General features: G+C 41.2%; 11 protein-coding genes and 1 pseudogene across 16 annotated transcripts; 8 read left to right on the top strand and 4 right to left on the bottom strand.

The window, feature by feature from the left end:
• The first annotated feature begins 37,110 nt into the window (after window positions 1-37,110).
• Window positions 37,111-42,393, top strand: LOC141790351 (vascular cell adhesion protein 1-like). Its single transcript, XM_074670173.1, has 5 exons — window positions 37,111-37,231; window positions 38,890-39,246; window positions 39,362-39,511; window positions 41,240-41,503; window positions 42,110-42,393. The coding sequence occupies exons 1-5, from the start codon at window positions 37,111-37,113 to the stop codon at window positions 42,391-42,393; spliced, it is 1,176 nt and encodes a 391-aa protein (XP_074526274.1).
• A 2,869-nt stretch (window positions 42,394-45,262) lies between these two features.
• On the top strand, window positions 45,263-56,352 carry LOC141789992 (sialoadhesin-like). Its single transcript, XM_074669615.1, has 10 exons — window positions 45,263-45,308; window positions 45,421-45,579; window positions 48,560-48,627; window positions 48,826-48,945; window positions 49,238-49,280; window positions 50,337-50,628; window positions 52,683-52,897; window positions 53,367-53,636; window positions 55,624-55,884; window positions 56,267-56,352. Exons 1-10 carry the CDS (start codon window positions 45,263-45,265, stop codon window positions 56,350-56,352), a joined length of 1,560 nt encoding a protein of 519 aa, XP_074525716.1.
• An 8,979-nt stretch (window positions 56,353-65,331) lies between these two features.
• Window positions 65,332-75,529, top strand: LOC141790952 (uncharacterized). Its single transcript, XM_074671121.1, has 2 exons — window positions 65,332-65,623; window positions 71,336-75,529. The coding sequence occupies exons 1-2, from the start codon at window positions 65,455-65,457 to the stop codon at window positions 73,426-73,428; spliced, it is 2,262 nt and encodes a 753-aa protein (XP_074527222.1). The 5' UTR covers window positions 65,332-65,454; the 3' UTR covers window positions 73,429-75,529.
• A 15,343-nt stretch (window positions 75,530-90,872) lies between these two features.
• LOC141790954 (uncharacterized) lies at window positions 90,873-100,822 on the top strand. Its single transcript, XM_074671123.1, has 2 exons — window positions 90,873-91,248; window positions 96,789-100,822. Exons 1-2 carry the CDS (start codon window positions 91,080-91,082, stop codon window positions 98,018-98,020), a joined length of 1,401 nt encoding a protein of 466 aa, XP_074527224.1. The 5' UTR covers window positions 90,873-91,079; the 3' UTR covers window positions 98,021-100,822.
• Window positions 100,823-103,243: 2,421 nt separating this feature from the next.
• Window positions 103,244-112,802, top strand: LOC141790956 (uncharacterized; annotated as a pseudogene).
• Window positions 112,803-116,971: 4,169 nt separating this feature from the next.
• Window positions 116,972-123,998, top strand: LOC141790953 (uncharacterized). The gene is made up of 3 exons (XM_074671122.1): window positions 116,972-117,072; window positions 117,238-117,388; window positions 121,910-123,998. The coding sequence occupies exons 1-3, from the start codon at window positions 117,049-117,051 to the stop codon at window positions 123,862-123,864; spliced, it is 2,130 nt and encodes a 709-aa protein (XP_074527223.1). The 5' UTR covers window positions 116,972-117,048; the 3' UTR covers window positions 123,865-123,998.
• Window positions 123,999-132,266: 8,268 nt separating this feature from the next.
• LOC141790585 (uncharacterized) lies at window positions 132,267-138,099 on the top strand. Its single transcript, XM_074670573.1, has 2 exons — window positions 132,267-132,546; window positions 135,151-138,099. The coding sequence occupies exons 1-2, from the start codon at window positions 132,378-132,380 to the stop codon at window positions 136,389-136,391; spliced, it is 1,410 nt and encodes a 469-aa protein (XP_074526674.1). The 5' UTR covers window positions 132,267-132,377; the 3' UTR covers window positions 136,392-138,099.
• Window positions 138,100-148,293: 10,194 nt separating this feature from the next.
• Window positions 148,294-193,585, bottom strand: LOC141790582 (uncharacterized). 4 transcript variants are annotated; one of them, XM_074670565.1, is made up of 2 exons: window positions 193,251-193,573; window positions 148,294-151,437 (listed from the first exon to the last, which is right to left on the bottom strand). In XM_074670565.1, the coding sequence occupies exons 1-2, from the start codon at window positions 193,390-193,392 to the stop codon at window positions 149,816-149,818; spliced, it is 1,764 nt and encodes a 587-aa protein (XP_074526666.1). In that variant the 5' UTR covers window positions 193,393-193,573; the 3' UTR covers window positions 148,294-149,815. The 4 variants fall into 4 exon arrangements, with proteins under 4 accessions (XP_074526666.1, XP_074526668.1, XP_074526667.1 ...); XM_074670567.1 differs by lacking the exon at window positions 193,251-193,573 and adding an exon at window positions 167,117-167,402 and having other exon boundaries at window positions 148,295-151,437; XM_074670566.1 differs by lacking the exon at window positions 193,251-193,573 and adding an exon at window positions 155,729-156,039 and having other exon boundaries at window positions 148,296-151,437.
• LOC141790581 (uncharacterized) lies at window positions 160,436-213,356 on the bottom strand. 2 transcript variants are annotated; one of them, XM_074670564.1, is made up of 2 exons: window positions 213,056-213,356; window positions 160,436-162,572 (listed from the first exon to the last, which is right to left on the bottom strand). In XM_074670564.1, the coding sequence occupies exons 1-2, from the start codon at window positions 213,222-213,224 to the stop codon at window positions 160,660-160,662; spliced, it is 2,082 nt and encodes a 693-aa protein (XP_074526665.1). In that variant the 5' UTR covers window positions 213,225-213,356; the 3' UTR covers window positions 160,436-160,659. The 2 variants fall into 2 exon arrangements, with proteins under 2 accessions (XP_074526665.1, XP_074526664.1); XM_074670563.1 differs by lacking the exon at window positions 160,436-162,572 and adding an exon at window positions 204,267-206,473.
• LOC141790584 (uncharacterized) lies at window positions 176,939-180,233 on the bottom strand. 2 transcript variants are annotated; one of them, XM_074670572.1, is made up of 3 exons: window positions 179,987-180,233; window positions 178,569-178,642; window positions 176,939-178,496 (listed from the first exon to the last, which is right to left on the bottom strand). In XM_074670572.1, exons 1-3 carry the CDS (start codon window positions 180,132-180,134, stop codon window positions 177,228-177,230), a joined length of 1,491 nt encoding a protein of 496 aa, XP_074526673.1. In that variant the 5' UTR covers window positions 180,135-180,233; the 3' UTR covers window positions 176,939-177,227. The 2 variants fall into 2 exon arrangements, with proteins under 2 accessions (XP_074526673.1, XP_074526671.1); XM_074670570.1 differs by having other exon boundaries at window positions 176,939-178,642; window positions 179,987-180,231.
• An 18,623-nt stretch (window positions 213,357-231,979) lies between the features above and the next one.
• Window positions 231,980-239,557, bottom strand: LOC141790583 (uncharacterized). Its single transcript, XM_074670569.1, has 2 exons — window positions 239,257-239,557; window positions 231,980-233,681 (listed from the first exon to the last, which is right to left on the bottom strand). Exons 1-2 carry the CDS (start codon window positions 239,423-239,425, stop codon window positions 232,219-232,221), a joined length of 1,632 nt encoding a protein of 543 aa, XP_074526670.1. The 5' UTR covers window positions 239,426-239,557; the 3' UTR covers window positions 231,980-232,218.
• A 10,479-nt stretch (window positions 239,558-250,036) lies between these two features.
• LOC141790350 (uncharacterized) lies at window positions 250,037-277,840 on the top strand. The gene is made up of 4 exons (XM_074670172.1): window positions 250,037-250,290; window positions 261,382-262,934; window positions 267,445-267,673; window positions 273,741-277,840. Exons 1-4 carry the CDS (start codon window positions 250,122-250,124, stop codon window positions 275,204-275,206), a joined length of 3,417 nt encoding a protein of 1,138 aa, XP_074526273.1. The 5' UTR covers window positions 250,037-250,121; the 3' UTR covers window positions 275,207-277,840.
• The last annotated feature ends 738 nt before the right edge of the window (window positions 277,841-278,578 follow it).

Here is a 278,578-nt window from a genome sequence, read left to right as displayed (position 1 = left end):
CTTTTCCTTGAGTGACCAAACAGTTAGGTTGATGGCCAAACCCAGACAGCTTTTCTCATAAGAATGTTAGCAGGTGAGCACCCCGGACTAGGGTGACCAGATCTCAATTTACTCAATGTGGGATAAAGACTATGGTTATGTGGGACAATGTGGGACACTTGTGATATCAATGCGTTGAGGTAGTCCAAAATAACTTAAAAAAAAAAAAAAAAAACTGTCTGCCCCTTAGCTTATGACATTACAATACTTCTGTCATCTGGTTGATTTACTAGTGCATAACAAACTGCAAAGAAAAACTCACCAAATTTGTCCTATTCAAATATGACTTTCCCCAGTTCTCTCATGTGAGAAAACATAGTAGGCACCGAGCTTTCACGTTGTTTCACAGTGCCTCTCAAATTAAAACACCTGACTGAAAACAGAACAGATGGTCAAGGCTGCAGTTGTTATTCCAAGTATAATATTTTAATGTGCCTCAATGTGCTCTTTCTTTCTTGTATTTCTATATCAACTGAGAGCAACATCACAACTCTAGCACAACTCGAAACACCTCATTAAAGTGTTTGCTCTTATAGAGCAATGTACTGAACTACATACTCAAGTAGAACATTTGCTGGATTAGACTACATGGAGTAAAACTGGTTATCTTAACAAGAGAAAACTTAGCTCAGAACCATATAAATTAACTACACAAAGGAAATGTATTTGAAAATTATCTGCATTTAATGGACAATGCAAATTAAAGGCACCACAGGGCATTTAATGAGTCACTACATAAAATAATAATATAAATAATAATTATAATAATAATAGAACCAGAATTACAAATCAAACCTGGGCAGGAGGAAACAGATTTATTTTCAAAACAGTATTTTTTTTTTCAGTTTTATCCATCACAGTAACACAATCAATGTTCCTCCATCACCAAGGACAGCACCTTGCTTAACTTCTTATGTGCCATTCAACCTGATTTGCATTGTTTCTTGTTGGTGCGCGCGCCTGCTCTTGAGCTGTGTCCGTGTCAGAGTTTGATTGACGTGATCAAGCACCCAGCCCCCTGATGGCAGCCCTCAGTCACTCACTACACCCACGGACTAACACAACCGTCTGACAAATGCCATTTTATAAAACGTGTCTTGCAAATTGGAGCCTGAATGTAAATAAAAATGCGGGACTCCGTCTCAATTTGCGGGACGTGTAAACGGAAATGCGTGACTATCCCGCACAAAGCAGGACATCTGATAACCCACCCCAGACTGGCATGTTGGTTTCAGCAGACACCCTGAGCGGGAGCAGTGCTGCCAACCTACATTCTCTAAGCCAGATTTAGTGAGTAAGCAGACCCCACTTGCGATGTTTTAATATTAATAGAGAAAAGCACTGGGCCCAAAACAGAACCTTGTGGCACGCCTCAAGTTAGCAGTGATGCTAACTTAGCAGCTAACTACACCTGGTACGAAAAGGATGACATCACATTTTAATATCTCATAAGTGATTATAAGAGAAAAAGACTAGTTTATTGAATCTACCTGTAAAGTGTCTCATTCACCTTCTCCACATATTTCTTTTTTTCAGGAATCTCAACATTACAAATACATCTCATAAGGCTGACCCTGATGCTCCTCATGATGACTCCTCTGCTTCTCCTGACTCTGTGGATGAGGTAAAACCCCATCAAGTCAGCAGTTAGAGCATTGATCATGAACTGTTGACCTGAAATTCTTTGATTTAATCCAGGAAGAAGAAAACTGGCAGCTCCACCACTGAACCAAGTGAACCTGCAGAGATGATGGAGGTGAGACAGAGAGGCTGCTGAAAAACTCTCCCTCCTTCACTGTTATGATAACTTGGTACAAAATACTCTGAGAAGAGATTTAGATGAGGCATGAATTACAGTTTGAAAGGAAAGACTTTAAAACAAGACAGCAATCCTGGTTGAAGACTTTTCAGATAAAGCCTGATCATGTGTTATCAGCTGGACGCAAATCCTGAGTATGAGAACGTCTCAGCCTTCCCTGCAGCACAGACAGAAGACACAGAGGAGCAGGAAGACATGGTGTGAGGTCCAGAGAGGTGAGAGCCTCCTGCACTGAAGAAAACAGACTGATTCAGACTCAGGGTCACATTTCCAACTGTATCTCTAGTTTTAACCCATTTCCTCCAGACGCAGCTGAACCAGAGGAAGAACTCATGGATGAGAGCGAGGCGGCAAAGGGATGTTTATTGTACATGTTGGTATCTGAAAAAGGAAGCAGACTGGATCTTTACTTCTTAATGAATCACAGAGAAGGAGTGGGATTTAAAAAGTGTTACAGCTTCATATTCCCTTTTCCTAAATGTACATAGAAGTTAAATCAGTGATAAAACTGTTTGTGTTGTTTCTGAAACGGTGAGTATCTCTCTGTTTTTATTTTCTGTTTTTTTGTGAATTTTAGTTTTTTTTTTCTTTTATGTGTTCAAATTAAACAATTTAAAATCACTGTGTAAAACATTTTCTAAGATATTTTTTCTGTCATTTTAATTCAGACATGTTGTCATTCATTCCTGTACAGTAGGGGGCGACGTGTGCCTTTAAGCTCACGGTCTGCTATGTCATTTAGGAGAAGAGAAGTGGTCACAAGAATGTCATGAAGCGGAATTTGAGAACCAGCGAGTCAAAAAGTGAGCAAATCAAAACACTTTTCCAAACTGAAAACGTGATTACAGTTACTTAGAAAGTGTCTCATTGTTTTTACAACACATCATAAAAACTTTGTAGACTGTGAAACCTGCTGGCTGACTGACCAACTGATTCACATTATTATTTCAGATAAAATCACATTTCTGATCAATGAGGCTGACTCAGTTCAGTTATAATTAGGCCTAAAAAGTCATGTATCATGTTTTTATTGCATCATAAAGTTTGTTTGGTTAAAATGTTTTCTTTCTGCTTTCAGCTCAGAGAGGGGGATCAGAAGATAGAGAGAAGGAGAGAGTGAGAATAAGTTGAGAAAGAGGACAGGTATTTAAGACGACATCATTGTTGTGTTCAGGTTTCTGTTTCTCCACATTCACTGCTTCACACAAAATAACAGGGTTTTAGTGAGCTGTTATCAAATATGGATTCTCCCAACAAACTCTCTCTTCTTTGGTTATTGGGACATGTATGTCTGACCAGCCATTAGCGAGGAAACGTACTGTCTGTAGCAACGTCAAAAAAAAGATTAGCGGTAGTGACCCAGAGTTTTTTTTGTTACTTGTTTTTGTTCCTTTTACTGCACAATGTTTTTAACCAACATCTGTTGAAAATTGTAAAATATCCACTACTTTTTTTTATTTTTTTAACCCTTCAAATGCCGGTTTGTTTACACAATGCACCTCTTGGAACAAAAAAAAAAGTTTACATTTTTATATATTCTGCATGCCACCAATAAGTCATTTTAAAATGTTTGCGCAGTGATTGAAAAACACAAAAACTTTAAGAAAGTGCCCAAAAGTACCTCATCTACGCCCATTCAAACCACGTTTTCATTCCTTGCTATTTGCAGTACAAAATCATAAAAGTTAGATGAAATTGCTTTTATTATAAACTCATGAACAAGAGCTTGTAAAATTCATTGGAAATTACAATTTTCAAGGGTTGAGTTTGTAATTACAGCAAATTCATCCAAATTTTATGATTTTTTCCTGCAAATAACAAGGAATGAAAATGTGGTTTGAATGGGCGTAGATGGGACACTTTTGGGCACTTTCATGAAGAGAGGTAATATTTGAAATAAACAGTTTGTTTTTGATATGTTTTAGGTGCTGAAGTTGAAAAATTAAATTTGGATGATAATACAGATCCTTGGAAAATGTCAGCCCAGAAGCATTAACACAGCTGAAATTGTCGCAAAAAAGAAAGTGAAGTGAGTGCAAAATACAAGATTCAAGGCCAGAGGGTGAAGAGTTTTTCATCGAGGTACTGAGGCATTGCTTGTTTCACAAAGCAGCTTTCACATCGCTTATTTTATTTTTGAGGTTTTCTACTGTGCGCTCTGAAACACCACACACATTTACTCTGTTCAAGATTCCCAAACTTTCTCTTTCTCTTTGTTTACCTGATTGACTCACTGATAGCAGCTGTTTGTGTATTCTAGTTATGAAATCTCCATTTCCTCCAGCTGAAAAATGTTTTCCTTGATCCTCTCTCAGTCACACCGTTACCGCTCGCCAGGTTGATTACTGTTTGAGTGGTAGATGTGCAGTTTGAGTTTGTTTGATGGGGTTTTCCAGGAGTTTCCCCTTAACTATGACGTAATCTGTACCTGTGTCTCTTTCATGGTGTAATTTACGGTGGCCCTAAAGGGCGATGGTAAAAAAATATATATATTCACAAAATAAATCTTACTGAATGCCAAAAAGTTCCATCCATCACAAGTTAAATTTCACTGATCACAAAATAAATTTTATGGATCACAAAATAAATTTCACCAATCACTAAAGAAATCTCACCGATCACCAAACAAATTTCATCAATCACTAAATAAACTTCACCAATCACAAAAAAGTTTTACCCATAACAAATTAAACCTCACTGATCGCAAAATAAATTTCACAAAACTGGAAAGGGTGGGACCTGGGCCGTTGAGTGAGACCATGATACTTGTCTCTGATTGGACAAACCCATAGAATGGTTAGTGTGATGGATGAACCTGTGAGGTGCCCACAAGAGGGTCCTGCGTGGATTCAGGAGAACATGCTTCTGCTTGAGCGTGAGCCACATTGTTCGGTACCCAAACAGTTGTCCAGGTCCCAGTAGCTCGGCATATATTGCCCTCATGATAACATTCAACAAGGAATGTCCGCCCTTTCTCTGTAGCCCAAGGCTCTTTAAGCGTCACTCAAGGGTTCATAGTGATATGTGTATATCATGGTAAATGGAAGCATTTCTATAATCACACTATATGTATGTTCCTGGTTAAAGTTCTGCCTTGTCAAATTAAGCTCCTCTTCCATCCTGATAGACACTTGAAACTTTGCACTGGCTCTGCTACAGCCGATATCCAATGTACACAGGAAATGACAGATGACTGATGTGATTGCCATGCTTCAATTATCAAATCAGAGACAAGTAGAATGGTCCTACCCTTTCTGGTTTCATCAAATTTATTTTGTGATGGGTGAGATTTATTTTGTGATTGGAGAAATTTATTTTGTGATGGGTGAAATTTATTTTGTAACTGGTGAGATGTATTTTGTGATCAGTGAAATTCAATTTAGGATGGGTGGAATATATTCTGTGATCCTGAATTTTATTTTGTGATCAGTCACTTTAATTTGTGATCCTGATTTTTATTTGCATTCTTTGAATTGTTTTTTTGTTTTTTTTTTTAAGAATATTTTTGTGGTTTGTGAAATGTATTAGTGCTCCTGAAATTTATTTTGCGCTATTGAAATATTTATTCCCATTGCCCTCCAGGGCCACCATGGTAATTAGTTAACTGGAGAATTATTTGCACGCCGCTAACCCTGCAGCCAAACGGGCCATTCCATAAAAGATCGTTTGGACTAATGGACCTGTTTGTTCAATGACTGAACATGCATACTGCACTCTCTGGTAGAGAGAGGCAACAGGATGGGCTGAGGGCCGACATGAATGAAGTGATGCTGAAAACTACGACAGAGCCATGGACAAAGATTATCAGAGAGGTTAAATGAGAGTCTGAAATGGACCAGGATGAAAACAAACCCAGTTAGTTCAGAAGTATCTCAATATCCGGGGGAAGTTAACAGACAGGAAGTTTGGATCAGACGAGGAAGAGAGTCCATCCATTAGGGGCTAAAGGACTTAGAGGCTGAAGGTCTGTGATCAGTCAGAAGAGCTTAGGAAAGATGTTAGAGAGAGGAAAGGAAAGAAGGAGAAGGCAGGACTCCCAGGAAAGTTGAAGCTTTGGTTTTGAAGTTTGGTTCATTCCCCAGGTTGATTGACCACTCTCAGTTTATGAAGTTCTGCATTTCTACAGTTTCATTTAGCAGACGCTTTTGTCTTGTAAAGTGAAAAGGAAAGAGAGGTTGATTGATTCACATGTTAGATTCACACCGCAGAAAGGCTGCGTGGGACTGAGTTCAGGTAGACGGGTGTAAAACAGGAAGTGGTTTGGCGTTCAAAGCCAGTGGCTGACCTCAGCAGGGACAGTGGTTAAAATGGGAGAGTTTTTCTACACTCTAGCTAGAGCTAAACATTTAGAAATCTTTACAAAATATTTAGAATGGAAACTAATGTTTAAAAACATAGCTACATATTTAGAATCAGGAAATTTATAAAAAAACATTCAACATTTATGTTTAATATTTAACAAATATATTTCACTGATATTTCTCTAAATCTGCATAAAAAGTGATGTTTTAGAGCTAAATGTGAAGAAATTTTGTTATTTGTAGTGTGTTCAACTTTACAATAGGCGCCCCATGGATCATGGACTGAAGTGAAAAAATTTAGAAGAATTTAAAATTCAGAAAAAGTGCTATCCTTTTTTTTTTTTTTTTTTTTAAACTTGTAGTTCCTCAGGAGATGGTCTGCGTTAATCAGAGGACTGACACATCTCTATGATCAGTCATTCAGAGGAAAGTTTACTACATCAAGCTGACAATGCCCTGGGAGGACTGACTGTAGAAGGAAATAAACTCAGATCTGCAGATTTGGCAGAACAGTGAGGGTGTGTCCTGTAGAAGTAGGATGTAGAGGCTTTGTAGCAGAATAAACTTTTGAATCTGGATGAGGAGAAATATTTTAAGTTGGAGCCAAACCATCAGAAAACATCTCTCTACATGCCTGTTCCTTCTAACATCTTACAGCAGACTCTTCCTCTTTTTGCTGTGTTGATAGTGGTTGGGCCTGAGGGTGGAGACAGAGAGGACAGAGTGAAAGAGAAAGAGGTCAAACCCACTGCTGTGGAGTCCACAGTGATTATACTGACTCAAGCAGTAATTTCTACTCAAAGATTTTCACCTTCTCCTTTCACCATCTGCTGTTGAAGATGTTCTTTGAGCTGATTTAATGACAGCTCTTCATCATCATCAGTATTTGAGAAAGAATCTGTTTTTAACCAGCTTACATCACGTGAAACACCCTAAAGTGATAACATTCATGTTTTCTGTCAGAGCAGGTTGTAGCTGGCTCTACCTCTGCCTCAGTCTGATCAGATCAAACCTTTTGTCCAAAGCGTCAGTGGGACCTCTTTAGTCGCTCTGTCTGATGACACCTACAGACACCCCGGAACTGTTTGCAGTTCTTCATCAACCAACATTAGACAATGCACATGTTGAATACAAAACCCTCATTACTTTGATGCTGGTTGGAAACTTGTTGCGGGTACAACAGTCTCACCAAAAGGAAGTGATGCTGACATATTTAACAGCCTGACTTCTTCCTCCTAAAGACCAAACGGACACATTTAGTGTAGAGACGACATCTCCTCCCTGCTGTGAGTAGAGGTCTTCATCGGCATGATTGATATTTATCTGCACAGGTTGTGTTCAGTCCTTCTCCTGATGTCTTTGGTTTTCTCTGAAGTCTCACAGGGAGGAGAAGAGCAGAGATGAACTTGAGCGCAGCAGTGAGTGTGTTGGTGATCTTTCTTCTTTCTCAGCCAGGTACTAAACATCATCATTTTCATCCTAGTCTATTTAGCGGCACCTACTTTGTTGCATTGTTTTATTGTTTGATAGTGAAGAAGAAATACTGTTTCCTTTTGCATTTTAATTATTTTTCTGGTGTGTTTCATGTTTTCACACTTGCAGCATCTTTCTGCATCCTTTGTTAGAGAGATTTACAGTTTTGTACGGTCACATCAGTTTTGAATAACATAAGCCTTAAGTGTCCATGTGAAGGATTTAGTAACTTAAGAAAGAAGCAACAAACATCAGTATCATTATCTTAAAAGAGAACAAGAAAGCATCTGTTAAAAAAGGGAACCAAACTTTGAAGATGCATCAGGTTTTTTCCCTGATGTCAGTGTGATGTTTCTCTGGTTGTGGTTAACGCTGAGCCGTTTATCTGGCTAAAAATGAAACGTTGCATGCACACTAGTTCAGCCAGCTCCAGACACACGTCTTTCACATTGCCCTCTCCTCATCCTCACAATCACCAGCATCCTCCCTGATAAGATGATCTATTGAAGCTGTAGGATTTCTGTTCTCTGACTCTGCTCTGCTAAAGCTGCTGCTGCCCTCCACCAGTGCTGGGCTCAGTAGTAGCAAAGTGTCATTTGTTCTCACACATCTGTGGTCTGCAGCTCTCTACCTTCAGACTCTGCACTAATCTGACCACAAACTGAACAGAGGAAACAATACAACAACACATCCCACAGCCTGAATGAAGTGCTTTTACACTCCTTCCTGATCTCACAGCAAACAGCTCGTCCCTGATCTTTAAACGTCTTCATATACCTTGAGAAAGAAAACCATAAAAACCACAAACAGAGATTAAAATTTTTACTTTTACCGAGACACTTGTGATTGTAGAGACCTCTGTTACTGTTAGGTCTGCACAAAGAAGCTTCTCAGAAAAGATGTTTAGGGAAATGGATCAAAGACGTGTAGAGAGTGTCTGTAAAGATCTTTGTTTCTGTCCTCTGATGTTATAAATGTGATGGTGTTTCCTGTGCTCTGTGTTTCAGTGGTAAGGGGACAGACTGACTGGGGAGTGACTTACTCCTCTCATCAGATCTGTGCCTTTAAAGGATCAACAGTGGACATACCCTGCACCTACACATATCCAGCAGTAGTAAACCACCAAACTACCGAAATTCAAAGTGTTCTGTGGTTTACTAAAACAGATTATTATCGACGAGCTGTGGATTTAGGTTCAGACCCAGACTACTCAGGTCGTGTGGAGTATCTGTTTAAACAGAACGACTGCACTCTGAGAATCAAAGACCTGAGAGAGACAGACTCTGCTGGGTACAAGTTCAGGTTCACAACAAACCAACGAGAGGGCGCTGTCACTGGTTCACCTGGAGTTACTTTGACTGTCGCAGGTATTTTTTCATCCCAGCATTTCAGTCTCATGTGATGTGATGTTTTTTTTTTTTTTTTGTTGCAGTCATTGGCGTAATTAATTTTATTCTAAAACCTTTTTCTTTCCTTATTCATCCAGGCCTTCGAGTGGTGGTTGAGAGTGTATGGACTGAGGCGGATCTGAGGTGTGAGAGCAGCTGTAATCTGTCTGATAATCCTTCATATGTCTGGTATAAAGATGGAGAGAAAATGAATGAACAGACATCTTCTCTGAGAGTCTCTGACTTTGGTAAAAGTTACTCCTGTGCTTTGAAAAACCATGAGGATCAGCGCTCTGCTGCAGTCTGTGAGTTTCCTCCACACTAAAGAAATGATTTCACTTTAGTTTGATGAACTGTTTCTACTTGACTTTAACTTCTCCTGTGAAACTCTTCTGTGTTTGTAAGTTAGAAATGTGTTTGAGCTCTTCATGTTAAACTCTGTGATATGAGTCATGGTGTCAAAGTTTCACTATGTAGTGACTTTATAACTGAATGAAAATGAATGTTGTTTTGTGCAGATGCTCCAAAGACTCCCTCTGTGTCACAAAGTCCCTCTGGTGAGGTGATGGAGGGCAGAGCAGTGACTCTGAGCTGCAGCAGTGATGCTAACCCAGCAGCTAGTTATAACTGGTACAAGGTGGATAGAAATCAAAGACGCCAACTTTTCCATGAAGGAGCTCAGCTTGTTTTCAGGTCCATCCAGTCCTCTGACTCTGGAAAGTATTTCTGTTCAGCTAAGAATGACATGGGGACGTTGACATCTGGAATAATCTCTGTTGATGTAAAATGTGAGTGAAAGTGAATTTTGTTTACTATTTGTTTTCTGGTGTGTTTACTTTTCAAATCTTTTCCCATCAGCTCAATTTGCTTCACTTTCACAGTCTGCTGCTTCTGGACACTCTGTCTTAGTTACATGACGATAAGGTTAAACTGCCTGCAATTTAGATAAATGATGACAGTAAATTTATGCCATATTATCTGGGTTAAGGTTAAAAACCGTTATTTATGCATGAAGGCACTGCTTTGTGTGGTTTTGTGTGATCTAAGGGGAATTTTGAACACATGTCAAAAACTGTACAACATTAACTTGTGTTCCTCTGTGTCCTGTCTCATGGATACTGATGTTTGTGTTGAGAAAGACTAATCTGCAAACATTTCTGTGCTCTCAGCAGACTGTTTTAAAATGGTTCTTTGAATGTTCAAATAAAACAAAAACACATTTTCTTTTCCAGATGCTCCAAAGACTCCCTCTGTGTCACAAAGTCCCTCTGGTGAGGTGATGGAGGGCAGAGCAGTGACTCTGAGCTGCAGCAGTGATGCTAACCCAACAGCTAGTTATAACTGGTACAAGGTGAATGGGAATGGAGGACGTCAAACTGGCTGGACAAACAGGAAATATTTCAGGTCCATCCAGTCCTCTGACTCCGGAGAGTATTACTGTTTAGCAGAAAACAAACTGGGAAAGAGCCAGTCTGAACTTCTCTCCATCAGAGTGAAATGTGAGTTTAATAACTTTTTCATTCTCTGTCAGTTTTTCATAAATTCCTTAAACCCTTCAAAGACAAACATGCTGACTCTACTGATCCCTGTAGCTGATTTTCATGTTAAAGTACGGCTGTGTAAACTTCAAAGAGGCTTTTTTCAGGACAGGAAAATGAGAACCAGAATGACGTTTTCACCTGAGTGTGATCACATGAACAGAGATTGATTGTCTGAGTTTAACCCCTTAAGGAGCTCTTTGTATCTGCAGCTCACAAAGTCTGCCATGCAGCTCTAACATGTTTCTGTAGTGAAGCAGAAAAGACAAACCAAACACTGACTCTACAGACGCCTTTTGTTGTCTTCATGAGTTTGAGGACCTCTGTAGTTTCTCCATGAAGCTTGGAGGAGAGGATGAAAGGAGCACACAAGGAGCTCTGACCGTTGGTCACAATTTATTCAAGTCAAATTTCTCATCTTCTCTTCTTCAGATGCTCCAACGTTTTGTTCTTTGTCTGTGAATCCTTTGGGTGAAATCAGAGAGAACAGTCGAGTGACTCTGACCTGCAGCAGTGATGGTTACCCAACACCTGAGTTCACCTGGTACAAGAGGAATCAACATGGATATCTTAGAAAAGGATCAGAGCTTGTGTTCAGGTCCATCCAGTCCTCTGACTCTGGAGAGTATTACTGTTCAGCTAAGGGTGATCTAGGGAGGGAGAGGACATCTGGATTTACCTCTGTTGATGTAAAATGTGAGTCAGACCTGTTTTTTAAATGTGATGTGTGATTGATTTAACTTTTTATTGTACTACTTCCTAATCGTACTGTATGTCCCACCTTCACCTCCATCTTCTTCACATTCACAAACTGCAGCTTTATGACACCAAGCCTCTAAGATCAGTTTAAAAAGGTGCACTCATTCATTTTTTTTTTCTTTTCAAATTATATGATCAAACCACACTGTGATTGTCATGTAACCCAAACTAAAATCTAAACCCAGAACTTGAAAGTCAAGTCCTCAGGACAGGAAAGAGAATGGGTAAACCTTAGAAAGGCCAAAGTCACACTGAGATTTACCTCATATTCTTCTGAACCATGCTCTCTCCTCTTAGAGAGAATCAGACTCAAGTGAAATAATTTCAGTGATCTTAATTGTCAGACTTCAAATAGTCTTTAAACATTTAGATTTCTAAACAGTAAGAAATGTGTTTTTCTCCTCCAGATGCTCCAAAGATTCTCTCTGTGTCACAAAGTCCCTCTGGTGAGGTGATGGAGGGCAGAGCAGTGACTCTGACCTGCAGCAGTGATGCTAACCCAACAGCTAGTTATATCTGGTACAAGGTGAATAGAAATCAAAGACGCCAACTTTTCCATGAAGGAGCTCAGCTTGTTTTCAGGTCCATCCAGTCCTCTGACTCTGGACTGTATTTCTGTTCAGCTAAGAATGACATGGGGACATTGACATCTAGAATAATCTCTATTGATGTAAAATGTGAGTGAAAGTGATTTTTGTTTACTATTTGTTTTCTGGTGTGTTTACTTATCAAATCTTTTCCCATCAGCTCAATTTGCTTCACTTTCACAGTCTGCTGCTTCTGGAAACTCTGTCTTAGTTACATGACAATAAGGTTAAACTGCCTGCAATTTAGATAAATAATGTCAGTAAATTTATGCCATATTATCTGGGTTAAGGTTAAAAACCGTTATTTATGCATGAAGGCACAGCTTTGTGTGGTTTTGTGTGATCTAAGGGGAATTCTGAACACATGTCAAAAACTGCACAACATTAACTCATGTTCCTCTGTGTCCTGTCTCATGGATACTGATGTTTGTGTTGAGAAAGACTAATCTGCAAACATTTCTGTGCTCTCAGCAGACTTTTTTAAAATGGTTCTTTGAATCTTCAAATAAAACAAAAACACATTTTCTTTTCCAGATGCTCCAAAGACTCCCTCTGTGTCACAAAGTCCCTCTGGTGAGGTGATGGAGGGCAGAGCAGTGACTCTGAGCTGCAGCAGTGATGCTAACCCAGCAGCTAGTTATACCTGGTACAAGAAGACTGTAAACGAGGGACGTCAAACTGACTTGATAAGTAGAAATTATTTTAGCTACATCCAGCCCTCTGACTCTGGAGAGTATTACTGTTTAGCAGAAAACAAACTGGGAAAGAGCCAGTCTGAACTTCTCTCCATCAAAGCGAAATGTGAGTTTAATAACTTTTTCATTCTCTGTCAGTTTTTCATAAATTCCTGAAACCCTTCAAAGACAAACATGCTGACTCTACTGATCCCTGTAGCTGATTTTCACATTAAAGTATGGCTGTTTAACCTTCAAAGAGGCTTTTTTCATGCCAGGAACATGAGAACCAGAATGACGTTTTCACCTGAGTGTGATCACATGAACATAGATTGATTGTCTGAGTTTAACCCCTTAAGGAGCTCTTTGTATCTGCAGCTCACAAAGTCTGCCATGCAGCTCTAACATGTTTCTGTAGTGAAGCAGAAAAGACAAACCAAACACTGACTCTACAGACGCCTTTTGTTGTCTTCATGAGTTTGAGGACCTCTGTAGTTTCTCCATGAAGCTTGGAGGAGAGGAAGAGAGGAGCACAAAAGGAGCTCTGACCGTTGGTCCCAATTTATTCAAGTCATTTTCTCATCTTCTCTTCTCCAGATGCTCCAACGTTTTGTTCTGTGTCTGTGAATCCTTTGGGTGAAATCAGAGAGAACAGTCGAGTGACTCTGACCTGCAGCAGTGATGGTTACCCAACACCTGAGTTCACCTGGTACAAGAGGAATCAACATGGATATTTTAGAAAAGGATCAGAGCTTGTCTTCAGGTCCATCCAGTCCTCTGACTCTGGAGAGTATTACTGTTCAGCTGAGAACAAACTGGGGAGTCGGACGTCTGAATCCATCTCTGTTAAAGTGAAATGTGAGTGAAACAGTTTTTGTCAAAAGCTTCAATAAGATTATAATTGTCTTACTTTTATAAAAAGCTTTCTGTGCTGGTTAAACCTGATTGTTTTTTCAGTTTGTTGTATATTTGCTCATTCCTAAAGTGGCTGCTGATTGTTACAGCTGTTCAGAAATATTGTTACAACAAATCTGTGGGTAGAAGTTATGATGAAGTTTTTTTATCATAGACATTAAAGCTTTCTTCTTTTAATTGAGTCAGTGTGTTGAGAGAGGGTTCAGGTTTTAGATGAAGGCTGTATCAATAGGATGAAGAAAATCTTCATATTAGCAGTTAACCTGTGTTTTCTTATCATTAAATGATTCACATTTTACAGCAGCAGTCGTCTGAAAAGATCTGAAACTTTTACAAGAGATAAAAAACACTGATTTCTACAAGACATGAGGTTTAGAGCCTCACAGCTGTTATATCAGAGTTTAAACACTGTAGTTGTTATTTTATTTTGTGGAATGAAGATGAAAAGATTTGAAGTTTTCTGTTTAAACCATTTTATGTCCCTCCAGATGCTCCAAAGCCTCCCTCTGTGTCACAAAGTCCCTCTGGTGAGATAGTGGAGGGTAGTTCAGTGACTCTGACCTGTAGCAGTGATGCTAACCCAGCAGCTAACTACACCTGGTACAAGAAGGATGAAGATCCAGAACCAAATCCTCTTGGAAAGGGACCACAGCTCCTCTTTGAGTCCATCCAGTCCTCCAACTTTGGACTTTATTACTGTGAAGCTGAGAACGAGCTGGGGAGGACGACATCTGAACACTTTAATACTGATCCATACTGTAAGTGAAACAGCTCATTGAAAACAACATAATGATGACATCATAAGAAAATAAGGTTTCATGCCTTAGACTTTTGGAGATGTAAGAATTTTATCCTGTAAGTTAAAAATGTTAGACATCGGACCTCCTTTTATACACGTGTGTTTTTTCAACTTTATTTTCATCTCTCCTCCAGATGCTCCAAAGCCTCCCTCTGTGTCAGTGAGTCCATCAGGTGAGATAGTGGAGGGTAGTTCAGTGACTCTGACCTGTAGCAGTGATGCTAACCCAGCAGCTAACTACACCTGGTACAAGAAGGATGAAGACTCACCTAAAGCTTCAGGAGAGATATTTATTCTTGAGAACACAGGAGCTGAACACAGTGGGGATTATGTTTGTGTGGCCCAAAATGAGAAGGGACATCATAACTCCACTGTACATGTGACTGTTGTTGGAGGTCAGTTTAACACACTGGGTTAGTCCAGAAATGCTGAATATTTTTTTTATTCATTCATTTATTCCAAATATGCAATAGTAGAGAACTTCCCAGTTACAACTAACTTTTTGTTTGCACAATATAGTATTTAAATGAAAATGTGTCAAAGCCAAATACTAATGATACAAAGGAAAAGAACAAAAGAAGTAATAATATATTTGGTTGATATTTGGGATCAAATGCCAGTCCACCGAAACAATGCCATTAATGTAAATAGAGAAAATCAGTGGGCCCAAAACAGAACCTTGTGGTACGCCGCGATTAGCCAACAGATACTCAGTTTCAGCCTGATCTACTTTAACACACTGATACCTCTATGTGGCAGCTGTTTAATAGCAGCTGTTGATCAAAGTGTGTCACTGAGTCCATCAGGTGAGATCATGAAGGACAGATCAGTGACTCTGAGCTGTAGCAGTGACGCTAACTTAGCAGCTAACTACACCTGGTACGAAAAGGATGACATCACATTTTAATATCTCATAAGTGATTGAAAGAGAAAAAGACTAGTTTATCTAATCTACCTGTAAAGTGTCTCATTCACCTTCTCCACATATTTCTTTATTTTCAGGGATCTCAACATTACTAATACATCTCATAAGGCTGACCCTGATGCTCCTCATGATGACTCCTCTGCTTCTCCTGACTCTGTGGATGAGGTAAAACCACATCAAGTCAGCAGTTAGAGCATTGATCATGAACTGTGGACCTGAAAGTCTTTGATTTAATCCAGGAAGAAGAAAACTGGCAGCTCCACCACTGAACCAAGTGAACCTGCAGAGATGATGGAGGTGAGACAGAGAGGCTGCTGAAAAAACTCTCCCTCCTTCACTGTTATAATAACTTGGTACAAAATACTCTGAGAAGAGATTTAGATGAGACATGAATTACAGTTTGAAAGGAAAGACTTTAAAACAAAGCAGCAATCCTGGTTAAAGACTTTTCAGATAAAACCTGATCATGTGTCATCAGCTGGACGCAAATCCTGATTATGAGAACGTCTCAGCCTTTCCTGCAGCACAGACAGAAGACACAGAGGAGCAGGAAGACATGGTGTGAGGTCCAGAGAGGTGAGAGCCTCCTGCACTGAAGAAAACAGACTGATTCAGACTCAGGGTCACATTTCCAACTGTAACTCTAGTTTTATCCCATTTCCTCCAGACGCAGCTGAACCAGAGGAAGAACTCATGGATGAGAGCCAGGCGGCAAAGGGATGTTTATTGTACATGTTGGTATCTGAAAAAGGAAGCAGACTGGATCATTACTCCTTACTGAGTCACAGAGAAGGAGTGGGATTTAAAAAGTGTTACAGCTTCATATTCCCTTTTCCTAAATGTACATAGAAGTTAAATCAGTGATAAAACTGTTTGTGTTGTTTCTGAAACGGTGAATATTTCTCTGTTTTTATTATCTGTTTTTTTGTGAATTTTAGTTTTTTTTTCTTTTATGTGTTCAAATTAAACAATTTAAAATCACTGTGTAAAACATTTTCTAAGATATTTTTCTGTCTTTTTAATTCAGACATGTTTAAGTCAGACATTCATTCCTGTACAGTAGGGGGCGACGTGTGCCTTTAAGCTCACGGTCTGCTATGTCATTTAGGAGAGGAGAAGTAGTCACAAGAATCCGAATGTCATGAAGCAGAATCAGAGAACCAGCAAGTCAAAAAGTGAGCAAATCAAAACACTTTTCCAAACTGAAAACGTGATTACAGTTACTTAGAAAGTGTCTCATTGTTTTTACATCACATCATAAAAACTTTGTAGACTGTGAAACCTGCTGGCTGACTGACCAACTGATTCACTTTATTATTTCAGATAAAATCACATTTCTGATCAATGAGGCTGACTCAGTTCAGTTATAATTAGGCCTAAAAAGTCATGTATCATGTTTTTATTGCATCATAAAGTTTGTTTGGTTAAAATGTTTTCTTTCTGCTTTCAGCTCAGAGAGGGGGATCAGAAGATAGAGAGAAGGAGAGAGTGAGAATAAGTTGAGAAAGAGGAAAGGAATATAAGACGACATCATTGTAAAATATCCACTTCTTTTATTTTTTTAACCCTTCAAATGCCGGTTTGTTTACACAATGCACCTCTTGGAAAAAAAAAAGTTTACATTTTTATATATTCTGCATGCCACCAATAAGTCATTTTAAAATGTTTGCGCAGTGATTGAAAAACACAAAAACTTCATGAAAGTGCCCAAAAGTACCTCATCTACGCCCATTCAAACCACGTTTTCATTTCTTGCTATTTGCAGTACAAAATCATAAAGTTAGATGAAATTGCTTTTATTATAAACTCATGAACAAGAGCTTGTAAAATTCATTGGAAATAACAATTTTCAAGGGTTGAGTTTGTAATTAAAGCAAATTCATCCAAATTTTATGATTTTTTCCTGCAAATAACAAGGAATGAAAACGTGGTTTGAATGGGCGTAGATGGGACACTTTTGGGCACTTTCATGAAGAGAGGTAGTATTTGAAATAAACAGTTTGTTTTTGATATATTTTAGGCGCTGAAGTTGAAAAATTAAACTTGGATGATAATACAGATCCTTGGAAAATTTCAGCCCAGCAGCATTAACACAGCTGAAATGGTCGCAAAAAAGAAAGTGAAGTGAGTGCAAAGTAGCAGATTCAAGGCCAGAGGGTTAAGAGTTTTTCATCGAGGTACTGAGGCATTGCTTGTTTCACAAAGCAGCTTTCATACCGCTTATTTTATTTTTGAGGTTTTCTACTGTGCGCTCTAAAACACCACACACATTTACCCTGTTCAAGATTCCCAAACTTTCTCTTTCTCTTTGTTTACCTGATTGACTCACTGATAGCAGCTGTTTGTGTATTCTAGTAATAAAATCTCCATTTCCTCCAGCTGAAAAATGTTTTTCTTGATCCTCTCTCAGTCACACCGTTACCACTCGCCAGGTCGATTACTGTTTGAGTGGTAGACATGCAGTTTGAGTTTGTTTGATGGGGTTTTCCAGGAGTTTCCCCTTAACTATGACATAATCTGTACCTGTGTCTCTTTCATGGTGTAATTTACGGTGGCCCTAAAGGGCAATGGTAAAAAAAAAAAAAAAAAATCACAAAATAAATCTTATTGAATGCCAAAAAGTTTCATCCATCACAAATTAAATTTCACCTATCACAAACTAGATTTCACAGATCACAAAATGATTTTTACAGATCACAAAATGATTTTTACAGATCACAAAATAAATTTCACCGATCTCAAAAAGTTTCATCCATCATAAATTAATTTTCACTGATCACAAAAGCACCAATCACCAAAGAAATCTCACCGATCACAAAATAAATTTCATTGATCACCAAATAAATTTCATCAATCACTAAATAAACTTCACCAATCACAAACTAAATCTCACCAATCACAAAAAAAGTTTTACCCATAACAAAATAAAGTTCACTGATCGCAAAATAAATTTCACAAAACCGGAAAGGGTAGGACCTGGGCCGTTGAGTGAGACCATGATACTTGTCTCTGATTGGACAAACCCATAGAATGGTTAGTGTGATGGATAAACCTGTGAGGTGCCCACAAGAGGGTCCTGTGTGGATTCAGGAGAACATGCTTCTGCTTGAGCGTGAGCCACATTGTTCGGTACCCAAACAGTTGTCCAGGTCCCAGTATCTCGGCATATATTGCCCTCATGATAACATTCAACGAGGAATGTCCGCCCCTTCTCTGTAGCCCAAGGCTCTTTAAGCGTCACTCAAGGGTTCATAGTGATATACCAGCTTTTATTTATAGAGCACTTTTAAAAACAACCACAGCTGTAAACAAAGTGCTGTACAGGTAGATCAAATGAAATGATAAAAACAGATAATTAAAACAGACAAATAAAAGAAAAACATTTTAAAAACAATAAAAAGCAAATAAAAAGCAAGTAAAAGGGAATAAAAGAAAATAAAAGAGAATAAGACCAGGCAAAGAAACTAAGTCTCGCTGGAGTTAAAAGCCAAAGAATAAAAATGGGTTTTAAGACGTGTTTTAAAAGTGGACAGTGAAGGGGCCTCTCTAATGTGCAGGGGAAGACAGTTCCACAATCGGGGAGCAACATTAGAGAAGGCCCTGTCCCCTCTGAGCTTCTTCCTGGACCTTGGTACCTGCAGGAGCAGCTGGTCGGCCGACCTGAGGGACCGAGAGGGTGAGCAGGGCTGAAGAAGCTCAGAGAGGTAAGGCGGGGCAAGGCCATTTAAACATTTAAAAACAAACATAAGAATTTTAAAATCAACTCTAAAAGTCACAGGCAGCCAGTGGAGTGAAGCCAGTACTGGGCTGATGTGCTCTGTTTTTCTTGTACCGGTTAAAAGTCGTGCAGCGGCGTTCTGGACCAGCTGCAGACGGGAGAGCAGGGACTGACTCACTCCAACATAAAGTGCGTTGCAATAATCCAAACGTGATGAGATAAAAGCATGGATCACTGTTTCAAAGTGCTGCCTGGACATAAAAGATTTGACCTTTGCCAACCGCCTTAAGTGATAAAAACAAGACTTCACAACAGTTTTAATTTGGCTGTCTAGTTTAAAATCACTGTCCAGCTTAAAACCCAGATTGGTAACAGTTGATTTAAAATAAACTGTCAGGGGTCCAAGATCAACAGAGGTGGACTCACAGGGGCCACTTGGTCCAAACACCATAACCTCTGTTTTCTTTTCGTTACAGTTTAAAAAGTTCAGGGCCAACCAAGATTTAATGTCTTCAAGACAAGCAAGGAGGGGTTTGACTGAAAAGCCATCTTTTGCTTTTAAGGGCACATAAATCTGACAGTCGTCAGCATAGCAATGGAAGGCTATTCCATGCTTTCTAAGTATAGACCCCAGAGGCAGTATATACAAAGAAAAGAGTAATGGCCCCAAGACTGAGCCCTGTGGGACCCCACATGACAGAGGAGCAGAAGATGACTCTGAGCCTAAAATATTAACACTGAAGGACCTATCAGTCAGATAGGATTTAAACCAATCAAGTGCAGTGTCACATAGGCCCACTTGGTTTTTTAAACGAGATATTAAAATACTGTGGTCCACTGTGTCAAAAGCAGCAGTTAAATCAAGTAAAACCAGCACAGCATAATCACCAGAATCACAGATGGAGTATATATCATTAAAAACTCTTACTAAAGCGGACTCTGTGCTATGAAGGGCTTTAAAACCTGATTGAAACATTTCCAGTGTCCCATTTCTGTCTGTAAAAGCTTTTAGCTGACAGAACACAACCTTCTCTAAAATCTTTGAAAGGAATGGCAGCTTAGAAATGGGCCTAAAATTAGCCAACACAGACTGGTCAAGACCAGGTTTCTTGAGTAGGGGCTGCACAACAGCATGTTTAAGTTTAGCGGGGACCACACCAGATGCCAAACTAAGATTAACAATGGAAAGGATATACAAGGCAATGCTTGGGAACACCTCTTTAAAGAATTGTGGCGGCACAGGATCATGGGGGGAGCCTGAGGGCTTGAGACCACGCACCACATTCTCTAAGAAAGACAGACTCACAGGCTCAAACTTATTAAAAGCAGCAGAGCAAGGTGCAGAGACAGAGGGGTCAGAGTCTGGAGATGTAATGGAAGCTCTTGTGGAGGCAACCTTTCCAATAAAAAACATTAAGAACTCCTCACACACTTCAGGAGAAGCTTCAAGGCAAGTAGTTGGTGGAGGATTAAGAACAAAGTTGATGGAGTTATATAAAACACGAGGGTTATGTCTGTTAGATGACACAATATACGCAAAATGTTCCCTTTTTTCCTCTTTAACTGTGTTTTGATACTGACGCCAGCAGTCTTTCATCATTTGATATGACACATGCAGTCCGTCCTTCTTCCACCTCCTTTCGGCTCGGCGACATTGCCTCCTGACGGCACGTGTTCTGTCGTTAAACCAGGGCTCAGGTTTAGCCTTTGGCTGCCTGGGCTTCAAAGGAACCACAGAGTCCAGGGTGGTTTGACAAGAGGACTCAAACCAGGAGCTAAGCTCTTCTATGTCCCAGGAGAAAAAGTCAGGTGGGACAGAAAGCTGATCCAAAGCAGCGGAAAACTGAGCGGCAGATGAAGGGTTAAACACCCGACATCGCCGGACAGGAGCGCGACATCTAAGCTCAGTTCTTTGCAACACAACATCAAATAACACAGACATATGATCTGAAAGTCCGGAATCAGACACTCGCAAATTGGTGACGGGCAGACCGTATGAAAGAACCAGGTCCAGTGTGTGTCCATGCATATGAGTAGGACCAGGTACAGACTGCACCAGGTTAAAAGAGTCAATGAGGCTTAAAAAGTCGTTCACCAGTGGCTTATCAGGACAGCACACATGGATATTAAAGTCCCCAACAATAAGAACATGATCATAAGTCAGCATAATCCAAGCTAAAAGATCTGAGAAATCATTTAAAAAGTTCTTATTGTATTTGGGGGGGCGATATATAACAGCGCAGAAAACCGGGTCAGCGCAGCTCACCTCAAAAGAGGTTATTTCAAAGCTGGTGAAAGAAGAAGACTGTAAGGAACTCAGCTTACATTTGTAGTCCTTTCTGTAGACGGTCGCAGTCCCACCTCCTCTCCCTGAGGCCCGTGGCGTGTTAAAATAGCAGCAATCCGCCGGTAAAAGATCGGATAGAGCACCGGTGTCCCCAGCACTCAGCCACGTCTCCGTGATGCACAGAAAATCCAGTTTTTCGGAACCAAAGAAATCCCTTAGAATGAAGGTCTTGTTGGCCAGCGATCTGGCGTTCACCAGACCAACTCTGGCCGGAGCAGGAGCTGGAGCATCGGCTTCCTCCAGTCGAGGAGACCGGCGCAGTGGCCGGAGGTTCCCGAGATTTTCCCGGCGCAGGGTAAGTCATGGTTGACACCGACGAGCGGACTGGTGGGTCTCGTCATCAAAGCCAACCAAAGGCACCAGGCAGACATCAACAGGATCCAGAAAGTGACGAGGCAAACTATATCCACGCAATGTCTGAGAAACATTACCTCTCAAAGCGACCTTAAGTTTCACCAACCAGCCGCTTCGCTTGCCACGGCGGCGGAGACGCCTTCGCCGTGTGGAAGGCACGGGAACCCGGTACAGGTGAGTCGGGACTCCCGACAGAAGCGGGGGTAAAGTTTGATATCCATAGTTACTGGACAAGACTGGGTGATGGCAAGAGTGTTGAAGGTTTAAGGGAGTTTGGCGATCATAAACCAGCAGAGACTCACTTTCTTGAAAGATCAAACTCAGGAACAGAAAAAACACAAACAAACGTAGCAGAGACAGACGAGCAGCCACACACACCGGCGCCATCTTGATCAGTGTATATGTGTATGTGTATATCATGGTAAATGGAAGCATTTCTATAATCACACTATATGTATGTTCCTGGTTAAAGTTCTGCCTTGTCAAATTAAGCTCCTCTTCCATCCTGATAGACACTTTAAACTTTGTGCTGGCTCTGCTACAGCTGATATCCAATGTACACAGGAAATGATAGATGACTGATGTGATTGCCATGCTTCAATTAGCAAATCAGAGACAAGTAGAATGGTCCTACCCTTTCTGGTTTCATCAAATTAATTTTGTGATGGGTGAGATTTGTTTTGTGATGGGTGAGATTTGTTTTGTGATTGGAGAAATTTATTTTGTGATTGGTGAAATTTATTTTGTGATGGGTGAAAATTATTTTGTGATCACTGAGATTTATTTTGTGATTTGGAGAAATTTATTTTGTGATTGGTGAGATTTATTTTGTAACTGGTGAGATGTATTTTGTGATCAGTGAAATTCAATTTAGGATGGGTGGAATATATTCTGTGATCCTGAATTTTATTTTGTGATCAGTCACTTTAATTTGTGAGCCGTGATTTTTATTTGCATTCTTTGAATTGTTTTTTGTTTTTTTTTAAGAATATTTTTGTGGTTTGTGAAATTTATTAGTGCTCCTGAAATGTATTTTGCGCTATTGAAATATTTATTCCCATTGCCCTTCAAGGCCACCATGGTAATTAGTTAACTGGAGAATTATATGCACACGGCTAACCCTGCAGCCAAACGGGCCATTTCATAAAAGAACGTTTGGACTAATGGACCTGTTTGTTCAATGACTGAACGTGCATACTGCACTCTCTGGTGGAGAGAGGCAACAGGATGGGCTGAGGGCCGACATGAATGAAGTGATGCTGAAAACTACGACAGAGCCATGGACCAAAGATTATCAGAGAGGTTAAATGAGAGTCTGAAATGGACCAGGATGAAAACAAACCCAGTTAGTCCAGAAGTATCTCAATATCCAGGGGAAGTTAACAAACAGGAAGTTTGGATCAGACGAGGAAGAGAGTCCATCCATTAGGGGCTAAAGGACTCAGAGGCTGAAGGACTGTGATCAGTCAGAAGAGCTTAGGAAAGATGTTAGAGAGAGGAAAGGAAAGAAGGAGAAGGCAGGACTCCCAGGAAAGTTGAAGCTTTGGTCTTTGAAGTTTGGTTCATTCCCCAGGTTGATTGACCACTCTCAGTTTGTGAAGTTCTGCATTTCTACAGTTTCATTTAGCAGACGCTTTTGTCTTGAAAAGTGAAAAGGAAAGAGAGGTTGATTGATTCACACGTTAGATTCACACCACAGAAAGGCCGCGGAGGATTGGGTTCAGGTAGACAGGTGTGGAACAGGAAGTGGTTTGGCGTACAAAGCCAGTGGCTGACTTCAGCCTGGACAGTGGTTAAAATGGGAGTTTTTCTACACTCTAGCTAGAGCTAAATATTTAGAAATCTTTGCAAAATATTTAGAATGGAAACTAAATATTTAAAAACGTAGCTACATATTTAGCGTATTTATAGCTAGACAGACGCGTTGCTAGGCACTGCCCAAGTAGCTGCCTGTTGCAGCAGCTCCCTCGTCTTTGTCCGTTTCTTGTAATTTTTTTTGTCTCTTTTTCGTAATCTTTGTATTTGGAGTGGATCATTACTTTGTATGGTTCATTGTCAGTCACGGACACCAAACTTTTTGTGGCTTCGGCGGTATTTTTTTACTACTTTTCTCCTGTGTTTGTCTGGAGATCCTACATGTAACCATGGCTGCATTGTTTACATGCGAAATTAGCTGTTAGCAGCCTGTAGCATGTTAATGCTAACTAGTGTAGGGCTTGATGATTTCCCTCGAGCTGAGGAGGAGGAGGAGGTGAGGACGACGTGCTGGTTCTCGGATGTGAGCTGGGAGGTGACGACGTGGACCTGTCCTTCCATCCATCGTTGTTGGGAACGTGGGATCTCGCTCCGGGGGCTGGACGAGCTTGCTGTGCTAACCCAGCGGCATCGTGCTGTTCCCGGACGTTGCTGACGGAGCTGACATCGGACGCCGCGACACATCGGAGGAGCTTCGCCTGCTGTGAGCAGACAGGATCCAGGAGACAGAGACTGAACAGACTGCTGGGGAGGCTCAGTCCTGGACCCTGTGGAGGTGGAGACTGGCTGAGCTGGAGAGTGGTGGACGGGATGTCGTCATCTAATTTCTTATGGACCTTTTTTCACTTTCTATACTCTTTCTTACTTTTGTTTTCTTAAATGCTGCGGTGACTCCTGAATTTCCCCTCGGGGATAAATAAAGTATTTTCTATTCTATTCTATTCTATTCTATTCTATTTAGAATCAGGAAATTTATAAAAAAACATTCAACATTTATGTTTAATATTTAACAAATATATTTCACTGATATTTCTCTAAATCTGCATAAAAAGAGATGTTTTAGAGCTAAATGTGAAGAAATTTTGTGATTTGTAGTGTGTTCAACTTTACAATAGGCGCCCCATGGATCATGGACTGAAGGGAAAAAATTTAGAAGAATTTAAAATTCAGAAAAAAGTGCTATCCTTTTTTTTTTTCTTTTTTCAAACTTGTAGGAGATGGTCTGCATTAATTAGGACTGACATATCTCTATGATCAGTCATTCAGAGGAAAGTTGGTAGCACTTTAGATTACAGCCCGTGTCTTACAGTGTAGTTTCCTCAACTGTTAGGGTAACTCTCACACATGTACCATGACATTTTGCGGTATCTATCAGGTAGTTACGTTTGCGTCTTACAGTGTAAGTCCTGGAGTCTTACAGTGTAGTTTCCCGTGTCTTACCATGAACTTATCAAAACAGTGTAATTTTCCTGGGCATATGCTTTTGCTGTTAATGTGCCACTTCCTCTTAACAATCAGTATGGTGGATAATGTAGACCAATGATGATCTTAAACACTGTAATGTATTGATGAGTATGTGTTTCACACAATAATGACAAGACATGCAGACGTATAAAATATCTTTGTTTTTTTAAACACACAGAGACCCCACATAGTAATTCTCCTTTTAAGTAACTTCCACTGCAACAGCACAGCACTTTACCTGTAACTACTGGTCAACAACTGGAACCGGGCTGGATTTTAAAGTGCACACTTGTTGGCTTTACTTACTGTGTAACTACCCACTACTTTACTGTAACTACTGGTCAACAACTGGAACCGGGCTGGATTTTAAAGTGCACACTTGTTGGCTTTACTTACTGTGTAACTACCCACTACTTTACCTGTAACTACTGGTTACAGGTAAAGTAGGAGTTGGGAAAGTTGGGAAGTGCTGGTTGACGTGTCACCTGGCTCCGCTGCTGTCGGCGTTTTATTCTCTTTTTACACGTTTTTACCTGTCTGATTTCTAATCCTGTTCTACTGTGGACTACCGCTCCCCTGTTGGACTGTTCGGCGTTGTTTTTTGTCGTCTTGATATTGTATTTTAAACACTACTACAGTAGTACCGGTGTACTGTTAGCATTTTTTTAGCCGATATGGCTACTCTCTCCGCCGACAAAATGCCGAGCGCTCCATTTAAAGGCTGTCTGTTTCTGACGCACACCCAAGCTGAGGTTACTAACCTTAAAGAAGACATCCGTAGGCTTTCCGAGGATTTGAAGCAGAAGGACGCAATGTTATCTAGTTACATCGACATGGCTGCCGCACAGTCAAAGAGAATCCTGTCCATGCATTCCGAAATTTCGGATACCTTGCTGTGGGATTCTTCGCGTCCTCGTCCTTCCTCCTGCTCGACCCCAAATCCCCGGGAGCCCTGGACAGAGGTGATGGTCAGGGGCAGCACGATGAGAGGGTCGGTCTCTCCTCCACCACTACACCTCGCTGACACGCCGCGGCGAGAGGAGGCACCGGCGGAGCCGGGTGAGGGTAACCAGGTGGCCGGTTCGTTCTCTCCTCGTGCCTTCAACAGATCCGCTCACTGCCCCCCGAGGCCTGCATGTGGTGCCCAGTCCGACTTCTCTGTGACTGTCCCCGCTCCATCAGATGAATCACCTGTGGCTTTTTCTCCTCCCGGTGTGGCTGCCTCCTCTTCTCCTGCTGCCTCAGCGACTCATCCATCCACGGAGGGATGCCGTGCTGCTGCCGCGTCTTCCCCTCTTTGCCCGACTGTCCCTGTGTTGCCCTCCAAACCAGGCGTTTCTGCTACTGCTTTTTCTCCACCTGGCTTCGTTGCTGTCGGCGGGGCGACTGCTGTCCCCGTTGCCGGGAGGCAGAGTGGACGGCGGGGAGGATCATCCCCCTCTTACCGCCGAAGGCTGCTACGGGAGGCGGTCAATAGGCGGTCAAGTGGAAAGGATTTCCCGCAGCCTGTCGCTCGACTTTCCGAAGCTGGCGCCTCTCTGCCGGTTAACGACTCCTGGGCACGGCTTGGAGCGAAGCCCAAAGCTGTCACCTGCTCCTCAACATCTCTTCCAGAGCGCTGGGTTCGAGTGGGCGCCAGTAGGCGGAGCCCCTCCTCCACTGTACCTGCATCCACGCATTTTAACATTCAACTCAACAATAGATACGACACTCTTAGCGTCAAGGATTTCCCTCCCTCGGACGACAGGTCAGGAATTAGTCCACCATCAGTACGCGGGATTGCCCCTGGCTGCAAAACTTCCAGGAGTTCCCCGTCATCGAGTTCCGGGACTCGCTGCACCGATCGTCCTTCACCAAAGAGGTCAGTTGCTCTGTCCCATTTACAACGCTCTCCCTCTCTGCTTGTGATCGGCACATCTTTAGTCAGGCATGTGGCGATACACGGCGGCGAGACTTTCTGTCACCCAGGCGCCTCTGTCAGTGACATTAAATCCGCTGCACTGCGCCTTAGTGACCAGTACAGTTCGGTCTCCACATTGGTCATTGAGGCGGGCGTAAACGACATTAAGAAACAGCGGTCAGAAGAGCTCAAAGTAGATTTTGCACGCCTTGTTGACGCTCTGCTGGACGCTGGAAAGCAGGTGATCGTGTCTGGCCCGCTCCCCTCTCCGTGTTTTGGTGATATTAAATTCAGCCGTCTCCGTCAGCTCCACATTTGGCAGAAAAGCTATTGCATGCGCAATAGCATCCCTTTTGTGGACAATTTTGCTGCATTTCTGAACAGACCTACACTTTTCAAGAGAGACGGTCTACATCCAAATTTGGATGGGTCACGCCTCTTAGCCTCGAACATGAGATTGACCCTCCACTCCTGTTCCACCTGACTCGCTTTTACCCAGCATAGCCCCCCCCTACCTGTGCGGCGGCCTTACTACTCCCAAGAGTATCCCGGTAAGAGTGACTAACAGATTGCACAGGCCTTACTCTCGATTCACAAGTCATAGAAGCACACACAACCTATGTCCACTTAGACCAGCACCTGTTACCGCCCCTGTAGAGCCAAGGTCAATCAAGCTGGCATTGTTAAATACCCGATCAGTGACCAACAAATCGTTCATACTGAACAACTTATTCCTTTCCAAAGATCTAGATATTATGTTTCTCACAGAGACCTGGCAAAAGAAGGATGAATATATTTTTATGAACGAGCTCTGCCCACATGGCTGTTCCTTCATTTGTGCCCCAAGAACCACAGGCCGTGGGGGTGGGCTTGCTATGGTGAACAAGGACTGTTTCTCATCCCGCAGGGTGTGCACAGGAACATACACTTCGTTCGAACTCCTAGTGACTAAAGTTGGGTGCGCTAACCCTTTTTATTGTGTCCTAATTTATCGCCCTCCAGGTTTTAATGGCTCTTTTTTATCAGAATTCAGTGACTTCCTTGCTTCCATAATCAAATTTGAGAAGATTCTCCTTCTCGGTGATTTTAATGTGCCTTTAAATGATCCTGCATGTATTTTTGCTGTAGACTTTTTAAAAGTCACTGACTCTTTTAATTTCACCCAACATGTCAGTGGCCCTACTCACATCAAGGGTAACACTCTCGATTTGGTTTTTACCTATGGTCTCATCTTGGACTTCACCGGCTCTGAAGAGCTTCCTGTGACTGATCACCATTGTATCTTTTTGGATTTATCTCTTTGTACTGATTGCACTGTCAACAAGCGTGTTATATCCTCACGTAGGTTATGTGATCGCTCTGCCGTGAAGTTTGCTTCTACTCTCAAAAAGCACTCTGAGTTATTTTCTGTTGATAAGGGAAATGTGAACTCTCTAGTGCACTCTTTTAATTCACATTGCTCAGCTATTTTAGACAGTATTGCTCCCCTGAAATCCCACACTGTCATTTCTGTCAACTTAACCCCCTGGATCAATGATGACATTCGTTCAAAGAGACGTAAATGGCAGAGTGTTGAACGCCTATGGAAGTCCTCTAAGCTCCAAGTCCATCGTGTTCGTTTTAAAGAACTTTTAACAGAGTACAATTCCATGGTCAAAGCCGCTCGTGCAGCTTATTTCTCTGATCTTATCTCCTCCAATAAGAGAAATCCTAAAATTATCTTTGATACTATAAACAATCTTTTGACTCCTCAGACCTCTGTTGTATCTGCCTCCTCAGTCTCAGACTGTAACAATTTTTTATCATTTTTTGTTGAGAAAGTGGCCAGTGTCAGAGCCAGTATCATCCCCTCTTCTGACCCTCCCCCAGTCTGTCCCAAACGTCAACCTATACTGGACAGTTTTGCACCTATCTCCTTACAGGATCTAACTGAGCTCATCAGCAAAACTAAATCCTCTTCCAGCCCGTTAGACGTTTTACCCACATCGCTATTGAAAAAAGTAGCTACCTCCATTGGTCCTCCCCTGCTTCATATTATCAATACTTCCCTTGTGTCTGGCTGCTTTCCCTCCTATTTTAAACAAGCAGTTGTCCAGCCTCTTCTTAAAAAAACGAACCTGGATCCTTCAGTAATGAGCAACTTCAGGCCTATCTCCAAGTTGCCTTTCTTATCAAAGATCCTTGAAAAGGTGGTTGCCAACCAACTAGTCCCTGTGTTACATGGACATAACATCCTTGACAAATTTCAATCAGGTTATCGGCAGATGCACTCCACAGAAACTGCACTTCTTAGAGTGTCCAATGACATCATGATGGCCTCCGACACTGGCAAGTCCACTATTGTAATTCTGCTTGACCTTAGTGCAGCGTTTGATACTGTTGACCATCAAATCTTGCTAAATAGGCTCCGTGACCATGTAGGTATTTCCGGCAGCGCTCTTAACTGGTTTGTCTCCTACCTCAGTGGTAGGAATTTCTCTGTTGCTCCTGGTCCTTATACCTCTGATTCAGTCCCTTTGTCATGTGGTGTGCCTCAAGGATCAGTATTGGGCCCAATTCTGTTTTCTTTGTATATGCTCCCTCTCAGCACTATTATCAATAGGTTTAATAGCATTTCTTATCACATGTATGCAGACGATGTTCAGTTGTATTATTCTTTTAATCCAGACAGTAATGACAACCTTAACATACTGCATGACTGTCTGTTCGCAATCAATGACTGGTTAAGCAATAATTTCCTTCAACTTAACGCTTCCAAAACTGAGGTCTTGATTGTCGCTCCTGAAGGTACTGCCGGTAAGATTGCTAAGCGTATTGGTTCTTTGGAATCTAATGTCTGCTCTAACCTGAAAAATCTTGGTGTTATTTTTGACCAGGCCATGCTCTTTGATAAACACATTCTGGCCTTGACCCGCACATGTTTTTTCCATCTGAGGAATATCTCAAAACTGAGATCCATTGTTTCTCATAGAGAACTTGAAATGATAATTCATGCCTTTGTGTCATCACGCCTGGACTATTGTAACTCTCTCTTTCTGTGCCTGAACAAATCTTCTATTGATCGTCTCCAGATTATTCAGAATGCTGCTGCAAGGCTTCTGACAAAAAAATCAAAATATTGTCACATTACCCCTGTACTGGCATCCCTACACTGGCTTCCAGTAAGATTCAGGATCCAGTTTAAGGTTCTGGTTTTAACTTTTAGAGCTCTACGGGGTCAGGCTCCTGAGTATTTGTGTGAGCTGCTTCAGGTGTATGTTCCTGGCAGGTCACTCAGGTCTGCAGGTCACAAGCTTTTAATTGTTCCCCATACTAGTTTTAAGACCCGGGGAGACCGAGCCTTTGAGTCTGTTGCACCTAGATGGTGGAACGCTCTCCCCCAGACCCTGAGGGATGCTACATCCATTGCCAATTTCAAAAAGCAACTTAAAACCCACCTGTTCAGGCAAGCGTTCCTTGACCATGTTGAATAATTTGCTGATCATGATCTTTTATGAATCTGTGTTTTTCTCTGTGGTTTTCTATTTGTTGTTTGTGGAAACGACTGATGTTTGAATTCTGTGAAGCACTTTGTGAGTTTTCTCTGTGAAAGGTGCTATATAAATAAACATTATTATTATATTATTATTACTGGTCAACATCTGGAACCGGGCTGGATTTTAAAGTGCACACTTGTTGGCTTTACTTACTGTTTAACTACCCTCTACTAGTGAGCACTTTATACTCTAGTCCAGTTCCAGGTGTTGACCAGTAGTTACAGGTAAAGTGCTGGGTTGTTGCAGTGGAACTGTTGAAGCTACTGACATCTATGTTTCTATGATGAATAATGCTTGGACACTTTATCCACACAGATACTCCGGTCAGAGAGTAAAGGCAGATACACAGTTCACAGTTCAGTCTTTTATGTATCCTTTCAGAAACAGCATTACAGCAACGGCCGGATGCATGGAGAATGAATGAACGAAGAGGATGAATAATGTGTGTGACATCAACGTCCAACAGCCACTTATCAGTAGTGCATCTCAACAGGGTTGGCAGTGTATGGTATCTGAAACAACAAATAACAGAAGGTGAATCAAAGACAGTGTCTACCAGACATAAATGATGCGTCCACTAGCTATTTAGCATTAGCAGTGCAACGTAAGGGAAATAAGAGCCAAAATTCCTGCCACATAAACAAACATAAACTAAATGTTGAACGCAAATACGCGAAATCCTAAGGACCCCGGTCTGCCCTTTAAGTTGCCTGAATAAAATTATATACAGAATGCTAACAACACAACAACGAAGAACAGAGGCAATTTATAACAGAAAATACTGGATAGTTAGCCAGTAAGCAAAGACAAGTGTGATCTTAATGGATCAGTAACTTAAAAGGAGAATTACAATGTGGGGTCTCTGTGTGTATAAAAAAAATAAAGATATTTTATACGTCTGCATATCATTATCATGTAAACTCATACTCATCAATACATTACAGTGTTTACATAATCATTGGTCTACATAATCTGTATCCATGCTGATTGTTAAGAGGAAGTGATACATCAAGGTTTGCACAGTTAGAGCATATGTCCAGGAAAATTACACTGTTTTGATAAGTTCATGGTAAGACACGGGAAACTACACCGTAAGACTCCAGGACTTACACTGTAAGACGAGAGCGTAACTACCCGATAGATACCGCAAAATGTCATGGTACATGTGTGAGAGTTACCCTAATAGTTGAGGAAACCACACTGTAAGACGCGGGCTGTAATCTAAAGTGCTACTGAAAAGTTCACTACATCAAGCTGACAATGCCATGGGAGGACTGACTGTAGAAGGAAATAAACTCAAACCTGCAGATTTGGCAGAACAGACAGAACAGTGAGGGTGTGTCCTGTAGAAGTAGGATGTAGAGGCTTTGTAGCAGAATAAACTTTTGAATCTGGATGAGGAGAAATATTTCAAGTTGGAGCCAAACCATCAGAAAACATCTCTCTACATGCCTGTTCCTTCTAACATCTTACAGCAGACTCTTCCTCTTTTTGCTGTGTTGATAGTGGTTGGGCCTGAGGATGGAGACAGAGAGGACAGAGTGAAAGAGAAAGAGGTCAAACCCACTGCTGTGGAGTCCACAGTGATTATACTGACCCAAGCAGTAATTTCTACTCAAAGATTTTCAGCTTCTCCTTTCACCATCTGCTGTTGAAGATGTTCTTTGAGCTGATTTAATGACAGCTCTTCATCATCGTCAGTATTTGAGAAAGAATCTGTTTTTAACCAGCTTACATCACGTGAAACACCCTAAAGTGATAACAGTCATGTTTTCTGTCAGAGCAGGTTGTAGCTGGCTCTACCTCTGCCTCAGTCTCATCAGATCAAACCTTTTGTCCAAAGCGTCAGTGGGACCTCTTTAGTCGCTCTGTCTGATGACACCTACAGACACCCCGGAACTTTGTGCAGTTCTTCATCAGCCAACATTAGACAATGCACATGTTGAATACAAAACCCTCATTACTTTGATGCTGGTTGGAAACTTGTTGCGGGTACAACAGTCTCACCAAAAGGAAGTGATGCTGACATATTTAACAGCCTGACTTCTTCCTCCTAAAGACCAAACGGACACATTTAGTGTAGAGACGACATCTCCTCCCTGCTGTGAGTAGAGGTCTTCATCGGTATGATTGATATTTATCTGCACAGGTTGTGTTCAGTCCTTCTCCTGATGTCTTTGGTTTTCTCTGAAGTCTCACAGGGAGGAGAAGAGCAGCGATGAACTTGAGCGCAGCAGTGAGTGTGTTGGTGATCTTTCTTCTCTCTCAGCCAGGTACTAAACATCATCATTTTCATCCTAGTCTATTTAGTGGCACCTACTTTGTTGCATTGTTTTATTGTTTTATAGTAAAGAAGAAATATTTCCTTTTGCATTTTAATTATTTTTCTGGTGTGTTTCATGTTTTCACGCTTGCAGCATCTTTCTGCATCCTTTGTTAGAGAGATTTACAGTTTTGTACGGTCACATCAGTTTTGAATAACATAAGCTTTGAGTGTGCATCTGAAGGATTTAGAAACTTAAGACAAAAGCAAAAAACATCAGTATCAGTATCTCCTTAAAGAACAAGACAGCACCTCTTAAAAAAGGGAACCAAACTTTGAGGAGGCATCATTTTTCCCTGACGTCAGTGTGATGTTTCTCTGGTTGTGGTTAACGCTGAGCCGTTTATCTGGCTAAAAAAGGGGCGTTGCATGCAAACTAGTTCAGCCAGCTCCAGACACACGTCTTTCACATTGCCCTCTCCTCATCCTCACAATCACCAGCATCCTCCCTAATAAGATGATCTATTGAAGCTGTAGGATTTCTGTTCTCTGACTCTGCTCTGCTAAAGCTGCTGCTGCCCTCCACCAGTGCTGTGCTCAGTCGTAGCAAAGTGTCATTTGTTCTCACACATCTGTGGTCTGCAGCTCTCTACCTTTAGACTCTGCACTAATCTGACCACAAACTGAACAGAGGAAACAATACAACACCACATCCCACAGCCTGAATGAAGTGCTTTTACACTCCTTCCTAATCTCACAGCAAACAGCTCATCTTTGGTCTTTAAACGTCTTCGTGTACCTGTTATAGTTCTGAGCAGAACTAGCAGGTACTCGCTGGACCCAAAAGCGAGGCGGAGGCAAGGAAGCGGTTTTGAGAGTTTTTATTGCACAGAGAATGTAATGGAGTATGAGAGTCCGGTAACTAACAGCTCTCTCCTGAGAGCGCTGAACACAGAGTTGTGGCTGTGGAAGGTGGCAAGGGCTGTAGCAGGGACTCGAGGGAGGCACTAGAACAAAGCAGCAAAAAGACAGGATCAGTAAACAAGCTTCACAAGAAAAGGTACTCAAAAACGCGAGATCAGGTATACTCATCACAGAGGAGGCCAAACTACCACGAAGCAAGATGGAATCCACTGACGCCGGTCCACACCTGAAGAGCGTCTTAAGAAGCCGGCGCCTGATTGCAGATCTGCTGCAGCCGTGCAGGCTGCAGCCGCGGGAGAGAGGAACAGGGAGGGGAGGGGGGAAGGAGAGGAGCGCTCCCAGAGCGCAGCAGATTCACCACAGTACCCCCCCCTCAACGGACGCCTCCTGGCGTCCTACCAGGCTTCCCAGGGTTGGCACGATAAAAGTCAGCAATCAGAGAATTGTCCAAGATCAACTTACGGGAAATCCAGGATCTCTCCTCCGGACCATAGCCCTCCCAGTCCACCAGGAATTGGAATCCCCTCCCCCGGGGACGGACGTCCAGAATCCGAGAGACAGAGAAGGCCGGATGGTCATCGATGATCCGGGGGGGGGGTCGGCTGGAGGACTAAGGTCACTGGAGGAGACAGGCTTGATTAGTGACACATGGAACGAGGGGTGAATCCGAAGGGAGGCAGGCAACTTCAACTTGACACATGAGGGGTTGATGACCTTTACCACTGGGAAGGGTCCGATGAACCGTGGCGAGAGCTTACGTGCATCCGAGAGGAGGGGGAGGTCCCGGGTTGAGAGCCACACTTTTTGACCTGGCTGGTAAACAGGAGCGGGGGAGCGATGGGCATCAGCCAGACGCTTATTCCGGTCAGCTGTTCTGAGGAGCGCCGCCCGCGCCTCCCGCCAGATGGTCCTGATGCGGCGGTGGTGCTCCCTCACCGACGGCACGGCCACAGTCTGTTCCTGCTCGGGAAACACAGGGGGCTGAAAACCGTTACAGACCATGAAGGGGGACATACCTGTGGCCGAGCTGGTGAAGGAGTTGTGAGAGTATTCAATCCATGGCAGGCAGGTGCTCCAAGAGGCAGGATGCTGGGCCGCCACACACCGGAGCGCAGACTCGAGACTCTGGTTGGCCCGCTCTGTCTGGCCGTTAGTTTGAGGGTGGTATCCCGAGGAGAGGCTGGCTGCTGCGCCCACCGAGGAGCAAAAATCCCTCCAGACCTGCGAGATGAACTGGGGTCCTCTGTCAGAAACTATGTCAACTGGGATACCGTGGAGCTTGAATACGTGGAGGACAAGAAGGTTGGCAGTCTCTAGAGCAGTAGGGAGCTTGGGCAGGGGAATGTAATGAACCATTTTGGAAAATCTGTCAATAATGGTGAGTATAACTGTGTTACCTTCAGAGGATGGCAGACCAGTGATGAAATCCAGGGCGATATGGGACCAGGGTCGACTAGGCACAGGGAGGGGGCGCAGCAAACCAGCAGGCGGGTGATGAGAAGCCTTGCCTCTGGCACAGACAGAGCACGCAAGGACAAACTCCTGTGTGTCCTTGCTCATGTTGGGCCACCAGAAACGCTGCTGAAGAAACTCGAGTGCGGGTCACTCCGGGGTGGCAGGCCAGCCTCGAGGAGTGTCCCCACTGGAGGACTTTGGCACGGGCGGACTCGGGAACAAACTGCCGATCCTTGGGTCCTGTCCCTGGATCCGGTTGGGCCTTGAGGGCCTTTTTAACCTCGTGTTCGATCTCCCACTGAGCAGCTCCCACGAAACAGGAGGAAGGAAGGATAAAATCCGGGTCCTCTGAATCCGTAGAGGGGGAATGAAGGCGAGAGAGTGCGTCAGGTTTGGTATTTTTGGAGCCAGGCCGATAGGAAAGGGTGAACTCAAACCTGCTCAAAAAAAGGGACCACCGAGCTTGTCTGGGGTTTAGTCTTTTGGCAGAGCGAAGGTAAGCAAGGTTTTTGTGATCAGTCCATATAATGAAGGGAACAGCAGTCCCCTCCAGCCAGTGCCTCCACTCCTGCAGAGCCCATACCACAGCCAGCAACTCTCTGTTACCCACGTCGTAGTTGCGCTCCGCTGGAGAGAGGCGTCGGGAGAAGAAGGCACAGGGATGAATCCTTTGGGTAGATGGATCCCGTTGGGAGAGCACAGCTCCTGCTCCAGTGTCCGAAGCATCCACCTCCACAATGAACTGGAGAGACGGGTCAGGATGGCGGAGGATGGGTGCAGTGGTGAACAGCTCCTTCAGCTGGTTGAAGGCTGCCTCAGCCTCCGGGGTCCACAGGAAGGGGGAGGAGGTAGAGGTTAGACGGGTGAGCGGGCTAGCCAGCAGGCTAAAATTGCGAATGAACCTCCGGTAGAAGTTAGCAAATCCCAGAAAGCGCTGTAACTCCTTGCGAGTGGAGGGAGGGGGCCAATCGGCAACCGCTTGTATCTTGGCTGGGTCCGCTTGAAGTCTCCCCTGGGCGATGATATAGCCCAGGAAGTGCACAGAAGAAACATGAAACTCACACTTCTCTGGTTTGATGAAGAGCTTGTTCTCAAGGAGACGCTGGAGGACAGAACGGACATGCTGCTTGTGTTCCTGGAGATTACGAGAGAAGATGAGTATGTCATCCAGATAGACGAAGACAAAGCGGTTCAGCATGTCACGAAGAACGTCATTCATCAGGGTTTGGAAAACAGCGGGGGCGTTGGTGAGGCCAAATGGCATTACTTGATATTCGTAATGTCCCAGAGGCGTATTAAACGCTGTCTTCCATTCATCTCCCTCCCGGATGCGAATCAGATGATAGGCGTTGCGGAGATCCAGTTTTGAGAAGACCCGCGCCTCACACAGAGGCTCGAACGAGGGGTCAATGAGGGGTAGTGGAGTCTTATCCTTGACGGTTCTCTCGTTGAGCCCCCGGAAGTCAATACAGGGTCGCAGGGATGAATCCTTCTTCTTGACAAAGAAGAATCCTGCTCCGAGAGGGGAAGAGGAGGGTCGGATAAATCCAGAGGCCAACGAGTCCTTGATATGCGCCTCCATGGCGTGTTTCTCGGGACGAGAGAGGTTGTACAGTCTACTGGAGGGCAGAGGTGAACCAGGGAGAAGGTTGATGGCGCAGTCATACCGGCGGTGAGGTGGCAGAGACTGGGCATGATCCTTACTGAAAACTGGAGCGAGATCGTGGTACTCGGGAGGAACAGCAGACAGGTCCGGAGGTGGAGAGGAAGACGGAGGAGCTCTGGTAGTAGGGACGGCAGATTGCAAGCAGTTAGCATGACAGGAAGCGCTCCAGCCTGTTATGGATAAGGTTGACCAGTCTATAGAGGGGTTATGCAGTTTCAACCAGGGGTAACCAAGGATCAGAGGAGTAGTGGAGGAGTGGATAATGAAGGGCTGAAAAGTCTCTCTATGGTTCCCAGAGATGATGAGGGTGAAAGGCTCGGATTGATGTGTTACCATAGCGAGGAGGCGGCCGTCTAGGGTGGTGACCCTCTTGGGCTCTGAAAGGGGAACTTGTGACAGCCTGAGCTGTTGAACCAGCCCTTCATGGATGAAACTGTCATCCGCACCAGAGTCAATAAGAGCCTGAAGGGAAGAGGACTCCTGTCCCCACAGAATTTGAGCAGGTACCAACATGCGAGGAATAGAGTTTGCAGGGGTAGAGATCTGGCTCACCGTGATCCCCTCTCTCAGCGGTGAGCCTCCCCTTTTACCGATGAAGGACAGGAGGCGATGTAGTGGCCGGCCTCGCCACAGTAAATACACAAGTTGTTGCTCATGCGCCTCCTGCGCTCCTGTGGATGGAGGTGTGCTCTGCCCAACTGCATGGGTTCTTCCAGGGGTTGGGGATTAGGTGACCTGACCATGGAGGCAGAGGACAGGATCTCTGGGGCAGTGGGCTCAACTAACAGGGCTGGTCTGCAGGATCTAGCACCCCGCTCTCTAACTCTCTCTCTCAATCTATTATCAATCCTAATGGCGAGCGAAATTAAATCCTCCAGGGAGACTGGTTCATCCCTAGTAACCAACTCATCCTTTAACTGATCACAGAGACCCTTAGCAAAAACACCCATCAGGGCTGACTCGTCCCACCCACACTCACTGGCTAGAATACGGAATTCTATGGAGTAGTCAGCAACAGATTGAGAACCCTGAGTTAAAGCTAAAAGTCTCCTGGTAGCCTCCCTCCCGCTAACTGGGTGATCAAATACTCTCTTTAACTCAGAAGAAAAACTTGAAAAAGAAAAAAGCACAGGAGAAAAACTGTGCCAAAGGGCAGTGGCCCATTTAGCGGCCCGGCCGCGAAGTAAATTAATTACATACGCTACCTTAGCTTTATCACTGGGATAGCTGGAGGGTTGTAAATCAAAAACAAGAGAGCAGTTTAACAAAAACTGAGCACAAGCTCCTAAATCACCTGAAAATGGCTCGGGAGAGGCAACAAAAGGCTCTCTAACAGAGCCAGAGGGTTGGTGGGCGGGCAGCACAGGACTGCTGTCAGCAGAGGGCACACTAACCTCACTGGAGGAAGCCTGCGGGGTGAGCTGGTTGATCTGAAGGTGCAGGCCTTGTAGAGTCTCCAAAATCCCCTGTAGCATCTTATCGTGCCTTCCAAGCAGCATGCCTTGGTGGGTGAGGGCTTCCTTAAACTCCTCTGGAGAGGTTGGATCCATACTTCAGGCCAGTGGATTCTGTTATAGTTCTGAGCAGAACTAGCAGGTACTCGCTGGACCCAAAAGCGAGGCGGAGGCAAGGAAGCGGTTTTGAGAGTTTTTATTGCACAGAGAATGTAATGGAGTATGAGAGTCCGGTAACTAACAGGTCTCTCCTGAGAGCGCTGAACACTGAGAGTTGTGGCTGTGGAAGGTGGCAAGGGCTGTAGCAGGGACTCTAGGGAGGCACTAGAACAAAGCAGCAAAAAGACAGGATCAGTAAACAAGCTTCACAAGAAAAGGTACTCAAAAACGCGAGATCAGGTATACTCATCACAGAGGAGGCCAAACTACCACGAAGCAAGACGGAATCCACTGGCGCCGGTCCACACCTGAAGAGCGTCTTAAGAAGCTGGCGCCTGATTGCAGATCTGCTGCAGCCGTGCAGGCTGCAGCCGCGGGAGAGAGGAACAGGGAGGGGAGGGGGAAGGAGAGGAGCGCTCCCAGAGCGCAGCAGATTCACCACAGTACCTTGAGAAAGAAAACCATAAAAACCACAAACAGAGATTAAAATTTTTACTTTTACCGAGACATTTGTGATTGTAGAGACCTCTGTTACTGTTAGGTTTGCACAAAGAAGCTTCTCAGAAAAGATGTTTAGGGAAATGGATCAAAGATGTGTAGAGAGTGTCTGTAAAGATCTTTGTTTCTGTCCTCTGATGTTATAAATGTGATGGTGTTTCCTGTGCTCTGTGTTTCAGTGGTAAGGGGACAGACTGACTGGGGAGTGACTTACTCCTCTCATCAGATCTGTGCCTTTAAAGGATCAACAGTGGACATACCCTGCACCTTCACATATCCACTCAGAATAGATGAGCTTGATACCAAAGTTGAGGAAACTCTCTGGTTCACTAAACTGAACGGAGACCAACATGTGGATCTGAGATCAGACCCAGACTACTCAGGTCGTGTGGAGTATCTGTTTAAACAGAACGACTGCACTCTGAGAATCAAAGACCTGAGAGAGACAGACTCAGCTGAGTACAAGTTCAGGTTCATTACAAACCAACGAGAGGGCGGTGTCACTGGTTCACCTGGAGTCACTTTGACTTTCACAGGTATTTTTTCATTCCAGCATTTCAGTCTCATGTAATGTGATGTTTTGTTTTGTTTTTGCAGTCATTGGCGTAATGAATTTTATTCTAAAACCTTTATCTTTCCTTATTCATCCAGGCCTCCGAGTGGTGGTGGTGAGTGTATGGACTGAGGCGGATCTGAGGTGTGAGAGCAGCTGTAATCTGTCTGATAATCCTTCATACGTCTGGTATAAAGATGGAGAGAAAATGGATGAGCAGACATCTTCTCTGAGAGTCTCTGACTTTGGTAAAAGTTACTCCTGTGCTTTGAAAAACCATGAGGATCAGCGCTCTGCTGCAGTCTGTGAGTTTCCTCCACACTAAAGAAATGATTTCACTTTAGTTTGATGAACTGTTTCTACTTGACTTTAACTTCTCCTGTGAAACTCTTCTGTGTGTGAAAGTTAAAAATGTGTTTGAGCTCTTTATGTTTTACTTTGTGATATGAGTCATGGTGTCAAAGTTTCACCATGTAGTGACTTTATAACTAAATGAAAAGTTTCTGTGTGAATGTTGTTTTGAGCAGATGCTTCAAAGACTCCCTCTGTGTCACAAAGTCCCTCTGGTGAGGTGATGGAGGGCAGAGCAGTGACTCTGAGCTGCAGCAGTGATGCTAACCCAGCAGCTAGTTATACCTGGTACAAAGTGGATAGAAATCAAAGACGCCAACTTTTCCATGAAGGAGCTCAGCTTGTTTTCAGGTCCATCCAGTCCTCTGACTCTGGAAAGTATTTCTGTTCAGCTAAGAATGACATGGGGACGTTGACATCTGGAATAACCTCTATTGATGTGAAATGTGAGTGAAAGTGATTTTTGTTTACTATTTGTTTTCTGGTGTGTTTACTTATCAAATCTTGTCCCATCAGCTCAATCTGCTTCACTTTCACAGTCTGCTACTTCTGGAAACTCTGTCTTAGTTACATGACAATAAGGTTAAACTGCCTGTGATTTAGATAAATGATGACAGTAAATTTATGTCATATTATCTGGGTTAAGGTTAAAAACCGTTATTTATGCATGAAGGCACAGCTTTATGTGGTTTTGTGTGATCTAAGGGGAATTCTGAACACATGTCAAAAACTGCACAACATTAACTCATGTTCCTCTGTGTCCTGTCTCATGGATACTGATGTTTGTATTGAGAAAGACTAATCTGCAACATTTCTGTGCTCTCAGCAGACTGTTTTAAAATGGTTCTTTGAATGTTCAAATAAAACAAAAACACTTTCTCTTTTCCAGATGCTCCAAAGACTCCCTCTGTGTCACAGAGTCCCTCTGGTGAAGTGATGGAGGGCAGAGCAGTGACTCTGAGCTGCATCAGTGATGCTAACCCAACAGCTAGTTATACCTGGTACAAGGTGAATGGAAATGAAGTCAATCAAGTTGGCTGGATAAGCAGAAAATATTTCAGGTCCATCCAGCCCTCTGACTCTGGAGAGTATTACTGTTTAGCAGAAAACAAACTGGGAAAGAGCGAGTCTGAACTTCTCTCCATCAGAGTGAAATGTGAGTTTAATAACTTTTTCATTCTCTGTCAGTTTTTCATAAATTCCTGAAACCCTTCAAAGACAAACATGTTGACTCTACTGATCCCTGTAGCTGCTTTTCATGTTAAAGTCTGTCTGTTTAACCTTCAGAGAGGCTTTATTCAGGACAGGAACATGAGAACCAGAATGATGTTTCTCCTGAGTGTGATCACATGAACAGAGATTGATTGTCTGAGTTTAACCCCTTAAGGAGCTCTTTGTATCTGCAGCTCACAAAGTCTGCCATGCAGCTCTAACATGTTTCTGTAGTGAAGCAGAAAAGACAAACCAAACACTGACTCTACAGACGCCTTTTGTTGTCTTCTTTAGTTTGAGGACCTCTGTAGTTTCTCCATGAAGCTTGGAGGAGAGGATGAGAGGAGCACAAAAGGAGCTCTGACCGTTGGTCCCAATTTATTCAAGTCATTTTCTCATCTTCTCTTCTCCAGATGCTCCAACGTTTTGTTCTGTGTCTGTGAATCCTTTGGGTGAAATCAGAGAGAACAGTCGAGTGACTCTGACCTGCAGCAGTGATGGTTACCCAACACCTGAGTACACCTGGTACAAGTGGAATCAACATGGATATTTTAGAAAAGGATCAAAGCTTGTGTTCAGGTCCATCAAGTCCTCTGACTCTGGAGAGTATTACTGTTCAGCTAAGGGTGATCTGGGAAGGGAGAGGACATCTGGATTAACCTCTATTGATGTGAAATGTAATTAATAGTTATTTTTAAAGTCACACTCATTTGAAAACCATTATCTTATATTCCTCTGTTCCTACCTTTTTAAGACTTTAAAACTGAATACATTTCTATGATCCAACAGTTGATATAAAAAATGAAACCTGTAACAGCCAAATAATATAAAAACATGTTTTTCTCCATGAGATGCTCCAAAGCCTCCCTCTGTGTCAGTGAGTCCATCAGGTGAGACAGTGGAGGGTAGTTCAGTGACTCTGACCTGTAGCAGTGATGCTAACCCAGCAGCTTACTACACCTGGTACAAGAAGGATGAAGATCCAGAACCAAATCCTTTTGGAAAGGGACCACAGCTCCTCTTTGAGTCCATCCAGTCCTCCAACTTTGGACTTTATTACTGTGAAGCTGAGAACGAGCTGGGGAGGACGACATCTGAACACTTTAATACTGATCCATACTGTAAGTGAAACAGCTCATTGAAAACAACACAATGATGACATCATAAGAAAATAAGGTTTCATGCCTTAGACTTTTGGAGATGTAAGAATTTTATCCTGTAAGTTAAAAATGTTCGTCGTATACACGTGTGTTTTTTCAACTTTATTTTCATCTCTCCTCCAGATGCTCCAAAGCCTCCCTCTGTGTCAGTGAGTCCATCAGGTGAGATAGTGGAGGGTAGTTCAGTGACTCTGACCTGTAGCAGTGATGCTAACCCAGCAGCTAACTACACCTGGTTCAAGAAGGATGAAGACTCACCTAAAGCTTCAGGAGAGATATTTACTATTGAGAACACAGGAGCTGAACACAGTGGGGATTATGTTTGTGTGGCCCAAAATGAGAAGGGACATCATAACTCCACTGTACATGTGACTGTTGTAGGAGGTAAGTTTAACACGCTGGGTTAGTCGAGAAATGCTGAATATTTTTTTATTCATTCATTTATTCCAAATATGCAATAGTACAGAACTTCCCAGTTACAACTAACTTTTTGTTTGCACAATATAGTATTTAAATGAAAATGTGTCAAAGCCAAATACTAATGATACAAAGGAAAAGAACAAAAGAAGTAATAATATATTTGGTTGATATTTGGGATCAAATGCCAGTCCACAGAAACAATGTCATTCATGTAAATAGAGAAAAGCACTGGGCCCAAAACAGAACCTTGTGGTACGCCGCGATTAGCCAACAGATACTCAGTTTCAGCCTGATCTACTTTAACACACTGATACCTCTATGTGGCAGCTGTTTAATAGCAGCTGTTGATCAAAGTGTGTCACTGAGTCCATCAGGTGAGATCATGAAGGACAGATCAGTGACTCTGAGCTGTAGCAGTGACGCTAACTTAGCAGCTAACTACACCTGGTAGGAAAAGGATGACATCACATTTTAATATCTCATAAGTGATTGAAAGAGAAAAAGACTAGTTTATCTAATCTACCTGTAAAGTGTCTCATTCACCTTCTCCACATATTTCTTTATTTTCAGGGATCTCAACATTACAAATACATCTCATAAGGCTGACCCTGATGCTCCTCATGATGACTCCTCTGCTTCTCCTGACTCTGTGGATGAGGTAAAACCACATCAAGTCAGCAGTTAGAGCATTGATCATGAACTGTGGACCTGAAAGTCTTTGATTTAATCCAGGAAGAAGAAAACTGGCAGCTCCACCACTGAACCAAGTGAACCTGCAGAGATGATGGAGGTGAGACAGAGAGGCTGCTGAAAAAACTTTCCCTCCTTCACTGTTATAATAACTTGGTACAAAATACTCTGAGAAGAGATTTAGATGAGACATGAATTACAGTTTGAAAGGAAAGACTTTAAAACAAAGCAGCAATCCTGATTAAAGATATTTCAGATAAAACCTGATCATGTGTCATCAGCTGGACGCAAATCCTGAGTATGAGAACGTCTCAGCCTTCCCTGCAGCACAGACAGAAGACACAGAGGAGCAGGAAGACATGGTGTGAGGTCCAGAGAGGTGAGAGCCTCCTGCACTGAAGAAAACAGACTGATTCAGACTCAGGGTCACATTTCCAACTGTAACTCTAGTTTTATCCCATTTCCTCGCAGCTGAACCAGAGGAAGAACTCATGGATGAGAGCGAGGCGGCAAAGGGATGTTTATTGTACATGTTGGTATCTGAAAAAGGAAGCAGACTGGATCTTTACTTCTTAATGAGTCACAGAGAAGGAGTGGGATTTATACTTCATATTCCCTTTTCCTAAATGTACATAGAAGTTAAATCAGTGATAAAACTGTTTGTGTTGTTTCTGAAACTGTGAATATTTCTCTGTTTTTATTTTCTGTTTTTTTGTGCATTTTAGTTTTTTTTCTTTAATGTGTTCAAATTAAACAATTCCAAATCACTGTGTACAACATTTACTAAGATATTTTTTCTGTCTTTTTAATTCAGACATGTTGTCATTCATTCCTGTACAGTAGGGGGCGATGTGTGCATTTAAGCTCCCGGTCTGCTATGTCATTTAGGAGAAGAGAAGTAGTCACAAGAATCTGAATGTCATGAAGCAGAATCAGAGAACCAGCGAGTCAAAAAGTGAGCAAATCAAAACAGTTTTCCAAACTGAAAACGTGATTACAGTTACTTAGAAAGTGTGTCATTGTTTTTACATCACATCATAAAAACTTTGTAGACTGTGAAACCTGCTGGCTGACTGACCAACTGATTCACTTTATTATTTCAGATAAAATCACATTTCTGATCAATGAGGCTGACTCAGTGTAGGTATAATTAGGCCTAAAAAGTCATGTATCATGTTTTTATTGCATCATAAAGTTTGTTTGGTTAAAATGTTTTCTATGTGCTTTCAGCTCAGAGAGGGGGATCAGAAGATAGAGAGAAGGAGAGAGTGAGAATAAGTTGAGAAAGAGGAAAGGAATATAAGACGACATCATTGTAAAATATCCACTACTTTTATTTTTTTAACCCTTCAAATGCTGGTTTGTTTACACAATGCACCTCTTGGAAAGAAAATAAAAAAGTTTACATTTTTATATATTCTGCATGCCACCAATAAGTCATTTTAAAATTTTTGCGCAGTGATTGAAAAACAGAAAAACTTCATGAAAGTGCCCAAAAGTACCTCATCTACGCCCATTCAAACCACGTTTTCATTTCTTGCTATTTGCAGTACAAAATCATAAAAGTTAGATGAAATTGCTTTTATGATAAACTCATGAACAAGAGCTTGTAAAATTCATTGGAAATTACAATTTTCAAGGGTTGAGTTTGTAATTACAGCAAATTCATCCAAATTGTATGATTTTTTCCTGCAAATAACAAGGAATGAAAACGTGGTTTGAATGGGCGTAGATGGGACACTTTTGGGCACTTTCATGAAGAGAGGTAGTATTTGAAATAAACAGTTTGTTTTTGATATATTTTAGGTGCTGAAGTTGAAAAATTAAATTTGGATGATAATACAGACCCTTGGAAAATTTCAGCCCAGAAGCATTAACACAGCTGAAATGGTCGCAAAAAAGAAAGTGAAGTGAGTGCAAAGTACAAGATTCAAGGCCAGAGGGTGAAGAGTTTTTCATCGAGGTACTGAGGCATTGCTTGTTTCACAAAGCAGCTTTCATACCGCTTATTTTATTTTTGAGGTTTTCTACTGTGCGCTCTGAAACACCACACACATTTACTCTGTTCAAGATTCCCAAACTTTCTCTTTGTTTACCTGATTGACTCACTGATAGCAGCTGTTTGTGTATTCTAGTAATAAAATCTCCATTTCCTTCAGCTGAAAAATGATTTCCTTGATCCTCTCTCAGTCACACCGTTACCGCTCGCCAGGTGAAATGAAGCTTAGCGAAAGTTCAGTCAGGAAGACTGGGGGCACACTCACACACACTTCTGTTCACTCATTCTTTCCCGCTTTGTCTATCAGCTTACTGATGTCTTTCAGGCTCGCGTCTCGACCCTCCTCCTCCCCAGACACCCCCAGTCTCTATGGCTCAGTCCTCTTTCTTCAGCCCAGCAGTCGTCCGCCCTGCAGCCGCAGATTGCAGTTCGCAGCCTCGCAGTCGCAGCCCAGCAGTTCTCAGCCTAGCAGTCCGCAGCCCGAGTCAGAAGTCCGCAGCCCGCAGTTCTCAATGAATCACAGATCAAGCCTCTTAGGACTATCACCACCAACAGTGTCTAGACTCCATCGGGGGATATCATAATTCTCAATGTCATTGCACCCCCTTCATTTATTAATTGCTCAATGATTGATGGGGTCTAACCGCCAAACTATCTTTGCATGCCTTTATTCATTAAATTGGTTCATAACTCTTTATGGTGTTTAAGTCTCTCCTGATTGAATTACTGTTTGAGTGGTAGATGTGCAGTTTGAGTTTGTTTGATGGGGTTTTCCAGGAGTTTCCCCTTAACTATGACATAATCTGCACCTGTGTCTCTTTCATGGTGTAATTTACGGTGGCTCTAAAGGGCAATGGTAAAAAAAAAAAAATCACAAAATAAATCTTACTGAATGCCAAAAAGTTTCATCCATCACAAACTAAATTTCACAGATCACAAACTCAATTTCACAGATCACAAAATGTTTTTCACTGATCACAAAATAAATTTTATGGATCACAAAATTAATTTTACGGATCACAAAATCAATTTCACCAATCACCAAATAAACTTCACCAATCACAAACTAAATCTCACCAATCACAAAAAAAGTTTTACCCATAACAAAATAAAGTTCACTGATCGCAAAATAAATTTCACAAAACTGGAAAGGGAAGGACCTGGGCCGTTGAGTGAGACCATGATACTTGTCTCTGATTGGACAAACCCATAGAATGGTTAGTGTGATGGATGAACCTGTGAGGTGCCCACAAGAGGGTCCTGCGTGGATTCAGGAGAACATGCTTCTGCTTGAGCGTGAGCCACATTGTTCGGTACCCAAAGAGTTGTCCAGGTCCCAGTAGCTCGGCATATATTGCCCTCATGATAACATTCAACGAGGAATGTCCGCCCCTTCTCTGTAGCCCAAGGCTCTTTAAGCGTCACTCAAGGGTTCATAGTGATATGTGTATATCATGGTAAATGGAAGCATTTCTATAATCACACTATATGTATGTTCCTGGTTAAAGTTCTGCCTTGTCAAATTAAGCTCCTCTTCCATCCTGATAGACACTTGAAACTTTGTGCTGGCTCTGCTACAGCCGATATCCAATGTACACAGGAAATTATAGATGACTGATGTGATTGCCATGCTTCAATTATCAAATCAGAGACAAGTAGAGTGGTCCTACCCTTTCTGGGTTCATCAAATTTATTTTGTGATCAGTGAGATTTTTTTGTGATTGGTAAAATTTATTTTGTGATCAGTGAGATTTATTTTGTGATTGGAGAAATTTATTTTGTGATGGGTGAAATTTATTTTGTGATGGGTGAAATTTATTATGTGATCCTGAATTTTATTTTGTGATCAGTTACTTTAATTTGTCATCCGTGATTTTTATTTGCATTCTTTGAATTGTTTTTTTTTTTCTAAATATATTTGTGGATTGTGAAATGTGTTAGTGCTTCTGAAATTTATTTTGCGCTTATGAAATATTTATTCCCATTGCCCTCCAGGGCCACCATGGTAATTAGTTAACTGGAGAATTATTTGCACGCGGCTAACCCTGCAGCCAAACGGGCCATTCCATAAAAGAACGTTTGGACTAATGGACCTGTTTGTTCAATGACTGAACGTGCATACTGCACTCTCTGGTGGAGAGAGGCAACAGGATGGGCTGAGGGCTGACATGAATGAAGTGATGCTGAAAACTACGACAGAGCCATGGACCAAAGATTATCAGAGAGGTTAAATGAGAGTCTGAAATGGACCAGGATGAAAACAAACCCAGTTAGTCCAGAAGTATCTCAATATCCGGGGGAAGTTAACAGACAGGAAGTTTGGATCAGACGAGGAGGAGAGTCCATCCATTAGGGGCTAAAGGACTCAGAGGCTGAAGGACTGTGATCAGTCAGAAGAGCTTAGGAAAGATGTTAGAGAGAGGAAAGGAAAGAAGGAGAAGGCAGGACTCCCAGGAAAGTAGAAGCTTTGGTCTTTGAAGTTTGGTTCATTCCCCAGGTTGATTGACTTCAGTTTATGAAGTTCTGCATTTCTACAGTTTCATTTAGCAGACGCTTTTGTCTTGTAAAGTGAAAAGGAAAGAGAGGTTGATTGATTCACACATTAGATTCACACCGCAGAAAGGCCGCGGGGGACTGAGTTCAAGTAGACGGGTGTAGAACAGGAAGTGGTTTGGCGTACAAAGCCTGTGGCTGACTTCAGCAGGGACAGTGGTTAAAATGGGAGAGTTTTTCAACACTCTAGCTAGAGCTAAATATTTAGAAATCTTTGCAAAATATTTAGAATGGAAACGAAATATTTAAAAACGTAGCTACATATTTAGAATCAGGAAATTTATTTAAAAAAAACATTCAACATTTATGTATAATATTTAACAAATATATTTCACTGATATTTCTCTAAATCTGCATAAAAAGTGATGTTTTAGAGCTAAATGTGAAGAAATTTTGTGATTTGTAGTGTGTTCAACTTTACAATAGGCGCCCCATGGATCATGGACTGAAGTGAAAACATTTAGAATAATTTAAAATTCAGAAAAAGTGCTATCCTTTTTTTTTTTCTTTTCTTTTATCAAACTCAAGCATAACTACCCCATAAATACCGCAAAATGTCGTGGTACATGTGTGAGAGTTACCCTAACAGTTGAGGAAACTACACTGTAAGACGCGGGCTGTAATCTAAAGTGCTACTGGAAAGTTCACTACATCAAGCTGACAATGCCATGGGAGGACTGACTGTAGAAGGAAATAAACTCAGATCTGCAGATTTGGAAGAACAGACAGAACAGTGAGGGTGTGTCCTGTAGAAGTAGGATGTAGAGGCTTTGTAGCAGAATAAACTTTTGAATCTGGATGAGGAGAAATATTTTAAGTTAGAGCCAAACCATCAGAAAACATCTCTCTACATGCCTGTTCCTTCTTACATCTTACAGCAGACTCTTCCTCTCTTTTTGCTGTGTTGATAGTGGTTGGGCCTGAGGATGGAGACAGAGTGAAAGAGAAAGAGGTCAAACCCACTGCTGTGGAGTCCACAGTGATTATACTGACCCCAGCAGTAATTTCTACTCAAAGATATTCAGCTTCTCCTTTCACCATCTGCTGTTTAAGATGTTCTTTGAGCTGATTTAATGACAGCTCTTCATCATCGTCAGTATTTGAGAAAGAATCTGTTTTTAACCAGCTTACATCACGTGAAACGCCCTAAAGTGATAACATTCATGTTTTCTGTCAGAGCAGGTTGGAGCTGGCTCTACCCCTGCCTCAGTCTGATCAGATCAAACCTTTTGTCCAAAGCGTCAGTGGGACCTCTTTAGTCGCTCTGTCTGATGACACCTACAGACACCCCGGAACTGTTTGCAGTTCTTCATCAACCAACATTAGACAATGCACATGTTGAATACAAAACCCTCATTACTTTGATGCTGGTCGGAAACTTGTTGCGGGTACAACAGTCACACCAAAAGGAAGTGATGCTGACATATTTAACAGCCTGACTTCTTCCTCCTAAAGACCAAACGGACACATTTAGTGTAGAGACGACATCTCCTCCCTGCTGTGAGTAGAGGTCTTCATCGGTATGATTGATATTTATCTGCACAGGTTGTGTTCAGTCCTTCTCCTGATGTCTTTGGTTTTCTCTGAAGTCTCACAGGGAGGAGAAGAGCAGAGATGAACTTGAACGTAGCAGTGAGTGTGTTGGTGATCTTTCTTCTCTCTCAGCCAGGTACTAAACATCATCATTGTCATCCTAGTCTATTTAGTGGCACCTACTTTGTTGCATTGTTTTATTGTTTGATAGTAAAGAAGAAATATTTCCTTTTGCATTTTAATTATTTTTCTGGTGTGTTTCATGTTTTCACGCTTGCAGCATCTTTCTGCATCCTTTGTTAGAGAGATTTACAGTTTTGTACAGTCACATCCGTTTTGAATAACATAAGCTTTGAGTGTGCATCTGAAGGATTTAGTAACTTAAGAAAGAAGCAACAAACATCTGTATCAGTATCTCCTTAAAGAACAAGACAGCACCTCTTAAAAAAGGGAACCAAACTTTGAGGAGGCATCATTTTTCCCTGATGTCAGTCTGATGTTTCTCTGGTTGTGGTTAACGCTGAGCCGTTTATCTGGCTAAAAATGGAGCGTTGCATGCACACTAGTTCAGCCAGCTCCAGACACACGTCTTTCACATTGCCCTCTCCTCATCCTCACAATCACCAGCATCCTCCCTAATAAGATGATCTATTGAAGCTGTAGGATTTCTGTTCTCTGACTCTGCTCTGCTAAAGCTGCTGCTGCCCTCCACCAGTGCTGGGCTCAGTAGTAGCAAAGTGTCATTTGTTCTCACACATCTGTGGTCTGCAGCTCTCTACCTTTAGACTCTGCACTAATCTGACCACAAACTGAACAGAGGAAACAATACAACAACACATCCCACACCCTGAATGAAGTGCTTTTACACTCCTTCCTGATCTCACAGCAAACAGCTCGTCCCTGAACTTTGAAAGTACTTTGAGAAGGAAAAATACAAAAGCCATTAACTGTATTTCTTTTTTTTTTTTTTTTACTTTCACTGAAACATTTGTGATTGTAGAGACCTCTGTAACTGTTAGGTCTGCACAAAGAAGCTTCTCAGAAAAGATGTTTAGGGAAATGGATCAAAGACGTGTAGAGAGTGTCTGTAAAGATCTTTGTTTCTGTCCTCTGATGTTATAAATGTGATGGTGTTTCCTGTGCTCTGTGTTTCAGTGGTAAGGGGACAGACTGACTGGGGAGTGACTTACTCCTCTCATCAGATCTGTGCCTTTAAAGGGTCAACAGTGGACATACCCTGCACATACACATATCCACCCAGAATAGATGAGCTTGATACCAAAGTTGAGGAAACTCTCTGGTTCACTAAACTGAACGGAGACCAACATGTGGATCTGAGATCAGACCCAGACTACTCAGGTCGTGTGGAGTATCTGTTTGAACAGAATGACTGCACTCTGAGAATCAAAGACCTGAGAGAGACAGACTCAGCTGAGTACAAATTCAGGTTCACAACAAACCAACGAGAGGGAGGTGTCACTGGTTCACCTGGAGTCACTTTGACTGTCGCAGGTGTTTTTTTGTTTCTAAATTCCAATCTCATTTGATCTTATGGTTTCTTTTTGCAGTCATTTGTATAATTAGTTTAATTTTGAAACCTTTTTCTTTATTTATTCATCCAGGCCTCCGAGTGGTGGTGGTGAGTGTATGGACTGAGGCAGATCTGAGGTGTGAGAGCAGCTGTAATCTGTCTGATAATCCTTCATATGTCTGGTATAAAGATGGAGAGAAAATGGATGAGCAGACATCTTCTCTGAGAGCCTCTGACTTTGGTAAAAGTTACTCCTGTGCTTTGAAAAACCATGAGGATCAGCGCTCTGCTGCAGTCTGTGAGTTTCCTCCACACTAAAGAAATGATTTCACTTTAGTTTGATGAACTGTTTCTACTTGACTTTAACTTCTCCTGTGAAACTCTTCTGTGTTTGAAAGTTAGAAATGTGTTTGAGCTCTTCATGTTAAACTCTGTGATATGAGTCATGGTGTCAAAGTTTCACTATGTAGTGACTTTATAACTGAATGAAAATGAATGTTGTTTTGTGCAGATGCTCCAAAGACTCCCTCTGTGTCACAAAGTCCCTCTGGTGAGGTGATGGAGGGCAGAGCAGTGACTCTGAGCTGCAGCAGTGATGCTAACCCAGCAGCTAGTTATACCTGGTACAAAGTGGATAGAAATCAAAGACGCCAACTTTTCCATGAAGGAGCTCAGCTTGTTTTCAGGTCCATCCAGTCCTCTGACTCTGGAAAGTATTTCTGTTCAGCTAAGAATGACATGGGGACCTTGACATCTGGATTAACCTCTGTTGATGTAAAATGTGAGTTAAGTGATTTTTGTTTACTATTTGTTTTCTGGTGTGTTTACTTATCAAATCTTTTACCATCAGCTCAATCTGCTTCACTTTCACAGTCTGCTGCTTCTGGAAACTGTGTCTTAGTTACATGACAATAAGGTTAGACTGCCTGCAATTTAGATAAATGATGACAGTAAATTAATGCCATATTATCTGGGTTAAGGTTAAAAACTGTTATTTATGCATGAAGGCACAGCTTTGTGTGGTTTTGTCTGATCTAAGGGGAATTCTGAACACGTCAAAAACTGCACAACATTAACTCATGTTCCCCTGTGTCCTGTCTCATGGATACTGATGTTTGTATTGAGAAAGACTAATCTGCAAACATTTCTGTGCTCTCAGCAGACTGTTTTAAAATGGTTCTTTGAATGTTCAAATAAAACAAAAACACATTTTCTTTTCCAGATGCTCCAAAGACTCCCTCTGTGTCACAAAGTCCCTCTGGTGAAGTGATGGAGGGCAGAGCAGTGACTCTGAGCTGCAGCAGTGATGCTAACCCAGCAGCTAGTTATACCTGGTACAGGGTGAATGGAAATGAAGTCCATCAAGTTGGCTGGATAAGCAGAAAATACTTCAGGTCCATCCAGTCCTCTGACACTGGAAAGTATTACTGTTTAGCAGAAAACAAACTGGGAAAGAGCCAGTCTGAACTTCTCTCCATCAAAGTGAAATGTGAGTTTAATAACTTTTTCATTCTCTGTCAGTTTTTCATAAATTCCTGAAACCCTTCAAAGACAAACATGTTGACTCCATTGATCCCTGTAGCTGATTTTCAGTCAGGACAGGAACATGAGAACCAGAATGACGTTTTCACCTGAGTGTGATCACATGAACAGAGATTGATTGTCTGAGTTTAACCCCTTAAGGAGCTCTTTGTATCTGCAGCTCACAAAGTTTGCCATGCAGCTCTAACATGTTTCTGTTGTGAAGCAGAAAAGACAAACCAAACACTGACTCTACAGACACCTTTTGTTGTCTTCTTTAGTTTGAGGACCTCTGTAGTTTCTCCATGAAGCTTGGAGGAGAGGAAGAGAGGAGCACAAAAGGAGCTCTGACCGTTGGTCCCAATTTATTCAAGTCATTTTCTCATCTTCTCTTCTCCAGATGCTCCAACGTTTTGTTCTGTGTCTGTGAATCCTTTGGGTGAAATCAGAGAGAACAGTCGAGTGACTCTGATCTGCAGCAGTGATGGTTACCCAACACCTGAGTTCACCTGGTACAAGAGGAATCAACATGGATATCTTAGAAAAGGATCAGAGCTTGTCTTCAGGTCCATCAAGTCCTCTGACTCTGGAGAGTATTACTGTTCAGCTCAGAATGGTTTAGGGAGGGAGAGGACATCTGGATTTACCTCTGTTGATGTAAAATGTGAGTCAGACCTGTTTTTTAAATGTGATGTGTGATTGATTCAACTTTTTATTGTACTACTTCCTAATCGTACTGTATGTCCCACCTTCACCTCCATCTTCTTCACATTCACAAACTGCAGCTTTATGATACCAAGCCTCTAAGATCAGTTTAAAAAGGTGCACTCATTCATTTTTTTTTCTTTTCAAATTATATGATCAAACCACACTGTGATTGTCATGTAACCCAAACTAAAATCTAAACCCAGAACTTGAAAGTCATGTCCTCAGGACAGGAAAGAGAATGGGTAAACCTTAGAAAGGCCAAAGTCACATTGAGATGTACCTCATATTCTTCTGATCCATGCTCTCTCCTCTTAGAGAGAATCAGACTCAAGTGCAATAATTTCAGTGATCTTAATCGTCAGACTTCATATAGTCTTTGAACATTTAGATTTCTAAACAGTAAGAAATGTGTTTTTCTCTACCAGTTGCTCCAAAGACTCCCTCTGTGTCACAAAGTCCCTCTGGTGAGGTGATGGAGGGCAGAGCAGTGACTCTGAGCTGCAGCAGTGATGCTAACCCAGCAGCTAGTTATACCTGGTACAAGGTGGATAGAAATCAAAGACGCCAACTTTTCCATGAAGGAGCTCAGCTTGTTTTCAGGTCCATCCAGTCCTCTGACTCAGGACTGTATTTCTGTTCAGCTAAGAATGACATGGGGACATTGACATCTGGAATAATCTCTGTTGATGTAAAATGTGAGTGAAAGTGATTTTTGTTTACTATTTGTTTTCCGGTGTGTTTACTTATCAAATCTTTTACCATCAGCTCAATTTGCTTCACTTTCACAGTCTGCTGCTTCTGGAAACTCTGTCTTAGTTACATGACGATAAGGTTAATCTGCCTACAATTTAGATAAATGATGACAGTAAATTAATGCCATATTATCTGGGTTAAGGTTAAAACTGTTATTTATGCATGAAGGCACAGCTTTGTGTGGTTTTGTCTGATCTAAGGGGAATTCTGAACACATGTCAAAAACTGCACAACATTAACTCATGTTCCTCTGTGTCCTGTCTCATGGATACTGATGTTTGTGTTGAGAAAGACTAATCTGAAAACATTTCTGTGCTCTCAGCAGACTGTTTTAAAATGGTTCTTTGAATGTTCAAATAAAACAAAAACACATTCTCTTTTTCAGATGCTCCAAAGATTCCCTCTGTGTCACAAAGTCCCTCTGGTGAAGTGATGGAGGGCAGAGCAGTGACTCTGAGCTGCAGCAGTGATGCTAACCCAGCAGCTAGTTATACCTGGTACAAGAAGACTGTAAACGAGGGACGTCAAACTGACTTGATAAGCAGAAAATATTTCAGGTCCATCCAGTCCTCTGACTCTGGAGAGTATTACTGTTTAGCAGAAAACAAACTGGGAAAGAGCCAGTCTGAACTTCTCTCCATCAAAGTGAAATGTGAGTTTAATAACTTTTTCATTCTCTGTCAGTTTTTCATAAAATCCTGAAACCCTTCAAAGACAAACGTGCTGACTCTACTGATCCCTGTAGCTGATTTTCATGTTAAAGTACGGCTGTTCAACCTTCAGAGAGGCTTAAGTCAGGACAGGAACATGAGAACCAGAATGACGTTTTCACCTGAGCGTGATCACATGAACAGAGATTGATTGTCTGACTTTAACCCCTTAAGGAGCTCTTTGTATCTGCAGCTCACAAAGTCTGCCATGCAGCTCTAACATGTTTCTGTAGTGAAGCAGAAAAGACAAACCAAACACTGAGTCTACAGATGCCTTTTGTTGTCTTCATGAGTTTGAGGACCTCTGTAGTTTCTCCATGAAGCTTGGAGGAGAGGATGAGAGGAGCACAAAAGGAGCTCTGACCGTTGGTCCCAATTTATTCAAGTCAAATTTCTCATCTTCTCTTCTCCAGATGCTCCAACGTTTTGTTCTGTGTCTGTGAATCCTTTGGGTGAAATCAGAGAGAACAGTCGAGTGACTCTGACCTGCAGCAGTGATGGTTACCCAACACCTGAGTTCACCTGGTACAAGAGGAATCAACATGGATATCTTAGAAAAGGATCAGAGCTTGTGTTCAGGTCCATCCAGTCCTCTGACTCTGGAGAGTATTACTGTGAAGCTGAGAACAAACTGGGGAGTCGGACGTCTGAATCCATCTCTGTTAAAGTGAAATGTGAGTGAAACAGTTTTTGTCGAAAGCTTCAATAAGATTATAATTGTCTTACTTTTATAAAAAGCGTTCTGTGCTGGTTAAACCTGATTGTTTTTTCAGTTTGTTGTATATTTGCTCATTCCTAAAGTGGCTGCTGATTGTTACAGCTGTTCAGAAATATTGTTACAACAAATCTGTGGGTAGAAGTTATGATGAAATTTTTTTATCATTGACATTAAAGCTTTCTTCTTTTAATTGAGTTAGTGTGTTGAGAGAGGGTTCAGGTTTTAGATGAAGGCTGTATCAATAGGATGAAGAAAATCTTCATATTAGCAGTTAACCTGTGTTTTCTTATCATTAAATGATTCACATTTTACAGCAGCAGTCGTCTGAAAAGATCTGAAACTTTAACAAAAGATAAAAAACACTGATTTCTACAAGACATGAGGATTAGAGCCTCACAACTTTTATATCAGAGTTTAAACACTGTAGTTGTTATTTTATTTTGTGGAATGAAGATAAAAAGATTTGAAGTTTTGTGTTTAAACCATTTTATGTCCCTCCAGATGCTCCAAAGCCTCCCTCTGTGTCAGTGAGTCCATCAGGTGAGATAGTGGAGGGTAGTTCAGTGACTCTGACCTGTAGCAGTGATGCTAACCCAGCAGCTAACTACACCTGGTTCAAGAAGGATGAAGACTCACCTAAAGCTACAGGAGAGATATTTACTCTTGAGAACACAGGAGCTGAACACAGTGGGGATTATGTTTGTGTGGCCCAAAATGAGAAGGGACATCATAACTCCACTGTACATGTGACTGTTGTTGGAGGTAAGTTCAACTCGCTGCTTCATGGGTCATAAAATGACGATGGTCTGGTCTCATTTCAGATCGGCTAATTCCTTTTCTGCTCATTGATTTCAGTTCCTTATGATTTTTGGAGATGAGTTTTTGTCAAACATAAATAAACCTGCCTTTAGTTTTAAACATGTAGTCGATTACAGTTAACTTTGACATGGACTTCATCCTTCTCCTTCATTTGTAGAGATATAAACCTTCCTACCTACCACAGTTGTGATGAACTCAGCTTAGTACAGTAACGCTTTCTCAGTGTTTGTCAAGACTTTTATCTGTAAATTAAAAGTAGTCATGTTACAGACTCATTCTTACTTACATTCCTTACAGTTCATGACTCAAATCACCTTTTTTTCAGGATCATGGAAAGGGATCACTGCAGCTACAGTCTCCATCATTATGATCGCTCTCATCCTCATCTTTGTCGTCATATGGATCATGTGAGCTCTTACATTTCACTAAAAGATTGTTCAACCTCAAAGTCAAACCATGTCAGCGTTGATATTTCTACAATGGTTTAAATGTTTCAATGAATGTGCTCAAATAGAAAGAAGAGGACCCGTAAGCAAGAGTCTGAGCCCAGAGAGAGACCAGACAACTGTGACCAGGTGAGGAGATTCAGATCCTGTGGTTTTAGCTCCATCCTTGTTGCTTCTTTTAGGGACAGATCTTAATGTTTTAATTTGAGATAAATGAAAAGTTCATTTTTCATTTTAAGAAAGAGATCTAAATCTGGATCACAAGTTTTCTAACCCATCAGCAGCTGATGGGAGCACCTGTGATGTCCAGCTGAGAGAGGCTGTATAAGAAGGCTGAGGCCCCGTTTACACGGAGACTCCCGCAACGATTCTTCCTTTGCGTTTTCAAAAGCCACCCACGTTTACATGAGGACGGCGTGAAAACGATCCGCGTTCATACGACTCCAGGAGGAGAAGTCTCCTTTTCTGTTCTTTCTTTTTCTGCCGTTTTGTTGTGTGAGACGGTCGGCAATCCAACCATAACGCGCAGTACCGCCAACTACTGGCTCAACTGGAAATGTGGCTGAGCGCGGAGCCTTCACCTGAAACTGCGAGTGCGCATGCGGTGACGTCAGCGTTTCACCCTGAGACGCTCCGCTCTGTGTTTACACGAAGCTGGATGGAGGAGCGGATTCAGATCTTTCCACTCTGGGGAGTGTTTTCAAAAGTTTGCGTTTTCACTGAGAACGCAACGTGGTCTCGTCTAAACGGAAGGCCAAAACACAACGAAATGTTTGCGGAATCGACCGTTTTTGGCGTCATGTAAACGGGGCCTGAGTCTTCCTGTTCAGTTTCTGCTCACGAGAAGCACAACACCAACAGTCAGTGTTCTTTGTTTGTGTTCACAAACAAATTCCTGAAAGTTTCAACACAAAAGAAATGAAACTCTGGAGATGTTGTTCTTGCTAAGTCATGAACCGATATCTTGGCCCTCTGAGTGGCTAGTGTGTGTGATTGGTGAGAAAATGTGGTTACTTTTCTCCCTCCATTTTTAATTTTACATCAGGAGCTAATGCAAAGAGAAATGATCAGTAAAATCCCACTGGGTTATAATCATCATCATCATCGTGTTTCGTCGTCCATGTGTGACGGCTCTTGATCCCTGACTCCAGCTTCAGTCCTCTCCTCCTGAAGCTCTTCCAAAATCTGAAAACCAACTTCTCTACACCAGGGGTCACCAGTCTTTCTGAGACCGAGGGCTACCTCACGGGAAATGAGTGGCATGAAGGGCTACTTGTCTGAAACAGACGTCCTGAACAGCGTTACACAGATCACTTTTCAATAATACTTATCATAATAGAAGTGGTAATACTATGTGAAGAGACTGTTCACAGGTCAATGTTAATTATTTCATAGTTATTATTAATGAATTACACTACAACGATGGTAGGAAGTAGCTCCATCATGACCAGTGCTATTATTTGGAACATGTCTCGCGGGCACCTTATGTTGTTCTTGTGAGTCTGTCTGTGAAAGAAAAATGACTGTGTTCAACGCCCACAGATTCAACTGTCAGAGCAGCAGAATGATCTTCAATATGCCACCATCCACTTCTCCAAAAAACAGGAGGAGAGCATCTACTGCAATGTCAAACCAGCTAAGCCCAAAAGAACGAAGAAAACAAATGAGGAGGAGGAAGAAGTGAAGGAAGAGTTGGTTGAGTACTCTGCTGTTAGATTCAACAGGGCCGGTCCAGCCCAGAGGTAAACACCTCTTAAAATTATACTCTTATTACTCTAATTCTTCTCTTTTTAACTTTATTGAGATCACTGTTGGGCTGTTAACCAAACATCTGAACACTTTATTTATTTCTCTCTTTGAGCAGAAATCAGGAAACTGTGGAGGATCCAGCTGCTTTGTACAGTAAGGTCAACAAACCCAGCAGAAATCCTGGACCCAGAAACCTCTAGTCTGCATTTCTCCTTCACTTCCAGATCAGAAGTCACTGTGAGCATCAAACATTGTCATCAGCACACAAAATTAGAATACATGGAAGTATGAAGCTTAGTGGATACCACAGCATGACACGTCTGCTACAGATATGTGAAATGTTTGATGTCTGGAGTGTCAAAGACGCAGAGTCAAGACCTTAAATTCTTTTTATTCATTTTTTGTATTATTTTTTTTCATGTTTCTTTTCGCTCTGCAGTCGTCTTACCGAGCTTTTTATCACAGCTTTGTTCTCTCCTCTTATTTTAAAAGGACTATGAGCTAATTCAAAGACAGCTCTTTATCCATGTCAGTATTTGAGAAGTGTCAGTGGGACCTTTTTAGTAGCTCTGTCTTATGACACCTACAGACACCTGGAAACTTCTCCTCCACTGCAGCTGCTGATCCAACACCTTTCTTTACTGTTTTTCACCTTTTGTCCAAACTAGGGCTGTCATTTTAACGCATTAATTAGATTAATTAATTACAACACCAATTAACGCGTTATAAAAATTATCGCAGAATAATCTGGATCCAAACCCACTGGGCGTTCAAAGACGCACTTATTTTCAAATGTCTGGCATTTACAAACCGTTTGTCCTACTTGGAAAAAATGGTGTTCTCTCTAGATTTTCAAATTTCTGACGGTCCCTGAATGTATCACACGTGATGTCAGCAACATGCTTTAAACCGGGGGGGAAGCGGGAGTGATTTGACTGCTGTCCACATCTCGTTTATTCATACGTCCTTTTTGAAAATCTGCAGAAAATCAACCGTTTGTTCTAGCTCAATTCTGTAAAAATCAGATAATTCTACACTCTTTACTGCATTAAACCAGCCCTGAATGATCGATATTTGTCCTGGATTTAAATCTAAAGAATTCTTTAAAAATTTGCTTCCATCTTCCTGGTGTCATATTTCAGCTTGGGGCTGCTCTGCAGCAATGAGCAACAGTTTGTGTGTTCAGAGCATGTAAAACTGAAAATACTTCACTTTTCTTTGATCCAAGACTTGAATTAAGTGTTTTGTACATAGTTCCTCACAGTTTTTAGCCTTTAGCCCTGGTTCTCCTGACCTCATAGAAGTATAGAAGTTCATAAATAAACATCCTCATTTTCATCTAAGTGTATTTAGTTTATGACAGATTTATTTAAAAGAAATACTGTTTCCTTCTGCATTTAATTATTTTTCTGGTGTGTCTGATGTTTTCACACTTGCAACATCTTTCTGCATCCTTTGTTATAAACCTGTGAGATCTACAGTTTGAACAGTCACATCAGTTTTGAATAACATAAGCTTTGAGTGTGCATCTGAAGGATTTAGTAACTAAAGAAAAAAGCAAAAAACATCAGTATCAGTATCTTATTAAAGAACAAGACAGCACCTCTTAAAAAAGGGAACCAAACTTTGAGGAGGCATCATTTTTCCCTGACGTCAGTGTGATGTTTCGCTGAGCCATTTATCTGGCTAAAAATGAAACGTTGCATGCACGCTAGTTCAGCCAGCTCCAGACACACGTCTTTCACATTGCCCTCTCCTCATCCTCACAATCACCAGCATCCTCCCTAATAAGATGATCTATTGAAGCTGTAGGATTTCTGTTCTCTGACTCTGCTCTGCTAAAGCTGCTGCTGCCCTCCACCAGTGCTGGGCTCAGTAGTAGCAAAGTGTCATTTGTTCTCACACATCTGTGGTCTGCAGCTCTCTACCTTTAGACTCTGCACTAATCTGACCACAAACTGAACAGAGGAAACAATACAACAACACATCCCACATCCTGAATGAAGTGCTTTTACACTCCTTCCTGATCTCACAGCAAACAGCTCGTCTTTGGTCTTTGAAAGTGCTTTGAGAAAGAAAACTACAAAAGTCATTAACTCAAATTATTTTTTTACTTTCACTGAAACACTTGTGATTGTAGAGACCTCTGTTACTGTTAGGTCTGCACAAAGAAGCTTCTCAGAAAAGATGTTTAGGGAAATGGATCAAAGACGTGTAGAGAGTGTCTGTAAAGATCTTTGTATCTGTCCTCTGATGTTATAAATGTGATGGTGTTTCCTGTGCTCTGTGTTTCAGTGGTAAGGGGACAGACTGACTGGGGAGTGACTTACTCCTCTCATCAGATCTGTGCCTTTAAAGGGTCAACAGTGGACATACCCTGCACCTACACATATCCAGCAGCAATAAACCATCACACTATTAAAATCCGGAGCATTTTGTGGTTTGCTATGTCAGATTATTATCGACGAGCTGTGAATCTGAGATCAGACCCAGACTACTCAGGTCGTGTGGAGTATCTGTTTGAACAGAACCACTGCACTCTGAGAATCAAAGACCTGAGAGAGACAGACTCAGCTGAGTACAAGTTCAGGTTCACAACAAACCACAGCACACAAACTCTCAGTGGTCAGGACTCTATACAACAGGGCACTGATCATTACAGACACACAGGACAGGGGGGAAGAGGAGACACACACATACATAAAGCCCTCACCACATGTCAGTATCCACCGTGGGCCATAGAAAAGGGGAAACAAATGGGCACAAAATACAGGAAAAACAGAGGAAGAAGGGGAAGAAACCACACAACACTAACACAACAGCCACAGTCACACTACCATACATCAGGGGGGTCACAGAACGCATACAGAGGGCCATGAGGAAACACAACAACTCAGACAACTCATCGTCAGACCCAAGGACACCATTCACCAGGACAAAAAATGTGACGTCATATACCAAATGTTACGTCATATACGAAATCCCATGCCTATCGTGCTATAAAACATACGTGGGGGAGACAGGGAGACCATTCAGTACACGAAAGAAGGAGCATCAAAAGGAGTGTGAGAGGGAGACAGCCAACAGACAAACAAGAACAATAAAAGAACAAGCACTCCAGGAAAATCTTAAATCAGCCATATCAGACCACTGCAAAAGAGAAAACCACATCATGGACTGGGACAATGCCAGGGTCATCCGTGCCGAAAGAAACAAATTCCATAGGTGGATCAGAGAAGCCATCGAGATAAGGAAGCGCACACCAACATCTATGATCCGGGACGATGGAGCGTACACCCTGTCCCACACCTGGGACGCAGTCCTGGAGAAGGCGCCAGTCAGTACGGGGCGCAAGCTTCCCTGCTGACTGGTAAATTCATAAAAGCAGCCCATGACTAGGCATGCAACAATTAACCGGTTTTACTATTAACCGCGGTTTGAAACGTCACGGTTAATTAATCCCAGAGGGTACTCTACACCGAGTATTTCTGTTCTCACCCGCAAAAAACGGACATCTTGTTGGGACATTATCTTTGGCGCAACCTGCACGTAAGGAAAACAAAATTACACCAGCGGTGCATCTGCTTTTAGTGCCTACTATGCTAGGCTACGTTAGCTACAATGGCAGAGGCATCAAGCAACAAAGCTCTGTTTCCACCGAAGAAAAAAGTGAAGTCGGCAGTGAGGAGAATTTTGGGGACACAAAGAATGATGAGGGAGTTATTGATGTGAGCGAAGGTTCACCTGTATGCAAGACCTGCAGAAGAAAAGTTTCGGCGAAAGGCTCAAACACGTCGAATTTAATGCAGCATTTGCAGAATCACCACCCTGCTTTACACGCGAACTAAAGGGAAGACCTAATAACTGAGTTAAACAACGTTTGCAGCATTTTACTTACATAGATACTGAGCTGATAGGAGTTAAATATAAACGTGTCGACTACTGTCAGTGGCGTTGCAGTGGGAGGATGAGCTTTCAGCTCAGTGTAAACAAACAGCAGCAAAGCAGCGTGTCTGCCTACGGAGGACAAAATACCTCCTCTCAAGCCTTCTGTCAGTGACCATTTAACGTTACAGTCTGCTTCTTCCCCTCTGTGTTGAATAAACTCTGGGCATTGTAGGTTAACATACCATGTTGTAGGTTAACGGATAAGTTTGGTTTATACAGCTTTTACATTGTTTATAGAATGAAGTAGAACACGATACTCACCCAGAAGGCTTTCCTGATCCAAGCAGTGCTTCGGGAGATATTTAGATCCAAAATCGTGCAGCGGACGTCCGTATAATGGGATCCATCAGGGCATAGACAGCGCCGCTCCTAAAACTACATTAATTGTCCAAAAACTCGTGTTTTTCACCAATATTCCATCATAGTCCGTTCCAAGTTAGTCCTCTGTTGCAGTCTGTGTCTCTCCAGACAGCGCTGTGCGGCTGTAATGACCTCTGAACTCCCGAAGACTTTGTTTACGTTTGTCCCTCAAAAGAGTCAGCGCTCCAGAAAGTACTGCGCATGAGCAGTACTTTCTGGAGAGCTGACTCCTTTGAGGGACAAACGTAACGATTAATGCAGTTTTAGGAGCGGTGCTGTCTATTCCCCAATGGATCCCATTATACGGACGTCCGCTGCACGATTTTGGATCTAAATAGCTCCTGAAGCACTGCTTGGATCAGGAAAGCCTTCTGGGTGAGTATTTTGTTCTACTTCATTCTATAAACAATGTAAAAGCTGTATAAACCAAACTTATCCTTTAATATATCAGGTTCAAAACACTAAAATAACATCAGGAGCTTGTAGACTTCCAGCACTGTACCATGGGAACAAATTAATTGCATTTCAGTTGCTATTAACACATCATAAGAGATTTTTTTTTCAACCTATATTTTTTTACTAAAACTTGTAAAGCACTTTGAATGTCAGTCAAGAATAAAACACTATATAAATGTAATCCATTATCATTATCATGATTAATCTTCAACCAAACAATAACAATGATCATAATAGACAGAATGTAATCAGACCACATTTAAAATTAGACAAATGTATGAAGATTATCCAAAGAATAGATTAGATTATTAAAAATGAATATAAAAATCAGCATGAATGACAATAAAACTTAAGTTACTTACACACAAATAACATTTTCCTCTGGGGGATCAATGAAGTTAAGTTTAGTCTTATATTAATAAAAATACTTAAAATACTTTATTTCAGATATTTAAAAAATTACAACTTAAATCATTACTGCAAATCTAACCAAAGTTCATCATGGCATGGATTATTTGTTTCATTTTTCTTATTCATTTTTAGCCTAAGAGTTCAACAACACTGACACTGACAGACACAGACACTGTATTTTTTTCAAAAGGGAAATACTGACGTAGATGTTTTCAGAGCACAGGTCACTTTATTTAATTCCAAATGGAAGAGTTATAATTTATGTTTATCTTTATTTATTATTTTGTACTGTGTTATTTGATTAATCTGTTATTTCTGACAGGAATACAAAGCTCATTGAGATCTCTAAAGAACGTTCATGTGGTTTTATATTTTTGTTCATTATCAGCGTTGTGAAATTAATGTACGATAATCGTTATAATCATGAAACCGAGGTTATTCCTCAGACTATAATCGTGCAATCAAAATCTATAATCGTTGCATCCCTACCCATGACACATCACTTCACCATCATGTGACACTTCTGATGAAGACCCCGGAAGAGGGTTGAAACTAGAGAAGCAGGTAAACAAACAGCACCAAACAGGGCTATGTGAGGGGTGTGGGGAGGAAGAAGAATCAGTGTAACATGTATGAATGTGGTGTGGGGCGACAGCTAGGGCCTTTTTCAAACCGCCCCCTACACACTCCCCCTCCATGACGGAGGTAGTGCACTCCGTCACGGAGTCACACTTGCATCTGAATGAAGTTCACTTCATCAGGGTGTAAATACAGCTTTGGGACAGAAACTTCACTAGATCTCAGGCGGAACAGATAAACAAAGAACAAAAAGAAAATATAACGTAGAAAATACAAAAGAAACTTACTCCCACGCTTCTTTGGCTGCATTTCTTTTTTCTTATTGAAGATTTTTTCATGTTTCATTCTCGCTTGAATAAATTATTTTGTTTTTTGTAAATATTAAACACTCAAATAATCACGAACTGTCTAAACAAATGCAAGGCAGGCCTTAATCAATGACATGTACATCTTAAGTTGTGAACATCTGAATGACAATCATTGAATATTTCTGTTAGTTTAACACTGTTTGTGCAGGCAAATATGTGTGGAACTTACATTTGTCTGTTGCTTCCTCCATGACAGACACCGGACACTATTTAGCGCTGCACGTGTTCAGTGAGTCGGCATCCAGTTTGGGATGGCCCTTAGGGCCTTTTTCAAACTGCCCCCTACACACTCTCCCTACCCACTAACACTCCGTTTGCGCGTTCTCGCGGAGTGTCCGCCACATTAAGGGCCATCCCAAACCGATCCGCGGGGAGGGGTAGTGGGCTCTAAAACCCTCCACAAGCGAGTCTGCACGGATGCCAACTCGCTGAACACGTGCAGCACTAAATTGTGTCCGGTGTGAGCCATGGAGGAAGCAACAGACAAATGTAAGTTCCACGCATATGTGCCTGCACAAACACTGTTAAACTAACACAAATATTTAATGATTGTCATGCAGATGTTCACAACTTTAGATGTACATGTCATTGATTAAGGCCTGCCTTGCATTTGTTCAGAGAGTTCGTGTTTATTTGAGCGTTTAATATGTAAAAAAAAATAATAATAATAATTTATTCAAGCGAGAATGAAACATGAAAAAATCTTCAATAAAAAAATAGAAATGCAGCCAAAGAAGCGTGGGAGTAAGTTTCTTTTGTATTTTCTACGTTATATTTTCTTTTTTTCTTTCTATATCTGTTTCCGCCTGAGATCGAGTGAAGTTTCTGTCCCAAAGCTGTATTTATACCCTACACCCTGATGAAGTGAACTTCATTCAGCTGCGAGTGTGACTCCATGACGGAGTGCACTCCATCATGGAGGGGGAGTGTGTAGGGGGCGGTTTGAAAAAGGCCCTTAATGTGGCGGACCCTCCGCGAGAACGCGCAAACGGAGGGGTAGTGGGTAGGGAGAGTGTGTAGGGGGCGGTTTGAAAAAGGCACGTTGGGTTATTGGAGCCTGGCCCACACCCGGCCAGAAGGTGGCGGTAATGCCCGTATAAAGGTGACAAACCGCCGTTAATCACCAACAACAAAAAGAAGAGAAAGACATCGCCGTTTACTTTTCTCTCCCTTCTTTGATTCTTTGGTGTGAGGAGATGTCTAGATTTCAGGATCTTAAAGATTTATTCGAGCGACGGCTGCTCACTGCAGTCATCAGAGACCTGGCAGAAAGAAGAACAGTATCTGGATACGAAGAGGAGCTGCAGCGCCAAAGAGAACTACTGGATGTGATTTTAATCCCTGAGATAAAGCTGCACAGAGCAGGTTAGTTCCTGAAAACGTGTCTGATAGACGTAAGCGCTGACGTAATACAATGCAGAAACCACATCCGTTTCTTTTCGTCGGCCACGAACTTAAGATACAAACCGGTTAAATGTTGAAGACTTTATCAGGGGCTCAGGCCTGTAACACGTGGAGAAGCCACGAGCCCCCGTTGTTCTTCTGTTCGTTAATTTTTTCCATTTAAATACGATTTCTATGATTAATTTTGTAATGATGGTGGACACAGGAGCCTAACTGTCAGACAGGAAAAGCACAGAAGAGCAGAAGAAAGATAAAAGTAACAGTGATATAGTCAGAGTTAAAGGCTAACACAGGAGCTAAACTGTTTGTGCTAATGTTCATCCAACCCACAGTCAGCAGTTATTCTGCAGTGGTCTGTTCAAACTTGAGAGTTCATCAGTAAGTGAAGAGTGAGGTTACGTTAGCTCTGCTTGGTAGATGACTGGCAGGACAAAACCAGGATTTACTAACGTTACACTGACATGTCTTAGAGCACAGGTGTCGTACCGATGTACTTATCCCTGTCAGAAAGTGTTTCCCCTGGCCGCGGGAGCGCGCATGCATTTAGTGAGGGTGTGGCAACAGAACTGTACTTCATTTCATATAAGTAAATTAAAACGAACAATTGTATTGTTTAGTACAACGTTTTGGTGTTGTAATTATCTACAAGGTTTTTGCAACACCAATGTAGTTACTTATTTTGGTTTGCTAAGCTGCCCGTATGATTCATGCCTGATTCTCTCCCAGCTAGTGATGGGACAAAATTATGAGGTTAAATTTGTGCCATCAGAAACGGAATTTGAGCTGACTGTGCCGTGTCGACATACCAGGGCTGTTGTGTCAGCTGTTGTTAGCACGCCCTGCGTTAAGTTCACAAATACCACACAAGGGATGTAAATAACACTGTGGCAGCATTTCTACAAATAGAAGTAGAACAATACTATGTATACGGCTGATTTAGTGCTACAAACATTTGTCAGAAGTGCTTATGAGCTGATTATTACAGGAGCTTGATAACTGTTCAGAATGTGGGGCAGCCATCTTCGATTGTCACCTCAGGGGTGGGGGCGTGGATATGATTTCATTCATTTCCCTTTCGGGGTTGAGGGGCGAGTGCAGGGGCCTACCCCAGCTGTCACTGGGCGTTAGGCGGGACCGGTCGCCAGTCGGTCGCAGGGTAACATAGTGGACAGACAACCATGCGTATTAAGTGATTTCAAACTTGATTATTCAACCGCTGGTCCTCAGCCATCGTTGAACTGACGATCGTCTCACTCAGGGGAGGAGGAGTACAGCTAGACACAACACAGGAGAGTCCAGGGGTGTGTAGAGGGTGTCTGTGAATCTGTGCTCGATTAGTCTCCCAACAGGCACAAGATGACGTAACGGTTGTGTCACTTTGATACTGAATCTGCTTTTTGTAAATTAAAATTGAATTCTGTGTTTTTGGATTTTAAGTAGGGCTGGGCGGTATGACCCAAAATTCATATCACGGTATAAATTAAATCCTTTCATGGTAACAGTATATATCATGGTATAAATGTTGCGGTTCAAAACTTATAATAGGAGTGTTTCTGAATGGGTTTTGTAGTCTCTTATTAAAGCTAAGTTGATTTAAAAAAAACAACAACAAAAAAGCATATAAGCATATAACGTAACTTTAATGTAAAAGCATTTATCATGCAGAAGAACAACAGAAATAATTGTTATGCCTCAAAGGTACAAAATTCTTCAATAATACAAAAATAAAGTGGATATTGTAAACAGTACTTCAAGTAAGAGAGGTTTTCTATAAGGCAAATGGCAAAAAAGTGAAAAGGTTATGTAATCCAGAATTGTGCAAGAGTTACCAAACATTAAACTTTCCACATCTTACAGAACACAAAAATAAATAGACATTTTGAATATTACTTTAAGTACACAGAACAGGCTTTTGTTCTGTTGAGCAAAAAGTGTTACTGTTTACCTTGTTTCTCAAGTTGCAGCTGCAGATATGTTTTTTTAAACACTTACAGGACACCGTATATTTTCAGTAAAAAACAAACAGAAAGCAGCATATTTCAAATTTAAATCAACCTTCAAACACAAATACTGAACTTTGGTTGCCAGCAATAAGATTTTTTTTTCTGTCATCAAAAATAGTGCACACGTCACCAAATTTTCCATATCTTAAGGAACACAAAATTACAATTTGAAATAACACTTCAAGTACACAGAGCAGACTTCTGCTTAACTTTTTTTTTTTTTTTTAAGGAAGAAACACTAACAGGCCACTAAGCATGTTTTCAGTAAAAAAAAAACAAAAAAACAACAAAAAGCGGCATATTCCAAATCAAATCACAAGCTGCCAACACAATCACTGAACTTTAGTGTTTACTCCTGTTCACTTGCTTCCCATGCGCTCGTCCTCTTTTATAGGTTGTTAGCCAGGAACACAAGCCTGTCCACAGTCTCTGGCTTTAATGCAGATCGGTGGCATGTGACAATGTTGCCACCAGTGCTAAATGCCCTCTCTGATGGGGCACTGGTGGCAGGGATGCAAAGATATGTCTTTGCGAGGTTTGCCACCTTTGGGAAATTCGCCTGGTGCAGCCTCCACCACTCTAGTGGGTTAGCTTCTCCGTCAACTTCCACTGACTGCAGGTAGCTCTTTATCTCCACTTCAATGGCATCTCTGTTAGAGAGAGCAGCTGGGCCAGGCTGAGTGGATGTTTTTTTGAAAAAGCTGCCCAGACTTCGTTCAACCTTCTTAGCCTCTCTCTCCACAACTCCACCAGCAGCTGCAGTGCTTGTTTTGTGGCAGTTGCAGCTTCAGCTTGATTGACAGAGTGAGGAAGAACTGTATTGTTCAGCAGATGAAGCACAGGTTTGAGGTATTGTTGTATCATTTTTTAAGGGACAAGCAAGAAATTGTACAGCATTTTACTTCTAGAAGTCAGCACATACTAAGGAATGTCTGAAGTCTAAAGTTAGCTAACAGCTGCCCCTCCAGCCCGCTCAGCTTGGGGTAAGAGAAAACAGAATCGTAAATAACAGAATGACAGGTGACCACATTGCTTTCAGTGTCTTCAAAAGTACACTGGATGAAGCTGGGCACTGACCAATGGATGATCTTGCTGAATGTTATAATGTTGCTGTTTATACCAATAAGACCTTAAAGGATCTCTGGAGTCTGAGTAACATTCTCACATTGGAATATTTCTTCTCTCTGACTGACAAATGAAGACATGATCACGTTACACCAGTCAACAAACTGAAAACCGATGCACATCTTCCAAATGTGGACACAAGAGGACAGCTTCTGTTGCGCAGAAAAAGAACAGCCAATCAACACGTTGTATTGAGGAAAGGGTGGCCATGCCGATTATCTGGAACGCCCTACACCAGTTTATAACACAAGCTGCATCACCCTTAAAGAAGGTTCTTTTAAGAGGTTTAGTTTTAGTTTTAGAGCAGGCATTCTAGGTTTTATTTAGTTTTACTTTTTGCAACAAGGCGTAGTTTTAGTTTAGTTTTAGTTTAGTTTTAGTTTTTTTCATACCTTATTAACCAGGTGCAGGATTGAAAAAAGGTCAGAGTAAATATTTTGTCAAACTATTTATTTTCAAGTCCAACATAGTGCTCACTGCTCAGTCAATGCTGATACCGAAATGTTGGCTGCTGCCTTAAACACATGAAAATAATATAAACTTGGTATAAAAAATATAAGCATCAATTATATAAAATAATGTTGAAATAAATTACATAAAAATAATATTAACATAAATTATAAAAAAAAAATAACAATATAACATGAGCTTCAATAAATAAAAACTTGGACTCTGTAACAATTAACCTGTTACAGATGCTCTAATTCATTGCTCCACTACGTTTCGTGGCAGCCCAGCGCACAGCCAGTCAGTGCAGTAAACAAGCTGGTCCCTATACGCCGCTATGATGGTGCTGTGTGGCAGTGACAATTTTTATTCCAATATTTTCACTTTGACAGCAAATGAATATAGTCTTCAAATGTCTGTTATCGGCCTCCTTGCCTGCTAATAATCAGTATTGGTATCGGCCCCCAAAAAATCCATATCGGTCTATCTCTTGTACGTATGGTCTGAGGAGCTTCTAAACTTGTTCACTAGGGCTGCAGCGATTAGTCGACGTAATCGACTACTCGACGCTAAAAATTCGTCGACGCAAGTTTTAATAGTCGACGCGTCATATTATTGTTTTTATTGTTGTTGTCACTTGGTGAATTAAAAATCCAGGGGGTAATACTCATTTTTAACTTCAGTTCACAGCATGAGGTGATGTGTTATTGGATACTTTTATGGGAAAAGATCACTAAGTTCATACGTGAGGAATATTGATGAGGAAAAATCTCCACTCCCGGAGAGCGCTGTGCGCTGACGGAGGCTCTGCATCTCCGGCTTGAACAGCCTAACAGCTCCTGGAGTTTAGCATCTGATAACGTGATTTAGAGAGTCTCCTTCACTCTTTGTTACAGACAGTTTTTAAGGATCTGAGTCACAAACTAGTATCAAAACTCCCCTAACTTTAGAAAAGAGAAGACACTTATCTGATGGATCTCTCACTTGCAAGCTCACACTGCACCGGTAACACTCAGCGGGGAGGAGGAGCGGCGGAGTGCGCATGAGCAAAATAGCGCATGTAGAGAAACGAAACTAAACACGTTGTCATGGAGAGCTCAGAGAGAGTCAGGCGGGATCATACAGAGAGCAAAGCAAGCCCCAATAAGCAAATAAATATTAGAAAACAAGCCCAAAGTCACTAATAAACGATCTGTCCAACACTGCGTACAACAACTTCATTTCCCTGTTACCTGCTTCATTCATTTTGAGATTTATTTAATTTTTTTGTATAGAAGGCTACTTATATTTTTTATGTTATCATGAATGAAATAAAGACAAACAGACATGACACAGGGCTGACCAATCAGAGGTGAGAACCTGAGTAAATGCAGTGAAAATGCAACACATAGGTTGAATTTTAAAGGTCTGCACATTTTAAAGGCCAAATTAGGTTGAAACACAAAATAACCGTGATTAATCAACTAATCCAAAATATAGTCAATAGATAGGTTGACTTTAAAAAGAATTGTTAGTTGCTGCCCTATTGGACTGTAAGAGTAAACCGACTGGCCTTTTATTTGTTATACTTTTATTCTATATTTTGCATTTTGCTGTGCAAAACAGTGTTGTTTAATTAGCTGTTATGAGAGAGATCGTTTTGGCATGTATTTGGATACATTATGGTTTTGAAATAATCGAACAACAAAAAATAATCGTTAGACTAATCGTCCAATTAATCGTTAGGTTAGTCGACTAATCGATTAAATAATCGCCCGATTAATCGTTTTAAAAATAATCGTTTACCCCCAGCCTTATTGTTCACAGAGTAAGAACAAATTCAAGGAAGAAAATATTGATGAATCATAGATTTGTGCGTCAAATGTTTCTACGCACGATTTAGGCACAAATTTGTGTGTACGCACTGTTTGTGAATGAGGCCCAGTGTGTCAACAAGCAGGAGGCTCCTGTAATCATTGGTCCAGTAAATGAGATTGTCATTACAGTTTAGCAGCAGAGCTGAAAATAAAGATCCTGAGGTTTTTTTTTTTTCAGATTTTCTTTTCCATCAGGAAGATGATCGAATATCTCATCAATATTTGTTCACTGTGTCCTGCAGATGTTCAGCTACTAATGGTGAAGGAAGAGGAGCTTCCCCCTGAGCAGCAGGAGAGGAGCCCCTATCCAGACCAGGAGGATAATGAGTTCCCACTCATTAAAGAGGAACAGGAGGATAATGAGTCCCCACTCATTAGAAAGGAACAGGAGGAAGTGTGGATCAGTCAGAGGAGAGAGCAGCTTCAAGGACTGGAGGAGGCTGATACCAAGGTCCTGTTTACTTCAGTCTATATGAAGAGTGGAAATGATGAAGAGGAACTTGAGTCTTCACTGCTTCATCAGAGACTAACTGACCACATGGAAACAGCAGCTGGTGGAAAGGACTGTGGAAGACCAGAACCAGCAAGGAGCTCAGATCCAGAAAAGAATTTAGAGAATGAGGTTCAGACTGAAACCTCATCAGATACTGGATCAGGGTCTGAAACTGAAGCAGATGACTGGGAGGAGACAAGAGACTGTCTTAAAAAATTTAAATCTCCCACAAACAAAAAAGCAGAGACTGTTAAAGCCCACAATAGTCCTGAGCCTGATAAAACCAATCGTGCAGTTTCTCTGCCAAAAAAGAGACCTTTCACCTGCTCTGATTGTGGAAAAGGATTTTGCCAAAAGGGAAAGCTGACAAGACACATGTTTGTACACACCAAAGAAAAACCTTTCAGCTGCTCTGAGTGTGGAAAAAAATTTGGCCAAAAAGCAAGTCTGACTTCACATATGTTTGTCCACACTCAAGAAAAACCTTTCAGCTGCTCTGAGTGTGGAAAAGGATTTACCCATAAAGCAGGTCTGACTGTACATATGTTAATGCACACTAAAGAAAAACCTTTCAGCTGCTCTAAAAGTGGAAAAAGATTTAGTAGTAAAGACAGTCTAACTTCACATATGGTAGTCAATACTCTAGAAAAACCTTTCAGCTGCTCTGAGTGTGGAAAAAGATTTAGTTGTAAAGGCAGTCTTACTTCACATATGTTGGTCCACACTCAAGAGAAACCTTTCAGCTGCTCTGAGTGTGGAAAAAGATTTAACCACAAAGCAGGTCTGACTGTTCATACGTTAACCCACACTAAAGAAAAACCTTTCAGCTGCTCTAAATGTGGAAAAAAATTTAGTCGCAAAGACTGTCTAACTTCACATATGTTGGTCCACTCTCAAGAAAAACCTTTCAGCTGCTCTGAATGTGAAAAAAGATTTAGTCGTAAAGGCAGTCTAACTTCACATATGTTGGTCCACACTCAAGAAAAACCTTTTACCTGCTCTAAGTGTGAAAAAAAATTTAACCATAAATCAAGTCTGACATTACATATGTTTGTCCACACTAAAGAAAAACCTTTCAGCTGCTCTGAATGTGGAAAAGGATTTTATCATAAGGCAATTCTCATTTCACATATGTTAATCCACACTCAAGAAAAACCTTTTAGCTGCACTAAGTGTGGAAAGAGATTCAACAAAAAAGCAAATTTGACAAGACATATGGTGATCCACAGTCAAGAAAAACCTTTTACCTGCTCTGCCTGTGGAAAAGCGTTCAAAACAAAAGAAAAGCTCACTGCACACATGTCTGTTCACACCAAAGAAAAACCTTTCAGCTGCTCTGAATGTGGAAAAAGATTTCGCCAAAGAGGAAATCTGAAAAGACATACATTTGTTCACAGTCAAGAAAAACATTTTGGCTGCTCTGAATGTGGAAAAAGATTTCGCCAGAAATCACATATGACTGCACATATGTTGGTCCACTCAAAAGAAAAACCTTTTAGCTGCTCTGAGTGTGCAGAAAGATTTAGTCTAAAAAGAGCGCTGACAAGCCATATGTTTGTCCATACCGAAGAAAAACCTTTCAGCTGCTCTGAGTGTGGGAAAGGATTTAGCCAAAAAGCAAGGCTGACTGCACATATGTTTGTCCACACTCAAGAAAAACCTTTCAGCTGCTCTGTGTGTGGAAAAGGATTTAGCCAAAAAAGAAATCTGACTGCACATATGTTAGTCCACACTAAAGAAAAACCTTTTAGCTGCTCTGAGTGTGGAAAAGGATTTCGTCAAAAGGAAAAGCTGAAAAGGCATATGCTTGTACACACTAAAGAAAAACCTTTCAGCAGCTGATCTGAATGCAGGAAAGAATTTAACTACAAAGTAGGGTTGACAACACACGATTGTTTATCACTGAAGAACACTTCTCAGCTGTTTGGTTGTGGTTCTTTATTTTCCCTTCAGCTGCAGCTTCACATGTCAACACACAGTTTGGGGGAAGACCTATTCACCTGATTTGAATGAAGTAGACTTTCTTTGTGTTATAAAGTATGTGTTATTGAAATTCATTGAAAGAATGTAAAAAGCATATTAAAATAAATGTGTGTCTGTAAACATGATACATATGAATTTCTTCTTTTATAAAGCAGTTTGGTGTACCATGGTGTACTATCTTATATTAGACAAGAGTCCTTCATTTTACTTTAAGGTGCAAAAACAACTGTTGAGAGAAAGAGAAAGGAGGACAAAAAGGGAGCTGCAAAGGTTTCAGGGGGTTGGTTTTCAGCTGAAAAAAGGGGATTTTCATTGAAGTTCGGCCTGTAATTGAAATACAGACCCTTAAAAAAAAAAAATTAAAATGTCATGTAAAAGTTGAGTATTTCCATAATTCCATTCAAAACTTAAACTTTCATACATTATAGATTCAGGGCCTACAATTTAAATGATTTTAAGTATTTATTTTTACATAAATTGGGCTTCAAGTTCATGAAAGCCACGGAAACAGGAATTCAAGAATACTGTGAAGAAATCTTTCTTAGTTTTTGCAGAGAAAAAAAGAAAAAAATAGGATCACATCAAATCATTCAAAATATGGTATTTTCAAATAGATATGTCAATCTTCAATACTTGGTTGGGAATCCCTTTGCCTCAATCACTGCCTCCATGTGCCGTGGCATTGAGGCAATCAGCCCATGGCATTGCCTGGGAGTTATGGAAGCCCAGACTTCCTTGATGCTTGCTGTTAGCCCTTCTTTGTTTTTGGGTCTGGTGCCCCTCATTTTCCTCTTGATAATCCCCCATAGATTCTTAATGGGGTTTAGGTCCGGCGAGTGGACTGACCAGTCAAGCACTGTGATGGTACGGGTATCAAACCAGGTTTTGGTGCTTCTGGTGGTATGGACAGGGGCCAGGTCCTGCTGGAAGAAGAAATCTGTCTCTCCATACAAATTCTCAGCAGAAGGAATCACGAAGTCCTCTAAAACACTCTGGTAGACTGTTGCTGTGACCTTGGATTTAAGGAAGCAGAGTTTACCAACACCTGCACCAGACATTGCACCCCAAATCATGACTGGCTGTGGATATTTCACACTGGACCTCAAGCAGCTTGGATTCTGTTTCTCACCCATCTTCCCCCAAACCCTTGGACCTTGACTTTACTTTCATGGGGAAAGAAGACCTTGGACCACTGGCCAACAGTCGATTCCTTCTTCTCCTTGACCAAGTTGAGATGCTTCCTACGTTGGCTCAGGCTTAGAAGTGGCTCGACCTGAGGAACCCGACAGTTGTAGCCTATCCCCTGGATGCATCTGAATGTTGTGGTTTTTGAAGCTGTGACTCCACTGAAGCCTGTGGTCATTTCGGTCATCTCATTGTTGGATGAGAATTTGTGGCCCAGCATTCAGGAACATAAGGAGGTATAGGAAGACTGCACTGCTCTGTAATTCCCACAGCACTGCATGAACAGTTTTCCCTAAAAAGACTGTTCTATGTTGATATTTCAACTTTTTTTTTTTTTTGTTCGATGTAGTGCCTTCTCCTCCTTTCTGTATCCCAATGATGGGGTCAGTCAGCAAATTACAGCACAAACAGTGAAAGTGAAAATGTGAATTTTCTCCAGTCTCTTGTAATCAATCTCCAGCTTACCCTGAGATGAAACCTATAATTTACAATAACTGTCATCAAACCTTTTGCCATAGTTTCCATCAGAACATCCTTCCAGAGTGAACTGTTATACTGACAACATGACTCAGCACCTCGACTGTCCTATCCATACACACTGACACGAGGACTCGTCATTCTGATGCTCTGACACATTCACTGACACAGAAACTTAGTTTTGAGGGATGAACTAAGGATTTTGAGAGAGAGAGACTGGTTTTTGCACGTAATCCATGGTGTTTTGCTGTTTGTACAAACTGTTTTGAGAAATGCACTTACTGTTTTGCAAATAGCGAGGATGATTCCAGAAATTCACCAAAGCAACTGAGAAAAACTGTATTGTGCAAAATAAATTATTGATGTAAAAAATCCTTTTGTTTTGTTTTTTAGATTTATATATTTTTCCTTTATTTACTCACTCTACAGTGTGCTAAAAAAAATAATTATTAAATGCAAAAACAAACGTAACTATTTATAATTTAATAGCTTTTCTCTACTAAACAACTGAAGAGAAACAACACAGAATCAGTGGCTCCATAAGAGATTTTAATCTTACAGACTTTAGTCCTTTTCCTGCTGTCACTCATTTTCTTAGGTCCCGTTTCCATGATGCCGAAAACGGTCAATTCCGCAAACATTTCCTTGCGTTTTGGCCTTCCGTTTAGATGAGACCACGTTGCATTTTCAGTGAAAATGCAATCTTTTGAAAACGCTCCCCAGAGTGGAAAGATCTGAATCCGCCCCTCCATCCAGCCTTGTGTAAACGCAGAGCAGAGCATTTCAGGGTGAAACGCTGATGTCACTGATGCGCACTTGCAGTTTCAGGTGAAGGCTGCGCGCTCAGCCACATTTCCAGTTGAGCCATTCCGGTCCAGTAGGTGGCGGTAATGCGCGTCATAGTTGGATTGCCGACCGTCTCACACAACAAAGCGGCAGAAAAAGAAAGAACAAAAGAAGTGACTTGTCCTCCTGGAGTCGTATGAACGCGGATCGTTTTCACGCCGTCCTCATGTAAACGGGGGTGGCTTTTGGAAACGCAAAGGAAGAATCTTGGCAGGAGTCTCCGTGTAAACGGGGCCTTAACTTTACCTTTACAGTTTATTTGTGTTGTCTCCTTCTCTCTTGTCTCCCTGACCCCCTCCTTCCTGTTTTCCTGTTTGTGTGTAACTGCCGCCCCCCCCCCATCTGCTCAGCACAGAGTAGTGAGGGGGATTGGGCTCTTTCATCTCCCAAGTTACCTTATTACCTCTACAACCACAACGAGTGTAAAAAGATTTACTGTGTATTAAGGTCTTTATTTGTTTTATTACTGCAAGTTGCGGAGCGTGTCACCCAACCACAGAGCATGAAGCTGGAAAAAAGTGCCAGCGGCCACTTACAAGTCGAATATCAACTTTCATCACTGAACACACAAACAAATGTACATAACTTCCTTACAAGAGATTTGTTTTCCAATCCATTCAACATGTTGTATCTCTCCTTCACCACACAACAGTGGTGTGGAGATGGCTGAAAGAGCTGTCATTCCGTCTTTGAAAGGGCGTTTATGTACGATCACACATAATCTCTTTCAGCGCTTTCAAAAATTCCGGCCACAATTAAAAACATCAACATAAATATTTACATGAACAATACAGCAAAAGCAAAAATGCAACGTTTTGGATGATCTGACGGCAAACATTAGGGTGAGTGGAAATCCACGGTAACAACAAGTGTCAGGACATGTGCATCACTTTTAAGTGTCCTCTGGGAACACTTCTGTTGTGTTGTGGTGTATTTGCAGCATGTTTCTCTAATGTGTTGTTGCAGCGCTGTGAGCTCTCAGGGCCACTGTATGTTACAGCTGACTGACAGATGATCCAGAGGTGATCATCACTGAAACATGTCGCTTCATGCTCCAGAGGAAAGGACGTCTCATTGCTCTTTAAACAAATCTCCTTGATTCCTCTCTCCTCTCTTCACTTCCTTCATCTGCATGCATCTCTGGTGGGAGGGACTAGGACGACTCTTACAGTCTTGAGAGACAGACACAAGACAAGGGGAGAGAGCATAACGCAAGTTGAGAAATGAACTGATCTTTTTTATAGTAAGTGATTCGATTTAGTTCATTCACCCAGATGACTCGTCCTTTTTGAACGAAGCATTCACAAACATAACATCACTAAACGTCAGCCATTTCTGAAACTCTCCTCAGAGATTCTTGAAATGCAGGTAAGCAGTCCTACATATAATTTTCAGAATGTGGTGCAAGGTTGTTTCAGGCCTTTGGCTCCGCGGAAACAGATACCCTTACAAAACTCTAATGGTTAAAAACGAAGGTTTGAATACGAAAGAAGAAAGAAAATTGGCTAATGGTACAGTTAAGAACGGGGTGATCCCAAATCGGAGGAGAGACCTTTCTTTAGGAGAAATGAGGAAGTCCCGAGCAGCAGAGAGAGCTACAGCGGGTAGGCACGGCCATGCAGTGAATGGACCAGAGTGGAGGAATTCAGAGGACTGGGACAGCGAGGAAAGTATGGATGTGTATCAGGGAAAAGAAAGAGGCAAATGTGGCAATAAATCTAGCGAGGAAGGTGCATCTAAGGTCCCGTTTACACAGAGACTCCCGCAAAGATTCTTCCTTTGCGTTTCCAAAAGCCACCCGCGTTTACATGAGGACGGCGTGAAAACGGTCCGAATTCATACAACTCCAAGAGCACAAGTCACAATGATGTAGTGGCCATGGCAGGCCAGTAGTTGGGGATGTGGACAGTAAGCAGCATGCATGTTGCTCGGAAATCTGCCATCATTGTTGTGGTTGTTCTTTCTTTTTCTGTCGTTTTGTTCTGTGAGACGGTCGGCAATCCAACCGTGACGCGCATTACTGCCACCTACTGGACCGGAATGGCTCCACTGGAAATGTGGCTGCGCGCACAGCCTTCATCTGAAACTGCGAGTGCGCATGCGGTGACATCAGCGTTTCACCCTGAATCGCTCTGCTCTGTGTTTACACGAGGCTGGATAGAGGAGTGGATCAAATCTTTCCACTCTTGGGAGCATTTTCACTGAAAACGCAACGTGGTCTCATCTAAACGGAAGGCCAAAACGCAACGAAATGTTTGCGGAATTGCGCGTTTTCAGCGTCATGTAAGCGGGGCCTAAATTTTGGACAGTGGTATCTAATGCTGAGAGAGGCAGTGGAGAAGTGAGGAGTGAGGCCAGTGATTTGAAGGTGATACTACAGTTTACTGAGAGCAGAGTGCAGAATATGAGTCCAGTTAAATTAACAACAACATTGAGGAACCAGATTGGTGAAATTAAAATGGCAAAAGCGTTGAGAGACAGTAACTTGATGATTATCTGTGGTAACATGGAGCTGAGAGATCGTGCGTGCACAGTGAAGGAGGTAGGAAGATACAAAGTGAGGAGTGTGAGTTGTGTGGAGAAAGGGAATAAATGGATGAAGGGGGTGATCTGGGGAGTTCCAGTGGGGGTGACAATGGATGAAATGAAGGCAAATTTAAGAGGAGGAAAACTGAGGGGTTCTCAAAGGCTTCAGTCCTTTAAAGAAGGGAGGAAAAGGGACACTGAAGGTATAGTCTTTGAATTTGAGGAAGAGCTTCTGCCTTGAAAAGTGGGGTTAGGCTTCCTAACATTCCCAGTGAGAGAGTTTGTCCCAAAACCTCTTAGATGTTACAACTGCCAGAGATTTAGTCATACCGCCCGTTCATGCACAGAAAGAAGAAGGTGTGCTGGATGTGGAGAGGACCATGAGTATGGAAAATGTGGAAGAGACACAGAACCAAAATGTTGTAACTGTGGAGGTTATCACAGTGTAGCATATGGAGGATGTGAGGTGATGAAAAGAGAGGTGGAGATTCAACAAACCAGAGCACAAAACAAGTTTTTATATGCTGAGGCAGTGAGGTCAGTAAATCAAAGGAGAGGAAGAAATCCAGAAGAGGTTCAAGTTAAACAACAAGGAAGACAGCAAGACCAAGCAAAAGATGGACAGGTGTTGATTGATTTAAAGGAATTAGTAACTTTTATGGCAGGAGTTATTAATGCAACAGTGGAAACAAAATTAAAACAGAATGAGTACAAATAATAGTGACAGCAGCTGCAAAACATCTGGATATTAAGGAGTTAAGATGGGTGGAGGTGCGAAGTGACCTTTGCTCCCAGGCCAGCCTCGAAACAGCTTCATTTCGTTAAGGCTAAATCGTTCTGTTTTTACAGTGGAATGCTCCAAGTTTGATTACAAATGGACAAGAGTTTAAGCATTTATTAGGAAGGATATTCATTTTAGTATTGTTAGGAAAGGACAGGAGGAGGATTTCATTGTAACAGAAATGTGGACAAACTTTGGACAATTTACTGCCATAAAGTACTACAAGCCATGCAGAAAAATAGAAATGAATAAGTTAAGGAGAATTCAAGAGCAAGCTAAGGGTCACATTATTTGGTGAGGGGATTTTAATTCACATAGCACCTTGTGGGGAGGAAGAAAGACTGATTCAAATGGGGAGGTATTACAACAACTACTTGAAGATTTCAACTGTGTGTGTTTAAATGATGGAAGGGGAACAAAGATTGATGTAAATACAGGTAAAAGTTCAGCACTAGATTTGACACTGGTTTCACAAGGGGTGGCAGGGATGTGTGAGTGGGAACTGTGGGAAGAATCAACAGTTGGGAGCGATCACTATCCAATTCTATGTTCAATCCTTTTGGTTAAAGGAAATACAGAAGAGGACAGAGAAGCAAGGTGGATATTTAGTAAAGCCAAATGGGATAAGTTTGAATATGTTTGTGAACAGGAAAGTAAGTCACTAGATTTAAGTCAAGATATTGAAGATGTTGATGAAAAATGCAGAGAGAGTATAATGAAATCAGCGATAATATCAATACCGAGAGGCAAAGGAAAAAGAGAGAGGGTAGCAGTCCCATGGTGGACAGAGGAGTGCAATAAAGCTATTAAGGTAAGAAACAAAGCATTTAAAGTTCTTAAAAGAACTCATAATATGGAGAAGCTAGTTGAATATAAAAAGCTCAGGCACAAGCAAGGAAAATGATCTAACAAGCTAAGAGGGAACGCTGGAGGAAATTTTGTAATCAAATAGGCCGTACGACTCCTATAAGCAGTGTTCGAGGAATGATTAAAAAGATGAGGGGTATTAGGAAAGAATGGCAATATCCAGTGTTAAAAGTTGGTGAAGAAACAGCAGTGACAAATGAGGACAAAGCTGAAATTTTGGTGAAATCATTTACTAAAATCCACAGCACTAATAATTTAACAGAAGATGGGAAAAGGGGGAGAGATGAAACTAAAAAAGCATATCCTGGAATTTGAAGGAAAAGTGAGAGCAGAGGTAGTGGGATGGATGCTCCTTTCACAATACAAGAAATGAAGAGGGCATTAGCAAGAACGAGATTAACAGCTCCGGGGAAAGATCAGATTTGTTATGAAACGTTAAAACATTTAGGAATTCAGATGGAAAATAAGATATTAGGTATGTATAATAAAATATGGGAAGAGGGTAGATTGCCAATAAGTTGGAAAGAGGCAGTGATTGTCCCTATAGCTAAACCAGGGAAGGACCCCAACCCTAATAACTACAGACCAATTGCCCTTACTTCACATGTGTGTAAAGTCATGGAAAGGATGGTTACCAACAGGTGTTGTGTCTTTTTCGAGGCTTTGAGGCTATCTGACGTTTCTGTATCTTCAGGTTCGTTCAAGAATCAAAAATCAAAAGCAAAACGCTGTCCAGGTTGCACACAGAAAGCCCTTTATTCTGTAACAAGTGAACAAGGAGAGGAGTGTTAATCTTGCAAGGTTCAAAACGCTGTCTTTACAATGGCAAAACACCTCTTTTTATGCATTTTCATCCCGGGGGTGGTTAAACGCCCCCTTTATTCTTACAAATGATATTTCTTTTGTTTTTAATAATGTCCAGTCAACCCGTAGACATATGGGGCTTCTCCTTCAACTTTCTTTACCTACGCATAAGTCTAATGGGGTTTTTTATGTACTCGTCAGTCCCATGTATCAATCTCCAACTTCACAGGTGTCCGGACGTATTAAGAATTTTGGCCTATAGTGGCCTTCAGTCAGACTCATACAAACTCCAGTTCATCCCCTTTTTTTTCTCTACATTTACTCAACTGGCTCATGCAGATGACCTGTAATCTACATACCCCGAGGGTGTTTTCATTGTTGCTGGGGACTTTAACCAGGCCAACATGAAGACTGTTTTGCCCAGTTTTTACCAGCACGTGGATTTTGCTACCAGAGGGGAGAACACACTGGAGTTGGTTCACACAAAGGACGCGGTCACACTGGCCAATCGTGCCGTGCCTAAGCACGCTTCAGCCGTAAAGCACGTTTGGAATGGCCAGTGTGACCGCAACCGTGCCGTGCTTGAGCACGATTCCCTTCTGTGCTTCGGCACGCTTCGAAGAGGTGGGCTTTGGCGCGGTTTACTTCATGCACGAGCACAAGCACATGGACAGCGCGTGCGATCCATTATGTATGATTGAAGCGAGCGCATCTCTCGACAATCATTTTAATCAAAGTGGGGGTGTTAGAGAACTGCTGGCCATACTCTACAGCTGGGGAACAGCGCTAGGGGGGGTGCTATCATGCTTAAGCACGGCACAGTTTGGATGGACAGTGTGACCGCGCTCTAACATCAAGAAGGCCTTCAGAGCAGCCCCCCGCCCCCACCTTGGTTCATCAGACCATCTCTCAGTCATGCTAATTCCTGCATACCAGCCCCTGCTAACCAGATAAAAACCCACTGTTAAGCAGGTGAGAGTATAGTCTGAGGGAGCTGCATCTGCTCTGCAAGACTGCTTTGAATGCACTGACTGGACTATGTTCAGAGAGGCTGCTATGGACAATAACCATCACATCAATGCAGGGGTGGAGTGGGACGCATTTTCAGCCCTGGAATTTCATACCTCAGACCTGCCCACCTTATATCATGATCTTTTGTATTAAAATAATGTAATCATAACTTTACATGTTAAGAGCGCTGATTAGAAAAAAAATACATGTATATCCTGTGACTGAGGGCGAGCAAAGTAGTCAAAACTATCAACAGACTCATCTTCATCTATCTCATCTCTAACTTGTGGTTCAGCGCTCTGCTGCTGCTGAGCTGCTGTCTCTGAAATCAGTCTCAGAGTAGACTCTGCTCTCCCTTTCACACTTCCTCCAGGTTCCATAAACTCACCTAAACCTGTGCAATAAGAATCAATGATAATAAACAATAATGTTTTGTTCAGTGGCAAAATATGCAGGTCTATTGCACCTAACATTCATCTTATTCATTTTCAATTGTGTGCTTTGTTTACCATCTTACTTTTGATGATAAAAAAGGGCCACTACTAATATTTGGGCACAGAAAGTGATTCTATTAGAACTGATGCTTGCTTGTTCACACACGCTGTTACAACAGCTCACCTGTTTCTCCAAAACTGACAGCAGCAATCCTCATCACTGTCCCCTGTGTCTTCCTTTTGACATTAAGTCACATTTTAAAAATCAGTCAATAGTCAGCCTTCTGGTCAATTCAAGTCAATTTCATTATTGTAGTGCTGAATCATCAAGCATCAATTCTCTCAGGGCAATTTTCATATAGAGTAGGTCTACACTATACTCTGATATTAATCGTAATATTCACTAGATTTTCCCATTAGTCAATGGCCTATCTTACAGGGTTTAGTCAGGGAGAGACGTGCTCGAATTCATAAAATGGTCCCACACAGGTTGACATTTTATATTGAAAGTAAAGGTCTAGTATCTCCTTACCAGAGTGGATTTGGACAGGGGAGGGGAACTATGGATCCAGTAATATGTCTAGATACAGAGATTAGGAAAGCACAAGTGAATAACAAATATGTTGTGGCTGTATATTTTGATGTAGAAAAAGCACATGACATGGTATGGAAAGAAGGATTGATGGTTAAATTAAGAAAAATATAGTTAATGGAAGAACTTTTAATTGGATTGAAGATTTTTTATTTAATATATTTACAAGTTAAAGTTGGAGCAAGGCTCTCCACTAAGCATCAGGTGGAAAATGGAGTGCCCCAGGGAAGTGTAATTAGCCCAATATTATTTTCTGTTGTGATAAATGATGTTTTATGACATAAATTATGATATAGGGAGGTCATTATTTGCTGATGATGGGGCATTAAGGAAAAGAGGGAAAAATCCTAAATTTATACAAGGAAGGATTCAAGAAGTAGTTAGAAAGGTTGAGAAATGGTCATATGCATGGAGCTTAAAGTTTTCTGTGGAAAAAAAACAAATATTTTGATCTTCACCAGAAAGAAATGAACTGAAGCAGTTGATGTGAAGATGTATGGTAAGAAACTAGAGCAGGTAAATACCTTTTGTTTTCTTGGTCTTCTATTTCATTCTAAGTTAACCTGGAGTGATCACATTAAAAAGTAGAAAAAAGTGTAAAATGGTATTAAATGTTAGGAGATGTCTGGCAGGAACTAAATGGGGAGCAAGTCGATGTGCTTTGAAGAACATTTATATTTCCCTGATTAGATCAGTGATTGATTATCGATGTAATGTGTATGGTTCAGCATCTGAGTAACTGCCTAAAAAGTCAGAGGTGAAAAAATCAGGCGATGAGATTATGTTTTGGGGCAATTAAGACATCTCCAGTTGCCACAGTTCAAGTGGAAATGGGTGGGCCACCACTGAATTTAAGATTTAAGTAGATAATGTTGAATTATTATTCTCATTGACAAGGTCACATGGAAGATCGCTCTGCTGTAGCAGCTCTTAGACCATGCTGGGTAAGTAGAAGATCAAAGAAAGAGTGCTATGCTTGGATTGTGAGGAGTCTGGCAGTGGAAATGGGAATTTATAGGAAAAACTTTTGTCCCATAGTACCTTTCCCAGTGACACCCATATGGCTTTTACCTCCGCTCATTATAGACCTTATAGTACATAAAGAGATGGGAAGGAGAAAAGGGAAAGGAAATTGGGCAGAGATTGTGGAAAACAAGATTACAAGCCTCACATGAATCATTTATTGCAGTATGTACAGATGGTTCAAAGGAACCAAAGAATGGTAGTTCTGGATTTGCTTTTATTATACCGTGTCTTAATGTAAATGTTAAGAAGCAAATATCTGTACCCTTAAAAAAGAAAAATATATGTAACAACATATTTTTTGATATGTATTGTAATATATTATTGATATATTGTGATATAAATGGAATAATATATTGAGGGCACATGTACAATATATTTTATATTCATGAAATATATTGCAATATATTGCAACATATATACAAATGATTGCCGCTTTCCATATGTTGCAATATATTGGAAAATGTAAATACTAAATCTTATATATGGGAATATATTACTTAATATATGACATGATATTTTCCAATATGCTGCAATATATATTTCTTTCGTAAGGGTATATACAGTGTATACAGTTAAGATGCTGGCTATTGCAATGGCGCTGCAGTGGGGAGAACATAATACACTTAAAAAGACAATTATATGCTCAGACTCATTATCAGCCCTTGAATGACTTCAGTCCATGTCATCTCACTGCAGACCAGATATTCTCTATGAAATTCATAAAACTTTATTCAGACTACACCAGCAAGAGGCAGCAGTCAGATTCATGTGGGTGCCAGCACATAAGAGGCATTGAGGGGAATGAAATTGCAGATTTTCTTGCAAAACAAGCACTGAAACAAAATTGGATTATGGAAATAACATTTAGTAAATCTGAAGCAGGGGCAGTAATAAAGAACAGAATCATGAATGAATGGCATAGGTGCTGGGATGTAGGCAACGAAGGTCGACTTCTTTGTGAAATTAAACAAAAAGTTGGTAGAATGGAAATCATCGGTAAAACAACCAGGGAACAAATGGTTATATAAAGATTAAGACTAGGTCGCTCCAGGTTAAACAAGACAATGCATTTAATTGGAAAACACCCAACAGGGAGATGTGACTGTGGAGTTGAGGATAAAACAGTGGAACATGTTTTATGTGAGTGTCAAAAGTACAATAAACAAAGATAAATTATTTTAAGAAAACTACAGAAAAGTGGAATTAGGGTGTTGAACCTTAAAAATCCTTTTAGCTAGGAAAAAGAAGACTATAAAGCAGTTTTTAATAACAAACAGAACTAATAATCAGAATTTAGTGTAAGGTTTTTTTGATATAGGTATAGGGACCTCTGGCTCACACTCCTGTATGGTAGGTGGCGGTAATGCGCCTCTAACGTTGGAAGCCACCCGCCGTGAAACCAAAAGAAGAAGAAGAAGAAGAAGTAGAGGGGGAAGAGGAAGTCTATTCAGAGAAAGGCATCACAGTTTATATTTTTTCCCTTCTTTGATTCTTGGGTGTGAGGAGATGGCCAGATTTCAGGATCTTAAAGACTTATTCGAGCGACGGCTGCTCACTGCGGTCATCAGAGACCTGGCAGAAAGTAGAACAGTATCTGGATACGAAGAGGAGCTGCAGCGCCAAAGAGAACTACTGGATGTGATTTTAATCCCTGAGATAAAGCTGCACAGAGCAGGTTAGTTCCTGAAAATGTGTGTGAAAATGTTTCAGGGAAACTAGTCAGTAGCTAAGGTTGATAGACGTAAGCTCTGACCTAATACGATGTAATTCATACAGAAATCACATCCGTTTCTTTGTGTCGGCCACGAACACAAGATACAAACCGTTGGTAAAATGTTGAGGACTTTATCAGGGGCTCAGGCCTGAAACACATGGAGAAGCCACGAGCCCCCATTGTTCTTCTGTTCGTTAATTTTTTCAATTCAAATACGATTTCTGTTAATAATTTTGTAGTGATGGTGGACATATGAGCCTAACTGTCAGACAGAAAAATGACAGAAGAGCAGAAGAAAGATAAACGTGACAGTGATACAGTCAGAGCTAAAGGCTAACACAGGAGCTAAACTGTTTGTGATGATGTTCATTCCAACCCACAGTCAGCAGTTATTCTGCAGTGGTCTGTTCAAATTTAAGAGTCTATCAATAGATAAAGAGTGAGGTTACGTTATCTCTGCTTGGTAGATTTTGAGGACCGGACTACAACTAAAATGAATGTGGTGTTAAAATAATGTAAGCAGGACCCTCAAGTTGTGAATGCAGACCACAAACTTTTTGCCTCAATCCACTGCTATTTGAAGATGTGACCGCCCTTCACATATCAGAAAAACAAATACTACATAATAATTAAAAGAAACTCAGAAAATCTACATTGTCAACAACATTTTGCCAAAAAACAAACAACCATTCAGGTTAAAATTTCAATAGTTTTCTCATTTTTAAACTTGTTGATCCTAAATTACATCTCATGTGTACTAGACATCCTCTCACAACTTTCACAGCTTTTAGTTTATTAATAAAACATCTTTTAAAAAAAACACTGAGACCATAATCAGGGGGCGGTCGCTATTAATGTGCCTTTTTTCAACTTGGAATTTTAGTAGCTTTGTCTTTTTTAATTTATGGACCACAAATCACCTCTAATGTGTCCTGGACATCCTCTCACAACTTTCACAGAAAAAAGGCCAATGTTAGATATGAAACTGTCTTCACCCCGTTGTAAACAATACATCTTTAGTTCTTCTCTTTGTCAATCTGTGTCATACATGAACTCACTTTTACCAATGGAGAGTGCTGGCAGGCTGCCATCACTCCTGAATATGGAGGGAGTCTCCAATTTCCTTACTCTTTCTCCTGCTGTTCTCCTGGCTTGTGATTTCTCCTGATTGTCCCCCAACTTCAAGTTTGCTCCTGTGAGCTCTAATATTTATATTTATATATTTATAATAAGTCCTGTACTTAGGCGTTATATCGAAAACTCAAAAACCATCCAACCCGTCTCTCTTTGTTGGTTTGATCCAAAGACGGTGCAGGAGACACCAGAGACAGAGACAGGTAACTGTGCTACACTTTTTGATGAAGAGTTTACCAGAGTCTTAGCTGTTTTCTTTCTTTCTTTTTGGTGTTGACATGACATGTTGTGAGTTAAACTAACGTAGCTCTGCTCTAACATAGCATCCTCTCCAATATGGAGTTTTTAGAGCAGTGTAAATCTTATAGTGAGAAGGCTGGCTCTAAAATAGTGAAACGCTTGTCGTTGTGAAGATCTGTCTGTCTATGGTGTGTGATGTTTTATACAGTCTATGCATGTGCTGCGCATATGCGCTGGGCGTGTACGAGGTGGTGCTCTCTCTTCAGAACAGGAGAGAGTTCAGGTAGAGGAGAGTGACTGAGGCAGTGAAAGAGGGAGAATTCAATCCACACTGTCCTGTACAGTGCCTGTGATAGATAAAGTATTAAGACATATGCTGTCGCACGAGTTTTATGTTTATGATTGGCCTCACGCGGGCCAGACAGGGACGTACAAAGGGCTGGATGTGGCACCTTTCCCTTATTTAATCGGCACCGTGAAACTAGATAGATACAACAAGAAAATTTCATTACAATTTTAAAATCACTTAGTTAAAAAAATATAAAATGCTCCATCACATAAATTCATTTACTTGAAACACACAAAGTCCATTAGAAACTCAGCTATAGTTAAAACGCACTTTTCATTAGTCGTACAAAATGCATCACAAACATTACTGACCGTAGTACAACAATTCCAACAAATAAACAAACAACACACATACCTCACTCTGCTGACCAGGGGTTCTACTAACTCTGAGGCAACGTCAAGAATCTCGGGTGGGAGCATATACATGCTACCAAAAGAAACAAATAAACAACCGGCCAAACAAAGAACGAATGAATGAATGAAAGTAAACGGGAGACACCGTAATGTACCATGCTGTTCCAAGGAAGAAGCTCAAACAACAACACAGGAGTGCGTCGCTTAAATGCTTCCATTCCGGTCGGAATCAAAAGAGGCGCCTGTAGTCCACAGAGTGGGTCGTGGCAGCAGCAGATGTACTAATGTGCGAGACCGCCAGACCCAGCAGAGCCCCTCACTCTGCCGCTGCATGGACTCCACATCGTAACCCTCCTCCACAGGTGGTGGCTAGCTGTGGCGTCCCTGCTATAACCCATATTTCTACCTTGTTACAAGATGACTGGCAGGTTATAACCAGGATTTACTAACGTTACACTGACATGTCTTAGAGCACAGGTGTCGTACCAATGTACTTATCCCTGTCAGAAAGTGTTTCCCCTGGCCACAGGAGCGCGCATGTATTCAGTGAATCTGGAGCAACAGAACTGTACTTTATTTCATATAAGTATACTAAAACGAACAATTGTATTGTTTAGTACAATGTTTTGGTGTTGTAATTTTCTACAAGGTTTTTGCAACACCAATGTAGTTGCTTATATTGGTTTGCTAAGCTGCCCGTATGATTCATGCCTGATTCTCTCCCACCTAGTGATGGGACAAAACGTTCTTTTCAGTGAACTGAATCATTAGAATCAGTTCAGTAAAATGATTTGTTTAAAAGATTTGTTCACCGAATCATTCAGTACTTATCCCCAGCTCTTTCTATGAATCCGAATTTAACAAGCTGATTCGTTGTTTCAGGGTGTTTCTGGGAAGAGATTAGCCGTGGTTACCTCAGCCAATCACAGAGCGTCCAGAGCAAAAGTGACTTTGTGTGTTGATAATAGCGAGTGAAAGAAGCTATCCTGAGCAGCTAGTGGACGTAGCATGGAGGAAGAAAAACAACCAAAGTGAAACAAAACACCCAAAAGCTGAAGCTATTTATGAACAAGGGTTAGTCTTGGCTCCACTTTTGCTCCCCTTTGCTCCCTTTTGGGAACTTGGAGAGCGGTACGGGACGAAGAGCGCATGAGTTAGCTCTCTGTTAACCAGGTATGTGTCAAATACTTGTTATTAGCTTGTGCTGACATGTCAAGTCAGGTGCACGGCTCTCATCAGGAGGAAGTGGGTGTGTGCTTCACCAGAGGGCACCAAAGAATATTCCAGATTTAAAGACAATCTGTGCAGAGGAATGGGCCAAAATCACACCTGAGCAGTGTGGGCCATTAGTTCAAACATACAAGAAGCTTCTGGAAGCTGTCATTGCAAACAAAGGCTTCTCCACTAAGTATTAGATGAGTCTCAGTGTGTTCAAAACGTTTTTCCTGTGTTATTGTACACAATTCCACATAATCATTATTCATGGACCTGAACGTTGTGATTTCTTTTCATGTGTGGATTACTGGAGTTAATACCAATGTCTGGTAGAAATTTTGTTTGAATTGCATCTTTGGAAATAAATGTGGTGAGAAAAAAGTTGACGCGTTCAATACTTATTTTCCTCACTGTAAGTGCAGAGTCAAAGGCCTGATCTATTTTTAACCTGATATTAATTTATTTGAGCTTTTAAGAGTTTAGGAAGTTTTCTTCCTTTGATTCTTTGTAGATGAAAACCTGGAGGCAAAAGCAGCACCACTCCAACAGACAGATACAGTCATTTAGCAGGAATGGGCCTAAAACAGCAGTAAAAACTCCTTTGCACAAAGTTCAGTCCTAGGTCCTCTTTTATTTGTTATCCACCCTAGAACAGGCCCCGACTCAGCTACAAACTGCTTTAATTCAATTCAACAGAATCAGAAAGAAAAAAGAAGAAAGATTAACCTTCACGTTGAGAGATGTGCATGTTTATAGCTCATTGAAGATTAGATGCCTTGGATCCATGGCATACAGGGTCAGTGTGGCTTTGTGCAGACTGTCAGGGTTAAGTTCAACACAAGGTACTGGTAGACATATTTAACACTATAAAGGCACTCAAATGACAGACGGACAGACTCTCCCAGTTTCCTTTTTACTTGAAAGAGAAGAGCGGCTGAAGAGACCTTCCTTTATTCTCTCACAAACCCTCCTCAGCTAAACTCTCAGCTCAGTTCTTTCATTGAATTTCACACATAAGGTGTACACACGGGTGTTGTCACATTCTCATTGGTTGGAAGCTTTGAAACAAAGGACTGTCAGTTTGACATGAAAAAGGAAGTATGCAAAGATAGGCATAGATCAAACTGTTGAACTTCTTATAACCACTCCCCTTTTGAAACCTCGCTCAGCGGTTATGAAACTAACTGTCTAACTGCAGTGGATGATTACAGCGAGCATAAGCTTCTTGCTAAGAACAAATGATAGTATACAGAAAATCTCTAACACGGACGAATGACGTCATTTTCGCAGCTATGCCCCTCACACAGTCCTTTTCACTTTTCACACAGAATAAACAGAGAGCAGGTTTTCTTCATGGTAACGTGTTTGATAAACAGGTTAAAGGAACAGACCAATCACTGTTACTATTTATGTTTTATCAAAGTTATTACATCGCACGTGTTCAGACACACAGACAGCTGTTAGAGCTGACTGACAGATGATCCAGAGGTGATCAGTTGATGCCGTCATCACTGAAACACGTCGCTTTATGCTCTGGAGGACAGGACGTCACATTGCTCTAAAAACGAATCTCCTCCATCCTCTCTCCTCTTTTCATTTCCTTGTGTCTCTCCCATCACCTGGTGGGAGGGACTAAGACGTAAGTGAACGACGCAAGTGGAGGAAGGAAAGATGAAACTTTGACGCTTTGAGATACACCCATTACGCTTAAAGGAGAGAGGAGAGAGTCTGACCAGAGGAGCTGTGATCGAGGAAACACCAGAGCAGGCTTTGCTGAAGTCTTTTCACTGACAGACACACATGGAATATCACTCTCTGATTGGACGCTGCAGCAGCTCAGACTTCTCTACATGAAACTTAATGAGAGTGAAAAGACGAGCTGAAAACAGTCACTGAGGATCGTTCTGGAAGACTGTTTAGTTTTCTCTCCCTTCTTTGATTCTTTGGTGTGAGGAGATGTCCAGATTTCAGGATCTCAAAGATTTATTCGAGCGGCGGCTGCTCACTGCGGTCATCAGAGACCTGGCAGAAAGTAGAACAGTGTCTGGATACGAAGAGGAGCTGCAGCGGCAAAGAGAACTACTGGATGTGATTTTAATCCCTGAGATAAAGCTGCACAGAGCAGGTTAGTTCCTGAAAATGTGTGTGATAATATTTCGGGGAAACTAGCCAGTAGCTAAGAATAGAATAGAATAAGAATAGAACTTTATTTGTCATTGCAACAAGTGCAACTAAATTGCAAGAGCCCTTCGGTCAGTGCAAAACAGTTAAAAGTGCAAAATAGCTGTCATGTCCAGGTACATTAATGACAGGAGGTAATTGTTATGTAATTATATGACGACACATGAGGCAGTGATTTCAGCCTTTGTTCAGGACTCTTACTGCTATTTGAGTAGACTGTAACTGTCTCTGAAGCGGTTTGTCCTTGTAGTGATTGACCTGTCCTGTCTGCCTGACGGTAACAGATTAAACATGTGGTGTCTGGGGTGAGAGGGGTCCTGGGTTATTTTTCCCGCCTTTCGGAGGCAGCGGGTATGGTGCAGTTCTTCCAGTGTGAGGAGAGGGCAGTTGGTGATGTCTTTAGCTGTGTTGATGATCCTTTCTAGTGACGTCCTCTGAGCCACTGTGCAGCTGGTGGACCACACACGCAGACAGTACACCAGGATGCTTTTGATGGTGCACCTGTAGAAAGACACAAGCAGTCTCTGGGGGAGGTTGTTCTTCCTGATCACCCTCAGGAAGTGCAGTCTCTGCTGGGCCTTTTCCAATAGCTCAGAGGTGTTCACTGTCCAGGTCAGGTTCTTCTCTACCCTCTCCACACATTCCCCGTTGATGTGTAGGGGTGGAATGTCTGTTTTAGTCCTCTAAAAGTCGATGATCAGCTCCTTGGGCTTAGCTGTGTTGAGGAGCAGGTTGTTATCACTGCACCACCCAGTCAGTTGCTCCACCTCAGCCCTGTATGCAGATTCATCCCCCCCCAGAGATGAGCCCCTCTACTGTGGTGTCAAGGCAAACTGAAAATATGAGACAAACTGCGTCAGTCCCATTAGTAATCTTGAAATAAAAACTATTAACATTCTGATATAGTTCTGTCTCTGGACATAGTTTTCTGGCTTCTGTATTATAACTCAGGTGTCAACTGTCTGTGTGCTCTTTTTGATTTGGGAGGCTTTGTGGTTTATTGATACAAGTTCATGTCTTTATAGCAGGGGTACTCAAATACAAAATGGCATTTTCATTTTGATATAAATTGAAATAAATAGTTGAATAAAAAAATCACAACCCCTGTCATAAATCCTGAACAAATATATTAGAAGGGGTTTAATAACACTTTTCCTTCTAAATATTGACACAAGGAACCACTTGGAAAAAAAATAGAAAAATGTATTTCTGCCCTAAGTTGGGCCAAGCATCTCAGAAATTTCTAATCAAACATACATGTTAATATCAAAATTCAACAAGTGTCAGTATCAAACACTGCTTAATGAGAGAAATTTTGTCTCATATCTGTTGTCATTGCTTTGAACTTTGGCTCAGATGGTGTGATTGTCAGGTGAGCATACTGTTGGAAACGAGGTGAGGTGTATGACATACATCTAAGTGTTACCTCTACTGTTTTCCACACTGCCTTGCAGGGTACCTCTAACTGGGTGCTCAGTAATCTTCCCACACTGCTATCCTGACAGAGCTACTTTTCCCACGCTGCCTTACAGGGTACCTTTAACCGTGCACTAAGTCATGTTCCCACACTGCTTTCCTGACAGGGTACCTCACAGATAGTTTGTCACTCAAAATGATGTCTTAGCTCAAAATTTCTCAAATACTTAAATTACTTCTTGTTGGAAATGTGATGCTATCAATCTGACCAAAATACCTTGAAATTATTAATCTGACTCCATTCTCTTCTCATCTCTTTCCGCGCAGTTCGTTGATGGGGAAGGATCAGGAGACGTCCTGGTTCTCAGTTGAACACAAATTTATTAACAATAGGTCAAGAATATGCATTTACAGAGATCTCTGGTGCAGCCTCATTTCCCTGTTCCCTACATGTTACAGAGACAGTTCATGAGACTGACCCTGACTCTCTCTCTCAGCACCAATATATAGTCACTAACAGAGTTTCTCTAAGGAATGTAGGTTGAGTCGTCTTCTTATTGGCTCTTCAGGTGTTGTCCCCCTCTGATTGGCTGCTGGCCGTCTTCTGGCTCTGTCTGTGACTGGCATTCATCAAGTGGGTGATCAGCCCCCCTTCACTTATCTGTAGAGAAACTGTTAGAAACACAAATCTCGCTTCCTTCCTTCCTTTAATTGTTTACCTTCCTCACTTCGACTGAAACACATCAACTCTAAAAGAGTAATTACTGACTTGCGTTATTAGTGTTACACAGTTACTTCTTTTTATTATTGGGTATAAACATTAACTTCACTTGTGGTCACTCTCTACTCTGGGTGCTCCATAAAATCCCAAGAATCCCCAGCCCCCCTCAAGTGTCCTGCAATACATACCCCAACAATGAGCACATGTGTACAACCAAGTTAGTAAAAGCACATCTGTATAGTATTGTTAATAAAAACATGTCTACATGGGCTCTATATCTTTCAATACTGATGCTAAGTGTTAATTTGTGAGACGTACTGTTTCTTCACCACCTTCATTGTTGAGAAAGCAGATTCACAGTGGTAGGTGGAGCCAGACATGGTCAGAAAGAGAAGTGGCACCGTCTGCAGCTGCAGTTACCATCTTTGTCCAGAAGGTGGTAATGTCACACTGAGTCTCTTTGCAGTGAAGCAGCTGTGGCCCATGGAAAGACTTGTTGTGTGTCTGAAGTAAACTCTCACATTTCTGACCAGAAATCAATTTTCAAATATGAAGTCATCAAGCGTGTCTTGAAATTTCCAATCAGCCTCTGTACAAATTGAACATTTGCTGATGAGCTCCTTTTTCTTTGGCCTGTTCCAAAAGTTTTGGGAAGTTGAACAGTTCCTCCTTCAGGTAAAAATTAAAAAAGGAATAAGAGGCTCAGTTTTTAAAAAAGGCATGACATTTTAAAAAGATTAGTCAAATCCAGGTAATGTGTGTGGTAGAAATGTTCAACAGCCTACCTGTAAGTCACTGTTGAAAACCTCCTCTCCTCTGGAAAGCCCACGCTGCTGAAATCAGTTCACACACTGTGTTGTTTTTCCCTTGTCACTTCAGATTTAGGTTATGCAGGTGAGATGTTATGTCAGTGAAAAATGCCCCAGCTTCCATCTTTTCTGGATTTTGCACTCTTTTGCTCTGGCAGAAGCACTTGTAGTTAATTTCTCACGGCCCAAAATCACTCCAGAACCTTGCCTTTGCTCAGCCATCTGATGTTGTTGTGCAGGAGCAAATCTCATGCTTAAGCACGGCACAGTTTGGATGGCCAGTGTGACCGTGCTCCAAGGAACTCCTCACAGCCCCTTTGAAATTGAAAGGACAAATTAAACCAAAATTATTTGTTTGGAATCAACTTTTCTATTTTATTGTTTTTGAAATTCTGAAAGTCCAATGCAGTGTTATGCACATAAACTTAACTTGAAAACATCAAGTGCATAAAGTTTGTCACTTAAACTACTATGTGATCTAACTCATCTCACAAAGAAATGATTGGGTGAAAGGTGTGGTCAGTGTGTATAAATGTTAATTGGTGTAATCATGTTTTTCATTAAAAAATCTGATATTGCCTACCAAAAATTTACAATGAATATAATATCATCAGTCTACTACACTGTAAAATTTAACTTAAATGATTTCAAACCAACTGACCCAAAAATATAGAGAAAACATTGTTAGGAATAATATATTTGAAATATATTTTGAGATTAGATTTATTAAATAGTCTATGGGCAACATACAGCTGAGTAGTTCTTCAGGGCCATCTACTGCAGTGGAGATGCAGAAGTCATATTTCACTTCAAACTCTGCAAAAAATGTGAATTTTTATTTTTATAAAGATATTGATATTCAGAGTTCAAATATCACCAATTTTGTCTGATTAGCATAGCTGCATGATAGTTCAATGATAAAAAGTAGAATTATGTTTTGAAGCAAATGGCTACACTTAGTTTTGTTTCTGGTAAAGAATAAATGCATCAGTTCTGTAAGGTACTGTAAAATTAGTCAAAACAGGGCTTCATGTAAAGGCTCAGTTCAAATGCAAACTCTGTCTGAAATATCTTGACATTTTTTTTGACTGGTCAGATGAATGTGGCTCATATTAAGTCTAAAAAGTAGGGCTGGGACGATACGCTTTTCTCCCTCCTCAATTATTTTTTATGATATAGTTTTTCTCCTGTTCTGACAAAAGAGACACGTTTTTGGCGGAAAATATGACAAAAACACTTAATAAGATTTCACTCTACAGTGTAACCCCTTTTATTTTCTGTGTTTTCATTTTTGTTATAAAGTTAAAAAAAAAAAAGATTTTTGTGCCTTTTGTTTTTATTTATTCTCTTTAATGCAATTTTTAAACCTCTTTTTTATTTTCTGTAGCTATTTTCTCTTATTCTGGTTTGTTTTCTTTTTACTTTTTGCACTTAGACCTTCACTAGTTTTTCCATTTGTCCTCACATTCTTCTCCCCATAGAGGTTGATAACTGTGATTCTAACAATTCCCAACTAGACATGGTCCAGAAGCAGACATGCATGATAGTCCACCTGTCCTGTAACTGCGCGTTGTGAAAGAAACTGGGCCTTTTCTGGTAGAGTTATAAGGTATTCACAGAATCAGCTTTTCCCTATCAATAACTCAATAACTGCTTTTCTGTACGTTTCCTTTTTTTTCCATCTTCCGAACAAAATTTTGGCTCACTTCTCCTAGGGCTTTGAGAAACCCCCCACAAATTATACATCAAAATGTGCAGTTTGATTGGGAATGGTGTTCTGTGACTTTTTTTTACATTTCAAGAAATTTTGGCTGAGTTATTTGCAAAAAACTGCAAAAAAAAAGTGCCATGGAGAATAAATGGTAATTCACGCCCCTCTCACTAGTTATAAATGACCTCCACTAAAGATGCTGCATTTACCAAACCCAAACATTCATTAATATCAAAACTGTGACATTTTGAAAATTAACATTATGACATTTTGAATTGAAAAACTAAATATTCATTTTAAGGTTCACTGTTATATGTATAATAAGGGTGAATATGCATCAGTTTCATGGTTATTTGATATGTTTAGTCAATTCACAGTTTTTATTAGTGAATTGCATGAAAAGCTTTTTTCTTTTACTGAAAGTGGTTGAACTATGTCATATATTTAGTTAAAATGGTCTGTGTTTACAATTCTGAGAGCTGGTCTTCATCATTTGAGTGTACGTATGGTCTGAGGAGCTTCTATATTTGTTCACAGAGTAAGAACAAATCCAAGGAAGAAAATATTGATGAATCACAGATTTGTGTGTCAAACGTTTGTATGCACCATTTAGGCACAAATTTGTGTGTACGCACTGTTTGTGAATGAGGCCCAGAGTGTCAACAAGCAGGAGGCTCCTGTAATCATTGGTCCAGTAAATGAGATTGTCATTACAGTTTAGCAGCAGAGCTGAAAATAAAGATCCTGAGGTTTTTTTTTCCAGATTTTCTTTTCCATCAGGAAGATGATCTAATATCTCATCAATATTTGTTCACTGTGTCCTGCAGATGTTCAGATACTAATGGTGAAGAAAGAGGAGCTTCCCCCTGAGCAGCAGGAGAGGAGCCCCTATCCAGACCAGGAGGATGAGTCCCCACTTATTAAAGAGGAACAGGAGGATAATGAGTCCCCACTCATTAAAGAGGAACAGGAGGATAATGAGTCCCCACTCATTAAAGAGGAACAGGAGGAAGTGTGGATCGGTCAGAGGAGAGAGCAGCTTCAAGGACTGGAGGAGGCTGATACCAAGGTCCTGTTTCCTTCAGTCCATATGAAGAGTGAAAATGATGAAGAGGAACCTGAGTCTTCACTGCTTCATCAGAGACTCACTGACCACATGGAAACAGCAGCTGGTGGAAAGGACTGTGGAAGACCAGAACCAGCAAGGAGCTCAGATCCAGAAAAGAATTTAGAGATTGAGGTTCAGACTGAAACCTCATCAGATACTGGATCAGGGTCTGAAAATGAAGCAGATGACTGGGAGGAGACAAGAGACTGTCTTAAAAAATTTAAATCTCCCACAAACAAAAAAGCAGAGACTGTTAAAGCCCACAACAGTCCTGAGCCTGATAAAACCAATCGTGCAGTTTCTCTGCCAAAAAAGAGACCTTTCACCTGCTCTGATTGTGGAAAAGGATTTTGCCAAAAGGGAAAGCTGACAAGACACATGTTTGTACACACCAAAGAAAAACCTTTCAGCTGCTCTGAGTGTGGAAAAAAATTTGGCCAAAAAGCAAGTCTGACTTCACATATGTTTGTCCACACTCAAGAAAAACCTTTCAGCTGCTCTGAGTGTGGAAAAGGATTTACCCATAAAGCAGGTCTGACTGTACATATGTTAATGCACACTAAAGAAAAACCTTTCAGCTGCTCTGAGTGTGGAAAAAGATTTACTTGTAAAGGAAATGTAAGCAGACATATGATTGTCCACACCAATGAAAAACCTTTCAGCTGTTTTGAATGTGGGAAAAGATTTCAATATAAAGCAAGTCTGACTGAACATATGTTTATCCACACTAAAGAAAAACCTTTTACCTGCTCTGAATGTGGAAAAAGATTTAACCGAAGGAAAACTCTGACAAGACATGTGATTGTCCACACTAAAGAAAAACCTTTTAGCTGCTCTGAGTGTGGAAAAAGATTTAATGTTAAAGGGCATGTACGCAGACATATGATTGTCCACACCAAAGAAAAACCTTTCAGCCGCTCTAAATGTGGGAAAAAGTTGAGCCAAAAATGAACTCATTCATTTTTGTTTATCCACACCAAAAATTAACCTTTTACTTGCTCTGAGAGTGGAAGGGGATTTAACCACAAGGTTCATCTAAATTCACATGTTTGTAAACACCAAAGAAAAACCTTTCAGCTGCTCTAAATGTGAAAAAGAGTTTAACATGAGAGAAATTCTGACAAGATATATGTTCAGGGCTGCAAACACAAATCTATGAAATCAATTAAAATTGATCAGTAAAAGCGTTGACAATGTTTTACCATTATCGATGCACTGTGCTGCACTATAACTGCATTGATTCATTTTTGGTTTATTGTTTTTTTCTTTTTGTTGGATTATTCAGTGGTTAGCAACTAGCAGAAAGTGCATTCCTGCCACCCACCTGACTGGAGTGTAGATTACCTGGGCTGCGGGGCTGTATACGTCACATGTAAACAATCAGTGTGGTATAAGAGAAGCTGAGCCGGTTAGCTGGGGGAAATGAGTAATGGCAGAGCCGGAGAAGCTGTTTGTTCAAAAAAATGTTCAGAGTTTGGGAGAAGTTCACGCTGAGTTAAAGCACACAGTGTGTTAATTGGAACATTTGAAAAAATGACCTTTTATAAGTGCAATGATCCAGTTACAGTTCAGCCCATGTTTTAGAGTGATACAGCCCGAGCCAAAGGCTAATTTAGTTCGGGCTAAATTAGAGACCTAGACGTGCCGTAGATCAATCTGGTCCTGGACGACACAAACTGGAAGCTAAAACGTAGCAATTTAAAAAATAACTTGTAACCAGCAAGATTGGCCCGTTTTAAATCTCATTGTAAAGTGCGAATTAAAGGGATAGTTCAGGTTTTTTGACATGAACCTGTATGGCACCCTCATCCGTAGTTATGTACATCAGCTCTGACTTTGTTAATCTGTCTCTAATCCTGCTAAATTCTGGAGAGTGATTTATTCAAATAGAAATAATAATCATTTCTCCATTCCTACTCAGACCCTTGTAAATGATCAAGTTATCTCTGATCAAAAACAAATTAGTCTAGCCTTAAATAAGCACTTTGTTGCTTCTGATAACCTTCTCCTGCAACATCCGAAAAGTCACTCAGATAACACATTATTGTGTTCCCCATCCTCTCAGCTGTTTAGTATTCATCCAGTCTCCATTAACTCAATTGGAGATGCTATGATTGCAATTGACCCCAGAAAATCCACTGGTGAGGGTAATTTAGACCCTTTCTTTTTTAAGCTGTCTGCTCCGCTCATTTCAGGTCACATAGCAAGCATTTTTAACTCCTCGATTACATCTGGTACCGTTCCTAAGATCTGGAAAATGGCACATGTCATACCCCTTCATAAAGGCGGAGACAAACAAAAAATTAATAACTACAGACCAATTTCAAAACTGCCTTGCTTAGCCAAAATCCTTGAGTCATTAATTAATTAACAACTAAAAAACTTCTTGTCAAATACCAATATCCAGAACCCTTTCCAGTCTGGTTTCAGAGCTGGACAAAGTACCATTACTGCAGTCACTAAAGTTGTAAATGACATTACGTCAGCTCTTGACAAAAAAACAACATGGTGTCATGCTTTTTATTGATTTATCAAAAGCCTTTGATACTGTTGATCATTGCCTTTTGCTGCAGAAGCTACAAAATATTGGATTAGATAATAATGCTTGTGATTTGTTTAGGAGCTATTTATCAAACAGATGTCAACCTGTTAAATTTGGAAGCTATTTTTCAGAATATTTAATTGTTACCAAATGGGTTCCACAAGGTTCCATACTAGGTCCTGTCCTGTTTACTATTTACAGTAATAATGTTGTCAGTTCTTTGTCTGAATGTCATGCTCACCTTTATGCAGATGACACAGTTCTTTATTGTTTTGCAGAAAATATACAATCTGCTTGTAATATGCTGCAGCAATCTTTTAACATATCACAAAACAATTTCTTTGATCTTTACTTTGTCTTGAATTCAGAAAAAATAAAATTGATGATCTTCTCTAGATCAAGAACAGTTGACAAAAAGGATGTATTATTTCAAAAAATGGAGTAACGATTGAAAGAGTCTGTTCTTACAAATATCTTGGTGTATGCATTGATAATAAAATGACCTTCAATTATCATATTGATGACCTTGTTGTAGGACTGAGACAAAAATAGGGTATTTCTATAGAAATAAATCCTCAGGTTTTGTAGGAAGAGGATTGTGGAGGCTGTTTTCATGTCAGTCCTTGACTATGCAGACGTCATCTACAGACATGCAGCCCCCTCAACCCTAAAACAACTTGACCCTGTTTACCATTATGCATTACCGTTTATCACTGGTGATCCTTTTAACACACACCACTTTGTTTTATACAGTAAGGTTGGCTGGTCCTCTCTGCAGATGAGGTGTGATTTTCATTGGCACCTTTTTATTTATAACGCCCTTTTAGAAAAGTTACTATCCTACCTCACCAAGCTTCTTCATATTTCTTTTAACAATCAGTATCATACACGCTCCTCTGACAGGCTCCTGTTGCATGTCCCAGGTCTGAACTGGGAAAGACTGCCTTTTCCTATTCTGCTCCTGAGTCCTGGAACAGACTACAGGAGCTGCTCTGGATTAATGACCTTCTACCTTTTGGGCTTTTTAGAAATCGTATTTTAAATCTCCACTCTTACATGTGTAATTGTTTTATTTAAGTGTGACCTACTGTCATATTCATCATCACAGCTCTGATGATTTTAATGCCCTTTCTTAGAGTTTGTCTGTTTTATTGTTTTGTGCTCTCCCAATTTCCTCTGTGCTTGACTCGACATCATTGTAAATGAGGATGCCCCTCAATGATCTCAGGACTATAAATAAAGGTTGATTGATTGATTGATTGATTGATTGATTTCTGTCTGAGATAAAATTACAGGTAAGGATAGAAAACAGTCAAGGAAATATGAGACTGAGAATGGGACTCCTCAAGGAAGTATAATGAGCCCTATGTTATTCTCTATTATGATTAATGATGTGTTTGAAGGAATTGAAAATGGATTAGGATAATCACTTTTTGCAGATGATGGACTGATTTGGGTGAGGGGAAGAAATTTTGATTTTATTATGAAGAAAATGCAAATAGTTACAAAAAAAAGTTGAGCAATGGTCCTTTCAATGAGGTTTTAGATTTTCAGACGATAAAACAAAGAGTGTTTTTCATAAAGAGAAGAATAGGAAGTGACATGAAAGTAAGATTGTACAATCAAGAGTTAGAGTGAGTGAAATATTTCAAATTTCTAGGACTGTGTTTGGATGAAAGACTAACATGAGCAGTACACATTCAAAAAGTTTTTGATAAGTGTGTAAAAGTTTCAAATGTCACGAGGTGTTAAGTTGGGAGTGATTGGGGAGCAGATTGAACTACCATGAAAGCATTACAAACCAGATTAATACGATCAGTGTTTGATTATGGGTGTGTTGTTTATGGATCAGCAGCAAGCAGCAATTGAAAGAAACTAGATAAAATCCAATGTCAAGCATTACGATTATGCACAGGAGCACTGAAAACAACTCCAACAGCAGCTCTACAGGTAGAAATGGGAGCGATGCCGTTAGAAATGAGAAGGACACAGTTATCAGTCACATACTGGGTGAAGTAACAGTGCATGCGTGGGTTCTCTCCAGGCACTCTGGCTTCCTCCCACAGTCCAAAGACATGCTCCCCAGGTTAATTGGTCACTCGAAATTGTCCATAGGTGAGAGTGTGTGAGTGAAAGGTTGTATGTCTCTATATGTCAGCCCTGCGATTGACTGGCGACCAGACCAGGGTGTACCCCGCCTCTCACCCAATGACAGCTGGGATAGGCTCCAGCCACTCATGACCCTGAACAGGATAAAGGGTATAGAAAATTGATGGATGGATGTTTACGGGTGTGTTCGTTTTAATTTACTGTTGGGATCAAATGTAAATCAATAAATACACTAGCGCCCGTGTGTTTTACTGAAATAGCTATGTTGTATAATCATAGCTGCATGACACAGTGCTCTTTGCGGTGTGCTGGTGGAGAAAACAGTGTCACCATCATGAAGCTAGGACAACAGATCTTAGGCAAAAATTGAACCGCAAAGTCAAGGAAATCAGGCAAGTTGTTCTAAATTCATTTTGATGAAAACTATATTGGGCTGGGTACTGAGTATTTACTCATATACCTGGTGTTATAGATGCATGAAAACTATATAAAAACACATTTATGTAGGCTAACCCTGTATTTCTATAATGTTTTGAAAATGATTTATAACATTAATCAATGCAAAATATGATCATACTGTACGCAAGATGTGATCCTTTAGGAGGACTTGGAAAGGAGCTAATCCAAACATTATGCTTATATATTAGTTATCATTTCGTTAACCATGGATTAATGCTTAAAAACCATGTTAGAAGGGTGCCTGGCTCTGAAGTATTTGCTCATCATGTTTGTCTCAATCTCCAGTAATCATGCTGTAGACTGGAATATGAAACATCTACTTTAAAAGGTTTATCAGTCTATCAGTAATATCTTGGCTGCAGGAGGAGGCCTCCTAGCAGGGGTGGAGTGGGACTCATTTTCAGCCCTGGAATTTCATACCTCAGACCGGCCCACTCTATATCATGATCTATTGTATTAAAATAATGTAATTATAACTTTACATGTTAAGAACTCTGATTAGAAAAACATATATATGTATATCCTGTGACTGAGGGCGAGCAAAGTAGTCCAAACTATCAACAGACTCATCTTCATCTATCCCATCCCTAACTTGTGGTTCAGGGTTCTGCTGCTGCTGAGCTGCTGTCTCTGAAATCAGTCTCAGAGTAGACTCTGCTCTCCCTTTCACACTTCCTCCAGGTTCCATAAACACAGGCACAGTGAAGATCACCTATTACAGTATCTCAAGAAAACAAATTTGATGACGAGAATATAATTTCCTCCTTTTTTAAGTTATTATTATTATCATTATTATTATTATTATTATTATTATTATTATTATTATTATTATTATTATTATTATTATTATTTATTTATTTATTTTAGTTAGTAGAATAAGTACATTTCAGTTAGATTCCCGATCCACACTCCATACCAGTTGGTGGCGGTAATGCACCAAAACGTTGTTTGCCAACCGCCATAAAACGCCAAGAAGAAGAAGAAGAAGAAGAAGAAGAAGAAGAAGAAGAAGAAAAGAAGAAGAAGAAGAAGTAGAAGAAGAAGAAGAAGAAGAAGAAGAAGAAGAAGAAGAAGAAGAAGGTAGGTTTATTGGAGCCTGGCCCGGACCCGGGACAGAAGGTGGCGGTAATGCCCGTTTAAAGGTGGTGAACCGCCGTTAATCACCAACAAGAAGAGGAAGAGAAAGTTATCGTCCTTTTTACTTTTCTCTCCCTTATTTGATTCTCGGGTGTGAGGACATGTCCAGATTTCAGGATCTTAAAGATTTATTCAAGCGGCGGCTGCTCACTGCAGTCATCAGAGACCTGGCAGAAAGTAGAACAGTATCTGGATACGAAGAGGAGCTGCAGCGCCAAAGAGAACTACTGGATGTGATTTTAATCCCTGAGATAAAGCTGCACACAGCAGGTTGGTTTCTGTAAATGTGTGTGATAGGCGTATGCTTTGACCTAAACGATTGAATTCATACAGATATCACATCCGTTTCTTTTCGTCGGCAACGAACTCAAGATACAAACTGTTGGTAAAATGTTGAGGACTTTATCAGGGGCTCAGGCCTGAAACACGTGGAGAAACCAGTGAACTTCTATTCGTTTATTTTTCAATCTACGATTTCTGTGATTAATTTTGAAGTGTTGAAGGACACAGAAAAAGGACAGTAGAGCAGAAGAAAGCTAAACGTGACAGTGATACAGTCCGAGCTAAAGGCTAACACAGGAGCTAAACTGTTTGTGATAATGTTGATTCCAACCCACAGTCAGCAGTTATTCTGCAGTGGTCTGTTCAAACTTGAGAGTCTATCAAGAAATGAAGAGTGAGGTTACGTTAGCTCTGCTTGGTAGATGTCTGGCAGGACAAAACCAGGATTTACTAACGTAACACTGACATGTCTTAGAGCACAGGTGTCGTACCAATGTACTTATCCCTGTCACAAAGTGTTTCTCCTGGCCGCGGGAGCGCGCATGCGTTCAGTGAAGGTGTGGCAACAGAACTGCACTTTATTTCATATAAGTAAATTAAAACGAACAATTGTATTGTTTAGTACAATGTTTTGGTGTTGTAATTTTCTACAAGGTTTTTGCAACACCAATGTAGTTACTTATTTTGGCTTGCTAAGCTGCCCGTATGATTCATGTCTGATTTTCTCTCAGGTAGTGATGGGACAAAACTTTGAGGTTAAATTTGTGCCATCAAAAACGGAATTTGACCCGCACCGGATTCAGTGTGAGCCTGGGGTGACAGAGCTGGTCTGCTCAGTCCTTCAGGAGTCTGGAGCTGATGCCGTCGGGACCCGTGGCCTTAGCCTAGATCTTCCTCAGCTCACTTCTCACCTGGTCTGCTGTTTTGGAGAGACCGGGGGCAGGGGTGGTGGTGGAGGATGTTAGGGGTGGGGGTGATGATGGGGGTGATGAAGAGCTGAGACGGTGTGAAGAAGCAGACTGGTCATTTCTAGGAAGAGCAGGGTAATGAGTAGGGGGTTGAGTGGGAGCAGAGTCAAATCTATTGAAAAACAAATTCAGCTCGTTGGCCCACTCCTGATCTCCTGCTTCAGGTCCCTGCCCGTGGCCTCTGCTGTGAACTGAGATGGTTTTTAGGCCTCTCCAGGCCTCCCTTGCACTGTTCTGTTGCAAGAGGTTTTCCATCTTGGTCCTGTAGGTGGCCTTTCCTTCCCTGATCTTCTTCTTCAGCGCCTTCTGCACCCTCCTCAGCTCCTCCTTGTCCAAACTCCCTCCTCTTCTCCTTCAGCAGGGCTTTGAGTTCAGGGGTCACCCAGGGTTTGCTGTTAGTGAAACACCGTACTTTCTTGGTGGGTACAGTGTTCTCTGTGCAGAGTTTAATATAGTCCGTGATGCAGTCTGTCATAGCGTTGATGTCCTCACCATGTGGGATGCACAGAGCATCCCAGTCTGTGGTCTAAAAGCAGTCCTGCAGCGCCTCAGTGGCCTCATCAGACCACTTCTTCACATGCCTGATGATGGGCTGCAGTCTCACCAGGTTGTGATCAGAGCGGCCCAGCAGGGGGAGGGGGGAGGAGGTGTATGCATCCGTGGTGTTTGCATACAGTAAATCCAAAGTTTTATTATCTCTGGTTTTACAGTCCACGGACAGTGTGAAGGTAGGGAGAGTGGAGGAGAGCGATGTATGATTTAAGGACGCGATCACACTGGCCAATCGTGCCTAAGCACGCTTCAGCCCTAAGCACGTTTGGCAAGGCCAGTGTGACCGCAACTGCGCGGTGCTTGAGCACAATTCGCTTCCGTGCTTTGGCACGCCTCGGAAAGGTTTACTTAATGCCTGAGCACAAGCATGCAGACAGCGCGTGCGATCCATGACGTATGGTCGCCACGAGCGCATCTCTCGACAGTCATTTTAAACAAAGTGGGGGTGTTAGAGAGGTGTTAGAGGGCTGTGTCGGGCGAAAACGACTCACCATAAGTACAAAAGTCTCTAAAGTTGTAGCAGTGTTCTCTGTGTCTCATTGTGCTGACTCTGATGAGATCGCGCTTCATGTAAACAAACGCTTAACGATGACGTAGGCAGGCCGTGCGGGTGTGTGATACCCGCTAAAGTCTGATTTATATTGGGGTAGTGTGACCTCTGGCCGTACTCTACAGCTGGGGAACAGCGCTGCGTGCGAGCAATCGTGCCTAAGCACGGCATGGTTTGGATGGCCAGTGTGACCGCGCTCTGAGTCCACAGAGATAATGTTCAGGGACTGACGCCTAGTTCACACAGGAAGCTCTGCGCGCATGGCACTTGGCTGTTCACACATGAAGCGTTTTCCGCTGCGCTCTGAGGTGCCGTTCAGACATCGACTCAGCTCGGCAGTGATTGGACATGTACGTCTACTCTGTCCAAACTTTACAACTGGCGCGCGCGGCTCGTGGAAAAAATAGAGAGGAGCAGCAGAGCGAAGGAGCTCCGGAGCGGAGGAGCTCCAGAGCATGAGCCGCCCCGTGCTTGTGCTGTGTGAACAGTTGCATCAGTTAACCCTGGGGCCGATCCAAAACTGCTATGCTGTTCCGTTCCGCGCGGCGCGTCCTGTGTGAACCTTGAGTGAGGGTGAGATGTTTGCAGCTTGGACACTTCACCATGAAAGAGCTCACAGGCTGCAGCAGCATCAGCCGAGGGAGGGGTGAACACTGTAATCGCGATGACGTGCGAAAACTCCCTCGGCAGATAATATGGCCACAAACTAACCGCCAGCATCTCAATGTCCTTAGTGCAGCGCTGCTCTTTAACACTGATGTGTCCAGCATTACACCATCTCTCATTCACATACATCGTCAGTCCCCCTCCCTTCTTCTTTCTGCTCTGTCTCACACTCCGGCCCGCTCTGACGAAGTGAAAACTGTCCAAAGTTACGTGCGGGTCCGGAGTGAGTTCGTTCAGCCAGGACTCAGTGAACATCATAAGGCTGCACTACTGTACGCCCACTGCAGCCGAGTCAGCGCTGAGAGCTCTCCCATCTTGTTAGGGAGAGACCTCACGTTTCCCATGATGATGGACGGGACGGCCGGCTTGTAGCGTCTCCTCTTCGCCCGATGCTGCACTCCAGCCCTGCATCCCCTCCTCCTGCAGAGCTTAACAGAGATGTTCAGTCTCTCCCAGTGAGGTGGCCTGGCGCAGCGCCAACAGCTGTTCACGGCTGTAAACAATGGGGCCGCTAAACGGGTTGCCAGTAGCGGACTTAAAAACTCCAAAAATGAGCACAAAGAAAAGTAGCAGTGTCATGTAAAGCACATCCATGACTGAATTGTGCAAACAGAACACAACTGCTAGAAAGAAAGACACTAATAAAAGCAAGGAATAAAATAAAAAGTAGAAAAAGTGAGAAGTTGTGAGGAGCTGCTGTGACTGGCGGCCACTCTCAGGGACGCGTTATGTCCGTCCAGACGCTGCACTGATGATGATGCTGATTCATGAACATTAGTGTTTTTATTCTCTGGTCAAACTGTCGGTCGTGATCACTCCAACTCAAAACAGGCAGAACAAAACACTGAATGAAAATCATCATCTCCAGCTCACCTGCTGTCTTACTCTCTCACACACACCTCTGCCCCTCCTTCCTGCTGCTCTCTGACTGGCTCACAGCCGTCCTGATGCCTTCACTACTGACACTCAAAAACACAAACATCAGACTTCCCTGTACCTAGCTACTTCGTCCAGCTCTTCCCGGGGGATCCTGAGATGTTTCCAGGTCAGCCCAGAGACGTAGTCTTCCCAGCGTGTCCTAAGTCTGCCCCAAGGTCTCCTCCCGGTGGGACATGCCCTGAACACCTCACCAGGGGGGCGTCCAGGAGGCATCCTCATCAGATGCCCAAGCCACCTCATCTGGCTCCTCTCAACGCGGAGGAGCAGCTGCTCTACTCCGAGCTCCTCCCGGATAGCCGAGCTTCTCACCCTATCTCTAAGGGAGAGCCCGGCCACCCTACGGAGGAAGCTCATTTCAGCTGCTTGTACCCACGATCTTGTTCTTTCGGTCACTACCCAAAGCTCATGACCATAGGTGAGGGTGGGAACAAAGATAAACCGGTAAACAGAGAGCTTAGCCTCCCGGCTCAGCTCCCTCTTCACCACAACAGATCTGTGCAGCGTCCGCATTACCGCGGCCGAGGACCATGGACTCAGATTTGGAGGTGCTGATTCTCATTTCAGCCGCTTCACACTTGACTGTGAGCCGATCCAGCGAGAATTGAAGGTCACGGCTTGATGAAGCCAACAGGACCACATCATCTGCAAAAAGCAGTGACCCAATCCTGAGGTCACCAAACACCCTGGCCTAGAAATTCTGTCTATAAAAGTTATGAACAGAATCGATGACAAAGGTGTAGCGTGAATCGAGTTCCACCTCTTTCCTGCGTCATGTTCTGAAGTTCTTCGAACAAGGAGGCAGATATGACTGTGATATCAGCTGCTGTATCAACAAGTGCTTCATGGACCATCACTCGCTCAAGGGTAGTGGTCAAGTAGAACTTGTGTGCCGCACCATTTTCAGTAAGTTCACCTAGGAATTGTCGAAATGGCTGTTTGTTGTGGGACATCGGAATGTTGGGTGAACAGGTGGAACCAGTTTAAACGTGCGCAGAGAATAATTCTCTAGCTGCGTTAGTACGGCTCTTTAAAACACTGATTAGCTACGTCAATATTTTAAGACGGAGATTGAGTGGACACCCAGACGCTTCAGATATTCGTGACAATGCTGGGGCAGACTCTAGGCCTATTCAGTTAAATTAATGCAAACGCAAATCCAAGATTTGACAACATGCAGAGACAGTGATCACTTTTTAAAAGTTTTACAAAGAGAAACAAAATTCAACAGACCAGTAACTTTGGTCCAGTCACAACTGGGACCCTTAATAATTTCAAAAACTTAAAGGGATAGTTCGGGTTTTTTGACTTGAACCTGTATGGCATCCTCATCTGTAGTTACGAACATCAGCGCTGTCTTACCCCTGTCAGCGTCCTGTGACCCAAGATCTAAGTAGTCCGGCAACATGGCTGGGGTCACAAAAATAAAGCATTTTTCCTCTCAAAACAATTTGTGTTCAAAAGAGTGATAAATGTGCATCACAAAAAGTCAGACTCTGTTATTGCTTGGCACTACTTTCTGGTGCGTATCACTGCGCCACGCGGTGCATCCAGCTGACTTGCGCGCATTGTCACCGTCATTACAACTTTAAAAAGTTAATAACATGTCTGACTCCGACACTGATGAAGATGACATTACATTTAGCACAGAGCCAAGGGGATATCTTTATGAACCCGAATATACTGATGCTGAAATTCGTCAGATGGAGTTAGAACGGGTAGAGAGAGAGATGAGGCACAGTCATGTCGCTTCTGGAGCCACAGATGGAGCCGTGAAAGAGAGGATGACAGACAAATGGTGGTGCACTTGTCAGAAGTGTTAAGTCATGCTGACAGAGGTGGAGTGCTACTGTTTTTTCCATGTACCTCGGTACATGAAAACATGTCTGTTAGACACCCTCATTCAGTAGTGCAGGAAAGTCATTATTGTTTGTGATGCAGATAGAAGTTGTAATGCTGGCCTCCTCATCAATTACAAGGTCTTGCATCTGTGGCATGATGAGGTTCAATTCATGGCAGCAGTAGCACTCCACAGCTCCGATCGGCCGCCTCAACAATGGAGGCACGGAACAAAGCCCATTCAGACTCACTGTCCCCTACCTCCCCTGGAACACAGCTCTCCCGGAGGTGGGAGTTAAAGGTCTTTCTGATAGGAGACTCTACCAGATGTCCCCAGCAGACCCTCACAATATGTTTGGGTCTACCAGGTCTGACCAGTATCCCCCCCCCCACATCGGAGCCAACTCACCCCCAGGTGGTGATCAGTTGACAGCTCTGCCCCTCTCTTTACCCGAGTGTCCAAGACATGTGGCTGCAAGCCCGATGACACGACTACAAAGTCGATCGTCAAACTGCGGCCTAGGGTGTCCTGGTGCCAAGTGCACGTATGGACACCCTTACACTTGAACATAGTGTTCAGTATGGACAATTTGTGACGAGCACACACACCAGGCTGGATGCCTGTGTGTTATCGGTCAACAGTTATCGGTAACAGCCTTTAGAATCAGAAAGTTATCAGTTATCTGTATTGGTTCAAGAATAAAGTTACCAGCATCCCTAAATAATTCATATAATAATGTCTTTATAACTGACCTCCATTAGAGATGCTTCATTTACCAAACCCAACCATTTTATTAACATCAAAACTGTCACATTATAAAATGAACATTGTGACATTTAAAAAAAATATCTAAGTATTTAATCTAAGATGCACTATTATATGTACAATAATAGTGAATATGCGTCAATTTCATGGTTATTTAATACATTTAGTCAATTCACAGTTCTTATTAGTAGTATGTCATTGAAATGTGCATTTAATTAAAAGAGTCTGTGTTTATATTTCTGAGAGAGCTGGTCATCATCATTTGAGCGTACGTATTAGGGATAGACCGATAATGAGCCGGGCCGATTATCTGGGCCAATATTTGGTATTTTGGGGCATATCGGTATTGGCCTTTTTTAAATCCGAAGGCTGATAATTTTGATGTCAATGGAAAATCCCATTGACAAGCTAACGCAATTAGCATCTTGACTATCTTACTGTCTATGAGCTTATCTTAACTTCCACAGACACAAAAATCAGTCCTCTTATCAATACCCACAGGAATATGTTTTTCTGCTCCTTAGAAAATGATCAGGAGCTGCTTGTTGATGCTTCTCTGCACTATGAAAGCCCTGGATGGTCAAAATGTTTAAAATCAGTCATGTAAAACCAAACAGAAAATAAATTGAAATGCATTACATGCCTGTAAAAGGCAACACAAACTCAATTCTTTCCAGTTTTATTGCAGTTACATAGAAATTTTGGAAAACTGTACTTCCTGCAGAAAGCTTTAGCTACTGTTTTTTTTTCATTTAACTTTATAAAACATGCTGCTAAGCCTGGGAGCTTTTAGATTAAATATGCTTAATGGCATTTGAATGCAGTTAAGTGTTGGAGTTTGTATTGTTCAAAATTTTTATGCCAATATTTTCACTTTGACAGCAAATGAATACCGGCTTCAAATATCTGTTATTGGCCTCCATGCCTGCTAATAATCAGTATTGGCCCCAAAAAAATCCATATCGGTCTATATCTAGTACGTATGGTCTGAGGAGCTTCTATATTTGTTCACAGAGTAAAAACAAATTCAAGGAAGAAAATATTGATGAATCACAGATTTGTGCGTCAAACGTTTGTACACACGATTAAGGCTCATATTTGTGTGTACACACTGTTTGTGAATGAGGCCCAGAGTGTCAACAAGCAGGAGGCTCCTGTAATCATTGGTCCAGTAAATGAGATTGTCATTACAGTTTAGCAGCAGAGCTGAAAATAAAGATCCTGAGGGTTTTTTTTTTTTTCAGATTTTCTTTTCCATCAGGAAGATGATTTAATATCTCATTAATATTTGTTCACTGTGTCCTGCAGATGTTCAGCTACTACTGGTGAAGAAAGAGAAGCTTCCCCCTGAGCAGCAGGAGATGAGCCCCTATCCAGACCAGGAGGATAATGAGTTCCCACTCATTAAAGAGGAACAGGAGGAGAATGAGTCCCCACTCATTAAAGAGGAACAGGAGGAGAATGAGTCCCCACTCATTAAAGAGGAACAGGAGGAAGTGTGGTTCAGTCAGAGGAGAGAGCAGCTTCAAGGACTGGAGGAGGCTGATACCAAGGTCCTGTTTCCTTCAGTCCATATGAAGAGTGAAAATGATGAAGATGAACCTGAGTCTTCACTGCTTCATCAGAGACTCACTGACCACATGGAAACAGCAGCTGGTGGAAAGGACTGTGAAAGACCAGAACCAGCAAGGAGCTCAGATCCAGAAAAGAATTTAGAGAATGAGGTTCAGATTGAACCCTCATCAGATACTGGATCAGGGTCTGAAATTGAAGCAGATGACTGGAAGGAGACCAGAGACTGTCTTCAAATATCAAAATCTGCCACAAACAAAAGAGCAAGGACTGTAAAAGCCCACAATTGTCCTGAGCCTGATAAAACCAATCGTGTGGTTTCTCTGCCAGAAAAGAGACCTTTCAGCTGCTCTGAGTGTGGAAAAGGATTTCACCAAAAGGGAAAGCAGACAAGACACATGTTTGTCCACACTGGAGAAAAACCTTTTAGCTGCTCTGAGTGTGGAAAAAAATTTGGCCAAAAAGCAAGTCTGACTTCACATATGTTAGTCCATACTAAAGAAAAACCTTTCAGCTGCTCTGAGTGTGGAAAAAGATTTAGAGAGTACACTTTAAAGAGTACACTGACAAGACATATGTTTGTCCACGCTAAAGAAAAACCTTTCAGCTGCTCTGAGTGTGGGAAAGGATTTAGCCAAAAAGTAAATGTGACCTCACATATGTTGGTCCACACACAAAAAAAAACCTTTCAGCTGCTCTGAGTGTGGAAATGGACTTAGCCATAAAGCAATTCTCATTTCACATATGTTAATCCACACTCAAGAAAAACCTGCTAGCTGCTCTGAATGTGGAAAAAGATTTCGTCTAAAAAGTACGCTGACAAGACATATGTTGGTCCACAGTCAGGAAAAACCTTTTACCTGCTCTGCCTGTGGAAAAGGGTTCAAAATAAAAGCAGAGCTCACTGCACACATGTTTGTCCACACCAAAGAAAAACCTTTCAGCTGCTCTGAATGTGGAAAAAGAATTAGTCTTAAAAGTACGCTGACAAGACATATGGCTGTCCACACCGGAGAAAAACCTTTCAGCTGCTCTGAGTGTGGAGATGGGTTTAGCCAAAAAGTTAGTCTGAAAAGGCATATTCTTGTCCATACAGGAGAAAAACCTTTCAGCTGCTGATCTGAATGCAGGAAAGGATTTAACTACAAAGTATAGTACACAACACACGATTGTTCATCACTGAAGGGCTCTCCTCAGCTGTTTGGTTGTGGTTCTTTATTTTCCCTTCAGCTGAAGCTTCACATGTCAACACACAGTTTGGAGGAAGACCTCTTCACCTGATTTGATTAAAGTAGACTTTCTTTGTTGTCAGAGTTATAAAGTGTGTGTTATTAAAAGTCATTGAAAGAATGTGAAAAGCATGTTAAAATAAATTTGTGTCTGTAAACATGATACATATGAACGTCTTCTTTTATAAAGCAGTTTAGTGTACCATGGTGTACTATCTTATATTTGACAAGAGACCTTCATTTTACATTAAGGTGCAAAAACAACTGTTGAGAGAGAGACAGAGAAAGGAGGACAACAAAAAAGGGAGCTGCAAAGGTTTCAGGGGGTTGGTTTTCAGCTGAAAAAAAGGGATTTTCATTGAAGTTTGGCCTGTAGTTGAAATACAGACCCTTTCAAAAAATTAGAATGTCATGTAAAAGTTTAGTTATTTCCATAATTGCATTCAAAAACTTAAACTTTCACAGATTATAGATTCAGGGCCTACAATTTAAATGATTTTAAGTATTTATTTGTTTATTTTTACATAACTTGGGCTTCCAGCTCATAAAAACCACAGAAACAGGAATTCAAGAATGCTGTAAAGAAATTTTTCTTGGTTTTTGCAGAGAAAAAAAGAAAAAAATTAGGATCACATGCTGTCAGCTCTTCTTTGTTTTTGGGTCTGGTGGCCCTCATTTTCCTCTTGATAATACCCCACAGATTCTTAATGGGGTTTAGGTCCGGCGAGTTGACTGACCAGTCAAGCACTGTGATGGTACGGGCATCAAACCAGGTTTTGGTGCTTCTGGTGGTATGGGCAGGGGCCAGGTCCTGCTGGAAGAAGAAATCTGCCTCTCCATACAAATTCTCAGCAGAAGGAATCATGAAGTCCTCTAAAACACTCTGGTAGACTTTTGCTGTGACCTTGGATTTAAGGAAGCAGAGTTTACCAACACCTGCACCAGACATTGCACCCCAAATCATGACTGACTGTAGACTTGTCAGGTGATTAGAGGCATGGTTGAGGCGTGACCCTGCTCCTGAACCTAAGTTAACATATTAACTTCATTTCACTAGCAAGGATCATGCCACAACAATGTGAAGTTAAAGATTGAATGAAAAGTAAATAATGAAAGCAAGTTTGAGGGAAAGAACAAGGATAGATAGAGGATTTTGTCTCGAGGCTGGTCCGGCGGGTCTGCTGGATACAGGGCAGAGGGAGACTCAGCGTGGGGGTTCCGTCTCAGCGTCTCTTCGCCTGAGCTGATATTGGACCCCCAAAGAGTCAGATTTACGAGCTTAACTGGACGTGAGCTTGACGAAGATCATTGAGGTTGTTGCGGATGTATGTGCAGTAAGCCTGGGAGGACCAGCAACCAAGGATCTGGATAGTTTGGTCTGAAACGCCCATTCTGGCTGCGGTGGAGGCTGCGCCGATGCAAAAGAAATGGCTTGAATAATGTTCGGAAGTGATGCCTGAAATGGGGAGGACTCTATGTAGATGTTTTTGAAACCAGAATAGGGTGGCCATTTTTCCTGTTTCGGTGAGAAATAATGGGTGCTGTGGTGATGCGTTAGAAGCATACCTGAGGTGAAGGTATTTTGTCAGTGGCTAGTAGGGGCTGAGATAGGTATTAAGGCGGAAGAGGTAGATGGGAAAGGAATTTCCCAGTTGATCGGTTTTGCTTCTGCGAAGTGTGAAGATGAGAGAATCAGAGGTATGGATGGTGTGGCAGACATGCATGGATGGCGAGAAGGGTCGAAAGAGCAGGAAGTCGGGGCGAATTCTGAGCATCTCAGGAAGCCGAAGAAAGCTAACAGAAACATGGACTCAAGGGTTGAGTCGACCATCGGTGACATGTAGCCTGAGCGCAGGGTGTGGATGCATAAACTGAGAAGGTCGGACGTGAGCGGCAAGCGTCTCGTTGGAGATGTCGGTTCCTGTTTTCGCAAGCCTTTAATTAACATGGTTATCTGAGAATGAGAGATGGCTGGACAAGGAGAACCCATGACTAGTTTACAGAAGAAGTTAATTCCTGCTATGTAGGTCTGGATACTGGATGCCCATAGGTTTAAGACAGAATGAGCATGGGTGATGAAGTTGCAAATGGATGTGAGGTCGAGAGCGGGAAAAGACATCTGGTAGGAGGTGTGAAATGCTTTAAAGCAGCTCCAGCCAGTTAGATAGGCAGAGAGTGTGCTGGGAGCGAGGCTGTTTAATATGGCTTCTTGTGAGGCAACTGAGAGGTTCCTCATCTGTGGAACTAATTGAATACTGTGGTTGAAAACGGTGGGTCTGAGGTGGGATGAAGATCCGAGTCTGGAGCCAAGAGTCTGAATTTCTGAAACGAGAAGCGAGATAATGAGTCAGCGATACTGTTGTGATGACCAGGAACATGAGCTGCTTGGAGAATGAATTGTTGTTGAGCTGAGATTAATGTGAGTCTGCGCATGAATTGCATGATGGTGGGAGGACGAGCTCTCCCTTTTTTAATGATCTCTACAACTGCTGTGTTGTCAGAATGGATGAGTATGGACTTTTTGGACCATTCGTGCCCCCAAAGAATGGCAGCTATGATGATGGGGTACAGCTCATAGAGTGCAGATGAAGGAGAACGGGACTCTGAGTCAAGAGAACTAAACTCTGGGGGCCAAGTTGAAGCGAACCACCTCCCTCTGTAATAACCACCAAAACCAATGGAGGGTGCTGCATCTGTGTACAGATGGATGTCCTCAGGTTGATAGAGGTAGTCGTCATAAAAGAACGAAATACCGTTCCAGGACCTGCTTTCATCCGCCATTATTTTTCTCAGTGTCTGATTTCGGCTTCAGATTGCACAGCTTTTATAGGCCAGGTGCAATAAAAAAATCAAATAATAATAATAAGCAAGTTCGCCCAAGAGTGTCTGTCCAGAGATTTGGATTCAGCCGTAGAGGGGAAGTGTGTCAGGGGCAGTTTGTAAAAGGCCCCACGTGTGTTTGGACATGTGCATCACTTTTAAGTGTCCTCTGGAAACACTTCTGTTGTGTTGTTTTGTGGTGTATTTGCAGTGCGTTTCTCTAATGTGTTGTTGCAGCGCTGTGAGCTCTCAGGGCCACTTCATGTTACAGCTGACTGACAGATGATCCAGAGGTGATCATCACCGCAACACGTCGCTTCATGTGACAGAGGAAAGGACGTCTCATTGCTCTTTAAACCAATCTCCTTGATTCCTCTCTCCTCTCTTCATTTCCTTCATCTCTCCATGCATCTCTGGTGGGAGGGACTAGGACAACCCACTGCGGTCAAGCCAGCCCTCACTTGATTTTTTGATGCACGTGTATCCTGGGTATTGCGGTAAAATGTTAGGTCTGACAGAACTTCAAAATAAAGCTCACACCAAAGTTTGGCCATCAGTTTGTCAGTGAGTAACACTGACAGTAGCAACATTAAATGATTGATAGCAGACCTTGTGTGGAAGATACCCTGAGAAAATGATCCAATTCTGATATATTATTTCAAAATAAGAGCCCTATAAATTCTTATTCTGAGTTAAAATTATAGTATTTCAGAAGAGCATTAAAAGGTAAAAACAAATAATTAACAAACCATTCCACTTCAGGATGATAGCAGACCTAGTGAGGAAGACACCCAGTGAAAATGATCCATTCTGATGTATTATTTCAAAGTAAGAGTCTTTTGAACTCTTATAGTAAGTTGACTTCTTACTATTTCAGAAAAGCTTAAAAAGGTCACGTATTTTCACTGGGTTTCTTTTTCACAAGGTCTGAAGTGGAACAGTTAATTGATTTTTTCTTTTGACCTTTTTATTCTGGAAAATGTACATTGCAAAAAGTTTGCCCACTTTCCAGAATTTAAAGGGCCCTTTAAAAAAAAAAAAAAAAAAAAAAAATGACGCATCATAATTGGATCATTTTGACTGGGTGTTTTCCTCACAAGGTCTGCTGTCATCCTGAAGTGGAACGTTTGATTGATTTTTTTTTTTTTTTCCTTTTTTGACCTTTGTATCATTTGCACTGAATGTTGTCCTGAGAAGGTCTCCTATCATCCTGAAGTTAAGTGGTCAATTGATTATTTTCAACAGGCATTTAATCCTAGTCTGAATATAAGAGCAGATTTGCACTGTTCCAGGTTTTTCGAAAATCTTTTATTTTGAAATCACATATAGTCATCAATCATTTAATGTTGCGATACTCACTGACAGACTGATTGCCGAAGTTGGGCGTGAGTTTTATTTTGCAGTTCTGTCAGACCTACCATTTTACCTCAATACCCAGGATATACAGGCATTGAAAAATCAAGTGAGGGCTGGCTTGACCGGAGTGACCATCCTTATGGTCTTGAGAGAGCAAGACAGACACAAGACAGAAGAGGGGAGAGCCTAACGGCAGATGAGACATGAACGGATCTTTTCAGTAAGTGAGTCGGTTTAGTTCACTCGCTCACCCAGATGACTCGTTCTTTTTGAACGAAGCGTTCACGAACGTGACATCACTAACCGTCAGCCACTTCTGAAACTCTCCTCAGAGAAAAACATCGCCGTTTCGTTTTCTCTCCCTTCTTTGAATCTGGGGTGTAAGGAGATGGCCAGATTTCAGGATCTCAACGATTTATTCGCAGTGGGCCCCAGAGACATGGAAGAAAGAGAAACAGTATCTGGATACAAAGAGGAGCTGCAGCGCCAAAGAGAACTACTGAATGTGATTTTAATCCCTGAGCGGCACAGAGCAGGTTAGTTCCTGAAAATATGTGTGATATAATGTTTCGTAGAATCGAGCCCGTAGCTAAGGTTGATAGACGTAAGCTCTGACCTAATACGATTTAATTCATACACAAATCACACCCGTTTCTTTTCGTCGGCCACGAACTCAAGATACAAACCGTTGGTAAAATGTTGAAGACTTTATCAGGGGCTCAGGCCTGTAACACGCGGAGAAACCACGAGCCCCCATTGTTCTTCTAGTCGTTAATTTATTCAATTTAAATACGATTTCTGTGATTAATTTTGTAGTGATGGTGGACACAGGAGCCCAACTGTCCGACAGGAAAAGGACAGAAGAGCAGAAGAAAGATAAACGTGACAGTGATACAGTCCGAGCTAAAGGCTAACACAGGAGCTAAACTGTTTGTGCTAATGTCCATCCAACCCACAGTCAGCAGTTATTCTGCAGTGGTCTGTTCAAACTTGAGAGTCTATCAATAAATGAAGAGTGAGGTTACGTTAGCTCTGCTTGGCAGGACAAAACCAGGATTTACTAACGTTACACTGACATGTCTTAGAGCACAGGTGTCGTACCAATGTACTTATCCCTGTCAGAAAGTGTTTCCCTGGCCGCGGGAGCGCGCATGCGTTCAGTGAGGGCGGAGCAACAGAACTGCTCTTTATTTCATATAAGTCAATTAAAACGAACAATTGTATTGTTTAGTTCAATGTTTTGGTGTTGTAATTTTCTATAATGTTTTGCAACACCAGTGTAGTTACTTATTTTGGTTTGCTAAGCTGCCCGTATGATTCATGCCTGATTCTCTCCCAGCGAGTGATGGGACAAAACGTTCTTTTCAGTGAACCGAATCATAAGAATCAGTTCATTAATATGATTTGTATAAAAGATTTGTTCACCGAATCATTCAGTACTTTTCTGCAGCATTGCCTGTGAATCAGAATTTAACAATCTGAATCACAGTGAATCATTTAGTTGTACCTACAGTCAGACTGAGGACGGCAAATGAGCTGAGAATTTAGAGGGATGAAGCTACAATTTGTAATCAGGAGGCAACGGAGGCTCCCGCCCACCTCAAAAGTTAATTTTATTTTCCATGCAGCGCCAAATCACAGCAGAAGTAATTCAGAGTTCCCTCTCTCATAAATCAGGTCAATACCTTGTTTTTTAATCGAACAGACTAAATAGCCTCGTGTTTTTAATCTTAATTTTATGGCAGGATGTCGTTTGTGCATCGTTGGGTTCACATTTCTCCTCGTGGAACTTCACCGTGCACTAAAGAGCACGTGATCTTTGGCGCACGGTGAAGTTTCGCTCCAATGCGTTCTCAGACACACAAACACGTGCGCGCATTTACACACACAGACAAGCTCATTCCCTACAGCAGACAGTTCTGGGAAAACCACACCACCACAAGAAACATCTCCCAACACTTTCTCTGTGAAGATGCAACACTCGCTCTCCTGTGCTCGTACCCCCCAGCCCCCGCTGCCTCATAGTAACTATAATCTGGGACACGGTCAAAGCAGTTATGAGAGGGAAGTAGATATCAAGAACAGCTCATTTGAGGAAAATCAGGAGATTAAAATATGATCATTTAGAAAAGGAACTAGAAAAGCTAGAGAAACAACCACCTACAAACGACAATAAAGACATCATAGGAAAACAAATTAAAGACACAAGGAAACAGATAGAAAACTTAATCAAAGATGAGATAGAAGTTAAAATTAGATTCATGAAGCAAACCTTCTATGAATCAGGCCCGAGGGCAACACGAATATTAGCGAGGCGTCTTCGAACACAACAAAAAACAAATTCAGTTCATAAGATTAGGGACCCTCTATCAAACATATTGACATATGAACCAGAAGCAATTCATAGAATCTTTAAAAACTACTATGAGACCTTATATTCACAGCCTGAGAACTTTGATGAAGAGAGAATTAAACAATTCCTGATCTCACTGGATCTCCCCTAAATAGGCTCAGAGCAAAATAGATATTTGACTGCCCCTATCACAAAAGAGGAATTAGACAAAGCCATAGGTAGACTGGCGACAAATAAGGGTCCTGGGAGTGATGGATTGCCAAATGAATGGTACAAAAAGTTCAAAGAAGTCCTAACTCCAGTATTATTGGAATCATTCAATTGGAAACTTGAGAAGGCTGTAGCCCCTCCATCCTGGAAGGATGCTGTGATATCTGTCATTCCCAAAGAGGGGGAAAAAAAGAGTATTGTGAATCATATCGCCCAATTTCTATTTTGAATGTCGATTATAAATTGTTCACATCCATTATCACTAAAAGATTGGAGCTTTTCCTACCTGACATGATACATAAAAACCAGACAGGGTTTGTAAAGGGTTGCCAAACACAGGATAACATCAGGCGCACTCTTCATATCATAGATCACATTAATAAACACCATACAAGCGCTGCCCTGATCAGCTTAGACGCTGAAAAAGCATTTGACAGGGTCAGCTGGGATTTTTTGTATAAAGTTTTAGAGAGGATGGGGTTCAACGATAAATTCATTAAATGCATAAAGGCACAATATACAGACCCCTCAGCCCGAGTTCAAATTAATGGACACCTGACAGACACTTTTAAATTGTACAGAGGGACACGACAGGGATGTTGTGCTAGTCCTGCCCTCTTTGCAATATTCATAGAGCCACTTGCTCAAAAAATTAGACAGGAGGAAGAGTTGACAGGTATTACGATAGCAAGAGATGAACACAAAATAGGCCTATTTGCTGACGATATAATTACCTTTCTTCAAGACCCAAACTCAACGTTTACTAAATTAGTAAAGATAATGGAAGATTTTGGAATTATGTCAGGCTACAAATTAAATATGTCTAAAACTCAGGTTTTAATGATCAATTACAAGCCAAATAAAGAAATAAGGAAGAGATATAACTTCAACTGGAATGCAAAGTCAGAAAAATACTTAGGAGTGACAGTAACTCAGGAACTTAAAAGCACTTATGAAATAAACTACAAACTAATGAACGATAACATTCAAAGAGACGTGGCAAAATGGTCAACACAAAGAATCTATTTTATTTCAAGAAAAGAGGTGGTTAAAATGAATCTCTTGCCTAGGTTGTTATATCTCTTCCTCTCGCTCGCAGTTAGAGTACCAGACTCACAATTCATAGCATGGGACAAGCTAATATCCAGGTTCATCTGGGCGGGGGCCATGCCAAGGATAAGATTCAAGACCCTCCAGCTAAAGAAAGAAAATGGTGGACTGGCGTTGCCCAGCCTTAGGGAGTATTACTATGCAGCACAGTTAAGATATATAGCATACTGGTGCTGTCCGAGTTATCAAGCCAGTTGGAAGGTCATTGAGATGGACCTGGATCAGGCCCCTCCACAGTCTAGATTAAGTGGAAAAGAACAGATGGACTCTCAGTGTGAAAACTCGATTATGAGAGAAACACTTAAAACATGGCATGATGTGGTTAAAAAATATAACTTAAGAGGAGACAGTAAGTTGCTAATGTGGCCCTCACACACCTCCAAGTTCAGACCAGGAGCATTAGATAACACCTTTGAAAAGTGGAGAGACAAAGGAATGACAGCCATATGTACATTTGTAGACAACCAAAATTTTAAATCATTTAGACAGCTAAAAGATGAGTTTGGATTAGAAAATAGAGATCTTTACAGATACCTTCAACTAAGACACTTTTATGAGACAGAAATTAAGAAGGAAATCTCAGTAGAAGGGAACGATGTGATTGAGGTGTTGACAGGTGCATATAAGCAAACTCCTCTAAAAACTGTCTCTAAACTATACAGAGTTTTATTAAAGCAACAGGGAAGAAATACAGAGTATATAAAAGTGAAATGGGAAAAGGAATTTAACATTGTGTTGTCTGAGAGTGATTGGCATTCCATGTTCAGGACTTTACTCCAGCTGAACAAATTGGTGACTGAGCGGTCTTTCCTGCCCGCCCGAGAGAACCGATCGGTCAGCGGGCGGTCTATCACACCCCGTGAGCTCTTATCCTGGAACTTAACCTGCACCGGACCAGGTTTGGAGTTCAGTATCAGTTACCGGGGCAACTTGTCTGGATGAAAAGAGATCCACATTCATAGTACGGAAAATCTGAAACTTATCCAGGAAGTTATCTCTCTAAGAGCTAATCCAGCTTCGTAGTACAGGCCCCTGGTCATCATCATTTGAGCGTACACATGATCTAAGGAGCTTCTATATTTGTTCACAGAGTAATAACAAATTCAAGGAAGAAAATATCGATGAATCACAGATTTGTGTGTCCAACATTTGTACGCACGATTTAGACACAAATTTGTGTGTACGCACTGTTTGTGAATGAGGCCCAGAGTGTCACCAAGCAGGAGGCTCCTGTAATCATTGGTCCAGTAAATGAGATTGTCATTACAGTTTAACAGCAGAGCTGAAAATAAAGATCCTGAAGTTTTTGGGTTTTTTTTCAGATTTTCTTTTCCATCATGAATATTCTAATATCTCATCAATATTTGTTCACTGTGTCCTGCAGATGTTCAGCTACTAATGGTGAAGAAAGAGGAGCTTCCCCCTGAGCAGCAGGAGAGGAGCCCCTATCCAGACCAGGAGGATAATGAGTCCCCACTCATTAAAGAGGAACAGGAGGATAATGAGTCCCCACTCATTAGAAAGGAACAGGAGGAAGTGTGGATCGGTCAGAGGAGAGAGCAGCTTCAAGGACTGGAGGAGGCTGATACCAAGGTCCTGTTTCCTTCAGTCCATATGAAGAGTGAAAATGATGAAGAGGAACCTGAGTCTTCACTGCTTCATCAGAGACTCACTGACCACATGGAAACAGCAGCTGGTGAAATGGACTGTGGAAGACCAGAACCAGCAAGGAGCTCAGATCCAGAAAAGAATTTAGAGAATGAGGTTCAGACTGAAACCTCATCAGATACTGGATCAGGGTCTGAAAATGAAGCAGATAATTGGAAGGAGACCAGAGACTGTCTTCAAATATCAAGATCTGCCACAAACAAAAAAGCAAAGACTGTAAAAGCGCACAATTGTTCTGAGCCTGATAAAACCAATCATGTGGTTTCTCTGACTGAAAAACGACCTTTCAGCTGCTCTGAATGTGGAAAACTTTTCACTATTAAAGCACATTTAGGCAGACACATGTTGGTCCACAACAAAGAAAAACCTTTCAGCTGCTCTGAATGTGGAAAACTTTTCACTTTTAAAGCACATTTAGGCAGACACATGTTGGTCCACAACAAAGAAAAACCTTTCAGCTGCTCTGAGTGTGGAAAAAACTTTAAACATAAAGCAAGTCAGACTACACATATGTTAAGCCACACTGGAGAAAAACCTTTCAACTGCTCTGAATGTGGAAAAAGATTTAGCCGTATAGCATATCTGACTTCACATATGTTAAACCACACTGGAGAAAAACCTTTCAGCTGCTCTGAGTGTGGGAAAAAATTTAGTCGTAAAGAAAGTCTGACTGCACATATGTTTGTTCACACTCAAGAAAAACCTTTCGGCTGCTCCGAATGTGGAAAAAAATTTAGTCGTAAACACAATCTCACTTCACATATGTTAGTCCACACTCAAGAAAAACCTTTTAGCTGCTCTGAGTGTGGGAAAAGATTTAACCATAGAGCAAGTCTAACTGCACATATGTTAAACCACACTGGAGAAAACCCTTTCAGCTGCTCTGAGTGTGAAAAAAGATTTAACAGTAAAGCAAATTTGACTGCTCATATGTTAGTTCACACTCAAGAAAAACCTTTCAGCTGCTCTGAGTGTGGGAAAAGATTTAACTATAAATCAAATCTGACCTCACATTTGTTAAACCACACTGGAGAAAAACCTTTCAGCTGCTCTGAATGTGGAAAAAGTTTTCACCGTGAAGCAAATCTGATTTCACATATGTTAGTTCACACTCAAGAAAAACCATTCAGCTGCTCTGAATGTGGAAAAAGATTTAGTCGTCATCACAGCCTCACTTGTCATTTGTTAGTCCACACTCAAGAAAAACCTTTTAGCTGCTCTGAATGTGGGAAAAGATTCAACCATAAAGTGAGTCTGACTGCACATATGTTAGTTCACACCCAAGAAAAACCTTTCAGCTGCTCTGAATGTGGAAAAAGATTTAACTTTAAATCAAATCTGACTTCACATATGTTGGTCCACACTCAAGAAAAACCTTTCAGCTGCTCTGAGTGTGGGAAAAGATTTAATTATAAAGCAAATCTGACTGCACATATGTTAAACCACACTGGAGAAAACCCTTTCAGCTGCTCTGAGTGTGGAAAAAGATTTAACCTTGAAGCAAATCTGACTGCACATATGTTAGTTCACACTCAAGCAAAACCTTTCAGCTGCCCTGAGTGTGAAAAAAGATTTAACCGTAAATCAAATCTCAATACACATATGTTAGTCCACACTCAAGAAAAACCTTTCAGCTCCTTTGAATGGGGAAAAGATTTAGGCATAAAGTGAGTCTGAAAAGTCATATGCTTGTCCACAACAAAGAAACACCTTTCAGCTGCTCTTAGTGTAGTAAAAGATTTAAACGTTAAGCTAGTCTGACTTCACATATGTTGGTCCACATAAAAGAAAAACCTTTCAGCTGCTCTAAGTGTGGAAAAGGATTTAACCTTAAAGCAAATCTGAAAACACATATGTTTTTCCACACTGAAGAAAAATTTTTTAGCTGCTCGGATTTCGGGAAAACATTTAGGCAAAAAGTAAGTCTGAAAATGCATTTGCTTGTCCACACCAAAGTAGAACCTTTTACCTGCTCTGAGTGTGGAAAAAGATTGGACTGCAAAGCAAATCTGACTGATCGTATGTTTGTCCACACTGAAGAATCACCTTTCAGCTGCATTGAGTGTGGAAAAGGATTTAGCCATAAAGGAAAGCTGACAAGTCATATGTTTGTTCACACCAAAAAAAAAAAACTTTTTGCTGCTTTGAATGTGGGAAAGGAATAAGCCAAAAGTATTTCTGAAAAGGCATCTACTTGTTCAAACCAAAGAAAAACCTTTATGCTGCTCTGTGTGTAAAAAGATTTAGGCGTGAAGCTCATCTGACTAAAAATATGTTTGTCCAAACTCAAGAAAAACCCTTTAGCTGCTCACAGTGTGGGAAAAGAAATACATGTAAAGACAGTCTCACTTTACATGTTTTTCCACATTCAAGAAAAACCTTTCATCTGCTCTAAATGTGGAAAAGGATTTACCTTAAAGCAAATCTGATAAGGCATATGTAGGGATGGGTACTGAATTAGGTACTTTTATAGGTACCGACCGAATTCTGTCAAAAGTACCGAGTATAGATTCATTTCAAACCAAAAGGTACCATGTTTAGGTACCTAAATGCATCATTGTGACTGGGAGGGAGCGGAAGAGTAGACAATTTTCCATGCTGGACATAAACACAGCTTTGCAAGATTAAAATAAACAAATAATTGTTAGGTTGAAAAAAAAATATTTTGTCATCAAAACAAATTGATATTATTCACCACAGAAACACAAAAAAGTACAGAAAATTGGTACCGTTGAGTACCAAGGAATACCTGTCAGCAGCTGATCTGAATGCAGGGAAGAATTTAACTACGAAGTAGGGTTGACAACACACGATTGTTCATCACTAAAGAACACTTCTCAGCTGTTTGGTTGTGGTTCTTTAATTTCCCTTCAGCTGAAGCTTCACATGTCAACACACAGTTTGGGGGAAGACCTCTTCACCTGATTTGAATGAAGTAGACTTTCTTTGTGTTCAGAGTTATAAAGTATGTGTTATTGAAAGTCATTGAAAGAATGTAAAAAGCATATTAAAATAAATTTGTGTCTGTAAACATGATACATATGAACGTCTTCTTTTATAAAGCAATTTGGTGTACCATGGTGTACTATCTTATATTAGACAAGAGTCCTTCATTTTACATTAAGGTGCAAAAACAACTGTTGAGTGAGAGAGACAGAGAAAGGAGGACAACAAAAAGGGAGCTGCAAAGGTTTCAGGGGGTTGGTTTTCAGCTGAAAAAAGGGATTTTCATTGAAGTTTGGCCTGTAATTGAAATACAGACCCTTTTCAAAAAATTAGAATATCATGTAAAAGTTTAGTAGTTTCCATAATTCTATTCAAAAACATCGACTTTCATAGATTATAGATCCAGGGCCTACAATTTAAATGATCTTAAGTATTTATTTGTTTATTTTTACATAATTTGTACTTCCAGTTCACAAGGCTCAGAACAGGAATTCAAGAATACTGTGAAGAAATCTTAGTTTTTGCAGAGAAAAAAAGAAAAAATTAGGATCATATCAAATCAATCAAAATATGGTACTTTCAAAACATTTAATAATAACAATAACTTTATTTGTATGGTGCCAGAGCTGAGGGCGACAGGCCGGAGATCCTGGTGGCCTGCATGAGTGAAATGTCTTTCGCCTGAGCCGAGTTTATGGATATAAAGCCCTCCAGCAGGTTGTCCTTTTCACAGTTATCATTTTGCAGACGGCAAAGTTTATCTTCCAACCCTAAGGTGTCCTTTTTGCAGCCCACACACACACAGTCATTTAGAGTTGTTAAGAGCTTCAAGACCCATTCTGCTGGGTCTTGTTGGCGCTGAGGTGACCAGCCACAGTAATTCTGCACTAAAATCAGCCTGAAATGATTTTTCTGGTGGCTGAAAACTGAGGCCCAGTTTAAAATGTGTCCAATCCAGCTAAAAAGTTAAAACAAGGTTAAAAAATGCCATAAAACTCATTCAAAGTCCAGTTTTCCAGGAGAACATCTGGCTGACGGAACAGAATATCAATTTTCATCACTGGCCACAAAAACAAATGTACATAACTTCCTTACAAGAGGTTTGTTTTCCAATCCATTCAGCGTGTTGTATCTCTCCTTCACCACACAACAGTGGTGTGGAGATGGCTTTAAACAAATCTCCTTGATTCCTCTCTCCTCTCTTCATTTCCATCATCTGCATCTCTGGTGGGAGGGACTAGGATGTCTCTTACAGTCTTAAGAGACAGACACAAGACAGAAGAGGGGAGAGCGTAACGGCAGATGGGAAATGAACTGATCTTTTCAGTAAGTGAGTCGGTTTAGTTCACTCACCCAGATGACTCGTTATTTTTAAACAAGGTGTTCACAAACGTAACATCACTAACCGTCAGCCATTTCTGAAACTCTCTTCAGGGGTCGATGCGCGCGGTTGAAGACGCAGACAGCTGATCTGGTTTGGCTGAAAGTTTCATTCTCAGTATCGTCTCTTTGTTTTATGCAGAATTATCTGCTGGTGTAATTGTTGATTCTGAACGAGTATTGGGGGGGATTGTGTGTGGGGGTATTGACCGACGTGTGGTGATCTCTTTCACCACGGTCTGGGCCTCACCCTGTACTCCCCTGCAGGTCAGGCTGTACTCCTAGCTCCTCCCTCACTGCTGCACACCTGCACCTGATTCCCCTGCACACCTGCCTGCAATCACCAGCATTTGGAGGATGCACTTAAGGACTGCTGCAGCAGAAGACAGGCGCCAGAGTGTTCCCATCCTTACTGAGGTAACACTGCCGTTTTTTTGAGTATAGTTGTAAGTTAGTGTATGTTGGTTTGCTCGTCTAACTTCCTGCTTCTGCTCCTCTCTCCTCCGGTGCCATGTGCTTCCTACTCCTCTGCCCAGTCTTCCACGCTGCCAAAAGCTCTCACTTATTCACTGGATTTTGGGAACTGCACCACTCACATCAGTATTGATAAAATCATTGTTCGGCATCTTCGCTGCCTCCTGTTTTCTTTTGGGTTCTGTGCAACTACCTGGTTCAAAACCTTAACACAAAGGCCTGTACAGGCCCAGAACGGTTTTCCCTCGGCGTGCCTTCCAAGCTTGGTCAGGAGGAGGGTTAGTTTGGGACTTTTTGCAGGTGTTTGTGAGTGAAAGTGTTTAGTGTGAGTGTGTGACCGGTGGGGGAAAAGTAGTTTATGATTACTATAGGGGGTGGAAGGGTCGAGGGAGGTGGGTGGCAGATTGTGGGGAAGTCTAAAGTCTAAAGAGAGGAGCATCCAAGGAAAGACCAGAAATGTTGGAGGCAGGAGCAGAAAATAAATTGAGGAAAACGGGAATTGTGAATCCTGAAGAGCTGGTTGTATTGTTTAAAGTCAAAGGCCAGAAACAAGGAGAGAGTGGACTTAGCGAGTTAAACCCCCTGAGAGTTACTACGGCTTTGGAGAGCCAGATAGGGAAGGGCTTTCAAGCAAAGATTCTGTCCAATGGAATTCTCAGAGTTTGCTGCATGAATCAAAAGCAATATGACAATACAAAAGACGTTGGGAAAAGTGGAGAGAGTGGTTCCCAGTAAGAAAAAAGGTCCCAAAGGTGTGATATATGGCGTGTACTCTGAGTTGTCTGAGCAGGAGATCTTGGACTACATTAAAGGAGGAAGTGTGGACAGTGTTGTGCGCTTTAAACGGAAGGAGGGAGATGAAATGGACCCGCCAGTGCTGCTAACTTTTGCTGGAAGTGTTCTTCCAGAGGTGATGTATTTGGGAAGTATGGCCTGCAGAGTGAGAGAGTACATTAGGCCTCATTTGTGCTGCTTTAATTGTCAACGGTTTGGACACACAGCCAACTCCTGCCAGGGCAAACGCAGATGTGCAAGTGCGGGCAAGATCAAAATAAAGGAAAGCATATGGCAGCATTTCGAGGGTGTGAACATTTTATTCAAGCCAAGCAAATCCAGATCAATCGAGATCAAAATAAGGTCTCTTACATGGAGGATGTCAAACAGGGCACTGGAGAGTTTGGAGCTCAAAACATAAAGATGAGCAGCACAGTGTTGAGGAGCCAGCAGGCTTTCCCAGCCCTGCCAGTGATGTCCCCAGATATGCTGGTTCTGGGCAGGGATGCTTTTCTGGCTTTTGTAATAGATGTTTTGGTCGGAGCAAAATCAGTTGGGAGGAGATCTGATGTGATTAAAATTGTAGTTGGGGCAACTGAATGTTTGCTTGGCTTAAGTCAGTAATCCCCAGAAAAGCTTCATGAATACATGACAGAGAAACAGCATCTTGGAAGCTCTCAGATGGCAAGGACTGATAGTATGGAGAAGCAGATCGAGAGCAATGATGCTGTGGATCAGCGTCTTCATGTTTTACGGCTTTCAGAGGAATGCCTGGAGTTTGATTGCTAATGGTCAAGAATTAAAAAGATTTGTTGATGAATTTAAGGTAAAACCAGAATTGATATGTGTTCAGGAGACGTGGCTAAAGCCCTGCCTTGACTTTGTTATTCCAGGCTGTGTGTCTGAGAATGGACAGGGCTGATAGATCAGGTGGGGGCTGTGCAACGTTTATTAGATCAGGAATTCAGTATGAGAGAATTGTTATGAACACTGATTTAGAGTGTGTATGTGTGTATGTGTGGACAGGCAATAGAGCTATAACAGTTATTAATTTCTTTAATCCTTGTAAACAGTTGAGTGTGCATGAACTTGATAAAATAATGGGATGTGTTAATGATCCTGTTATCTGGGCCAGGGACGTCAACTCCCATAATCCCCTATGGGGCAGTGATAACAAAGACAGCAATGGAAGAGTTATTGAAGAGTTTTTGTAAAAATTTAGTTTGGTAGACATTAATGATGGAAGGACGACCAGGTTTGACATGAGTAGAAATAAGACTAGTCGTACTGACCTTTCCTTTGCTTCTTCAAACTTGGCCAGAGCTGGAGAGCGGGATGTCCTTGACAGGTACTCTGGGTAGTGATCATTTCCCAATTCTCTGTAGGTTTGGTCAAAAACTGAGCATAGAATTGGAAGTTAATGTGCCTAGATATAAATTTTCTTCTGCTAAATGGGATGATTTTCAGAGGGAAACAAGTAAGTTAATAGGAGAAATCAATTCTGATGGCTCCATTGATGAGTGGAATAAATCACTTGGCTCGATGACCCACAAGGCCACTCAAGCCTCTATTCCTCTCAGCCAGAATTTCAAAACAAATAAGTTGGTTCTGTGGTGGAATCAAGAATGTAATGCTGTTGTTAAGATATACCTTTATCAGTCCCACAGGGGTAAATTCCACAAGTTAGGAACAGAAATAAAGCACATGGAAACTTAAGGAAGTATCCAATGCTGTGTTTCGCTGTGGAGTATAAGAGGTTAGGAGCAGTGGCAAGGAGAGTTATAAAAAATGCCAAACTACGCACCTGGTGGATGTTCAGTGAAACACTGACACGAAAAATGTCTGGAACCTATAAAAAAAGCTCAATCCCAGTTTTACAGAAAGGGGGATGGAGGCAGTATCCAATCAAGAAAAGGCTGATATGTTGGTAAATGTTTTTCAAGCATTCCACAAATCTAAGAATCAAGGAACTGAATCAGATTTGTTTCTGATCAATAAGTGGAAACTGGAAAACAATTTAGAGACCGATAATCCAATTAACTTGTTTTTCAACATGAAGGAATTGAGGGAAGCCATTAGCTCAGGAGCTAACAACGCTCCTGGGAGAGATGGGCTGTCTTATGAATTGTTTAAACATCTTGATTATTGTGTTCTAGAGGAAATATGATCTTTCTTCAACTTTGTGTGGGCAGAGAGGTATCTAGCATATGAGTGGAAACATGCAATCACTATTCCCATTCTTATACCAGGCAAAGAAGCATCAGATCCAGAGTCTTATCGACCTATAGCTTTAACATCAGTGCTCTGTAAAATCATGGAACGAATGGTTACCAACAGGTTAGTATATTTTTTGGAAAGCAAAGGGCTGCTTGTGAAGTCTCAAAATGGATTCAGAAATGAAAGATCAACAATGGAGTCTGTGGCAGTATTAGATCATGACATCAAAGCAGCGTTCAATAACAAAGAAGTAGTTGTAGGAGTGTTTTTGGATATTGAGAGGGCATATGATTCCCTGAGGAAGGAAGGACTTATGATTAAGATATTTGATTTGGTAGTGAGAGGACGAATGTATAATTGGATCAAGGATTTTTTAATGCATAGAACAATTCAAGTGCGGGTGGGTGGTAAATCCTCAGAGATCGTTAAGATAGTTAATGGCACCCCGCAAGGAAGTGTGATTAGTCCTGTTTTATTTAATATAATGATAAATGATATATTTATGAGTGTTGGGAGAGGATTTGGGCAGTTTCTATTTGCAGAAGATGGAGCTATTTGGAGAAGAAGAATAAATGTATACTTTACTGTAAAGCAAATTCAAAGAGCCCCTAACAGTGTGGAGGTGTGGGCAGAGAAATGGAGGTTTAGGTTCTCCCCCACTGAGTCCAAACACATGATTTTTGGTTATAAGTGAAAGGTATCAGCTGTCAATTTATCTTTATATGGTTCCCCTCTTGAGAGGGTTAAAAACTTTAAATTCTCGGGCGTTTGTTTTGGTGAACGTACAACTTGGGCAACTCACATAACAAAAATGATAACCAAATGTGAAAGACTGATATATGTCATGAGAAACTTAGCAGGGTGTGATTGGGGGGTAGAGAGAGGGTCCATGCAGCTGATTTATCAAGCCATGATAAGATCTGTTCTCGATTATGGCTGTTTCGTTTATGGATCAGCTTCTAAGTCTGTGCTTGACAAATTAGATGAGCTTCAGGCCAAGGCGTTACGGCTATGCTGTGATGCTTTTAAAACTTCCCCTGTCCCTGCTCTGCTCCTGGAAATGGAGGAAATGCCCCTGCAATTAAGGCGCATCAAACTGGGGCTGCAGCACTGGGCAAAAATTAATGGCTTCCCTCAATCCTCACCACGTAGGTGCTTATTGCAGGAGTCCTTTGATGTTGACCCCAGGGTCCGGTACAGACCATCTCTATATGACGTAAGTCAGTGGGCAAAATCACGGGGACTAAGAAGCGACAGCATAGCACAACATTTGTGCTGGTCACCTGTGCCACCCTGGTTAATCCAAGAGATAGATGTCAACCAGATCTTTGTAAAACAAAAATCAAGTGAAGGGATAGGCCCTAAAGTAGAACATCTGATCTCATTTGCAGTTCTTATCTAAAATATTTACAGATGGCTCTTTGGATCCAGAGAGTGGTATGGCAGGATTTGGAATATTTGTGGACCAACTTGGACATGGATTTAATTATAAAATCTCTAATGAGACCTCTGTGTTTACTGCAGAGCTACTGGCAATCCTCTGGGCCTTGTGGTGGATAGCGGATGCTAAAGTGGCTAGAGCACTGGTTTGTTCAGATTCTGCTGCTGCACTTATGGCTCTAAGAGGAGGTAGATCACGGGCTGGTCCAGAAATATTACAGGAAATATTGTCTGTCCTGTTCAGAGTGGTGAAGTATGGCAGTGAGTTTAAGTCTTGCTGGGTTCCTGGGCATGCAGGAATACAGGGAAACGAAAAAGTGGCTCTCAAGAAAAGAGACGGAGATGTGAAGATCCCTATGGGGAGAGTTGAGGCAAGAGCAAAAATTAAAGAATGTGGGAGAATGAATGGAAAAGAGAATGGGAAAAGGGGGGAAGGACACTATTTCTCTGTTCAACCAAAAGAATCAGTTACGATCAAGGAAACTGTAAAGATTCAGTAAAGATCTGTGGATTAAGACTGGGACACTGTGGGTTAAATAGTTACTTACACATAATTGGGAAACATAGTTCAGGACTTTGTGAGTGTGGGAGCCCTGAAATAGTGAAGCATATTTTAATGGAATGCAGCAAATATAGTGTTGAGAGGAGAGAATTGTTTCAAACAGCTTCAGATTTGGGATTAAATTCATTCTCTGTTAAATCTCTATTTAGCCTCCATGACAACCACCAGCAGATTATGGCAGCAATTTTAAAGTTCCTGCGAAACACAGGACTGCGTGTGGGAATATGAGACCAGAATGTGACACCTAATTCGTCCAGCGGATGGCAGTAATACGCCTAGCAGCGTCAAAACTGCCGTAAATTTTGCAAGAAGAAGAAGAAGACGACTCTCATCAGAGAAAAGCATCGCTGTTTACTTCTGTCTCCTTTCTTTGATTCTTGGGTGTGAGGAGATGTCCAGATTTCAGGATCTCAACGATTCATTCGAGCGGCGGCTGATTACTGTGGTCATCCGAAACAAGGAGGAAAGAAGAACAGTATCTGGATACGAAGAGGAGCTGCAGCGCCAAAGAGAACTACTGGATGTGAGTTTAATCCCTGAGATAAAGCTGCACAGAGCAGGTTAGTTCCTGGAAATGTGTGTGATAATGTTTTGGGGAATCTAGTCAGCAGCTAAGGTTGATAGACTTAAGCTCTGACCAAATAACAACACCTAATTGAGGACTGAGGACTCTATCTGTGGCTCAGGCCTGCTTCGTGACGTACACGGCGAAGCCCCGCGCCCCCATTGTTCTTTTAATCGTTAATTTTTTCAATTTAAACACGATTTCTATGATTAATTTTGTAGTGATGGTGGACACAGGAGCCTAACTGTCAGCCAGAAAAAGGACAGAAGATCAGAAGAAAGATAAACGTGACAGGGATACAGTCCGAGCTAAAGGCTAACACAGGAGCTAAACTGTTTGTGCTAATGTCCATCCAACCCACAGTCAGCAGTTATTCTGCAGTGGTCTGTTCAAACTTGAGAGTCTATCAATAAATGAAGAGTGAGGTTACGTTAGCTCTGCTTGGTAGATGACTGGCAGGACAAATCCAGGATTTACTAACGTTACACTGACATGTCTTTGAGCACAGGTGTCGTACCAATGTACTTATCCCTGTCAGAAAGTGTTTCCCCTGGCCGCGGGAGCGCGCATGCGCTCAGTGAAGGTGGAGCAACATAACTGCTCTTTATTTCATGGAAGTTAATTAAAACGAACAATTGTATTGTTTAGTACAATGTTTTGGTGTTTTAATTATCTACAAGGTTTTTGCAACACCAATGTAGTTACTTATTTTGGTTTGCTAAGCTGCCCATATGATTCATGCCTGATTCTCTCCCAGCTAGTGATGGGACAAAACGTTCTTTTCAGTGAACTGAATCATTAGAATCAGTTCAGTAAAATAATTTGTTTAAAAGATTTGTTTACCCAATCCTTCACTACTTATCTGCAGCTCTGCCTGTGAATCAGAATTTAACAATATGAGTCACAGTAGAACATTTAGTTGTATCTGCAGTCAGACTGAGGACGACAAATGAGCTGAGAATTTAGAGGGATGAAGCTACAGTTTGCAAACTGAATGTTAAAACAATCACATACATTTTTTCTGACAGTTCTGTTCATTTCAGTCAGTACATAAATGACTCACTGTCAGTGAACATTTTTAAAATGTAGACCCACAGGATTATCAATAGTTTCTACCTGGCCAATTAATATTTATTCATGCGTTCATTTTATTTTTCATTTGACCTGATTAAAACAATATATAATACAACATCTAATTCCATACATCTTTTATTTTTGCGTAGTAAAACCAACAATATGAAAAACATTTTAAAGTACATCATGTGTAAGTTTCTAGAATACATTCACTGAGTCTTTCTCCCATTAAGTCAGTCATTAAGTGAGTGATTTGTATCAAAAGTCCTGTTCAAGTCAGGAGTGGGATCGTGGGAACAGTGAATTTCCATCACACCCTAAATGCAGCAGAACATGCACACAGCACAGAATGTTTACACTTAAAATCAGAAAACAATGAGTCGACTGTGTGGGACTTCTTCAGAGTTTCTGAATAAGAAAATTATTTCAGGCAAATTCCATGAGGGGGGAAAGGGAGCAGCTTCAAAACTTCAAACCTAATCAGTCACCTGAAAGAAAAACGTCGCCTCGACAGAGTTTTGAAAGCATACGAGGACACCCGGGCTGCTAAAGACGCTAGTCATGTAAAGCCAACCTCAACCAAGGCCACTGGGACTTATAGACTTTTGTAAAATCCAAGAAATTTGCCAGACATGACCCAGGGGCTGAGGTGATTTAAGAATTGTTAAGAATACAGTGTCAGGTCAGAACATGTGCCATCTTAAAGGGGACATATCATGCTGCTCCCTGATTTAATACTTACATATAATATAATAAATTTGAAAACAAGACCTTTCAACCCCCTGATTTTTCAAAAAATGAGATATTGTATTTTTTCTGATATCCTTGAACTGGATTTGAAGCCTCTGAAAATAGGTCCCTGCCATTTGGCTGCGAGATTTCGACCTTCGCGACGACATGAGGATCCTTTCTTTTTATTGGAGTAATCTGATAAAGTAGCTCCTCCTCTGTGATGTCAGCTAGTCACACAACCGCCACCGAGGGATACACCCACCAAGAGCCGAGTATAAACGTACAAACTATACATGTTACAGTACCGGTTTGACTCACCACACTGAAGCGTCCTGAGATGATCTGTGTCCAGGTGGATTTTTTTCCTCCTGAGCTGCAAAAACCGTCTGGGTCTGATTCGGGGTCAATACAAAAGGACGTATCCTACACTGCCATTTTATTAGTGCTATCAATGCCTTACGGTGAAGTTTTGGCAAACAGCAAACTCGCTCGATCTTCCCCATCCAATATGGCGATTTTGTAAATACTGCCATTTTCAAAAACCGCCCCCTGGCTCGACCCCTTCGCCCCTCTGATAGAACCGACCAATCAGAGCACAAAGGGCTGTGAGGTTGCGAGGTTCCTGGAGGTCATTCTCGAAACTCGTTTCAACGAGATCTTTAGAATGGCCTAGAATGGGGTTATGAGAACGCTATTGTGGGGCAATGAAGGAACTAAATGACTTGTACTGAGATTTTCTTTTCCATCAAGATGATCTGATATCTCATCAATATTTGTTCACTGTGTCCTGCAGATGTTCAGCTACTAATGGTGAAGAAAGAGGAGCTTCCCCCTGAGCAGCAGGAGAGGAGCCTCTATCCAGACCAGGAGGATAATGAGTCCCCACTCATTAAAGAAGAACAGGAGGACAATGAGTCCCCACTCATTAAAGAAGAACAGGAGGATAATGAGTCCCCACTCATTAAAGAGGAACAGGAGGATAATGAGTCCCCACTCATTAAAGAGGAACAGGAGGAAGTGTGGATCGGTCAGAGGAGAGAGCAGCTTCAAGGACTGGAGGAGGCTGATACCAAGGTCCTGTTTCCTTCAGTCCATATGAAGAGTGAAAATGATGAAGAGGAACCTGAGTCTTCACTGCATCATCAGAGACTCACTGACCACATGGAAACAGCAGCTGGTGGAAAGGACTGTGAAAGACCAGAACCAGCAAGGAGCTCAGAACCAGTAAAGGATTTAGAGAGTGAGGTTCAGACTGAAACCTCATCAGATACTGGATCAGGGTCTGAAAATGAAGCAGATGACTGGAAGGAGACCAGAGACTGTCTTCAAATATCTAAATCTGACTCAAACAAAAGAGCAGAGACTGTAAAAGTGTGCAATTCTTCTGAGCCTAATAAAACCAATCATGTGGTTTCTCTGACAGAAAAGAGACCTTTCAGCTGCTCTGAGTGTGGTAAAAGATTTAAACATAACGCAAATCTGACTTCACATATGTTAGTCCATACTCAAGAAAAACCTTTCAGCTGCTCTGAGTGTGGGAAAAGATTTAACCATAAAGCAAATCTGACTGCACATATGTTAAACCATACTGGAGAAAAACCTTTCAGCTGCTCTGAGTGTGGAAAAAGATTTAACCATAAATCAAATCTGAATACACATATGTTTGTACATATTGAAGAAAAACCTTTCAGCTGCTTTGAATGTGGGAAAAGATTTAGGCATAAAGTGTGTCTGAAAAGGCATTTACTTGTCCACAAAAAAGAAACACCTTTCAGCTGCTCTGAGTGTGGAAAAAGATTTAAACGTAAAGGAAATCTGACTTCACATATGTTAGTCCACTCAAAAGAAAAACCTTTTAGCTGCTCTGAGTGCGGAAAAAGATTTAACTGTAAAGCAAAACTGACTGCACATGTGTTTGTCCACACCAAAGAAAAACCTTTCAGCTGCTTTGAATGTGGGAAAGGACTTAACCTCAAAGCAAGTCTGAAAAGGCATATGCTTCTCCACACTAAAAACAAACCTTTCAGCAGCTGATCTGAATGCAGGAAAGGATTTAACTACAAAGTAGAGTTGACAACACACGGTTGTTCATCTCTGAAGGGCACTTCTCAGCTGTTTGGTTGTGGTTCTTTATTTTCCCTTCAGCTGAAGCTTTACATGTCAAAAACACAGTTTTGGGGGAAGACCTCTTCACCTGTTTCGAATGAAGTAGACTTTCTTTGTGTTATAAAGAATGTGTTATTGAAAGTCATTGAAAGAATGTAAAAAGCATATTAAATAAATTTGTGTCTGTAAACATGATACATATGAATGTCTTCTTTTATAAAGCAGTTTCTGTTGAGAGAGAGACAGAGAAAGGAGGACAACAAAATGGGAGCTGCAAAGGTTTCAGGGGGTTGGTTTTCAGCTGAAAAGAGGGAATTTTCATTGAAGTCTGGCCTGTAATTGAAATATAGACCCTTTACAAAAAATTAGAATATCATGTAAAAGTTTAGTTATTTCCATAATTCCATTCAAAAACATAAACTTTCATAGATATTAGATCCGGGGCCTACAATTTAAATGATTTTAAGTGTTAATTCATTTTTACATAATTTGGGCCTCCAGTTCATAAGGCTCGGAGCAGGAATTCAAGAATGCTGTGAAGAAATCTTTCCTAGTTTTTGCAGAGAAAAAAGAAAAAAATTGGATCATATCAAATCAATGAAAATATGGTACTTTCAAAACGATATGTCAATCTTTAATACTTGGTTGGGAATCCCTTTACCTTAATCACTGCCTCCATGTGCCGTGGCATTGAGGCAATCAGCCCATGGCTTTGCCTGGGAGTTATGGAAGCCCAGACTTCCTTGATGCTTGCTGTCAACTCTTCTTTGTTTTTGGGTCTGGTGCCCCTCATTTTCCTCTTGATAATCTCCCACAGATTCTTAATGGGGTTTAGGCGAGCTGACTGACCAGTCAAGCACTGTGATGGTACGGGTATCAAACCAGGTTTTGGTGCTTCTGGTGGTATGGACAGGGGCCAGGTCCTGCTGGAAGAAGAAATCTGCCTCTCCATACAAATTCTCAGCAGAAGGAATCATGAAGTCCTCTAAAACACTCTGGTAGACTGTTGCTGTGACCTTGGATTTAAGGAAGCAGAGTTTACCAACACCTGCACCAGACATTGCACCCCAAATCATGACTGACTGTGGATATTTCACACTGGACCTCAAGTAGCTTGGATTCTGTTTCTCACCCATCTTCCCCAAACCCTTGGACCTTGACTTTAGTTTCACGGGAAAAGAAGACCTTTGACCACTGGCAAACAGTTCATTCCGTCTTCTCCTTGGCCAAGTTGAGATGCTTCCTTCGTTGGCTCAGGCTTAGAAGTGGCTTGACCCGAGGAACCCGACAGTTGTAGCCTATCTCCCAGATGTGTCTGAATGTGGTGGTTTTTGAAGCTGTGACTCCACTGAAGCCTGCGGTCATCTCTTTTGCAGGTGCATCTTCTCCTGCCACATTTTGCCCTTCCACGTGACTTTCCATTGATATGCTTGGACACAGCACTCTGTACAGCCCGTGTCCTTAGCTATAAACTTCTGTGGCTTACCCATCCTATGGAGGGTATCAATGATGGTCTTCTGGCCAGTTGTTGCAGTGTTTTTGAATTCCTGTTTCTGTGAGCTGGAAGTCCAAATTATGTAAAATTAAACAAAAAAATACTTGAAATTATTTAAATTGTGGGCTCTGAATCCATCTATCTCTAGCTTAGCTGACTAATCATTCATGAAATGCAGTATATTGTAGTGAATTCCTTTTGCTGTGAATTTGTCAGCCTGGTCTGACATCAGTGTAGCTGGCGCTATACAAGGTTATAATAGTTTTGGATTTGTCATTATAGTTTAGTTTTAGTTAGTTTTGACATTTTATTTTCCATTACAGTTTAGTTTTACTTAGTTTTAGAGCAGGCGTTCTAGTTTTTATTTAGTTTTGATTTTTGCAACAAGGCTTAGTTTTAGTTTAGTTTCAGTTTAGTTTCAGTTTAGTTTTAGTTTAGTTTTAGTTTTTTCATACCTTATTAACCAGGTGCAGGATTCAAAAAGGTCAGAGTAAATATTTTGTAATACAGTTTATTTTCCAGTCCATCATAGTGCTCACTGCTCAGTCAATGCTGATACTGAAATGTTGGCTGCTGCCTTAAACACATGAAAATAATATAAACTTAATATAAAAAATATAAGCATAAATCATATAAAATAATGTTGACATAAATTACATAAAAATAATATAAACATAAATTATAAAAAAAAACAATATAATATGAGCTTCAATAAATAAAAACTTGCACTCTGTAACAATTAAACTATTACAGATGCTCTGATTCATTGCTCCTCTACGTTTTGTCGCAGCACAGCACACAGCCAGTCAGCGTAGTAAACAAGCTCGTCCCTATACGCCGCTATGATGGTGCTGTGCGGCACTGACAACTGCCTAAGACTGTCGTAAAATTGGTTGGGAAAATGTGTCAGATTAATTTAAATCCTAAAGGCTATTAATATTGTCAAAAACTATAACTAAGGGAATTTTGTCTATCATTTTAGTTCGTTTCAGTTAGTTTTGTGAACACAAGATACAGTTTTAGTTTACTTATCGTTTTTGTTTTCTTTTCTAGTTTTTATTAGTTTGAGTTAACTGCAATGTATTTTAAATTGACCGATATCAGATTTTTTTCGGTGGGAGTCCGTTTATTTGTGTTTTTGGTCAAGAAAAATATGGCCCCGTCTGAGTGCAGAGGAAACCGGCAGAGGAGCAGGGAGGGGTTCTTTGGTGCGTGCGCCCTGGTCTTCTGCTGCACAAAATCACTGCTGTAGGGGTAATTTCTGCCCTAAACCTTGTGATAGGACCCAACTTGTTTCATCCCGGAGTATCACTTTAAAGCCCCATAATGGTCTAATACATAACTCTCTTACAAGAGATTCCTATTTCATACTTTCATCATTTTATGTATCTAGATATAGGTTATATATTATTTTGGTATATTAGGAGCTCCAATATAAAAACCTAGTGATACACTAGCGTACAAAAGAACACTGCATTGACATGCTAGCAATGAGCATACAACAATAAAACTTTGGCTTTCAAGCTAAATTTTAACTTTCATTATTGAACACACAAACAAGTGTAATGCTCTCATACAAGAGATGAATTTTTGATCCATTCAACATCATATTTATCACATACAGAGCACTTGGCACTAGCTTAATGCTAACGTCCAATATAAATTGCATTTATACCCTAGTGGTTGGCATAAATCGATAAAACTTTGTTTTTCCAGCAGTGTAGCTGCCCTTGGCATCAAATAACACAGTGAAGAGTCTGGCTGGTGCTCAACCTTTTATTCTGTTCACTGTAAAATTAAAATATAAAACAACATTTTAAGTATTTACAATAAATATAAAAAAAAAATCATTTATTACTACATAATGTAAAATATCAAACAAACAGGGTTAAACACTGAGGTATAATTTGCAAAACTTATACATTTACTTCAGTTTGCTCTCCCAAGGGTGCAAACTGAGGTAAAACAGGACATTTTCTTTTCTGACACTGCTTGTTGATTAAGAAAAACAAACAAACAAAAAATACAAATACAAATAAACAAGCAAAACAACAACCAAGAACAAAAGATTTAACACTAAATACCCGTATCTTCTTTTGACCCCCCCACCCCCACACACACAGGACAATGTGCTCCTGACTTCAAACTAGTGATGGGAATTCGGGCTCTTATTAGAGAGCTGGCTCTTTTGGCTCCCAAGCAGCGCTTCAATTTTTTTTTTAATTGTTGAATTAATTTACAGTTTTTCTCAGTTTCTTTGGTTCATTTCTCAGATCAGAATGAAATTCTCAAAACTACTTGTTCAATCTTCATATCAATGTTTCACTTGTGCACATCCAAAAAGCAGTTTCTCATTCCTTTGAACAACATGCAGATGCTTTGGGACATCCATGAAAATGATTATGTACAGTTCTCTGCTGTTTCCTACATTATCAGTTGCTTTTGTCATGTTGATCAAAATGGATTATTGTGGGTCTCTGTCGAATAGTCTTACCCCCCACAACATTAAGTCATTAGTTCAAGGCATAAGTCTTTACATGCAAAAAGGTTGAACAAGTTATCATAATATATCAAGCATCTCCCCACACGATTCCATTAGACTTTTTTTTTCCTAAATCTGTCTGGATTGGTAAATTGCTCCCTGGTCAATCATGACTTTCTCTAACAAATGAAAATGGCTGAAGCATCAGATCAACCAATGATCAACTGGTTGCCTGAAATTGCTCAAAGGTTCATCTCATGAACCATCAACTGGTAAGCATGTATGTGTACTTTCCTCTGTACAGAAACAACAAGTTTTCTGTAAAGGGCAATAAAAATCTATCACACTTTGTAGACCAAGCTCTCAATAATCAGCATATTACAGCCCAACCCCACAAATTATACATCAAAACGTGCGGTTTGACCGGGAATGGGGTGCTATGACTTTTTTTTTTTGCTATTACGCCAATCTTTGGCTGAGTTATTCGAGAAAAACAGCAGAAAAAGTCTCATAAGGAATGAATGGGAATCTAGGACTCCCTCCCCCAAATTTCCACTAACTTTGAGATGCTAAAACTTCGGCATACTTCCACTTACAGACTCCATTTTTGCATTTTTCAGATTTTGCCCTGAAACCTCAGCTCCTAGAGTGTGGAACTTCTTTAGCTAGAGTGAGAGAGGCTACTGCAGACAGGTAACAGCTTTCTCGATCAAATTGTCATAACTTCTAAAATATTCACTGTAGAAAAATAAGAAAGTACTTTAAATCGAGGTAATCTTTTCCTGCTTCTAAAAAGGTGTTTTTTAAAGCAAAGGGATAGAGCACTTTTTCACAAAATGGCCAACTATCAGGAAAAGTCCGCACCAGCACACCATGTACTTCAATGTTAATTCCTGAGGGGTTTTTTCAGAGATCAGTGGAATCATCACTCATTTGTCCCTTGTCATCACGGCCTTATTTCTGAGTCTACAGACATGAAACTAACACGGACAACTTCCTCAGGGTCTTGGGGTTCTCATGGTGTGTTCATTTTTCACCTAGCCCTCACGGTTTGGCAAGGTGACAGGAGATTCGGACTCTTGCTTTGCCACAAATGTCTTAAAGACAGACAGTAACAGGGGAAAGTTCTGCAGCTACAGCCTAATGAGCAGGTCACCATGACAACCTTTCATCTCATGCAGCTGTTCATACTAACTCATCAAAACATTCAGGAACAAAGACACATGTATGTTTGTTTATCTATCAGTGGTCACCAATGCAACATCTGGCTTCAGGTAAGCCTCAGCAGACAGGTTTACATGATGGAACACACACACAGGGCATAAAGTATCACACTTTAACAGCATTTGACTTGCATTTCCCTGATTTAGCTCATTTTTTTCCCTAGATTTTTTTCTTCAATTTTAAATTCCTTCCTTTAATTCTTGAATTCATTCGGCCATTCAGACTTCTAAATTCATTTATCCATTACAATGATTCATGCATTCATTCATTTTATTTTATTTTTTCATGTTAGGATTGCAGGCACTTTAACACCCTGATTTCAGTGAGAATGTGTCTGGAATCAACAGACTTCACCAGATCTGTGATGACAGTTGGTAAACAATGATCACCATGGCAACATCTGGCTTCAGATGAGCCTCAGCTGACAGGCTTACATAATTAAAAACTCACACATAGGACACAAAGCATGACACTTTAACAGCATTTCAGAGACCTGACTTTAATTTCCCCTCAGCCCGGTCATTTTTTCCATAAATGTTCTTTAAAATTTGATTCATTCTTTTATTTTTTGAGTAGATGCAGCCATTTCAACTTTAAATTCATTTATCCATTCCATTGATTCATCCATTCATTTGCTTTCACTCAAGAGTTCATGGCAGGCTAACTCAGCATTCTGCATTAGCAGTTCAGCCCAGGCTTTTCAGAACTTCTTTCAACCATTTTCAGATCAGACATATCTATAGTCATTCATTTTCAGCATACTGATTGTTTAGGTCATTGAGGGACAGAGAAACACGTGTTTGTTTTTTATGCCTAAACAGCCAACTCACAAACACACACACATACACACACACACACACACACACACACACACACACACACACACACACACACACACACACACACACACACACTGCCGCTCTCATAATCTTTTTCTCTCTGTCCCTCATACACACATGTACTTTTACATGTTCTCATATACTGATTGGGGTCTTGGGCTTTGCAAAGAGCAACTCTCCCCCATGTATTATGTCATGCTATATGCCCAAAGCCTGTACCACGTATATGATATACATGACATATTGTTTTGGAGCTAGAAAAGTATATATGTGAAAGTGTGTGTGTGCAAAGCGCGCATGACTGTGCATTAGGTACTTTTAACCTCACTTAAATCAGAAACCAGAAATAAAGTAAAAGTGTTTGGTAAAGTCAGTCTCAAACACGTGAATAAGCTGTGGTGACATCCCTCCTGTGTTTCTGAACCATTTCATGAATGCAAAAAGCCCGGCGGCCACCCGAGCCCCTCTCATGATTACAGTGGAAATGGTCTAATTGTTTTATAACTCTTGTTTGTCTTATTCTTTCATTTTTTTATTTCTTAATTCTCTATTGCTGTGATTTTTTTTATTTTATTTTTTTTTAGCATTGTTTGGGCCGCCGGGATATAAGAATTTCATTACCAGTGATTGCTGATGTAAATGGTTGTGTAATGACAATACATTCTTAAAATCTAATGTAAAAAACATGCATAGTATGTTATATATGATATATGATATGTGATGATACAGATACAGATATTCCTTATTGGTATCGATACTTATCGATACTGTTATCGATACTACAACACGCAATTTTGTGTAAACAATAAAGACTTAACAAGATTTTAAAAGATTTAACCTTTTTTTATTGTCACAAGCTAATAATGAAGCTTCAATCATGCATTACAAATGCTTCTCAGTAGAGGTGGGCGATATGGGCAAATAGATATATCTTGATTATTTTTTCAAATTTCCCGATAATTATATTCTGACGATACTGAACAAAAAATACTGCAAAACTACTTGTCAACTAGGAGGACAACTATGGATGGACACAGCATTTCAGAACAACAGTTCTTGTTTATTTTTAAAGTGCTTCATACATCTCTGTTAAACATTGCCAACAATATTCTATGGCAACTTAGCAATGACAGTGTTCTCCCTACCACTGTATAGGGGTGGCTGGCCATCTAAATCAGGTCTATACCTTGACTATATAGCCTTATGGGGTGTCATATGTACATTGCAGCGTTCACATTTCTCCTTGCGCTGTTTCACGCAAGGTGAAGCTCTGTTCCAACGCGTTTCCATACCATTTCTTACCAAGCTGATAGGAGGGTGCCTGACAACACTTCTCTGGAAGAGGGGGTGTAACCTGGGTTAAGGGCTCTGGTCATCTCCCTAACATCATCACGAAAAAAGCAACACACATTTAGTTAATATTAAGACAGCTGACAGGCTCACGCTAACTTCAAGTGGACTTACTATTAACTATTTACCTAAACCACTTGGAATTGACAGTAGCAAATGGCTGGAGATCCTTCACAATGAACTTTGTGACGACCCTATGGCATTCCTACACTTTTCCTGCTGTCATCTTCATTTGCCTGGCGATTGTGAACGGGGTGGTCTGCGATGTTAGCACAGCTGTGGTCGCTGCTGCCTGGTTTATGCTGCCTACAGGGTTAACGTAATATATCAGTACCGTGACTTGACATAGCAGAAACAAAACCGGGTGCTGCCACCACGGTGCTGCTGTCTTGAAGGTGAGCCAGGCTGCTAACTTTACCATATTTTTTGCACTATAAGGCGCACTTAAAAGCCTAAAATTTTCTAAAAAAAAATCGACTGTGCGCCCTTTAATACCGTGCGCCCTGTGTGTGGACTGAGTTCTCAAATCTGTTGTGTGCCTTTGGTAAGTGCACTACGGTAACTGCTCTGCAGACCATTTCCCGGTAAAACAACGATAAAAAAAAAAACTAAAATCGCACTGGTAAAGCGACACGCTTATGAGGCTCAGTTCAAACTGCAGACTATCGAATATGCGGCTAAAAGTGGCAATCGAGCAGCTGCGAGACATTTTAATGTAAATGAGTCCATGGTCAGAAAGTGGAGAAAACAGGAAAGCAAACTGTGCCAAGTGAGGAAGACTAAGCTGAGTTTTCACTGTAACAAAGCAAGGTGGCCAGAGCTGGAAGATCGACTGGAACAGTGGGTTGTGGAACAGTGAACAGTCAGGAGGAGCGTCTCGACTGTCACCATTCGACTGAAGGCAAAAGCAATTGCAGAGGAACTAGACATTGAGCACTTCCAAGGAGGTCCGCCCGGTGTTTTCGCTTCATGAGGAGGCGGCATCTCTCCATATGCGCGAGGACCACTGTGGCGCAGCAGCTGCCCGCGGATTACCAGGAGAAGCTGGCCATCTTCCGCGCCTATTGCCGCGACAAAATAATCGGCAAAAAAATTGCGCCCAGCCACATCACCAACATGGACGAGGTCCCGCAGACTTCTGACATTCCTTTGAACCATACAGTGGAGAAAAAGGGGACACACACAGTGGGGATACGCACGACAGGGCACAAGAAGTTGGTTTTCACAGTGGTTCTGAGTTGCCGGGGTAACAGACAGAAATTGCCACCTATGGTGATTTTTAAGAGGAAGACTTTGCTGAAAGAAGCGTTTCCTACCGGAGTTGTGGTCAAGGCAAATCGAAAGGGCTGGATGAACGAAGAAAAAATGAAAGAGCGGCTGAGGGAAGTGTATGTTAGGAGACCGGGTGGCTTTTTTCACACTTCACCGTCCCTGCTGGTATGTGATTCTATGCGCGCCCACCTTACTGATAGCATCAAACAGCACCTGAAGCGAGTGAATTCGGAGCTCGCCATCATCCCGGGAGGACTAACAAAAGAGCTTCAGCCACTGGACATTGGTGTGAACCGGGCTTTTAAGGTCAAGTTGCACGTGGCGTGGAAGCACTGGATGACGGACTGCTAACACTCCTTCACAAAGACTGGGAGGCAGTGGCGGGCAAGTTACGCCACCATATGCGGGTGGATTGTGGACACATGGGCTAAGGTAAAGCCTGCCTCTATTGTTAGAGCTTTCACGAAAGCCGGCATCAATGCTGAACCGCAACCGGCCAGCGAGTCTTACACAGACAATGATGAGGAGGAACCTGGAATGTTGGACAGTGAAATAGCTCAGCTACCGAGGACAAAAACTTTGAGGGTTTTGTGGGAGAAGAGTGAATATGTTATCCAATAAAGTTGACTAAGCTCACTGTTTTGCCTTTGTTGTTGTTTTTTACATATGTTTTAAAATGCTGTAACAATCAGCTTTTCTTTAATACTCAAAAGTCAATGTTACCACTCAAGGGGATTCTTTTTAATTGATCTTTTTATGTCGGTATGTATTAAGTGTGTCTGGGACCTTACTTTAAAGGAGAAGAAACAAAGGAATAATCAGGAATGCGCCTGTTCGATTTGAGTAAGGCGAATTCAAAATTTAATTACAACTCAAAATTGCACCATCCAAACTTAACACTAAAGGTCTCAAAATTCCCCAAAACACACTACCAAACGAAATAAGAAAGGAAAAGTCTCCAATTAAACTCCCCGTTAACTAAATCTTACTTTTTTCCTAGATCAGTTCAGCATCTCTTTGTCCCCAGTTTGTACTCCTCAGTCTTTTGGTCCACATAATCCAAATAATCAAATTCGGTCAAGAAAAGTCCAATAAAAATCCAACAGGGTCCAGGAAAACAAAAAAATAATAACACAAACGATAAAGTTAATCCAAAAGAAGGTTAATTTTCTTCCTCTCTGAGGCTGCGGCAACGTGCTCCTGTGCCCAGCAAATTTTATTTGCCGCCCGACACCTGACTTAATTTAACCACAGCTCTATAAGTTCTTTATTGTTAAAAGCACTTTCATCTATGCAATCCTTTTAACTTCACTTAAGCTTTCTATGGTTTTTTTTTTTGTTGCAGACCACTGTCTGACACACTTCTTTTGTCCTTCTCCCACCGCGCACTCTTGTTTTTTCTCCTCCTCTTCACACAGTATCCTCTATTTGTAAGTTCGCTCTCATGGCGGTTTTTAATTTCTTCCCCCCCCACAAACATTATACACTTTAATACATTTCGGTTAACATACTTTAGTTCCATGTTACAATATTTAGTACAGTGGAAAATAACATTTTGTTCTGACAACCCAGCACTCACAGTACTTTTATTGTTTGAGCACCTGTTTCTCTGTCTTTTAGTTATTTCTCTTACTCACTCATTTACTTTAAGGTGACACTGTCACAATACGCCTTATAATATGGTGCGCCCAATGATACGGTGTGCCCTATGGTGCGGGAAATATGGTACTCGTGTTGCTATATCAATCAAACAGCCCGCACTCCTTTAGCTTTATACTATGCGCACGCTCCAAGTGTTTGGTGATGTTGCTTGTATTTCCCCCCTTGGGCGCAACTTCTCTCTGACAAAGATCGCATCGGGACGAGTTTTCATTAACTTGAGCCCAAACCTTCAAGCACTTAGCCCTCACAGACATGCTTGAGCCAGCTGTGTCATCGCCTGTCAACGGCGGTAGTGACAGTTGAAGGGACGTTCAAGTACTGACAACAGTACCGTTTTTCTGGACTCTTAATGCTTTTCAGGTACCGACCCAGTTAGGGACTGGTACATCAAAGTACCGGTCTGTGGTATACATCCCTAGTTATCAGTAAAACAGCCTTTAGAAGAAGAAAATTATCGGTTATCTGTATCGGTTCAAGAATAAAGTTACCAGCATCCCTAAAATATTCATATAATGATGTCTTTATAACTGACCTCTAGTAGAGACACCTCATTTACTAAACCCAACCATTTCATTAACATCTAAACTGTGATATTTTAAAATGAACATTGTGACATTTTAAATAAAGAAACTAAGTATTTAATTAAATTAAAGATTCACTAGTTTATCAATCAATCAATCAATCTTTATTTATATAGCGCCAAATCATAACAAATGTTATTTCAAGACACTTTACAAAAACATTTACAGGTCTAGACCCGTAAATGATAATGTTAGTTTATGTATAATAAGGGTGAATATGTATCAGTTTCATGGTTATTTGATACATTTACTCAATTCACAGTTTTTTGTTAATTCTTCTAATTCTTTTAAAGGCTTTTTTCTTTTACTGAAAGTAGTTTAAGTACGTTGTGCATCTAGTTAAAATAGTCTGTGTTTACATTTCTGAGAGAGCTGGTCATCATCATTTGAGCGTACGTATGGTCTGAGGAGCTTCTATACTTGTTCACAGAGTAAGAACAAATTCAAGGAAGAAAATATTGATGAATCACAGATTTGTGAGTCAAATGTTTCTACGCACGTTTTAGACACAAATTTGTGTGTACGCACTGTTTGTGAATGAGGCCCAGAGTGTCAACAAGCAGGAGGCTACTGTAATCATTGGTCCAGTAAATGAGATTGTCATTACAGTTTAGCCAAAGAAAAACCTTTCAGCTGCATTGAGTGTGGAGAAAGATTTAACCGAAAAGCAAATCTGACAGGACATATGTCTGTCCAAGCCAAAGAAAAACCTTTCAGCTGCTGATCTGAATGCAGGAAAGGATTGAACTACAAAGTACGGTTGACAACACATGATTGTTCATCACTGAAGGGCTCTTCTCAGCTGTTTGGTTGTGGTTTTTTATTTTCCCTTCAGCTGAAGCTTCACATGTAGAAGTTTAGTTATTTCCATAATTCCATTCAAAAACTTAAACTTTCATTGATTATAAATTTAGGGCCTACAATTTAAATGGTTTTAAGTATTTATTCATTTATTTTTACATAATTTGGGCTTCCAGCTCATAAAAGCCATGGAAACAGGAATTCAAGATTACTGTGAAGAAATCTTTCTTAGTTTTTGCAGAGAAAAAAAGAAAAGGTTAGGATCACATCAAATCAATCAAAATATGGTACTTTCAAAATGATATGCCAATCTTCAATACTTGGTTGGGAATCCCTTTGCCTCAATCACTGCCTCCATGTGCCGTGGCATTGAGGCATTCTGCCCATGGCATTGCCTGGGAGTTGTGGAAGCCCAGACTTCCTTGATGCTCTTGATAATCCCCCATTGATTCTTAATGGGGTTTAGGTCCGGCGAGTTGACTGACCAGTCAAGCACTGGGATGGTACGGGCATCAAACCAGGTTTTGGTGCTTCTGGTGGTATGGGCAGGGGCCAGGTCCTGCTGGAAGAAGAAATCTGCCTCTCCATACAAATTCTCAGCAGAAGGAATCATGAAGTCCTCTAAAACACTCTGGTAGACTGTTGCTGTGACCTTGGATTTAAGGAAGCAGAGTTTACCAACACCTGCACCAGACATTGCACCCCAAATCATGACTGACTGTGGATATTTCACACAGGACCTCAAGCAGCTTGGATTCTGTTTCTCACCCATCGTCCCCCAAACCCTTGGACCTTGACTTTACTTTCATGGGAAAAGACCTTGGACCACTGGCCAACAGGCCATTCCTTCTTCTCCTTGACCAAGTTGAGATGCTTCCTACGCTGGCTCAGGCTTAGAAGTGGCTTGACCTGAGGAACCCCGACAGTTGTAGCCTATCTCCCAGATGTGTCTGAATGTGGTGGTTTTTGAAGCTTAAATTCCTGTGTCTGTGGCTTTTATGAGCTGGAAGCCCGACTTATGTAAAAATAAATAAATACTTAAACTCATTTATATTGTAGGCCCTGAATCTATAATCTATGAAAGTTTAAGTTTTTGAATGGATTTATAGAAATAACTAAACTGTTACATGATATTCTAATTTTTTGAAAAGGGTCTTAATTTCAACTACAGGCCAAACTTCAATGATAATCCCTTTTTTTTCAGCTGAAAACCAACCACCTGAAACCTTTGCAGCTCCCTTTTTGTTGTCCTCCTTTCTTTCACTCTCTCTCTTAACAGTTGTTTTTGCACCTTAATGTAAAATGAAGGACTCTTGTCTGATACAAGATAGTACACCGTGGTACACCAAATTGCTTTGTAAAAGACGTTTATATTCATCATGTTCACAAACACAAATTTATTCAATATGCTTTTTACATTCTTTCAATGACTTTCAATAACACATACTTTATAACTGTGAACACAAAGAAAGTCTACTTCATTCAAATCAGGTGAAGAGGTCTTCCTCCAAACTGTGAAACATGTGAAGCTTCAGCTGAAGGGAAAATAAAGAACCACAACCAAACAGCTGAGGAGAGCCCTTCAGTGATAAACAATCGTGTGTTGTCAACTCTACTTTGTAGTTAAATCCTTTCCTGCATTCAGATCAGCTGCTGAAAGGTGTTTCTTTGGTGTGGACAAACATATGCCTATTAAGACTTGCTTTAAGGCCAAATCCCTTCCCGCATTCAAAGCAGATGAAAGGTTTTTCTTGTGAGTGGACCAACATATGTGCAGTCAGATTTGACTTACGGTTAAATCCTTTTCCACACCCAGAGCAGCTGAAAGGTTTTTCTTGAGTGTGGTTCAAAATATGTACAGTCAGACTTACTTTATGGTTAAATCCTTTTCCACACTGAAAGCAGCTGAAAGGTTTTTCTTTGGTGTGAACAAGCATATGCCTTTTCAAATGTTCTTTTGTGCTAGATCCTTTCCCGCATTCAGAGCAACTGAAAGGTTTTTCTTTGGTGTGGACCAACATATGTGAAGTCAGATATACTTTGGTACTAAATCTTTTTCCACACTCAGAACAGATGAAATGTTTTTCTTGAGTGTGGACAAACTTGTGTTCAGTCAGATTTGCTTTACGTTTAAATCTTTTTCCACACTCAGAGCAACTGAAAGGTTTTTCTTTGGTGTGGACAAGCATGTGCCTTTCCAAATGTACTTTTGTGCTAAATCCTTTTCCACATTCAGAGCAACTGTACGGTTTTTCTTTGGTGTGGACAAATATATGTGAAGTCATATATACTTTAGTGCTGAATCTTTTTCCACACTCAGAGCAGCTGAAAGGTTTTTCTTGAGTGTGGACAAACTTATGTTTAGTCAGATGTGCTTTACGGTTAAATCTTTTTCCACACTCAGAGCAGCTGAAAGGTTTTATTTGAGTGTGGAAAAACATGTGTTCAGTCAGACTCACCTTACGTTTAAAACTTTTTCCACACTCAGAGCAGCTGAAAGGTTTTTCTTTGGAGTGGACTAACATATGTCTAGTAAGACTGTCTTTACGTTTAAATCTTTTTCCACATTCAGAGCAGCTGAAAAGTTTTTCTTCAGTGTGGCCAAACATGTGTCTGCCTAAATGTTTCTTTAAAGTGAAACTTTTTCCACACTCTGAGCAGCTGAAAGGTCTTTTTTCTGTCAGAGAAACCACATGATTGGTGTTATCAGGCTCAGAACAATTGTTCACTTTTACAGTCTCTGCTCTTTTGTTTGTGGCAGATTTTGATATTTGAAGCCAGTCTCTGGTCTCCTTCCAGTCATCTGCTTCAGTTTCAGACCCTGATCCAGTATCTGATGAGGTTTCACTCTGAACCTCATTCTCTAAATTCTTTTCTGGATCTGAGCTCCTTGCTGGTTCTGGTCTTCCACAGTCCTTTCCACCAGCTGCTGTTTCCATGTGGTCAGTGAGTCTCTGATGAAGCAGTGAAGACTCAGGTTCCTCTTCATCATTTTCACTCTTCATATGGACTGAAGGAAACAGGACCTTGGTATCAGCCTCCTCCAGTCCTTGAAGCTGCTCTCTCCTCTGACCGATCCACACTTCCTCCTGTTCCTCTTTAATGAGTGGGGACTCATTATCCTCCTGTTCCTCTTTAATGAGTGGGGACTCATTCTCCTCCTGTTCCTCTTTAATGAGTGGGGACTCATCCTCCTGGTCTGGATAGGGGCTCCTCTCCTGCTGCTCAGGGGGAAGCTCCTCTTTCTTCACCATTAGTAGCTCAACATCTGCAGGACACAGTGAACAAATATTGATGAGATATTAGATCATCTTCCTGATGGAAAAGAAAACCTGAAAAAAAAACGAACAACCTCAGGATCTTTATTTTCAGCTCTGCTGCTAAACTGTAATGACAATCTCATTTACTGGATCAATGATTACAGTAGCCTCCTGCTTGTTGACACTCTGGGCCTCATTCACAAACAGTGCGTACACACAAATTTGTGCCTAAATCGTGCGTACGAACGTTTGACGCACAAATTTGTAATTCATCAATAGTGTCTTCCTTGGATTTGTTCTTACTCTGTGAACAGATATAGAAGCTCCTCAGACCATACGTACGCTCAAATGATGATGACCAGCTCTCAGAAATGTAAACACAGACTATTTTAATTAAATGCATGACATACTTAAACTACTTTCAGTAAAAGAAAAACCCTTCAGAAGAATTCACTAATAAAAACTTTGAATTGACTAAATGTATCAAATAACCGTGAAACTGACATTATTCACCCTTATTATACATATAATAGTGAATCTTAAATTGAATACTTATTTTCTTTATTTAAAATGTCACAATGTTCATTTTAAAATGTCACAGTTTTCATGTTAATGAAATGGTTTGGTTTGGTAAATGAGGTGTCTCTAATGGAGGTCAGTTATAAAGACATTATCATATGAATTATTTGGAGATGCCACTATTCATTCATACGCAGTCTCCTACGCAGTCACACTGGCCATCCAAGCCATGCTAGGGCTGGAGAGTTAATCGGATTTTAATTGTGATTTCAATTTCTCCATGTGACAATCATAAAAACAATATGATCGAAGAAAACAATTAATATGCCACACAGTGTAGATGTATGCAAGTTCCTGTGCTTCATAGCTTTTCTGTGTTCCACGTGCAGCCACAGCGAGTGTGTGTGACTTATGTGTATCAATAATACTGTATGTGCCACTTGCTGGTTCTTTAAAGTTCTGTTTAAATCAGTACTGAAGTTTTTGAATAAATGAATAATTGTGTATATTAATTGTGATTAAAATATCACTTAAAATAATCGGGACTCTTGTTTTTACCATAATTGCCCAGCCCTAAGCCGTGCCGTCACAATGAGGCGCAGAGAACACTGCTACAACTTCAGTAACTTTTATAAGTCACTTGTATGAAGTGTACCGCACTGAAGCCCACCTCTCCTAAGGTGCCAAAGAGAAGTGAGTCTTGAGGTCACACTGGTCAAACAAAATGGACTTTGAAGAGTGCATGAAAACAGCTCAGATAGCCAGTGTGACTGCGCTGAGAGACTGCTGCGAGCAAGACGTCCGTCTGTGAGTGATTTTGGAAAGGGGAGGTGCTCAGCACGTGCAGCGCGTTGAGAAGCGGCTGATGCAGATCAATACATGCTTTCATATCAGTCTCCAAACTCCAGGGAAGAAGCTAGATTTGTTGCTAGTCGCTATTTTGAAGAAGAGGGGGCTTGAGGGGTCTGAAAACTCTCTAAATATGGCGTCAGCACTATTTTAAATACCACTCTTTGATTTTTTTTTTTAAATTAAACGATTCCTCAGGGCGGAGAAAGTTCCTTGATCATTTTTATTATCGAGTACCTCTGGTTATTCGTTGCAGCTCTAAATTGCAGCTACTGTGTACAGCAGTGATTCCTAACCTGTGGTCCGAAGGTACTGCAAGTGGGCCGCCAAAGCTTTTCCAAAATAGTTTGATTTTTTGGGGTGGGGATGAAATTATGTAAAAATAAAAATTTTGCAACATGTTATAGATGCTGTGTTAGTGAGTGTGGAGCCTCCAACATGTTTCTCTTGTATTCAGTTTGGTCCTTCATGTTCAATCTTTATTTTTAAAAAAGTGCTCTCAGAACGCATCCTATGGCTGGGTTTCAGCTACATGTATAGGATTGTGGCACACCGCCACGACAAAGTAAAAGCCGCCATGTCTTCTGAATTATGAACTTTTCTTTTTCTGATGTTTCAGACATAAATTACATTGCACATAGCTCTTGTATACAACTAAAGCTTTCAGAATGCCACAAACATTTTTTGAAGCTGCCCGGAATCAAACAGTTATCTTTCGGAAGCGACTTAAAAGTGGGCCCTGCGTTGGAAAAGGTTGGGAACCACTGGTGTACAGTATGTGCTTGTTTATAACTTGAGTTTGTATCCTATATGTTTTTTTTTCTACTTGTGTGCTGGTTCTGTTCTTTGGTGCTACTGCTGCTGGAATCTGAATTTCCAGGGATAACCTCACCAAGGGATTTATGAAGTTCGTTTCTATCTATCTATCTATCTATCTATCTATCTATCTATCTATCTATCTATCTATCTATCTATCTATCTATCTATCAGGACTTTGGCTTGTGGTTCCATTCAAATGAATATCTTTTCACTACAGTAAATGAGGTTCAGTTGTTTTTTATTTTTCTCTCATGGAAGGTTTAGAAAAAATAGAGACACCCACAAGCTGTGTGTGTGTCTCTATCTAGAACTGCACAAAAATTAACCGTCGCAAAAAATGGAAATGGAAACACCAAAATTTTGAAAAATCTCACAAATTTGGATAAATATTTTTTACACGCTAATGGGGTGTTATTTCAAAGTTTTAACACTGAAGTTTACCACAAAAGTGCAATGGAAACACCTTTAACAAAAAGATGTCACGTTACCATAACAACTTTTTAGAAACTTCAGAAATCGCCTTATTTTGCAGGAAAATGTAATGGAAAAGTAGTACCACACAGAGAGAGGGGATAAGCTACAAGCTTTTCTACTTTTTAAGACGGCACATGTTCTGACCTGACACTGTATTCTTAACAATCCTTAAATCACCTTAGCCCCTGGGTCATGTCTGGCAAATTTCTTGGATTTTACAAAAGTCTATAAGTCCCAGTGGCCTTGGTTGAGGTTGGCTATACGTTACTAGTGTCTTTAGCAGCCCGGGTGTCCCTGTATACTTTCAAAACTCTGTTGAAGCCACGGTTTCATTTCAGGTGACTGATTCGGTTTGAAGTATTGGAGCTGCTCCCTTTTCCCCCTCATGGAATTTGTCTGAAATAATTTTCTTATTCAGAAACTTTTAAGTCCCACATAGGCGACTCCATGTTTTCTGTTTTTAAGTGTAAACATTCTGTGCTGTGTGCTTGTTCTGCTGCATTTAGGGTGTAATGGAAATTCACTGTTCCCACGATCCCACTCCTGACTTGAACAAGACTTTTGATACAAGTCTTGATACAAAACTTTTTTTAAGATGTTAAAACAATATAAAGAGTTTCCACTTTGCTGTGTGGACTATAGTGTATATAACTTGTTGTTTAAATGCTGTTCAGTATATTGTTCAAAATATTGTGAGTAAGTGAGTTTTTGGTTTTGTTATTTAATTAAATTTAAAATATTTCTGATATGCCTTTGTAGGTTTTTAGTTATCAGCGTATGTTCATGTCCATGGTCCCAAACTGCACTTACTGTAAGGGCGATACATCACGCTTAAAAAACTCACACATTAAAACCGCTGAGGGTCAGAGACTCTCCCACCACAGTCTCCTAAAATACTGTGGGAAACACTGTAAGCAACTACATTGGTGTTGCAAAAACCTTGAAGATAATTGCAACACCAAAACATTGTCCTAAACAATACAATTGTTCGTTTTTATTTACTTGTTGATCCACCTTCACTGAATGCAAGCGCGCTCCCGCGGCCAGGGGAAACACTTTCTGACAGGGATAAGTACATTGGTACGACACCTGTGCTCTAAGACATGTCAGTGTAACGTTAGTAAATCCTGGTTATGTCCTGCCAGTCATCTACCAAGTAGAGCTAACATAACCTCACACTGCAGAATAACTGCTGACTGTGGGTTGGATGGACATTAGCACGAACAGTTTAGCTCCTGTGTTAGCCTTTAGCTCGGACTGTATCACCTTCACGTTTGTCTTTGTTCTGCTCTTCTGTCCTTTTTCTGACTGACAGTTAGGCTTCTGTGTTCACCATCACTACAACAGTAATCACAGAAATCGTATTTAAAGTGAAAAAAAAAATAAACGAATGGAAGAACAATGGGGGCTCGTGGTTTCTCTGTGTGTTACAGGCCTGAGCTCCTGATAAAGTCCTCAACATTTAACCAACGGGTTGTATCTTGAGTTCGTGGCCGACGAAAAGAAACCGATGTGTTTTGTTTTTTTTTTGTTTTGTTTTTTTACATGAATTACATCCTCTTAGGTCAGAGCTTACGTCTATCAACCTTAACTAGCTCGATTTCCGAAACATTATCACACATATTTTCAGGAACTAACCTGCTCTGTGCAGCCCTGGGATTAAAACCACATCCAGTAGTTCTCTTTGGCGCTGCATCTCCTCTTCGTATCCAGATACTGTTTCTCTTTCTTCCATGTCTCTGATGACCGCAGCGAGCAGCCGCCGCTCGAATTAATTTTTGAGATCCTGAAATCTGGACATCTCCTCATACCCAAGAATTAAAGAAGGGCAAGAAAACGAAACGGCGATGCCTTTTTCTGAGGAGGGTTTCAGAAATGGCTGACGGTTAGTGGTGTAACGTTCGTGAACGCTTCGTTCAAAAAGAACGAGTCATCTGGGTGAGTGAACTAAACCGAATCAATTCCTGTAAAGATCCGTTCATTTCTCAACTGACGTTTCCCTCTCCCCTCTTCTGTCTTGTGTCCGTCTCTCTCTCTCCCTCTCTCCCTCTCTCTCCAGACCATAAGGGTGGTCACTGCAGTCAAGCCAGCCCTCACTTGATTTTTCATGTGCGTATATCCTGGGTATTGAGGTAAAATGTTAGGTCTGACAGAACTTCAAAATAAAACTCACGCCCACGTTTGGCAATCAGTTTGTCAGTGAGTGACGCAACATTAAATGATTAATGACTATATGTGATTTCAAAATAAAACCTTTTCGAAAAACCTGGAACTGTGCAAATCTGCTCTTATATTCAGACTAGGATTATTAAAAATAATGAATCAACCGCTTCATTTCAGGATGATAGCAGACCTTCTCAGAATAACATTCAGTGCAAATGAAACAATTCTGCATCATTTCAAATTAAGAGCCCTTAAAAGTAATTCATCCAGGATCACTTTGTCCAAAATGTATTATATTTAATTCAGTAAAAGCATAACCATTTGGAATTTCTATTACTTGCATAACAATAAAACATCAAGATTAATTACAACTGCTTGCATAAAATAACATGACAATAACATTGTCTTGAGTAAACAATGACCAATGTTATTACAAAAGCTTTACATAACAAATTGAACTTTGGCGGTGTGGCTCTGTTCTGGGACCTCCCTCCCTTTCGAACCATATGCTTCTCTGTGTGAGGAGTTTTTGCTATTTTTTGTCGATAAGATGTCTGCTTTGAGATCTCTACTCCCTCAGCCTGCTCTGGACCCCTCAGCTTCTGTGGCAAGCTCAGCTGTTTTCCACCAGTTTGAGCCTGTTTCTTTTCCTGCATTGGCTGAGATAGTAGAGCACTTACGCCCGGCCACCTGCCCATCTGACAGCATCCCTTCCCGCCTGTTTAAAGAGGTTTTCGGCTCAGTTGGGTCTTTTATTGTTTTTTTTTTTTTTAAATCTGTCCCTTAGTTCTGGACATGTCCCTTCCTCTTTTAAACATGCCACAGTGCAGCCCCTGCTAAAAAAAAAAAGAAAAAACTGGGTCCACTGGTGCTTTCTAACTTTAGGCCAATCTCTAAGCTCTCATTTGTTTCCAAGGTTTTAGAGAAAGCTGTTCTTGGCCAAATAAAAGATTTTTTGGATCAAGCCAATATTGGTGAGCTGTTCCAGTCAGGTTTCAAGCCTCTTCATAGTACTGAAACTGCTCTTTTAAAAGTTTTTAAGTATCTTCTTTTAAATCTTGATTCTGGTAATTGTACCTTTTTAATGCCTCTGGACCTTACAGCAGCATTTGATACGGTGAACCACTCCATCCTCTTAACACGCCTTGAGCACACTGTTGGCATTAAAAGCCCCGCTGGAATGGTTTAAACCCTACCTTGCTGGCAGATCCTTCAGTGTACAATTGGGGCAGTACTCCTCCTCAGTGGCCCCTCTAACCTGTGGAGTCCCTCAGGGGTCAGTTTTAGGCCCTCTGCTGTTCTCCCTTTACATTCTACCCCTGGGGTCAATATTTAGGAAGCAAGACACCTATGAATGGGGGATATATCGAGTATACTCGATGTATCGCAGATTTTTGCATGTGAGATATATAAAACGTCTATATCGCAATCATCGAGTATAAACAGAAAACTTTTTTTTTTTTCAGTATGTCGGGGCGTAAATCTCTTTGGTGATTAGCTCGTTTCACTCTCTGCTGCTCAGCCGGTTATCCTCTCACAGCCAGCACCACGCTCCCCCGCCCACCCAGAAAAATTGTCCATGCGTGTTATGATATTAGGAGAGGAGAGAAGAAAAGTCGCTTGCACGTCTTATCAGTCTCGGGTTGTGGGTTCCCGGGGCTGGGTTTCTAGAGTGTCGTTGCCTATTTGGGTTTGATTTGCTGCCTGTATGATCCCTGATTCTCTCCCAACTCCCCACAACGAGAAACAAACACGGCATGTTTTTAACTTTCACTTTCGCTTTTCAGCGCATCCTCTCTCTGAGTGCCGTGTAATCAGCTGATCACTGCTCGAAACATGACGGTAGATGAGTTTTATGCTATTTTACAGCTGAATACCAAAATACTGCTAGCTGGGATATTATCAGAAAACAAACCCAAATCCAACACATTTCAACCAGACCCCATGTTCAAAGACAGAAGTCACTAGAGTCCTTTCAGCATGACCAACATTATCCAGGTAGCTGATTTATGTAAATAAAAGTAATATTATCTCCATCTTTAGTTCATGATATTTTCAAAGTATAATAGGATATAATATAATATAATATAATATAATATAATATAATATAATATAATATAATATAATATAATATAATATAATCAGCCCGTTTAATTAATCTGAATGAATTATTTTACCGGAGCTAAAAATATGTAACTACAGAAAGTTTGGTTTGAAAGAAAAGGTTTGCTTAACTTTACCTGAATGAGATTTCACCTTTTTGAATTTATATTTTAAAAATCCTACTTAAAGGTCTGCTTAAAGTTATCTGCAGTAAACTGATGTCATTTTATGCATCAAAGGGTTGGATTGAACATTAATACAGTGATTTAGAGGAGAAATCAGAATATTAAGATATCACAGTGCTTGACTGGTCAGTCAACTCGCCGGACCTAAACCCCATTAAGAATCTATGGGAGATTATCAAGAGGAAAATGAGGGGCACCAGACCCAAAAACAAAGAAGAGCTGACAGCAAGCATCAAGAAAGTCTGGGCTTCCATAACTCCCAGGCAATGCCATGGGCTGATTGCCTCAATGCCACGGCACATGGAGGCAGTGATTAAGGTAAAGGGATTCCCAACCAAGTATTGAAGATTGACATATCTTTTTGAAAGTACGATATTTTGATTGATTTGATGCGATCCTAATTTTTTCTTTTTTTCACTGCAAAAACTAAGAAAGATTTCTTCACAGTATTCTTAAATTCCTGTTTCCGTGGCTTTTATGAACTGGAAGCCCAAATTATGTAAAAATTAGTGCTGTCAGGTGATTAAAAAAGTAATCTAATTAATTACAGGATTTGTAATTAATTAATCTAATTAATCACATTTAAATATCATATCTGCTTAAGGTCCCAAAAATAAAGAATTTGAATTCCAGGACATTAAAATTACATTAAAAGACACTAAAAACATTTAAAAATAAGGTGGGAATGTAGACAACACATTTTTAGGTACCTTGATGCATAAGGAACACATGAAAAAAGTTTTACGGTTCTATCTTTACAAAATCTACACAGTCCTGCACCTAAAATAAGCTGATTTGATTTTTAGGACGGTTTTTGCTTTTGTCTCATTTTTACTCGATGTTGACTCGATTTTCACTGCAATATCAACTTCTATACTTCTATGAGGTCAGGAGAACCAGGGCTACAGTCTAAAAACTGCGAGAAACTATGTACAAAACACTTAATTCAAGTCTTGGATCAAAGAAAAGTGAAGTGTTTTCAGTTTTACATGCTCTGAACACACAAACTGTTGCTGATTGGTGCAGAGCAGCCCCAAGCTGAAACATGACACCAGGAGGATGGAAGCAAATTTTCAAAGAATTCTTTAGATTTAAATACAGGATATATATCGATCATTCAGGGCTTGTTAAATGCAGTAAAGAGTATAGAATTATCTGTTTTTTACAGAATTGAGCTAGAGCAAACGGTTGATTTTCTGCAGATTTTCAAAAAAGGCGTGAATAAACAAGATGTGGACGGCAGTCACATTCACACGCTTCCCTCCCTCCGGTTTAAAGCATGTTGCTGACGTTACGTGTGATACATTCAGGGACCGTTGAAAATTTGAAAATCTGACGAGAACTCCTCTTTTTCCAAGTAGGACAAACGGTTTGTAAATGCCAGACATTTAAAAATAAGTGCGTCTTTGAACGCCCCGCGGGTTTGGGATCCAGATTAATCTGCGTTAATTTTTATAACGCGTTAATTTGCGGTGTCATTAATTAATCTAATTAACGTGTTACAATGACAGCCCTAGTAAACATAAATAAATACTTCAACTCATTGAAATTAAACTTAAATCAATGTAGGTTTAAGTTTTTGAATGGAATTAGGGAAACTAAAATTTTACATGATATTCTAAGTTTATGAAAAGGGTCTGTATTTCAATTACAGGCCAAACTTCAATGAAAATCCCCCTTTCAGCTGGAAACCAACCACCTGAAACCTTTGCAGCTCCTTTTTTGTTGTCCTCCTTTCTCTCACTCTCTCCCAACAGTTGTTTTTGCACCTTAATGTAAAATGAAGGACTCTTGTCTAATATAAGAGAGTACACCATGGTACACCAAACTGTCTTATAAAAGAAGACATTCATATTCATCATGTTCATAGACAAAAATTTATTAAATATGCATGTTACTTTCTTTCAATGACTTTCAATGACACGTACTTTATAACTCTAAAAAAGAAAGTCTACTTCATTCAAATCAGGTGAAGAGGTCTTCCCCTGAACTGTGGGTTGACATGTGAAGCTTCAGCTGAAGAGAACCACAACCAAACAGCTGAGAAGAGCCCTTCAGTGATGAACAATCGTGTGTTGTCAACTCTACTTGGTAGTTGAATCCTTTCCTGCATTCAGATCAGCTGTTGACAGGTTTTTCTTTGGTGTGAACTAGCATATGCCTTTTCAGACTAACTTTTTGACTAAATCCATTTCCACACTCAGAGCAGCTGAAAGGTTTTTCTTTGGCGTGGACAAACATATGTGCAGTCAGATTTGACTTACGGTTAAATCCTTTTCCACACTCAGAGCAGCTGAAAGGTTTTTCTTGAGTGTGGTTCAAAATATGTACAGTCAGACTTGTTTTAAGGCCAAATCCTTTCCCGCATTCAAAGCAGATGAAAGGTTTTTCTTGTGAGTGGACCAACATATGTGCAGTGAGATTTGACTTACGGTTAAATCCTTTTCCACACTCAGAGCAGCTGAAAGGTTTCTCTTGAGTGTGGTTCAAAATATGAACAGTCAGACTTGCTTTATGGTTAAATCCTTGTCCACACACAAAGCAGTCGAAAGGTTTTTCTTTGGTGTGGACTAACATATGCCTTTTCAGACTTGCCTTGAGGCTAAATCCTTTCCCACATTCAAAGCAGATGAAAGGTTTTTCTTGTGAGTGGACCAACAAATGTGTAGTCAGATTTGATTTACGGTAAAATCTTTTTCCACACTCAGAGCAGCTGAAAGGTTTTTCTTGAGTGTGGAAAATCTTATGTTCAGTCAGATATGCTTTACGTTTAAACCCTTGTCCACACTCAGAGCAGATGAAAGGTTTTTCTTGAGTGTGGACATACATATGCCTTTCCAAATGTACTTTTGTGCTAAATCCTTTTCCACATTCAAAACAGCTGTAAGGTTTTTCGTTGGTGTGGACAAACATATGTGAAGTCATATATGCTTTAGTGCTAAATCTTTTTCCACACTCAGAGCAGCTGAAGGGTTTTTCTTGAGTGTGGACAAAATTATGTTTAGTGAGATGTGCTTCACGGTAAAATCTTTTTCCACACTCAGGGCAGCTGAAGGGTTTTTCTTGAGTGTGGACAAAATTATGTTTAGTTAGATGTGCTTTACGGTAAAATCTTTTTCCACACTCAGTGCAACTGAAAGGTTTTTCTTGAGTGTGGAAAAACATGTGTTCAGTCAGACTAGCTTTATGTTTAAATCTTTTTCCACACTCAGAGCAGCTGAAAGGTTTTTCTTTGGAGTGAACTAACATATGTTTAGTAAGACTCTTTTTACGTTTTAATCTTTTTCCACATTCAGAGCAGCTGAAAGGTTTTTCTTCGGTGTGGACAAACATATGTTCAGTCAGACTTTCTTCACGACTAAATCTTTTTCCACACTCAGAGCAGCTGAAAGGTCTATTTTCTGTCAGAGAAACCACATGATTTGTTTTATTGGGCTCAGAACAATTGTTCACTTTTACAGTCTTTGCTCTTTTCTTTATGGCAGATGTTGATATTTGAAGACAGTCTCTGGTCTCCTCCCAGTCATCTGCTTCAGTTTCAGACCCTGATCCAGTATCTGATGAGGTTTCAGTCTGAACCTCATTCTCTAAATTCTTTTCTGGATCTGAGCTCCTTGCTGGTTCTGGTCTTCCACAGTCCTTTCCACCAGCTGCTGTTTCCATGTGGTCAGTGAGTCTCTGATAAATCAGTGAAGACTCAGGTTCCTCTTCATCATTTTCACTCTTCATATGGACTGAAGGAAACAGGACCTTGGTATCAGCCTCCTCCAGTCCTTGAAGCTGCTCTCTCCTCTGACCAATCCACACTTCCTCCTGTTCCTCTTTAATGAGTGGGGACTCATTATCCTCCTGTTCCTCTTTAATGAGTGGGGACTCATTATCCTCCTGTTCCTCTTTAATGAGTGGGGACTCATTCTCCTCCTGTTCCTCTTTAATGAGTGGGGACTCATTATCCTCCTGGTCTGGATAGGGGCTCCTCTCCTGCTGCTCAGGGGGAAGCTCCTCTTTCTTCACCATTAGTAGCTGAACATCTGCAGGACACAGTGAACAAATATTGATGAGATATTAGATCATCTTCCTGATGGAAAAGAAAACCTGAAAAAAAAACAACCTCAGGATCTTTATTTTCAGCTCTGCTGCTAAACTGTAATGACAATCTCATTTACTGGACCAATGATTACAGGAGCCCCCTGCTTGTTGACACTCTGGGCCTCATTCACAAACAGTGCGTACACACAAATTTGTGCCTAAATCGTGCGTACGAATGTTTGACGCACAAATCTGTGATTCATCAGTGTTTTCTTCCTTGAATTTGTTCTTACTCTGTGAACAAATATAGAAGCTCCTCAGACCATACGTACGCTCAAATGGTGATCACCAGCTCTCTCAGAAATGTAAACACAGACTATTTTAACTAAATGCATGACATAATTAAACTCCTTTTAGTAAAAGAAAAAAGCCTTTGAAATAATTCACTAATAAAAACTTTGAATTGATCATTTGAATGTATCAAATAACCATGAAACAGGGCCCAAAGCTCAAAGGGACGGCGTTGTTCTTCAATGAAAACCTGACCAAGAAAAATGCAGAGATGGCAAAGAAGGCACGGGAGCTGGAAAAGGCCGGGAAGATAAAAAGCACCTGGACGGCAAACTGCAAAATACTGATAAGAACCAACGGAGAAACCCCAGAACAAATGAAGACGGTGCTGATCAAGAGCATGGAGGATCTGGACAAATTTGAGGAATAAATGGATAAAAAAAAGCTTCAAAACCTCAACACAATCTGAGGAAAAGGGGCTAATGAACTGTAACTCGGAATATGAACATTTGGATTTACCTGATTGGATTACAAACCATGGGCATCAGGATCTGATAAAAAATCAAAATGTTGACCAGAACTAGGGCTGAACGATTTTAAGAAAAGATTGAATTGCGATTTTTCTGGCAGATATTGTGATTTCAATTCGATTCACGATTTCCTTCAAATCAAGCTTTAGGGCCGAGCGATTTTAGGAAAAGATCTAACTTTTCTGGCAGATATTGCAATTCACGATTTAATCCTCAATAGTGATGATAAATAATCTGTTTTCATCAACTTCTACTCCTAAACAGAGGCTTTGTGTTGTTGACCTGCTTACCAGCACTTTTAACACATAGATTGTCTACAAATTTGTAAAACAGAATGTGTATAATACTTGACACAACAGATCCTGAGTCAGTCAGGAGCGGTGCAAAAAAATTGCTGCTTTGGCGATCTCAAAATTGCATTGTCTAAAATTGCGATTTCGATCTGAAAACGATAAATTGTTCAGCCCTAACCAGAACTGTTCTGACTCCAATAACCCAAACATAAACATCGACCCGGATGACTGCTTTTATGGCAACAAATTGATTAATTGCAACTACTATACGGAACATCATTATAATACAAGAATTAACACAGACAACAAGCTGAAAATTATTCATTTTAACAGCAGGAGCCTCTACACTAAGTTCAATCAAATAAAGGAATACCTAATAGAATTTAAGAGCCCTTTTGACATTATTGCAATAACAGAAACATGGATCAACGAAGATATATACAAATTATTGCCATTTGTCTTCACTCACTACTTTAACTATGAGGAACTATGATTGTATAAATATTATAATCCAGTGTATGATTTTAGAATAAAATGTATCATATATTACTGTGCATCAGCCAGTCTGATAAAGTTAAAATACTTTTTGAAGTCCAGATAAAAAGATAGAGCTGACTGTTAACTGTGCCATTATACAAGGCTTAACTATGTCTGTGTTAAATTGATAATTAATCTATAAAGGTTTTAAGTTGTGGTATGTTTTTATGTATTTACCGGTCGGGAGTGGGCCACGAAAATGTCTGAGACTTAAAGTGGTCCCTGAGTTGGAAAAGGTTGGGAACCACTGGTGTACAGTATGTGCTTGTTTATAACTTGAGTTTGTATCCTATATGTTTTTTTTCTACTTGTGTACTGGTTCTGTTCTTTGGTGCTACTGCAGCTGGAATCTGAATTTCAAGGGGTAACCTCGCCAAGGGGTTAATGAAGTTCCTATTCATCTATCTATCGATCTATCTAACTATCTATCTATTTATCTGTCTGTTTATCTATCTATCTATCTATCTATCTATCTATCTATCTATCTATCTATCTATCTATCTATCTATCTATCTATCTATCAGAACTTTGGCTTATGATTCCATTCAAATGAATGTCTTTTCACTTCAGTAAATGAGGTTCAGTTATTTTTTATTTTTCTCTCATGTAAGGTTTAGAAAAAATAGAGAAACAGACAGACACACAAGCTGCGTTTCCATTACATCTAGAACTGCACAAAACTTAAACGTTGCAAAAAATGGAAATGGAAACACCAAAATTTTGAAAAACCTCTCAAATTTTGATAAATATTTTTATGCTCTCATGGGGTGATATTTCAGAAGTTTTAACACTGACGTTTACCACAAAAGTGCAATGGAAACACCTTTAACAAAAAGATGTCACGTTACCATAACAACGCACCTCCCTCACCTCCGTGTACGTGTCCACTGCTACACATACGGACTCTGGCGTTCACACAGCTCTGCTGTCAGTTCTGTGTTCAGTGCAGATGTTTGTGTTTTTGAGCGTCAGTAGTGAAGGCATCAGGACGGCTGTGAGCCAGTCAGAGAGCAGCAGGAAGGAGGGGCGGAGGTGTGTGTGTGTGAGAGAGTAAGACAGCAGGTGAGCTGGAGATGATGATTTTCATTCAGTGTTTTTTCTGCCTGTTTTGAGTTGGCGTGATCACGGCCGACAGTTTGACCAGAGAATAAAAACACTAATGTTCATGAATCAGCATCATCATCGTCATCAGTGCAGCGTCTGGACGGACGTTACGCCTTACCTTACTTATGCTGTGTGCAGTTCTGTTTGTAATGGAAACACCGGCCATGTGCAATTGTACTTTTTAGAAACTTCAGAAATCGCTGTATTTTACAGAAAAGTGTCATGGAAACGCAGCTACACACAGAGAGAGGGGATAAGCTACAAACTTTACTACTTTTTAAGACGGCACATGTTCTGACACTGTATTCTTAACAATTCTTAAATCACCTTAGCCCCTGGGTCATTTCTGGCAAATCTCTTGGATTTTACAAAAGTCTATAAGTCCCAGTGGCCTTGGTTGAGGTTGGCTTTACATTACTAGTGTCTTTAGCAGCCCGGGTGTCCTTGTATGCTTTCAAAACTCTGTCGAAGCGACGGATTTATTTCAGGTGACTGATTCGGTTTGAAGTATTGAAGCTGCTCCCTTTTCCCCCTCGTGGAATTTGCCTGAAATAATTTTCTTATTCAGAAACTTTGAAGCAGTCCCACACAGTGGACTCCATGTTTTCTGTTTTTAAGTGTAAACATTCTGTGCTGTGTGCTTGTTCTGCTGCATTTAGGGTGTGATGGAAATTCACTGTTCCCACGATCCCACTCCTGACCTGAACAGGACTTTTGATACAAATCACTCACTTAATGACTGACTTAGGGGGAGAGAGACTCAGTGAATGTATTTTAGAAACTTACACATGATGTACTTCCAAGTGTTTTTCATATTGTAGGTTTTACTACACAACTTAAAGATGTATGCAATCAGGTGTTGTATAATATTTTTTTTTTAATCAGGTCAAATGAAAAATAAAATGAGTGCATGAATAAATATTACTTGGTCAGGTAAAATCTATTGACAATCCTGTGGGTCTACATTTTAAAAATGTTCACTGACAGTGAGTCATTTATGTACTGATTGAAGTGAACAGAACTGTCAGGAAAAATATATGTGATTGTTTTAACATTCAGTTTGCAAACCGTAGCTTCATCCCTCTAAATTCTCAGCTCATTTGTCGTCCTCAGTCTGACTGTAGGTACAACTAAATGTTCTACTGTGATTCATATTGTTAAATTCTGATTCACAGGCAGAGCTGCAGATAAGTACTGAATGATTAAGTGAATAAATCTTTTAAACGAATCATTTTACTGAACTGATTCTAATGATTCAGTTCACTGAAAATAATGTTTTTTTCCATCACTAGCTGGGAGGGAATCAGGCATGAATCATATGGGCAGCTTAACAAACCAAAATAAGTGACCACTGCAGAATAACTGCTGACTGTGGGTTGGATGGACATTAGCACAAACAGTTTAGCTCCTGTGTTAGCCTTTAGCTCAGACTGTATCACTGTCATGCTTAGCTCTCTTCTGCCCTTTTCTGTCTGACAGTTGGGCTCCTGTGTCCACCATCATTACAAAATTAAATACAGAAATCGTATTACATTGAAAAAAACAACAACAACGAATAGAAGAACAATGGGGGCCCGTGGCTTCGCCGTGTACGTCATGTTGCAGGCCTGAGCTCCTGATAAAGTCCTCAACATTTTACTAACGGTTTGTATCTTGAGTTCGTGGCCGACGAAAAGAAACGGATGTGTTTTCTGTATGAATTACATCGTATTTGGTCAAAGCTTACGTCTATCAATCTTAGCAACTAGCTCTATTTCCGAAACATTATCACACACATTTATAGAAACTAACCTGCTCTGTGCAGCTCAGAGATTAAAATCACATCCAGTAGTTCTCTTTGGCGCTGCAGCTCCTCTTCGTATCCAGAAACTGTTTCTCTTTCTTCCATGTCTCTGATGACCACAGCGAGCAGCCGCCGCTCGAATTAATTTTTATGATCCTGAAATCTTGACATCTCCTCATACCCAAGAATTAAAGAAGGGAGAGAAAACCAAACGGCGATGTCTTTCTGACTGAAATGGCTGACGGTTAGTGATGTTACGTTCGTGAACGCTTCGTTCAAAAAGAACGAGTCATCTGTGTGAGTGAACTAAACCGAATCACTTACTGAAAAGATTCGTTTATTACTCAACTGATATTACGCTCCCCTCTTCTGTCTTGTGTCCGTCTCTCTCTCTCTCTCCAGACCATAACGGTGGTCACTGTGGTCAAGCCAGCCCTCACTTGATTTTTCAATGCACGTATATCCTGGGTATTGAGGTAAAATGTTAGGTCCGACGGAACTTCAAGATGAAACTCACGCCCAACTTTGGCAATCAATTTGTCAGTGAGTAACGCAACATTAAATGATTAATGACTATACGTGATTTCAAAATAAAACATTTTCGAAAAACACGGAACTATGCAAATCTGCTCTTATATTCAGACAAGGATTATTAAAAATAATGAATCAACCGCTTAATTTCAGGATGATAGCAGACCTTCTCAGAATAACATTCAGTGCAAATGATACAATTCTGCATCATTTCAAATTAAGAGCCCTTTAAAGTAATTCATCCAGGATCACCTTGTCAAAAATGTATTATAATTAATTCAGAAAAAGCATGACAATTTGGAATTTCTAATACTTGCATTACAATAAAACATCAAGACTAATTACACCTGCTTGCATAAAATAACATGACAATAACATTGTCTTGAGTAAACGATGACCAATGTTATTACAAAAGCTTTACATAACAAATTGAACTTTGGCGGTGTGGCTCTGTTCTGGGACCTCCCTCCCTTTCGAACCATATGCTTCTCTGTGTGAGGAGTTTTTGCTATTTTTTGTCGATAAGATGTCTGCTTTGAGATCTCTACTCCCTCAGCCTGCTCTGGACCCCTCAGCTTCTGTGGCAAGCTCAGCTGTTTTCCACCAGTTTGAGCCTGTTTCTTTTCCTGCATTGGCTGAGATAGTAGAGCACTTACGCCCGGCCACCTGCCCATCTGACAGCATCCCTTCCCGCCTGTTTAAAGAGGTTTTCGGCTCAGTTGGGTCTTTTATTGTTTTTTTTTTTTTTAAATCTGTCCCTTAGTTCTGGACATGTCCCTTCCTCTTTTAAACATGCCACAGTGCAGCCCCTGCTAAAAAAAAAAAGAAAAAACTGGGTCCACTGGTGCTTTCTAACTTTAGGCCAATCTCTAAGCTCTCATTTGTTTCCAAGGTTTTAGAGAAAGCTGTTCTTGGCCAAATAAAAGATTTTTTGGATCAAGCCAATATTGGTGAGCTGTTCCAGTCAGGTTTCAAGCCTCTTCATAGTACTGAAACTGCTCTTTTAAAAGTTTTTAAGTATCTTCTTTTAAATCTTGATTCTGGTAATTGTACCTTTTTAATGCCTCTGGACCTTACAGCAGCATTTGATACGGTGAACCACTCCATCCTCTTAACACGCCTTGAGCACACTGTTGGCATTAAAAGCCCCGCTGGAATGGTTTAAACCCTACCTTGCTGGCAGATCCTTCAGTGTACAATTGGGGCAGTACTCCTCCTCAGTGGCCCCTCTAACCTGTGGAGCCCCTCAGGGGTCAGTTTTAGGCCCTCTGCTGTTCTCCCTTTACATTCTACCCCTGGGGTCAATATTTAGGAAGCAAGACACCTATGAATGGGGGATATATCGAGTATACTCGATGTATCGCAGATTTTTGCATGTGAGATATATAAAACGTCTATATCGCAATCATCGAGTATAAACAGAAAACTTTTTTTTTTTTCAGTATGTCGGGGCGTAAATCTCTTTGGTGATTAGCTCGTTTCACTCTCTGCTGCTCAGCCGGTTATCCTCTCACAGCCAGCACCACGCTCCCCCGCCCACCCAGAAAAATTGTCCATGCGTGTTATGATATTAGGAGAGGAGAGAAGAAAAGTCGCTTGCACGTCTTATCAGTCTCGGGTTGTGGGTTCCCGGGGCTGGGTTTCTAGAGTGTCGTTGCCTATTTGGGTTTGATTTGCTGCCTGTATGATCCCTGATTCTCTCCCAACTCCCCACAACGAGAAACAAACACGGCATGTTTTTAACTTTCACTTTCGCTTTTCAGCGCATCCTCTCTCTGAGTGCCGTGTAATCAGCTGATCACTGCTCGAAACATGACGGTAGATGAGTTTTATGCTATTTTACAGCTGAATACCAAAATACTGCTAGCTGGGATATTATCAGAAAACAAACCCAAATCCAACACATTTCAACCAGACCCCATGTTCAAAGACAGAAGTCACTAGAGTCCTTTCAGCATGACCAACATTATCCAGGTAGCTGATTTATGTAAATAAAAGTAATATTATCTCCATCTTTAGTTCATGATATTTTCAAAGTATAATAGGATATAATATAATATAATATAATATAATATAATATAATATAATATAATATAATATAATATAATATAATATAATCAGCCCGTTTAATTAATCTGAATGAATTATTTTACCGGAGCTAAAAATATGTAACTACAGAAAGTTTGGTTTGAAAGAAAAGGTTTGCTTAACTTTACCTGAATGAGATTTCACCTTTTTGAATTTATATTTTAAAAATCCTACTTAAAGGTCTGCTTAAAGTTATCTGCAGTAAACTGATGTCATTTTATGCATCAAAGGGTTGGATTGAACATTAATACAGTGATTTAGAGGAGAAATCAGAATATTAAGATATCACAGTGCTTGACTGGTCAGTCAACTCGCCGGACCTAAACCCCATTAAGAATCTATGGGAGATTATCAAGAGGAAAATGAGGGGCACCAGACCCAAAAACAAAGAAGAGCTGACAGCAAGCATCAAGAAAGTCTGGGCTTCCATAACTCCCAGGCAATGCCATGGGCTGATTGCCTCAATGCCACGGCACATGGAGGCAGTGATTAAGGTAAAGGGATTCCCAACCAAGTATTGAAGATTGACATATCTTTTTGAAAGTACGATATTTTGATTGATTTGATGCGATCCTAATTTTTTCTTTTTTTCACTGCAAAAACTAAGAAAGATTTCTTCACAGTATTCTTAAATTCCTGTTTCCGTGGCTTTTATGAACTGGAAGCCCAAATTATGTAAAAATTAGTGCTGTCAGGTGATTAAAAAAGTAATCTAATTAATTACAGGATTTGTAATTAATTAATCTAATTAATCACATTTAAATATCATATCTGCTTAAGGTCCCAAAAATAAAGAATTTGAATTCCAGGACATTAAAATTACATTAAAAGACACTAAAAACATTTAAAAATAAGGTGGGAATGTAGACAACACATTTTTAGGTACCTTGATGCATAAGGAACACATGAAAAAAGTTTTACGGTTCTATCTTTACAAAATCTACACAGTCCTGCACCTAAAATAAGCTGATTTGATTTTTAGGACGGTTTTTGCTTTTGTCTCATTTTTACTCGATGTTGACTCGATTTTCACTGCAATATCAACTTCTATACTTCTATGAGGTCAGGAGAACCAGGGCTACAGTCTAAAAACTGCGAGAAACTATGTACAAAACACTTAATTCAAGTCTTGGATCAAAGAAAAGTGAAGTGTTTTCAGTTTTACATGCTCTGAACACACAAACTGTTGCTGATTGGTGCAGAGCAGCCCCAAGCTGAAACATGACACCAGGAGGATGGAAGCAAATTTTCAAAGAATTCTTTAGATTTAAATACAGGATATATATCGATCATTCAGGGCTTGTTAAATGCAGTAAAGAGTATAGAATTATCTGTTTTTTACAGAATTGAGCTAGAGCAAACGGTTGATTTTCTGCAGATTTTCAAAAAAGGCGTGAATAAACAAGATGTGGACGGCAGTCACATTCACACGCTTCCCTCCCTCCGGTTTAAAGCATGTTGCTGACGTTACGTGTGATACATTCAGGGACCGTTGAAAATTTGAAAATCTGACGAGAACTCCTCTTTTTCCAAGTAGGACAAACGGTTTGTAAATGCCAGACATTTAAAAATAAGTGCGTCTTTGAACGCCCCGCGGGTTTGGGATCCAGATTAATCTGCGTTAATTTTTATAACGCGTTAATTTGCGGTGTCATTAATTAATCTAATTAACGTGTTACAATGACAGCCCTAGTAAACATAAATAAATACTTCAACTCATTGAAATTAAACTTAAATCAATGTAGGTTTAAGTTTTTGAATGGAATTAGGGAAACTAAAATTTTACATGATATTCTAAGTTTATGAAAAGGGTCTGTATTTCAATTACAGGCCAAACTTCAATGAAAATCCCCCTTTCAGCTGGAAACCAACCACCTGAAACCTTTGCAGCTCCTTTTTTGTTGTCCTCCTTTCTCTCACTCTCTCCCAACAGTTGTTTTTGCACCTTAATGTAAAATGAAGGACTCTTGTCTAATATAAGAGAGTACACCATGGTACACCAAACTGTCTTATAAAAGAAGACATTCATATTCATCATGTTCATAGACAAAAATTTATTAAATATGCATGTTACTTTCTTTCAATGACTTTCAATGACACGTACTTTATAACTCTAAAAAAGAAAGTCTACTTCATTCAAATCAGGTGAAGAGGTCTTCCCCTGAACTGTGGGTTGACATGTGAAGCTTCAGCTGAAGAGAACCACAACCAAACAGCTGAGAAGAGCCCTTCAGTGATGAACAATCGTGTGTTGTCAACTCTACTTGGTAGTTGAATCCTTTCCTGCATTCAGATCAGCTGTTGACAGGTTTTTCTTTGGTGTGAACTAGCATATGCCTTTTCAGACTAACTTTTTGACTAAATCCATTTCCACACTCAGAGCAGCTTTCCCAGGGCCACGGGGAAAGCCCTTTCCAAAGGGCCGACTTGGAGGAGCATGAGGGAGGGAGAGCAGCAGCAGAACCCCCAGAAGAGCACACCAGGCGTTCATACTCATGTACCAGTACACATTTGTCAGCAACTTAGCAGTATCAGAAGAATCTAGAACTTAAGCAGAAAAGCCAATCGCATCTAATAATTTGCTGATAGAATCCACACTGGATAGAAAATATGAGTTTTTAGCACGATTTCACACATCTATCAAATTCAAGGAACTCTCATAGCTTTTGGGCATTAAGAATGACTTTAGCCTCCGGCCGAAGGTAGCGTTCATAAGCAGATGATGACCATCTACCCATGGCCTTGAGTGTTGCAACAGAGGTAGAGGAAGCTGCTGTTGTCGCTGCACGAATGTGTTGAGAGTGAGTGGTGTAGCGGTCTGCAGGTAAACTGCAGTCCTGACGGAGGAGGGTGGAGGCGGGAGGCAAACCAAGCCTTTGACATGGTCTTCCCTTTTTCAGACATGAACAGTGGCTCTTGCCGAGAAGCGTGAGGGCAGCTCCTCATGGAGGAAAGAGGGCAAAAACAGAATTAGTGGCAGAAATGTAAATCAGCGATTCTTTCTTATCCCTATCAGTCTTAAGAGTGTTTAAGCAGTAATGAGAAATAATGAGGGTGAACAGATACAGGCAGACTCCAGCTGTCAACTGCTCCAGCTTTGAGCTCCAACTCTTCAAGGTGAAAGTCCCACCTCACTAAATATGGAAGTATTTATCCAGAACCATCACAATGGCAACAATGATGAATTTGAAGATGGACTTTCATAACTTCATATTTGATAATTGAATTCTGGTCCGATTTGTGAGAGTTTACTTCAGAGACACAACAAATCTTTCCATGGGCCACAGCTGCTTCACTGCAAAGTGACTCAGTGTGACATTACCACCTTCTGGACAAAGATGGTAACTGCAGCTCAATTCCCTCTGCTTTTTTTTTTAATATATATATATATTCTTTATTCAAACCTGTCAGTATACAGCAGTATACAACATGGAACAAGCAACAAACATTTGCCAGAGGGTATAACAGTTCACTTGCATTCAAAAATCTTATATGTAGTACAAATAGAAAATGTTTTTATAGCCTTTTTGTTAAGAGAACCACTGATCATCTTTATAAAAGATAGAGTATCATTATAAAAGTGTTTAAAGATTGGTTTTTGGTTACTGCACTTGCATTTGTGGAGATAAAACTTAGCTAGGATAATTAATAAATGTATAATAAAATATCTTCTCTTCTATGCCTTCTGAAAAAATAAAATACAACATTTTCCCATTATAAGGTGAAGTCCTTGTAGAGCTGTCCAATAATGAAACTACTGAAGTTCTTCCAGAAAACTGTAGAGAATGAACAGATCCAGAAGAGGTGCTGAACAGTCTCCGAGTGGCTTCCACAAAAAGAACAGTTCACATCAATGTCCCTCTTGAATTTTGACATGTAGTGGTTTGCAGGATAATATTTATGAAGAATCTTCAATGAAACTTCTTTCACCTTATTTATTACAAAAAATCTGTTAGGGATTGTCCAGATGTAGTCTTTCTGAAACAGTGCTCGAATATTTCTATTGCTATTTTTATAGGTTGTCAGGCAGGTTTTCCCAACATTTGTGTCCACTGGATTGGGGACAGAAACAGATTTTGAACAGTGAACAGAGAAGGTCCTCTCAGACAAATAGGATTTAAACCATTTCAGGACATCACCTTTAAAGCCCACACATAGCTTGAGGCGAGATAGAAGAATCTGGTGGTCAACCGTGTTGAATGCCGCAGTCAGGTCTAAAAGCAGCAGCACAGCAGGGTTCCCTGCATCAACAGTTAAGAAAAGATCATTAAGAAGTCTTAAAAGTGCTGTTTCAGTGCTGTGGAGAGGTTTAAATCCAGATTGAAATTTCTCAGAAATGCCATTTGAGTCTAGGTATGACTGTAGCTGGTTAAAGGGCAACTCCGGTTTTTGACACCTGAACCTTATTTATAGGTGTGTGCATGCTCATATACTCACTCAGACAAACATCGTGCAGCTTGGAGTCCTTCAGAAGTTATTTAGATCCAACAGATTTTAGCCACACTTAGCGAGGGCCACGGCAAGGGAGCTTGGGCTATATTTTTTCATCCATAGCCAGTGTTATCATAAAGTCAGCTTGTCTACCGTCTTCAGGTGGGTCAGCTGACCCAGAGCTGACCTGGTAAACAAACGTTTGACGGTTGTCCTTACCGGTTTGAGCCTGAGTACACAGATGAGGAGCTCCATGAAAGAAGGATGCAGAGGGAGAGAGACGAAGAGCTGGCTCGAGAACAACAAACAGGAGCACGTCCACGACTCAATGCAAACTGGTCGTGCGCTTGTGGACAGTGTTCGCCTATGGCAACAGAAGAGGAGCGTGTATGTGATAACGATGGATGGCGATGGATACAAAAATATAGCCGAAATGAGCGATTTTGCAGAGATTATGTCCCGCGCTGAAGCTCCCTTGCTGTGGCCCCCGCTAAAATCAGCTGGATCTAAATAACTTCTGAAGGACTCCGAGCTACAGGATGTTTGTCTGAGTGAGTATATGAGCATGCACACCTATAAATAAGGACCAGGTGTCAAAAAACCGGTTGCCCTTTAAGGACCACTCTCTCCAGAACCCTAGACAGAAAGGGAAGCTTTGAGACTGACCTAAAGTTCGAGAGAACAGAAGGATCTAGACTTTTTCATTAGGGGTTGCACAACAGCATGTTTAAAATCAGTAGGGACACAACCCGTAAAAGTGAGGTATTTACCAGAGTGAGAATGTAAGGCCCTACAGTATTAAAAACATCTTTAAGTAGTCTGGGAGGAGTACTGTCAAGGGGGTCATGTGAAGGTCTTAAAAGTCAGATCACTTTGAACACTTCTGCCAGCATTGCAGGCTCAAACTGCTCAAAAACAGCTGAACACACAGGTGAGATGGCAGGGTCTGACATGGAGGGAGAAAGTGAAGACCTGATGGTGGAGATTTTGTTAATGAAAATACAATAAACTCTTCACATAGAGTGCGGGATGGCGCAATACAAGAAGAAGACCAGGGACATAACATTAAAGGTGTTAAAAAGGACCTGGGGTCTGTGACTGTTGCTGGATACAAGATTAGAGATATAATGTGTTTTGGCAGACTTCAAAGCCCTCTGGTATTCCGACAAACTATTTTTTTTTTTATCTCAAGGGAGACATGGAGTTTTTCTTTTTTCCATTTTCGCTCAGCACGTCGACATTCACTTCGACGTGTCTGAGTAGTGTCATTAAGCCACGGCTCACTAGAACGTTTCAGACTTTTTGTCTTGAAGGGAGCAATCAAGTCCAAGATCTCGGTGCAGGACGAGATGAAAAGAGTTGTTAACTCCTCAACATTAAGATTCGATGTAGGAGGCATAGAGTCATTAAAAGCAGCAGAGAACTGTGACGCAGTTAAAGGGTTAAGTACGCGCCGGCGAAGAGGCGGTGCGCGCGTTACAGTCATAGAACAAAGTAGCGTCACTCTGAATAACACCGGCAGATGGTCTGATATACGTGTCTGGCATACCCCACTTATACAGACGTTTAATCCATAAGACAGTACAAGATCCAGTGTGTGACCCTTTTCATGCGTCGGGCCAGTGACCCAGTGAGTGAGATTAAAAGAGTCAATGAAATCCAGAAAGTCTCTGGCCAGGGGTCTGGATTCACAGCACACATGGATGCTGAAATCACCAATGATTAAAATACGATCATAGTTCAAGATTATCCCCGCCACAAAGTCCGCGAACTCCTGAATAAACTCCTTATTGAACTTTGGTGGACAGTAGATCAGTGCGCACAGAAGGGGGAGTTTTAACCGCAGTTCAAAGAGCTGCAGCTCAAAGCTGGAGAAGCTGTCAAACTGAGACTGTCGGCAGTGGAAGGCAGATTTAAAAACAGATGCTAGCCCTCCACCTTTACCAGTCGTCCTAGGGGAACTCATGAAGGCACACTCAGGAGGAAGAAGCTCAGAGAATGCCGACAACTCACCGGTAAGAGGCCGGGTCTCTGGCAGGAACATAAAATCCAACTCACAGGACGTGAAGAAATCATTCAGCAGGAATGTTTTGTTGGCTAGCGATCTAGCATTGATAAGAGCCAAGCAAAGAGTAAGCTCCTCCATGTCAACCCGCTGGACCCGATTCAGCAGCCGAAGATTTTATATGGATCACGCCGCCCCTGCGAGCCCGAGAACTGGGAAGAGGAGCTCCCGATGATCGGTAAAGGTGGCTCGATGAGAGACAGCCAGGAACAACGGGTAGGATCCAGCGCTCCCCGACCTCCACCTGGCGCCGAAGATGAGATAGAAAGTTCAGAGGAATGCCTCTATGATCAACACAGCCGGACCACAGGTAAGCCCTGATTCTCACGAGAACACCACCACGTCTTCCCTGTCTCTTGGGGCATCTTCTGTGGAATACTGCATCAGCTGAGCAGCCCAGGTACGCTGGTATGAACTTTAAAAATGGAGGAGGGGGAATCAAAGAGAATTTCCCCAGTCTACGCTCAAATGCCATTTCCTGGGCATCTCTGATATTAAGAAGTGACTGGCAATCATAAACCAGCAGAGCAGATACATTTAGACAGAAACCACAAATTAAAAAAGCGATCAGAAGTCTGAGCAGGCCTGACAGAATGCTCGCCGTGCACAGCGCTGGCGCCGTCTTGCCCCATGAGAGTTTCTGCACCTTAATGTAAAATGAATGACTCTTGTCTAGTATAAGATAGTACACCAATGGTACACCAAACTGCTTTATAAAAGAAGACGTTCATATGTATCATGTTTACAGACACAAATGCATTTCAATATGCTTTTCACATTCTTTCAATGACTTTCAATACCACATACTTTATAACTCTGAACACAAAGAAAGTCTACTTCATTCAAATCAGGTGAAGAAGTCTTCCCCCAAACTCTGTGTTGACATGTGAAGCTTCAGCTGAAGGGAAAATAAAGAACCACAACCAAACAGCTGAGAAGTGTTCTTTAGTGATGAACAATCGTGTGTTGTCAACCCTACTTGGTAGTTGAATCCTTTCCTGCATTCAGATCAGCTGCTGACAGGTTTTTTCTTTTGTGTGGACAAGCATATGCCTTTTCAGACTAACTTTTTGGCTAAATCCATTTCCACACTCAGAGCAGCTGAAAGGTTTTTCTTTGGTGTGGACAAGCATGTGTGCAGTCAAGCGTACTTTATATTTAAACCCTTTTCCACACTCAGAGCAGCTTAAAGGTTTTTCTTCTGTGTGGACAAACATATGTTCAGTCAGACTTGCTTTACGGTTAAATCTTTTTCCACACTCAGCGCAGCAGAAAGGTTTTTCCTTAGTGTGGACAGACATGTGTTTTGCCAGATGTTTTTTGTTGGTAAATCCTATTTCACATTCAGAGCAGCTGAAAGGTTTTTCCTTTGTGTGGACAAGCATATGATTTTTCAGATGAACTTTTTGGCTAAATCCTTTCCCACATTCAGAGCAGCTGAAAGGTTTTCCTTCGGTGTGGACAAACATATGCCTTTTCAGACTTTCTTTTGTGCTAAATCCTTTCCTGCATTCATAACAGCTAAAAGGTTTTTCTTTGGTGTGGTTTAACATATGTATCATCAGATTTGCCTTATGGCTAAATCCTTTTCCACACTCAGAGCAGGTGAAAGGTTTTTCTTTGCTGTGGACAAGCAAATGCCTTTTGAGATTAGCTTTAAGGCTAAATTCTTTCCCGCATTCAAAGCAGCTGAAAGGTTTTTCTTCTGTGTGGACAAACATATGTCTTGTTAGCTTTCCTTTTTGGCTAAATCCTTTTCCACACTCAGAGCAGCTAAAAGGTTTTTTTTCTGTCAGAGAAACCACATGATTGATTTTATAAGGCCCAGGACAATTGTGGGCTTTTATAGTCTCTGCTCTTTTGTTTGTGTCAGATGTTGATATTTGAAGCCAGTCTCTGGTCTCCTCCCAGTCATCTTCTTCAGTTTCAGACCCTGATCCAGTATCTGATGAGGTTTCAGTCTGAACCTCAATCTCTAAATTATTTTCTGGATCTGAGCCCCTTGCTGGTTCTGGTCTTCCACAGTCCATTCCACCAGCTGCTGTTTCCATGTGGTCAGTGAGTCTCTGATGAAGCAGTGAAGACTCAGGTTCCTCTTCATCATTTTCACTCTTCATATGGACTGAAGGAAACAGGACCTTGGTATCAGCCTCCTTCAGTCCTTGAAGCTGCTCTGTCCTCTGACCGATCCACACTTCCTCCTGTTCCTCTTTAATGAGTGGGGACTCATTATCCTCCTGTTCCTCTTTAATGAGTGGGGACTCATTATCCTCCTGTTCCTCTTTAATGAGTGGGGACTCATTGTCCTCCTGTTCCTCTTTAATGAGTGGGGACTCATTATCCACCTGGTCTGGATAGGGGCTCCTCTCCTGCTGCTCAGGGGGAAGCTCTTCTTTCTTCACCATTAGTAGCTCAACATCTGCAGGACACAGGGAACAAATATTGATGAGATATTAAATCATCTTCCTGATGGAAAAGAAAATCTGAAAAAAAAAAACAACCTCAGGATCTTTATTTTCAGCTCTGCTGCTAAACTGTAATGACAATCTCACTTACTGGACCAATGATTACAGGAGCCCCCTGCTTGTTGACACTCTGGGCCTCATTCACAAACAGTGCGTACACACAAATTTGTGCCTAAATTGAGCGTACAAATGTTTGACGGACAAATCTGTGATTCATCAGTATTTTCTTCCTTGAATTTGTTCTTACTCTGTGAACAAATATAGAAGCTCCTCAGACTATACGTACGCTCAAATGGTGACGACCAGCTCTCAGAAATGTAAACACAGACTTTTAACTAAATGCACAACATCCCTACAGTACTTTTATTCTAAAGTAGTAAAAGTATTTCTTGCGTTTTCATTTTTTAATTAAATGCACGACATGCTCTAACTACTTTCAGTTAAAGCAAAAAGCCTTGAAAAGAATTCACGAAAAACTGTGAATTGACTCAATGTATCAAATAACCATACCTTGGCAAACTAGCAAAGTAAGTAACTACATTGGTGTTGCAAAAACCTTGTAGAAAATAACAACATCAAAACATTGTACTAAACAATACAATTGTTCGTTTTAGTATACTTATAAGAAATAAAGTACAGTTCTGTTGCTACACCTTCACTGAACGCATGCGCGCTCCCGCGGCCAGGGGAAACACTTTCTGACAGGGATAAGTGCATTGTACGACACCTGTGCTCTAAGACATGTCAGTGTTACGTTAGTAAATCCCGATAATGTCCTGCCAGTCATCTACCAAGTAGAGATAACGTAACCTCACTCTTCATTTACTGATAGACTCTCAAGTTTGAACAGACCACTGCAGAATAACTGCTGACTGTGGGTTGGATGGACATTAGCACAAACAGTTTAGCTCCTGTGTTAGCCTTTAGCTCGGACTGTATCACTGTCACGTTTGTCTCTCTTCTGCTCTTCTGTCCTTTTTCTGTCTGACAGTTAGGCTCCTGTGTCCACCATCACTACAAAATTAATCACAGAAGTCGTATTTAGATTGAAAAAATTAACAAATAGAAGAACAATGGGGGCCCGTGGCTTCGTCGTGTACGTCATGTTACAGGCCTGAGCCCCTGATAGAGTCCTCAACATTTAACCAGCGGTTTGTATCTTGAGTTCGTGGCCGACGAAAAGAAACGGATGTGATTTCTGTATGAATTACATCGTATTAGGTCAGAACTTACGTCTATCAACCTTAGCAACTAGCTCTATTTCTGAAACATTATCACACACATTTTCAGGAACTAACCTTCTCTGTGCAGCTCAGGGACTAAAATCACATTCAGTAGTTCTCTTTGGCGCTGCAGCTCCTCTTCGTATCCAGATACTGTTTCTCTTTCTTCCATGTCTCTGGTGACCACAGCGAATAAATCTTTAAGATCCTGAAATCTGGACATCTCCTCACACCCAAGACTCAAAGAAGGGCGAGAAAACGAAACGGTGATGATTTTCTCTGAGGAGTTTCAGAAATGGCTGACGGTTAGTGATGTTACGTTCGTGAACGCTTCGTTCAAAAAGAACGAGTCATCTGTGTGAGTGAACTAAACCGAATCACTTACTGAAATGATTCGTTCATTTCTTAACTGACGTTACGCTCTCCCCTCTTTCGTCTTGTGCCTCTCTCCCTCAAGACTGTAAGGGAGGTCACTGCGGTCGAGCCAGCCCTCACTTGATTTTTCGATGCACGTATATCCTGGGTATCTTTTACACTCTTTGTAGTTGTAGAGGTAATAAGGTAACTTGGGAAATTAAAGAGCCCAATCCCCCTCACTATTCTGTGCTGAGCAGATGGGGGAGGGGCCGCAATTACACACAAACAGGAGAACAGGAAGGAGGGGGTCAGGGAGACAAGAGAGGAGACAACACAAATAAACTGTAAAGGTAAAGTTAAGAAAATGAGTGACAGCAGGAAAAGGAGTGAAGTCTGCAAGATTAAAACCTCTTATGGAGCCACTGATTCTGTGTTGTTTCTCTTCAATTGTTTAGTGGAAAAAAGCTAAAAGTTAATTTGTAAAAAGTTACACGTTTGTTTTTGCATTTTATATATATATATATATATATATATATATATATATATAGCTTTTTTTTTAGGGTCAAGCCACTTCTAAGCCTGAGCCAACGTAAGCATCTCAACTTGGTCAAGGAGAAGAAGAAATGGACTGTTTGCCAGTGGTCCAAGGTCTTCTTTTCCCATGATAGTAAAGTCAAGGTCCAAGGGTTTGGGGGAAGATGGATAAGAAACAGAATCCAAGCTGCTTGAGGTCCAGTGTGAAATATCCACAGTGAGTCATGATTTGGGGTGCAATGTCTGGTGCAGGTGTTGGTAAACTCTGCTTCCTTAAATCCAAGGTCACAGCAACAGTCTACCAGAGTGTTTTAGAGGACTTCATGATCCTCTTTGCTGAGAATTTGTATGGAGAAGCAGATTTCTTCTTCCAGCAGGACCTGGCCCCTGCCCATACCACCAGAAGCACCAAAACCTGGTTTGATGCCCGTACCATCTCAGTGCTTGACTGGTCAGTCAACTCGCCGGACCTAAACCCCATTAAGAATCTATGGGGGATTATCAAGAGGAAAATGAGGGGCACCAGACCCAAAAACAAAGAAGAGCTGACAGCAAGCATCAAGGAAGTCTGGGCTTCCATAACTCCCAGGCAATGCCATGGGCTGATTGCCTCAATGCCACGGCACATGGAGGCAGTGATTGAGGCAAAGGGATTCCCAACCAAGTATTGAAGATTGACATATCGATTTGAAAGTACCATATTTTGATTGGTTTGATGTGATCCTAATTTTTTCTTTTTTTTCTCTGCAAAAACTAAGAAAGATTTCTTCACAGTAATCTTGAATTTCTGTTTCCGTGGCTTTTATGAGCTGGAAGCCCAAATTATGTGAAAATAAATAAATACTAAAAATCATTTAAATTGTAGGCCTTGAATCGATAATCTGTGAAACTTTAAGTTTATGAATGGAATTATGGAAATAACTAAACTTTTACATGATATTCTAAGTTTATGAAAAGGGTCTGTATGTCAATTACAGGCCAAACATCAATGAAAATCCCCTTTTTTCAGCTGGAAACCAACCCCCTGAAGCCTTTGCAGCTCCCTTTTTGTCCTCCTTTCTCTGTCTCTCTCTCAACAGTTGTTTTTGCACCTCAAAGTAAAATGAAGGATTCTTGTCCAGTATAAGATAGTACACCATGGTACAACATACTGCTTTGTAAAAGAAGACGTTCATATGTATCACGTTTACAGACATAAATATATTTTAATATGCTTTTCACATTCTTTCAATAACTTTCAATAACACATACATTATAACTCTGAACACAAAGAAAGTCTACTTCATTCAAATCAGGTGAAGAGGTATTCCTCCAAACTGTGTGTTGACATGTGAAGCTTCAGCTGAAGGAAAAATAAAAAACCACAACCAAACAGCTGAATTAAGAATTAAGTGTTTTAAAAATTGTAAACCAAAGAAAAGCCCAGGCCCTGATCATATAAGTGGTTGCCTGTTATAAGCTTGTGCTAAAGAGCTTGGTCCTATTTTTAACTATATTTGGTGACAAATATCTCAGCACTTTAATTGATAGCTTGCTCAGTCCTGAGGAAGCTCGCCAAATTCCAGGTAGACAGAAGTCCAGTGAAAATGTTTTATTGTGCTTTCATTGAGTCTGTCATTTCCTTTTGCGTCCTGTTGATGGTACGGTAACCTTGCTGTCAAGGACAAAAACTGCCTTGGGGGGGATCATGCGCATTGCTTCCAAAGTAGCTGGGGTGAAGTTCAGCTGCCTGGAGGAAATTTATAACACTCAGGTGCTTAAGAAAGCAAAGTCCATTCGTAGAGATGAAACTCACCCTCTGAACCAGGAGTATAAGCTTCTTCCTTACTGTTCCTCCAGCTACTAAAAATAGATAAAATTTTCTTTTTGCCTCTCTCCATCCACGCTTTAAACGTAGAAGAGAGGAGGAGGTAATCACACCATCACTTTTACCAATACAGCTTTCTTTTGGCATTGTTAGACACGTTATGTATTATGCAGCTACTGCACATATGCTATTCAGTAGTCGTCTGTCAAATCTTTCTCTTATTTTTGTACTGTAAACTGTGCACCTTGTTATGCAGCTACTGTATATTTGCTGTCCAGTAGTCTATCATTCCCCGTCCTTCTCCTCGATCAGGAGCACAGCTTGGTTTGATAAGTCCACCTTGTTAATTTACTTTCCTGTACTGGAGCTAACTGTGCACCAGTGTCTTTACTGCTCATATCATCATAAGATAAGATAAGATAAGATAAGTCATACTTTATTAATCCCCGGAGGGAAATTCAAGTTGTTTGGGCACTCTTCCAAGCAAAGAATTGTACACTCTGATGGCTGCAGGGAGGAATGATCTTCGGAACCTCTCGGTCCTGCAGCGCACAGAGGTAAGGCGTCCCCTGCTGCTGATCCTCTGGACTATGATGTTGTGAAGTGGGTGATCAGAGTGACGGATTATGGCCTCCACTTTCTTCTGTGTATACCTTTCCACCACAGCCTCCAGTGAGTCCAAACTGGATCCAACCACAGAGCTAGCTCTCTTCACCAGTTTTTCCAGTCGCCTCTTGTCCTTCTGCTTTAAACTATTTCCCCAGCAGACTGCACCATAAAACAAAGCACTGGCTACCACAGACTGATAAAACATCTGCAGCAGCTTTCCACAGACATCAATTGATCTGAGCTTCCTTAAGAAAAAGAGACGGCTCTGCCCCTTCTTAAAGAGTGCATCTGTATTAAGGGACCAGTCCAACTTGTTGTCCAGATGTACACCAAGATATTTGTAGGTTGGCACCACCTCCACGTCCACCCCATGGATGTTAACTGGCTGATAGCAGAGCCCAGACTTTCGGAAATCCACAATCATTTCCTTTGTTTTTGAGGTGTTCAGTAGGAGACAATTTCTATGACTCCAGTCACAGAAAGCTTTAATCAGATCCCTGTATTCAGATTCCTGTCCATTTTGGATACACGCCACAATAGCAGTGTCATCGGAGTATTTTTGGATGTGGCAGGACTCAGAGTTGTATTTGAAGTCTGCAGTATAAAGTGTGAATAGGAATGGAGCCAGAACAGTTCCTTGTGGAGCCCCCGTGCTGCTCATGACCGTCCCAGAGACGCAGTTTCCCAACCTGACAAACTGTGGCCTCTCTGTGAGATAGTCTGTGATCCAGGAGACAAAGGATGGGTTCACTCCTATGTCTTTGAGCTTATCTCTCAGTATCATGGGCTGGATGGTGTTAAATGCACTTGAAAAATCAAAGAACATAATTCTTACATAGGTGCCAGGTTCTTCTAGATAGCACAGGGCACGGTGGAGCATGTATGTAACTGCATCATCCACTCCAATATGATTTCTATATGCAAACTGCAGAGGTTCTAGTGTGTCTTTGACCTCAAGTCTCAACAGACGTAAAAGCAGCCTCTCAAAGGTTTTCATAACATGTGAGGTGAGGGCAACTGGTCTGTAGTCGTTGAGTTCAGCTGGGCATTTGAGTTTTGGTACCGGCACAATACAAGATGTTTTCCACAGAGCCGGGACCTGACCCAACTGTAGACTCAGGTTGAAGATCCTCTGAAGGGGTTCACACAATTGGGCAGCACAGTCCTTAAGCAGTCTTGGACACACACCATCTGGACCAGCAGCCTTCCCTGAGCCTTTCCTGATCATGTATGTTTTTTTTAAGTTATTTTATCTAAATGTGAATCTGCTGCAAACCAAATCACCCTTCAAAGGACAAATGAATAAAATGAATGAATAAATAAGAAGTGCCCTTCAGTGATAAACAATTATGTGTGTCAACTATACTTTTTAGTTGAATCCTTTCCTGCATACAGATCAGCTGCTGAAAGGTTTTTCTTTGGTGTGGACAGGAATATGCCTTTTGAGATTTGCTTTTGTGCTAATTCCTTTCACGCATTAAGTGCAGCTGAAAGGTTTTTCTTTGGTGTGGACAAACATATGTCTTCTCAGATTTTTTTTTTTGCTAAAACCTTTTTCACATTCAGAGCAGGTGAAAGGTTTTTCTTTTGAGTGGACAAACATATGTTCAATCAGACTTGCTTCACGCTTAAATCTTTTTCCACACTCAGAGCAGCTGAAAGGTGTTTCTTCATCGTGGACAATCATATGTGATTTCACGTGTACTTTTTGGCTAAATCTCTTTCCACATTCAAAGCAGCTGAAAGGTTTTTCCTCAGAGTGGTTTAACATGTGTACAGTCAGATTTCCTTTACGGTTAAATCTTTTTCCACACTCAGAGCAGCTGAAAGGTTTTTCTTGACTGTGGATGAACATATGTGAAGTCAGATGTACTCTTTGGCTAAATCTTTTTCCACATTCAAAGCAGAAAAAAGGTTTTTCTTTGGTGTGAACAAGCATGTGTGCAGTTAGCTTTTCTTTTAATGTAAACCCTTTCCCACACGCAGAGCAGGTAAAAGGTTTTTCCTTAGTGTGGACAAACATATGTGCAGTCATATTTGCTTTTCGGTTAAATCTTTTTCCACACTCAGAACAGCTGAAAGGTTTTTCTTCTGTGTGGACTAACATATGTGAACTGAGACTGTCTTTACGACGAAATCTTTTTTTACACTCAGAGCAGGTAAAAGGTTTGTCCTCAGTGTGGACAAACATATGTACAGTCAGATTTGATTTACGGTTAAATCGTTTTCCACACTTAGAGCAGCTGAAAGGTTTTTCTTCTGTGTGGACTAACATATGTTCAGTCAGATTTGATTTACGACTAAAGCTTTTCCCACACTCAGAGCAGCTAAAAGGTTTTTCTTTAGTGTGGACAAACATGTGTCTGCCTAAATGTGCTTTAAAAGTGAAACTTTTTTCACACTCTGAGCAGCTGAAAGGTCTCTTTTCTGTCAGAGAAACCACATGATTGGTTTTATTAGGCTCAGGACAATTGTGCGCTATTACAGTCTCTGCTCTTTTGTTTGTGGCAGTTTTTGATATTTGAAGACAGTCTCTTGTCTCCTTCCAGTCATCTGCTTCATTTTCAGACCCTGATCCAGTATCTGATGAGGTTTCAGTCTGAACCTCATTCTCTAAATTCTTTTCTGGATCTGAGCTCCTTGCTGGTTCTGGTCTTCCACAGTCCTTTCCACCAGTTGCTGTTTCCATGTGGTCAGTGAGTCTCTGATGAAGCAGTGAAGACTCAGGTTCCTCTTCATCATTTTCACTCTTCATATGGACTGAAGGAAACAGGAGCTTGGTATCAGCCTCCTCCAGTCCTTGAAGCTGCTCTCTCCTCTGACCGATCCACACTTCCTCCTGTTCCTCTTTAATGGGTGGGGACTCATCATCCTCCTGTTCCTCTTTAATGAGTGGGGACTCATTATCCTCCTGGTCTGGATAGGGGCTCCTCTCCTGCTGCTCAGGGGGAAGCTCCTCTTTTTTCACCATTAGTAGCTGAACATCTGCAGGACACAGTGAACAAATATTGATGAGATATTAAATCATCTTCCTGATGGAGAAGAAAATCTGAAAAAAAAACAACCTCAGGATCTTTATTTTCAGCTCTGCTGCTAAACTGTAATGACAATCTCATTTACTGGACCAATGATTACAGGAGCCTCCTGCTTGTTGACACTCTGGGCCTCATTCACAAACAGTGCGTACACACAAATTTGGGCCTAAATCGTGCGTATGAACGTTTGTCGCACAAATCTGTAATTTATTGATATTTTCTTCCTTGAATTTGTTCTTACTCTGTGAACAAATGTAGAAGCTCCTCAGACCATACGTACGCTCAAATGATGATGACCAGCTCTCAGAAATGTAAACACAGACTATTTTAATTAAATGCATGACATACTTTAACTACTTTCAGTAAAAGAAAAAAGCCTTCAAAAGAATTCACGAAAAACTGTGAATTGACTAAATGTATCAAATAAACATGAAACTGGTGCATATTCACCCTTTTTATACATATACTAGTGAATCTGAAATTAAATACTTAGTTTCTTTATTTAAAATGTCACAATGTTCATTTTAAAATGTCACGGTTTTGATAACTGTTGACTGATAACACACACACTCATATATCAGCTTAAGATCATGACATGAATTCTATGAAAAAAAAACCCAAAATACTATTATAATTGCAGTAGGGCTGCAGCTATCAAATCTTTTAGTATTGGAGTATTTGACTGAAAATTCCATTGATTAATCGAGTTATCGGATAAAACACATTTTTGTTTAGTTAAAGAGCAGTTATTTTTCAAATGAAAAATTGTTTCAAGCAAGTGTAAAATCAAGTGACTTTGGGTGATAAATTTTAAGTTCGGTGTGATCTGACTAGATATGAGACATTTCAACTAGGAATTCAAACATTCTTGAAAGATTTTGAGTCTTTGCAGTGTTCAGACTAAGATGATGATCCCTGCTGTATTGGAGCACATATGGCTCCATTACTACTTGATATTTTATCCTTCATTGACCTGTGAGCTAAACTTGACTAGAGCTGAAACAATACCTTGAATAATTCAAGGTACTCGAGTACAAAAAATGCTCGAGGGATTTTCTCCGCCTCGAAGAATTGTTAATCTTTAAAAAAAGATCAAAGAGTGGCATTTCAAATAAAGCTGATGCTAAATTTAGAGAGTTTTCAGACCCCTCAAGCCACCTCTTTTTCAAAATAGTGACTAACAACTAATCTGGCTTCTTTTCTGGAGTTTGGAGACTGATCCGAAAGCATGTATTGATCTCCATCAGCTGCTTCTCAATGCGCCGCACGTGCTGAGCACCTCCCCTATTCAAAATCACTTAAAGACCATCACAGACGGACGTCTTGCTCGCAGCAGTCTCTCAGCGCGGTCACACTGGCTATCTGAACTGTTTTCATACACTCTTCACAGTCCATTTTATTTGATCAGTGTGACTCACTTCTCTTTGGCACCTTAGGAGAGGTGGGCTTCAGCACGGTCCACTTCATACACGCTCACAAACGCGGACACTCCGTATGATCAATGACATACGTTCGCTGCGACCGCTTCTCTCAACAGTTATTTTAAACCAATAGCAGGGGTGTCAGAGGGCTGTGTCGCACCCAAACGACTTAATATGAGCCTAAGGGCTCTAATTTCGTAGACCAGGCGCAGGCGCAGGTGCACCTGCCCTGCGCCGGCCTTCGCCGTGCACACAGGGCGTGACCGACGCACTTTGCAAGTTTCCTGCAGTGAGAGGCGCAGTCAAGGTGCAGAGGAGTGCAGAGCTGCGCGCCCACGCCTCCCTCTGCGCAAATGGCAGAGAGGGAGGAGAAAAGCCGTGAGTGGGTTTAACACAGCTGAGCGCTGTTTTCACCAATCAAATGAGCGCCTCTCCTCACCTTTAAATGCCCTGCGGCTGAGGCACAGCCTCTGATTGCCTGACTGATCTACAGCACCGCGGAGAGAGTGCTGGTAGCGGAGACGGTCAGAGCCGCTGTGCCTGCAGCAGAACAATGGACAGCGGGGCGCATCGGAGGACACGAAGCGCGTCATCGTGTGGGCCAGCTCCCGGGACAGATTCAATCTGTTCCTTTGTCATTAATAGGAGTACAAAATGAAGAGACAGTTACACAGCTGGCTTATCCATTCAGAATACTTTTGATCCACCTGCACCCCTGGTTTGTCATCGCCAAGCAGAGCCTTTGGTGATATACTGTATACTCTCCCAGTGTCTCCACCTCATCCTCCTTACAATAATGTACTCCATCTTTTTAGATCACGTTAAAAATAAAGACTAAAAAAGAGAAATGTGGGAAATTACGGGTAAATCCTGAGTGACACACATTTATTTTGTCTCTTTTTACTTTGTCTTTTCTCTCCCTCTTTTCTTCGAATTAAATGAAATGAGAGAACCAGATATACTCAGTATCAGATGTTAAGGCTGTTTATTGTTTAATTGTAAGATGTGACATTATGACAAACGGCTTTAATCTGACATCAGATGTGACGGGACAGTTAATATAGATATAAATGTATTTGCTGGTTCAGACAGTTGCATTAAATAGCGATTACTGTGATTGTTTCCTGCATTAAAATGTGCCTGACACTCTGGAAACCTGCCTCTGAGGCTTTGATGACATGTGTGCACATGTGCGCCTGTCACCAAATTACAGCTGCGTGGGGTGCACTCCGCCTTGCGCCGAGGATAGACCAGGTTGGAGCTGGAACTTCACCATGCGTGAAAGAGCGCGTGATCTTTAGCGCACGGTGAAGTTCTGCTCCAACGCGTTCACAGACACACAAACACATGCGCGCATTTACACACAGACAAGCTCATTCCCTATAAAGAAGAAATAAACCACACCACCACAAGAAACATCTCCAACGCTTTCTCCGTGAAGATGCCACACTCGTTCTCCTGCGCTTGCACCCCCCACCCCCCACTGCCGTAACGTGGCCGCCCCCCCCCCAAACTGTTAACCCAGGGGAAACACTGTTATGATATTATACGCTTTCTGTCCCTCACACGATGTTATTCCTCTCTCCTTCAGTGTCCACAACCGTTACACACAAATGACTTGTTATGCAAATTAGTTGATTACTGATTTAGTGTTGTAGATAATCTACAAAACACAGCTCTTAAGAGTGAAGAAGATTAAAAAACAAAAACATAATAGAGCTAACTGGGCAGGTGTCAGGGGTAGAAGGGTACAAATATCAAGTAGTAATGGAGCTATATGTGCTCCAATACAGCAGGGATCATCATTTTAGTCTGAACACTGCAAAGACTCAAAATCTTTCAAAAATGTCTTATTTCTTGTTAAAATGTCACATATGTAGTCAGAATTTAAAGTTTATCACCCAAAGTGACTTGATTTTACACTTACTTGAAACAAATTTCCATTCGAAAAATAATTGCTGTTTAAGTACGCAAAAATGCGTTTTATCCGATAACTCGAGTACTCAATGTAATTTTCATTAGAGTACTCAAGTACTAAAATATTCGATAGTTGCAGCCCTAAACTTGACAACTGCCCAGTTAGCTCTATTGTGTTTTTGTTTTCGGAACTGCTGTGATCTGGCGCTGTATGGAAAATAAAAAAAACTTTCAGGGAGGGCGGGAACGTCCGTTGGGGAGGCAGGCTGTCCCCCCACACAACGGTAGGGGAAACACTGCACACTGTTTATGTGTTGAGAGCTACAAATAAACTTTGTTTAGTTGACTCTTTTTTTAGATGTTAAAATATCAATCCTCCTCCACTATTCATTTATACGCAGTCTCCTGCGCAGTCACACTTGCCATCCAAGCTGTGCCATACTCTACCTGCCGACACAATGAAATGCAGAGAACACTGCTACAACTTCAGTTACTTTCAGGATCTATCTATCTATCTATCTATCTATCTATCTATCTATCTATCTATCTATCTATCTATCTATGTTTCCACTCCTGACCTGAACGGGACTTTTGATAAATCACTCACTCAATGACTGTCTTAGGGGGAGAGAGACTCAGTGAATGTATTTTAGAGACTTACACATGATGTACTTTCAAGTGTTTTTCATATTGTAGGTTTTACTACACAACTGAAAGATGTACGCAATCAGGTGTTGTATAATATTTTTTTTTAATCAGGTCAAATGAAAAATAAAATGAACGCATGAATAATGATTAATTGGTCATGTAGAAATTATTGACAATACTATGGATCTACATTTTAAAAATGTTCACTGACAGTGAGTCATTTATGTACTGACTGAAGTAAACAGAACTGTCAGGAAAAATATGATATGATATGATATGATATGATTGTTTTAACATTCAGTTTGCAAACCGTAGCTTCATCCCTCTAAATTCTCAGCTCATTTGCCGTCCTCAGTCTGACTGCAGGTACAACTAAATGTTCTACTGTGATTCATATTGTTAAATTCTGATTCATAGGCAGAGCTGCAGATAAGTACTGAATGATTGGGTGAACAAATCATTTAAACGAATCATTTTATTGAACTGATTCTAATGATTCAGTTCACTGAAAAGAACGTTTTTGTTAGACTACCAATAGAAGGGTGGGACACTAGTTTTGCATTGCAAATTGTGCTGACATGACTTGTCATGTCAAAGAATCTTTAAGGTTTTTCAAGATGTATTCTGTCCCTTCTGTCCTTTTTTCCTTTGGTTGTTTTCTCTAAAATCATTAATGGTACTGATTATCAATATTGTATTGATTTTTTTTTTAATGTTGTATTTAATGAAATGTCTGTGTTCTTGATGGATTGATGAAATATAACCAATCTAAGAAAATATATTCAGTAAAACACTACAGTAGTTTAAAAATAATTTATACCTTTTTATCATCTCATTCTGTTGAAATTTTAGTTCAGGGCTTAAGTGGAAAAAAATCCTGAGCCTGAAATTCTGAGATCCAAGTTTCAGTGTCAATAAGCGCTTGAAAATGTGTTTTAGCTCATTAAAACACAATATGAGATTATATTAATAAGAGCAAATAAAAGATCAGATGGTGTAAATAATTCCCATAATGATTCCACTATTTTCTTGTTGCTCAAAAGTTAAAGGAAAAAAAATGATAACAAATTTACACTAGAACAGTCTGTGGTGTCATATATTGTACATTGAGAAAAAGGACAAAACTATAAAATCCTCTATAACTCTTCTGTACATTTTACAAGAACTCATTACACAGCAACTGTAAACATTACAAAGCAGCTGCATAACTCTATGCTGCTTTCCTTTATAAGGCATACTGTCCAATCTGTATTGGTAATAAACATCACAAGAGAACATTGAGTGCTTATAGAATACTGTTTTAAAGATTCTTTTTTTTCCGTTTTTTCTTTGTTTGATCCCTTTCTTTTTAACATGATGGGAAAAGGGTGTAAGGAGGAGACTACTTTGGTCTTGCCAAAGCTGTTTTGTCCTCTGCTACTTTTCTGCATAGGCGTACCAGTGGTCGGGCTAATGTAAAAGATAAATCGTGTTCAGCAATAAAGGAGCATGCGCGGACTTTCAATTTGCATACCCGATCAGTGATTGAAGCAGGGGCCTCAGTGGTGGCGCTGGCTCCAGCTATCGTCATCATGTGATGAAGTAAACGGACAGCTACGATATGGCCCGGGCGAAGCTCGTGGCGAGGAAAAACTTTTTTGCCACTCATTGGGTATATTAGCTTCGTGGAGCATACAACGCAGAAGCTAGCCCCTGCCTCTCGAAGCTTTCGGCACCAGCTTCCACCGCTGCCCACCTCATACATCCACGCCCAGCGCCATCTCCTGGTTTTATAAAATGTCGCTCCATGGTGGCCCCTGTCAACTTTTAATTGACTGATATGGTGTTTGGTTGAACTGTATACGGGCAATCCTTCAATCGTATTGGTCAAAAACTCACGAGTCTTTACCAAAGCTGTAGCGAGCTTTGCGTATTTATGACATTTATACAATTATATATGTACATATTTTTTAAGGGGGAGACTTCCTCACACCGGAAATCCGGAAAACTTTAAGCCCTGTTAGTAGGATTCACTTTTCTGAATTAATCATATTTGATAAGTTATGAATAAAATTACTTACAGTATGAAGAACTGTGATACTTCTAAGTGATATTCGTTTGTCCTGATGTTGCAGTAACATTTCTCTCCGGCTGCATGCTATTGCATGTCCGACAGGCCACCATGTACCTCAGAAAGCACTGGGCGACAAATTTTACCGTGTCCTTTGAATTCGTTTCACTGACTGTCAAGCCAGTCCTTTCAATTTTACCACTCACGTCTGTATTTTTGCACCCTTTGCTTTTCAATGGGACACTGGGCAGAGTACCAGCTGCAGCCACAGGTACAGACATGTTAACTTCTGATTTCCTGTGACTTTCTGTCACCCAGTTAATGATGGGCTCTTATTTTATGCTTGAAATCAACCAACTGCTGTTTCTAGGGGGCAGATGCAAAGTCATGTTGAATTCAGGCAGAGTGGTGCTGCGTTCAAGGCAAACTGAAAATATAGGACACATCGCGTCCTGTATCGATTCATAAAGGAACGCAACGCTGTCGTGGAAAATACGGGACGATTCCGTATTTTACGGGACGGTTGGCAACCCTAGTTAGAATGAACATTAGCACAAACAGTTTAGCTCCTGTGTTAGCCTTTAGCTCGGACTGTATCACTGACACATTTATCTTTCTTCTACTCTCCTCTCCTTTTTCTGTCTGACAGTTAGGCTCCAGCATCGGTACTACAGTACTACAACAGTAATCACAGAAATCGTATTTAAATTGAAAAAATAAACAAATGGAAGAACAATGGGGGCTCATGGCTTCGTCGTGTACATCACGTTACAGGCCTGAGCCCCTGATAAAGTCCTCAACATTTTACCAACGATTTGTATCTTGAGTTCGTGGCTGACGAAAAGAAACGGATGTGATTTGTGTATATATTCAATCGTATTAGGTCAGAGCTTATGTCTATCAACCTCAACTACTGGCTCGACTCCCCGAAACACTATCAGACACATTTTCAGGAACTAACCTGCTCTGTGCAGCTTTATCTCAGGGATTAAAATCACATCCAGTAGTTCTCTTTGTCGCTGCAGCTCCTCTTCGTATCCAGATACTGTTCGAGCGAGCAGCCGCCGCTCGAATAAATCGTTAAGATCCTGAAATCTGGACATCTCCTCACACCCAAGACCCGAAGGAGGAAGAGAAAACTAAACGGTGATGCCTTTCTCTGAAGAGAGTATTCTTCTTCTTCTTCTTCTTCTTCTTCTTCTTCTTCTTCTTCTTCTTCTTCTTCTTCTTCTTCTTCTTCTTCTTCTTCTTCTTCTTCTTCTTCTTCGGTGTTTCACGGCAGTTGGCATCCATGACGTTGCATTACTGCCATCTCCAGTTACTCATCCTTTACTGCCGTTCATTTATATTTTATTAAAAAGTCCAGTCACAGTCAAAAAAGTCATCACCTCCTCTCTTCCCTGCGTACCTTCTGCATCACTCAATAATACTTTTGACACTTGTCCCTCCTCTTCCTATTCTTTTTAACTTTTCCATCACTATTCCTCTTTCTTGTCTGTATCTTTCTTGTCTGTCCTCTGTTTCTTATTGCTCTTACTCTATTTTGTATTGAATATAAATGCCTTCCTTTTGTCTCAATGTTCCAGTTTTGTTGCCACATTTGAGTAATCTTGTCCCATACAATACTTTTACCTTCTGACTTTGACAGTTTAATATCTGCTTCAATATGTGTTCTTTTCACTGCCTCCTTTGCCAGCTTATCTACTCTTTCATTTCCAATTATACCCATGTGAGCAGGGACCCATAAAAATACAATTTTAAATTTTCCTTTCAGACTTTCACAAGATGTCCATATTTTAACTACTAGCTCTTGGCGAGATCTTGCTTCACCTGTACCAATACCAGGGGCGTATTTAGTGGTTTGGGGGCCCAAGGCAAACCCAGTCAATGGGGCCCTCCATGTCCTTGTAACTCATCTTGCTCAGAGCTAGACTGGCATTCCCTGGGTCCACTGTCTCTTTCCCAGAATCAAGGCACGAGACAGTGCTAATCTTGTACACGGTAACTTAACGCAACTAAATGCATTTCCTCAAGTTCTGTACTTTAGTTTGATTTTGAAAAAAGTGAATACATAATTTAGTCCACTTTGTCCTGCATCTGCAATCCTTTATGGTCAACTGACAGCTTATTTGTCCCACAGTGGGGGATTTGCAGAGTAACAGTAATAAACAAGAAAGTATGAAGTGAAAAACATTACAATAGGTAAATATTGAAAAAATAATTTAGTAAAGAAAAATATGTAAATATCAAGCACAACATAAAACTGAAAAAAAAAAAATCTACTGAAAGAGGTGATATTTACAGTTACCATACTTTTTGGTACTATTATTTTAAAGTTAATGTGTTTTTATTTGACCCCCTGTCCAGTGAGTAATAAATGAGATTTTGTACAATAATGTTTATCACCAACTCAAAAAGTTTGATTTTGAGAAAATGATCCTATTTCCTGGGCTAGATAAAGTCCTTAAAATCCTAAAAGTCTGATATGTTTATCTCAGATCTCAGAGCAACATTTTTTTAAATTCCCACTTGGTTGAAAATAAGAAAAAAAATGGGGAAAAAAGTGTTTTACCACTTTCTTCCTGAAATAAATTTTCAGATGTGTTGTAACATGGAATAGCCCATTGAATAAGAAGGGAGGGGGAGTACCCAAAACCATCATTAAAGATTAAGCCTTTTGATTTATTTTGAAGCATGTGAAGTGAGATTTAGAAAAAATAAATGCTTTAAATTGAAGAGAACTTCATAAATCAGTTTTTAAGAGATGCATTAGGGGCCCCTGGGAATCTTGGGGCCCCAGGCAACTGCCTGTGTTTGCCTAATTGTAGCTATGCCCCTGACCAATACTAGTCAAAGCACTCACAGCAAATAGCTCAGCAGCAAAAACACTGATGTGATCAGATGTTTTCTTACTGTACCCAAAATTAATACTTGGTACTGCAACAGCTGCACCCGTTGCTCCAGTGAGAGGTTCCTTTGATCCATCTGTAAAAACTTGAACCCAATCTTAACATCTGTTTCCTACTAGGTGTTAAAATTTATGAACTAAGTCTGTTTTATTCTTATCTTTCTTGATTTGCAACAGCTCAAAATCTATTGTTCGCCTCTCATACAACCAATGAGGTCTTTCAGGCCATACTACAGTGTTAAAAAACTCCTTTTCAAACACACCCATATCTTTAGCTATTTCATTTCCTTTCCACCGGAAACTGTCTTTTGTCATTCTTTCCTTCTCTCAACATACCTGCAGTACACTTTTTGCAGGATGCTCATCACCCTGCCCTTTAATGTTAATCCAGTAGTGTGCCATCAGTTGTTTCCTTCTCAAGTACAGTGGCATTTCCTCTGCTTTCACCTGAAGTGCACATACAGGGGATGACCTGACTGCTCCTAAACACAATCTTAACATCTAACCCTTCCAGCACTGTTCTTGTCGCTGAACCATATACTATGCTCCCATAGTCCATCCTGGATCTGATTAGGGTCACATAAATCTGCTTTAGTGACACAAAATCTGCACCCCACCGCAGTCCCATCAGGCACCTCATTACATTTGGTACTTGTTTACACTTACTAATCATTTGACTCACTCAGGTTAATCTTTGATCAAACTGCACTCATAGGAAGAGGAAACTTTTAACTCTCTCTATTTCTTCACCATACATTTTTAGACTGCAATTTGTTAGTTTCTTTCTTGTAAAAAACAAACCTTTTGTCTTTTCCATTGAAAGTTTAAATCCCCATCTTGTTCCCCATCTCTCAACTTGATTGATTCCCTCCTGTAATTTTCCTAACAATATACGCAAAATTCCTTCCCCTCATCCACAAAGCACCATCATCTGCAAATAAAGATCTCCCAATTCCACATGGAACACTTTCAAAAATATCATCAGTCACTATTGAGAAAAGTGTTGGACTGATTACGCTCCCCTGTGGTATACCATTTTCAACTTGATATTGATTGGATATTTCTCCTCCTATCTTCACTTGAATAGTTCTTCTGTTCAAAAAGTCCATTACCCTCCAATTCCTTTTAGGTGAAGCTTTATCAGAAGACCCTCTTTCCATAACATGTCATATGCTTTCTCAACATCAAAAAACACTGCTCCTACTGTCTCTTTAATCATTTGTGCTTTCCGAATTTCCTACTCTAAACACACCATTGGATCCACTGTCTGCCTCCCTTTCCTAAATCCACTTTGATAAGGGGCCACTATGTTTTTGCTCTCTAACAAGAATACTAGCTGCTCATTTACCATTCTTTCCATTATTTTACATATATGTGATGTAAGAGTTATGGGTCTATAATTTCCTGGCTTGCTTGCATCTTTCCCAGGTTTCCGTATTGTAATAATGATTGCTTCCTTCCAGCTCTATGGTAATTTCCCTTCCTCCCACATCCTATTATACAGTGTCAACAGCTTCTCAAGGCTTCTGTTACTTAGATATTTGATCATACAGTAACATATTTCATCTTTACCTGGTGCAGTTTGACCAGCTCTACTAAGACCTCTCTTCAACTCATCCATAGTAAAGGGAACATTTTCCACTCCATGAAAATTAAGTTTTCTACAGAGTGCTTCTGCATTTTCTGCTTTTGTTCTTTCTCTAACTCTTTGACCTTCTTTTGATAAGTTGTTTGTGCTATGTACTTTAGCAAAAATGCCTGCCATCATCTCTGCTTTTTCTATATTTTTAACTGCTGTGATGCTTCCCTCTATTAGGACCGGATAACTCCACTCTCATCTGTCCCCTCCCATTTTCCTAATTGTCCCCCACACTTCACCTACCTTCGCTGAGCTACCTATTGAGTAACAAAACTGCCTCCAATGATTCCTTTTGGCCTGCCTTATTGTCCTTCTCACTGCAGCCTGAGCATGTTTATACTGAATAAAATGCTGGAAATTGTGAGTTCCTAACTTGTGGAATTTACCCCTGTAGGACTAATAAAGGTATATCTTAACAGCAGCATTACATTCTTGATTCCACCACAGAACCAACTTATTTGTTTTGAAATTCTGGCTGAGAGGAATAGAGGCTTGAGCGGCCTTGTAGATCATCGAGCCAAGTGATTTATTCCACTCATCAATGGAGTCATCAGAATTGATTTCTCCTATTAACTTACTTGTTTCCCTTTGAAAAAAACCCATTTAGCAGAAGAAAATTTATATCTAGGCACATTAACTTCCAATTCTATGCTCAGTTTTTGACCAAACCTACAGAGAATTGGGAAATGATCACTACCCAGAGTACCTGTCAAGGACATCCTGCTCTCCAGCTCTGACCAAGTTTGAAGAAGCAAAGGAAAGGTCAGTACGACTAGTCTTATTTCTACTCATGTCAAACCTGGTCGTCCTTCCATCATTAATGTCTACCAAACTAAATTTTCCCAAAAACTCTTCCATGACTCTTCCATTGCTGTCTTTGTTATCACCGCCCCATAGGACCATAAACACATTCCATTATTTTATCAAGTTCATGCACACTCAACTGTTTACAAAGATTAAATAAATTAATAACTGTTATACCATGGTCAGTGAGAATTCCAATGTCAACTGGCGTGCCTTAGATTGGTCTAAGGCACGCCAGTTGAAAGTTAGTTCGGCAAGTTAAATCACCGTTGTATCACTCCGCTGTGCGCGTTACCATAGCAACGCGTCACACACATTTCAACGCATGTGAGGGCAGCCTGCGCTCCTACTAGACACCGTCTCTATAAAACCTGGCTCACACTACAGGATTCTCGCCCAATTTAACCCAGATTCGGTCCTCCCGCCAATCGGGGAAGAAATCTGGTCGGGGACTAAAATCAGGCCCGACGTTCAGCCAAGATTATCTTCTAGTGTGAGCGGTTGACAGATGAATCTTTAGCCCCACGATCGTCTCACAGACTCGTCGGAGCCGCCCCGATAATTTTCAAACATGTTTGATGTTTATCTGGATGATTACAACATTCATTCTCACTGAGGATGACAACAGACAATTGGAAAGAGCCCCAGAGACCGGACAACAGACAACACACGCAGGCTGAAAGTGAAACTGAAAGGCTCCAGGTCAGCTGACTACGCGCTCCACTGGCCCACTCGAGCTAGTTCAATAATGCCTTTAAAAATAACACATAACCACGCCATTTTCAGTAGCAAACTGTTGTTTTATCAGTGATCAGTGTGAGATCATGCCATTATTGGCTGATACAGCAACAGTTTCACCTCTGTCCCTCTGCGTGCGCGTAATGGATGAGAGGCACCGCTGCAGACAGCTCCGCTTCTCTCTCCTCCTGTCCCACCAGTGCGCTAAAAACCTCAGATCAAACAACTGAGCACATGTGGTCCATCACTCTCTCTGGTCAAATTATTCATCATTTCTTTTAAAGTTTACAGTTTGTGGGACCATGGTATAAGCGGATTAAACAACGAGGAAGCGTGCATTAGACCGTTCTAAGGCACTCCGCGGAGTAACACCACTCCACGTCGTGCCTTAGAACGGTCTGATGCAAGCTTCCTCGTTGTTTAATCCTTACTTATAGCTCAATCTTTTGTTTGAGAAATTTTCACAATGGGACTGATGAGTATTTGATATTGTCTCTTTCCCACATGAAGTCAATCAGAGGATAAACCTGTCACCATGACAGACACACACAGATAGATAGATAGATAGATAGATAGATAGATAGATAGATAGATAGATAGATAGATAGATAGATAGATAGATAGATAGACAGATAGACAGATAGATAGACATAGCTATCAATTCTGGTTTTACCCTTAAATTCATCAACAAATCTTTTTAATTCTTGACCATTAACAATCAAACTCCGGGCATTCCACTGAAAAACGTAAAACATGAAGATGCTGATCCACAGCATCATTGCTCTCGATCTGCTTCTCCATACTATCAGTCCTCGCCATCTGAGAGCTTCCAAGATGCTGTTTCTCTGTCACGTATTCATGAAGCTTTTCTGGAGATAACTGACTTCAGCCAAGGAAACATTCAGTTGCCCCAACTACAATTTTAATCACATCAGATCTCCCTCCAATTGATTTCGCTCCGACCAAAACATCTATTACAAAAGCCAGAAAAGCATCCCTGCCCAGAACCAGCATATCTGGGGACATCACTGGCAGGGCTGGGAAAGCCTGCTGGCTCCTCAACACTGTGCTGCTCAGCTTTATGTTTTGAGCTCCAAACTCTATTTATTTATTTTTTTTATTTAACCTTTACTTAACCAGATAAATCCCATTGAGATCAGGATCTCATTTACAAGAGCAACCTGGCCAAGAGGTCAGCAGCACACACCAGATGACAATAAGAAATGAAGAAATAAAATAAAGTACATTGAGGCAATAAATGACATCTAGAAACAACAAATTGGCAATGGGTGAGCAGTAATTTTTCAAGGACAGCTACAATTAGAAACACAGGCATTGTTTATGGGATTCTCGCTGTCTGGTGAGCAGGATAGAACGAAAATCTTTGAGTGACACCAGTTCAGCCATTTTCAGTTCAGTCTGTATCGTGTTCCAGGCTGTTGGGGCCGCATAAGAAAAAGCTCTTTTTCCAAAGTCAGTTCGGACTCTGGGGACGTGTAAATGATAGACTGCACAAGAGCGTAAGGCATAGGTGCTTTTCGACTTCTGCAGCAGTGAGCATAAATAGGATGGTAATATACCCAGAAGAGATTTATAAATCAGCATCCAGTGGGTATACCTCTGGGAGCTCAAGGAGGGCCACTCAGCTTTAGCTTAAAGGTCACAATGATGAGTGAGACGCCCACAGCCAGTAACGAAACGTAATGCACAATGATATACAGTGTCCAGAGCCCGGAGACATTTGGTTGGGGCACTCATGTATAGAACATAACCATAATCAATCAACGATAAAAAGGTTGCAGAAACAAGATATTTTTGTACTCTGAGGGAGAAACAGGATTTGTTTCGGTAGAAAAATCCAAGTTTTGCCTTCAGTTTACGGAACAGATTAGCAATATAGCGCCGTGTTTGACATCCTCCATGCAAGAGACCTTATTTTGATCTCGATTGATCTGGATTTGCTTGGCTTGAATAAAATGTTCACACCCTCGAAATGCTGCCATATGCTTTCCTTTATTTTGATCTTGCCCGCACTTTGCACATTTGCGTTTGCCCTGGCAGGAGTTGGCTGTGTGTCTAAACCGACAACAATTAAAGCAAAGCAGAGGCCTAATGTACTCTCTCACTCTGTAGGCCATACTTCCCAAATACATCACCTCTTGGAAGATCACTTCCCGCAAAAGTTAGCAGCACTGGCGGGTCCCTTTCATCTACCTCCTTCTGTTTAAAACGCACAACACTGTCCACACTTCCTCCTTTAATTTTGTCTAAGATCTCCTGCTCAGACAACTCAGAGTACACGCCATATATCACACCTTTGGGACCTTTTTTTCTCATTGGGAACCACTCTCTCCACTTCGTCACTATTTTCCCATTGCTTTTGATTCACGCAGCAAACTCTGAGAATCCCATTGGACAGAATCTTGGCTTGAAAGCCCTTTCTTATCTGGCTCTCCACAGCCGTAGTAACTCTCAGGGGGTTTAACACCCTAAATCCGCTCTCTCCTGGTTTCTGGCCTTTGACTTTAAACAATACGACCAGCTCTTCAGGATTCACAATGCCCGTTTTCCTCAATTTATTTTCTGCTCCTGCCTCCAACATTTCTGGTCTTTCCTTCCCCCTCTAGTAGTCATAAACTACTTTTCCCCCACCGGTTACACACTCACACCAAACACTTTCACTCACAAACACCTGTGAAAAGTCCCAAACTAACCCTCCTCCTGACCAAGCTTGGAAGGCATGCTGAGAACCGGGTAGTTGCACAGAACCCAAAAGAAAGCAGGAGGCAGCAAAGACATTGATCAATGATTTTATCAATGCTGATGTGAGTGGTGCAGTTCCCAAAATCCAGTGAATAAGTGAGAGCTTTTGGCAGCGTGGAAGACTGGGCAGAGGAGTAGGAAGCACGTGGAGGCACTGGAGGAGAGAGGAGCAGAAGCAGGAAGTTAGACGAGCTTCCAACATACACCAGTGGGGAACCCTCAGGGCCTTCAAGGTATTCAGTGAAGGCCTAATAAAAAATATTGAAAGAATTTTTGTAATCCTAAATAATTATTTTAATTCTTTATTTTGTTTTATTTTCTTTTTATTTATTTATTTTACTCAATGAAATCATAGCAATGAGTTTTATATTATTTTTATAAACTTGTCCTGGCAACAATGGGTTAATATAACTAAATGGAAAATGGACCAATCACAATTTTCCTGTTGATGGTATCTGGGTAAATCAGCGACACATTCTGGCAGGCAGGGCCTTCAGTAACTGCAACGAATGCCTGTGTAACTCAAGCGAATGTGGCCACAATTTGACAATGACAGCTGTCTTAGCCAATCATATTTTGTTAAGTTGTGGGCGGGATCATTTCCTGACATCCTCCGGGTATTCGCGAATACTTACCAAACACCGCCTCCCTGCTCCTCTGCACTTAGACGGGGCACATTTTACTTGACCAAAAACACAAATAAACAAACTCCCACCGAAAAAATCTGATATCGGTCTGCATTCACGCTTTATTTAGAGAATTTTCAGCGCGTTACTTTCACACAAAAACACCGCTAAATAAGGCTCTAGTTCTCATTGTGTAGTAAAACGCCGCTACCTCCGCTGCAGAGCCACAGCTGGCTACGAGACTCTCGCCGCTTAGTATATCAGTCCGCGCGCAGCGTGCAAGATATAAACAAACGCAGGTAGTCTGCCAGGACGAAGAGACACGATGAGAACTAGAGCCTTATGTAGCGGTGTTTTGTGTGAAAGTAACGCGCTGAAAATTCTCTAAATAAAGCATGAATGCAGACAGATATCAGATTTTTTCGGTGGGAGTCCGTTTATTTGTGTTTTTGGTCAAGTAAAGTATGTCCCGTCTGAGTGCAGAGGAAAGAACCTGACGAGCAGGGAGGGGGTGTTTGGTGTGAGCGCTCTGGGCTTCTGCTGCACAAAAACACTGCTGTAGGGGTAATTTCTGCCCTAAACCTTGTGATAGGACCCAACTTGGTCCATCCCGGAGTATCACTTTAATGGATAAGCGCCGAACTGTAGCTGTGAGTGAGTGAGGAAAAAAGAGAAGATCTAGTTGGCAGAACGTGAAGAGAAATGGCGGAAAGTAATGGAGAAGACTGTGTGGTTGTTGGATTACTTGAAACTCCGTTTTTTGTTTTTTTGTTTTTTTTTCAATTTTACATCTTAATTTTTTTAATTGTTTGAAGTTGTGTTAGGTGTTGCAGTGTTCGGGCACATGATAAATTTGTAATCCCACAAAACTATCAATATACTGAACTTCCATGTCACATGATTTTGGCTATTGTTTTTATTTCTTGGTTTGATTGTTTATTGCCACGTGTGGTCCCATGGTCCTACTGAAGGCCCAGTGGCTGGGGCCACGGTTCGCCACTGACATACACGATCTTACAACTATACTCAAAAAACCGGCAGTGTTACCTCAGTAAGGATGGGAACACTCTGGCGCCTGTCTTCTGCTGCAGCAGTCCTTAAGTGCATCCACCAAATGCTGGTGATTGCAGGCAGGTGTGCAGGGGAATCAGGTGCAGGTGTGCAGCAGTGAGGGAGGAGCTAGGAGTACAGTCTGACCTGCAGGGGAGTACAGGGTGAGGCCCAGACCGTGGTGAAAGAGATCACCACACGTCGGTCAATACCCCCACACACAATCCCCCCCAATACTCGTTCAGAATCAACAATTACACTAGCAGATAATTCTGCATAAAACAAAGAGACGATACTGAGAATGAAACTTTCAGCCAAACCAGATCAGCTGTCCGCGTCTTCAACCGCGCGCATCGACTCCTGAAGAGAGTTTCAGAAATAGCTGACGGTTAGTGATGTTACGTTTGTGAACATTCCGTTTAAAATTAATGATGTGAGTGAACTTATTCTATTTTATTTTGACATTATTGTAAATACCCTCTTCTAATCCTGATTTTACCTAACTTATGATTCACCCTTGTTTCACTTTTAACCTTTTCACTTATACCCTTTAGGCCTTTAATTGTTTTATCTTGTGCTCATATCTTTGCTTAATTTCATTATTCTGTCATTAATTTGTTCATATTTATTTTACAATGTTATATATTTATATTTGATGTTCTAATTTTGTTTGTAACTGCCTTTTGTTGCCCTTTCCTTTTCCTTCTTTCTCTTACTGAGACTTGTGTTTTTAGCTTTTATTTCTTTCCTCATGGTCTCATATTATGTTGTATGTTTCTTGTATTCTCTGGGACCCTGAATTTGCGCATGGTTTCTTTCTGCTCGAGTGCCTCTGAGAACGGCGTGTTTTGTTTTTGTGTTTCTGTGCTTTGTTGTTGTTGTGTTTTCTATAGAAGTACTTTGTTAACTTTAGTTTTTAAAAGGTGCTATACAAATGAAGTTATTATTATTATATCTTTTTGAAAGTACCATATTTTGAATGATTTGATGTGATCCTAATTCTTTCTTTTTTCTCTGCAAATACTAAGAAAGATTTCTTTACAGCATTCTTGAATTCCTGTTTCCATGGCTTTTATGAGCTGGAAGCCCAAATTATGTAAAAATAAATAAATACTTAAAATCATTTAAATTGTAGGCCCTGAATCTATGATCAATGAAAGTTTAAGTTTTTGGATGGAATTATGTAAATAACTAAACTTTTACTTGATATTCTAATTTTTTGAAAAGGGTCTTTATGTCAATTACAGGCCAAACCCCCTGAAACCTTTACAGCTCCCTTTTTGTTTTCCTTTCTCTGTCTCTCTCTCAACAGTTGTTTTTGCACCTTAATGTAAAATGAAGGACTCTTGTCTAGTATAAGATAGTACACCATGGTACACCAAACTGCTTTATAAAAGAAGACGTTCATATGTATCATGTTTATAGACACAAATTTATTTTAATATGCTTTTCACATTCTTTCAATGACTTTCAATAATACATACTTTATAACTCTGAAGACAAAGAAAGTCTACTTCATTCAAATCAGGTGAAGAGGTCTTCCTCCAAACTGTGTGTTGACCTGTGAAGCTTCAGCTGAAGGGGAAAGAAAGAACCACAACCAAACAGCTGAGAAGAGACCTTCAGTGATGAACAATCATGTGTGCTCAAACGTACTTTGTAGTTCAATCCTTTCCTGCATTCAGATCAGCTGCCGGCAGGTTTTTCTTTTGTGTGGACAAGCAAATGCCCTTTCAGACTAACTTTTCGGCTGAATCCTTCTCCACACTCAGAGCAGCTGAAAGGTTTTTCTTTGGTGTGGACAAACATATGTGTAGTCAAACTTACTTTATATTTAAACCTTTTTCCACATTTGGAGCAGCTGAAAGGTTTTTCTTTGGTGTGGACAAACATGTGTCTGACTACATGTGCTTGAGCAGTAAAACCTTTCCCACACTCTGAGCAGCTGAAAGGTTTTTCTTTTGTGTGGACTAACATATGTCTAGTGAGACTTTCTTTGCGACTAAACTTTTTTCCACACTCAGAACAGCTGAAAGGGTTTTCTTGAGTGTGGCCGAACATGTGAAAAGTCAGATATCGTTTGTAATTAAAGCTCTTTCCACACTCAGAGCAGCTGAAAGGTTTTTCTCCAGTGTGGACTGACATATGCCTGCTTAAATCTCGTTCGTAATTGAATTCTTTTCCACACTCAGAGCAGCTGAAAGGTTTTTCTTGAGTGTGGACCAACATATGTGAAGTCAGATGTGTTTCACGGTTAAATCCTTTTCCACATTCAGAGCAGATGAAAGGTTTTTCTTCGGTGTGCACAAACATATGTGCAGTCAAAAGTGCTTTATATTTAAACCCTTTTCCACATGTGGAGCAGCTGAAAGGTTTTTTTTGAGTGTGGACTAACATATGTTTTTTCAGACATGCTTTATCATAAAATCTTTTTCCACACTCAGAGCAGCTGAAAGGTTTTTCTTCAGTATGGTTTAACATATGTGTAGTCAAATGTGATTTACGGATAAATTTTTTTCCACACTCCGAGCAGCTATGGGGTTTTTCTTCAGTGTGCACAAACATATGTTTAGTCAGATTTCCTTTATGGTTAAATCTCTTTCCACACTTAGAACAGCTGAAAGGTTTTTCCTGAGTGTGGACTAACATATGTGAAGTCAGATGTGTTTTATGGTTAAATCTTTTTCCACACTCAGAGCAGCTGAAAGGTTTTTCTTTGTTGTGCACCAACATATGCCTGACTAAACTTCGTTTATAATAGAATCTCTTTCCACACTCAGAGCAGCTGAAAGGTTTTTCTCCAGTGTGGACTAACATATGTGAAGTCAGACTTCGTTCATGGTTAAAAAATTTTCCACACTCTGAGCAGCTGAAAGGTCCTTTAGAGTGGACTAACATGTGTGAATTCAGATGTGTTTTTTGTTTAAATTTTTTTCCACATTCAGAGCAGCTAAAGGGTTTTTCTCCAGTGTGGTTGAACATATGAACTGTCAAATTTTCCTTATGGTTAAATCTCTTTCCACACTCAGAGCAGCTGAAAGGTTTTTCTTGAGTGTGGACTAACATGTGTCTGACTACATGTTTCTTTAAAGTGAAACTTTTTCCACATTCTGAGCAGCTGAAAGGTCTCTTTTTTGTCAGCGAAACCACATGATTGGTTTTATCAGGCACAGGACAATTGTGCGCTTTTACAGTCCCTGCTTTTTTGTTTGTGGCAGATTTTGATATTTTAAGACAGTCTCTGGTCTCCTTCCAATTATCTGCTTCAGTTTCAGACCCTGATCCAGTATCTGATGAGGTTTCAGTCTGAACCTCATTCTCTAAATTCTTTTCTGGATCTGAGCTCCTTGCTGGTTCTGGTCTTCCACAGTCCTTTCCACCAGCTGCTGTTTCCATGTGGTCAGTGAGTCTCTGATGAAGCAGTGAAGACTCAAGTTCCTCTTCATCATTTTCACTCTTCATATGGACTGAAGGAAACAGGACCTTGGTATCAGCCTCCTCCAGTCCTTGAAGCTGCTCTCTCCTCTGACTGATCCACACTTCCTCCTGTTCCTCTTTAATGAGTGGGGACTCATTATTCTCCTGGTCTGGATAGAGGCTCCTCTCCTGCTGCTCAGGGGGAAGCTCCTTTTTCTTCACCATTAGTAGCTGAGCATCTGCAGGACACAGTGAGCAATTATTGATGAGATATTAGATCATCTTCCTGATGGAAAAGAAAACCTGAAAAAAAAAACCCTCAGGATCTTTATTTTCAGCTCTGCTGCTAAACTGTAATGACAATCTCATTTACTGGACCAATGATTACAGAAGCCTCCTGCTTGTTGACACTCTGGGCCTCATTCACAAACAGTGCGTACACACAAATTTGTGCCTTAATCCTGCGTGCAAATGTTTGACCCACAAATCTGTTATTCATCAATATATTCTTCCTTGAATTTGTTCTTACTCTTTGAACAAATATAGAAGCTCCTCAGACCATACGTACACTCAAATAGGGCTGGGTGATTATGGTAAAAATAAGAATCCCGATTATTTTAAGTGATATTTTAATCACAATTAATATACACAATTATTCATTTATTCAAAAACTTCAGTACTGATTTAAACACAACTTTAAAGAACCAGCAAGTGGCACATACAGTATTATTGATACACATAAGTCACACACACTCGCTGTGGCTGCACATGGAACACAGAAAAGCTATGAAGCACAGGAACTTGCATACATCTACACTGTGTGGCATATTAATTGTTTTCCTTCGACTATATTGTTTTTATGATTGTCAGATGGCAAAATTGAAATCACAATTAAAATCCGATTAATAGTCCAGCCCTATACTCAAATGGTGACGACCAGCTCTCTCAGAAATGTAAACACAGACTCTTTCACTAAATGCACAACATACTTTAACTACTTTCAGTAAAAGGAAAAGGCTTTTAAAACAATTCACGAAACTGTGAATTGACTAAATGTATCAAATAACCATGAAACTGGTGCATATTCACCTTATTATACATATAACAGTGAATCTGAAATAAAATACTTAGTTTCTTTATTTAAAATGTCACAATGTTCATTGTAAAATGTCACAGTTTTGATGTTAATGATATGGTTTGGTTTGGTAAATGAAGCGTCTCTAATGGAGGTCAGTTATAAAGACATTATTATATGATTTATTTAGGGATGCTGGTCATTTTATTCTTGAACTGATACAGATAACTGATAACTTTCCGCTTCTAAAGGCTGTAACCGATAACTGTTGACCGATAACACACACTCTCAAACATGCATATATTTACCTAAGATCATGACATGAATTATATGGAAAAAACCCCAAAAAATTTTAAAATTGCAGTAGGGCTGCAGCTATCAAATCTTTTAGTATTCGAGTATTCTACAGAAAATTCCATTGATTAATCGAGTATTCGGATAAAAACATTTTTGTTTAGTTAAAGAGCAGTTATTTTTCAAATGAAAATTTGTTTCAAGCAAATGTAAAATCAAGTGACTTTGGGTGATAAATTTGAAGTTCTGAATAGATATAAGACATTTCAACTAGGAATTCAAACATTCTTGAAAGATTTTGAGTCTTTGCAGTGTTCAGACTAAGATGATGATCCCTGCTGTATTGGAGCACATATGGCTCTAATACTACTTGATATTTTATCCTTCATTGACCTGTGAGCTAAACTTGACAACTGCCCAGTTAGCTCTATTATGTTTTTGTTTTTCCATCTTCTTCACTCTTCAGTGCTGTGTTTTACAGATTAACTAAATCACTAAATGATGTTAACAACTCAAGCCTCCGTTAGGGCTGGACAATTAATCAGATTTTAATCGTGATTTCAATTTTGCCATCTGACAATCATAAAAACAATATAATCGAAGAAAAACAGCAGACAGATCTCTGACTGACGCTGTCTCGTAGGAAAGTACAGCAGCGCACAAATATGCACGGATGAGATGGACAGCAGTGGATCATCGGTGTCTCTGCGTCCTGTAAACTGTTATTTTAAACTGATTAATCCAATTAAAAAAGTTGGTGCAGTGTTAATAAACTAAGTTTGTTAGATATCATAATACGAATGTAGGATTCATTCACCTTTAGCCTTTATTGTGTGTAATGGAGACGCCAGTCTATGTCGCTCTCTCACTTTTTCTCATCACTCGTCCTTTTATGCATTGTTTAATCAAGCTTGTAGCTGGATAAATAACTAAAACTCTCAATTTTTTATGAAGTGACTTTGAAAACATTTGCCCTGAGGTAAACTGCTGCTGTAGAATGACGTCAAAGTTGAATTAAATGCAACCTGGCTGTTCAGACCGTGGTCACATTCAAGAAAATCAGATCTGATTTAGTACCACATTTGAAAGTGGCCTGAGTCTGATTTGAAAAGGTCAGATTCAATGTGACTTGTGCTGTTCACACTGTCAGAAACAAATCAGATACAGGTCACATTTGAGCCAAAAAATCAGATTCAGGTCACTTTTGACTTCAGTGTGAACGCAGCCTAAGTCCCATCACTGGCTGGGAGACAATCAAGCATGAATCATACGGGCAGCTTAGCAAACCAAAATAAGTAACTACATTGGTGTTGCAAAAACCTTGTAGAAAATTACAACACCAAAACATTGAACTAAACAATACAATTGTTCGTTTTAATTTACTTATATGAAATGAAGTGCAGTTCTGTTGCTCCACCTTCATTGAATGCATGCGCGCTCCCGCGGCCAGGGGAAACACTTTCTGACAGGGATAAGTACATTGGTACGACACCTGTGCTCAAAGACATGTCAGTGTAACGTTAGTAAATCCTGGTTATAACCTGCCAGCCTCCTTGTAACAAGGTAGAAATATGGGTTTTATCATTAATAGACCGAGGGAGAATGCGAGGCACAGCACAGGACCCGAGACCAAGCAGGGACGCCACAGCTAGCCACCACCTGTGGAGGAGAGTCGTGGAGTACATGCAGCAGCAGAGTGAGGGGCTCTGCTGGGTCTGGCGGTCTCGCACATTAGTACATCTGATGCCGCCACGACCCGCACTGTGGACTACAGGCTGGATATCTTCTATTTAGAGCAGACCTGTGTAAACTGCGGCCTGCAGGCCACATCCGGCCCTTTGTACATCCCTGTCCGGCCCGCGTGAGGCCAATCATAAACATAAAACTCGTGCAAGTGCATATTAGGGATGCAACGATTATAGATTTTGATTGCACGATTATAGGCTGAGGAATAATCTCGGTTTCGTGATAACGATTATCGTACATTAATTTACAACACTGATAATGAACAAATATATAAAATTACATTAATGTTCTTTAGAGCCAATATATCTCTAGCTTTGTATTCCTGTCAGAAATAACAGATTAATCAAATAACACAGTACAAAATAATGAATAAAGATAAACAACAATTATAACTCTTCCATTTGGAATTAAATAAAGTGACCTCTGCTCTGTAAACATCTACGTCAGTGTCAGTGTCTGTCAGTGTCAGTGTTGTTGAACTCTTAGGCTAAAAATGAATAAGAAAAATGAAACAAATAATCCATGCCATGATGAACTATGATTGGATCTGCAGTAATGATTTAAGTTGTAGTTTTTTTAAATATCTGAAATAAAGTATTTTAAGCATTTTTATTAATATAAGACTAAACTTAACTTCATTGATCCCCCAGAGGAAAATGTTATTTGTGTGTAAGTAACTTAAGTTTTATTGTCATTCATGCTGATTTTCAAATTCGTTTTTGATAATCTAATCTATTCTTTAGATAATCTTGATGAATTTATCTAATTTTAAATGTGGTCTGATTAAATTCTGTCTATTATGATCATTGTTACTGTTTGGTTGAAGATTAATCATGATAATGATAACGAATTACATTTATATAGTGTTTTATTCTTGACTGACACTCAAAGTGCTTTACAATTTTTAGTAAAAATAAAAATAGAAATAGGTTGAAAAAAATCTCTTATGATGTGTTAACAGCAACTGAAATGCAATTAATTTGTTCCCATGGTACAGTGCTGGAAGTCTACAAGCTCCTGATGTTATTTTAATGTTTTGAACCTGATATATTAACCTACAATGCCCAGAGTTTATTCAACACAGAGGGGAAGAAGCAGACTGTAACGTTAAATGGTCACTGACAGAAGCCTTGAGGAGGTATTTTGTCCTCCATAGGCAGACACGCTGCTTTGCTGCTGTTTGTTTACACTGAGCTGAAAGCTCTCCTCCCACTGCAACGCCACTGACAGTAGGTGACACGTTTATATTTAACTCCCTATCAACTCAGTATCTATGTAAGTAAAATGCTGTAAACGTTGTTCTTTGTTGGACTTAATAGCGAGGTAAACTGCTACAGCGCCACGCTATTGTTTAACAGCTGTGGCTTTCAGCATCCGGCTTACACGCTGCCTACCACGAGAGGGCACAGTTTGCTGTTGAAACGCAAACAGGATCAGGCTTAACTGTACCAAACCATCCCAAACCGTACTGAACCGACCCGGACTGCTTTGTGGAAACACGGCTTAAGACTCTGAGGACGCGGTCACACTGGGCATCCAAAACGTGCCGTGCCTAAGCCCCCCTGCAGTGTTGTTCCCCAGCAGGAGAGTACAGCCGGCGGTCATACTACCACTATATGAACCAGACTTTAGCGGGTATCAGACACGCGCACAGCCCGCCTACGTCATCGTGAAGCGTCTGTTTACATGAAGCGCGATCTGATCAGAGCCAGCACAATGAGACACAGAAAGCACTGCTACAACTTAAGAGACTTTTGGACTTGTATTAAGTCATTTTCGCCCGACACAGCCCTCTAACACCCCCACTTTGTCTAAAATGATTATCGAGAGATGCGCTCGCCGTGATTATACGTAATGTATCGCACGCGCTGTCCGCGTGCTTGTGCATGAAGTAAACTGTGCCGAAGCCCACCTCTTCGAAGCGTGCCGAAGCACGGAAGGAAATCGTGCTTGAGCACGGTACAGTTGAAGTATAACTGGCCTTTCCAAATGTGCTTTACAGCTGAAGCGTGCTATAGGCACGGCACGATTGGCCAGTGTGACCGCGTCCTGATAAACTCTTCATCTACGAGTGCAGCGCAGTTATCTGTCTCTGGTGTCTCCTGCAGCGCCTTTGGATCAAACCAAAAAAGAGAAAGGGATGGATGGTTTTTGAGTTTTTTGATATAATGCCTAAGTACAGGACTTGATTTGACTTTGAGAAATATTAGAGCTCACAGGAGCAAACTTGAAGTTGGGGGACAATCAGGAGAAATCACAAGCCAGGAGAACAGCAGGAGAAAGAGTTAAAAAAAAAGGAGACTCCCTCCATATTCAGGAATGTTGGCAGCCTGCCAGCACTCTCCATTGGTAAAAGTGAGTTCATGTATGACACAGATTGACAAAGACGAAAACTAAAGACATTTCTCTATCATTTTAGGATTCAATAATTGTTTTTGTTTTCTTGTTTGACCTACCCACCACAATTTTACATAACCTAATGTAAATATTTACAGAGTGCTTTATTCTTCTGATTATCAGTACCAGCTATTCAATATATTCAATTTAGAGCATTTAACAATGGAAGACAGTCGCTGGCCCTCTGACAAAATTCAGGTTTCTCATGTGGCCCCTGGTAAAAATTAATTGCCCAACCCTGATTTACAGTGTGGCTGTTACTGTTGTTGTCTGACAGTTATGTCACCTTACAGTGCAGCTGATGTACGTGTGAATATCTGACCTCAATACCTCCAGAAATGCTCGGCGTCTTTGGGCGCACACTCTGTGCTGGTGAGAGTAAAGACGCAGACAGAAAACTCCATCTCCAAGCTGCTGTTTTTAGTCAGTCAATAAAATAATAAATTAAACCTGAGGTATCCTGAATCACATATTGTTTACTACAGGGTGAAGACAGTTTCAGATCTAACATTGGCCTTTTTTCTGTGAAAGTTGTGAGAGGATGTCCAGGATTCATTAGAGGTGAGTTGTAGTCCATAACTTATAAAAAACAAAGCTACTGAAATTTCAAGCTGAATAAAAAGCAGTAAAGCACATTATGAATTACTATGAAGTATTTATTTTTGTGGTATGTTAAGGGCCGTCAATTCCTCAAATAGCAGTGGATTGACGCAAAAAGTTTGTGGTCTGCATTCAAAACTTGAGGGTCCTGCTTACATTATTTTAACACCACATTCATTTTAGTAGTAGTCTGGTCCTCACAATCTACCAAGCAGAGATAATGTAACCTCACTCTTTATTTACTGATGAACCCTCAATTTGAACAGACCACTGCAGAATAACTGCTGACTGTGGGTTGGAATCAACATTAGCACAAACAGTTTAGCTCCTGTGTTAGCCTTTAGCTCGGACTGTATCAATCTCACGTTTATCTTTCTTCTGCTCTTCTGTCCTTTTTCTGTCTGACTGTTAGGCTCATATGTCCACCATCACTACAAAATTATTAACAGAAATCGTATTTAAATTGAAAAAAGGGACGACTAGAAGAACAATGGGGGTTCGTGGCTTCACCATGTGTTACAGGCCTGAGCCCCTGATAAAGTCCTCAACATTTAACCAACGGTTTGTATCTTGAGTCCGAGGCCGACGAAAAGAAACGGATGTGGTTTCTACGTAAATTAAATCGTATTAGGTCAGAGCTTATGTCTATCAACCTTAGCTACTGACTAGATTCCCCGAAACATTATCACACACATTTTCAGGAACTAACCTGCTCTGTGCAGCTTTATCTCAGGGATTAAAATCACATCCAGTAGTTCTCTTTGGCGCTGCAGCTCCTCTTCGTATCCAGATTCTGTTCTACTTTCTTCCATGTCTCTGGTGACTGCAGTGAGCAGCCGCCGCTCGAATAAATCTTTAAGATCCTGAAATCTAGACATCTCCTCACACCCAAGACTCAAAGAAGGGAGAGAAAACGAAACATCGATGTCTTTCTCTGAGGAGAGTTTCAGAAATGGCTGACGGTTAGTGATGCTACGTTCTTCTTCTTCTGTAAGATTTCCTTCTTCTTCTTCTTCTTCTTTGTGGTGTTTAAGGGCGGTTGGCCACCTTAGAACGGGCATTACCGCCACCTTCTGGCCCCGGAGTGGGCTAGGCTCCAATGACCCTACCTACTTCTCTCTTGTCCTACGTAAATAAATGGAAATTAACAACTAAATAACCAAACTAATATAATTTAATAAATAAACAAATAAATAAAAATAATAAAAATAAATAAATAAATAAACAAACAAATAAATCTATTTAATTGATAATAATGTAATAAAATACATAATAGTCACAATTAAAAAAAAAAAAAATTCCTAAACCCCTTATCCTTATAATCGATCATATATCCTTATGCTCTTGAGAAACTCCACCACCATCTTTAAAGTAGCTCCACCACCCTCACTAAGTATATCCTTCATTTCAAATCCCAGAATCCCCACACTCCTCATTTTGCTCCTCAATTCTCTCCTATATTCTTCATACGCCCTACACCACCGTAATACATGTTCCACTGATTCTTCCTCCTCCCCACACCCCTCACATAGCCCTGTTTGGTGCCTCCCTATCATCTTCAGTGTTTTATTCAGTGCACAATGTCCCAACCTAAGCCTCATCCACACTATTTCATCCCTCCTGCTGCTACTCCTGACTCCCTGTCCTTTAATGCTACATTGTATTTGGTAGAAGTGCCGACCCTTTTCCTCCTTATCCCATCTAGTCTGCCACAGCTGATTTGCTTTCTCCCAAATTATCCCTTCTGCCTCTGCTTTGCTTATTCTAATATGCATTTCAACCTTCTCCTTCTGTAGAGCCCTCTTAGCTAAAGCATCTGCCTCTTCATTGCCCCCCACTCCTACATGAGCAGGGACCCACAGAAATCTTACAATACTTCCCTGATTCATACACCGAGTCATGCACATCAAAATTTCATATAACAAGCCCTGCCTGCTTCCAGAATGGAAGGACCTTAAGCTAGTTAACACTGAAGCAGAATCACAGCAAATTAACATCCTCTCCACCCGAGCATGCTCAGCCCATCTGAGCGCCACCAACACAGCTACCATCTCTACTGTGTACAGTCCTTCTGTTAAGTGACACCCCCCTATCTGACACAACTACTAGTCTCCAGATCCTTCGATCCATCTGTAAATATCAAAATAAAATCCCTATATGAAACCTGAATATGACTCTTAAAAACTCCCACCAAATCCACCCCCCTTCCCGACTTTTTCTTCTCCAACAGCCACCAATCCACCACTGGCCACCTCAGCATCCAGGGAGCCACAACTGGATATACCACAGATGGGCATAACCGTAACTTCCCTACTCCAAACTCTTCTGCCACTTCTTTACCTACTTCTTTAACACCAAAGTTCTTTTTCATACCTTTTCCATTTTCCCAACAGGCCCTTAGCACCCCCATAGTAGGGTGAGAATCTCCATGTCCCTGCAAACTAGACCAATAATTAGCCATCAGCTGTCCCCTCCTTATTTCCAATGGCATTTCATTCATAGCCAGTTGTAGAGCAGACACTGATGTGGATTTGAATGCCCCACTGCAAATCCTTAATGCCTGGGCTTGCAGAACATCAAGCTTCCTAAGATGTGTCTGGGCCGCTGACCCATACACCAAACAGCAGTAATCCAGCACCGACCTCATTAGAGACACATACACTGCCCTCAAGGCCTCACAACTAGCACCCCAACTCCTTCCAACTAAACACCTCATCACATTTAGCACCTTTTCCCCCCTTTCTCCTATCCTCTTAATATGGCTCTCCCATGTCAACCGAGCATCAAATACCACCCCCAAATATTTAAAAGAATCAACCCTCTCCAGCTCTTGTCCATATAATTGAAGCCTGAGACCATCCTTCACCTTCTTCCGTGTAACGAACACAGTCTTCGTCTTCTCCACTGAGAATCTACAGCCCCAATTCAATCCCCACTGTTCCACTTCATCTATTGCTTCCTGCACCTTCTTTACCCCATTTTCCAAACATTTCCCTCTTTTCCACAGAGCTCCATCATCAGCAAATAGGGACCTCCCTATGTCCTCCTGTACCCCAGCAAAAATATCACTAATCATAATAGTAAAAAGAAGAGGACTAATGACACTCCCCTGAGGAGTTCCATTACCAACTAGGAAATGACTGGACAAGACAGATCCAATCCGAACCTGAATCTTTCTATCAGTCAAAAAATCTCTGATCCAATTAAACATTCTTCCACTTACTCCCAACTTATACAGTTTAATCAGCAATCCCTCTCTCCACATCATGTCATACGCCTTCTCTATATCAAAAAATACAGCTATCACTGATTCCTTGTTAGCCTGAGCCTTCCTTACCTCATCCTCTAGTCTAATCACAGCATCCATGGTGTTTCTTCCTCTCCTAAAACCACATTGATATCCCGCAAATACACCTCTCTTCTCCAACACATAATTTAACCTGTCCGTCACCATCCTCTCCATCACTTTACAAATATTTGAAGTCAAAACTATTGGTCTGTAACTAGATGGCAATGTAGGATCCTTACCTGGTTTACGGATCGGCACCACCACTGCTTCTTTCCATCCCTGTGGCAATTTCCCTTCCTCCCATACTCTGTTATAAATATACAACAACACCCCCAAAGCCTCATCCCCCAGGTTTTGCAGCATTTTATAACACACCCTATCTTTGCCGGGAGAAGTAGGTTTGGACTTATTTATAGCTGTTACCATCTCAGCTAATGTAAAAGGTTCATCAAGAATATCATCCCCCCTCTCCTTCCTACCTACCATACCTGAACAAAGACTCAGTGTATCTTCCCTCCTCCTTATTCCTTCTTCAGAAAGATTCTTCAGATCATGCACCCTAGAGAAAGACCGAGCCATAAGCTCTGCCTACTCCCCGTCTGATATGGCTGTCTCTTCACCATACTGTAACACTGGGTATCCCCATTCTCTCATGTCTCCCCCCATTTTCTTTATCACCCCCCACACTTCTCCCACTTGTGTTGTCCGCCCTATTCCACTACAATACCCTCTCCAAGCTACCCTCTTCGCCCTCCTCACTGTTTTCCTCAGCAGAGCCTGGGCTTTTTTATACTGGAAAAGGTGCTGTTGGGAGAGTGTCTTCTTAACTAACTTAAATGCTCTGTTTCTTTCCCTCACCACCTGCTGACATTCCTCAGACCACCATGGGACCAACTTTCTCTCCCTCCCACCTTTTCTCTGGGGTATTGCTCTCTCTGCTGCCTCAATAACCCCCGATGTGAACCCCTTATTTACCTCATCAATATCTGCCAATAAGTCAACCCTAGCTACAATCTCCTCACTAGTCATCTGAAATAAACTCCATTCTGCCTTACCTAAAACCCACCGTGAATTACCACCCTTTCCACCCCTCTCCACCTGACCACCTAGTGTGCACAATATGGGATAATGATCACTACCAATAGTGGACTCAGGCCAAACCTTCCACTGACTCACCCCAGCAAGCGTGGAAGAAACTAATGTCAGGTCCAAAACAGACTCATTACCAGTTGCCCAATTTAACCTGGTCCCCCTACCATCATTAAGGCACACTAATTCTTTCTCGTCCATTAGTTCTTCTATCCTTACTCCATTCACATCTGTCTGAGATCCCCCCCACAGAGTGCTGTGAGCATTAAAATCACCGCACTAAACTACCCTACTTCTATCCTGTCCTTTAACCTCTAACAATTGTTCTAACTCCAACCTCTTACAAGGATTATAGAAATTAATGACCACCATCTCTACTCCTTTATCCCATATTTCCACAACAATATATTCATTATCCACCCCCAGTTCAGTTACCCTAAAAGGAACATCTATGCTAATTAGAGTAAGACACCCTCCACCCCTACCACCATCCTCTTTGTCCCTACGCACCCCCGTGTAACCATATAGTGTATAATCCAGATTCGGCTTTAACCAAGTTTCTTGGATACAAATGATGTCAGGTTTGCACCCCAGTTCCCTCACAAAATGCTTAAACTCCTGGCCGTTGGCCAATAAGCTCCGAGCATTCCATTGTAAGAGAACCACCATAATTATTAAGATTTCTGTAAGTCCCATGCATCCTGTAGGTCCCTCTGTATCTCCTCCCAAGACAGCCCTTCTATTCCCAGGTGACTCACTGCAGTTTTAACCACTAACTGGATCTTAGCTGTTTTTGATGTAACCCCAAATGTACAATTTATCACACCAGCTATGAAGGTGACCAGAGCTTTCTTGTCTATATAAATCCTGTCAGAAACCTGTCTTTCCACCTCCTGAGCAACCGCTCTCTTTGACTCAATCCTGCTGGACTCTGTGCCTTGTCCTCTCACCACCCTCACAGCTTCTGCATAAGAAAGTCCTCCCTCAGCCCTCACCTTTTGGACCTGTGACTCCTTCCTTAACACCTCACAACCCCCAAACGCCACACTATGATCCCCCCCCCCCCCCCCCCCCCCCCCCCCCCCCCCCCCACACACACACACACACACACACATATCTTGCACACCTCCTTTCCTCCTTACAGTTCTGGGCTGTATGGCCAAACCACTGGCAATTATAACACCTCAGTGGCCTTGGCACATAAGCCCTAACTGGGTAGCTAATAAAACCAAGCAGCACCCTACCTGGCAGAACCTGTCCCTCAAATTCAATCAAAACTGTTTCACTGTCGGTTTTCACTCCTTCTCTTGTTTTCTGCAACCTCTCCACCCTCAGGATCTTCCCCCCTTCCAGATTGTCCTGCAGCTCCTCTGTTGTCATGCATAAGGGCACTCCTGATATCACTCCCTTACAACCACCTGTTCTGCGCTCCCCCACCCTCCCTGACTGAACCACCTTTAGAGTCAGTACCGCTTTCATACTTTTGGCTTTCTCTACCTGATCCTCATGTAAACATGATACCATGAGATTCCCATCAGGTAGAACTTTAGCAAATTTAATCTCTCCGAGCTGTTTACCCAGATCTTTTGTCAGTTTCAGTGGATTTATAGCTTTCATCTTTCTCTGCTCAACCTCCCCAAAGTGTAATATCACCACCAGCTTATTGCCCTCCCTGTGGGTTAAACCTCTCCCGGTTACACTTTCACCTACCTCACTTCTCTGCCTCTTGCGAGTGTATTCTTCTCCCACACTTTCTTGTTGGTTTGGATCTACCCTCTTCTCTCCCTTATCTCCTTCATACTCCATCTCAGCGTCTTTCCAGTCTTGCCCTATCTCAGAGCCCGACCCACTCACAGACCCGCAGTGTCCAGCCATAGATTCTCGGTCCAGATTTCCTGCAACACGGGTAAAGCCTCCCCGACCACGAAAAACGGCTACGGGAGCTCAATTTCAGCCGACTGGTGCAGGGATCAGCTTGTCCTAACACACACGATCGCTTAAATATAACTATATTATCCGCAACTTTATCAAACACAATTTGAATCTCTGCACCAGCATGCACGTCTTCCTCCACCTCCGAAGCCCTTTGAGGTTTTTTTGCGGTTGGCAAGCCAATTATAGGTGCATTACCGCCACCAACTGGACTGGAGTGTGAACGAGAGATTAAGAAGGAACAAAACGAACATAAATAAAACCAAAACAGATCAAAATAAAAAAAATAAATAAAACAGAACACCTGACTAAATTCGCCTATCTAACTCAGTTTCTTTAATATATTTAACAATGTCATTCTGTATTCTGTCTGCAGTTTTACCCAGAAGCCCACGAATGTGAAATCATGATGTTTGGTCTTTTTTAAAGACTGGATGAGATTCTTTCTCTGGGTATCATATTTCTTACAGTATATCAAAACATGTTCCACTGTTTCTAATTGATTGCAGTGAGTGCAGTTTCCATTTGGGTGCTTGCCTATTCTATGCAGACCATAATTGAGACCTGTGTGCCCTATTCTCAGACATGTTAAAATGTTTTTTCTCCTGCGCTTGAATCGTACTTTCCTCCCACCACCCACATATCTTTAATTCTGATGAAAATGTCTTCCTGTATCACTAATATCCCAATATTCCTGCCATGAGTCCTGTGCGTACTTTTTAACGAATGATTTAACTTCAGCCTTACTTAGTGAAACCACCATGTCTACTTGTGTTGTTCGAAGTGATTGTTTTGCCAAAATATCTGCCTGCTCATTCCCCTCCACGCCCACATGAGCAGGTATCCAGATAAACAGTGTAATTATGCCCTTGCTATATATTCTACACATTATCGTGTATAATTCATTAATTATGTCCATTCTGTCTGCTGACTTTCCTGATTTAATGCTTGATAGTGCTGAGAAACTGTCAGAAGCAATGACTGGATTTTGAACATCCTTTTCCTCTACCCACTGTAATGCCAACATTATTGCCAATAGTTCTGTAGTGTATACTGCTAGGTGATCTGTAACCCTTTTCCTGATATATGTGTCACTTGCTGGAATATACACTGCTGTCCCTGCACGTCCTGTCTCTGGGTCTTTTGATCCGTCTGTAAAAATAAATACTGAGTTTGAAAATTCTTGGTCAAGAAAGTTTTGAACTATATACCATACTGAATGTTTAACTGATTTTCCCTTCAGAATTAGATGAATACTGAGGTCTACTTTTGGCGGAGGGAAAAGCCACAGAGGAATGGATGAAACTGGAACTGTTGGAGCACACTGTAGTTCAGTCAATCCTATTGACTGTGCCTTTGCATTACTACTCCACCCAAAACTATTAAAACTGGTTTCACTATGCTCCCAACAATCCATTAAAATATTTTTGGCAGGATGATCCTCGTCATGTCCCCGGAGACTGACCCAGTATGACATCATCAATTTCACTCTCCTAATCCGCAGAGGCAACTCTCCCATCTCCACCTGCATTGCTGATACTGGCGATGTTTTGAATGCTCCACAGCAAATTCTCAGAGCCTGGGCTTGTATTACATCCAGTTTCTTCAGATGTGACTCTGCTGCTGACATATATGCTATGCACCCATAATCAAATGTTGGCCTCATGAGTGCCCAGTATATTCTCTGCAGGGAAGATCTGCTCGTTCCCCACACCTGCCCTGCCAAACACCGCAGCACATTCAGGATCCTCTTACCTTTACTGACCACTTTATCTATGTGTACATTCCATAATAACTTGTCATCAAACCAGACACCGAGAAATTTAAATTCTTTGACCTGTTCCAGCTGTTGCTCATATAGTTTTAACGAAAGTGGTTTGAAAAACACATCACCTGAGTCTTTGCTATTGACATTCTAAATCCCCATTTTCTTGCCCACTTCTCCACCTCTAATATTGCAGTTTGGATTTTCCCATTTACATGACCTACATTGCGGCCCCTTGCCCACAATGCCCCATCATCTGCATACAGTGATTTCCCTTTATTTCCTTTTATCTTGGCAAAAATATCATTAATCATTATGTTCAATATCAATGGACTGCACACAGTACCTTGTGAAGTTGTGCTAAGTAATACAGCCTCCCTCTCACTTCATTGCTCCATTCTTCCTGCCACTGTTTTTCGAGCCCCTCCTTTATGACACTATAAAACTCTGGTTTGCCTAAAGGCATTTTAACATTTACATTATCTCTCCGGAGCGAGTTCTTTGCGAGCTTGTCAGCTACTTCGTTCCCCCCTACACCTGAATGCGCTGGGACCCAAAGGAACGCTACATCACACACCCCTTTTTCCACCCTGAGCAGGCTTATCAAAACTTCATTTATGAGGTTAGCCCTGGCTTGTGATGGTCTGCTCCTCAAGGCCATCAAGGCAGCAGCTGAATCAGAGCACATTACAACTCTGCCTGGCTTGACTTGCTCAACCCACCATAGTGACCAAATTATTGCCATTATTTCAGAGGCAAACACAGACGTCCCATTTGTCACACGTAAACCTTGATGGACTTGAGGGCCCGCCACATAAAAATGCCACACCCAGTTCTTTGACTGTCTGGGTCCTTAGAACCATCTGTAAAGATTTGCAAATGTGCCCCCCATGTATTGCTTAGGTAGCTTTCGACCTGTGAGCTAGTGATGCCTTTCTTCTGCTTCCAGTCTAACAGTGTTAAGTCTACAATAGGCTCTGGGAGCAGCCACATTGGCACAACTGACCAGAATGTATGTATGTATCAGGCCTTTGTCTTTGTCTAGTCCCACTCTCCCAGCCAATTCTCCAGCTCCAGATAGGAAGTTTCCTTTTTTCCTCCCACCAGAAAACTCCCAATTTTGACGCCTTTCTCTGAGTAGACTTCTTCTTCTTCGACTTCTTCTTCTTCTTCTTCTTCTTCTTCTTCTTCTTCTTCTTCTTCTTTTGGTTTTACGGCAGGTGGCATCCAATGTTATAGGTGCATTACCGCCACCTACCATACAGGAGTGTGAGCCAGAGGTCCCTATTCCCATATTAAAAAAGGTTCAACACCCTAATTCCACTTTTCTGTAATTTTCTTAAAATAATTTCTCTTTGTTTATTGTACTTTTGACACTCACATATAACATGTTCCACTGTTTTATCCCCAACTCCACAGTCATATCTCCCTGTTGGGTGTTTTCCAATTAAATGCATTGTCTTGTTTAACCTGGAGCGACCTAGTCTTAATCTTAATATAAATATTTGTTCCCTGGTTGTTTTGCTTTTGATTTCCATTCTACCAACTTTTTGTTTAATTTCATAAAGAAGTCGGCCTTCGTTGCCTACATCCCAGCACCTATGCCATTCATTCATGATTCTGTTCTTTATTACTGCCTCTGCTTCAGATTTACTAAATGTTATTTCCATAATCCTATTTTGTTTCAGTGCTTGTTTTGCAAGAAAATCTGCAATTTCATTCCCCTCAATACCTCTTATGTGCTGGCACCCACATGAATCTGACTGCTGCCTCTTGCTGGTGTACATTTACATTAAGACACGGTATAACAAAAGCAAATCCAGAACTACCATTCTTTGGTTCCTTTGAAGCATCTGTATTTACTGCCATAAATGATTCATGTGAGGTGTGTAATCTTGTTTTCCTCAATCTCTGCCCAATTTCCTTTCCCTTTTCTCCTTCCCATCTCTTAATGTACCATAAGGTTTTAATAAGCAGAGGTAAAAGCCATATGGGTGTCACTGGGAAAGGTACTGTGGGACAAAAGTTTGTCCCATAAATTCCCATTTCCACTGCCAGACTCCTCACAATCCAAGCATAGCACTCTTTCTTTGATCTTCTACTTTCCCAGCATGGTCTAAGAGCTGCTACAGCAGAGCGATCTTACATGTGACTTTGTAAATGAGAATAATAATTCAACATTATCTGCTTGAATCGTAAATTCAGTAGTGGCTCACCCATTTCCACTTGAACTGCGGCAACTGGAGATGTCTTAATTGCCCCAAAACATAATCTCATCGCCTGATTTTTTCACCTCTGACTCTTTAGGCAGTGACTTAGATGCTGAACCATACACATTACATCAATAATTAATCACTGATCTAATCAGGGAAATATAAAGTGATATATAATATATATATAAAGCAGTTTCCGTTGCTAGGCGCTGCCCAAGTAGCTGCCTGTTGCAGTAGCTCTCTCATTTTTGTCCGTTTCTTGTAATTGTTTTTGTCTCTTTTTGTCATCACCTGATGCTTAGTGGAGAGCCTTGCTTCAACGTTAACTTGTATATTAAATAAGAAATCTTTAATCCAATTAAAAGTTCTTCCATTAACTCCTATTTCTCTTAATTTAACCATTAATCCTTCTTTCCATACCATGTTGTATGCTTTTTCTACATCAGAAAATATAGCCACAACATATTCTTTATTCACTTGTGCTTTCCTAATCTCTGTATCTAGACATATTACTGGATCCATAGTTCCCCTCCCTTTTCCAAATCCACTCTGGTAAGGAGATACTAGACCTTTACTTTCAATATAAAATGTCAACCTGTTGGTAACCATCCTTTCCATGACTTTACAAACATGTGAAGTAAGGGCAATTGGTCTGTAGTTATTAGGGTTGGAAGGGTCCTTCCCTGGTTTAACTATTGGGACAATCACTGCCTCTTTCCAACTTATTGGCAATCTACCCTTTTCCCATATTTTATTACAGATACCTAATATCTTATTTTCCATCTGAATTCCTAAATATTTTAACGTTTCATAACAAATCTGATCTTTCCCCGGAGCTGTTAATCCCGTTCTTGCTAATGCCCTCTTCATTTCTTGTATTGTGAAAGGAGCATCCATCCCACTACCTCTGCTCTCACTTTTCCTTCAAATTCCAGGATATGCTTTTTTAGTTTCATCTCTCCCCCTTTTCCCATCTTCTGTTAAATTATTAGTGCTGTGGATTTTAGTAAATGATTTCACCAAAATTTCAGCTTTGTCCTCATTTGTCACTGCTGTTTCTTCACCAACTTTTAACACTGGATATTGCCATTCTTTCCTAATACCCCTCATCTTTTTAATCATTCCTCAAACACTGCTTATAGGAGTCATACGGCCTATTTGATAACAAAATTTCCTCCAGCGTTCCCTCTTAGCTTGTTTGATCATTTTCCTTGCTTGTGCCCGAGCTTTTTTTTTATATTCAACTAGCTTCTCCATATTATGAGTTCTTTTAAGAACTTTAAATGCTTTGTTTCTTACCTTAATAGCTTTATTGCACTCCTCTGTCCACCATGGGACTGCTACCCTCTCTCTTTGCCTCTGGGTATTGATATTATCGCTGATTTCATTATAATCTCTCTGCATTTTTCATCAACATCTTCAATATCTTGACTTAAATCTAGTGACTTACTTTCCTGTGCACAAACATATTCAAACTTATCTCATTTGGCTTTACTAAATATCCACCTTGCTTCTCTGTCCTCTTCTGTATTTCCTTTATCCATAAGGATTGAACATAGAATTGGATAGTGATCGCTCCCAACTGTTCCCACAGTTCCCACTCACACATCCCTGCCACCCCTTGTGAAACTAGTGTCAAATCTAGTGCTGAACTTTTACCTGTATTTACATCAATCTTTGTTCCCCTTCCATCATTTAAACACACACAATTGAAATCTTCAAGTAGTTGTTGTAATACCTCCCCGTTTGAATCAGTCTTTCCTCCTTCCCACAAGGTGCTATGTGAATTAGAATAGAATAGAATAGAATAGAATAGAAAATACTTTATTTATCCCCGAGGGGAAATTCAGGAGTCACCGTAGCATTGAAGAAAACAAAAGTAAGAAAGAGTATAGACAGTGCAAAAAGGTCCCTAAGAAATTAGATGACGACATCCCGTCCACCACTCGTCCACCACTCTCCAGCCCAGCCAGTCTCCACCTCCACAGGGTCCAGGACTGAGCCTCCCCAGAAGTCTGTTCAGTCTCTGTCTCCTGGATCCTGACTGCTCACAGCAAGCCTTTGAAAAAGTCAAAACTTTGTTGTGTAATGCACCTGTTCTCTCTGCTCCCAGGTTTGATCGTCCTTTTATCCTCCAAGTTGATGCCAGTCACGTGGGGGTGGGGGCAGTACTACTGCAAACTGACGAATTTGGTATTGAGAAACCAGTGAGCTTCTTTTCTAAAAAGTTTAATTCCTACCAACTGAACTACTCCACCATCGAGAAAGAAGCTCTGGCGTTAGTGTGGGAACTGAAGCACTATGAGGTGTATCTTGGATCTGGTGTTGTACCTGTCGTGGTCTTCACCGATCATAACCCCCTCACTTTTCTCAACTCCTTACAGTGTCCTAATCAAAGATGAATTAGATGGTCACTTTTTCTGCAGTCACACTGGCTGGATATCAGGTACATTAAGGGTTCTGACAATGTGGTGGCAGACGCACTGTCTAGAGCACCTTTAGAGTAGATCTAGCCATGTGATTTCTCCCTGTGCTGTTGTCATTGTCTCACCCAACTTGCTTATCTTCCCTTACCACTCTTAATTTGCTCCTAGGTACCAGGTTGCTGAGGTGGGAAGGGGGTGGTGTGGGTTAAGCTGAGATATTGGTAGTCAGTATAGGATGTATTGTCTTGTGTGTAATACAAAAAGGTGAAGTGACTAGGTAAGTTTGTAAATAGTTTGTAAATATGATTTTAAAAAAGGGTTAGTATAAGCTAATTAAAAAAAAAAACACTATTAAAAATTGTTTTGTTAATTGAAAGTTTGATCTTCGGCTGTCGAGGAATTGCTGTGTTCCAGGGTTGGTACCCCGCTTTTATGGGGGAGGGTGTGACGGCCTCCTGCCACTAGGGCTGCTGCAGTTATTTGTTCTCTTGTCTGTGTAATGTGTGTCCTTGCAGGCCCTGTGGGAGGCGTTTTTGAACCTGGGTGGATCCCCCAGGTGCATAAGTTCTGGCCCTCATACGCTTCCTGGGTCGCCCTCTGCCAGCACTACCAGGCTCAGCGTGGCCTGGCTGGGCGCAGTCCTACCTCGTTGCACCTTAATTTCGTTATTGATCTCTTTTGTTAAGTTTAGTTGATTTTGCTTCATTTGAGAATCCTTTTGAATTTATATTTTGTTAATAAATTTATTCCTTTTATTAATTTGAAACCACACGTCTCCGTGTCTTTGTCATGGCCCAGAGCCAGGTCGTGACATTAATTGCGGCCGGAATTTTTGAAAGCGCTGAAAGAGATTATGTGTGATCGTATATAAACGCCCTTTCAAAGATGGAATGACAGCTCTTTCAGCCATCTCCACACCACTGTTGTGTGGTGAAGGAGAGATACAACATGTTGAAAGGATTGGAAAACAAATCTCTTGTAAGAAAGTTATGTACATTTGTTTGTGTGTTCAGTGATGAAAGTTGATATTCTACTGGTAAGTGGCCACTGGCGCTTTTTTCAGCTTCATGCTCCATGGTTGGGTGACACGCTCCGCAACTTCCATCAAAGCCTTGTGTCACACGCCGATTTTGTTGTTTGAAGTAGTGATGTGTCCGTCGTGAACAAGGCGGCTCGAAGAGCTGGCTCTTCAAAGATAACGACCGGGGCCGGCTCCTGATTGGGAGCCAATTCGGGTTTTTTTGGGGGGGGTTCCTGGACTTTGAGGGGTAACAGACACACACAGCAGCTTGTATTTAATATATAAATATTAATTCTTATATCCCAGGCTGCCCAAACAATGCTTAAAAACAACAACAACAACAACAAAAATCTCAACCGTAGAGAATTAAGAAATAAAAAAATAAAAGAAGCCAGCGTAGGAAGCATCTCAACTTGACCAAGGAGAAGAAGGAATGGACTGTTTGCCAGTGGTCAAAGGTCTTCTTTTCCCATAAAAGTAAAGTCAAGGTCCAAGGGTTTGGGGGAAGATGGGTGAGAAACAGAATCCAAGCTGCTTGAGGTCCAGTGTGAAATATCCACAGTCAGTCATGATTTGCGGTGCAATGTCTGGTGCAGGTGTTGGTAAACTCTGCTTCCTTAAATCCAAGGTCACAGCAACAGTCTACCAGAGTGTTTTAGAGGACTTCATGATTCCTTCTGCTGAGAATTTGTATGGAGAGGCAGATTTCTTCTTCCAGCAGGACCTGGCCCCTGCCCATACCACCAGAAGTACCAAAACCTGGTTTGATGCCCGTACCATCTCAGTGCTTGACTGGTCAGTCAACTCGCTGGACCTAAACCCCATTAAGAATCTGTGGGGTATTATCAAGAGGAAAATGAGGGGCACCAGACCCAAAAACAAAGAAGAGCTGACAGCAAGCATCAAGGAAGTCTGGGCTTCCATAACTCCCAGGCAATGCCATGGGCTGATTGCATATATATATATATATATATATATATATATATATATATATATATATATATATATATATATATATACATACATATATATATATATATATATATATATATATATATATATATATATATATATATATATATATATATATATATATATATATAAATTAATATTCGTCCATATTAGAAAAATCGTAAAAAATGAAGTGAAACCTGTTTTTCCAAAATCTTTGCTGTAGTACAGAGTGAAGGGGATGCTTGATCACCATGGTGACTTGGATGTCAATACAACTAACAAAATCTAAGTTATTAAAGATTGAAGAGTCATAACCTATCAATTAATACTTGTCCATAAAAGAAAAACAATATAAATATAGTGAAACCAATTTTCCAAAATCTTTGCTGTAGTACAGAGGGAAGGGGATGCCTGATCACCTGGGTGACTTTGGTGTCAATACAACCAACAAATGTTAAGTGATTAAAGTTTTTAAAAGTCATAACATATAAATAAAGATCTGCTCATTTTATGAAAATCATAGAAAATACAGCAAAACCTATTTTTCTATCGTCTTTGCTGTAGTACACAGTGAAGGACATGGTTGATCACCAGGGTGACTTTGGTGTCAATACAGACAACAAAATTATTGTTTTTAAAGACTGGAGAGTCATAACCTATTTATTAAGTAAAATTTGTCCATATTAGATAATCGTATAAAAAAAACAGTGAAACCTACTTATATAAAATCTTTGCTGTAGTACAGAGTGAAGAAGATGCTTGATCACCAGGGTGACTTTGGTGTCATTACAGTCAACAAAAGTTAAGTGATTAAAGTTTTTAAGAGTCATAATCTGAAAATTAATATTTGTCCATATTAAAAAAAAATCATATAAAATACAGTGAAACCTATTTTTTCCCCCAAAATCTTTGCTGTAGTTCAGAGCAAAGGAGGTGCTTGATTACCAGGGTGACTTAGGAGTCAATAACACAATTCAAATTTAAGTTATTAAAGATTTAAGAGTCATAACCTGCTTATTTATATTAGTCCATATTAGAAAAATCATATAAAATTCAGTGAAACTTTTACATCTAAATTCTATGCTGCAGTATCAAGTATTTGAGATTTTTGATCATCAGGCCCAGTTTTAGAAATGATTTTAAAATTTTATTGATCACTTTTAAAGCTCTCACAGGACTTGTAGGACAGGACAGAATTTCTGGGCTTTTAATTAAATTCGAGCCAGCTCACAGCCTCAGATCCTCTGGCGAAGGTCTCCTGGTCGTTCCAAAGTCGAAGCTCAAACTAAAGGTGACGGAGCTTTCTCTGTCAGAGCTCCTCGACTTTGGGATGACCTACTAGTGGAGATAAGGCATGCAGAGTCTGTTGCTTCTTTTAAATCACTTTTAAAAACCCACTTTTATAGGCTGGCTTATATGTGATGCCGTCTTTCATCTTTCTGCTCTCTTATTTTGCCTTTATTGTCCTTTCTCTATTCTTATTGTTCTTACCTTTTTAAGTCCACCTTCTTTTATTTATATGTATTTATTTATTCTATTTTATTTTGACATTATTGTAAATACCCTCTTCTAATCCTGATTTAACCTAACTTATGATTCACTCTTGTTTCACTTTTACCCTTTTCACTTATACCCTTTAGGCCTTTAATTGTTTTATCTTGTGGTCATATCTTTGCTTAATTTCATTATTCTTTCATTATTTTCTTCATCCATCCATCCATCCATTTTCTACCGCTTATCCGGGGTCGGGTCGCGGGGGCAGCAGCCTAAGCAGGGAAGCCCAGACTTCCCTCTCTCTAGCCACTTTGTCCAGCTCTTCCGTGGGGATCCCAAGACGTTCCCAGGCCAGCCGAGAGATGTAATCTCCCCAGCGTGTCCTGGGTCTGCCCCAGGGTCTCCTCCCGGTGGGACATGCCCTGAACACCTCACCAGGGAGGCGTCCGGGAGGCATCCTGGTCAGATGCCCGAGCCACCTCATCTGGCTCCTCTCAACGCGGAGGAGTAGCGGCTCTACTCCGAGCTCCTCCCGGATAGCCGAGCTTCTCACCCTATCTCTAAGGGAGAGCCCGGCCACCCTACGGAGGAAGCTCATTTCGGCCGCTTGTACCCATGATCTTGTTCTTTCGGTCACTACCCAAAGCTCATGACCATAGGTGAGGGTGGGAACGAAGTTCGACCGGTAAACAGAGAGCTTCGCCTTCCGGCTCAGCTCCCTCTTCACCAGGACAAACCTGTGCAGAGTCCGCATTACTGCAGACGCCGCACCGATCCGCCTGCCGATCTCTTGCTCCATCCTTCCCTCACTCGTGAACAAGACCCCAAGATACTTAAACTCCTCCACTTGGGGCAGGATCTCATCCCGGACCCGGAGAGGGCAGTCCACCCTTTTCCGGCTGAGGACTATGGACTCGGATTTGGAGGTGCTGATTCTCATCCCAGCCGCTTCACACTGGGCTGCGAACCAATCCAGAGAGAGTTGAAGGTCACCGCTTGATGAAGCCAACAGGACCACATCATCTGCAAAAAGCAGCGATCCAATCCTGAGGTCACCAAACCGGACCCCCTCTACACCCTGGTTGCGCCTAGAAATTCTGTCCATAAAAGTTATGAACAGAATCGGTGACAAAGGGCAGCCCTGGCAGAGTCCAACCCTCACTGGAAACGAGTCTGACTTACTGCCAGCAATGCGAACCAAGCTCTGGCACCGGTCGTACAGGGAACGGACGGCTCGTAACAAGCAGGCCGACACCCCATACTCCCGGAGAACCCCCCACAGGAGTCCCCGAGGGACACGGTCGAATGCCTCCTCCAAGTCCACAAAACACATGTGGACAGGTTGGGCAAACTCCCATGCACCCTTGAGGACCCTGCTGAGGGTATAGAGCTGGTCCACAGTTCCACTGCGAGGACGAAAAACCACATTGCTCCTCCTGAATCCGAGGTTAGACTATCCTACGGACCCTCCTCTCCAGTACCCCCGAAAAGACCTTACCAGGGAGGCTGAGGAGTGTGATCCCCCTGTAGTTGGAGCACACCCTCCGGTCCCCCTTTTTAAAAAGAGGGACCACCACCCCGGTCTGCCAATCCAGAGGCACTGTCCCCGATGTCCACGCAATGTTGCAAAGTCGTGTCAGCCACGACAGACCCACAACATCCAGGGGCTTAAGGAACTCTGGGCGGATCTCATCCACGCCCGGGGCCCTGCCACCAAGGAGCTTTTTAACCACCTCGGCGACCTCAGCCCCAGAGATGGAAGAGCCCATCATTCCCAAGCCCTGCTTCCTCCAAGGAAGGCATGCCGGTGGGATTGAGGAGGTCTTCGAAGTATTCCTTCCACCGATCCACAACATCCCAAGTCGAGGTCAGCAGTGCACCAACCCCACTGAGCACAGTGTTTACAATGCACTGCTTCCCCCTCCTGAGATGCCGGATGGTGGTCCAGAACGTCTTCGAAGCCGTTCGGAAGTCGTTCTCCATGGCCTTACCGAACTTCTCCCATGTCCGGGTTTTTTGCCTCGGCGACCGCCGAAGCTGCATTCCGCTTGGCCTGTCGATACCTGTCTGCTGCCTCAGGAGTCCCACATGCCAAAAAGGCCCGATAGGACTCCTTATTCAGCTGGACGGCATCCCTCACCGCTGGTGTCCACCAGCGGGTTCGGGTGTTGCCGCCCCGACAGGCACCAACCACCTTACGGCCACAGCTCCAATTGGCTGCCTCAACAATGGAGGCACGGAACAAAGCCCATTCGGACCCTACCTGTCCCCTACCTCCCCCGGAACACAGTTGAAGCTCTCCCGGAGGTGGGAGTTAAAGCTCTCTCTGACAGGAGACTCTGCCAGACGTTCCCAGCAAACCCTCACAATATGTTTGGGTCTCCCAGGTCTGACCGGCATTCCCCCCCCCCCCATCGGAGCCAACTCACCACCAGGTGGTGATCGGTTGACAGCTCCGCCCCTCTCTTCACCGAGTGTCAAATACATGCGGCCCCAAGTCCGATGACACGACTATAAAGTCGATCATCGAAATGCGACCTAGGGTGTATTTGATGTTCTGATTTTGTTTGTAACTGCCTTTTGTTGCCCTTTCTTTTTCCTTCTTTCTCTTACTGAGATTTATGTTTTTAGCTTTTATTTCTTTCCTCATGGTCTCATATTGTGTTGTATGTTTCTTGTATTCTCTGGGTTCCTGAATTTGCGCATTGGTTTCTTTCTGCTCGAGTGCCTCTGAGAACTGTGTGTTTTGTTTTTGTGTTTCTGTGTTTTGTTGTTGTGTTTTCTTTAAAAGCACTTTGTAAACTTTTGTTTTTAAAAGGTGCTAGATAAATGAAGTTATTATTATTATATCTTTTTGAAAGTACCATATTTTGAATGATTTGATATGATCCCAATTTTTTTTTATTCTCTCTGCAAAAATTAAGAAAAATTTCTTCACAGTAAGCTTGAATTCCTGTTTCCGTGGCTTTTATGAGCTGGAAGCCCAAATTATGTAAAAATAAATAAATACTTAAAATCATTTAAATTGTAGGCCCTAAATTTATAATGTATGAAAGTTTAAGTTTTTGGATGGAATTATGGAAATAACTAAACTTCTACATGATATTCTAATTTTTTGAGAAGGGTCTTTATTTCAATTACAGGCCGAACTTCAATGAAAATCCAGCTTTTTCAGCTGAAAACCAACCCCCTGAAACCTTTGCAGCTCCCTTTTTGTCCTCCTTTCTCTCTCTCTCTTTCTCTCAACAGTTGTTTTGGCACCTTAATGTAAAATGAAGGACTCTTGTAAAATATAAGATAGTACACCATGGTACACCAAACTGCTTTATAAAAGAAGACGTTCATATGTATCATGTTTACAGACACAAATTTATTTTAATAAGCTTTTCACATTCTTTCAATAACACATACTTTATAACTCTGAAGACAAAGAAAGTCTACTTCATTCAAATCAGGTGAAGAGGTCTTCCTCCAAACTGTGTGTTGACATGTGAAGCTTCAGCTGAAGGGAAATTAAAGGACCACAACCAAACAGCTGAGAAGAGCCCTTCAGTGATGAACAATCGTGTGTTGTCAACCCTACTTTGTAGTTAAATCCTTTCCTGCATTCAGATCAGCTGCTGAATGCAGGAAAGGATATGCCCAGACAGATTTGCTTTACGGTTAAATCTTTTTCCAAACTCAGAGCATCAGAAAGATTTTTCTTTGGTGTGGACAAACATATGTCTAGTCAAACTTACTTTGTATTTAAACCATTTTCTACATTTGGAGCAGCTGAAGGGTTTTTCTTTGGTGTGCACTACCATATGCCTGCCTAAATCTTGTTTATAATTGAATCTTTTTCCACACTCAGAGCAGCTGAAAGGTTTTTCTTGAGTGTGGACAAACATATGTGAAGTCAGATTTCCTTTTTGGTTAAATTTTCTTCCACATTCAGAGCAGCTAAAAGGTTTTTCTTGAGTGTGGACAAACATATGTGAAGTCAGATTTCCTTTTTGGTTATATCTCTTTCCACACTCAGGGCATCTAAAAGGTTTTTCTTGAGTGTGGACAAACATATGTGTAGTCAAATGTGCTTTACGGTTAAAATTTTTTCCACACTCAGAGCAGCTGAAAGGTTTTTCTTGAGTGTGGACAAACAGATGTGCAGTCAGATTTGATTTATGGTTAAATCTTTTTCCACACTCAGAGCAGCTAAAAGGTTTTTCTTGAGTGTGGACAAACATATGTCTTGTCAGCTTTCCTTTTTGGTAAAATTTTCTTCCACATTCAGAGCAGCTGAAAGGCTTTTCTTGAGTGTGGACTAGCATATGTGAAGTTAGTTTTCTTTTAAGGTTAAATCTCTTTCCACACTCAGAGCAGCTGAAAGGTTTTTCGTTGGTGTGCACTAACATATGTGAAGTCAGATTTCCTTTAAGGTTAAATCTCTTTCCACACTCAGAGCAGCTGAAAGGTTTTTCTTTGGTGTGCACTAACATATGCCTGCCTAAATCTGCTCTATGATTGAATCTCTTTCCACACTCTGAGCAGCTAAAAGGTTTTTCTTTAGTGTGGCCAAACATGTGTCTGCCTAAATGTTTCTTTAAAGTGAAACTATTTCCACACTCAGAGCAACTGAAAGGTCTCTTTTCCGTCAGAGAAACCATATGATTGGTTTGATCAGGCTCAGGACAATTATGCACTTTAGCAGTTTCTGCTTTTTTGTTTGTGGCAGATTTTGATATTTGAAGACAGTCTCTGGTCTCCTTCCAGTCTTCTGCTTCAGTTTCAGACCCTGATCCAGTATCTGATGAGGTTTCAGTCTTAACCTCATTCTCTAAATTCTTTTCTGGATCTGAGCTCCTTGCTGGTTCTGGTCTTCCACAGTCCTTTCCACCAGCTGCTGTTTCCATGTGGTCAGTGAGTCTCTGATGATGCAGTGAAGACTCAGGTTCCTCTTCATCATTTTCACTCTTCATATGGACTGAAGGAAACAGGACCTTGGTATCAGCCTCCTCCAGTCCTTGAAGCTGCTCTCTCCTCTGACCGATCCACACTTCCTCCTGTTCCTCTTTAATGAGTGGGGACTCATTATCCTCCTGGTCTGGATAGGGTCTCCTCTCCTGCTGCTCAGGGGGAAGCTCCTCTTTCTTCACCATTAGTTGCTGAACATCTGCAGGACACAGTGAACAAATATTGATGAGATATTAGATCATCTTCCTGATGGAAAAGAAAATCTGAAAAAAAAACAACCTCAGGATCTTTATTTTCAGCTCTGCTGCTAAACTGTAATGACAATCTCATTTACTGGACCAATGATTACGGGAGCCTCCTGCTTGTCGACACACTGGGCCTCATTCACGTACGCTCAAATGATGATGACCAGCTCTCAGAAATATAAACACAGACTCTTTTAACTAAATGCATGTCAAATAATTCACTAATAAAAACTGTGAGTTGACTAAATGTATCAAATAACCATGAAACTGACGCATATTCACCCTAATTATTAGAGATAGACTGATATGGATTTTTCTGGGCCGATACGATACAGATTTTTGTAGTCAAGGAGGTCGATAACCGATATTTGAAGCTGATATTAATTTACAGTCAAAGTGCAAATATTGGTGTAAAAATTTTGAACAATACAAACTCTAACACTTACTTAATTCAAATACCTTTAAGCATGAGTTTATTAAACAGCTCCCAGGCTCAGCAGCATGTTTTATAAAGTTGAATGAAAACTTAAAAAGATAAATAGCTAAAGTTTCCTACAGTAAAACAGTAGAAACAGTTTTCCTAAATTTCAATTTAACTGCAGCAACTGTTATAACTGCACTGTTGATAGGCTCTTTTCCTAGCCATGGCTCTGCTTTTAACCCATCAGATGGTATCTAATGGAGGTCAGTTATAAAGACATTATTATATGAATTATTTAGGGATGCTGGTAAATTTATTCTTGAACTGATACAGATAACCGATAACTTTCCGCTTCTAAAGGCTGTTACCGATAACTGTTGACTGATAACACACACACACACACACACACATATATCAACTTAAGATCATGACATATATATATATATATATATATATATATATATATATATATATATATATATATATATATATATATATATATATATATATATATATATATATAGCGTAAAATACCAAATAGTAGCCGGGGTGTTTATTTGTTTCAATCACTGCGCAGACCAGCCGTTTATTTGGGACCGGGCGTTTATTTGGAACAGGTGTTTATTTCTTTCCCAGAAATTAACATTCAGCGGAAGTGGTAACGTCTTCTTCTTTGACTCTTCAAAGCCTCCTCATCTTTACGTTGTTATTGCATAATTCGTCCTGGCAGACTACCTGCGTTTGTTTATATCTGGCACGCCACGCGTGGACTGATACACTAAGCGGCGAGTGCCTTGTACCCAGCTGTGGCTCTGCAGCGAAGGTAGCGCCGTTTTACGACACGATGAGAACTAGAGCCTTATTTAGCGGTGTTTTTGTGTGAAAGTAACGCGCTGAAAATTCTCTAAATAAAGCCTGAATGCAGACTGATATCAGATTTTTTCGGTGGGAGTCCGTTTATTTGTGTTTTGGGTCAAGTAAAATATGGGCTCATCAGAGTCTGCACTCAGACGGGGCATACGGGCAGACAGCAGACGAGCAGGGAGGGGGTGTTTAGTGCGAGCTCTCTGGGCTTCTGCTGCACAAAAAACACTGCTGTAGGGTCATGTGTGTGACGAACCGATCACGTCGATCCTAATGGATCACAGATCAATCATGATCCGTTGCACCACTACTAATAAGGAGCAGTCTGATGATGTTTCTTTTACAACAATCATTTTTCAAGAGTCAACTGTCAGTTGTGAGCTCAGCGTTTGCATGTGTGTTCTGTAAATACGACCTGCTGCGCCGAGTAACTTACCATACCCCCGGCGTTTATTTGGAACCCGGTGTTAAATTGGAACCCGGCTTTTATTTGGTATTTTACGGTATATATAAAATACTATCAAAATTGCAGTAGGACTGCAGCTATCAAATCTTTTAGTATTCGAGTATTCTACTGAAAATTCCATCGATTAATCGAGTAATCGGGTAAAACACATTTTTGTTTCGTTAAAGATCAGTTATTTTTCAAATGAAATTTGTTTCAAGCAAGTGTAAAATCAAGTGACTTTAGGTGATAAATTTTAAGTTCAGTGTGATCTGACTAGATATAAGACATTTCAACTAGGAATTCAAACGTTCTTGAAAGATTTTGAGTCTTTGCAGTGTTCAGACTAAGATGATGATCCCTGCTGTGTTGGAGCACATATGGCTCCATTACTACTTGATATTTCATCCTTCATTGACCTGTGAGCTAAACTTGACACCTGCCCAGTTAGCTCTATTATGTTTTTGTTTTTCCATCTTCTTCACTCTTCAGTGCTGTGTTTTACAGATGAACTAAATCACTAAATGATGTAAACAACTCATTTCCATACCAAGTCATTTGTATGTAGCTGTCATGGACACTGAAGAAGAGAGGAATGACATCGTAGGAGGGACAGAGAGCGTGTAATATCACACCAGTGTTTCCCCTGGGTCAACAGTCTTGGGGGGAGGGGGCGACGTTGTCAGCAGCGGGGGGTGGGGGTGCGAGCACAGGAGAGTGAGTGTTGCATCTTCACAGAGAAAGTGTTGGGAGATGTTTCTTGTGGTGGTGTGGTTTTCCCAGAACTGTCTGCTGTAGGGAATGAGCTTGACTCTGTGTGTAAATGCGCGCACAAGTTTGTGTGTCTGAGAACACGTTGGAGCATAACTTCACGTGCTCTTTAGCGCACGTTGAAGTTCCACGAGGAGAAATGTGAACCTACGATGTACAAACGACATCCTGTCATAAAATTACGATTAAAAACATAAGGCTATTTAGTCCGTTCGATTAAAAACAAGGTATTAACCTGATTTATAAGAGAGGGAACTCTGAATTACTTCTGCTGTGATTTGGCGCTTTGTTTTGTTCCAACAGTTTGATCAGAGAATAAAAACACTAATGTTCATGAATCAGCATCATCATCATCAGTGCAGCGTCTGGACGGACGTTACACCTTACTTTACTTAAGTTGTTTGCAATTCTATTTGTAATGGAAACACCGGCATTTTTGTACTTTTTAGAAACTTCAGAAATAGCTTTATTTTACAGAAAAGTGTCATGAAAACACAGCTACACACAGAGAGAGGGGATAAGCTACAAACTTTACTACTTTTTAAGACGGCACATGTTCTGACACTGTATTCTTAACAATTCTTAAATCACCTCAGCCCCTGGGTCATGTCTGGCAAATTTCTTGGATTTTACAAAAGTCTATAAGTCCCAGTGGCCTTGGTTGAGGTTGGCTTTACATTACTTGCGTCTTTAGCAGCCCGGGTGTCCTCCTGTACTTTTAAAACTCTGTCGAAGCGACGGTTTCGTTTCAGGTGACTGATTAGAAAATAGAAATAGAATAGAAAATACTTTATTTATCCTCGAGGGGAAATTCAGGAGTCACCGCAGCATTTAAAAAAACAAAAGTAAGAAAGTGTATAGAAAGTGCTAAAATGTCCATAAGAAAATAGATGACGACATCCCGTCCACCACTCTCCAGCCCAGCCAGTCTCCACCTCCACAGGGTTCAGGACTGAGCCTCCCCAGCAGTCTGTTCAGTCTCTGTCTCCTGGATCCTGTCTGCTCACAGCAGGCAAAGCTCCTCCAATGTGGGGCCGGCGTCCGATGTCAGCTCCGTCAGCCACGTCCGTGAACAGCACGATGCCACTCTGCCCTCCGGCAGCCCCTCTGCCGCTGGGTTAGCACAGCTAGCTCATCCATCCCCCGGAGCTAGATCCCACGTTCCCAACAACGATGGATGGAAGGACAGGTCCACGTCGTCACCTCCCAGCTCACATCCGAGAACCAGCACGTCGCCCTCACTTCCTCCTCCTCAGCTCGAGGGAAATCATCAAGCCCTACACTAGTTAGCATTGACATGCTACAGGCTGCTAACAGCTAATTTTGCATGTAAACAATGCAGCCATGGTTACATGTAGGATCTCCAGACAAACACAAGAGAAAAGTTGTAAAAATATCGCTGAAGCCACAAAAAGTTTGGTGTCCGTGACCAACAATGAACCATACAAAGTGATGATCCACTCCAAATACAAAGATTACGAAAAAGAGACGAAAAAAACTACAAGAAACGGACAAAGACGAGAGAGCTGCTGCAACAGGCAGCTACTTGGGGAGCGCCTAGCAACGGAAAAAAAAAAAAAAAAGGTTTGAAGGTTTTAGGTTTGAAGTATTGAAGCTGCTCCCTTTTCCCCCTCATGGAATTTACCTGAAATAATTTTCTTATTTATAAACTTTGAAGAAGTCCCACGCGGTGGACTCCATGTTTTCTGTGCTGTGTGCATGTTCTGCTGCATTTAGGGTGTGATGGAAATTCACTGTTCTTACGATCCCACCCCTGACCTGTCCTGAACATATAAATAAATATTAATTGGTCAGGTAGAAACTATTGATAATCCTGTGGGTCTACATTTTAAAAATGTTCACTGACAGTGAGTCATTTATGTACTGATTGAAGTGAACAGAACTGTCAGGAAAAATATATGTGATTGTTTTAACATTCAGTTTGCAAACTGTAGCTTCATCCCTCTAAATTCTCAGCTCATTTGCCGTCCTCAGTCTGACTGCAGGTACAACTACATGTTCTACTGTGATTCATATTGTTAAATTCTGATTCATAGGCAGAGCTGCAGATGAGTATTGAAGGATCGGGTGAACAAATCTTTTATACAAATCATTTTACTGAACTGATTCTAATGATTCAGTTCACTGAAAAGAACGTTTTTTTCCATCACTCGCTGGGAGAGAATCAGGCATGAATCATACGGGCAGCTTAGCAAACCTAAATAAGTAACTACACTGGTGTTGCAAAAACCTTGTAGAAAATTACAAAACCAAAACATTGAACTAAACAATACAATTGTTCATTTTAATTTAGTTAAGTTTAATTTTTCAGTTATATGAAATAAAACACAGTTCTGTTGCTCCACCTTCACTGAACGCATGCGCTCTCCCGCGGCCAGGGGAAACACTTTCTGACAGGGATAAGTACATTGGTACGACACCTGTGCTCTAAGACATGTCTGTAATGTGTACCATTAGTAAATCCTGGTTTTGTCCTGCCAGTCATCCACCAAGCAGAGCTAACGTAACCTCACTCTTCATTTATTGATAGACTCTCAAGTTTGAACAGACCACTGCAGAATAACTGCTGCACGTGGGTTGGATGGACATTAGCACAAACAGTTTAGCTCCTGTGTTAGCCTTTAGCTCGGACTGTCTCCTGTTTATCTTTCTTCTGCTCTTCTGTCCTTTTTCTGTCCGACAGTTAGGCTCCTGTGTCCACCATCACTACAAAATTGATCACAGAAATTGTATTCAAATTGAAATAAAAAATAAAAAATAAACGAATGGGAGAATAATGGGGGCCCATGGCTTTGTCGTGTACGTCACGTAGCAGGCCTGAGCCCCTGATAAAGTCTTCAATATTTTACCAACGGTTTGTATCTTGAGTTCGTGGCCGACGAAAAGAAACGGGTGTTGTTTCTGTGTTGCATGAATTAAATCGTATTTGGTCAGATTTTACGTCTATCAACGTTAGCAACGGGCTCGATTCCCTGAAACATTATCACACACATTTTCAGGAACTAACCTGCTCTGTGCAGCTTTATCTCAGGGATTAAAATCACATCCAGTAGTTCTCTTTGGCGCTGCAGCTCCTCTTCGTATCCAGATTCTGTTCTACTTTCTGCCAGGTCTCTGATGACCGCAGTGAGCAGCCGCCGCTCGAATAAATCTTTAAGATCCTGAAATCTGGACATCTCCTCACACCCAAGACTCAAAGAAGGAGGAAGAGAAAACTAAACAGTCTTTCAGAACGATCCTCAGTGACTGTTTTCAGCTCGTCTTTTCACTCTCATTATGTTTCATGTAGAGAAGTCTGAGCTGCTGCAGCGTCCAATCAGAGAGTGATATTCCGTGTGTGTGTGTGTGTGTGTGTGTGTGTGTGTGTGTGTGTGTGTGTGTGTGTGTGTGTGTGTGCATCATTTGTTCTTAGCAAGAAGCTTGTGCTTGCTGTAATTTTCCACTGCAGTTAGACAGTTTCATTACCGCTGAGGGAGGTTTCAAAAGGGAAGTGGTTATAAGTAGTTCAACAGTTTGACCCCAACCGCCTATGCCTATCTTTGCATACTTCCTTTTTCCTGTCAAACACCCGTGTGTACACCTTATGTGTGAAATTCAATTAAAGAACTGAGCCGAGAGTTTAGCTGAGGAGGGTTTGTGAGAGAATAAAGGAAGGTCTCTTCAGCCACTCTTCTCTTGCAAGTAAAAAGGAAACTGGGAGAGTCTGTCTGTCTGTCATTTGAGTGCCTTTATTGTGTTAAATATGTCTACCAGCACCTTGTGTTGAACTTAACCCTGACAGTCTGCACAAAGCCACACTGACCCTGTATGCCATGGATCCAAGGCATCTAATCTTCCATGAGCTATAAACATGCACATCTCTCAACGTGAAGGTTAATCTTTCTTTACTTCTTTCTGATTCTGTTGAATTGAATTAAAAGCAGTTTGTGGCTGAGTCGGGGCCTGTTCTAGGTTGGATAACAAACAAAAGAGGAACTAGGACTGAACTTTGTCCAAAGGAGTTTTTACTGCTGTTTTAGGCCCATTCCTGCTAAATGACTGTATCTGTCTGTTGGAGTGGTGCTGCTTTTGCCTCCAGGTTTTCATCTATAAAGAATCAAAGGAAGGAAACTTCCTAAACTCTTAAAAGCTGAAATTTTCTTTATTCAAGACAACTTTTTACTGGATACAACGCGCCGAGGTAAGGTTTTTATCAGTGCAGTTACATAGCGCTACGGCTTCAAACGTAACATCAAGCAAATGTTGTAATAGCCGGCTAATTGTAGTGCTATCGGCAGCCCGGTGCTAAGATGTATCTGTAGACTAACATAACAACAAGTAAACACTGTCTGTTAAGTTTAGTAGCTGTCTATATTTAGCTCAGCTGACAGCCTGGTGCTCCAAGACATGTCTGTAACGTTTAACGTCAGTGAATCCTGGTTATGTCCTGCCAGTCATCTACCAAGCAGAGCTAACGTAACCTCACTCTTCATTTATTGATAGACTCTCAAGTTTGAACAGACCACTGCAGAATAACTGCTGCACGTGGGTTGGATGGACATTAGCACAAACAGTTTAGCTCCTGTGTTAGCCTTTAGCTCGGACTGTCTCCTGTTTATCTTTCTTCTGCTCTTCTGTCCTTTTTCTGTCCGACAGTTAGGCTCCTGTGTCCACCATCAATACAAAATTAATCACAGAAATCATTTTTAGTAGAGAAAAACACAGATCTCTCTTTTCACTACTAAACTTTATCAGCCGGCATGGTGTTGTCATAGAGACTCAGATGTGACGTAAATCAATCCAGTCCTGCCCAACCTGATTGGGACGCTGAGAAGTAGCATTTTGAAATTATCTGTAACCAGCAATATTGGTGCTGACAATCTCATTTATTGTGTGGATTATGATCGGGCATATATCTAGAAGGGAACCTATTTGAAGAACACGTAGGAACTCCTCACAGCCCCTTTAAAATTGAAAGGACAATTTAAGCCAAAACTATTTGATTGAAATCAACTTTTCTATTTGATTGCAATTGAAATACTGAACGTCAAATGCAGTGTAACACACATAAACTTAACCTGAAAACATAAAGTGCGTCAAGTTTGTCACCTAATTTTTAAAAAAATATTTTTTGGAGTGCCGATTCAGTTTAAATTGCAGTTCTTTAACAGTTCTGTTTTTATCAGTTTGCTTTTTTAAGTCCAGACCATAGGAAAAAGTTGAATGACGATGATGATGATGATGATGATGATGATGATGATGATGATGATGGTGATGATGATGTCTACAAACAATATGAGGAGCCATATTTTCCCTAAAAATACACATCACACATGAGTCAGTTTTTAAATGTTTGTTCGGGGAATCCGACATCACAACTATTTTTCCAGCTAAGCTTGTAAACAAATGCTAAAATGAAGGACTTCAATCTGAAAAAAAGAACATTTTTTGAATAAAACAATCAAAATTTAAAATCATTTAACAAAAGATCCAGATACCATGATACATCTTTTTTTCTCCTATTCTTACTGAAATAACATTTTTTACTGAAAATAAGACCAAAAAAAAATGATTAGATTTCAGTCTTTTTACATTGTAACCTCTTTTATTTTTTTGTGTTTTAAATTTTGTTATATAGTTTTTCAAAAGCATTTTTTGTGCCTTTTTTTTATTTATTCTTTTTAGTGCATTTCTCTGGCTTATTTTGTTTTATACTTATTGCACTTAGACCCTCACTAGATTGACCATAAGTCCTCACACTCTTCCTCCATTAGAGGTTGATTTCTGTGATTCTTACAATTCCCAACCTGACATGGTCCACAAGCAGGCATGCATGATAGTCCATGTGCCCTGCAACCACAGGCTGTGAAAGAAACTGGGCCTTTTCTGGAGTTAGAAAGGTATTCACAGATTCAGCTTTTCCCCATCAATAACTCAACCGTGGAACATTTACAAAATTGACAGTTGTTGGGAGGCGTGTGTGTTGTCTGCAAGCTAGCAATCGTTTTTTTTTCTAAAAACAAACCTTCCTCTGCACTGGGGAACTTGCACTGTCCTCAAAGTCACTAAATGGCACTGCTGTCTTTTTCATTGGGGGTTTTCATTGAAGTTTGGCCTGTAATTGAAATACAGACCCTTTTCATAAACTTAGAATATCATGTAAAAGTTTAGTTATTTCCATAATTACAAAACTTGAACTTTTCATCAAATCAATCAAAATATGGTACCTTCAAATCAATATGTCAGTCTTCAATACTTGGTTGGGAATCCCTTTGCCTCAATCACTGCCTCCATGTGCTGTGGCATTGAGGCAATCAGCCCATGGCTTTGCCTGGGAGTTATGGAAGCCCAGACTTCCTTGATGCTTGCTGTCAGCTCTTCTTTGTTTTTGGGTCTGGTGCCCCTCATTTTCCTCTTGATAATACCCCACAGATTCTTAATGGGGTTTAGGTCCGGCGAGTTGACTGACCAGTCAAGCACTGTGATGGTACGGGCATCAAACCAGGTTTTGGTGCTTCTGGTGGTATGGGCAGGGGCCAGGTCCTGCTGGAAGAAGAAATCTGCCTCTCCATACAAATTCTCAGTAGAAGGAATCATGAAGTCCTCTAAAACACTCTGGTAGACTGTTGCTGTGACCTTGGATGTAAGGAAGCAGAGTTTACCAACACCTGCACCAGACATTGCACCCCAAATCATGACTGACTGTGGATATTTCACACTGGACCTCAAGCAGCTTGGATTCTGCTTCTCACCCATCTTCCCCCAAACCCTTGGACCTTGACTTTACTTTCATGGGAAAAGAAGACCTTGGACCACTGGCCAACAGTCCATTCCTTCTTCTCCTTGGTCAAGTTGAGATGCTTCCTACGTTGGCTCAGGCTTAGAAGTGGCTTGACCCGAGGAACCCGACAGTTGGAGCCTATCTCCCGGATGCGTCTGAATGTGGTGGTTTTTGAAGCTGTGACTCCACTGAAGCCTGCGGTCATCTCTTTTGCTGGTGCATCTTCTCCTGCCTCATTTTTCACTTCCACTAGTCTTTCCATTGACTTTGACTTTTTGAATGGAATTATAGAAATAAATAAACTTTTCCATGATATTGTAACTTCTCAGAAATAGCTCTAACATCCTCTTTCATACCATGTTTCACAGACACAGTCTACTCCTTTTCATAAAACAGGCCTACAGATTATGTTATTAAGCAGATTAATTTTACTGATTATAAGCAAAAATTTAATATTTGCAACATCACATGTTTTTCCTTTACCGCCTTTTGTACGGTGGCCCTGAGAGCTCATAACGCCGCAACTTAAGAAAACACATGTATAAAGACAAAACACAAGCAAATTAAGAAAAAATCTTCATCAATTTGAAGGAAGTGGAAGTGTTTCCAGAGGACACTTAAAAGTGAAGCACATCTGTCGACACCCTTGTTGCCGTGTGAGGCTGCGCCGAGTGTTGGTGGAAACAAGGTTTGGAAGTGGAGCTGCAGCTCGTGTTTCAAACAATTGTCAAAGTTGGTTTTTGCGAGTGTTAAACATTTTTTTAATTTTGACTTGGCGGTTGGCATAAACTGGTTTGTGACTGGATCAGAATGGCAACACAAGGAGAGGAGGAGGACGACATGGAGTTAAGGAGCTGGAGTGTAGTAGGGACCCAGAGAGGAAGGTGGTCAGGGGTAAACAGGCGAGATGAGGGTTTGATCAGGAACAAGACAACCGTAAAAAGATAGTGAGAGAAGAATTTAAAATAATTCTAACATTCAAAAGGGAAGATGAACACTTACAGGTGGGTCATATAGCACTGTCAAGAGAGATAAAGAAAAAGATTGGAGAGGTGGAAACGGCCAAAGTCCTGAGGGATGGAAATTTGTTGGTGATATGTAAAACAGATGAACAGAAGAACAAAGCGTTACAGATTGAAAGTTTTTGTAATAAAATGGTGAGTGAAAGGAGAGTGTTGGGTGAGAGGAGACTGGTGAGGGGAGTGATAACAAGCATTCCTGTGGGTGAGGATTTGGAGAGACACAAGAGGAGTATTAAGCTGCGTTTCCACCAAGCAGACCGGGTTGGTTCAGTACGGTTTGGGATGGTTTGGTACAGTTAAGCCTGATCCTGTTTGCGTTTCCACAGCAAACTGTACCCTCTCGTGGTAGGCGGCGTGTAAGCTGGATGCCGGAAGCCGCAGCTTTTAAACAATAGCGTGACGCCGTAGCAGCTTACCCCGCAAAGAAGAAAAACACGACACAGTAAACAAAGAGCATAGACGGAAGACATGTAGCATATCGTCCTCTCTGTGATCGGCATGTAGCTCTCTGTTATAAAGTGCAATCAAGCTTTGTTTCAGAGAAGTCTGTGTGCTGCCAGGAGAAATGCAGCTGCTGTCGGGGTAAGTGACGATTCTTTTGACCAATCAGCAGTCTGCAGTGTGTTGCTCCACCTTCTGAGAGTGGATCGGTTCAGTCTGGCACCCATACGAAAGGGTCCCAAAAAAGTAGGTTGGCTCATCTCAGACAGTGGGAGATATAGCAGGACTGACGATAGATAAATTGGTTTTGTTTCTGGCATATGTGATCAGTTGTGCAGATCAGTTCAAACAAAAGACAGAAAAAATAAAGATAATTGTGAGAGCAGCTGGGAAGTATTTGGGTGTCAAAGATGTGTCTTGGGGGCAGGTCAACAGAAAACTAGAAGGGGATGGAAGGCAGGGAGGGTCAGGAGGTAGGACAACCTGATTATATTACAGTGGAATGCACAAAGTCTGTTAGCAAATGGTCAAGAACTGAAAGGATTCATCACAAGTCAGACACATACACCAGATGTAATATGTATTCAGGAAACTTGGCTTAGACCTACACTAGACCTTGGTGTTCATGGTTATAATAGCATTCACAGAGATAGGAAGGAGGGCAGTGGGGGAGGAGTTGCAACGTTTTTAAAGCAAGGAATTCAATATACAGTCTTTGGGAATGAGTCAGGGTTAGAATTCACAACAGCAAAAATATGGACAAACAAAAGAAGATAAAAATTGTTAACTTTTACAATCCATGTAACAGGCTAACATCACAGCTAATGGATGAAATGCAATCCACTTGGGAGGGAGTGTAGTACTGTGTGGAGATTTGAATACAGATAGCTCATCATTACGAATAATGAAAATGGATTAATGATTGAGGAATTGACAGAAAGTAAGAATATGGTGTGTTTGAATGATGGTAGATGTACAAGAATAAATATTAGAAATGGTACAGAGTCAGCAATAGACCTTACCTGTAACAAGCAGTGCTTGGACCCAAATGCAACAAACAAACTGCAGCAAAGTTGCAGGGGAGGTTTAAATCCAGGCTCGATTGCAGATGGGGTGCAGCTGGGTGCTCAGGTGCACCGAGTTGTCTGATTAGGTGGGCGTGTCCCACAGGCAGAGCAGCAGAGGAAAGGTGAGTGGAAAAATACGTCCTGACGTCCCAAAAAGAGGAAAAAACAAAGTCTGGGCTGGGTGGGTGGAGGGGGCCTGGAGGGGGGCTAGTATTCATCAGACATCTCCAAGTCAAGTTCTCCCTTTATAAACTCGGAAGAGAAGTCACTCTCTTCAAGAGGCTGCTCCTTGTCTTCATCATGATTGGATGTCTCAGGGGAAGAGGGAGAAATAGTCTGTTGAGCAGAGCCTCTTGTGGCTGGTTTGGTCATGGTCGGTTGATCAGGGTGGCAACGGTGGAAATCCTTAATAAGACGGGCATCTAGGATATGGCGAGCAGGAACCCAGGATCTCTTTTCAGGGCCATAGCCTTCCCAATCAACCAGGTACTGAAGACCTCTTCCCCTGCGGTGGCAGCGAAGAAGACGGTGAACTGAAAAGGCTCGCCACATCATTGATGAACCTGGGCGGAGGAGGTGGAGGGGCAGCAGGAACCAGTGGACTTTCGTAAACAGGCTTGACTTTCAAAACATGAAAAGTAGGATGTATTCGCATGGACCTGGGCAACTTGAGCCTCACAGCTGTCAGACTGATGACTCTCTTGATCTCAAATCTGCCTGCAAACCTGGATGACAACTTCAGAGACTTTACTCTCAAGGGTAGATCTTGGGTGGACAACCACACCTTCTGGCCTACTTGGTAGGTGGGGGCTTGAGTACGGCGGCGATTTGCTGTCCTGCAATGTTTCGGTCTCAGACCTTCATCAGGCAAACAGTCTGACTGTTTGCCTGATGAAGGTCTGAGACCGAAATGTTGCAAATAAATTACTTTCTTGCAAGTTAGACAGTGTGCGGGAGTCCTCCTTCTTGTTCAAACTGTCTAAGTCGTTGAAAGTGTGCATCGATGCAGGCTCTTTGCTGTTTAAGGGCTGAATGGTTCACTTCCCCTCCACACTACATGGTTTGGGACGGCCTTAATGTAGCGGACCCTCTGCGAGAACGCGCAAACGGAGGGTTAAGCCACGTTTCCACCAAGCAGAGTGGTTCGGTTCGACTCGGTACGGCGCGCATTTTGCAGCATTTCCACTGACTTATCCCGGGACAGATCCCCAGAAACCGAGATGAGCAGGCCTACTTTTTTGGGACCCTTTCATATGGGTGCCAGACTGAACCAATCCACCCTCAGAAGGTGGAGCTACACACTGCAGACCGTTGATTGGTCAAAAGAATCGTCACTTACCCCAACAGTGGCTGCATTTCTCCTGGTGGCACACAGACTTCTCTGAAACACAGCTTGATTGCACTTTGTAACAGAGAGCTACCCCAGTCAGCCCCCAGCAGCACTGGACCCCAGTCAGACACCAGCAGTCTATTAGAGTCAGGGCAGGGGACAGTTTTCACTGTGGAACACACAAGGTTTCTCATCGAGCTGATGAGGCATGCGAAAAGTTCAAGCAGTAAAAACCAGCTTGCTGTGATCACAGTAAGTAATCCTCCATGTATAGTGATCAAACAGCTTAGAATCATTTCTATACACATGCTTGTATTCTACTTATCATCTATTTATAGTGATCAATTTGACCTGTAAGGATGTGTTCACTGTAAAGAGGATTCCAATTATTCATATGGACCTGTTACTCAGTTTTTATAACAGTAACACATTTACTTTTAACGAAAAAGACACTTGGACACTTGTCTTGGACACTTGACAGATGGATCTCCCTCAGCCAAAACAATAAAAAAGTATTTATGAATAGGTTGCGTTTCAACATTTGATGTGGTGTGACAGAGACTATAGAAAATACACACATCCATAATGTTTAGAGACGTTTCCATCTGGAAGGCAGCTGATCCAATCAACTTAATGATAAACTCATTATTTGAGCTGGACATTGTTATAGTTTTCATGATTTTCCTTTTACAGGGAGCACCTGGAGTCTGATGGCAATGAGCTACCCTGGAACCTGCAGGAGCTTAACACCAGGATCAAGAGGGGAAAGGGGGCAAAAAAATGTTGTGGGAGGACATTGATGGGAGGCTGAATTTTTTAAAATTTGGCCTGGTTTTTCGGACCAGCCAAAGTGGCTTGCAAATGGCAGGCTTTTGTCGATGGCTACAACGGTTTCAAGGACAATAACAATAGCACAGGGAGGGGGGTGATTCGGTTCAAGCATTACAATCAAATGGATTCACTGTTATGAGGGCAGCATAACATTGAATTTCCAGTTGTGAGAGACAGTGAGGGGGACCTAAATGTCCCTAGGCCGGAGGTGCTGGGTGCAGATGGTGGGCAGGGACTGCCACCAAGCGCAGGAGAGAATGCAGGGACCAGCAGTGCAGGGGATACACCAACACCAAACACACGTGGACTGAGGGGGACGAGGGGACCAGAACACTCACTTGTAGATGTTATCCGGGGGTCAGAACAAGCTAGCCAGAGGCGACACAATGAATTACTTGAGGAAATGAGAGCCCAGCGGATCTCTTTTGAGAATTTAATGAGAGAGTATCTCAGCAAGCAATAGACACTTGGTCATTGCTCACCTTGTCCTGTCTGTTCTGTTCAAAGTGGCAGCTGATTGCTTAGAATTACAATATAGTTTGAAGTTCCAGCTAATTTACACACCCTTTTCTGTTGCATGTGTGATTTCAAATTGACATTTAATAAAATGCTGTTAAATGTGCAGTTACTGTCTATTTTTGTGTTTAATAAATGCACAATGCCCTATAATAATGCCTGTATATCCGTGTGCCTTAATAACCCAGAGCATCATCCAACATTTTTTCTTGTACAGTGATTACTTCTGAATCCATTGCTGCTGACCCTAACCCTGGACACTACTGCAACACTATATACACTGTATGCAATGGGTAAAATATGAGAATTGTTTAATACATCATGTTAAAGAGAAGATCAGAATAGTAAATACAAGAAATAGACTTGCATTTTACCCTGCCAAGACATCACATATTAGAGGAGAACCAGCTCACTGACTTTATGGTTAGAGTGCACCTTGAGACTGAAAGGTTGTCAGTTTGATCCTCAGCTGTGCCATGGTATTAAATATCTTCCTGCTTGGGAGGTACTTGCACATGGGGATGCCTTGCACATCAAGAAACGGGATATAGGCTTTTGCCCTGTAGGCTACATTGGCCCGAGAACATGTTCTCAAAGGGGTGACTTACCTGCCAAACGCTTGTTCCACCACAACACGTCATTTGCAGATCCACGTGTCTCTCTGTTGGTCCTGAATGGTAAGGGCACCACCGCCCACTTTGGCGTGAGAATAAATGGGTATTCCCAACTGATGTAGGCACTGTCACCAAGTAGCATGTACCTTCAGATAAGAGGAGGGACAGGGTGGGAAATTTAGATTTTCAGAGCAGCAAGGTAAAGGACAGGTAGAGATGTAGTGAGACATTCAAATAAAGTAGGCACCTGGATGTATTGTGAGTGGTTCTGTGCATGACTGCAACTTTGACAGAAAGGTGGGCAAATGGTACAGGTACTATCAAAATAACAAGAGGAATGTGTTTTAAATATATATAAAACTAGCATTCTGGAAAGGGTACATTTCTGCAAAGTAGCTACTTTTCATTTGTTCCTCGAGACTAAAGTCTGATGTGTTCATACTCTAACTTCAGTAACTTGTTGAGGGGTCTGTCTGTGTTGTTCCTGCTTCAGGCATCTTAAGGTCAAGAACAGAGGAGGCTTCTTATTCCACTGTCCTGATAAGTATATATATATATATATATAAAACAGGTCTTCATTCAAATGGAAAAACAACTTCAGTTGTTTTCTTTCTCTAGGAATGAAATAAAAGTCTTTTTTATATATATTGTCTTGTTGCAATGAAAATAAAGTTCTATTGTATTCTATTGCATTCTATTCTATTGTATTGTATTCTATTGTATTCTAAAACCTATAAATAATCTAATAATGAGGCATTTTAGTGGTAATATGATCTGTGTGTTTCTAAAGAGCACACAAAATAAACAGCAAGCAGGTTTTCTTCACGTGTTAAACAGACAAGAGCTCTGTTACTTTTTCTATTTGATTAAGAGGAAGGAAGTCGTTTTGGCTCCATTTGGTCCACACCAAAGAAAAGGAAGCCTGTGTTTGAGTGACACATGGCTTCCAACCGACTCCTTCCTTTTGGTTCAGTCATTACCATAGACTGGATAAAACAGGTCATTACACACCATAGACATGAAAGGGAAAGCAAGTGCAGAGTTTGGCGACCTTTACGGTCTAGCAAGAGACAGACGCAAGACGAAAGAGAGGAGAGGAGGAGTTAAAAAATGACCGAATCTTTTCAGTAAGAGATTCGGTTCAGTTCGTTCACCCAGATGACTCGTTCTCTTTGAACGAAGCGTTCACGAACGTTACATCAATAACCGTCAGCCATTTCTGAAACTCTCCTCAGAGAAAGACATCGCCTTCTGGGTTTCTTTCTCTGCTTTGATTCTTGGGTGTGAGGAGATGTCCAGATTTCAGGATCTTAAAGATTTATTCGAGCGGCGGCTGCTCACCGCGGTTTTTAGAGACATGGGAGAGAGCAGAAACGTATCTGGATACGAAGAGGAGCTGCAGCGCCAAAGAGAAATACTGGATGTGATTTTAATCCCTGAGATAAAGCTGCACAGAGCAGGTTAGTTCCTGAAAATGTGTGTGATGATGTTTCAGAGAATCGAGCCCGTAGTTTAACGTTGACAGACGTAAGCTTTGACCTACCACCATGTTGCAACACGTATAAAGGCTTTAAATGCTTGTGTCTTTATTTCTTTGAAGCCTTGAAGGTAATTTGCTAACTGTAGCTAGCCTGAGCTACAAGACTTGCTTTCGTGTTTGAAGTTAAGAGCTTGGTCAGTCATACTCCAAAGTACGCTTTATCATGGGTACGTACATACCTCTCACTACAGCATAATGTGAAAACGGGGCTTAAGAGATCTCTCTGAGAGCCCACTAATACACAGCTATCTTACAAGAGATTCCTATTCCATACATACAACATGCTGTACATCAAGATGCAGATTTTATATTGTTTAGATATTTTAGGAGCTTCAGTATAAAAACTAGTGCTGTCAGGCGATTAAGAAAATTAATCTAATTAATTACAGGATTTGTAATTGATTAATCTAATTAATCGCATTTTAATCTCATATCTGTTTAAGGTCCCAAAATAAAGAATTTGAATTCCAGGACATTAAAATTACATTAAAAGACATTTAAAAATAAGGTGGGAATATATACAACAGATTTTTAGGTACCCTGAGGCATAAGGAACACATGAAAAAAGTGTTATGGTTCTATCTTTACAAAATCTACACAGTCCTGCACCTAAGATAAGCTGATTTGATTTTTAGGACGGTTTTTGCTTCTGTTCACATTTTTACTCGATGTTGACTCAATTTTCACTGCAATAGGAACTTGTATACTTCTATGAGGTCAGGAGAACCAGGGCTAAAGGCTAAAAACTGTGAGGAACTATGTACAAAACACTTTTTTCAAGTCTTGGATCAAAGAAAAGTGAAATATTCTCAGTTTAACATGCTCTGAACACACAAACTGTTGCTCATTGGTGCAGAGCAGCCCCAAGCTGAAAACACCAGGAAGGTGAAAGGAACTTTTCAAAGAATTCTTTAGATTTAAATACAAGACCTTTTTCGATCATTCAGGGCTTGCTCAGATGCAGTAGAGAGTGTAAAATTACCTGTTTTTTACAGAATTGAGCTAGAGCAAACGGTTGATTTTCTGTAGATTTTCAAAAAGAACGTGTGAATAAACGAGATGTGGACGGCAGTCCCCTTAAAGGATCAGTTTGGTTTATACAGCTTTTACATTGTTTGTAGAATGAAGTAGAACAAAATACTCACCAAGAAGGTTTTCCTGATCCAAGCAGTGTTTTGGGAGATATCTAGATCCAAAATCGTGCAGCGTACGTCCGTATGATGGGATCCATCTGGGCAGAGACAGCGCTGCTCCTTAAAATGGCATTAATCGTCCAAGAACTCGTGTTTTTCACCAATATTCCATCATGGTCGGCTCCGAGATAGTCCTCTGCTGCAGTCTGTGTCACTCCAGACAGCGCTGTGCGGCTGTGCTGACCTCTGAACTGACGAAGACTTTGTTTACGCTTGCCCCTCAAAGAAAGGAGTCAGTGCTCCAGAGAGTACTGCGCAGTTTTAGGAGCGGCGCTGTCTATGCCCTGATGGATCCCATTATACGGACGTCCGCTGCACGATTTTGGATCTAAATATCTCCCGAAGCACTGCTTGGATCAGATAAGCCTTCTGGGTGAGGATTTTGTTCTATTTCATTTTATAAACAATGTAAAAGCTGTATAAACCGAACTTATCCTTTAGCAGCGCTCTCTCTTCCCCCCGGTTCAAAGCATGTTGCGAGGTGTGATACATTCAGGGACCGTCGGAAATTTGAAAATCTGACGAGAACACCACTTTTTTCATGTAGGACAAACGGTTTGTAAATGCTAGACATTTGAAAATAAGTGCGTCTTTGAACGCCTCGCGGGTTTGGGATCCAGATTAATCTGCGTTAATTTTTATGACGCGTTAATTTGGGGTGTAATTAATTAATCTAATTAACGCGTTAAAATGACAGCCCTAATAAAAACCCAGCGCTACGCTAACTTACAAAGGGAAACTACATTGATATGCTAGCGGTGAGCACACAACAATAAAAGTTTGGTTTCCAAGCAAAATTTCAGCTTCCGGCACTTAACAAACAGAATAAATACTCTCGGACAAGAGTTTAATTCACAATCCATTCAACATATTATATAGCTCTATGTACCAAAGATGATTTAGAGCACTTGGCACTAGTGTGATGCTAACATACTTTGTAAATTGTATTTATATGCTAGAATGTAGCTTACATCAATTAAACTTTTTTTTTTTCTAGCAGAATATTAACTTTCATCACTCAAAACACAAACAAATGTACATAACTTCCTCACAAGAGATTCTTTTTCATTCCATGCAACATGTTGTATCTTTCCTTCACCACACGACAGTGGTGTGGAAATGGCTGAAAGTGCTGTCATCCAGTCTGTGAGAGGACATTTTTGCAGGGGCGAAGCTTCAGGGGGGGCTGGGAGGGCGCCCGGGGTTTGGGGGGGCAAATCCCGGGCCCCTCCCTTAGCCCCATCAGGTAACCAGCATGACGATGACTTAAGTGCCACCATGCGGGCTTATATAGATTGCAACAGTAAGGATGACTCAGGGTTTCTGATTTTTTTTTTTTGATGACTTACTTGAGCCATGTAGTTGTGTGTAAAATATTGAATAAAATGCTTGCTGCATAACTGGCTTCATTTGCACTCTCACAAATAACTTTGGGAAGGGATAATTTAGGGAGAATTTCTCGCGGTATTTTCTCCCAGTGTATTTTGTGTAAAATCGTCATCAACTGTCCACCAGTGTCATCAACTGTTTCATAGCAACAGACTCTCAGCTGGGTGAAGCATTGTGACATTGACAGGAAACATGAGTGGCAGAGGTTTGTATAAACACAAAAGTGGAGCTACCAAGCATAAGGACAAAGAACAAAGACTGCAAAGCAATGCAAAACTGCCAAAATTGGACAGTTTTTTTTCCCGTCCTGGAGGTGAATCTGGCGTTGGCAGCGCTTGAGGACTGCCAATACTGGCAGCACAGTCAGGGAGCCAGATTTACAGGTAGCAATTCCAACAACGCTTAGGGTATAAATAATGTTTGTAAGTTGTTAACTGTTAATCCTCTTCAATTGTAGTAGCCCAGCAGCCTAGCTCATATTCCCCTCTTTTTCTCTTGGCTGTAAAGCAGTGATACTAGGGACTCGGCTGGTGTTAGCTGTTCCAGGGCAGAGCAAGAGCCAGAGTTATTGCTAACCAGCAGCCCCCCTCCTCACCCGCGCCAGTCACTGAAAACGAGAGCAGCAGGTCACTTCCTCTTGTTACAGGTAACACTTGTTAAACCGCTGAAGATGAAGAGCATTCTTCGACGAATTTTCCTACTGATCGGGCCAACTTTGCTGAAAATATCCAGGACGCTGACATTAAAAGATATATCCTTAGGATGGGCCCATGCAAACCCAAAGGTCCATGTCCCACTGATAACGACAATAGGTGTTTTTCAGAAAGTTATTACAGCTCTAACACTAAAGTTGGGATGAAGCTTCCCCGCAGCTGGTTGTGCTATTCCCCCAAATTAGACTGCTGTTACTGTGAGCCTTGCTGGCTTTTTGCCAACCGAAGCGCCCCATATTACAGTAACACATGGGTCAACGGAATAAGAGTGCAAACATCTTTCAACCAAAATCGAGAGGCAATACATCTTGGTGCATGCATAATCTATGAGCAGTGGAAACTCAACAGCACAATAGACGCCGAAATGGAGAGAAATGTGCGTAACACGGCCTTGTTTTGGAGACAGGTCGTGGAGTGCAATGTAAATGTGACACTCACTCTGGCTTCATGCAACCTGGCATTCAGGGGACACTGGGAGGTTCTTGATAAGTGAAGCACTTCTATGACACTGTAGAGGCGCTGTATAAAGTTTTTGGTCACAGCATCAAACAATGGGACGATGTGAGTTCATGACGCCAGAGAGCAGAGTTGTCACATTAAAACGCCTCTGTCCTACTCGCTGGTCTTCTCGACATGATGCGCTTTTTGCGTTAAGGCACAGGTATGGAGACATTATAAGAGCCCTCGACAAAATATCGCTGACAAAAAAGATGAGCGTAGTGAAGCAAGTGCGCTGAAGAATGCCTTTAGCACATTTTCTTTCAGATTTCTGGTCAACATGCAAACCAAGATTCTGGAGTCTATAAACGCAGCCTCACAGTTATTGCAGGCCAAGGCCGTGGACATTCAGAAAGCATCCACTCTCCTTCAAAACGTTATCAGTGTTTTAACAGTTTAGAGAGCAATTTGATGAGACCAAGTCCGCCACTCTTGCTCTAGCTACCAAATGGGGAAGCCAAACGCAGAATCAAAAAGGGAATCATTAGGCACAAAGTCTAACGATATCAATGGATGGAAACATTTCTTATTGATTCTCAACAGGAACCGATTTTCAATTCCAATCCCAATGTTTGAGTGAATGTATCCAAAAATACATGAACTGATCCACAAATGTTTGAACAGATTTGCAAACACGTGAAATACTTACACATACGTGCACAAATCCACGAATAATGTACTTTGAAGCACCCCATATTACAAATATAGGGGAAAAAAAAGATTTGTGATTTGTAAACCTTGTTGCACTCAGTGTGGATTTTTGATTTTTTGTTAGTGATTAATTTCTGTACTGAACCTTCTTAAGAAAAATCTACATTCAGTTTCTTCATCCATGCATTTCTAAAAACAAGAAATCCTTCTTCAATGTTGTTATCCTGATTGAAGTCAGACTCATGTGAGAAAAGCATCCTAAACCACAACACATAAACACATCAACACATAAACACATAAACACATAAACACACACATCTTTACACAAAACAGTCACACCAAGATGAGGGAAAATAGAAAATACAATAGAAACAGTTCAAAGATCAACAAGTTCAAAAGCATTTGTAACTTTATGCACTCTGTAATGTTAAAAATGATATTTAGAAAGCAAAATTATTGTTTTTTTTTTATTTGCACAACACATTTTACTACATTTCACAACATTTTACAACACTTAAAGAACATTAAAATAGGGGGATTGTTTTTGCGCTGTCTGTGTCTCATCAAATGTTATAAAGAAACACAGACTACACAACAACACACAGGGGGTCAGTTAAAGGGGGGGGAAAGGGGGCATCATGAGGTCACTGGTGGTGACTGGGGGGTCTCCTGTTTCTCCTAAAAAGACCCAGGAACCTTTTCCTCAGTGACCTCTTTGGTTTTTTTGGAGCTTCGTCAGCTGCTTCTGCTTCCTGATCTATTGGCTCATCAGGGGTTTCCACAGCGTCCTCCTCGGAGGTTGTTGTTATTAACTCCTCCCTCTCCTCCTCTTTGGCAGCAGCCTGCTGGATGTTGCTGATAGTCTCCAGGAGCGAGGTCTTCTCCTGCTGCCACTGGGCCTGTTGTTTTTCTAGGTCTTCACGAGCTTTTTTCAGAGAGGCCTTCAACTCAGAGGTCTCTATCTGCCGCGCGAGGAGCTGTGACCTGTCGATCTCTCGATGACATTTCAGGACCATCAGCTCCATTTGGGCCCCGTGCAGCTCAGACACCGTCTTGTTGGTGTCTCTGGTGTGTTTCTCCTGGAGTTTGGTTTTTTCCTCCTCCCACTGAAGTCTGGAGTTCTCCAGGTCCTCTTTGGCCTTGCAGAGATCTGTCTCCATCCTACTAGCGTCCCTCTCTTGAACAGCCAGGATGTGGGACCTTTCCTGATCCCAGATTTTCTGGAGTCTCTCCAAGTCGTTTTGGACCTGGTTCTGGGCTGCCTGCATCTTGTTTCTCTCCTCTGTGTGTTTCTCCAGGAGATGAAACCTTTCTTTCAGCCAGTCAGCCTTCATGTTGTTTGCTGCTTCCTGGGCTTGTCTCTGAGCAGCCTCCATCGTCCAGGTTGTCTCCCTCTGCTGTTCCAGGAGACGGGACCGTTCCCCCTCCCACTGCTGCCTCTGAGTCCTCAGGTCCTCTTGGGCCTGGGACAGAGAAGCTTTAAGGCTGGAGGTCTCTGTTTGCTCTGAATGACGAAGAGCTCTTTCCTCCTCCAGCTGCTGCCTCTGGGTGTTCAGCTCCTCCAGGGCCTGGTGCAGGGCAGCCTTAAACCTGCTGGTTTTTTCTTTTTCTGAATGGAGATCAGATCTTTCCTCCTCCAGCTGCTGCTTCTGAGTCTTCAGCTCCTTCAGCTCCTCCTGGGCCTGGTGCAGGGCAGCCTTCAATCTGCCTGTTTTCTCTTTTTCTGAACGCAGACGAGATCTTTCCCCCTCAAGCTGCTGCCTCTGACTCTTCAGGTTCTCCTGAGCCTGGGACAGAGAAGCTTTGAGCGTGGAGGTCTCAGTTTGGTCTGAATGATGAAGAGATCTTTCCTCCTCCAGCTGCTGCCTCTGACTCTTCAGGTCCTCTTGGGCTTGGTGAAGGGCAGCCATCAACCCGCTGGATTTCTCTACCTCTGAAAGACGACTGGATCTTTCCTCCTCCAGCTGCTGCCTCTGAGTCCTCAGGTCCTCCTGGGCCTTGGACAGAGAAGCTTTGAGCGTGGCGGTCTCCTTTTGCTCTGAAGGATGACGAGATCTTTCCTCCTCCAGTTGCTGTCTCTGGGTCTTCAGCTCCTCCTGGGCCTGGGACAGAGAAGCTCTGAGCTTGGAGGTCTCTTCTGTTTTCATGACCAGGCTCTTCTCTGTGTCTTGGTGCCTCTGCTTCTCAGTCTGAAGGCTCTCTTTAACTTTCTGCAGCTCACTAGCTGCTTCCTGTGCTTTGGCTTCATGAGTTTTAATCTGAGCTTTGAGCTGCTCTAACTCATGAACCAAAGACAGTTTTTCTTTCTCAGGTTTTGAGACTTGTCCCCCTTTCCTGGCATTGCTGTGAAACTGTACCTCAGGGATCTGGATCACAGCTTGTTTGGTCTCCTGTGGCTTTGTGTAAACCTTAACCAAAGGCTTTTTAACACTGTTTTGCAGTCTAGCAGAAACCATAGCGCTGTATGAAAGTCTTGGTAAAGGAACAGGCTTGTTGTGTGTTTCTGCTGGCTCTGACTGTGCTGGTGACTGGCTCGGCTGAGGTCCAGCCTGAGGTGTAGGCTGGGGTCCAGGCTGGTCTTGGGACAGGGTCTTAGGTGGCTCTGCAGGCTGTGGTGTTTGAGGCGCTGCAGAGTCCTCTTTCCCTTTGTGGCAGCCCTCTGCATTTAGTTCCTCCTGAGTTTTCTCTGACGTCAGGAGAGGAGAGGATGCTGCCGAGTTATCCTCTGCCTGCCTTATGTTGTTCCTCCTCTTCTTTTTCTTCCCAGCGTAATATCTTCTTATCTCCTCCTCCTCATCAACCTCAGTCTGTCTTTCTTCCTGCTGAGGGACAGGTTGGGCTTCATCAGGCTCACCTTGGGGCAGTAGCTCTGTTGACTCTGCAGCCTGTGATGTTTGAGGCGCTACAGAGTCCCCTCTCCATTTTCTGCAGCCCTCAGCATCCAGTTCCTCCTGCGTGTAGTCTCTGAGCAGGACTGGAAAGGATGAAGCCAAATTGACCTCAGTTTGCATTTTGTTCTTCTTCTTCTTGTTGAACTTCCTGCTCTCAAAGTAGAAGTCATCCAACTCCTCCTCAACAACCTCAATAGGTCTGGCCTCATATTGAGGTGTCTGAGCCTGGGGGTAGACAGGAAGAGGTTTGTAGCTCTTATTTCTGCCTTTTCTGGCAGATTTCTTTGACTGTTGTGTGTTTTCTGACATTGTGAAAGTATTTCTTTCTGCCAGGATTCGCTCAGTGTGTCTGTGTCTTGCTCTGCTTGACTGAAGATACTGAGCTATAGGTTCTGATACACTTATACCCCTTCTACCAGGAACCTCTGTGACATCACATTCTATTGTGACATCACAACATGTGCCCTTGATCCTATGATGTCACAATAGAATGTGATGTCACATTGTTTATTTTTAAAATCCTGGAAGTGATTGAACTTTTATCTTTACAGCTGATGGAAGAACCACTTCCTGATAATCCATGTATGGTTTAAAAATGTAATCATTGGTTTATAAGGGCTTTGGATTTGTAGAAGTAAACACCTCTTTGACTTACCTGTGTTTCTTTCTCATCTCTTTACTTCTATCTCACTGTCTAACATTAATGTTGTTGTATTGTAGTTGTAATGCTGACTCATTCCAGTAGATGGCAGTAATTCACCAAAACCTGCCACCCACATTGACAAACGAGGTTAAAGCCGTGCATTGTGGGAAACAGACTGGTCCGTTGCATACTGAGAAATTTTCCTGGATCAGTATGACATCTGGGGATTTTTTAATATACTGCAGATTTTGCAAGTTTTTGCATACTGACTACTACAGACTGAATTTAATCCAAAATAGTAGATACTGCTGGCGTAGTAGGAAGTTTGGAAAACAGTCTTTATGTCATGAATCAGAAAATCTGTGTGATGCATACTTCTTAAGATTGTGACATTTGTTCTGTGCCTATGTGCTTAAAACATCTATAGAAGTGTAAAGATTGAAGCTACAAGCAGCACTGAGGGGTCCCCCCACCTTTGTAGGTGCAGCACATGTTGGGGTGTGGAGCAACTGCAGTTTGTTGCTGCTGTGGCGTCTTTATAAGAGAGAGTTATGTGAAAACAGAGATGAACCTTGATGTGTTTTGAACTTAACATGGAGAGTTCACTACACCCCAAATCTCTTGAACATCAGAATCTGAAACCAGACTTCCCCACGTCCCAGAGCTCTTCACTACAACCTCTGTCCTGTCAAACCACCAGTAGCTTCGAGTCTGATGTTGCAGAGAATCCTAAAGTATCCCCAGAGGAAAGAGGATCACATGAGCAGGATATTAGAGCAGTGGTTCCCAGCCCAATCCAACTCAGGGCCCACTTTTAAGTCTCAAACATTTGCGCAGCCCACCTGTGACCGGTAAATACATAAAATCATACCTCAACTTAAAACCTTTATAAATGGATTATTAATTTAACACAGACATAGTTTAGCGTTATCTAATGGCATAGTTTACAGTCAGCTCTATCTTTTTATCTGGGCTTAAAAAAGTATTTTAAATTTATCAGACTGGCTGATACACAGTAATATATTATACATTTTATTCTAAAATCATACACTAGACATAATATTTATACAATCATAGTTACTCATAGTTAAAGTAGAGAGTGAACACACACACACACACACACACACACACACACACACACATACACCCCATCCACCTATGCTGCTGCTCTCATTGTGCCCCCCCAGTCTGAAAGTCTGGACACGCCCCTGCACAGAGGTACAGTGTGGTATGAAGGCTTTCTGGTTTGATCTGTGAAAGCTGGAGGAAAACTCCTCTGCTGATTTTTAAAGAATGAGAGGAAAACAGCAAAACTATAACTTCTGTCCCAAAGAGAGCAGAAAGGTGACTCCTGGACGAGCGGGAGAAGGAATACCAATCAGCTGCTCTGTAATATGTGCGAGTGAACTCAGCTTAAGCACCACACTGATCATCATCACAGGCTCCACTAACTGATCAGGATGAAGTTCCACATACATGGCTCCATTCATTGCTCCGTCAAGTATTTGAAGTTTGCCAATACCATGAGATGAGAAACAACCTCATGCCATGATGCTTCACCTCCAAACTTCACTGTTGGTGTAGTGTTTTTGGGTGTTGTGCAGTGCCATTTCTCCTCCAAACATGGTATGTAGTATGACAGCCCAAAAGTTCAGTTCTGGTCTCATCTGACCAGACAACATTCTCCCAGTATTCTACAGGCTTGTCAAGATGATGTTTAGCAAACATTAAATCAGCTTCAACATGTCTTTTCTTGAGGAATGGAGTCTTGCAGGCTGAGCGTCCACAGAGGCCATGGCGGTGGAGTGCATTGCCTATTGTTTTCTCTGTAACAATTGTACCTGCTGCCTCCAAGTCTTTCTGGAGCACTTTCAGGGTGGTCCTTGGCTTGTTGAGTAATCTTCTGACTATCTTTCTGCCTCCCTGGTCAGAAATCTTGCAAGGAGTTCATGTGCGTGGCCTTTTGATGGTAAGGTGGTGCTTCTTCCACTTGTGAATAATGATCCTAACGGTGCTGACTTGAATATTCAGGTGCTCTGATATCAGTCTGTAACCAGTTCCATTCTGATGCTGAGCAACAATCAGGTTGTGAATGTCTTCAGAGAGCTCTTTGCCTTTACCCATCATGAGGTGTGTGGTATTTAACTGCTTGGTGAAAAAACAACCTTTTTTATAGGACCATCTGATTTTCACCTGATTTTCGTTTGCATTAATTGGAAGTTCAGGTAATAATTACTGACAGATTTCAGGTGGTATGGTGCATTTCCTTGCCAAAGTATTCAGCCTTTCCATGGTGTGTTCAGTACTTTTTTTATCATACTTAATTCCACATAATCATTATTTATGGACCTGAACGTTGTGATTTCTTTTCATGTGTGGATTTTTTGAGTAAACACCAATGTCTGGTAGAAATTTCGTTTGAATTGCAGCTTTGGAAATAAACGTAATGAGAAAAAAGTTGACACTCTCAATACTTATTTTCCCCACTATATTAATGCTTTGAGCATTGGGTGCATTATTTGAAGGGGGCAATTGAACTATTAAAATGTGCTCCCCCTACATTTTTTTTAAAAAACAGGGAAAGACACAAGGTTTTTTTTTTTTACATGTTCTTTAACTGAAAGTAGTTAAATTATGTCATGCATTTTGTTAAATAGTCTGTGTTTACATTCCTGAGAGAGCTGGTGATCACCATTTGAGCGTACGTATGGTCTGAGGGGCTTCTATATTTGTTCACAGAGTAAGAACAAATTCAAGGAAGAAAATACTGATGAATCACAGATTTGTGAGTCAAACTTTCGCACGCACCATTTAGGCACAAATTTGTGTGTACTCTCTGTTTGTGAATGAGGCCCAGAGTGTCAACAAGCAGGAGGCTCCTGTAATCATTGGTTCAGTAAATGAGATTGTCATTACAGTTTAGCAGCAAAGCTGAAAATAAAGATCCTGAAGTTGTTGTTTTTTTTCAGATTTTCTTTTCCATCAGGAAGATGATCTAATATCTCATCAATATTTGTTCACTGTGTCCTGCAGATGTTCAGATACTAATGGTGAAGAAAGAGGAGCTTCCCCCTGAGCAGCAGGAGAGGAGCCCCTATCCAGACCAGGAGGATAATGAGTACCCACTCATTAAAGAGGAACAGGAGGATAATGAGTCCCCACTCATTAGAGAGGAACAGGAGGATAATGAGTCCCCACTCATTAAAGAGGAACAGGAGGATAATGCGTCCCCACCCATTAAAGAGGAACAGGAGGAAGTGTGGATCAGTCAGAGGAGAGAGCAGCTTCAAGGACTGGAGGAGGCTGATACCAAGGTCCTGTTTACTTCAGTCTATATGAAGAGTGAAAATGATGAAGAGGAACCTGAGTCTTCACTGCTTCATCAGAGACTCACTGACCACATGGAAACAGCAGCTGGTGGAAAGGACTGTGGAAGACCACAACCAGCAAGGAGCTCAGATCCAGAAAAGAATTTAGAGAATGAGGCTCAGACTGAAACCTCATCAGATACTGGATCAGGGCCTGAAAATGAAGCAGATGACTGGAAGGAGACCAGAGACTGGCTTCAAATATCAGAATCTGCCACAAATGAAAAATCACACAGTTGTCCCGGGCCTGATAAGACCAATTATGTGGTTTCTCTGACAGAAAAGAGACCTTTCAGCTGCTCAGAGTGTGGAAAGGGCTTCAACCGCAGAGGTGATTTAGGCAGACATATGTTTGTCCACACCAAAGAAAAACCTTTCAGCTGCTCTGAATGTGGAAAAAGATTCAGCCATAAAGGAACTCTGACTTCACATATGTTGGTCCACACAAAAGAGAAACCTTTCAGCTGCTCTGATTGTGGAAAAAGATTTAGTCAAAAAGGAAATATGAATGTGCACATGTTAGTCCACACCAATGAAAAACCTTTCAGCTGCTCCAAATGTGGAAAAGGGTTTAGCCAAAAAGGACAGCTGATTCGACATCTGTTTGTCCACACAAAAGAAAAACCTTTCATCTGCTCCACATGTGGAAAACAATTTAGCCTTAAAGAAAGTTTGACTGCACACATGCTTGTCCACAGTCAGGGAAAAACTTTCTGCTGCTCTCAGTGTGGAAAAGGGTTTGGGAAAACAGCAAATCTGACAAGACATATGATTACCCACACCGAAGAAAAACCTTTTAGCTGCACTAAATGTGGGAAAAGATTTAGCCAAAAAGGAAAACTGGCTCCACATATGCTTGTCCACACCAAAGAAAAACCTTTCAGCTGCTCTGAGTGTGAAAAAAGATTTACTTGCAAAGGAAATTTAATCAGACATATTTTTGTCCACACCAAAGAAAAACCTTTCAGCTGCTCTGAGTGTGGGAAACGATTTGCTCGTAGAGGAGATGTAGACAGACATTTGTTAGTCCACACAAAAGAAAAACCCTTTGGCTGCCCTGAATGTGGAAAAAGATTTGGCCAAAAAGGAACTCTGACAACACATATGTTTATCCACACCAAAGAAAAACGTTTTGGCTGCTCTGAGTGTGGAAAAGGATTTAACTACAAGGTTCACCTGAATTCACATGTTTGTAAACACCAAAGAAAAACCTTTCAGCTGCTCTAAATGTGAAAAAAAATTTAACATGAGAGAAATTCTGACAAGGTATATGTTCAGGGCTGCAAACACAAATCGATGAAATCAATTAAAATTGAATAGTAAAAGCGTTGACAATGTTTTACCATTATCGATGCACTGTGCTGCGCCATAACTGCATTGATTTGTCATTGTTTTTTTTGTTCTCTTTCTTTTTGTCTGATTTTTTAGCTGTTTGCAACTAGCAGAAAGTGCATTACTGCCACCTACCTGACTGGAGTGTAGATTACCTGGGCTGCGGGGCTGTATACGTTACGAGTTTGGGAGTAGTTCACGCTGAGTTAAAGCACACAGTGTGTTAATTGCAACATTTGCAAAAATGACCTTGCATGGCACAGCAGTACGAGTGCAATGATCCAGTTACAGTTAAGCCCATGTTATAGAGTGATACAGCCCAAGCTAAAGGCTAATTAGCCTTAACATTTGTGCTGCGTTGTCATAGAGACCTAGACGTGCCGTAGACCAATCTGGACGACCTGAACTGGAAGCTTAAAAGTTGCGATTTAAAAAAAATAACTTGTTACCAGTAAGATTGGCTCTTTTTAAACCTCATTTTAAAGTGTGGATTAAGATCAGGCATTTATCTAGAAGAAGCGAGACTTTTTCAAGATCACTTTTAAACTCCTCACAGCCTCTATAGCCATCAACTAAAATAACAACACGTTTGGTTTTGCAAATTTTAATATTAAGCATTCTCATCCTTTCTTTCCCCTGATTCATAGATAAATCGTAGAGATCGTCAGAGTAATCGATTACTAGAATAACCGTTAGTTGCAGCCCTACATATGTTTTTCCATGTTTGTCCACAGAAAAGAAAAAAAACTCATTCCAGCTGCTCTGAATGCAGGAAAGGATTTAACTACCAGGTCAGGCTGATGACACATGCTTGTTCATAACTAAAAGGCTCTTCTCAGCGTTTGGGTTGGTTTTAGATTTTCCTTTAAGCTGAAGCTTCACTTGTCAACCCACAGTTTGGGGGGAGACCTCTTCACCTGATTTAAATGAGGCAGACTCTCTTTGTATTCAGCGTTATAAAGTATGTGTTACTGAAAGTCACTGAAAGAATGTGAAAAGCAGATTAAAATAAATTTGTGTCTGTAAACATGATATGTATGGATGTCTTCATTTTTAAAGCAGTTTGGCGCACCCCTGCTGAGGTGGTTTGGTTTTTAGAGTCCTGTCTTACATTAGACAGAGTCCTTCATTTTACTTTAAGGTGCAAAAACAACTGTTAAGAAAGAGAGACAGAGAAAGGAGGAGGATTTTTTGGACGCCAGAAGAAGAGCTTTGAATTTGATTGGAGCTGCTACTGGAAGCCAGTGAAGAGAGATTAACAGCCGAGTGACGTGTGCTGTTTTGGGCTGGTTAAAGACAAGACGTGCTGCTGCATTCTGGGTACTCTGCAGAGGTTTGAATGAACATGCAGGGAGGCCTGCTATAAGAGAGTTACAGGAGCTGATACATAAAGTCACAAGGGCCTGTAGCAGAAGCTGCATGGCCTGTTGTGTCAGGGAGGGTCTGATCCTCCTGATGTTAAAGAGGGCAGATCCACAAGATCAAGCAATCGAGGCCACGTGAACCTCAAAGGTCAGCTGCTCATCAAACATGACACCCAGATTTCTGACAGAGTTTGTGGCACAAATTCATGGGCGTCACCTCAATACATCCAGGAGGGGTCACGTCCCCCTCACCTTAATAAATGAGCAGTTTCGGACCCCCCCCCCCACATTTGCCATCAAAAGTGTGAGTGCATATCTGCCCCAGCATTCTTTCCACTGCTTCACTATCAAATCTGTTCCATTTTTATTGTGAAGAATACACGTATCATTAAAAATCCACTCTGTGGTTTACTGGTTTCCTACCACACAGCCGTATCCTGCAGGCATATTCACTGAGTATGATCAATGACAGAAAGATGGACATCAGGAGAGTTGTTTTTTTTTTTTTTTTAAGAAGGAAAAGGAAAGTTGAAGTTGCCTGAGTATCCCCAAGTTCCCAAGTTTCTCAAGTTTTAAAAAATGATTAACTTTTCCTTGAGTTACCGAAACAGTTAAGTTGATGACCAAACTCAGACAGCTTTTCTCATAAGGATGTTAGCAGGTGAGCACCCTGGACAGGCGCATCAGTTTCAGCAGCCCCCCCTTGCAGGAGCAGTGCTGCCAACCTAGTTTCTCTGAGTCAGATTTAGCGAGCAATCAGACCCCACTTGCAATGTTTTTTTACTCCCGACAAATCTGGTGACTTTCTTGGTGTTATTGGAGACTTAAAGGGCAACTCAGTTTTTTTGACACCTGGACCTTATTTATAGGTGTGTGCATGCTCATATACTCACTCAGACAAACATCGTGCAGCTTGGAGTCCTTCAGAAGTTATTTAGATCCGACCTCTGTTGCCATAGGCGAACACGGTCCACAAGCGCACCACCAGTTCACATTGAGTCGTGGACGTGCTCCTGTTTGTTGTTCTCGAGCCAGCTCTTCGTCTCTCTCCCTCTGCATCCTTCTTTCATGGAGCTCCTCGTCCGTGTACTCAGGCTCAAACCGGTAAGGACAACCGTCAAACGTTTGTTTACCAGGTCAGCTCTGGGTCAGCTGACCCACCTGAAGACGGTAGACCAGCTGACTTTATGATAACACTGGCTATGGATGAAAAAATATAGCCCAAATGAGCGATTTTGCAGAGATTATGTCCCTGCTAAGTGCGGCAAAAATCAGCTGGATCTAAATAACTTCTGAAGGACTCCGAGCTGCACAGTGTTTGTCTGAGTGAGTAAATGAGCATACACACACCTATAAATAAGGTCCAGGTGTCAAAAAAACTGAGTTGTCTTTTAAGGACGCAGTCACACTGGCCAATCGTGCCGTGCCTAAGCACGCTTCAGCCGTAAAGCACGTTTGGAAAGGCCAGTGTGACCGCAACTGTGCTGTGCTCAAGCCCGATTCCCTTCCATGCTTCGGCACACTTCAAAGAGGTGGGCTCCGGCACGGTTTACTTCATGCACGAGCACAAGCACACAGACAGCGCGTGCGATCCTTTATGTATGATCGCCGCGAGCGCATCTCTCGACAATCATTTTAAACAAAGTGGGGGTGTCAGAGGGCTGTGTCGGGCGAAAACGACTTACTATAAGTCCAAAACTCTCTAAAGTTGTAGCAGTGCTCTCTGTGTCTCATTGTGCTGACTCTGATGAGATCGCGCTCCATGTAAACAGACGCTTCACGATGACGTAGGCGGGCTGTGTGCGTCTGTGATACCCGCTAAAGTCTGGTTCATACAGGGGTAGTGTGACCGCCGGCCGTACTCTACAGCTGGGGAACAGCGCTGCAGGGGAGTAATCGTGCTTAGGCACAGCACGTTTACTTTAAAAACAGATCTAAAATATTTGCCTGCAGTAATGCCTTTTACTCATGGAAAAAATGTCTTTTTTTTTTGTACACTGTAACATACAAATATTTTTCTTCATAATACACTAAATCACTTTTTCTTGGCAGGCTATCATTCATGGGCTTTCCATGACACACAGCGTGTCCCTGCTCCAGGCTGAGGAGATGTTCATTGCTGGGCAATGTTCACAGCCAAGGTTAGAATAGAGAATTTAACTATATTTTTAACGGAATAACATCAAGTGTTTATTAACTTATGTTAATAATATACATTATACCTTCATTAAGAATTGAATAATTATGCTCATTTCTGTGGCACATTTTCTATAGTAGTGTTTTCTGTGTTAACTATATTAACTAAGCAGTGATTTTTATGTCTATGATTTCAGTGAAAGAGAGGAATTTGAGTGAAAGCTCAGTAAAGGCAACAAGGGAGACTCTTCTAAGGGAACCCTTTCATTTTTCTTGTTTTTTTGCTTGTGTTGTGTTTTGTTTTGTGTGTGAGTGTGTTTTGAAGGAAAGTGTCTGTTAAAGTACGGGGAGGGGGTTTGGTGGCAGGTGAGAGGGAATAAAAAAACATTATTGAAAACAGAGTTTGTGAGTTTGATGAGGAACCCTTAACCTACATACATATGTCTCAGTTAATGTGTGCATGTTAGGATTTTTTTTAATTGTTTGGTTTTAATATGTGTTATTATGAGTTAACCGACTTTTTTTTTTTGCCAATTATTGTAGCATAAATACTGGTCAATTACTCCGCTTTAAAATAAGGGTTTGTTTTGAATATGTGTTATCATGAGTTCACAGACTTTGTTGATAAGTATTATTGCATAACTATTGGTCAATTACGCCGCAGGCATCTCCAATGTTTTTGATTTTAAGAATCACCGCCGTGAGTTAAAAGATGACTCCAACTCACTGGGTGGCACTGTTGCGAGAAAACAGCGCCGTGAGACTGCAGCCTGCGGGGACGCAGCTGGATACTATTGCGAAAGGTAGGGTTATTGGGGCCTGGCCCACACCCGGGCCAGAAGGTGGCGGTAATGCCCGTTTAAAGGTGGCGAACCGCCGTTAATCACCAACAACAGGAAGAAGAAGAGAAAGCAATCGCCGTCCGGTTTTCTTCCTCTCCTTTGATTCTTGATTGTGAGGAGATGTTCAGATTTCAGGATCTGAAAGATTTATTCGAGCGGCGGCTGCTCGCTGTGGTCACCAGAGACATGGAAGAAAGAAGAACAGTATCTGGATACGAAGAGGAGCTGCAGCGCCAAAGAGAACTACTGAATGTGATTTTAATCCCTGAGCTGCACAGAGCAGGTTAGTCTCTGAAAATGTGTGTGATAATGTTTAGCAGTATCGAGCCAGTAGCTAAGGTTGATAGACGTAAGCTCTGACCAAATACGATTTAATTCATGCAGAAACCACATCCGTTTCTTTTCGTCGGCCACGAACTCAAGATACAAACCGTTGGTAAAATGTTGAGGACTTAATCAGGGGCTCAGGCCTGTAACACGTGGAGAAACCACGAGCCCCCATTGTTCTTCTAGTCGTTAATTTATTCAATTCAAATACGATTTCTGTGATTACTGTTTTAGTGATAGTAGACACAGAAGCCTAACTGTAGGACAGAAAAATGACAGAAGAGCAGAAGAAAGATAAACGTGACAGTGATACAGTCAGAGCTAAAGGCTAACACAGGAGCTAAACTGTTTGTGCTAATGTCCATCCAACCCACAGTCAGCAGTTATTCTGCAGTGGTCTGTTCAAACTTGAGAGTCTATCAATAAATGAAGAGTGAGGTTACGTTAGCTCTGCTTGGTAGATGACTGGCAGGACATAACCAGGATTTACTAACGTTCACTGACATGTCTTAGAGCACAGGTGTCGTACCAATGTACTTATCCCTGTCAGAAAGTGTTTCCCCTGGCCGCGGGAGCGCGCATGCGTTCAGTGAAGGTGGAGCAACAGAACTGCACTTTATTTCATGCAAGTAAATTAAAACGAAAAATTGTATTGTTTAGTACAATGTTTTGATGTTGTAATTTTCTACAGGGTTTTTGCGACACCAATATAGTTACTTATTTTGGTTTGTTAAGCTGCCCGTATGATTCATGCCTGATTCTCTCCCAGCTAGTGATGGGAAAAAACGTTCTTTTCAATGAACTGAATCATTAGAATCAGTTCAGTTGATTTCTTTAATAGATTTGTTTACCAAACCATTTAGTACTTATTCGCAGCTCTGCCTGTGAATCAGAATTTAACAAGCTGAATCACAGTAGTCACCTCAAACGAAACTGTCGCTTCAACAGAGTTTTGAAAGCATACGAGGACACCCGGGCTGCTAAAGACGCTAGTAACGTAAAGCCAACCTCAACCAAGGCCACTGGGACTTGTACACTTTTGTAAGATCCAAGAAATTTGCCAGAAATGACCCAGGGGCTGAGGTGATTTAAGAATTGCTAAGAATACAGTGTCAGGTCAGAACATGTGCCGTCTTAAAAAGTAATAAAGCTTGTATCTGTGTGTAGCTGCGTTTCAATTACACTTTTCCGCAAAATAAAGCTATTTCTGAAGTTTCTAAAAAGTACAATTGCACATGGCTGGTGTTTCCATTACAAACAGAACTGCACACAGCATGAGTAAAGTAAGGCGTAACGTCCGTCCAAACGCTGCACTGATGATGACGATGATGCTGATTCATGAACATTAGTGTTTTTATTCTCTGGTCAAACTGTCAGCCCTGATCACGCCAACTCAAAACAGGCAGAACAAAACACTGAATGAAAATCATCATCTCCAGCTCACCTGCTGTCTTATGACGCAAATTTGCGAATTTAAACGCGACACGCCTGTGACACGCCGCGTGAACGCTAGAGACTATTTTGACAAGCTGAGGGGCTGATGCGCGTCACTGTGCAGGCAGAGTAGAGGGCCCACTCATTTAGAGACCCAAAACCTGAAAGGGTTTTCTGTGTCAACAACATTTAATTGAGTTTATACTGTAAGTGAACAAATGTAAATAGTCCTCTAACCCCTAAATTCCACCGCATGCGCCGTGCAGCGCAGCAGAGCGGCGTGGTCTTGCTCCGATTGTCAAACCTCACTGGAAGCAGCGCGCTGCGCAGCGCTGCCCTGCTCAATCTGGAGGGGGAGGGCTGGTCCTCGGAGAGTCACAGGCTCTCGTATGAATAGCGATATCACATGATCACCATCCACTCCCATAACCTTTGATATGTCAGTCCACACCTTGTCCTTTCTGCCTGTATCCTTATTAAAAGGATGTTTGGGATCATACAGAATGTTGAACTTCTCCACTTCCAAGATCAGCTTCTCTTCATCCATGCCTTTGTGTTGCGTCTAGGACCCTCTGACCGACTGTTTACCTGATGCACATGCCTTCAGATGTGGCATATGTTATAACATATGGGGAAAATTTACCATTGAGAGTCCGTGCATTGTGTTTTATTTGGAATCTTACGGGTACTTCACACAGTGACTTCCTGAGGTTTGGAAGCGGCCGCGCAGAAAATAGTCCTGGCGCGGGTAGTGGAATTTGCCAGATAGATTACAATGGAGGCTAAAGTGCTCCACAGTACGTTTCAAGGTCACGGGGCAGCGCTTGCAGTGGAATTTAGGGGTGAGTCTGGATATTTCTGGGCATAATTATATAGAAACAGGTAAAAATTGTACACAATGTGATGTGCTGTAATATATTTATAATTCAAGTAGGCCATCTTGTGTCTCAAAGTGGTTATAGCAATGGTTTAAGTTGTTTGGAAACTTTCGGTAGTTATGAATCCTTTAGCCTTTCATTAGCCTGTTAGCTTTTGAAATGTGAAATTCTCGGTATTTTTTAAAAGAATTGATGTGATGTTTCTGTGATGAAAATTGAAATTTTATTCTAAAACTGAAGTTATACTGATGTATGCTAACTGCTAGCATATCAATGCAGTTTCCCATAAACATTAGCATCAAGCTTGCCCTATTTTGTTATTTTGGTAAATAAGGTGATACCATTTCGAATGTACCGAATATGAATCTCCTGAGAGAGTAATGTACATTCCTTTATGAAGTCAGGTCTTCAGTAAAACTTCAAGCTGAAAATCCTGAATCTGAGTTTTTTGGGGAACATTATCTAACTGCTAAGCTAAGATAGCTGCAGCAGACTAGTCGAAAGCCTGGTGGCTCCGGCACAATGTAAACAATTGATAAGGGAATGGTTAACACAAAGGCTAACGATATCGATGGATGGAGACATGTCTAATTGATTCTCAACAGGAACCGTTTTTTTTGATTCCCATCCCTATTGACCCATGTTTCCAGAGGTCTCCCTGGGGATAATAAAGGGGTCGAGGAAAGAGAGGACCGTAGAGAACTTCCATCTTTTCCCTGGCTCTGGCTCTGGCCCACTCTTTTTTTCCTCCTCTCTATTAGGAAGGTTTCCCTGAGGCTCTTCCATCTTTTACGACAAAACTCCACTGAGGAAAACACAGTCAGACTCAGTGATGACTGATGCAGGCAAATCCAGCAGGAAACAAATATTTACAGAACTTACCTTCAAAACTCTCGTAGCTTGTCTGTCTATCTGTGTCTCTATTTTTCTAAACCTTCCATGAGAGAAAAATAATATAACAACTGAACCTCATTTACTGTAGTGAAAAGGTATTCATTTTAATAGAACCATAAGCCAAAGTCCTGATAGATAGATAGATAGATAGATAGATAGATAGATAGATAGATAGATAGATAGATAGATAGATAGGAACTTCATTAATCCCTGGGGCAGTTCACCTCAGGACATTCAGATTCCAGCAGCAGTAGCACCAAAGAACAGAACCAGCACACATATTAGAGATGGACCGATATGGATTTTTCTGGGCCAATACCGTTACAGATTATTTGTAGTCAAGGAGGGCGATAACCGATATTTTAAGCTGATATTAATTTACAGTCAAAGTGCAAATATTGGTGTCAAAATTTTGAACAAAACAAACTCCAACGCTTAACTTTTTTCAAATACCTTTAAGCATGAGTTTATTAAACAGCTCCCAGGCTCAGCAGCATGTTTTATAAAGTTAACTGAAAACTTAAAAAAATAAAAAGCTCTCTCTGTGAAGATGCAACACTCGCTCTCCTGTGCTCGCACCCCTACCCCCACTGCCGACAACGTGGCCGCCCCCCAAGACTGTTAACCCAGGGGAAACACTGGTGTGATATTACACGCTCTCTGTCCCTCCTACGATGTTATTCCTCTCTCCTTCAGCATCCATGACAGCTACATACAAATGACTTGGTATGGAAATGAGTTGTTAACATCATTTAGTGATTTAGTTAATCTGTAAAACACAGCACTGAAGAGTGAAGAAGATGGAAAAACAAAAACATAATAGAGCTAACTGGGCAGGTGTCAAGTTTAGCTCACAGGTCAATGAAGGATAAAATATCAAGTAGTAATGGAGCCATATGTGCTCCAACACAGCAGGGATCATCATTTTAGTCTGAACACTGCAAAGACTCAAAATCTTTCAAGAATGTTTGAATTCCTAGTTGAAATGTCTTATATCTAGTCAGAACACACTGAACTTAAAATTTATCACCTAAAGTCACTTGATTTTACACTTGCTTGAAACAAATTTTCATTTGAAAAATAACTGCTCTTTAACTAAACAAAAATGTGTTTTATCCGATTACTCAATTAATCAATGGAATTTTCAGTAGAATACTCGAATACTAAAAGATTTGATAGCTTCAGCTGTACTGCAATTATAATAGTATTTTTTTTTTTTTTTCATAGAATTCATGTTATGTTCTTAGGTAAATATATACATGTATGAATGTGTGTTATCGGTCAACAGTTATCGGTAACAGCCTTTAGAAGCGGAAAGTTATCGGTTATCTGTATCAGTTCAAGAATAAAGTTACCAGCATCCCTAAATAATTCATATAATAATGTCTTTATAACTGAACGCCATTAGAGACGCTTCATTTACCAAACCCAACCATTTCATTAACATCAAAACTGTGACATTTTACAATAAACGTTGTGACATTTTAAACAAAGAAACTTAGTAATTAATTAAAGATTCACTATTATATGTATAATAAGGGTGAGTATGTGTCAGTTTCATGGTTATTTGATACATTTAGTCAATTCACAGTTTTTATTAGTGAATTCTTTTAAGGCTTTTTTTTCTTTTACTGAAAGTAGTTTAAGTATGTTGTGCATTTAGTTAAAAGAGTCTGTGTTTACATTTCTGAGAGAGCTAAGGCCTATATCACGAAGCGCGGTCAACTTATCTGCGGTAACTCACACCTATCCAGGATTGAGTAACCGTAACAATGGCAATCAGGATAATCGATAGCACGATGCAAGTTATCAACACGGTAACTCAACCCAGGATTGTTTCATCAAGAGCCGTGAAAGCGCACGTAATAGAGGAGGGCTCAGAGGCAGCTGCCAGTCACAATCATGAGCGACTAAGAAAGCTCCGTACTTCGCTGAAGAGCAGCGGCTGATAATGCAGCAATACAAGGAAGAGAGAAGCAATAACTCAGTAAGGGGGAACATAGTAGCAGCGGCCAACCGCAAAAGGCAAAATGCATGGCAACGCATAGCGGACTGTGTAAATGCCTAAGTTACTCATCAGTGGCTCAGTATGATAGTGATCACACTTCTAAATGTCATAAAATAATAAATGCTACTGTGCAAATTACTTGCGTGTATTCCAATTATCATGTCTTTCTCCCAGATGTAATCCTTCTGGAGTCAGAAGAACATGGAAGCAGATAAAAAACAAGAACGTCAACACGTCTGATAAGTCCGTTTCAAGCAGTGGTGATTGCTCTGAGACTACAAGGGAAGCTCAGCTTTCCCTAAAATGTCCTCAAAAAAAGTGGTGATATGTTCTGCTGTGTGTACATTTCATCGACAAAATCTGCGCTAGAATTCCTTCATCTTTTGTTCAGAATCAGCTACCTATCACAGGTAACTGGCTCCACCTCCTTCTCATTCATCCTGGGAATGCTATGAATTCATCTTTAATGCCGTAAACTTGCTTAGCTGCTCCGCATCCCCGACAGAGTACATGTAGCTGCCCGTGGCAAAGAATCGCAGGGCGATGCACATTGACTGTGGGACAGTCAGTGCACCTCTCCTGCGGGTTGCACAGGCAATGTACGGCTCTAATATTTCACAGAGGTAGAGTAGTCCGGGCCGTCAGAACCTATGCCTCTCATAAAGTGATTGTCGCTTTGATTGAGTGGATCTGATCGATCTTTTAACACCCTTTCTCTTCGTAAAGCTCTTCTTACAACTTTGTGATTTTCTTTTCCATCAGGAAGATGATCTAATATCTCATCAATATTTACTCACTGTGTCCTGCAGATGTTCAGCTACTAATGGTGAAGAAAGAGGAGCTTCCCCCTGAGCAGCAGGAGAGGAGACCCTATCCAGACCAGGAGGATAATGAGTCCCCACTCATTAAAGAGGAACAGGAGGAGAATGAGTCCCCACTCATTAAAGAGGAACAGGAGGAGAATGAGTCCCCACTCGTTAAAGAGGAACAGGAGGATAATGAGTTCCCACTCATTAAAGAGGAACAGGAGGAAGTGTGGATCGGTCAGAGGAGAGAGCAGCTTCAAGGACTGGAGGAGGCTGATACCAAGGTCCTGTTTACTTCAGTCTATATGAAGAGTGAAAATGATGAAGAGGAACCTGAGTCTTCACTGCTTCATCAGAGACTCACTGACCACATGGAAACAGCAGCTGGTGGAAAGGACTGTGGAAGACCAGAACCAGCAAGGAGCTCAGATCCAGAAAAGAATTTAGAGAATGAGGTTCAGACTGAAACCTCATCAGATACTGGATCAGGGTCTGAAAATGAAGCAGATGACTGGAAGGAGACCAGAGACTGGCTTCAAATATTAAAATCTGCAACTAACAAAAGAGTAGAGACTGTAAAAACACACAATTGTCCCGAGCCCAATAAAACCAATCATGTGGTTTCTCTGACAGAAAAGAGACCTTTCAGCTGCTTTGAGTGTGGAAAAGGTTTCACTTTTAAAGCACAGTTAGACAGCCACATCTTTGTCCACACCAAAGAAAAACCTTTCAGCTGCCCTGAATGCGGGAAAAGATTAAGCCAGAGAACAAGTCTGAAAGAGCATATGTTTGTCCACACCAAAGAAAAACCTTTCAGATGCTCTGAATGTGGGAATGGATTTAGCCAAAGCAGAAATCTGAAAAGGCATATGCTTGTCCACACCAAAGAAAAACCTTTTAGCTGCTCTGAATGCGGGAAAGGATTTAGCCTTAAAAAAAGATTAACTTCACATATGTTTGCCCACACCAAAGAAAAACCTTTAAGCTGCTCTGAATGCGGGAAAGGATTTAGCCAAAGAAGAAATCTGAAAAGGCATATGCTTGTCCACACCAAAGAAAAACCTTTAAGCTGCTCTGAATGCGGGAAAGGATTTAATTTCAAAGCAAATCTGAAAAGGCATATGCTTGTCCACACCAAAGAAAAACTTTTCATTTGCTCTGAATGTGGGAAAGGATTTAGCCTTGACGCAAGTCTGAAAAAGCATATGCTTGTCCACACCAAAGAAAAACCCTTCAGCTGCTCTGAATGTGGGAATGGATTTAGCCAAAGCATAAATCTGAAAAGGCATATGCTTGTCCACACCAAAGAAAAACCTTTTAGCTGCTCTGAATGTGGGAAAGGATTCAGCCTTAAAGCAAGTCTGAAAAAACATATGCTTGTCCACACAAAAAAAAAAACTTTAAGCAGCTGGGATCCGTTCCACAAAGCAGGTTTAACTAAAACTCAGAGGGTATTACCTCTGAAATAGGGGAAACTCTGGGTTTTAGGTTTCAGAAAGGGAAGTTAATCAAACTTAGGAAAGAGGGGAAAATCAAGCCTATTTTACAAAGAGGCGTTTCTAAAACTCTGTGTCTGTTACTGTGGCAACTGAGTCTCTGGATCTAACCTGGTCTAGAGCCGTTTTTTTTTTTTTATGAACTTCAAGCTTTTCTCTTTATCCACCCTTCTAGAGCAACACACCATTTCATTTCCTTATTCATTCAGTCAGCAGCAAGTTTTTATGTAGATTTGTTTAGCCGTCTGTCATTAAAAAAATCAGAGTCAGTAGTTCATCAGGTACAGTGCGTGCTACCGATCTTTTTCACTGGCATCCTTTTGTGAACAATCCTGTGGATGAAGGTGTAGCATTAGTGCGCAGAGAAGTCTGGAGTTGATCATCAGACCACGCATAGATGTGCTTGTAATTTTTGACAGTTACCTTTTTGAGTGGTACCATTTCACGTCTCAGTCAACCATTTACATACACAACTTAATCCGTCCTTAATTTGCAACATTACTGCTCGCAGTCATGCGCTCATGTCCCAGCAGATATTGTGTGTTGCAGTGCGTTTCTGTGCAAACAGATGTTTTTTTGTATAACGTCAGAGATGCTTAGAATTTAAGTAAGGCTACTGTACGCAGTGTTGGCAGAAAAGTGCGCTTTACCATGAAAAGGCTTTTACCAGTCTTTGTAGCTTTTCCCTGCTTTCTGTTGACTGAGTAGAAGTCTGTGTTAGTTATATCGGGCTTAGTTATTTAACGAACATGATATTGATGAGAAAGGCATTTATGTGTGTGAAAACAGCGTTATTTTTGGAATAAAACCACTGCACAGTCAAACAGCCACATAATATTTACTCTTCAACATAAAGTATGTGAAAAATGAGGTACCCACCCCCACATAGGATAATGCTGAGATTTCACCTGCTGGAACAATGTGATTGTATTTCTTTCTTGGCTGCTGCCAAGTGTGCTTCAGCTCCATAGGGGCTGAATCTAAATTAAATAAATGAACTAATTTCTAAGCGCATATTAATAAGTTTATTTAAATTTATTTAATACAGATTTTCCCTGTTGTGTTATTGAGATTGCAAAGGACAACATTTAAACTGTTAGACCCAGTTCTTTGATATTGGTACCCCTTAAAAGAAAACTGGAGAATCTTCAGGTCACAGCTTAACCATTTATTGATCATCACATGTAAAAGATCAGCACAGGATGCTCTCTGGCAGAAGCTCACTCTGGAGTCCCCGGACAGAAAGAGCAGTCAACAAAGATTAGGTTTCACACTTGTACTTTTGGGATACACACTCAATATCTAACACACACAGTGTTGGTCTTTGACACAACAGTCTACTATTGGCCGAAATAATAAACATGTGAGTGCCAACCTTCTCACATGTTCCCTTCTAGGTGTGTGGTAATTTATGTGTTTGTTCGTGTGTGTGTGTGTCAGATGCGTACCTAAATTATCGGATGAGAAGGGAAAGGAGGATAGAAGGAAAGAGGGGAGAGGAGTGGGCCTGAGGTCATGGGTGATAAGGTCACTCACAGCTGTGAGGAGTGCTGCACTTCTAATCAGTATGCTGGCCTTGATGACCCAGAGAAAGACTTACACACATGGCTTTATAAGAAACTGCTGTTAAACTCTTGTGAGGCTAATAAAGTATAAGAAACATAATGCAAAATTTAGATTCATCATGGTTACACAAAAACATTCCCTATATAATGCATTATACCAAAAAATCTAAATATCTAACATTTCCCCTCTCAACTAGTGTTGTCAAAAGTATCATTTTATCTGTAAATATCGATCCTGAAATTTAGCAAACAATTCAATATAAAGTACCTCTAGTATCAATAGATTGGTACTCAACATCTTTCCCTGGTTAGACATGTGCTGGCATCAAAACATACACACAGAGCGCACACTGGGTGCATGCAGCCCCTCCTTCCCTGAGTCCTGCCTCCTAGTTGAGAGAGAGAGAGAGACACGCTAGCTTACACTGAATTCCAGCTGTAGCTGGTAACACCGTCACTCCTGCTAGCCACTTTGGCGGGTTGAATCTTTTAATTGTAGTTTTCTGAAACGGCATCTGAAATACTAAACCCATTGCAATATGAGACTACAGCATTACAACTCCCATGGACACTGTCTGCACACAGTGTTTGCTCATTGGATGCGCTCGTCTCGAGCCTCCGTCTTGGACAGACGGACAGAGGAGCACATTGACATGTTGGTGCTCCTCTCACAAAATCTGAAGTGAGAGGAATCTTGTTCCTATTTTTAAATACATTAGAGTGCATAGCACTTTGCCCCTACCCTAATTGCAGAAAAGTTGCTTAACAAAAAATAATTATTGCATTGCATTGTTTTATATTCACTACCTCCAAATACAGTTGAATGACTTTTGAATGTGTGACAAATATCAGAGGCCTCTAAATAAGTGCCCTACCTCAGTAAAATTGCACTGTTTTTATTTTCAATTGCTTTAATATGCTTTTGAATAGTCTGACTCTGAGGCCTTAGCTTGAATAAGTGCACTGTACATATCTTTATTTTCAATTGCATTTAAGTTACTTTTGAATGTTTGACAAATATCAGAGGCCTTTAAATAAGTGCCCTACCTCAGTACAATTGCACTGTTTTTTGTTGTTTTAGTTGCAGCTGAGTAAATGTGTTCTGTACTGTTCTGTACTGTTCGTTCAATAAAAAGAAAAGTTTTTGCACTGAAAATCCCTGTGGTTGCGTGGTATCAAAAAATCATAATGAAAATCTCTATTTTTCAAAATATCTTATCGAAGTTAGAAATCTAGTATTGTGACAAGCCTACTCTTGACATAAAGCAATCTTTATGTCAACAAAAAAGGAGCTGGGATAATGTTTTTGTGCAGTGCATCACTGCATAGACTGAGGATGAGACACTGCGAACAGGCAGAAGGGTGTGAGTGGTGCAGCCAGTAATATGTCAAGTGCCATCCGATTCTGGTAAGCCATCAGAGATGTAGCAGCCAATTGATCATGCAAACCAATAATAGCATCTCTGGTGAGGTTATTCAGTCAGTTATTCAGTTAAAATGGATGTAATTAATACGGTCGACATTTTTGTTAACAGTAGACCACCAGAAAAGGGCTGATTCCAAACCTGCGGCATTTTAGTCAACAAGTTTGTATTGGTCAGGGACACCACGTGGTACTCCAATTGCATCAATATACATGGGTGAGTTATCATAGATGTCAAATATGTTTCTTTTGAAGCAAGTTAGTAAAGTGGATGGCACATGGAGTGAAACAAAATGTGACATGTTTAGAGGAGACAGTGGAAATACCTGTACAGGGGCTATGAGTGACACTATGATG

The sequence above is a fragment of the Halichoeres trimaculatus genome, unplaced genomic scaffold (assembly GCF_033239565.1).
Source record: "Halichoeres trimaculatus isolate MK-OKI-2021-1 unplaced genomic scaffold, fHalTri1.1 fHalTri1_scaffold_5, whole genome shotgun sequence".
Taxonomy (NCBI): domain Eukaryota; kingdom Metazoa; phylum Chordata; class Actinopteri; order Labriformes; family Labridae; genus Halichoeres; species Halichoeres trimaculatus.
This window is presented reverse-complemented; position numbering and strand designations above follow the sequence as displayed.

Bases quoted from the DNA above. Each gene is read 5' to 3' on its own strand.
- LOC141790350 (XM_074670172.1), top strand. From the start codon at position 250,122: ATGTCCAGATTTCAGGATCTTAAAGATTTATTCGAGCGGCGGCTGCTC. The intron at 250,291-261,381 runs GTTAGTTCCTGA...TGTGTCCTGCAG, and splicing joins GATAAAGCTGCACAGAGCAG to ATGTTCAGATACTAATGGTG. The intron at 267,674-273,740 runs GTTAGTCTCTGA...TGTGTCCTGCAG, and splicing joins CCCTGAGCTGCACAGAGCAG to ATGTTCAGCTACTAATGGTG.
- LOC141790581 (XM_074670563.1), bottom strand. From the start codon at position 213,224: ATGTCTAGATTTCAGGATCTTAAAGATTTATTCGAGCGGCGGCTGCTC. The intron at 206,474-213,055 runs GTTAGTTCCTGA...TGTGTCCTGCAG, and splicing joins GATAAAGCTGCACAGAGCAG to ATGCTCAGCTACTAATGGTG.
- LOC141790954 (XM_074671123.1), top strand. From the start codon at position 91,080: ATGTCCAGATTTCAGGATCTCAAAGATTTATTCGAGCGGCGGCTGCTC. The intron at 91,249-96,788 runs GTTAGTTCCTGA...TGTGTCCTGCAG, and splicing joins GATAAAGCTGCACAGAGCAG to ATGTTCAGATACTAATGGTG.
- LOC141790584 (XM_074670570.1), bottom strand. From the start codon at position 180,134: ATGTCCAGATTTCAGGATCTTAAAGATTTATTCGCTGTGGTCACCAGA. The intron at 178,643-179,986 runs GTTAGTTCCTGA...TGTGTCCTGCAG, and splicing joins CCCTGAGCTGCACAGAGAAG to ATGTTGAGCTACTAATGGTG.
- LOC141789992 (XM_074669615.1), top strand. From the start codon at position 45,263: ATGATTTCCTTGATCCTCTCTCAGTCACACCGTTACCGCTCGCCAG. The intron at 50,629-52,682 runs GTTCACAACAAA...GGGTGAAATCAG, and splicing joins TCAGCTGAGTACAAATTCAG to AGAGAACAGTCGAGTGACTC. The intron at 52,898-53,366 runs GTGAGTCAGACC...TTTCTCTACCAG, and splicing joins TACCTCTGTTGATGTAAAAT to TTGCTCCAAAGACTCCCTCT.
- LOC141790952 (XM_074671121.1), top strand. From the start codon at position 65,455: ATGTCTAGATTTCAGGATCTTAAAGATTTATTCGAGCGACGGCTGCTC. The intron at 65,624-71,335 runs GTTAGTTCCTGA...TGTGTCCTGCAG, and splicing joins GATAAAGCTGCACAGAGCAG to ATGTTCAGCTACTAATGGTG.
- LOC141790351 (XM_074670173.1), top strand. From the start codon at position 37,111: ATGCGAGGAATAGAGTTTGCAGGGGTAGAGATCTGGCTCACCGTGATC. The intron at 39,247-39,361 runs GTATTTTTTCAT...TTATTCATCCAG, and splicing joins AGTCACTTTGACTTTCACAG to GCCTCCGAGTGGTGGTGGTG. The intron at 41,504-42,109 runs GTAATTAATAGT...TCTCTCCTCCAG, and splicing joins AACCTCTATTGATGTGAAAT to ATGCTCCAAAGCCTCCCTCT.
- LOC141790582 (XM_074670565.1), bottom strand. From the start codon at position 193,392: ATGTCCAGATTTCAGGATCTTAACGATTTATTCGAGCGGCGGCTGCTC. The intron at 151,438-193,250 runs GTTAGTTCCTGA...TGTGTCCTGCAG, and splicing joins GATAAAGCTGCACAGAGCAG to ATGTTGAGCTACTAATGGTG.
- LOC141790953 (XM_074671122.1), top strand. From the start codon at position 117,049: ATGAGACATGAACGGATCTTTTCA. The intron at 117,073-117,237 runs GTAAGTGAGTCG...CTGGGGTGTAAG, and splicing joins GACATGAACGGATCTTTTCA to GAGATGGCCAGATTTCAGGA. The intron at 117,389-121,909 runs GTTAGTTCCTGA...TGTGTCCTGCAG, and splicing joins CCCTGAGCGGCACAGAGCAG to ATGTTCAGCTACTAATGGTG.
- LOC141790583 (XM_074670569.1), bottom strand. From the start codon at position 239,425: ATGTCCAGATTTCAGGATCTTAAAGATTTATTCGAGCGGCGGCTGCTC. The intron at 233,682-239,256 runs GTTAGTTCCTGA...TGTGTCCTGCAG, and splicing joins GATAAAGCTGCACAGAGCAG to ATGTTCAGCAACTAATGGTG.
- LOC141790585 (XM_074670573.1), top strand. From the start codon at position 132,378: ATGTCCAGATTTCAGGATCTCAACGATTCATTCGAGCGGCGGCTGATT. The intron at 132,547-135,150 runs GTTAGTTCCTGG...TGTGTCCTGCAG, and splicing joins GATAAAGCTGCACAGAGCAG to ATGTTCAGCTACTAATGGTG.